The 288,358-nt window shown below is 40.4% G+C and overlaps 2 protein-coding genes across 2 annotated transcripts; both read right to left on the reverse strand.

Annotated features, from left to right (window-relative positions):
* Window positions 1–882: 882 nt before the first annotated feature.
* LOC126419221 (phosphatidylserine decarboxylase proenzyme, mitochondrial) lies at window positions 883–119,431 on the reverse strand. The gene is made up of 8 exons (XM_050086357.1): window positions 119,137–119,431; window positions 101,260–101,372; window positions 86,351–86,514; window positions 69,747–69,983; window positions 60,877–61,006; window positions 44,508–44,669; window positions 14,254–14,414; window positions 883–1,257 (listed from the first exon to the last, which is right to left on the reverse strand). The coding sequence occupies exons 1-8, from the start codon at window positions 119,175–119,177 to the stop codon at window positions 1,027–1,029; spliced, it is 1,239 nt and encodes a 412-aa protein (XP_049942314.1). The 5' UTR covers window positions 119,178–119,431; the 3' UTR covers window positions 883–1,026.
* Window positions 119,432–199,411: 79,980 nt separating this feature from the next.
* On the reverse strand, window positions 199,412–207,416 carry LOC126418871 (interleukin-1 receptor-associated kinase 1-binding protein 1 homolog). The gene is made up of 3 exons (XM_050085870.1): window positions 207,083–207,416; window positions 206,729–206,928; window positions 199,412–199,886 (listed from the first exon to the last, which is right to left on the reverse strand). Exons 1-3 carry the CDS (start codon window positions 207,353–207,355, stop codon window positions 199,622–199,624), a joined length of 738 nt encoding a protein of 245 aa, XP_049941827.1. The 5' UTR covers window positions 207,356–207,416; the 3' UTR covers window positions 199,412–199,621.
* Window positions 207,417–288,358: the final 80,942 nt, after the last annotated feature.

The following is a 288,358-nucleotide window of genomic DNA, read 5'->3' on the forward strand; positions in this document are numbered from 1 at the left end:
GGTATGGCCCAGAAACAAAAAGAGCATTGTCGCAATGGAAGCATACCGAGTTTCCAAGGCCAAAGATCATCATGAATATGCGTTGGAGGGGCAAACAGTGACAAAGGAATACTATCAAGATATTCTCCGGTGACTCTGTGATGCAGTTCGGCAAAAGACCAGATGTGGACAGTGAAAAACTGGCAACTGCATCATGACAACGGCCCCGCATATTCATCCCACCTGGTCCAAAATTTCTCGGCCAAACATGGAATTATAGGCGTTCACCAACCTCTCTACTCTCCAGACGTGGCTCCTTGCAAATTCTGGTTGTTTCCAAAATTGAAGACGCCACTGAAAGGATCCCGTTTTGATAGGAGAGAAGAGATAATGCGGAACACGACGACGGAGCTGAACACCATCCCAAAAGACGACTTCCAGAGGTGTTTCCAGCAGTGAAAGGATCAGTGGGCTAAGTGTGTACAAGCACAAGGGGCGTCCTTTGAAGGGGATTAGGGTCCCAATCCTGTTGGGTCTTCGAAATATTTTTTCTGGCCAAAGGTCGGATACTTTTTAGACAGCCCGTATATGGCACTTTTGGCTGGCTAAATTAAGAGAAAATATCAGTGTACAAACAACGTTGTCCTTTTCACTTACAATTTTGGTGATAGTTGTGATAAAGGACAAATGAAGGGGTGGACACTTAAGCAATAAGATGACTCTGGCAACACTAGGATTGCCAGTACATAAAATTACCCAAGTGCACTGTGAAACAGTTTGTGAGAAAAGAACAGCATGGACCTCCCAACAACCCAGAAAACAGTGGCCCACTTGAAATTTTAAATTCAATGGCTGTTTTCACTGTTAGATATATAGGTAACAATAACTAAAATGACAATCCAGTTTCACTTTTATCATCAATTTATAAACCACATACAAAAATGTTTTCAGTTATATTTCATATACAAAGATATATATATATCTTACAAAAAGGAACTAGAACAATCACAACAAAATAAATAGCACATATGTATATATTTTCTGAATTTATGCTAGGCATTCACTGATTGCTTCACCAACAAGTATCCTCTGACCATGTTCCACACGAAAAGTGAAATCTGGTGGTGCCTCAAATAGAACAACAATGGTTGAGCCCATACGAAATTCACCAAAAAGCTCTCCCTTCTCTATGTGGACTGGACCACCACCCTCACCAGACAGGAAGAGGTCTCTTCGCTTTTCGCCGCGACGCCACTTTCTCTCATTTGTTTTAAGGCTCTATCAAAAACAAAAAATATAAATGTAAAACAGTCTTTCTTTGTTGGAATGTGATCAAACTGACAATACAGGTGAGCAGTAAGGCAGTGAGCACCACTTAAGCCACAAGTCAATGTTAATAATATTTTCAATTAAAAACACCGCACAGCTCAGTCAAATTATGCATATTACTGGAGAACATGGCTAAGGATGATGTGATGAGCATTCACAATAAGCTGTACAAGTTGTTAACCATTCATCATTTGTAAAGCAAGAAGATGTTCTTCCCCGAAAAACTCAGTGACGGGGAGAGAATTTCTGTCTTACATGGAAGTTTGCTGGCAGAGTTTTCTTGAAGCAATGTAGTAGCTTCAAATGCTGACAGCTGTGCTATACTATTACTTTTTTAAACAAGTGAATATTTGGCATAGTGAATTGCAAGTATTTGTAAAATGTAATTTAGAAATACACTAACAGAAATAATGAGATGGCCCTTTAAAACTAGTATTGCATTTTGTACTAGAAGTAACTGCACAGAGAGATACGTATAAATGAACAGTGCTAATGTACTTGCTTTTTTTTCAGAAACACTATACTAAAGTAATTTTACATCTTAGATTCAGTACGACAAAATAAATTTTACTACAGTACCCAGTCAATTTCTAGCGCCACAGTATAACCTTATCATCTTTCCACACACTGAGCAGTTTATAAGATAATAGTTTTACAATGCATAATTTTGCAAGTTTTATCTACCTCTAGTATACAAGTGAGTCATCTATGCTGTTAATGTCACATATTTCAAGAACTGTTTAAAATATTGTAGTTCTTTTTTCACTCAGATGAACTGTTTGAAAGTTCTCACCAAACAACATACTGTCTCCTGACTTAGTAATGTTACATAAATATTTGTATCAACTTATTTTATCTTAAATGGAACTATAGTATTTGTGCTAACAACACTGCTGATCTGAAAGAAACAACTTTGATGGAATTTCACTCCAAGAAATTTGATAGATAGCATGTGAGAAATTAAAGTATTTAAAACTTAAGTTTTGTCTGTACTGAACAGCAAACAGATAGCTGACTTATACGAATCAACTGTCATGCCTGGCTGATAGGTCATTTTGGCTTGATGCAGTCGGGTTATACTAACTGCAAATTCAAAACAGTAAAGAAAAGTTTCATTTAAACCTTATACGTATTACACTTAGATACAAGAAGTCTAGGGGTTATTCATCAGTTAACCAAGACAACAGTTATGGTTTTGTTTATGCCAGAACCTTTAAAGAAAAAAGACTGTTCTAAATTGTGTCAATATGTAATGTGAGATACAACTTCTTTAAATAACAATCTCAAATGCGAAAAAAAGTTAACGTGATTTTAATTTTGAGACATGTATTTACTTTGTAAAATTTACATAAAAAGGTTCTTATCTCCCACTACGGTGGGATGTAGTTGAATTAAATCAGGTGATGCTAAAGGAAGCAGATTAGGAAACAAATGAGACACTTGAAGTAACAGATGAGTTTTGCTATTTAGGCAGCAAAATAAATGATAATGGTTGAAGTAGAGAGGATAGAAAATGTAGACTGGCAATGGTAAGAAAAGCATTTCTGAAGAAGAGAAATCTGTGAACATCAAATATACATTTAAATGTTAGGAAGTCCTTTCTGAAGATATTTGTCTGGAGTGTTGCCATATGTTGTTGCTGTTGTGGTCTTCAGTCCTGAGACTGGTCTGATGCAGCTCTCCATGCTACTCTATCCTGTGCAAGCTTCTTCATCTCCCAGTACCTACTGCAACCTACATCCGTCTGAATCTGCCTAGTGTATTCATCTCTTGGTCTCCCTCTACGATTTTTACCCTCCATGCTGCCCTCCAATACTAAATTTTGTGATCTCCTGATGCCTCAGAACATGTCCTACCAACCGATCCCTTCTTCTTGTCAAGTTGTGCCACAAACTCCTCTTCTCCCCAATCCTATTCAATACCTCCTCATTAGTTATGTGATCTACCCATCTAATCTTCAGCATCCTTCTGTAGCACCACATTTCGAAAGCTTCTATTCTCTTCTTGTCCAAAGTATTTAACATCCATGTTTCACTTCCGTGCATGGCTACACTCCCTACAAATACTTTCAGAAACGACTTCCTGACATTTAAATCTATACTCGATGTTAACAAATTTCTCTTCTTCAGAAACACTTTCCTTGCCATTGCCAGTCTACATTTTATATCCTCTCTACTTTGACCATCATCAGTTATTTTGCTCCCCAAACAGCAAAACTCCTTTACTACTTTAAGTGTCTCATTTACTAATCTAATTCCCTCAGCTTCACCCGAGTTAACTCGACTACATTCCATTATCCTTGTTTGGCATTTGTTGATGTTCATCTTATATCCTTCTTTCAAGACACTGTCCATTCCGTTCAACTGCTCTTCCAAGTCCTTTGCTGTCTCTGACAGAATTACAATGTCATCGGCGAACCTCAAAGTTTTTATTTCTTCTCCATGGATTTTAATACCTACTCCAAATTTTTCTTTTGTTTCCTTCACTGCTTGCTCAATATACAGATTGAGTAACATTGGGGATAGGTTACAACCCTGTCTCACCCCCTTCCCAACCACTGCTTCCCTTTCATGTCCCTCAAGTCTTACAACTGCCATCTGCTTTCTGAACAAATTGTAAATAGCCTTTCGCTACCTGTATTTTACCCCTGCCACCTTCAGAATTTGAAAGAGAGTATTCCAGTCAACATTGTCAAAAGCTTTCTCTAAGTCTACAAATGCTAGAACGTAGGTTTGCCTTTCCTTAATCTATTTTCTAAGTCGTAGGGTCAGTATTCCCTCCCGTGTTACAACATTTCTACGGAATCCAAACTGATCTTCCCCAAGGTCAGCTTCTACCAGTTTTTCCATTCACCTGTACAAAATTCGCCTTAATATTTTGCAGCTGTGACTTATTAAACTGATAGTTCGGTAATTTTCACATCTGTCAACACCTGCTTTCTTTGGGATTGTAATTATTATATTCTTCTTGAAGTCTGAGAGTATTTCGCCTGTCTCAAACATCTTGCTCACCAGATGGTAGAGTTTTGTCAGGACTGGCTCTCCCAAGGCTGTCAGTAGTTCTAATGAAATGTTGTCTACTCCTGGGGCCTTGTTTCGACTCAGGTCTTTCAGTGCTCTGTCAAACTCTTCACGCAGTTTCATATCTCCCATTTCACCTTGATCTACATCCTCTTCCATTTCCATAATACTGTCCTCAAGTACATTGCCCTTGTACGAGGTGCATTCAAGTTCTAAGGCCTCCGATTTTTTTTTCTAATTAACTACTCACCTGAAATCGATGAAACTGGCATTACTTCTCGACGTAATAGCCCTGCAGATGTACACATTTTTCACAACGCTGACGCCATGAGTCCATGGCAGCGGCGAAGGCTTCTTTAGGAGTCTGTTTTGACCACTGGAAAATCGCTGAGGCAATAGCAGCACGGCTGGTGAATGTGCGGCCACGGAGAGTGTCTTTCATTGTTGGAAAAAGCCAAAAGTCACTATGAGCCAGGTCAGGTGAGTAGGGAGCACGAGGAATCACTTCAAAGTTGTTATCACGAAGAAACTGTTGCGTAATGTTAGCTCGATGTGCGGGTGCGTTGTCTTGGTGAAACAGCACACGCGCAGCCCTTCCCGGACGTGTTTGCTGCAGTACAGGAAGGAATTTGTTCTTCAAAACATTTTCGTAGGGTGCACCTGTTACCATAGTGCCCTTTGGAACGCAATGGGTAAGGGTTACGCCCTCGCTGTCCCAGAACATGGACATCATCATTTTTTCAGCACTGGCGGTTACCTGAAATTTTTTTGATGGCGGTGAATCTGTGTGCTTCCATTGAGCTGACTGGCGCTGTGTTTCTGGATTGAAAAATGGCATCCACGTCTCATCCATTGTCACAACCGACGAAAAGAAAGTCCCATTCATGGTGTTGTTGCGCGTCAACATTGCTTGGCAACATGCCACGCGGGCAGCCATGTGGTCGTCCGTCTGCATTCGTGGCACCCACCTGGATGATACTTTTTGCATTTTCAGGTCGTCATGCAGGATTGTGTGCACAGAACCCACAGAAATGCAAACTCGGGAGGCGATGAGTTCAACAGTCATTCGGCGATCCCCCAAAACAATTCTCTCCACTTTCTTGATCATGTCGTCATAGCGGCTTGTGCGAGCCCGAGGTTGTTTCGGTTTGTTGTCACACGATTTTCTGCCTTCATTAAACTGTCGTACCCATGAACGCACTTTCGACACATCCATAACTCCATCACCATATGTCTCCTTCAACTGTTGATGAATTTCAATTGGTTTCACGCCATGCAAATTCAGAAAACGAATGATTGCACGCTGTTCAAGTAAGGAAAACGTCGCCCTTTTAAGTATTTAAAACAGTTCTCATTCTCGCCGCTGGCAGTAAAATTCCATCTGCCGTACGGTGCTGCCATCTCTGGGACACATTGACAATGAACGCAGCCTCATTTTAAAACAATGCGCATGTTTCTATCTCTTTCCAGTCCGGAGAAAAAAAATCGGAGGCCTTAGAACTTGAATGCACCTCGTATAGACTCTCTATATACTCTTTCCACCTTTCTGCTTTCCCTTCTTTGCTTAGAACTGGGTTTCCATCTGAGCTCTTGATATTCATACAAGTGGTTCTCTTTTCTCCAAAGGTCTCTTTAATTTTCCTGTAGGCAGTATCTATCTTACCCCTAGTGAGAGAAGCCTCTACATCCTTACATTTGTCCTCTAGCCACCCTGCTTAGCCATTTTGCACTTCCTGTCGATCTCATTTTTGAGACGTTTGTATTCCTTTTTGCCTATTTCATTTAATGCATTTTTATATTTTCTCCTTTCATCAATTAAATTCAATATTTCTTCTGTTACCCAAGGATTTCTGCTAGCCCTTGTCTTTTTACCTACTTGATCCTCTGCTGCCTTCACTACTTCATCCCTCAGAGCTACCCATTCTTCTTCTACTGTATTTCTTTCCCCCAATCCTGTCAATTGTTCCCTTATACTCTCCCTGAAACACTGTACAACCTCTGGTTTAGTCAGTTTATCCAGTTCCCATCTCCTTAAATGCCCACCTTTTGGCAGTTTCTTCAGTTTTAATCTACAGTTCATAACCAACAGATTGTGGTCAGAGTCTACATCTGCCCCTGGAAATGTCTTACAATTTAAAACCTGGTTCCTAAATCTCTGTCTTACCATTATATAATCTATCTGATACCTTCTAGTATCTCCAGGGTTCTTCCATGTACACAACCTTCTTTTATGATTCTTGAACCAAGTGTTAACTATGATTAAGTTATGCTCTGTGCAAAATTCTACCAGGCAGCTTCCTCTTTCATTTCTTAACCCAATCCATATTCACCTACTACGTTTCCTTCGATCCCTTTTCCTACTATCGAATCCCAATCACCCACGAGTTAATTTTTCGTCTCCCTTCACTATATATGGAATTGAAACATGGGTGATAAACAGTTTAGATAAAAAGAGAATAGAAGCTTTCAAAATATGGTGCTACAGAAGAATGCTGAAGATTAGATGGGTCAATCCCGTAACTAATGAGGAAGTACTTAATAGAACTAGGGAGACAAGAAATTTGTGGCACAACTTGGCCAAAAGAAGGGACCGGTTGACAGGACACATTCCGAGACATCGAGGGATCACCAATTTAGTATTTGGGGGAAATGTAGGGGGTAAAAATTGTAGGCGGAGATCAATAGATGAATAAAGTAATCACATTCAGGAAGACAAAGGTTGCAGTGCTTATTCAACCAGTCTTTGCACTGAAGACCACAACAGTCTGGAGTTATTGGTACTTGTGCATACATTTCATCTTTGAGTCCACGACAGAGAAAATTCCTGTGGCATCAAATCAGGCAAACTCCAGCATCAAACATTTGTGCTCCACTGGCTCTCATACTGAACTTTGCTCTGGCAGTGTGGGTTGTCAGCAGTCCTCAAAGCACATTTTAGATTTTCACAATTTATAAACATTGCGTCATTGGTAACAGATAATGCTCTGATTGGTGAAGTGACACATGATATGGATAAAAAGATTTACGTGCAAAATGCAAAAACACTGCACTAGATTGTTCCAGAGCCACTTGCAACTTCTCTACATTTAACATGTAGATTTCAGCAAAAAATGTCAGAACATCTACTTCGTTTACTCTGCTCATTACAGCCATTAGTCTGTGCGTTTTATTCCATTGTCCTTGCCATAACAATATTTTGCACATTTACAAAATTGTCAGAACACCTTTGTGTTTACAACTCATTTATTTCAGCATTATGCATAAATAGCAGCATAGGTAATTTATTGTGATTTGGGAAAGTTTTCATTTTATTACCAAGACTGCCTGAAAAAGAGGTTGAGACAGAGAGAGGAAGAGAATCTAAAAATCGCTTCTCTGCCTTATGCTGGCCCAATATCTGGAAAGATTGGCAGACTCATAATTAGTGTGAGCAGATAACTTGTTATACAGTCCAATGTAACAATGATGTAAATTTCCACAGAATGATAGGTTGTCATGCGTAATGCACACTGTAATCATATCTACCACATTATGTTATTCTAAAGTAATGTAATAAGCAGTGACTGTTATGGTCTCTGTAGAAAGAAACACTAGAAACTAGTACTATGTAACCTTGATATGAACAGTGTGTGTTTCTCTTTTGCTAATGAAGGCTGTGGCCGAAAGCTTTGTGTCTCTTTTAATTTTGCCTGTCTGTAATTTAATGTGTCTCCTTTATGGTAAGTAGCACTCTATCTTTTCCTAGATTGTTGATATTCCTAGCTGGAGTTTCCATTGTCTGAATACAGTCTTCCCGATACCAACCAGTTGCAAGTACAACTTTCACAACACGCCACGTCGGTAAAAATGTTACTGACACCTAGTTTACTAGTCTTTGCATATTTCTTTAAAGGCATACTATCAGCTGCTACCTTATGCTTTATAAAATGCAGCTCTGATCCTTCTTTTCCCCCATCACAGTAAAGTTAGAACTATTGTGAAATGCAAGTACAGTGACTCAAAGAATTAACTGCTACACTGAAATGAAATGATAATTTTGATTAGTGTCATTTAATTAGTTAAAGATATTCAGCACTATACATTTTTAAAAGACAATAATTCTGGTACATGAAATAGTTTCATAGTATTACGTTTCTGTAAGTCACCACAGTATTAGCTAGCAACACCATTTTTCTAATATTACGTTTTTTAAAAATTTATTTTCAAAATTTGCAACATTAACTTTTTTGCACGCTTAATAATAACCTTGTGTGTGTGTGTGTGTGTGTGTGTGTGTGAAGTTATTACATAACTCCAGCACTGATAGTTCTTACTATAAATCATTAACTGCATCTCTGTCAACCTTGCTTGAATCATATGATTTCATTTCAAAAACATACACGTGAAGGTATAGTACTTGTAGTGTGCTTGCTTGACATTTTTTGTTGTTAACACAACATTGGGTGTCCAATTAGCCTACACTCAATATTTGTTATTAAGAAAAATGTTTACACAGTAAAACTTGGAAGGCTATGTTGTTAGATGTATGTTTCACAGGATACCGGCACAGTTGCAAGAAAACAGACCTGCGTCAAATGCGATAGCACGCACTGGCAATCTAAACATATCAAGTTTAAGTCATCAACTTGCTTGTGACATACATTACCTAATATTAACTGTATATTTAATATCAGTTTTGTTGAAGCACATTATGCTTTAAAATTTTTGAGCCCTGTGAAACTTAAGGATTACTGCTTTGTTTTTCTACTTCTTACTGAATTTAGCAACATGACTGTATTGACCTAAAATAATGTTTTAAGTACTATAGCAAAACTTCACACATTTCAATATGTGCTAGAGATACAAACTGAAAGTGAGGGCATGAAAAGTCCTCTTCAGTAAAGAGATTTCCATGACAGAAAATAGTCCTAATTTATTACATTACCTTTACAAAACACCTGCAGTTATGAACTACTGTCATACTTTCAAAAGATACACCATAATTTATAAATTTCTTCCATACTGACTATTTTCAGATCACAAGCTGCATAACCAAATTTTTAATGTTCACAAATACTAGTTGATCCTGCCAAAATTGGCAGTATAAAAGATGCAGTGGCACTACAGGGAGACCAGAAGGTATTATCTACAGGCAATACCTATGTAAAAGAGTGATGACAAGAGTTATGTTGACATGTGCAACTATGACTAAAATGAATGGTTAATCTAAAGGTAAATGCTGGTACGTAAAATTTGCTAAACTGGATATGAATGAGTGCCTGATGTAAAACAGTTCCACCAACCTGTGTATACTACTAGAAATTAGATGAACAGTGTCAACAGTCCCAGACAGTAGGAAATGGGGCACATAAACACTAAGAAAACATTCTGTATTTCTGACACCACCCAAGTATTTATCAGTATCCATAATTAAATAAAAAGGTGAAGCTTAACTTGAGGCGTAGCGCCTTCGCATCGCTCCTGTCACTTGTTAGGACGATATCGTTATAGTCATGAGTCATCGACAGATGTCACCAGCTGACATGGACCTGAGTTACAGAGCTGCACATAGTTGTACTAGTAGGCAGCAGAGGTCAGCAGTTGACAGACAGTGCTAGCAGTCATAGTCAAAACAATGTTGTAAAGTTATGTTTGATTAATATTTAATGTATTTGCATAATTCTAATAGTTTTATATGTGTAGTAATTAGCAGTGTGAGTGTTGTATGAGTGAAGAAGAATAGAAGTAAATGAAAATTGTTTTGTTATTTCGCAAAGTACCAGTTAAACTATACAGGGGATTTACTATAATTAAATGTGCAGTCCGTTTATGGTATTAATAAATCGTGAGTCGAACACAAATTAATCGGTAATTTCAGAAGGAGTAATTTAAGTTTGATACCTTTCTAAATTTATTTATTTAGCAATTGCTATAGAAAGAAATGTTTTACTATGATTGGTCATTGAAGTAAAGTGCGGGATAATACTGCAACCTGGTTTGCTGTTTGTGATATCAGCCAATCAGAAAAATGCAGGCTCGCGCCAATCTATGCTGGGAAAAAAGCCTCTGGTGTGATCTAGGGAAGTTTAGCCAGAGGGTTCGAACTAGTAACATCGCATTGAAAGCAGCTCCGACGAAAGTACCGTAAAATCGCGGAAAAATGCTAATTACGAGTTCGCGAAGTGGTACAAAGTGTATTTAAGTGAACAGTATAGTGAAAGTCGTGTGGAATTTCAGACGGAATATCAAAATTATTGCTTCTGACTGTTAGTTACAACTGCGTGGCGTGTTGTGCGATCTAAGACTGGAACAGGTATTACATGTAGAGCAGAGTGCACAACATTTGAGTGAGCATTTTCATAACTAAACGATCTGGTGAACTCTATTAACTTCGGTAACGGGTGTAAATACCATAAACTGGCTACATGTGTGACTGTGGATTGCGTGTGAACTTTACATTGTGTTTCACTTAGTACGGACTTGGCACTATTAACTGTGATCTTTATCGTAAAAATACACCTGAAAATTTACATTGCCAAGTTAAAACTTTTATTTCAGTGCTAGCCACATCCCGTTTACCGGACAATTCTATGTATGTTGCGACCTGCAATAGACAGTAGTGGTCTAGTATTTTCTACTATAGCTTTTAGCTAGACAAATGAACATTGCTGGACATTGGCAGGGCGGTGAAAAGAAACGTGCCACGCCGCAAACTGTGTGAACCTTTATGAGAAATCTTCCTCATGGAACATTATATCTTGGAAGATGACGCTAAGGTACCGAGAGAACAGTTAAAATGAACAAACTCTAAAATATTTAAATGTTGAATTAAGCTATAAGTAGCACCATGACATGCAGATTATCTCATTACTATATGTGAGTGTTTCAAAAACACTGCATAAAGGTGCATGAGAAGACATAATGAAGGTGAAAAGTACTGATTTTTAGACCATGAACTATGTGGTAAATGCAATTGCAAAAGTGCCCAAAAACTCTCTTCAGGAAGGTGCAAACAAAATTATACTTAGGTTACAATGCAGACGCGCGCGCCCACACACACACACACACACACACACACACACACACACACACACGTGCGCACCCACGCGCACACACACACACGCACAGACAGACTTTTACAGCTACTTTGTGCTGCTCAACATACAATGCAGTTTTTGTGTGTGTGTGTGTGTGTGTGTGTGTGTGTGTGTGTGTGTGTGTGTGTGTGTGTGTGTGGGTGTGTGTGTGTGTCTCAATGTCTCTACTGTTTGTTGAGTTGTTAACTTTACTCCTCAATGATTTACCACGTGCTACACTATGTTCACTGTTCTAATGTATTATCTTGTTGCAAGGACATGTTGGCATACTAATGGTAAAATTATTTTGCAAGTATGTTAAATGTCGCAATGCCTAGTAAAACTGTCAGATGGTCAGCAGAACATCAGTATATGACGACACAAGAGAACACTCAGTTTAGTTGCTGAGTATGTGAATTTTGGCCAGCTAATGCAATGGAGTAAGAAACAGCATTGGTAGATATATAATTCCTTTCCATGTGGTGCTTTGAATCACAATGGTAACAAGCCAGTCTATTATGACTTTTTGAGTAGTAATGAAAGTTGTAGTGAATATCATCCAGGAAATAATGTGCACCTGACATAACATTGGTAAGCAGTAACTTTATTTTTATCATCACTGGTGTATGAGAAGCTTGGAGTTTTGATACCCAATACCCAAAATGCTATCTTTTTCACTGGTTCAAACCAGTTTACCAGGCCCCATAACAAAGGTGATTACAGAGCAAAGATTGCCTTCAATGTACCCTTGTTACAATTATTGAATAATTCCCATGCCCACATCCAAGAATATCTGCTACTGATGAAACTTGCAACACACACAAATTCTTGAAGTTTGGTTGCAGCTATAAACAGATTTATAGTGTGGAACTATGTGACGATAAATTTTCTTAAGGGAATTAAAAGCAGCCGTGGTAGACAAGTAATTCTCTAAATTATTATGAAAGAGATGCAATCCACTACAGTCTGCCATTTTTTAAACCAATTCAATCACTTTGTTCAATATGTCTGTCATCTGCTCCTTCAAAAAATAAGATGCAGAACAACGCAAATTTTACGACTAGTTAAGTGATACATTGAATTCTAGTCTGAGAAGCAACTTGTTGATTTATAGGAGATTAAAAATGAGATTAAGAGGCTAAGAACCTTTTCCTGAAATAACGAAAAGTGTGAGGTAATCCACATGAGTTCCAAAAGAAATCCGTTGGAATTCGATTGCTCGATAAATAGAACAATACTCAAGGCTGTCAATTCAACTAAGTACATGGGTGTTAAAATTATGAACAACTTCACTTGGAAAGACCACATAGATAATATTGTGGGGAAGGCGAGCCAAAGGTTGCGTTTCATTGGCAGGACACTTAGAAGATGCAACAAGTCCACTAAAGAGACAGCTTACACTACACTCGTTCGTCCTCTGTTAGAATATTGCTGCGCGGTGTGGGATCCTTACCAGGTGGGATTGATGGAGGACATCGAAAGGGTGCAAAAAAGGGCAGCTCGTTTTGTATTATCCCATAATAGGGGAGATAGTGTGGCAGATATGACACGCGAGTTGGGATGGAAGTCATTAAAGCAAAGACTTTTTCGTCACGGTGAGATCTATTTACGAAATTTCAGTCACCAACTTTCTCTTCCGAATGCGAAAATATTTTGTTGAGCCCAACCTACATAGGTAGGAATGATCATCAAATTAAATAAGATAAATCAGGACTCGAACAGAAAGGTTTAGGTGTTCGTTTTTCCCGCGTACTGTTCGGGAGTGGAATGGTAGAGAGATAGAATGATTGTGGTTCGATGAGCCCCCTGCCAAGCACTTAAATGTGAATTGCGAAGTAATCATGTAGATGTAGATGTAAAAGAGTAGTTGTCAAATCATATGGAACTGTGGGTCATTCTACATAGACAAAAACATTTTTACTTGAAAACAGGGAGTAGTGAGTTTCATATGAAATACGCAAGAGAAAATATGTTATTTCTTTAGGCAGCCAATCTAACCAAAAGAGAACTAGCAACAAGCTGCTGCCTTCTTTTAATTAAAAGGTTAAATTATATCATAAATAAAAAGAATGTTTAATCAAAAAATAAAAATAATAAAAAAATACAATCACAGTAAGATGGAAGGAAGAATTTTAATTTATTCAGGGCAGTGTTTCAGAAAATATGGTGGTTAATATGACAATGACAATGAGGTATTTTTGTCAGTGCATATCAATCAGCTAATACGCAGTATAAGCCTCAAATTCTTGAAATCTATACGAGTTTGGTGTTCGAAAAGGGATTATAGTAACTAACAGTGTGGAAAGTGAATCAGTACAGAAGGGTCATTTGAAGGATTCCCTCTTTTCCCTGTTTCTTCTAACACATTTTTAATTTTCTGATAAAGTTATTTGAAATATGACACAACTTTTCTCGTTTATTGCTTTTATCCCTATACATTATGAAACAATTAAGGGGAATTTAATACTAACTGTATCATCAGAACAGTGTACACAACTTTTATAACTGATTTTCCTGTAATTTAGTATAATATGTCTAATTTCTCTAAAAACAGCAGAAATTTCAGTTTAATGGCAGAGAATTCTAGTTTTCAAGAAACTGGCTCTAATTTTGAGTGCCATCAAAATGAGAAATATAACACAAACATTATTTTCTAACTTGTGATATGTTTTCCTGGAGACAATCACATAAAATCATGCAAAAATGGAGGAATCTAACTAAGAAAGTCTTAAGTTTTTGTTATCTTCTCCACACAACTATTGAGTTTACTTCAGCATGTTATTTTAATAAGTATGAACACTTTATCTTGCAGTCTTTGCAGCTCATTATTTTCATTTTATGATGCAGTATGACAAGTGACACACACTTACCGGATCACAGTACACTCTGATGCAACCCACATTAGTGGCCCCAACTGCAGTCATAGAGAAGAAACCATGCTTCCACTGTCCTATGTAGACAGCTCGCTCATTTAGTGAGAAGAGCTCTGGAACAACCTGAGCCACAACTGGGTTAACACTCAAGAGTTCTCCTGCAATCAAACACAAGAGGCAATAAAATATTTGCATTTGAAACAAAACAAGTAAGAATGGTGGGGTTCCTGCATTAACATTTTGAAAAGCTGGAGATTAAAAATAAGTGGATCCAACAGACTAGTTATGTTTACAGAAATCGCAATGTAAAAGATTATCAGTATTATAGTTGCGACAAATGACTGTTGTTAAGACCATAAGTATTTTCTAAAAGGTCAAGATGGAAAATTCTCAGCTCAGCAGCGAAACATTGTTTTCAGGTCAAAACTGTAATTATTTATTGCTGATATCTCTTCAAGGCCAATGTGTTTTGTCTGAAATTTTTGTGGCAAATACGTTATACTACTCAAGAGCTAATAGTAAAGTCATATGGTGTGATTCATTCAGAGACCTCAAAGGACAGGTTCAGCTACCCAAGTAGAAAGTTATTTCCTATCCTTCATACACATTGGCACATTTCCTCCGTGAAATGTGAGTTTGTGTGTTGAGTGTATCTGATACGTGTAGATGACTGTAACACTGTCAACAGATAATTTACATGTAAATGCTGCAGCTTGTCACAGTATCCAAAAGTTTAAGATATGAAAACTTTTCCACTTTCAATAGAATTTTTGCATATACATCGAAAACATAGAATTTAAGAAAGCTGTCACTGAAACAATGAAACTTGAGCGAAACCAGTTTTACAAAATGCAGCACATTAAACTACTGTTTAGCTACTGGACATATCAAGTTGTGCATATCATTTTCTGCTAGGGACACAAAATGATTTGCCATAAACTATGAGAGTTGGAACTTTAATAGAGGCAACTATTTATTTACAGCTCGTACAAAACAGATACATGTTTCAAAGTTTTACTGACCTTCAAAGTAGTCACCAGCATTGTGTATAACCCATTGTCAGCGATGTGGAACTTGTAGGATACTCTTAGCAGTGCCAGTTGTATTGACAGTATGAGTGGCGTGGTGTATTGCCCAACGAATTTGCAGCAGTTCTGAAGCGAATGCTGTGAAGTGTTTCCAACAGTTTAGAAATTGAGTTGAACTCACGAGGGCTTAAGTTAGGGGAATTTAGTAGCCGGTATAGCACTTAGCAGTTCCATCAGTCAAACAAATCAGTAACAGATTGCACTGTACTTGCTTGAGCATTGTCCTGCAAAATGATGTTCAGGTCCTGCAGAAAGTGTCATCATCTCTGTCTCTAAGCTTGTCATAGGTTGTGTTCCAAAAATGAACAGCTTAGAGACAGAAGTGATAACACTTTCTGCAGGATCTGACCATCATTTTGCAGGAAAATGCTCAAGCACGTACAGAGCAAGCTGTTACTGATTTGTCTGACTGATGGGGCTGCTAAGTGCTATACCAACTACTGCACTCCCCTGACTTAAGCCCTCTTGAGTTCAACTCCATTTCTTAACTGAAGGAAACACTTCACGGCACTCGCTTCAGAACTGCTACAAATTCGTTGGGCAACAGACCGTGCTGCTTGAACTGTCAACACAACTGGCACTGCTAAGAATATCCTGTGACTTCCAAATCGCTGGCAATGGGTTATACACAATGCTAGTGACTGCTTTGAAGGTCAGTAAAACTTTGAAACATGCATATTTCATGTGAGTTGTAAATAAATAGTTGCCACTATTAAAGTTCCAACCCTCATACATGGTAAGTACAATTACAGTACCTGCAGAAGTCTTCGAAACTCTCTCCAAGAAGATGCAAAAAAACTATATCTTCAAGTTACAATGTGATACTAATATAAGTGTCTCACTCACTCACCCCCCCCCCCTTTCCACTCTTACACATCCCTATACAACTACACTGTGTAATCAGCTGCCACAATGTTGCTGCTCACTACTCCCCCCTTGCATTCATCCTAGTGTTCTGACAACTGATATCACTATTTCACCCTCCCTCCTCCTCCAAACTTAAATTAAACCTTAATTGTCAAAGCTTTACTTGCAAATGTAAGACAGCCCTTGTATTAAGCTATTACACAACGTAAAAACACTGATCTCAAAAAAATAATTATTTCACCTGTATATATAAGATGATATTGTATTTTTCGAATGACTCATTTGGAGGAAACAACTCACCTTATTCTTAGATAAATATGGTGAATCATTCAATATATTTTATGCAACTAACATTTCAACAAAATTTAATAAACACTGATGTGTTACTTCATGGTGTATCACTTCCGTTTCTGTCAGTGGAATACAAATAATTTAGAGTAAAAGGCACGATACCTGCATTTTGATAGCTATCATCCCTTCTATCATGATGAAGGTGTTACAAAGGCCTTCACAGACAGGCAGCATCAGCGTTAGACTGCAGACAAATCTCCCACACCATACTCCCACTTCCACCTCCCCCCTCCCAATCCTCCACCAACTGACAAGAAGCAGCTGTGACATTCCTTGACTGGAACAGTTTCCCATATCCTTTGCCAAGTATCTGACTACATATCACCATGCCCCAAAGTGAGGAACATTCTACTCACAATCCTTCCCAAAGAAGTACAAGGGGGGGCCCAAAAGAAACTGGACTCCGAGGGCACTGCCAATCGTAGACGTAGTGCAGGGTTCTTACGCTAGATGGTGTTAGTAGAGACCGTCATGATACAGCTGTGCAGACGGCGTCAGTGTAGAGCTGAACGTGCAAGTGTGGTATTGTGTTTCTCTGACTGTTGGCGGGTTACCTCTGCGAAGTCATTACGGCAACTTTAAAATAACAAAGAGTGTGTGTGAAATTTTGTTTCCTGCTTAAAAAAACTGCAACGGAAACACACCAAATGCTTCATTCAGGAAGCTTTCCAGGACGCTATGAGCCGCACACAGGTTTTCGAGTGGTTTGGGTGCTTTAAACATGGTGAGATGTGTGTTGAAGACCAAGCTCATTCTGGACGCCCTTCGACATCGCGACATGAGGAGAACATTGAAAAGGTCCGTCAAAAGATCAATGAGGATCGTCGCTAAACGATCGACCAAATTTCAGCAGAGACAGGAATCAGTTGGAGATCGTGCCAGCGGATTTTGAGTGAGCATTTGCACACGAGACGTGTTGCTGCTAAATTTGTTCCGTGCCTTCTCACACAGGAGCAAAAAACCATCCACATGAATGTGTGTCAGGACTTGAAAACAGAGATTCCATGTGATCCAAACTTCTTGAACAAAGTCATTACAGGGGATGAGAGCTGGTGTTACAGGTATGACCCAGAAACCAAGCAAGTGTCAAGCCAGTGGAAGACTCCCAACTCTCCCAGACCAAAAAAGCAAGGCAAGTGAGGTCAAATGTAAAGACAATGATCATTGTCTTTTTTGATGTTCGTGGAATTGTGCATCGGGAATTCGTACCCCCTGGCCAGACTGTTAACCAGCACTTTTACTTGAATGTTTTAAGGCGTCTGCAAGAGGATGTGAGGAGGAAACGCCCGGAACTTTGGCGATCAGGTGACTTGTTTCTGCATCACGACAACACTCCGGCACACATGGCCGTATGAGTGACCCACTATTTGGCATCTCAGAGCTGGTCTGTTGTTCCCCACGCTCCGTATTTGTCGGACCTAGCCCCATGTGACTTTTTCCTATTTCCACAAATGAAAAAAACATGGAAAGGGGAGTGTTATGACGATGTGGAGGTGGTAAAAACAGCTTCGCAAAGGGCACTGGACAATATCAAACTTGAAGAGTCCCAAACATGCTTCCAACAATGGGAGAAGAGACTTGACAAGTGCATCGCATGTAATGGAGAGTATTTTGAAGGTGACTGAAGTAATTTTGTAAAAAGGTTCATCAATAAATTTTTTATGACAACAATCCGGTTTCTTTTGGGTCCCCCCTCGTATTCTGCTCCACACCTATCTATGCAATATTCTAGTTCACCCTTATATCGTACCTACCCACACACCTTGTCACATGGGTCATACCACTGTGGAACATCCAGCTGCAGGACCTATATAGTACAAACACACACACACACACACACACACACACACACACACACCGTATCCTCCTCATGTCCTGTCACAGGCTTATCCTACCTCATCTGAGCCAGCATTTTATGTGGGTATGACCACCCAAATGAACGGACATCGCTACAGTAACCAGGTCTATTTCAATGGTTGCTGTGCAACTTATGACATCTGGATTTCTCCAATAACAGCTTCTTTAAATTACGTACATTTGAGTTTTCCTTAAAACACATCATTCAGTCCCATAATACTCTTCTGGTGTTGCATATCATTCCAAAAGAGTGATGTGTAGTGTTACCTCTATCTTAGCAATGAATGAAACTCCAGAACTATACAAAGACATCATTTAATACTCAGAAGAGTGTGACTGTTATGCATTTACTTCTAGGTGGTAAATACCCGGGAGGGGCAATGTGTATCTTCAGAGCTGAACGACAACTGTGTTTACTACGCAAGTGGCAGTATCTACACAGTTCATGAATCATGGACCCCAGGTAGGGGAACAACACTGGCCCTGGAGCATGAGCTAAAGATGACAATAGGGAAAGCAACTAAAGCAAACAAAAGAATTTGACATGTGTATTCATTCTATGGAATATCCAGGATGGATGTAACAATCTTAAGAAGAGGATAGTTTCTACTCAGCGTCTCTGTTATATGATGAATAGCAACTATCCTTTTCATAATACTGATTCTATGGTTGTATTTTCAACTGTCAACTCAATATTTACACTGAGACTGAAAGTTAATCAATTATTGTAATGTTCAATGTAAAGCAATGTTTAACATGAAGAGTTACTGTACTTTAGAGTAAGAATATATGGCACATAATCTGAGAAGTGTCTTTATTTATTTATGGAATTGGATATTGTACTAAATTCTTGGCTTGCAGTATTTACTGCTGAATCTGAAGACAGAATTGAGCTTCATCCATGGTCAAGCATAAAGATGAGCTTCAGTCATATTCAGAATCACTACTCAAGAGAAAAGCCATACTTATACAAAACTAACAATTAACATTGGGAACATTATATTTTGGCACCCTAATGAAAGGACACAGAACAATCACTGCTGGAAGTGAATTAAACTGATTAATAAAAATAGTAATAGCCAGAAAATAGAAGATATGGGAATTTTAGTTGAAGATTTATCCAGAATTTTTACTGTTGTCATGGACAATTGAGTCAATTCGAGAATATTATGAAAACTGCAGAAGTAATTACAAGCACTACAAATGAAGAAATTTGAGTAGTAGCAGTTTCGGAGTGGGGTGTAGGAATGAAAGAGGAAGCCACCTGGTACAATTTTGTACATAAAATAATTTAATCATTAATAACTCCTGGTTTAAGAATCATGAAAGAAGGTTGTATGTGGCAGTGACCTGAAGACACAAGAGGGTTTCAGACTGATTATACATGGAGAAGAAAAATTTGCGCACTCTGACCTCACAGCATGATTTCTCACACTGGCAATACAAAAATGTCTGTCAGAAAATTTCATCCTGAGCATATTTTGGGCAGTAAATGGACATTAAAGATTGGCAATCTGGCAACACTGTAATCATGTGTACAGTAACTACCTCTGTCACGATATAGCAGGAGTGCTGTGCAGTTGGTGCAGTGGATAGCATTTTGAGTCACAATGCAGGAGGTCGAGGGTTCAATTCTGGATAGAGGTTTATTTGGTTTTATTTGCGAAAAGTAGTCTGCATGGTACAGTATCTGGCAACTGAATCATCATACAGCGACTACAGTGGCTCTTCTACAAAACATTTGCAGATATGCACTACAAACACAGGAATGGAAATACAACTGGTTTCATTGGTCAAGCTTTAAAGAAACCTCTTGCATGCCGTGGACGCGAATTGTTTCACACCAGTGCATCTACTAGATTCCAAACTTTTTTGGGTGCACCTTCCCCCAATGGTCCCACCGATAAATTATTACTGCCAAATTCAGGTCTACCACATTTCATTAGGGCTTTACGTCACCAGTACGTCTAGCAATGTGCTTTGCAAATAATTTCCATGGGACCACGAGGGAAGGGTACACAGAAAACAGATTTGGAAAACCAGTAGATGAAGTGGTGCGAAACAATTGCTCCCACAATGTGCAAAAGGCTTCTTTAAAAGCTGACCAATGAAAACAATTGTACTTCCAGTACTGTGTTCATTGTACATGATTGCAAATGTTCTGTAGAAGACCCACTGTAATCACTATATGACGACTAAGATGCCAGGTACCATACCACGCAAACTACTTTTATCAAATAATAAAAGACTAAGCCTTGACCCAGAAACAAACCCTCAACCCCCTGCATGCTAACCCAACACCCTATCCACTGCACCAAATGCGTAGCACTGCTGTTTCTACAGTCAGAAGTAGTTACTGTACATGTGATTACAGTGTTGCCAGATTGCCAATCTCTAATGTCCAATTTTGAAACAGATTTTTTGTAGTGCCAGTATGTCACGAGTCGTTCTGCGAAGTCCAAATGCACAAATTTTTCTTCACCCTGTCTAGTGGTAACACATTTCCAGTAGCAGATGTGGAGTCTGATCACAATTTATTGGTTACGAACTGTAAATTAAAGTAATGAAATTGCAAAAAGGTAGGAAATTAAGTGGGGAACGGGACCTGGATAGGTTGAAAGAACCAGAGGTTTTTGTGAGTTCCAGAGAGAGCGCTAGGCAATGGTTGACAAGAATAGGTGAAAGTAATGCAGTAGAAGAAGAATGGGTACCTTTAAGAGATGAAATAGAGAGGGCAGTAGAGGATCAAACACGTAAAAAGACAAGGATAACACAGGAGAGAATGAATTTCATTGATGAAAGGATAAAATATAAAAATGTAGCAGGCCAAACAGAATACAAATATCTAATAAACGAGATTGACAGGGAGTGCAAAATGGCTAAGCAGGAATGGCTCAAGGACAAGTGTAAGGTTGGTTGGTTGGTTGGTTTAAAAGAGAGGGAAAGGGACCAAACTATGAGGTCATTGGTCCCTTCTTCTTAATAAAACAATGCTACAAGTGCGAGAATAAAACAGACGAGACATATAACACAAAACAGAGATAAAGGAAAGACCACAAGAATGAAGGAAAGGCAACGAACACTAGAAGGAACAAAAGGACAAGAAAACAAGAGAAAGATGCAAGAAACAGTTAGAACAGAGTAAAAACAAGGAAGCAGATTACAGTGGCTGGCCAACCACGAAAATAAAAAGGAAAAGCCAGCCGCCTTGCAGCACATTAAAACCTCCACCATAAAAGCACTAGGGTGGAGGTCACAGAGGGACAAAGGACATGCGCTAAAACTCAGATCGAATAATAAAACCCACCCTCACGGATGAAATGTAAAACCAAATCAGCCAATAAGCCGTTGTCTGTTAAAATCAATGATAAAGAGTCTGGCAACCAAAGATAAAGTCACAGGGCAGCCAAAGAATGACAGAGCAGAAGAATATGGGTCATTGTCAACTGGGTGCTGCACCAACACCCAGGAGGGTCTTCATGGCGCAGGAGGTAGCCGTGGGTCACCCAGGCATGGCCAATGTGGAGGTGGCGGAGAACCACGGAGTCCCTGCAAGAAGCCCTCATCGAGGACTTCCACACATTCGTGATCCCCTTAATGGCTTGTAGTTTGTTGTGCATACTGAGATTTTGCCATCCTGTCTCCCAAAGCTGATAAACTTTGTGGCGTAATAACAAACACAGGTCCGTTGCAGGGATGACCATCTCCAGAAGTGGTCAGCAAGTTCATTTCCTAGGATTCCGACGTGACCATCGCTCCAGACGAACACCAATGAACAACTGGACTGTTCCAGGGCATAGATGGACTCCCGGATTGACACTACCAAAGGATGATGAGGGTAGCACTGGTCGACAGTTTTCAGGCTGCTCAAGGAGTCAGTACATAAAAGAAAAGACTCCCCAGGGCATGAACGGAGATACTGAAGCGCACGAGAAATGGCCACCAGCTCTGCAGTGAATACACTGCATCCATCGAGTAAGGAATGTTCAATATGGCCGCCGTGAATGTAGGCAAAGCCAACACGATCATCAGCCATCGAGCCGTTGGTGTAAACCACTTCAGGGCCCCGGAACACATCAAGAATCGAGAGGAAGTGACAGCGGATAGCCGAAGGGTTAATGGAGTTCTTAGGACCATGTGAAAGGTCCAGACGAAGCTGCAGCCGAGGCATATACCATGGAGGCATACGTGAACGGACCGCAAGTAGAGGTGGTGAAGGGAAGGACTCCATTTCAGAGAGAAGAGACTGCACGCAAACAGCAATCGTTAGCCGTGACCTGGGCTGCCGATGCGGTTGATGGACAGCCGTGGGCAGGAAAAGGAGACGGTAATTCAGATACTCAGGAGAACTACGAATGTGTGCTACATTGGAGTGATCAGAAACCTCACCAACTCCATGAAAAACCCCTGTGCTCAACCAAGGTAACAGTTTGGTGTGTAATGTCCTCATCGGGAATAACAGGCCCTTATTTTTTTGAGAACGAAAGAGGGCAATCTGTTACCATGAATTCTGAATGCTATGTTAAGGACATTCTTCATACCTCAGCTTCATCAGTATAAACTGAATGATGAAACATTATTTCAACAAGATGGGGCAACAAGCCACACAGCCTATGTGGGCATTAATTTTGTCAATGAAGTTCTTCGTAACTGGGTGATTTCCAAGAATGAAGTGTTGGCTTGGCCCCCCATTCACCTTACAGCTTGTGATTTTTTTCTTATGGGGTTACCTTAAGAGTAAGGTGCACGAAGAAAGATCTCATAATGTTGGTGATCTCAAAGAAAGAATCTGGCTGGAAATCGAGAGAATTGCTCAGGGTATGCTCTGTCATGTGATGGACAGCTTTGTAAATCGCCTGCGAGAATGCCGTGATTGAGAAGGACGCCATCTAGTTGATGTTATTTTCAAACAATGAAAAAAGTGTGCTGATTTTTTCTTAAATGTTTTTTAACATAGAGGAAGCTTCTGACAATGCTGACTGGAATATTCTATTTGAAATTCTGAGGGCAGCAGTGCTAAAATACAGGGAGCCCAAGGCTCTTTACAACTTGTACAGAAAGCAGATGTGGTTATAACAGTCAAAGGGCATGAAAAGGGAGAAATGACTGAGAAGAGAATGAGAAAGGGTTGTAGTTTAGCGCTGATGATGTTCCATCTGTACATTGAGCAAGCAGTAAAGGAAACTAAACGAAACTTTGGAAAAAGAATTATAGTTGAAGGAGAAGAACTAAAGACCTTGAGGTTTGCAAATGACTTTATAATTCTATCAGAGACAGCAAAGGACTTGCAAAAGCAGTTGAATGGAATGGACAGTGTCTTGAAAAAAGGCTATTAAATGGTCATCAGCTAAAGCAGAATAAGGATATTGGAATGTAGTCGAATTAAATCAGGCAAAGCTGAGGGGAATAGAGTAGGAAATGAGACATTTAAAGCAGTAGACAAATTTTGTTATTCACGAGGCAAAATAAATGATGGCCAAAGCAGAGGGGATATAAAATGTAAACTGGAAACAGCAAGAAATGTGTTTCTGAAGAAGAGAAATGTGTTAACCTGAATATAGATTTAAATGTTAGGATGTAGTTTCTGAAGGTATGTGTCTACAGTGTAGCCTTGTATACAAGTGAAACATGGACAATACACTGTCTGGACAAGAAGAGAGTAGAAGCTTTCGAAATGTGGTACTGTACAAGAATGCTGAAGATTAGATGGGTACATCACATAATTAATGAGGAGGTACTGAACAAAACTGGAGAGAAAAGAAATTTGTGGCACAACCTGACCAGAAGAAGGGATCAGTTGGTACAACACATTCTGAGATGTCAAGGGCTCACCAATTTCATATTTCGTGATTCTTAAAATTTTCCCAGCGTAAAGAGCATTCCATAAAGTTTCAGCACTGCAGCTGGGGGATGACCTCTTGCTACAGTATTTTAGCTGACAACCATTCAGCAATCTACATGTGAGTGTTTTGTACTGTAGAGTGCTATTTCACATCACTAACTTTACACCAAAAAATGACAGGGAGGCTAATGTGCAAAGGTAGCATCTACATGAACGACCTCAGAAGACGTTCACACCGTCTTTGAATATTGTTACATTTATGGCATTCAGGTGCAACGTAATGGTGCTATTCTCTGTTAGTGCACCAGGCACATGTTGTGTCTGATGGAGACAGCCTTGCAAAGAATCTGGAACACCTACAATCTGTGTTCAAAGATGATGGATATTGTCCACATCAGATCAGCACAGTTGTAAGAAACAAGAAACATTAACACCCACAAGATCAAGAGAAGTGGTCCATGTTCAGAACGTTCCTCCTACATGTCAGCAATATTTATTGAAATTACACAAAATATAAAGAAAATATTATGTCAAAGTAAGCTTCTGCCCACACACAAAGACTTGTACTCTTCTCAGTTCATCAGAGGATGATCTGGGATTCCAGAGGGCTGGAATCTACAGAATACCTGCCCATGTGGCAAAGCCTACATTGATCAGACAAATGTGTTCAATGTGTGAAAAATGTGTTGAACGTGATCGCCTCACCCACCTTTCATAATCCATTACCTCCACAGGACATTCCATTGATTATTCTACCACAGAGATCTTGGCCTCAATGAGATCCTTCTGGAATTCAGTTATTAAGGCATTGGTGGAAATACACTATGTAGAAGATCTTACTAATCATGATGGTATGTTTTGACTGGGTAAGGTGTGGCACCCGGTGATTTCTTTAATATTTTCAGAAAGGAAACTTTCATGAGCTATGACATGTCTAGATACAGTTAATTTTATTAATGTTACTTCTGAATTTTTACTCCGTGAGTCTGTATTGCAACAGAGAGCATGCATATGGTATCACCATTATGCATGCACCTGCACACCATCATTGTAGCAGTAATCTAAAAGAGTATGAAACTCGACTGAGATCGCTCATGTAGTGGCTTCCTTTACGCAGGCACCTCTGTGCCAATTTTCGGTATGAAGTTAGCAATGTGAACTAGCATTCTCCAGTGCAAAACACATACCTGAAGATGGCTGAATGATTGTCTGCTGAAATACTGTTGTAAAGAGTCCACCTCATCTAGCTGCAATCCTGAATGGGTTACTGTCAGTAATGATAAAAAAGCGCATTCATGTCTGTTTACCAGTAACTGGAGTATTTGTTGTGGAAATAACAGGCAGTAAAGGAAAACAGATTAAAGAAGATATGCCTAACAGTTACGAGGGTAATCCCAAAAGTAAGGTCTCCTATATTTTTGTAAGTACATAGACCTGTTTATTTCTACAATAGTTTACATCAGTTTACAGCTTGAACATTTAGCTACTTTTTGACATAATCACCATTTCTATCGATGCATTTTTGTTGACGCTGTGGCAGTTTTTGTATGCCCATGTCATACCAGCTCGCTGCTATGCAGTTCAGAAAGTTATGAACCTCTTCTTCCACCTCGTCTTTGGAGCTGAATCACTTTCCGGCCAAATGCTCTTTTAACCTAGGGAACAGATGATAGTCACTGGGTGCCAAGTCAGGACAATAGGGTGGTCAGGTGATTATGTTCCACTGAAACAGTTGCAGGAGAGCAACGGTTTGCTGAGCGATGCATGAGCGAGCGTTGCCATGAAGAATGTGTATGCCCTTGCTCAACATTCCTCTTCTCCAGTTCTGAATTACCTGTTTGAGTTTTTTCAGAGTCTCACAGTATCTGTGAGCATTAATTGTGGTCCCAGTGGGCATAAAGTCGACCAACAATACCCCTTTCCGATCCCAAAAAACGGTTGTCATGTCTTTACCGGCAGACTGTGTTTGTTTGAATTTCTGCGGCTTTGGCGAGGAAGGATGCCACCACTGGCGTGATTATTGCTTGGTCTCAGGTGTTAAGTGGTATGCCCAGGTTTTGTCACCCATGACAACTGAGTCCAGAAAGTTATTCTGTTCGGCTGCAAGGCAGTGAAGAAATGCGCGGGAAGCATCAACTCGTTGCCGCATGTAGTCCTCAGTCAGCATGCATGGCATCAATCTTGCACACCCCTTCTGGTAGTTAAATGTTACCATTAAAATTCTGTGAGCGGTGCTTTTGGAAACCCCAGGAACCAACATGCAGAGATCATCCAGGGTGATCCGCTGATCTTCACGCATGCTTTACTCAACCTTCAACACTGTCTCCTCAGAAACTGACAGTCTACCGCTCCTTTGTTCGTCGTGAATTCAGTCCGACCAGCTTCAAACTCCCTACACCACTTACGAACATTTTTGACATCCATGCACGACTCACCACACACTTCCGTCAATTGGTGATGGATTTCAATTGGCACAGTTCCCTTTGCGTTCAAAAACCGAATAACTGTGCGCAATTCGCACTTGGCGGTAACATCCAATGGGAGCTCCATTCTCAACGTCTGCCAAGCCAAGACCGAGTGCCTCAGCGCGGTGGGCGCATGTTTACACACAGCACGTGAAGCACTCTTCATAACAGTGTGACCAGATGCCACACAAACAGAGATCTGTACTTATAAAAAAATTGGAGACCTTACTTTTGGGATTACCCTCGTAGAATTGATGCATTAACTTCCTACCAGACATTACTAGCAGTGCCTAAATTAAGCTTAGATGTACTATTAGGCTTGGACTGGCTAATTTATAAAAAGATATTACTGGACTTCAACAGATAAAGAGTTGTGTGGGAAGGAGATAATATGTTATTTAGTATACATCTGCAAAATAATCTAATATGTTTTAAGCAAGAATAATAATTAGTGAAGCACATTCATTAAGTACCTTCTACTAACATTATTTTACTGGGTGAAAATAAAGATGCTAGAGAAAAATTATTAGAAAATATAAAATCGAAATCTCAGGAATGAGATATATTGATGAAGGAACAAAAGAGTCAACTAGAAAGTATTCTATTAAAGTAAAAAAAAATTATTTTCAGGTAAAAACTAGGTATAATTGAGGAACGTGTGTGTAGCTTTAAGGCAAACCTTACTGTAAACTTATGGATCTTATAACTACAGTAACAGAAAAAATACAAATGATGACTGACATCAAAATTATTTAAGTCATGGTGTTTACAATAATCCATTATTCGTTGTTAACAAGCATGCAGGAGCTGTCTGCTTAGTTCTGGATGCATGGATACTAAAGACACAGATAGTAAACGGTATTGACCTGTCAGCAATGAGGATGAATTGACAAAGTTTGAGGAAGCCGAATTCTTTGGTTCAATGGACTTAATGGTGTGATAGAGACAAGTGTTATTACATAAAGGATCAAGATCATACACAGCTTTCTTACTTGAGGATTAGTCTTACCAGCTGAAAGTATTACTGTTTGGTTTGAACAAATTTCTATCTGCTTTCATTCACATTTCAGACAAATCTTTAGTACATGAGTTTGTGCAGCAATTAATAATTTGTGTAGATGGTTTATTATTAGTTTCTAAGACTTGGAAAAACAATTGTAAGCTACTGACACAAACTTTAAGCCAATTAGAAGAAAATGGAATAACAATAAAACCTTCCAAGTCATATTTTACGTGATAAAAATTAACATTTTTGAGTCATTTTGTAGGGATAAATGGAATATAACCTCATCCAGAGAGAAGAAAAGGTATGAAAGATTGTCTGGAACCCAAGAATGTAACACAATTAGGGTTGCTCCTAGGTTTAGCTGGTTTCTATAGAAGATTTATAATGGGATAGGCCATGAATGATTCTCATTTACTAAACTTACTGAGGCAAAAGATGGGATGGCGGTACAGCTGAAGCCTTTAGTAACACCAAGCAATCTCTTTTAGAAGTTGCGATTTTATGTTGTCCTAAAATGAATCACATATTTTAACTAACCACATGTGTTGTGATATGTGTTGGATTGTGCATTGTTCCTAAGAGAATGGAACTTGGAAAATGGTGAACATCCAACCATACCCTTTGTCAGTCTGAGTCTTAGTAAGTATGAGCTGAGGAAGAACTACAGTATTTACTCGAATCTAAGCCGCACTTTTTTTCCGGTTTTTGTAATCCAAAAAACCGCCTGCGGCTTAGAATCGAGTGCAAAGCAAACGGAAATTCTGAAAAATGTTGGTAGGTGCCGCCACAATTAACTTCTGCCGTCGAATATATGTAGCGCTACACAGGCATGCTTTGTAGGCACAAAGACAAATACTGGTGCCAAAACCTCTGCGTCAGTAAATAAATTAAAAAAAAAAGGTGGAAGATGAGCTTTTTTTTCTCTGCTCCGAGTTTCGACCACTGAATTTTCATACATTATCCAACGAAGTAAACACAAATTCTGTATCGTTCATCTTCGAATGTAGCAGAATTTCAATGTACTACGAAAATCCGACTGGCAAGACTGTTTGGGATGTTTGTCAATGTGGCCAACTCTACGTTCTGAATTTTTTCCTACATGTGAGAAGAGATGGTTGGTAATAGGAACGTTTATGAATTGTGAATCACATGCAGTATTCTCTTTACCATAAAAATAATACGAATATAAACATTTTGCCATGTATTCTTTCGTGTTTGCTGCTATCTCATTTAAATCCTGTCTGCCTAATAAACTATGAAACTAGAGTGAGACAACAGCAAACGTGGAAGAATATAGGTATCGTGTCATGTTTATATTCGTATTATTGTTATGTCTAATAGTGATACAGTCAGAAATGAAGCACGGCAACTGACTAGGTTTTTAAATCTAAGATGACTAATTTCTGTGCAGAATTTGATGTACTAAAGAAGCGGCCACAAAGATATTCAAACGGAGAAAAATTTTCGCCTAACTCTCGTTCAAAACATGTTCTATCATATGCAGTCTATTATTTGGTTCTTGTTGATCATTATCAAAGAAAGCAGCAGTGTAAGTAAGAACAAATAGCAGTCTCTTGCCATTGTTTCGCTAATGAGACGATCCCTCTCTCTTTTTTTTTTTTTTAAATTGTAAGCAGTGGTAGCGCGCGCAAAAGCAAGCCATGCCGCAAGCGGCGACAGGCCGTAAACACGCACTATCAGAATGCGACAAACAATGCATGACACAGTACAGTAATGCATTTTCGGCTTAGAGTGACGTAAACACCTTTAACAAAGAAAACAGCACTTATCAGATCAAAGCAAAATAAGCAATCGATGCAAACCAGACGAAGCACGTGAAAAAGGAAGGGTACCCGTATAAATACGGACGGAGCGCCTGGCATATAGCAATGGCTACCTGGTAAAGCTTAACTGCTAAGCTTACGACTCGAACCAAACTACTGTAGCGGTATTGTCATTCATTCGACCTAAATTGTGTCTCATATTACAATGGACCAACTTTGTTTTGATTTGGAGGTGCGGCCTAAAACTTTTCTCTCCCCTTGAATTTCGAGTCTCAAATTTCAGGTGCGGCTTAGATTCGCGAAATTTTTTTTTTTTCCTTTAGTTCGAGTCTCGTTTTTCAGGTGCAGCTAAGATTCGAGTAAATATGGTAAGGATTATGGACACTTTGGCATCCATAAGTGCATTAAACTGGGTTTCCACAGGCATGAATTACTTACATGTCCGTTCCAAACTACCATTCGTCGAAGTCAGCTTACATGTGGAAACACAATGAATCTGGTGGACCTGCTTTCACCCTGCTCTGGTTAATCTGGCAGCAAAGGTCTACAATTGTTTGTTTACATACATGAAAATTTAGCGTCATGCCAAAATAATTGGCTTAATCTTCTACTGAGTAAATATAAACATTTAGAAGTGCCAAAATGTTCTTAAACAGTGTAACAGGAATATAATATGGGAATTAATAAAGCAAAAACAAAAGTAATGGCATGTGACAAAAAAGATCAAGTGGAAGTCCAAGTTCATGTAGGCAATGAACTGCTTGAACAAGTTGATAAATTTACTTATCTGGGCAGTATATTACCAGGGGTGGAAGGAGCAAGGCAGAAGTGAGAAGTAGAATTGCTCAAGCAAAGGCTGCTTTTTAACAAGAAGAAAAACATCTTAATATCTAAGAGCATCAGCCTTGAAATCAGGAAAAGATTTTTGAAATCTTATGTGTGGAGTGTGGCATGCTATGGGTGTGAAACATGGACTCTTGGGACAGAGGAAGACCAGAAGCTAAATGCTTTTGAAATATGGTGCTATAGAGACATGCTCAAAATAAAATGTATCAGCAAGGTCACAAACAAAGTGGTTCTGGAAAGAGCAGGTGAGAAGAGAAGCTTCTGGAGTTTCATTGTTAAAAGAAGAGTGCAATTTTCAGGCCATCTATTAAGACATAAAGGACTGACTCCTGAACACAATCATAGAGGGATATGTCGAGGGAAAAAGACCAAGAGCAAGACCACGGCTGAGGTACATGGATCAAATCATGAAAGATGTGGGATGTAATACCTATAAAGAAATGAAGAGAAAAGCTGAAAGACACACAGAATGGTGACAAGCTGCCATTTTAGCTGTTGCAAACCAATCCTTGGATTGACCACTACACACACACACACACACACACACACACACACACACACAGACAGACAGACAGACAGAGAGAGAGAGAGAGAGAGAGAGAGAGAGAGAGAGAGAGAGAAGACTTAAAAGGCATTTGTGAAGAACTATATTAGTAATATTTATGAAAGTCTGTAACGTAAATACTCTGATGCGAAAAGCGCTTTATTGCTGATGATTAATATTGTAGTGAAAAATATATTGAAATCAAATATTTGTATCTTTGTGTATTTATATATACAATGGACAGAACAAATCTTTTTCTGCTGCTTTTTTTTTCGCTCGTAACAGATTGCGGGTAGCACTTAACACTTTCAAATGTTCGTATTGTTTTCTCTCCTAGACGATATTAAGGTGTGTATGTAAAGTATTACTTAAATTATATGTATAAAAACTAGCTCATGTTATTATTTCAAGTTAACATAAGCACCTCATCTCAATATTTCACTTGCAGAGAAAGATTGATTAGTATTTTTCAGTCGCTATGATGCCCAAAAGCCGTTATTGCTGACAGGCAACAATTGGCCGCCATTACGAGGCAGATTTCATTCATAGCAGTGGCTATTAAATCATTTTAAATCATTATTTACTTTGAGTTTGAGGATTTCAGTAATTCGCATTTACATGAGTTCAGATATTTTCAGCTATATCAGTTAAGGCAGATCAGTGAGCTCTGGCCTGGACTTCATTTCATGAATTTATTAACTTGTAGGGAGCCTGACACTCATCTAAAATAAAATCAAGCATTTATTTGGCCTCCTACAAAGTATTCAGCTTATATTGGCCCCACCTACATACTGAAAATAATTATGTTAAAGTCTCATCTTATGTAGTTTAAAGTAAGGGACCAAAATATCACGTATTTGTAATACAGTGACACAGTATCATTTAAAGTGGTGAAATAGATTAAAAAATATTGTAACTGGAAGTACGAACCTGCTGAAGTTCATATTACTGCAGAACAGTCAAGACTGTAAAGGTACGTTTTATTTCAATATAATGATCAATATTATTTTCAGCCAAGTCCTATACTGCATTACACGGCATGTATCTTAAACAGATATTTCTACTGCCAACAACTGGTGAGGCATCAAAGAGTCAAGTGCACTGGTATGAAATTGCTTACATGAACTTTTTACTTTACAAACACATTCCTAAGCAGATTATCTTTCCAAACTGGGCTTTGTCAGACAATGTGCGATATCATTAACCACAAACTGGTTACATTTTCAATATCTATAAGCAAAAAATAAAGCTATTTCAGAGTATCTCTGATAAAATAGTTCATATGGATAAAATTCACTATGACATATCACTTATTAACTAATTTTGTGTTTTTGAATATTGAGGCAGAATTCACATCAACCAGATGTAGAAGTATGAAACCAGAATTTCCCTGTAGATGGTGCTAGCTGTCAGTGTAGGGCCTGTGAGACCACGTCTGCAGTGCCATCTGCTTCCTGTTTGTTTTAGGGTGCAAAAACAACTGGGGTCATATGCATCAACATCAAAACTATAGAACACAAAGACAGGGAGGAGTCCTACTACACGTCAATCCCAATCGATGTAAGCAGAAAACAGCTAAAAACAGGGACATGGAGAATGGGCTATTGAAACAGAAGTTCAGAACTAAAAATTAAATGGCCTTCGCCATGTTGCTACGATGGATAAAAAGTAAAACGCGGTCAACAGCCACAGGTCGTTCACTAAAAGGCCGATAACTCAGAAGGGAAACGCAAATGGCCAAAAAATGGGCATTATGTCAAGAAGTGGCAGACATTAAAACTTGGACACTGGACTCGCATTCAGGAGGACGACGGTTCAATCCTGCGTCCGGCCATCCTGATTTAGGTTTTCCGTGATTTCCTTAAATCGCTCCAGGCAAATGCCGGGATGGTTCCTTTCAAAGGGCACGGCCGACTTCCTTCCCTAATCCGATGATACCGATGACCTCGTTGTCTGGCCTCCTTCCCCAAAAACAACAACATTAAAATTTGAGCGCAACGTGCACAAAGTGGTGTGGGAGCACCACTTAACAAATGGTGATGGGTAAAAAGGCAGTGTCCTTATGCAACCTAGTTAAAATGACCTCCTCCCGGCAGGAGGCAGCTTAATAATCTGGAGCTTCTTCTCATGAAGGGAGGACCAATGGCGATCCAAAGTGACACCACCTCCTGACAGACAGCAACACAGAGCTCATTGGAGGGAATATAGTAACTAGTGGGCTGAGGTACGAGGACTGCAGCCTTGGCAGCAGCATCAGCAGCCTCGTTTCCTGGCAGACCGACATGGCCAGGAACCCACATAAACATCACATTCACTCCATCAAGAGTGAGCAAGTGACAGCTTTTCTGGAACAGTTGCGCTACAGGATGGGCGATGTACAGCACAACAGAGCCTTTGAAGGGGCCTGAGAGTGTCTGAGCAGAGGACACAATTCAAAAGTCTGTGTTGCCAGATGTACTCCATGGCCTCATATATGGCGAGGAGCTTGGCTGTAAATAGTGAGCAGTGTGCCGGAAGCCGATACTGAAAAATGTTGGTGCCAATGATGAAGGTACACCCACACAGTCAGTCTGAGAGCCATCAGTGAACAGAAAGGTACTATTGCAAAGTTCCATGGGAAGGTTGTGGAACTGAAGGCGATAGAGCAAGGCTGGAGTAGTATACTTTGGTAGCGAATGAAGGGCAAGGTGAACACGGGCCACCGCAAGAAGCCAAGGTGGTGAAGGTTTCACACCCACTGTGAAAGTTGCAGGAAGTGTGAAGTTAAGCACCACAGCAAGTGCCGAAAGCGGACACTCCAGGAGTTAACTGACAAGAGTGACGCACCCCATACTGGCGATCAAAGGAGTCATCAATGAAGGAGGCATAGGATGGGTGGCCACACATAGCAGACAAATGGCATGCATGCCTGCTGAGGAGAAAGTCATGGTGGTAAAACAGTGGTAGTTCAGCAGCTTCAGCATACGGACTCTCAACCGGGCTAGTGCAAGAGGTGCCAGTGGCCAAACGGATGCCACGATGATGGGTAGTGTTGAGGCAGCGTAAGAGGGCTGGACGTGCAGACACATAAGCAAAGTACTAATAGTCTAATTCCGAACAGACAAGGTACTGGTACAAACGGAGGAGGGTGGTTCGATCTGCACCTCAGGAAGTTCCGTTGAGGACACCTAGGACACTGAGGGACCGCATACAGTGGGCTGCCAGGTAAGACACATGGAAAGACCAAGAGTGTTTCCTATTGAGCATGAGCCCCAGGAATTTTGTAGTTTCAATGAACAGAAGAGCAACAGGTGCAAGATGTAAAGATGGTGGGAGAAACCAATTGCGCCGTCAGACATTCATACAAATGGTTTTGTCAGTGGAAAAACGAAAGCCATTGTTGACGCTTCATGAGTAAAGACGATTGAGACGTTGCTGAAGATGCCACTCAATGATACAGGTCCATGGAGAACTGCAATAAATGGCAAAACCATCTACAAAAAGTATCTGGAGATACCTGTTGGAAGACAGGCCATTATAGGATTAATGGCTAATGGCGATAGCAAAGAGGTCAACCCTCACGATGGAACCCTGAGGCGCACTGTTTTCCTGTATAAAAGTGTCCGACAAGGCAGAACCATCATGCACCTCGGAAACTAGGTCCTTTAAAAATTCCTCAATGAAACGGGGCAGGAGGCCAGGGAAGCCCCACATGGAGAGAGTATGGAGGATACCAGTTCTCCAGCAGGTGTTGTAGGTCTTCTCCAAAACACAGTAACAGTCTTGGATTTCCGCATAAAACCATTCTTATGAGATGGTCAACCACACAACGGCGTGCTCAAAATACACACTGAGCAGCAGTTAATAAATTGTGAGACTCGAGGCACCATACCAGTCGGGCATGAATCATACATTCCATCACCTTGCGAACATAGCTGGTGAGAGAGATTGGGCAGTAGCTAGAAGGGTATGGGTATGATGGTAGCTTCATGCCATCATCTGGGAAACGTGTCCTCTGACCAGAAGCGGGTGTACATATGAAGCATAAAGTGCTTGCCCACAAGAGAGAGGTGCTGCAACATCTGAATGTGGGCAGCGACTGGCCCTGGGGCGGAGGATCAGGATGAAGTGAGAACATGATCCAGCTCCCATCTAGTAAAGGCGGCACTGTAGCACTCATGATTCTAAGAAGAGAAGAGTATCGCCTGAGCCTCACCTGTGCGTTTCCAATGTAGGAAGGCAGGGTGACTGTGGGAAGAGCTTGAAATTTCCACAAAATGGCAGCCCAAGGTGTTGGAGATAGCAATAGGGGCCACGATGACATCATCTGCTCTACTGTCAGGCCAGAAATTGGGGAATGGATCTTGGTCCTAGAGAACCCTCGGAGGTTGGCCCACACGACAGAGGAAGGGGTGGAACTGGTAAAAGAACTAGTTAATGAAATCCAGCTAGCTTTTTTTCCTATCCTGAAGAACACAACAGCACTGTGCACACATCTGTTTATAATGAGTGTAGTTTTCCATCATAGGATGATGGTTAGAAATGTGGAGAGCATGTCTCCACGCACGAATTGCATTGCGGCAAGCCTCAGTCCACCAAGGGACTGAGACACGGTGTGGTAAAGGGGAAGTGCGAGGAATTGAATGTTTAACAGCGGTAAGGAAAGGTCGCCAGGAAGGAGTAAAGCTGCCAGTCAGCCGTAGTAAGCTGCCATTTCGATGAGTGTGCAGCTGGGATAGGAGTCAGCAAACGGATAGCACATGAGAAATCATCACCCGAGTAGGTGTCAGAAAGAACGGACCACTCAAGATGATGGGCAAGCTGGGTAGTGCAGAAGGATAGATCTAAATGGGAATAAGTGTGCGAGGGGTCGGAAAGGAATGTGGGTGCTCCTGTGTTAAGGCAGAAGAGGTTAAGTTGATTAAGAAGTCAGCCAATAGGGCACCTCTCTGACTAATATAGACATTTCGTTTTTTTTCAGTAACTGTACAATTTTACCACGAGTGAGTAGTGTGGGCTCTGTCATAGGTTTGTGAGTAGTGGGTTATGGTGTGGTATTTGTTCAAACTATTTTCATTCGGGAGAATGCAGTGGGGAACCCAGTGAGCATTCTAGTGAGATCCTCTCCCGGGAATGCAGTATATGTAATATAAATTAGTTGATAGAGAAGCAGAAGCATAAGATCTGTGCCCTTCAGGTGCAGTTACAATACACAAACGAGGAACTATGTAGGTTGAGGAGGGTGAAGGGTGCTGAGGAATGGGAACTGGCAGTTGGCAAGAAGGCAGTTAGGAGGAGGAGGAGGAGGAGGAGGAGGAGGAGGTACTCAGACAGATGTACTTTGCGTATATGCAATACATTTGACCAACTGTCAGAATTGAGTGGAGTGGAGCCTCTTGTAGCTGTATGTGCAGGAAACATGCAGCAGTCCTCAGCAGTTAAGAGGCCTAACTGTTGCAAAGTCTAACAGAAAGAAGAAGGTTTTGTTGCTAGGTATAGGTGTGGGCCAGCGAAGTGTTGGGGAGTATCAGGTCACCAGCATTGTGAAGCTCAGGTGACTGACTCAGGTGACTCAGGGGAGTTATGTAGGAATTTTATGAAGGAGGATCAGATAGAGATAGAGGGTGGAGAAGGGAAAAGCCTCGATTGGGACGGGGAATATGATGTAGGTGGTAACCTGGTAAAGATAACTACCCAAACTGGTGGCACTAATGTGCTTTTCGTGCAAACTGTTTCAGCATCATGACTGGCCTCATTTTAATGCGGCTGTTACGTGTGTTAACATGAGGTTTGAGAAGGCACTGATGGCAGAGCGCGAGGGTCACATTGCAGTGGTGCCAGTGAGTCTATCAGTAGATCAGGTTTCACTAGGCATGGCATATGCCTGCACCTCAATAGGTACGGGAAGGGGAGGCTGGCAAAGCTTGTAGGTGACAATGTAGTGGTTGGTGGTGGGTTCACGCATGGAAAAATTCCTGTAGTAGTAGTTGTTAGAGCTGCACCTTTTATAGATTGAGGTCAGCTGATAGGTGTACCTGCTTAATTCACAGGATAAAATTAAAACTATATGGTCAGTTGTGAAGAAAGTGTCTGGTCAGTAGCACAAGGTCAATGATATAAAGTCAGTTCGTAATAAAAATATTTCTGTTGCTGATAAATCAGGTATATGTACAGTAGTAAACAATCATTTTCTGAGCACTGCTGGTAAATCAAATAAAAATTTAGTTTCTACAGGGAATCATATAACTCTCATGGCAAATGCCTTTCCGAGATTGTTGTCTGAAATACTTCTCTGTGATACACACGAGGGGGAGAATGGGTCAATAATTAAATCACTGAAGAGTAAGGACTCTCATGGATATGATGGAGTGCCTAATAGAATATTAAAGTACTGTGATGCACATGTTAGCCCTGTATTTAGGCATATTTGTAATTTTTCCTTTAGGAATGGTCAGTTTCCTGAATGATTAAAGTACTCAGTGGTAAAGCCACTTTATAGAAAGGGAGAAAGGAATAATGTGGACAATTTTAGACCTATTTCTACGCCGTAAGTGTTTGCTAAAGTTACTGAAAAGGCTGTGTATGTAAGGATAATTGATCATTTTCTTTCACATAATTTACTATAAAATGTACAGTTCCTGCTTTACAAGTCGTTTAACAACTGAAAATGCTATATTCTCTTTTCTCTGTGAAGTACTGGAAGGGTTAAACAAAAGGTTTAGAACACTAGGCAATTTTTTTTATTTAACTAAAGTGTGTGTTTGTGTTGATCACAAAATATTGCTCCAGAAGATAGACCATTACGGAATACGGGGAGTAGCTCACAATTGGTTCACCTCTTACTTTAACAACAGACAGCAAAAGGTCATGTTTCACAATGTTGAGAATGGGGTATGGTCAAATGGAGGGTGCCCCAGGGATCAGTGTTGGGGCCACTCCTGTTCCTTATTTATATAAATGATATGCCCTCTAGTATTACGGTAATTCTAAAATATTTCTTTTTGCTAATGACACTACCTTGGTAGTAAAGGATGTTGTGTGCAACATTGGCTCGGTTTCAAATAGTGCAGTTCATAACGTAAGTTCATGGGTTGTAGAAAATAAACTAATGCTAAATCACAGTAAGACTCAGTTTTTACAGTTTCCAACACACAATTCAACAAAACCCAAAGTTTTAAATTCACAGAATGGGCATATGATTAGTGATACTGAACAGCTGAAATTTCTAGGTGTTCAGATACACGTAAGTTGTTGTGGAAAGCCCATGCTCAGGATCTTGTTCAAAGACTTAATGTTGCCATTTTTACTATTCGAACGGTATCTGAAGTAAGTGATCATTTGACACAAAAATTAGTCTACTTTGCTTAATTTCATTAGCTTGTGTCATATGGTATTATATTTTGGATTAACTCTTCCCATTTTCAAAGGATATTTGTGGCTCTGAAATGGGTGCCCGGGCAATAAGTGGTGTAAGTTCGTGAACCTTTCATCAACCCCTGTTCACTGGTCTACGTATTTTAACATTGGCCTCTCAATATGTATATTCTTTACTGTCATTTCTTGTTAACAATATCAGTTTATTCCCATGAATTAGCAGCTTTCACTCTGTTAATACTTGGCAGAATCCAAACTGCATTTGGATCAGACATCCTTAACTCTTGTGCAGAAAGGTGTGCAGTATACTGCTGCATCCATTTTCAATAAGCTGCCACCACCACAGGAATTCAAAAATATTTGCAGTAATCCACACGCATTATGGAGTAAGGGGAGTAGCTTACAATTGGTTCACCTCTTACTTTAAGAACAGAAAGCAGAAGGTAATTCTCTGCAATATTGAGAGTGGTAGTGATGTTCAGTCCCAATGGGGCACTGTTAAGTGGGGCGTTCCCCAAGGGTCGGTGCTGGGGCCACTGCTGTTTCTTATTTATATAAATGATATGCCTTCTAGTATTTCAGGTGATTCAAAAATATTTCTGTTTGGTGATGACACCAGCTTGATAGTGAAGGATATTGTGTGTAATATTGAAACAGTATCAAATAATGTAGTTCATGAAATAAGTTCATGGCTTGTGGAAAACAATTTGATGCTAAATCACAGTAAGACTCAGTTTTTACAGTTTCTAACTCACAATTCAACAAGAACCGATATTTTGATCAGACAGAATGGGCATATTATAAGCGAGACAGAACAGTTCAAGTTCCTAGGTGTTTGGATAGATAGTAAGCTGTTGTGGAAAGCCCATGTCCAGGATCTTGTTCAGAAACTAAACACTGCTTTATTTACCATTAGAACAGTATCTGAAATAAGTGACACTTCAACACAAAAAGTAGTCTACTTCACATACTTTCATACGCTTATGTCGTATGGTATTATTTTTTGGGGTAATTCTTCTGATTCAAAAAGGGTATTTTGGGCTCAAAAACGGGCTGTTCGAGCTATATGTGGTGTAAGCTTGAGAACCTGTCGACCCTTATTCAATAGTCTGGGAATTCTGACATTGCCCTCACAGTATATATTTTCTTTAATGTCGTTTGTTGTTAGCAATATTAGCCTATTCCCAAGAGTTAGCAGCTTTCACTCTGTTAATACTTGGCAGAATCCAAACTGCATTTGGATCAGACATCCTTAACTCTTGTGCAGAAAGGTGTGCAGTATACTGCTGCATCCATTTTCAATAAGCTGCCACCACCACAGGAATTAAAAAATATTTGCAGTAATCCACACGCTTTCAAATCAAAACTTAAGAGTTTCCTCATGGGTCACTCCTCCTATTCTGTTGAGGAGTTCCTTGAAAAATTAAGCTGATTCTTATATTATATTGTTGATTGCTTTTACTTGAACTTATGGCTTGACGTTTTTGGGTTCATAAATATTTTATTTTTATCTGTTATTACTTTTATGTTGTAATTTCATGTACTGACACGTTCCACGACCTTTGAGATTTCCTCCAAAATTTGGTCCCATGGAACTTGTTGTGCAGATAAATAAATAAAGAAGTTCTGGTAGAACCTCAAAGGGGATGATGTGCATTAAAGTCACTGGGTAGCAGAAATGGGTGAGGTAGGAAGTCTGGCCTGATGACATCAAATTACGGAGGGATATAAAGGGAAAGAGTCTGGAGAGGGAGGAAAAGGCGAACTGCAACAGCTTGAAGGTGGGTAGTCAGGGAGATGGGTTAACTATGAACATCATCCCGAATAAGTAGCATGACTCCCACACAAGATAGAATGCTGATGTCAGGTGGAAGGTCAAAATGGACAGGGAAAAAATGTGAAAGCTCAAAGCAGTGGTGAGGATGCAATTTTGTTTCCTGAAGCCAGACTACAAGGGAATGCTGCGATTCTATAAACAGCCATAAATACTCTTTGTGAGATCGAAGGCCAAGAATGTTCCCTTGGAGTAGAGTCATGATGAAGAAAAAATGAAGGGGAGACACCTCAGCGGCTGCTGAATACCAGCCTGCGAAGACTTGCTGCTACAGGGCACAGAGGCAGGAGGATCCTACTCCATGAGGTCCACAGATGCATCGGCTGTCTTGTGCTGTCAGTCTGTGGAGTACAACGGAGAAAAATGGTTGGTGGTGCGCACCTGCGACACGGAGGCCAGCCGGGTGAAGGTATCACGTGGCGACACCGTCAAAGAGGATCTTTCAGTTGGCAAAGGAGAAAACCATTTGCCTTTGTTGGACTTCTTCGAGCCTTTCTGGTTGACAGAGGACGACTCAGGTGTTGGTTGGCTGGAGGGACGTAGGAAGTCTTCATAGAAGTTATACTCCAGTCCTTTCCGGCCTGCTGGTTGTGTATCTGGTGGCTTTGCCCCTTGAGGTGAGAGTTTGATGGCTTGTTGAAAAGCTGGTCGATGGGACGGCGATGCTACCTTAACACCGGGTGATTTCATGACCTCAGAACTGAAGTTGAGGTCGCATGTCTATGTGGCCATGTCCTTCAGGGAGTGAGATGTAGCAAGAGCAGAACTACATGTGTCAGACGATAGAACACAGAGTTTGCTACTAGTCAATAATTTGCAAGTGACCAGGTAAGGCACTTTCTTCTTTACCTGGATCTCCTGGACAGCTCGCTCATCAAGATACATGGGACAATCACAAGAGGTGGTGGCATGGTCACCACTGCAGTTGATACATCGGAGGAGGAGGCTGGGTGTCGACAAGATGTTCTAGTGTGGTTGAAACTATGACACTGGTAGCAGCACATTGGGTTCTGAATGTATAGTCAGACTGTGATAACTTCATAACCTGCTTTGATCTTTGATGGAAGCACCATTTTATCAAAGAGAAAAAAAGAGGCGTGTGGGCACTAATGAGGAATCTACCTTTTCCATCACCCCATGGACGGCAATGACATCCTGATCAGAGAGATAGGATTAGATTCCAGCCTCAGTTAGACAGTCGAGCAGCCTAGTGTAAATAACACCATGGGAAGAATTCAAAGTGCTATGGGCCTCAACACAAACAGGATAGCTGTGGAGAAGTGAGGTGGCTAGCAGTTGTTGTGCTTGAGAATCAGAAGTAGTCACCAGAAGCATAGTGCCATTACGTAAAAAAGAGCAGGATTTTACAAGGCGGGTAATAGCATCAACACCTTTTTGAACAATGAATGGATTTACCATTGCGAAGGACTGACCATCTTTAGTACGACAAACCACGAGGAATCGTGGTGCAGCTGGAAGGGTCTTTGAATTGGTAGCCTCAGTCCACTTACGTTTCATTGATGTTGATTGTGAAGATGATTGGCTGACTGCGAGAAAATCCCCCATGATTGCCAGCATCTCTGAGCAAAACAGGTTAGGGAAACGATTGAGGGGTTCAGTTGGGAAACATTACAGCATGCAGCTTATTCTCCAGATTTAGCTCAGTCCAACTATCTATTTGCATCACTGGGACACAGTCTCGCTGAACAACGCTTCAGTTCATATTAAAATGGCTCGCTGACTGGTTCTCTTCAAAAGAAGAACTTTTTTTTTTGGCATGGCATTCACAGCCTGCCAGAGAGATGGGAGAAATGAGACTTGCACCCAGTGGCCAAACTTCCCCGGACGGGGGCTCCCAGCCAACAACGCCACACGATCACTTTTTTTTAGAGCAATATGTAGCGCACACACCTGAGAAGTGCCATACTTATTTACACAATTGGATACTGAACCGAATTCTTAGCTTCCAGCATTTACTGCCAAATCTGAATATGAAGCCAAGCTTTATCCACAGTTAAGCATAGAGATGAGCTTAAGTCGTAATTAGAATTACCAACCAAGAGAAAAGCTGACCTCCCACAAAACTAATCATTACCATTGAGAACATTACACTCCGCATTTCAAAGAAAGCTTTGTCCAAAACCAGCAAAGTTTTCAATCTCACTTACAGGTTTTTCAATGACGCAATGCCTCTGCTATGAGCGAGCCTTTATCTTTGCTCCCGAATTTTGCATCTTATTTTGCATAGACACCATGTTTCATTAGTTAAGATGGCAAGCAACTGTAAACAAAGACAAAACTGCACAAGAATTTAAAGATTTCTTTAAAAGCTTGTATTACAAAAGAGAGGACTCAGAACCACAAACAGTTAATAAGGAAAACAATTGAATTCTGGCAGTAGTGGAAGATGAAGTGTACAAGGGGAAGAAAGATGTTGATCGCATTTCAGTAGAAATAGTTCAAGATAAAGGAAAAATAACACAGAAGGACAATTCCCCACAAATCCACACAAATGGAAATAGACTGCAATTATTCAGCTTCACAAAAAAGGAGATAGGTGATACATTAAAAACTACAGACCTGTAGTGTACAAGTGTTATTTGTTGAGAAAGAAGGAGAGAGAAAACATTAACCATTTGTACGTAATGGACAAACTTATAGAACACGGCAATCAGTACAAACTAGCAATATGTTTGGGATCTAGTTATAGATTTTGACAAAGTTTAGAGTCCATTTCAACAATACCTGTGCTAACGGCCATTTGAAAGGAAGGTATCAACTCCACCTATGTTAGAATGCTGAATAATTTATATTACTGCCAGAGTTTCTATTGGATTTAAGAAGAATAGTGGAAAATTTAGAATTGCAACAAGTGCTAGACAGTGACATCCCCAATACCTGAGCATCTCTAGAGGTAGTTTTCACAATTTTAAACTGAAAAAATAAAAGGAATATCTATTAATGGAATACATCTCAACCACATTTGTTTTGTTGATGACACTGTATAGTTCACATCCAATCAGAGATACTTCAACAAACAATGGAATAACTTAAATGAGAATGTTTGAAATTAGGCAGAAAAAGCACTATAGTAGGACAACAATAAAGGGTAACCATCATGCCAAAAAGAGAATAATACAAATTAGCAACAAATTCATATAAACAGTTGGTAAGTTTTTGTGTTTAGGACAGCTGAAGATGACTATACCCAGATAAAAATTACTTGTTATTTAACACTTCATGCCTTGAAAATTAGCTCCTCTATTCAGAACTCTCAATATCATGCACGGAACAGTTGTCGTCATGCTACAATCAAGAGTTAGTTCACTTGCAGTATTTGAGTGGTGCGTGGTACATACATTATCATTATCAAGCATAGACAGAAGTCTATTTAACAGTCATGACCTCAGCAGTCGAGAATGTGCTCTGTGTATGTTGCAAGCTTGCTCCTTCTGGTCTGTTCTTAACAGAAGCACAGCTGACAACCAATGGTGTACTGCTCAAGCACCATGTGCTGAATGTCAAATAATAAGAAATTTGAATCAGAGTGTAGATGGACGGTAAAAGAAATAAAAAGATAAGTAAACTTAATAGTTTTCCAAGCTAAGCTTCCAATATGTCTGAAAGAGAATGTTTAAAACCATTGTTAGAGGGTATTACCAATATGACTTACAAAAGTTAGACTTGAACTTTTAAAGCAACAACTCTTCAACATTCAGTGTTTTGCTAGTTGGGATCTGTGGAAGTATTTCTTTAGATCTTGTAACACTACTTTGGAGTGTTCTATAGCTGCTGTTGTGGGACTGTCTAACTATGTTACGTGGGTAGCAGCTCTGATGTGCAACTCCTCTATACATTTATTCAGGCCAACAATAAAAGTCATTTTCAAATGAAATGTGATACACATGACACAATACAAAGTAAAAACAAATAATTTCCATATTGACTCTGCAGCTCTGCCTGGAGTACAAAATTATGTTCTTTATTCATATTTTTCTTCTCCAAAAATAGAAATTAATATAAAGGTTTTTAATTCAGTGTAACACTGAATGAGATAATTGACACTGAAGTCATTAGCACAGTATGAGGTAAAATTCTAACTCTGGCATCCCTTGTGTGATTCACTGAAGAAGTATCCCGGATTTCAATCCATAAAAGTAAAACAAGTTGTGTACATGCACACTAGAAACTGGATTAGACTATTTTCATTATACTGTAAAAAACTTGTTGGTTATTCTAATGGGGTTATCCATTTGAAATAGGTTTGAAACTACAGTGACTGGTTTAAGACAAAAGCATATGTATTTCAGCGCACATGTAATTATTCCTTGACAAACTTTATGCTGAAGAAATGTACCACTTAGGAACCATAAAACTAAATAATAAGAAAACAAAATCTTCACATATCACTTACCTTGAAAATGTCTCCTAAAAATGACATCCCAGTCAACAGGCGAATGAAATCGGTGATAGTCTCCAGGTGCCAAGTATACAACATACTGGTACAACACATTATTCTTATTGTGCAGCAACGATTTCTGATACTCCTGATCAGCGGTGCCACCTCCATTGTCCTCTGCAAGTGATCAAATTTACTGCAATTTAATATGATGGAAATGTCATTATATAAATAACAGTTGAAATGATTATCCCAACTGTAGGAACAACCACCATATTTTCAAACACAATAACAGTTGAATGGAGGATAAATTCTCTCAGTCTTGGGAAATACAAGTACTGCAGTATTTTTAATTGATTTTAAAAATAGCACTGTGTAAGTGGCAGGCGTAACAGATCACACAAAATCATATTGCTTATTGATGAGGCGTATTTTAATCCGTATAACATGATTAACAATCAAAATTTTCTGTGTTAGCTGTGAATTTCACAAAACACCTGTAATACTGCATCCATGGAACTGTATAGTGTCCTAAGCAGAATGTGCAGGCGGCATCTTTATTGTTACTGAAGGTGGTGATCTGATATTAGCAAGACCTCATGTAAACACTGTGACTTGCTGATAAAACTTTTTGAGGCCCGAACTGGGCTGGGCTGAAATGAGTAGATGGTTTCAACAGGACAGAGTCACTGCCAACAGTTATTGTCATTTACTCTTCATTTTCATCCTCGCTCATCATTTGAGCTTTCTGTGTGGTGACACTGCTTAAACTCCTTGCTCATCTTATTGGATCCCACGATATTTGTCCTTCAGGGTTGCATAAATCCAAGGTTTATGCACACTACACTCAAACTATTGCACATTTGAAAGAAGCAGTATGTCACAAACTTACAACTATTCCAAAAATGATAACCAACAAAGCTATGGTAAATGAACACAAGAGGCAATAACACTATCATCAATAATGGATTCTTCACAAAGACTATTTTAAAACCAAGTACAAAAGGAATTTTATCACATGTGAGTTTGCAAAAGTAATACACCTCTGCAGATGCCTATTTTAGATAACCATTACTTTTCAAAGTATGGGAGTTAGTTACTTATGTATACATCTTTATCAAAACAAAATGTTTTTATGTCAGGAATCTGTTTCCTAATTAATCTCCTCATTATCTGATCCCTCAGGTTTTCTCGGCATGACTGGTTAATAGCGAGCTTCTGGGTGTTCTGCTGAGTAGTTGTTTCCATTTTCTGCACAATATTTCAGTGACTGATATAGCATCTCCAGTTTAAATAATGTTCAGGGTATGGCATTCAATTTATTAAAATCTTCCTGGCAATAACATCCATCAGAGCTGAAAAACACTGAGAAAATTTGTGGTTCACCGAGTATCAATGTGGTCTCTGCAAAACAAAAGAGCATCAAAGGCTATAGTGGACATCAGGAATCAGACTTGGCTATAAATACTGGCATGAGACCAACAACAACTCACTGTGTGGTTGGAGTCCAGGCAATGAGTACACATAATAGCATATCTCACAGCACCTGAAGATGATGGCGGGGTGGGTCACCAAAATATTTAGCAGAAAATGGGAACAACTCAGCTTAACACCCAAAAGCTCATTATTACTCTTCATTATTCATTATTTCTTTGGGCCATGGATGTATGAAGCTACAGCTACAGCTACAGCTATATCTACATCTACATTCATACTCTGCAAATCACCACGAAGTGCATGGCAGAGGGTACATTCAATTGTACCAGTTATTAGTGTTTCTTCCCATTCCATTCACATGTGGAGTGTGAGAAGAATGATTGTTTGACTGACTCTGTGAGTGATGTAATTATTCTAATTTTGCCCTCATGATCCATATGCGAGTGACACAGGGACATTGTAATATATTCTTAGAGTCATCACTTAAACCTTGTTCTTGAAACTTTGTTAACAGACTTTCTTGGGATAGTTTCAATCTACCTTCAAGAGTCTGCCAGTTCAGTTTCTTTAGCATCCCTGTAGAATTCTTCCGTGGGTCAAACAAGCCTGTGACCATTTGTGCTGCCCTTCTTGGTATACGTTCAGCATCGCCCGTCAGTCCTATTTGATAAGGGTCCCACACACTTGAGCAATATTCTGGAATGGGTCACAAGAGTGATATATAAGTAATCTCCTTTATAGATTGGTTGCACTTCCCGAATATTCCAACAATAAATCAAAGTCTATCACCTGCTTTACCCACACGTCATCATCATCATCATCATCATCATCATCATCATCATCATCATCAGTGTTCTGCCAAAAGGCAGATTTTCACACGGTAGTTCTCCAGGCTGTCCGGTCTTTTGCCATCCTCTTCAGGTCTGCATAATTTCCTCTTCCCTTTATGTCATCTATAATCTTGTATCTCCTTCTTCCTCTCAGTCTTCTCTTACAAACCAATCCTTCCAAAGCATCTACTAGCAAGCACTCCCTTCTCAATGAATGTCCCAACCGGTTCTTTTTCCTTTCTCTTACAACCTTCAGCAGACATCTTCACTCACTAACCCTTTCCAATACTCTTTCATTACTCACTCTTTCCATCCAGTTTATTCTCTCCATTCTCCTCCACATCCATATCTCAAATGCTTCTAACCTTTTTCCACCCTCTCGTCTCCGCGTCCATGTTTCTGCCCCATATATTGCCACACTCCAGACAAAACATTTGCCAAGCCTTTTCCTTAGTCCTTTATCTAATTTGCCACATAAGAGTCTCCTCTTTCTGTTGAATGCCTCCTTCGCGATGGCAATTCAAATTTTCACCTCATGGTGACATCTCAAGTCTTCAGTTATTGTGCTTCCAAAATATTTAAATTCACTTACTTGGCTAATGGTAGATTGTCCTATTTTAATATTGGACAGTCTGTGTCTTGTACTGATGACCATACTCTTTGTTTTTGCTGTGTTTATTTGCATTTACCATCTTGGAAGCAGAAGTAGAAAAGGTGCTGAAGGAGATGAAGAATAGGAAGGCATGTGGAATTGATGATTTGCCAACAGAACTGTTGAAGAGTCTGGGAAACAAGGCAAGAAAAGAAATAGTCTACCTCTGTAATGAGATATATGACAAAGGGGAATGGTCTGAGGACTTCATTGCAACAGTTATGATACCAATAGAGAAAAAGAGAAACACTAAAAAATGTGAAGAGCACCAGATCATCAGTCTAATTTCTCATGCAGCTAAAGTCTTGCTGAGAGTGTCGAATAGAAGGTTATACGGCAAGCTGCATAGAGGGATTGCAGAGGATCAGTTTGGATTTAGAAGAGGAAAAGGAACAGGAGATGCTATTGGCCTGTTAAGATCTATAGGGGAAAGATATATGGAAAAGGGTAGAGAAATCTTTGCTGTTTTTACAGATTTAGAAAAGGCTTTTGACAAAGTACAGTGGAACAAGCTGATGGATATTTTGAAGAGGAAAGGAGTAGATTGGAAAGAGACGACTGATACGGAATCTATATTTACACCAGAAAGTAAGGATAAGGATTGGAAATGAAATGTCAGAAGGAAGCAGCATTGGACGAGGTGTTAGACAAGGTTGTTGCATTTCCCCACTGTTGTTTAATGTATACCCTGAACAGATTATTGTGAAAAGCTTAGACGGGAAAAGAGGAATATGTATTGGTGGAAAGAGAATAGAATGTATAAGATTTGCTGATGACATGGTATTAGTGGCAGAAAGTGAGCGGACAGTGAATAACATGCTTAAAGATCTGATATGAATGTAGCTTGTGTGGAATATGGGATGCAAATAAACACCCACAAGTGAGCCTATATAATAATTCCATTTTAGACCTCTATGAAGTGTTACATACAGGTATTTGTATGGGTTGGCCGATTCCAACTGTGGCTCATTGATTTCGTAATCTTAAGAAACTACTATTGAGTATCAGTCACTGGGTAAATGTGTGTGTGTACACAGACTGGGCAATGATCCCAAATGAACTGCACAATGTCAATGAAAGAGTATAAGCCTCCAGTGACCTGTAAGCATTCACATCAGCTAGTCATTCCGTAGAAATATTCATTTCAAGTAGAATCATCCATCCAACATATCTTGCTCCATGAATGTATCCTTCACTTTTCTAACCACATTTCTATGAGTCAGAGTCAGTAATAAATTAAAATAAATGGCACCATGATATAATTTATGCAACGTTCAAGAATATTATTGTACAGTTATCTATTGTTGACTACATTTTATATGTATTACTGTCCTCAACTACTTTACAATTCCAAGAGATCAAAGACTTGTAAGACATAGAATAAGGAGGGGGAGGGGCGAGGGGTAAAAAATAATTATTCTTCAGACAGAAACTGAGGAATTTAGATTAAATTCATACGAGAATGGAAAGATTTACCAGAGTAAACAAAAAACATCTTGCAAAACAGAGTTTACAAACACACAGATGTTTAACAAAAGTATTTTGCAAGCAGAAAAAGAATTTGCAAGTACATAGAAAGAAAAAGCTAAGAAAATGGAATGAGAAATTTATTGAAGAGAAGGTCCAAACAACAATGCATGCAAAATGGAATATGCCAAATTATACAGTATCTTTTGAAAATGTTTTCTGAGGATGTGAAAACATAATGAAAATTTGGTATTACTTGGCAAAGTGAACTGGTTGCTCTTGTAACCTCACCAGTAGATTGGTGTCACATGCTATAAGTCTGTATGTCCACTGAATGCAGTGCCCACTTGGAACAACAACCGACAGCTTGTAAGTATAACTCACTTTGGTTGCTCATGATGTTTCACTGGCATTGTCCATAACACCACCTTCCATGGCGATGCTGCTATTTCCCACAGCTGTATTACCCACTCTCTCAGTCATAGGTGATAACGCTGACACTCTGTTTGAATCTATGCTGACTGTTTCAGTTTCCACATCTGCCAAAATGTCTCTTCCCAAGTAGTCATCACACACTCTATTGGCATTATACACAAGCTCCATAGTCTTATAATCTCACAACAGCAAAAATAAACTGACAGTGTCTTCTAGTGGTGTGTGACTTCTGGTAGGTCCCAAGTTTGATTCCTGGTGACCACTTTAATTTTTTCTTAGGTGGAAAGGTCTGGAAGGAGGTCCACTCAGCCATGTGATGTTAAATGAAAGGCTGCTTCAATGTAAAAGCAGCAAAAGTGACATGATAGTCGTTGAAATAGTGTTACATTAAAAGTCTTTCACCAGGCTAGGTGGCACACAATGATCATTTATTAGCAGCAAAAGCATCAGCTATTATTTTTTTGGGTGAAAAGATGGATATATTATGACAAGGGATCTTATTCTTTACAAGAGTCCAGACTAGGTCTATAGGATTTGGGTCTTAGATGGTAAGGTAGCACTAGGAAGGGAAATATATTCTTGCAAAATTTTTTCAATGGAATGAACAGGAGGAAGCTGATTCTCCTTAATTAATGCTAAAAGCCCAGCTTTCCTTATCTCTAGGTTTTGTTAATTTTTTCTGCCCACTTCTGCATGACAGTTTGAAGTTTTCCTGTTGTAGTCACATAAAAAAAGAACTCTGCATTCACAGCAATGAAATTTTTTGGTGCTGTTGTTGTTTGACAATATTCCTTGCGCACTGCACTCATCCTCCGCAAAGTTTAATAACACTGCAGAGTGTACAAATCAGCAGTTTATCTAAATAAACCACTGGGTGCTTTAATTCTGATGCTTCATTTTGTTGTGTGCTCATTCTAAAAGCATCAAACAATGGAAACTTTAGGTTGTAATAACAACGATATTAGGAAATGGATAGACTGCTACACACCCTAAAGATGATACGTTGCATTGCAGATAGGCACAAAGAAGAGACTGTTACACATTATAGCTTTTGGCCATAGCCTTCTTCAACAAAGGAAACAGACACACATTCACACAAGCAAGCACACCTCAATTCATGCATGACCACTACCACCAGCAGCTCTGACCGGAATTTGACTGCCACGTGAATAGCAATACGGAGTGGGGCAGGGACGGGGAGGAATAGCAGTGCACCAGGTGGGGGGAGTGAAGAGTGCTGTCTGGCAGAGTGAATAGACACTAGATTGCAGCCTGATGAGACTGTCAGGTGCAGCACAGGGAGGTGAGGTATGGGGGGGAAAATGGGGTGCAGAAAAGCAGTGGAGCAGAAAGGGGGTGGAAACTTGGGTGAACAGTGTGGGGACAGTAGGTTACCATATGTTGAAGGCAGAATTTATTTCCAGGGCAGAGGATGTGTTGTAGCAATAACTCCCATCTGTGTAGTTTAGAAAAGCTGGTGCTGGAAGGGAGGCTGCAGATGACCCAGACTGCGAAGCAGCCATAGAAATCAAGCACGTTACGATCTGCTGCATGTTGTGTCTCAGGGTGGTCTACTTTGCTCTTGGCCACAGAGTGGCGGAGGCCGTTCATCCTGGTAGACAGCTGGTTGGCAGTCATACCAATATAAAAAGCTGTGCAAACGTTGCAGTAGAGCTGGTATATGACATGGCTTCTTTCACAGATCGCCCAGCCAGGACTGGAATAGGAAGGGCTGGATGTGTGCATTGCCCACTCAATCTCTACAACATCCTAGTCTGTCCTATGCCACTACCAAACCCACTCCTTGCCACAAGGATCATAACCCAGTGGAAGACTTGGATGCAAGATCTGGCCAATGCACCAATCCAGGACCTCCTATTCAATCAAGTCACAGACTTATCTTACCCCATCAAAGGCCGAGCCACCTGTGAAAGCAGCCATGTTGTGTACCAGCTCTGCAACCGTTGGACAGCTTTTTATATTAGTGTGACTACACTGTCCACCAGCAGAAATGGCCACCGCCAAACTGTGGTCATGAGCAAAGTAGACAATGGTGTGTCACAACATGCAGTTGAATGTAACATGCTCGATTTCAATGGATGCTTCACAAACTGGGCCATCTGGATCCTCCCTCCACAATATCCCCTACCCACATTGTGTGTGACCATCTGATCTGCAAATGCACCCGCCTACCCTTTCCCCTTCCCTGCTCCTCCATTTTTCCGCTGCCTGCCACTCCCACTCCCCCCTCTGCAAACCCATCTCCCAAGGCGCTCCTGCAGTCTCACTAGGCCGTGATTTCATTCCTGCACACCTGGCTAGACAGCGCTCTTCTCTCCCCCTACCAGGTGCTCTGCTATCTCTTCCCTTCCCTGCCCCACTCCAGAATGCTATTCACGTGACAGTCCCATTCCAGTTGGAGCTGCTGGTGGTAGCAATCATATGTGCATGAGGTTTGCCTGCTTTTGTTTACACGTGTGCATTTTCTTTTCTGGAGAAGGCTTCGGACAAACACTATAATGTGTAACAGTGATTTTGTTATACCTGTCTTCAACTCAAAGGGGTCTTCTTTTCACAAGTATCTTCTCCTGTCCACCATTGTTTCTGGCTTTGTTTAAAATCAAGTCCGATAGATGGAACAGTTGTTTTTACAGTTTCTTTGCTAGCCTAAGAGTCCAGGTTTGCACAGCAGAAGCTGAGAAGTTTTTGGAAAGATGGTATTTCCTTGTACTGTTCATAATATTGCAGAACATTTAGTCTAATAACAAATTTGTCTATATCTTTACTGAAATGTTTACTGTAGGTTTTTTCTTATTCTGCTTTCGGGCTGATATCTGAATCCTGCTTCACTCAGTATCATCTCCCTTTGAAATTTAAAATAATCTACTTGTTCAGAGCTTTGATCTGACGTTCAAGGCTTAACACAATAAGTATTACAATTAGAAATGGTGTTTTTTACTGAGGCAATGCAACTCATACAATGCAAATTACCTACATCATATTCACCCAGTGTTTGAGGATAAGAGCACAAGAAACTTTACATAGAATTTCAAACTTCTGTGAAATCTTTCCACACTGACAAGGTCCCCCTCCTTCCCCTGCCCTCACTCCACTTCATAAAATGAAGAAAGGAAAAAAGTTTATTACTATGTTTTCATTGTTAATTTCTGCTACAACCTGAAATCTTCCTCGTACACAATGCTAACCTGCAACCTCAAGATAATCTGATTACATCTAATTTAACCCCCCCCCCCCCCCCTCCAACAGCCCAATACGATAACAATGCAATTTAAATTTAATCTCTATCATTATCACGTCTATTCTATTTTACATTTACATCATCATCTGCATTTCATTTCATTTATTTTAACCATGTTTACTATTTTCATTTTTTTCACTGCATTCTTTCTTTGACATTACTGTTATTTTAGGCCTATCACCACATATCCTGTCAAAACTACATGATTTCCACCTTCCTTTCCCAAACTGTAACCAACCTTTTGCCTGCCCTTGTCTTCCCATACATCTAATCAGCAATACTTGCTCAATCCATTTAGTCCAACGCAGGAAAGTTTCCCACCCCTGCCAAAATTAAACTTTTTTTTTTATTTTGTCAGGAAAGTAGAACACAAAGACAAAGAAAGGAGTTAAAAATGACTACATGTTAAGCTAATCGACATGAGGTAAGACAACTAAAAAACATGGATGGAGAAAGGTACATAAAATACGCCATAGAGTAATGGAGGTCCTGAGTTAAAGATTGTCCTTCACCATATTGCCACAACTGATAAAAAGGAAAATGCAGCCAACTGTCCAAGCATGGTTCACTAAAATGGCCGATAACTCAGATAGCAAACATAGATGAGAACGTAACTGGTTAAAAAATGGCAATCCGTCAGGAAATGGCGAACTGTCAGAGGTTGAGAGCAATGAGCACAAAGTGGTGAGGGAGCATTATTTAATAAATGGCAATGGTTAAAGAGAGGGTACCCAATATGCAACCCAGTTAAAGTGATCTCATGGTGAGGGGGCCAAGAGGAAATCATTCAAGCCGCTCCGAGAGGCTTAATTCCCTGGAGCTTGTTCCCCCGAAGGGTGGACCAGTGGTGATGCCAAAGTGACACCACCTGCTGACAGACAGCAACACAGACACCATTGGAGGGAATGGAAGAACTAGTGGACTGAGGAATGAGGACTGCAGTCTTGGCAGCAGCATCAGCAGCTTCGTTTCCCGTCAGACTGATGTGATCAGGAACCCACATAAACATCACAGTGGCTCCATCAAAAGCGAGCAAGTGACAACTTTTCTGGACCCACTGCACTAAGGGATGGGCAGTGTAAATTACACAGAGGCTCTCAAGGGCACTGAGAGAGTCAGATGATGCAATTGAAAAGCCTTTGTCGCCGGATGTACTGTGTGGCCCGATACAGGGCAAAGAGCTGTGCTGTAAATACTGAGCAGTGTCTGGAAGATGATACTGAAAATCATCGGTGCGAATGACAAAGGCACACCTGATACCACAGTCAGTCTGAGAGCCATCAGTGTACGGAAAGGTACTATCGCGAAGTTCCATGTGCAGGGTTGTGAAACTCATGGCGATATAGCAAGGCTGGAGTAGTGTCCTTAGGAAGTGAATGACGGCCAAGGTGGACACGAGCCGTCGCATGAAGCCAAGGTGGTGAAGGGTTCACATCCATCAGGAAAGTGGCAGGTAGCATGAAAAACTGTCGGAGCAAGAGCCGAAAGTGAACTCAAGGAGGTAACAGAGAAGAGGCATGTGCCCCATACTGGCAATCAATGGAGTCATTGACAAAGAAGGCATAGGATTGGTGCCAGGCATGGCAAACAAGCAGCATGTGCAACTGCTGAGAAGAAAGTCATGGCAGTATGATAGCGGTAGATCGGCAGCTTCTGCATATGGACACACTATCAGGCTAATGTAAAAGGCATCAGTGGCCATACGGATGCCAAAGTGGTGGTCAGTATTCAGATGGCATAAGATGCATAAACGAAACACCCATAGCCTAGTTCTGAACAGGTAAGGGACTGGTACAAATGGAGGACAGTGGTCCAATCCGTTCCCCAGGAAGTACCGCTGAGGACATGTAGGATAATGAGGGCTCACTCACAGTTGGTGGCCGATAAGACATGTGGGAGGACCAGGAAAGTTTCCTATCGAGCATAAGCCCCACGAATTTCCTAGTTTCAACAAACGGAAGAGCCACAAACCTAAGATGTGAAGACTGCAAGATACCAATTGTGCCACCAGAAATTCACACAAACAGTTTTGTCAGTGGAAAGTGAAAGCCATTGTTGATGCTCCATGACAATAGACACACTGCTGAAGGAGACATGTATATGAAGAATTGCAATAGATCGTAAAATCCTGAATGAAAAGGGAACCAGAGATGCCCAGTGGGAGACAGGTCATAACAGGATTAATGGCGATAGCAAAGGGGATGAAGACTCTCAGGACAGAACCCTGGGGCAGACCGTTTTTCTGGATAAAGGTGTCCAACAAGGCAGAACCCACATGTACCTTGAAACTCGGTCTTTTAAAAATCCCTGAAGGAAACATGGCATGCAGCATGTGCAAAGAGTATGGAGGATACCAGCCCTCCAGCAGGTATTGTAGGCTTTCTCCAAACTGAAAAACACGACCAGAGTCTGGTATTTCCTCAGAAAAACATTCATGCCATGGGTTGATAAACTAAAGAGATGGTCAACTGCAGAACAGTATGCTTGAAATACACATTGGGCAGTGGTTAGTAGATTGCGAGACTTGAGCTACCACACCAGCCAGGCATGAATCATATGTTCCATCATCTTGCAAATGCAGCTGGTGAGTGAAATGGGGTGATAACTAGAAGGAAGGTGTTTGTCCTTACTGGGCTTACGTATGGATATGTTTGTGGCTTCACATCAGCATCTGGGAAACTTGCCCTCTGCCCAGATGTAATTGTTTGTATGGAGGAGAAAGTGCTTGCCTGCAAGAGGAAGATTCACATCCAAATGTGAACATCATCTGGCTGCGAAACAGAGGATCGGGGTGAAGTGAGAGCATGATCTAGCTCCCTCATAGTACAGGTGGCATTGTAGCACTCACGATTCTGAGAAGAGATGGGTAGTGCCCGAGCCACCTCCACTCATTTCTGGTGGAGGAAGGCAGAGTGATAGTGGGTTGGGTGGAGCTCAAAATCTTTGCAAAATAGTGGCCCAAGGTGTTGGAGATAGCAAGAGGGTCCATTATGACTTCTCCTGCTACTGTCAAGCCAGAAATTGGGGAGTGGAACAAGGTCCCAGAGAGCCATCAGAGGTTGTCCCACACAATGGAAGAGGGATTGGAACTGTTATAAGAACTGCTAAAGGAAATCCAGGTATCTTTTTGCTATCCCCAAGAATGCGATGACACTGTGCATGCAACTGTTTAAAAAGAATGCAGTTTGCCATTGTAGGATGATGGTTAAAACCGCAGAGAGCACGTCTCTGCATGCAAACTGCATCATAGCACACCTCAGTCCACCAAAGGACCAAGACATGGCACAGTAAAGAGGAAGTGCGATCAATGGAAAGTTCTGCGGCGGTAAGGATAATGTTTGTAAAATGTTCTACCTCGTCATCACAACTGGGGAAATGTTGTTCATCAAAGGTCACCAGGGATGAGTAAAGCCTCCAGTAGGCTTTAGAAAGCTGCAATTTGGGTGTGCACATTGGTGGGGTAGGAGTCAGCAAATGGATAGCACATGGGAAATGGTCACTTGAGTATGTGTCAAAGAGAACGGACCACTCTAGACAACGGTTAAGCTGGGCAGTACGTAAGGAGAGGTCTAAATGGGAATAATAGGTGTGCGTGGAGTCTGAAAGGAACGTGGGTGCTCCCGTGTTAGGGCAGATGAGGTTATGTCGATTGATGTGGTCAGCCAAGAAGGCACCTCTCAGGCAGGTTCTGGGGGATATCCCAAAGGGGATGGTGTGCATTAATGTCACCAAGCAGCAAAAAGGGGTGAGGGAGTTGCCCAATAAGCTGCAGGAAGTCTGCTGGTGACACCGAATGGCAAAGGGATGTAAATGGTACAAAGGGAAAAGGACACGTGAGGAAGGAAAATGCGGACTGCAACAGCTCAAAGACAGGTAGTCATGGAGATGGGTTGACTATGAACATCATCCTGGAAGAGCAGCATGACACCCCTATGAGATGGAATGCCGTCCTCGGTGGGGAAAGGTAAAAGCGCACTGGAAAGAAATGCGAGAGCTCAAAGCATTGTGAGGACACAGTTTTATTTCCTGCGGGCAGAGAAGAAGCAAATGCTACGATTCCAAGAGCTGCAAATGTTCTATTGGAGGGAAGCAAGTGAAAAATGAAGAGGTCATCTCGGCAGCTGGCAAGTACCACACTTCGAAAGCTCACTGCTATAGGGTGCAGAGGCTGAAGGATCCTGCTTCATGAGATCTACAAAGACATCGGCATTCTCCTTCTGTCAGTCTGCAGAGTCCTGGCTGGCGGTGCATGCCGACAACACGGACTTTGGACAGGCAAGGGTATCATGTGGCAACATCATCGAAGAGGACCTCAGAGTCGGTGAAAGAGAAGACTGTTTGCCTTTGTTTGATTTCTTGGAGCCTTTCTGGTTGGCAGAGGAAGCCTCAGATGTTTGTTAGCTGGAGGGTCATAAGAAGTCTCTGCAGGAGTATTCCTTCTCTCCTTTCCAGTCTGCTGGTTGTGTAGTCAGTGTTGCCCCATGAGACGAAAGTTTGGTGACTTGCTGCACAGCTGGATGAGGAGACGAGGATACTACGATGACACAGGGTGATTTTACAACTGCAGTGCTGAATTTGAGGTCACATGTCTGCGTGACCATGTCCTTCATGTAGTGAGATGTAGCAAAAACAGTACCGTAAGTGCACGATGGTAGAACACAGGGTTTTCAACTAACCAAAAACTTGTAAGTGACCAGGTAAGGCACTTTTTCCTTCACCTGGATCTCCTGGACAGCCCACTCATTGAGATACACAAGGCAATTTCGGGAGGAGGCAACATGGTTGTCATTCCAATTGACACAGCAGGGAGAATGTGGCGGACACATGCCCTTGTGAGCATCCCTATCACACGTTGCACATTTAGCTGGATGTCAACAGGACATTCGAGTGTGGATGTAACAATGACACTGGTAGCAGTGCATCGGGTTCAGAATGTACAGTTGGACTGTGATAACTTCATAGCCTGCTTTGATTTTTGACGAAAGCACCACTCTATTGAAGGTGAGAGTAAAAGTGTGTGTGGGCTCTAAGGAGGAATCTACCTTTTACATCACCTGATGGATGGCAATGACACCCTGATCAGAGAGGCATGACTGAACTTCGGCCTTGGTCAGACCATCGAGCAGCCTACTGTAAATAACACCAGGGGAAGAATTCAAAATTCTATGGGCCTTGACACGAACATGATAACTGTGGAGAAGCGAGGCAGCAAGCAGCAGTTGTGCTTGAGAATTTGAAGTAGTCTCCAAAAGCAAAGTGTCATTCTGTAAACAGGAGCAGGATTTCACAGGGCCGGCAATGGCATCAACACCGTTTTGAATGATAAACAGATTTACTGTAGCAAAGGACTGATTGTCTTCACTGTGTGAAACCACGAGGAACTGTGGTGCAGCTGGGAGGGTCTTTGAATCATTAGACCTATTCCATTTATGTTTAGTGTATGTTGACTGTGAAGAAGATGATTGGCTCACTGAGAGAAAATCTCTCATGATTGCTAGAGTCTCTGTTGGCGTGCTCCTTTTCAATTGGGGGCTGCCCTCAGAGGGGGCGCACCCGCCTTAGGTGATCGTTCACACCTCAGGTCACACCTACCAAACACCTGGCAGAAGGACCAACTGGCAATTTGGTAAGGTAGCAGCTCAGGCAATCACCCCTCCCTGGGCCTGGCCTGTACCAGAGGATACATGCGAACCCTACCTGTCGACCCGTGGCTGGGAATTACGCATTACCTAGTCACCCATTACGCGTCGGATATGTGGGCTAGCCGTCAGGAGAGCACAGAGAGGAAGAACAAAAAGAGGATCCTTTAACGCTGAAGTGGAGGAATGATAGGAGAAGGGGGAACGAAGAAAGAAAAAAAAAAAAAAAAAAAAAAAAAAAAAAAAAAGGAATGAAAGACAGTGATGAGACAGTTCTGATATTGGCTACGGAAACTGCTGAACACATTTCCAAGAACATCCCAAACCTGTTCCCCAAAGGAGGCAAGAGGATCATCATGCAGCACGGAAGGGAAAAGATACAGCAAAAGCTGGAGCCCTGTGGTAGCCAAGCACTAACACGCCAAAAAGTGAGCCCCCTGGGAGGGAGGAGAGCGAGTGGCTGAATGTGTATTTTATTGCGTGTATATTTCATTAACTCTCTGACATGAAGTTAATCCAAAAACTCAACTGCCAGTGAGTCTTTTCTACACGCCAATGTGCTGCTCATTCCAACTTCACACAGTGATTTTTTTTCACTCATTAATTTTCTTTCAAAACTTTATAGAATATATGACTATTATACTTCATCCATCTTCTAAGTTTATTGTAGACTATGTAAATATATTAACTATGATATCTATTTCATGTTACAGTTAAATCTACATTGGAAAAAAGCAGTGGCTCAGTCGTGGGTAAAGCAGGTGTAGACTTCGGTTTATTGGTAGAATACTGGAGATGAGCACCCAGCCTACAAAGGAGATCGTTTACAAATCATTCATGCAACCGGTTCTGGAATATTGCTCAACTGTGTGGGACCCAAACCAAATAGGACTAACAGGGGCTACTGAAAAAATACAGAGGAGGATAGCACAAATAGTCACAGGTTTGTTTAATCCATGGGAGCATGTCACAAAGATACTGAAGGGACTGAACTCAAGACTCGAAGAGAGACATAAACTATCCAGAGAAAGTTTATTAACAAAGTTTCAAGAACAGGTTTTAATACTGACTCTAGGAATGTATTATAGTCCCTTATGTATCGCTCACAGAGAGATTGTGAGTATAAGATTAGAATAATTACTGTGTGCACAGAGGCATTCAATCATTCTTCCCACAGTCCATACCTAAATTGAATAGGAAGAAACTCGAATAACTGGTACAATGAGACAATGCCCTGAGCCCCATGGTGGTTTGCAGAATATAGATGTAGAAGTACTAGGGTTGCCCAGAAAGTAATGCACGACGTTTTTTTTTCTTTAACAATTCTTTATTGAACATAATTAGAATTACACACACAAAATAAAATAAAAAAAAAACATTTGTCTATGTAATCTCCATCTTGTTCTGTGGCCTTCCACCAGCACGAAACAAAGGCATGTGTGCCCTGTTGGTACCAATCCTTCACTGTGTGAATCATCTCCTTGTTGTCATCAAAATATCGTCCATGAATGGCATCCTTTAATGGCCCAAACAAGTGAAAGTCTGACGGGGCAAGGTCATGTCTGTAGGGTGGATGGGGTCAGCAGTTCTCAGACTTGCGTGGGCCCGAGCGTTATCATGTTGCAGCGAAACATCTCCTTGGTTGCTATGGCACAGAAGTAGCCAGAAGCACATCTTGAGTTTTGTTAATGTGTTGACATAAGCTTCTGAATTAATGGTACAGCCTCTTGGCATCACATTAATGAGAATCACACTTTCACAGTCCCAGAACATGGTGATCACGATGCAGAAGCATTTGCTTTGAATTTTTTCTTCTGTGGGGAGTGGGAATGCCGCCATTCCATCGAATGTCATTTGTTTTGGGCTCAAAATGGTGAATCCAGGTTTCATCACTTGTCACAATCCAGGACAAGAAGCCCTCCTCCTCATCTTCAAAATGTTGCAACAAATCAAGACAAATGGTTTTTTTTCTGTGCAATTTGTGGTCCACTCTTAGACAACGTGGGACCCACCTTGCACATGCTTTTGAATATCCAAGATTGCAGATAATTGCGTCCACACTTCCTTTACTGATTGACAAATGCAGTGCCAACTGCCAAGTCACAATGCATTTGCCCTCGCGAATTACATCAGCTCGCAGCAACATGTCAGGTGTCACAGCTGTGGATGGTCTCCCCGATCGCTGCAAATCGTGGAGCTCTGCCAAACTGCCTTCTGATGACCTCACCCTCCATGTCCAGCGACTAACTGTACTTATGTCGACAGCAAATGCTTCACAGATTTGCATAAGCGTTTTTGAATATTTCCCACAATTTCTTTCTCTGCAGTGAGAAATTCAATGGCGGCATGTTGTTTGTAACGTACATAATTACAGACACCATTTTGAAACTGTCCTGCAGCTACACTGTCTCTCTGAAGAGACAGAAACTTGGCGTGATTACTCAGGAGACTTCAAATAATACATATGTAACATTTTGCATTCGTAGCATTGTTTCTGGCTGAGAAAAAAAATGCGGTGCATTACTTTCTGGGCAACCTTCATAGCTGTAGATATCAGAAGAAGGTTTCAGCCCAGTAACAACAATCCAGTGTTCAAGGTCTGGTGCTTTTTATTCTTCTCCTCAGAATCAAACATCACACATAGAAGATCGATATGTTACTATACCTTGACTTACTGGTTTCCATGTATGTGGTCCAAGGAAAGCTTCAAGCGTGTATGTGACACCCTTGACTTGTTCCACTTTGCTAGATGAAACACGTCCTATATTTACCACACTCCCATCTGCAGGAGATACCTGTTGATGGAAAAACATATGGGTACTGGTAGTGATTACTTTCTTCTAACATCGGTGCTTTTTCTTACATGAATACAAAATCTAATATAAAAAATTTCATATGTAATAAGTTGTACATTTATGAGACATGCACAGCTCGCTAACTGAATGGAATTTTTACCAGGACTAAATATGTTAGCAATCACTCAATTTTTCCATTACAAGCTCCAATTAGAATTGAGGACTCTGTTCTTACTTATATCTGGGTGTAGGCACTATCACAAGGTACTATATCTAGTTGCTTCTGACAAATTCTGGTCTGGTAACTTCAGCTATTGCCAAATTTGAGAGTTATGGCGTCTGTGTGTGTGTGTGTGTGTGTGTGTGTGTGTGTGGGTTTTTTTTTTTTTACATTGAAAGATATTTTTTGTCATTCTTGGAGTATTTTTTATTTTTCATTCTTGCATTTTATATTAATTTTTGCTTTTAAGCAGCCATTATTCCATATTTCAACAATTTCATACTGACAGACATACATCAAGCATCCATTTCAGAAATGAACAGAAGGAGATGTTGCTGTGGTCTATGTGGATGGCCAACCGACTAGCCTTTATTATATTTCTTATTTACTGTTTTTCAGCTTCAGTTTTTCCATTTTCCTGTTTATGTCTATTTCAGTCTGTCAGCCAAAAGTAGGGCCTCAGTAATATAAAATTTACGAACTTTAAGGAAATGAGACTATATAGACATGAAATCACACTATTCAATTTTAATTTACTGAATTAAAAATAAAATAAACAGTAATACAGCATGATTGGCTGAGAGTCAGGCAACAGGGATGTTCAGCAACCTGGTGCAAGTCTTTCGATTGGATGGCACTTTGGCAACTTGCACATCCCTAAGCTAACTCAGTAATCCTACTGATGAATCCAAACCACATTTCATTCCTGGCTTATCTTTACACAACTGGAAGGTGACAGCTAGGGTAATGCCAGACCTGGCAGTTTCCAAACATGTTTTACCACCACACCATTAAACATGACATTTGGTGGACTATTCTGTCACATTTAGATGTGATATGTAAGACTACCACAGCATGTACGTAATTCCTTGTCACTGAGACTGTGGCATATATTCAGTGGTGCATCTGTTCAGAATGCAGTGCACTCTAAAACTAGGATGCTTTCTTAGTTGGTAACAATACACATAGGATACCCATAAACCAAGTATTGCTGTCTTTCATGAGTTCCCAGAATACAATAAACACCTGAGCAGCATTTTCTGGGCAAATCTAACAAGGATCAGTGAAAATTTTTAAGGGCAGTACAATGGAAAAATAATAAAGGGGGAAGTTAGGATGAAATAACAGCAACAAAAGGTCCGGGAAGGTAGCCGTACCATGTAGGGAATTGCATTTGAAAGAAAACAAGCTTAAGAAGATTTGATGAAAGAGAGAAATAAATTTGACATTTCTGTGAAAACTCAAGTTTATATATTTTTGTCACTGTGAACTCATATGTTTAATATTATACTAAGAGCTTTTGCTCTTCATAGATACAAGCAGGTAGTTATGTAAAGTTGGGATACAACATAAAATTCTAGTCCTGTGGTTAGTGTAGGGGTTTTCTGAGCATAATCAGGTACAAACAACACCAAAACTAGCAACACAGGATTGGTGATTAATGAATCCTATCTTATAGATCAAAGTGATTCTCATTAAATAATTTGGAGGAGATTAGAATGAAGGAGATGGATCTGGGAATAATTATGTTCTCTCTCCTGATTGTGATATTATTTATGTTCTCTCTCCTGATTGTGATATTATTAAATCCCATAGCTGGATCGTGTTTATCATACATAACTGGGACAACATGTCCAATGAAACATAAGAAGATGGGACAACTCCATTTGATCTGATACCACTCACTCATAACATACACAATACTTTTTCTTTTCTTCTTCCTTACGAACCTGATACATATAACAAAAATATGAAATACCATAGAATAGTAAGGCCTCTCACCCCTCCCCCTCTCAGTCTTTCAAGAACCTAACTCCCATGTATAAAATGGTTTCAAATGTCCAATTAATTCACAAATATATTAATGTGTTACACATTTGACCTTAAGAATGTAAGTGGGAAAAAGTTTAGAAAAGGTCTGAAATTGTACTTGATGTTTGTTTGAAGTCTGTAGGTGCTCTCATCATCAGACAGTGGATGAGTATACACCAAGTAATTTGCACTCCATTTCCAGTAAGAGGTAATTCCTCACACACTGCAATGTTCCTGGCACAATATCTCCTGAACTATGTATTTAACAACGATATAATTTTACAGCTACATTTAGTGGTATATATGTGGATACTATCTATAAAATGTGTTGGAAATAGAATTAGTAGTAAAGAAGTAATAAATTAAAACAGAATGCCTTATACTGAGTGATAAACTAATTTCCTTTCATTATTTTGTCTGGATGTGCCAGAAAGAAAAGATTTTGTGAAGGTTTGAACTTGTGTGTAAAATGTTTTTCAAGTCACTAAAACTTAGCTACAAGATGTCCCGAAATTCCTGGACATGCCTTACATTTCCAACGGTGTCCATATGGTAGTCTGTAAGGGGGTTGGGGGCAAGACCTACGGGTATAGAATATTTTTAACATCTCGGAGGACGAATGGTGACTTGTAGGTAGCAACAAAACCATTATAGTTCCAGCTCTGTTAAAGACCTATGTAGTATCAACTTTTAAATAATTTTCTTGAAAGAAAAGCACCTGACTACCCTGTATTTTTTCCTTTCCCTAAGAGCTACAGGGAGATCATGTAATGCATCTCCCCGCCCCCCTACCCACAGGTATGCGTGTCCTTGCTATATTGTAACCGCTTGTCTGGCTTCAAATCTCTCACATTTTCAGGAAGAAGCAGTGATCTTTAGAAAATGACCTGGCAACTGGGAAAATAGAAATGAATAATTGGTTATTACTGCTGTTCTATACAGCAACATGGCTACAGTTACAGAGCTTACTCATGCATTAATAACACTGAATGACAGATGTGGCAAAGCAGCATTTACATTCCAAGGCAAAGCAAAGTGAAGCTTTATTCTCACTGATCCATTTGAATTTTGGCTCCTGAAGAATAAGCAAGTGGAAAGTTAACAATTAATTCACAGTACTTTTGTTATAAGCCACAATGATGAAACAAAAATGCAAATGCAATGACGCATTGCCATTAAAGTATAACTGTTTCAAGGCAAGAAGACACGAACTCAAAGCACAATGCCATAATTGGCATCCAGCAACATATGTTTCTGTTGCACACAAAGGTAAGGTTATAAAATAGTTTTCTTTTTCTTTTTATTCTTTTGTGTGTTTGACTTGGACCAACATAATGCTATGGTGATTATTTAAAGAGTTTTAACCTATAACTGCCAATTTTCATAAATTATCTTTATTTTAATACAACAAACTTTTCTCTTGGAGATGCACAAGATTTGGAAGTACACCTGTCTTCTAAGAAACCAAAATTTCATAAAATTCCACTGGTGCTTAAGATATTGAAGGTTTTTTTGCTCAGCACACACAATCAGTGTGTTGTGTTAGCCTTACAGAGGTAACATGTATTTCGCACTGTTCATCACCAAGCATCATGCAAATCCAATGACTGCACATAAACTAAATACAAAACTATACTGCGATCCTGATATTAAAAAGAAAGCTTCATGCTGTTGCTGTGTCAATACAATTTCATTCTAATGTCTTGTTTTGGGGTTGGCACCAACAACAGTAATCATGGTTCCCAGAAAGCATTTCCTATTTTAATACAATATTTTGACCTTAAAGCTGGTGTTATACAGACAAAGGTAGTCAAAATTGAAACTACTCCAAATGAAAGTGCTGAAACAATGTCATTGTATGTTTGAGATACTTTAATAGGGTTAGAAATAGAAAAGGAAAGAGTAGAAATTGGAGCTGACAATACAAATACAAATTTTGGTGACATAAGTCAACACAACTGTAAAAATGTATTCACTAAACTAATGTCACATCACAAAACTTTAGTTTGAGTGAGGTGCCCAACTCAAATTCTCAACAATTCCATTCAGCATGGGTTGCATAGTTTAAGTGAAGATTGTTTTCAAGTTGTACAATTACTTTTCTATATATACAGTAAGTAGTAATGAGCTCAAGTATTATTGTGAATTTGTAGAAACTAGTTACAAAAAGCTTCTTAGTCACAGTAAAACCATATGGTTATTTCTGTATCCTGCATTTGACAGAGTAATTGAAATGTACGAGGCTTTAAAATCTTACTTTTTTGCCTACATCCAGTCCTAAAGACGTTCTTTGAAAACAGTTTGAGTAAGCCTCATTTATAACACATTCATTGATGCCTGTGTTTCATCTTGGTATCGAACAGCTTGAAAGTGAACTGACACCCATTGTTCAGATCACTGCAATATTAGAAAATGTGTGCTCTCTTTCTCAAGAACAGGTTAGGGAATAATTTCAATGTCACTAAAGATGGGGGAGGGGGGAACACATTGATAAGTGCTAGGGAGGAGGGCCTTAATAAAGAACTTGACAATTCTGAGCAGGAGGCTGTTGAGCAGGAGGCTGTTCCGTTGCACGCCAAACGTCTCAACTATTTAGATAAATGGTGTGTGTCAATTTCAGAACTAAAAGATTTTGGATGGTTAATCTTAAATGATACAGTATTTATAGCCAATGTACAAAAGTGTGTACAGTTTGTGAATGATGGTTCCAATGGCTCTGAGCACTATGCGACTTAACTTCTGAGGTCATCAGTCGCCTAGAACTTAGAACTAATTAAACCTAACTAACCTAAGGATATCACACACATCCATGCCCGAGGCAGGATTCGAACCTGCGACCGTAGCGGTCGCGCAGTACCACACTGTAGCGCCTAGAACTGCTCGGCCACCCCGGCCGGCCTTTCGTGAGTGAGATGCACAAGATTTGGAAGTACACCTGTCTTCTAAGAAACCAAAATTTCATAAAATTCCACTGGTGCTTAAGATATTGAAGGTTTTTTTGCTCAGCACACACAATCAGTGTGTTGTGTTAGCCTTACAGAGGTAACATGTATTTCGCACTGTTCATCACCAAGCATCATGCAAATCCAATGACTGCACATAAACTAAATACAAAACTATACTGCGATCCTGATATTAAAAAGAAAGCTTCATGCTGTTGCTGTGTCAATACAATTTCATTCTAATTTCTTGTTTTGGGGTTGGCACCAACAACAGTAATCATGGTTCCCAGAAAGCATTTCCTATTTTAATACAATATTTTGACCTTAAAGCTGGTGTTATACAGACAAAGGTAGTCAAAATTGAAACTACTCCAAATGAAAGTGCTGAAACAATGTCATTGTATGTTTGAGATACTTTAATAGGGTTAGAAATAGAAAAGGAAAGAGTAGAAATTGGAGCTGACAATACAAATACAAATTTTGGTGACATAAGTCAACACAACTGTAAAAATGTATTCACTAAACTAATGTCACATCACAAAACTTTAGTTTGAGTGAGGTGCCCAACTCAAATTCTCAACAATTCCATTCAGCATGGGTTGCATAGTTTAAGTGAAGATTGTTTTCAAGTTGTACAATTACTTTTCTATATATACAGTAAGTAGTAATGAGCTCAAGTATTATTGTGAATTTGTAGAAACTAGTTACAAAAAGCTTCTTAGTCACAGTAAAACCATATGGTTATTTCTGTATCCTGCATTTGACAGAGTAATTGAAATGTACGAGGCTTTAAAATCTTACTTTTTTGCCTACATCCAGTCCTAAAGACGTTCTTTGAAAACAGTTTGAGTAAGCCTCATTTATAACACATTCATTGATGCCTGTGTTTCATCTTGGTATCGAACAGCTTGAAAGTGAACTGACATCCATTGTTCAGATCACTGCAATATTAGAAAATGTGTGCTCTCTTTCTCAAGAACAGGTTAGGGAATAATTTCAATGTCACTAAAGATGGGGGAGGGGGGAACACATTGATAAGTGCTAGGGAGGAGGGCCTTAATAAAGAACTTGACAATTCTGAGCAGGAGGCTGTTGAGCAGGAGGCTGTTCCGTTGCACGCCAAACGTCTCAACTATTTAGATAAATGGTGTGTGTCAATTTCAGAACTAAAAGATTTTGGATGGTTAATCTTAAATGATACAGTATTTATAGCCAATGTACAAAAGTGTGTACAGTTTGTGAATGATGGTTCCAATGGCTCTGAGCACTATGCGACTTAACTTCTGAGGTCATCAGTCGCCTAGAACTTAGAACTAATTAAACCTAACTAACCTAAGGATATCACACACATCCATGCCCGAGGCAGGATTCGAACCTGCGACCGTAGCGGTCGCGCAGTACCACACTGTAGCGCCTAGAACTGCTCGGCCACCCCGGCCGGCCTTTCGTGAGTGATAAAGTTGGCGTAACAGTTTATGTAAAGTGTTGTGATGAGGTATGTAATGTGAACTAGGTTTTGCAACAGCATAGCTCTGAACTTTGGGAACTGTCCTATAATGATAGGTGGACTAGATATTTTAATGGTAACAAGCACAAGAACTGTCACTCTGAACTCCTGAAACTAGTTCAGTATTTTCTTGTTATTTATGCACCCAACGCTAATGCTGAAAGAGTATTTTCACTACTTAGAGCACAGTGGACAGATCAAAGGAATAGATTATCTATTGACTAAGTCAAAGGTATTGCTTTTGTGAAGTACAATTTTTCAAAATTCAATTTCATAAAAGCTAAACTTTGCATAACATTAGTTCTTCAGAGAAGTATAACTGACTGCTGTTGATGATCACGTTTAACATTGTATGTGCCAGGATTTTAAGAAAATACAAATGCATTTGCCAATAATGTCCCACATTTTTGTCAAATGTTCTACATTTTTACCACTGTGCCCTACATTTCCATAAAACACTCTGGCAAGCCAACAATAACTGCTCTGATTCTCAAATGCTGGATGAATACAGACTGGGTTATTTGCATGCTGTGAGTTACACTGCTTCAAGACATACACAGAGTTTTTAACTGTAATGCTTGTCTTACTGTGTTAAACCTTTAACATAAGATTATAGATGTTAATGAGTAGATTATCACAGTATTTAGAATTCTCAAATTCCACTAATAATTACATATGAAATATTGAAAATCTAATTTTTGTTGCTCGTGGAGGCCGTTACATAGGCAGCCTGCAATTGAGTTTGAGTGATGGTGCACCAGATTGTTGTACGCACACACACACACACACACACACACACACACACACACACACACACACGAGTGCATGCACACTGGGCACTAAGATTGACTGCACCGAGAGACAAAAGTGTTATTAGTGTTCGCGAGCATGGGAGGAGGGAGGGAGGGAGGGAGGGAGGGAGGGAGGGAAGGAGGAGGGGTGGTGGGCATGCACGCTCCTGCCTGCATGCATGTTTACTCTACACCTGACAATCTGCCAAAGGGCTTTCCCATGGCTTAGTCTACTTTTAAATTTACTACTTTGCCTCTCAATGCCTTTTCTGTGTGGTGAGTAGCAGTCTGCCCTATTTAATTGTTATCCCTTCCCCAACTTTCCATTGTTTGATACATATGTATTATTAGATATACATAAAATATCAAAATTCTTTGTAATGTTGTAATTTTTTAAATTTTCTTACTCAGGGTATAATATACGTGTGACAGGTGACAACAAAATAAATATTTCACATATAAACATTTTATTTAAACAAATATTCGAGATTGAAGAGTCATGAAAACCAAATGCCCTTTAAGTCGGAACTGATTATTATGACTTGGACAGTTAAGAGTTTTAGTACAGCAGCTGATACGTCCACTGTGTGTTTTTTTGCTGGTTGGAACTGTGGTAGATATCAGAGGTCCCCATTTCATGTTTTGGCAGAGAGCATAAACTACTAAATTACTGGAACGTGAAACTAAAACAGGCACAATACACACTGGGTGGTCTGATTCCAAGAAGTCAAAAAATTTGAAAGTTGTATAAAATATGAATGAAACTCACTACAGGGACACAATCTATGCTGAAAACTAATTCAGTTGCATTAAAACAACAAAATAACTATGAGAACTTAAGTAAGTAAAATGCAATGAAATGACATGGCCAGTTAAGGTATGATGGATTTGATTCCTTACAGTTACATAAACATAAAGTAGATAAAAGTGTGCACTGGTGGTGCTGCTTTACTGGAATTACAGCTCATCAAGGAGGACACCATTCATCAAACTCATGATTTGTCTATTAAAGTTTTATAACTTAAACAATTACAGACTTTAGCCACGTCACAGAACCACAATCAAAGGCCTCAGAAAGGTCACAGCAACGCAATCTTGAAGATTAATGTTCTGCTAGTTTAAAAGAATGATGAAGGTTTTTTTTCACTCTCATACTTCATAAAAATGAAGTAAAATGTATCTTCAATGGACTGCTAACAATAGGGCACAAATCAACAACAAGCCAGCATCTCAAACCAGAAGTTAGATAACTGTAATTGTTTCTACTGTTACATTTTATAATAAAAACTCAAGTTTGAATGTTAACTGTAATGACTATTTTTTTCCCATAAATGCTTACTACTACTGTGGCTACCCAGCTACCTGTTAGCTTATTGTTTCCATCTCTTAACATTCCAAGTAGCTTCGATGAGAAGGTAGAACAGTAATAATAATCAGCAAAATGTTCTGCTTTTGCAAAAATACTTACAAGGCAATCAGTGGCAGCAATTGGACGTGCATCATGACGCAGTTCTCGACAGAAGAAATCTGCTAGACTACGATATGCAGATAAGTTGGTAACTGCTGCCTCCTCCAAGTTGCAACCAAATTTCGTAATGTAAGCAGATATGAGTCGAGTCCGGAGTGGTTCAGGTAGTTCCAGATTGCTAAACCAGCCCCAGCTCCGTGACACAAGGCGCAATGGAACAGATCGGTAGCACGTCACCTACAACAACAGTGTTATCGTTGTCAACATTCTTCATAGACTTTCCAATCAAGTTCAACATAAACAGTTCATAAAACACACACACACACACACACACACACACACACACACACATTACGGAGTCACCATGACTGAGTAAATATTAACTTAACAGGAGCAGCTAAGAGATAAACGATACAATGAACAATAATAGGTAATAAATACATTACAAATAATAATTTTGTCCTAATATTTTAACAAAAAGAACCAAAACATATCTACCAGGGTCTTCTTTTCCCCATCTCCTGATCACACAGCATAAATGCCACACAAGTGGCAGGTGATAGTGTGTGCCGTAAAGAACTGTGCATCTCCTGCATGGCACATTCTTTCAGTCTGTACTGAGCTGCAGTGACATAAACACAGCTGTTTCAATTGATTCTCCTGTCAACTGTGAATTGTGAAGCTTTATTCATTTTCTGCTAGCAGAAGCATGTAAGAATGAGCCAAGTGCATGGAGAAAACTTTATCAGGCAATATTTCCTTCTGGGATTGTTTTCATGTGTGACAAGGTCATTCCTCATGGTGCTGGTGCAGCTCAATGGCACCTTGAGAAATTTCAATGGGACATTACCATCACTTGCCCTACAGCACCAACCTAGTTCTGAGTAACTTCCATCTCTTTCATGAACTGAAGAATTTTAATGTAGCATGGATGTAGACCAACAAACGTGAATGTGATTTCAGGGCAATAAATGACAGTTTCTGCACAAGCGCAATGTTGAATCCTGATACATCTCAGACATTCTGTCTTACCATGTGCAGTTCGGACTACATATTCACAACTGAACTGCTCTGTAAGAAGACTGTGGGAGAAAGAACAGAACACGGGTAACAGCATCTTACTGAAACACAAGAGTTGCTACAGTATACCTGAGAAGCTGCTGTTTGCAACTATGCTTGGTTTTCAAAAGTTTTGAATTTACCTTGAGAGAAACAGGGTACTGGTGCTCTCTGACCACAAAGCTCTTCAACGTTTGGCATGAGTGCTGTCTCTGCAACAGGTTGACTACACAATCCACAATATTAAGGGCATCGAATACTGTCACTGATGCTTTATCTGGACTGTTGGTCTCAGGAGGAGACACTATTGCGAAGGAAGCTGTTGATGAAGAGTTACATCTATTGTATATAAAGGAAGTAGATGAGGTAAAGGAAATCCTTGCAGCATGCAAAGATATGCACAGAGTGGGGATCCAATGTTGAAACTTATGAAGATGAAATCCTATATCAAAGGATATGAGAACTCGCCCAGATTATACAAAATGCATGGAGAGATTCAATTAAGGAGGCAAAATAAGCGATCAGACCATTTGAAACTGTGCTTCCCTGACAATCAGAGATTATGTTCTTCTAAGTCATGTTCACTACAGAGAACAGAGGTTTATAGACATACTCAATAAGCAAGCATTTATTAATAATTTGTCAAGAAGAGTGCATAGGCAGTTGGCTGCATGTGACAAATGCTAGAGGGTACAACACACAGTACAGTATCTTGTCAAGCGGAAATGCAGAGTATTACTCCTCTTGAAGCACAATCGTTGCTCACTGTGGATAGTTTCAGACACCTTCCTACCTTTAGAGATGAAATTAAATATGTATTTGTAGCTGTACATGTATTTTCAAAATTTATAAAACTGTACCAGATACAGAGTGTGACCAGAAAAACTATGATTGTCAAATTGGAGAAAGATTACTTTAGAAAAGTGGTATTTACAGAGATGATGTTGCCAGACAATGGGTCACAGTTCATCCCAAGCTTGTGGGATGACTGTATGCACTGTAACCACATAAAATACATTAAAATGTCCACTGATCACACTGCCAGCAACCCTACCTAGAGATATGTATGAGAGATTGGGCACCTGTGCATGACTTATATCACTTCAAAGAACACAAGGTGGGCAGAATACATGCAGTTAACAGTTAATCGAAAATTTACTCAACAGCGTTAAGAATAGCACATAAAATTCTGAATTATTCACAGTCTTGTGTATCTGAGATATGACATTAACGCAAATGCTGTTTCAGCAAACTCCAATATCAATATTCAGTCAGTTCTTCTTTTATGATTCTCTGATCTTTTATTCTTTATATTGTTGATGTTACATTTAGTCTAAGATTTCCTTGTCATTTTGTAATAACTTCTTTCTTGATACTGTAATTACTTCCTTCTTGATGCTTCAAGTTGCCACAAAATATTCATACGTAATGGTCTGACCTATGTCCTACAATCATGAACAGCTTACTGTAATGTGTGAGACATGACTTGCTGCTACATAAAATGCTTATTAACCAGGTAAGAACTTGAATGGGTCTTGTAACATAACAGATGTTAAGGAAGCACACAGGGGTGCTTGTTTTTAAATGTGCTTGCCTGTCCAAATGGGTGGTGATAGTCCAGCCCAAGAAGTGGAGTTTAAGCGCAGCTCCAGGCTACAAGCTATATGGCAAAGCATGAAAGACACGGGACTCGTGGTGAATTTCCCTGCTGCCATGAAGCCTCAAATCCACACAAATGAAACAGGAGGGATGCCATGGCAAGAATGCTCACTTAAATGTGTAAAAATCTTGGATATCTAGTGTCACAAAATCCAGTTGTCCTACGTGAACAGCAAAGCTATCAAACTGAGCACGTTGATGAGACGAGCCTAACACCGCTTAGAATGTTTATATATGCCAAAAACTACATAAGTTACAACAATATTAAAAACTGTAATTTATGATACTTCCCTAGTTAAATTAACTGTATGAGAACCCGAGGTGCTACAAACTCAAACAAAGTGTCAAATAAAATATACTTGTTTATAATGTAACCTGTGACTTCCCTGGTTTGATACATTAAACAGTTTTAATGTTACAAGCAACAAACAACCTTGCAGCTAAATGAGTTAAGCCACAATATGCAATTCCCCAAAGCAACATATATTATGAAGTCAGCGCAGTGTAGGAGCATCCATCACCTGTTTTCTGGCTGAGAATTTTTTTACATTATTCAATGTTTTTAATAGAAATATTAAATTTATTTAAACTGACCACCAATAAAGTTCTTGCAAGTATGATGCATATGCTGTAAATTATGAGGGCACTTGGTGAAAGATCAACTAAAGACAATTCGAATAATTGGCCACTTCATTTTTCTATTTATTTACAAACATGTTTTCTTTACATAAATGAATGTTGCAGAAGGTTTCAATATTTATTTCATAGATGACAAGGAACCAGTAGACTTGTAATGTAGTTTGTAAGCAGGAAAGAACTGTAAGAAAGAGAACTGTATGTATGTATAGTTTTAAGAAACAAGGCAATGTGACATCAGCAATGCTATATAAGTGATATATGCATTTTCTGTGGTGTCAGTGATGCTATGTGAAATGCACATGTTCTGTCATGTTTGCGACACTATATAAGCAAGAAATGCCTATTCTGTTGGAACTTCTCTGCTTCACTCGTGATTGCGGTGTCAGTGACGAGTTCTGCAATAGGTAGCGGTGAATAGAGATTATATGCGGCGTATCAGCTACGCCAAATGTGAAAGACTTAAAATTTTATGCTCTGTGTTGAACTCTATCTTAACACAAGAATGGCAGAAGGTGTCAAAATGACCCCATCATACATTTTCTTCGGTGTCATATCCAATTTTTTAAATTAATTCTTGAAATTGTTTTACTCGTACTAATTTTTTCTCTTCTTGATAATCATGTAATTGGCTTTCCAAAATACTTACATTTTCTTGAACATTTTATCTGATATGCCTAAAATGGCAGAAGCGGTCAACTTGACACTGCTTCTCCTCTTAATATATGTAAATAATTCAACAATGAAGCACCAATAACCATCAATCCACCAGAGTTGTTGCTGCTCATTGTTGCACCTTGGACAATGCACATCCCAATCTGCCACAGTATATTGTATAATTCAAGTAATATTCTTTGTCCACGAAAGACATTTTCAGACTTGTCAGCATGGACTTTTTGACGAGGAAATGTTATGTCTCTGGGAGAATCGTGAAGCTGAATCAGGAACTGAATTTATTGATGAAGATGAAGATTTTACACCTGAGGCAAATGAAGATGAAGTCATTGTGAATTAAAATGGATTAGTGGAGGAGGAACTGATGCTGATCTATGATGACCCTCACCTCACCCATCACAGCAGGTCAAACTGAATTATTCTACAAAGATTGTCACTAGGGATGGAACCTAGTGAGAGATTTTCAATTTTTCATCTTCTGGAAGGAGGTGAGCTGTGTACATTATAAAGGAGAGAGGAGATCCCACTACTTACACTTGCTAATGAGTAGAGGACTCTGTCATCAGCACTTTGTGTCCTATTTTTGACGAGACAATGCTATAGCTCATTAAGAAATACACAGAATGAAATGCTAAAAAAATACTTTAATAACAATGTTTGGACCACAGCACTTGAGTAATTGGAAAAAAAATTAATAGCTGTGATATATGCTCAGGGTGTCATTTGTACAAAAGATATGTCTGCAGACAATCTGTGTTCAAATTCTTTGGGATCTGCTTTCATTGAGGACATTATGACAAGGAACATATTTCAGGAGCTTCTCAGATTCTTCCATTTTGATGAAAAATGAGCAACAGCTGAGCACTTGCCAACCAAAAAATTCACTCTTGTACCCAAATTTGGGGAAGGTTCATAGAAAACAGTATTCATTATTACAAGCCTAGAGACAATATAACCATATACAAGCAACTATTACCACGCGAAACAAGATGCAGATTCACTCAATTCATGCCAAACAAATATGGCTTCAAATTCTGGATTTCTGCTAATGTTTCAATGAAGTATATATGTAATGCTTTTCCATACCTCGGACAAGAGAACATGCATAGAAAGAAGCAGTATGATGCTAAGAGTCTTGAAGCCATTTCTAAATTTAGAAAGAAAAGGGGCAACAGACAACTACCCCATGTCTCTACAACTTGCTAAGAAGCTTACAGAAAAGTAAATTTTATTAGTTGGTACAATCAACAAGATCTTTAATGAAATCCCTGATGAGGTATAAAATCCAGATGCTGAAATACAGTCCGCCACCATCCTGCACCAAACTGGCAACAGATTGCACCACGAGTACACTGCATGCTAAAGAAGCAATAAGGAAAGAAGAAACCTGCAACCATAACATTCTAAAATGCAATGAAATGTGAGGTGGTCATGGTTGATCAATTAAATATACTAAAAAAGTTGTACATAGGAGGCAGACAATGCATACCTACTGCAATATCTCAAACGATGGCAATACATGCATGAGTCACCTACAAAACAGTACTGAACAAAAACATGAAAGGAAGGTGTTTGCACTTCAGCTGATGAATGAACTCAAGGTAACAAAAGAGGAGGAAGAATAACATACAAAAGAAAATATGGGATAAAAATCACCTACAAAATGGAAGCAGAGCCAAATTAGACTTTGCAAAGATTACAAAACCATTGCCAACTATGTAAAGTGTCAGAAAGGCATGTACAGAAAATGCAGGCATAAAACACAAACCACCTGAGCTAAATGAATCTAGCAGTTGCCAACTGAGTAAAAAGTACAATTAAGTCCTGTGTAGAATATATGGGAGTAAAACACAAAACAAATATACAAAATGTCTCACCTCAGCAATGTCTGTGGGTCATGGGGCAGAGAAGGATCTATAAATAATTGACAAATGAAAGTCTACAGTATAGGAAACTTGTTAGCAAGAGCAATGATAAATCAGTAAGATATTTTTGGTTTAAGTAAGTGATGTGTTAATTACTGTGTTAAATAATTGTTGTTATAACTCAGAAAAAAGTATGGATTCACAAACAATAAAATAAAGCACTTGTTTATGTCAGATATGAAAATATTTTATGCAGGATCAAAATGATCCTTTTCCACTGTTTTAGGAATGTAGAGACTCCGCCTTTCTAGTGTTAATTCATCACTAACAGATGAGAGCTGTTCACAGACAGAGAGAACCTTAGCATTCATCTGGTGTTAGACACTCAAGAGAGTTGAAACATTACGTTTTGCAGTGTGTCACAATGTACTGTACTGAACTAAAGCCTGTTTAAATTAATAGCTCAGAAACTGATAACACAAATGACAAACTAAATAGATATTATTGTACAGTTTGATTTTTAATTTTCAATCACAACAGGATCATGTAATGAACTTTAATTTCAGATTTTCATGAAGTTACGGCTCTTTCGGAATCTGAAATTGAGCACCCACATGTGATGAGTGCTTGGTATGGGAGTTTGCCGTGTTCAGATACAAATCTTCACTGCACTGTTCACGATGAAACTTTTTTTAATTTATTTATTTTATTATGAGGCCACAATCCAAAAGTGAATTCAATTTTATTTAATAAAATAAACTTTATTCCATTTCAGTTGTAAATATTTGTCATTTTCCATTACATAATTATCCTATTTTATCAAATTTACTCTTGATGGTTTTATCCTTATGATACATGTCAAGTGTCAAGCCACCAAAAACTTTCAGTCCGTGCAGTCTTCAGCTAGTGCACAGCTGGTGGGGAAAATGTGGGTCTACTGTGAACTGCACCTTTTAGCACCTCTTTCTGGCTGCAGGATGCTGCTGTCCACAGTATAACTGGCATTTCCCATAGGGCTTCATGTGAGGCATATTTGCAACTGATGCTGTGTTTTGCAATTCTCATCAATTGCTAGGAAACATGGAAAGGATCTGAAGATTTGACAGTAAAGTTGACCAAAGGGTGATAAACAGATTGATGCGTGATCACCTGTCAGATATGTTCAAGCCAAAATTTCTCCTATGTTGCACATTTACCTGACACATTATTATTTCAAACACAGCTTTTAACACTAATTTTGTTAGTCAAAAGAGACAGAGGGCTCCCAACTGGAAGCTCATACAAATAAACTTGTGATGTATCATTTCAGGAGGGTGACGGTTCAAACCTCCGTCCGGACATCCTGATTTAGGTTTTCCATGATTTTCCTAGATGACTGCAGGCAAATGCTGGGATGGTTCCTTTGAAAGGGCACAGCTGATTTCCTTCCCTAACCTTCCCTCAAGACGGAGCTTGTGCTCCGTCTCTAATGACCTCATTGTCAACGGGATGTTAAACACTAATCTTCTCCTCCTACATCATTTCATTTGAAACTACTTGTTTACTTTTACTGTTGATCTGACAATTTACCCATCAGGTAGATGCTACCACATCACTTCTCAATACGTCACTCACATATCTGTTTATAACAAATAATTTGGCAGACATTTCCACTACCATATGATTGTACCAGCGACATGAAATGAGAGCAGACAATATTTTTCTGACTCAGCTAAAAGGTGCCAGAGATTCAGGTTTACAGTAGTGAAATGGCACCAAATGAGAAAAATTTTTGGAAATCGTACATCATCACTTTTTCCAGTGTCATTTTTGTACAACCTTTCAGTGAAATAATAATACGAAAAAGGTTTCATCACTGGAAAGATCCCTAATAAATATACTGTAATCTGACACACAAAACCAGGACCATTCTAAATCCTTCTCAACAAAAGAGGTCTGTTTGAAGAAAGCCAGTAGAATTCAACCATCCAATATGACAGGGTTCAAAAACGAAATGTGATTCAGTCTACTGCAAACTGTCATTTATGATCTTCTAGACCACGGGTTTTCAATCTGCGCATTGCAGCTCCCAGGGGCAATGTGGCCTCAGAGTTGAGACTTTGCGGTGGTTTCATAAAAATAATAATTTGGTTTGAGTAAAGAAATAATGTGTGCACTATTATAGTAGTGATATCTAGTGAGCTGACAAGTGTTGTTACTATGAGAGCATGGTAGATGGAAATCAAATCCTACTCTGTGACTCATTTGTCTTCATTCAGTATCAATCAATTTGAAGGTTAGTTTTGTCAAATGATGATTTTTAATTGTTGTTCCTCCTCTGTGACTGGCGTTTCTCTGCCCATAAGGCTAATTTTTTAAATGTAAGTACAATACGTGATACTTCAAATGTATCATGCAGTTCTAAAGATGAAAAATTAAGAAGTACGATGACAGTTGACAGTTAGGTGAACTTCAGTTTTACACGTACTGCTGCTAGAAATGAGGAACAGTCACAGAGCATCATTTGTTTCATTTCCTAGCTATTGAAAGCAAATCAACTTAAAAAAAGAAATAAAAAGAAAAACAGCTGCTCTGGACATGGTATCTATTATGATAGGCGAGTCAGCTGCCAGACAACACATATTCGTTGAATGCTTGATGTGGGTGACAACATGAATGATTAACTGGTTGAAAAACTTGAAAGTAATGGCAACTTCACTCTTCAGTTGGATGAAGCTACAGACAACCACAATGATGCACATCTAATTTCTTACTTGTGATTTATCCATAAGAATAAATTTCATAACAATCTTCTTTCCTGCAGAAAAATAACTCTTATAACAGACCTCTTTGAAATGGTACACTCTTTTGTAGTAGAAAACCACATTAACTGTGAAAATTTTATGGATGGCTGTTATCCATTGAAAGACTGCCCATGCTATTTGGACAATCTGTTTTATTCACCAATATGCAGTGGTATCGAAAAGCATGAGTGCTGCCCTTCATGAAGTTGTTCTACCAGTGATCAAAGTGGTAAACTTCATTAAAAGTCAGCCACCAAAGTCAAAAGTTCAACAAATTTGCATTGATACAGGGCTGAGCACATTTCCCTAATTTATTACAGTGAATAGCTTCCATGTGCGACTACTTTGAAAAGGGTGTATGAACTCAGGAATGAATCTCACTCTTACCTTGCTCAAGAGAAAAACTTGAATTCCAAAAAGTTCATAGACTATGGCTGTTTTGACTGGCATAACTCTGTAACATCTTTGAAATACTCAATTCATTATCCCTTCAAAGCAATAAGACCAACAGCCTGCAGCTGTCAGATAAAATTCTTCAGCCTGCAGAAAGAAGCTACTACTATGGAGGAAGAAGTTGGATGATAAAATATATTACATTTTCCCTGCTCTTAACTCAGTTTCAGAAGACAACATCTTTCAGCTCAGTGAGGAATTGAAGTATGTTTGTGGACCATTTAAATGAACTCACTGATTACTTTTTGAAGTACTTTCCAGAAGATGATGATGTACAAGACTGGATCAAAGATCCTTTCATTACTTAACCACCCATCAACTCTTATTATCGAAGGACAAGAGCAACTGATTGATATTTCTTCAGGCTCCAAATTGGAATAGAAGTTTGTTCCCTCTCATCACTTCTTGAGTTTTAGAGCTTGGTGAGGCAGAAGCATTTGCAAGCATGTAACAAGCCCTACGAGTTTTTACACCTTTACGTTCTTCAGCAGACAGTCATCAACACAAAATGTAGACCATAAGTGAATGTGGAGAGAGATGAGAGTCTTAATTTCCAAACTTTGCTGAGACTTGAATAACTGGTTATGAAGAAGCATGCTTACCCTTTCCGTGGATTTTGTTGCAAAAATAAGATGTAGTAACATTAACAGTCGATTAACATTTTTTAAAACTTTTATTTACCCTACACTTCAAATGTTCTATGTGAAAGGATCTGCGTATGGTTTATGTTCTGGTCAAGGTTTTCAAAAAGTTTGAAAACCACTATTCTAGGACTATGGTGCTTATGTAAGGGCTTGATCATCTAAAAGAAAATTGCTGAACACAAAAAAGACTTTCAGGTGGCATTTGACTGTATTTATAAGGCAATGAATTACCACATTAGATGCCACTTATCTTCTCTCACATAAAAAGGTAACATTTGAGCAACTATGCGCAACAATGCCATTGACAAGAAAAATATCAAGTTTTGCTGCCAGTGCTGAGAAAAATTCTACAAGGATCAGTAGTGGTCATCACATCCTCTTGGATCAGTGGAGCCACACTGTCAGATTCTCCCCTCATTTTCTCCAGGACATAAATCATGAAATGTGGATTCCTGTTCTATTTCATGACATCACAGTCAAAAGTGTGAAGGCTGTTCAATAAATGACACCCATAAAACTGTTACTTAAAAATCTTTAGTGGTCAGCAGGGAGGTTGCTACTGGTGCTGTCGTCATCGTCATCATGTTTGAAGAGTGGTTTGATGTAGTTCCCCACATTAGTCCAGCTTGTGAAAGCCTCTTCACCTCTGCAGAATCACCGCAACCACATTATTAGCAAACTGACAATTCCTAGATGCCTCAAAATGTGTCCAATCAATTGATCCCTTCTTTTAGTCAAGCCCCATCATAACTTTCTTTTCTTCCCAATTCGATTCATTACCTTCGTTCGTTTTTAAGTCTACGCATCTAATCTTCAACATTCTTCTGTAGCACTACATTTAAAAAGCTGTTTTTCTCTACTTGTTACACTCTTTGTCATCCATATAACTCTAGAAAAATACTTTTCGAAATTCTGTTCTTATCACTGCCTATCTGAATTTTATATCCTCTCCACTTCTGCCATCATCAGTTATCTTGGTCCCAAATAGCAAAACTCACCTACTACTTTAAGTGTCTCATTTCCTAATTTAATTCTCTTGGCATCACCTGATTTAATTCGACTATATTCCACAACCTTGTTTTACTCTTTGGGGGCTCATCTTCTACCCTCTTTTCAAAACACTATATATTCCGATCAAATGATCTTCCAAGTCCTTTGCCATCTCTTCACAGAATTACAATGTTATTGACAAACATCACTGTAATTATTAAAAGAATTTAAAACATCTATTAGGTCATGTAATAATGGTCACTTGATTTTTGTGGAACCTTTCTGTTTTTTCATCACACTTTCAGGTCCTGCCAATCTTCACAGGATCACTGCAAACATGGTGAATGCAAACCTTTAAAACTGTTGTCAGTTGTGAATAAACATAACATGTAGACACATGATATTCATAGAGAAATTCTTAGAATCTAACTTGTATGTACTTGTAGCATAAATTATTTTGAGCCTAAAGGAAAAATTCTGGGCATTCTTGAGGAACTAGAAATGTAACAAAGGGCATCTTCGTTTATTACCAAATAGCATAATTAGTGAACAGGTTACCAGTAGTAGACAGTGGTTTTTCAATATATTCGACAATTTGTTACAACAGAAAGGGGGAAAATTGGTCTTTCTTTTGCTCATGTATCACAATCCTATAATGTACAAATAATTTCATGTCATAAGAGAAAATAGTATCTTATGACATTTGCACTATTCCTGTTTTTAATAGTTTTAGCTGTTTTTTTAAATAATTATTATTTTTAGTTACTCATTGTGTTTGCCTGTTTGTGAGAATGAAAGGTACAATTTTTTATACATTTTATATAATTTCGTGTGGAGAGGGGGGGGGGGGGGAACCCTTATTATAGCTGCAGTCTTGTCACTGCAAATGTTGTAGATTGCTCTTTATTTCCAGTATTTTATCCTTCCTGCCTTCTTATACTTGTGTGTCAACATAATTAATTGCAGTGGAAAATTCACCAATCCACAATGTTGGTAGTCCAATAGAATACAACAGTGGTAGAGCCAATGGTAAACACAATTTGAAAAATTGTCAAGTCAGAGTGTTCACAACATCCTGAATGAAGTGTCAAGGGATGTGGCCAGGGGGGGTTTGGAAGCAAATTCTGCCCATTAACTCCCAGTGCATAGGCAGCTGTGGTGGGAGAGTGTGATGGTATACGTTGTAATACAAGGTGGCAGCATGTCCCACATCCTTTATATTGTGCTGATGAAAGAGGGTTGTGTAGAAACCTTAATTTATGGTAGTAGTGTTAGAGGAAGGACTGCATATGTTGTGGGAATCTTCTATTTATGTGCAGATACAAAACACATAATAAGCACAGTACAGTGACAAGGCATGACAGAGGGCAAATGTTTTGCTGGTGGGGAAGGAGCCATATGCACTTGAGGTCGCGACTTGCGGTGCCACGGACACCAAAGAAGAGAGATCGGGATGACAAATGTTGTTGTTCCAGAAAAGAAAAACAAAAGAAGATTCTATGGAATTACTACTTATTTCTTGACTCTGGCACGCTAACAAAGTGTGTCTGGCACGATAACAAACTGTCTGTCTGGGATACTAACAAACTGTCTGTCGATGAGTATAGTCATTAAGACCTTAAATGTGAATGTTTAACTGATATGTTGAAAGTGCTATGGTGACTGTTAAATACAGAAAGATTTTAAAAAGAAGTGGTTACATGATTTCGTAGCCAGTTGGTAGCAAACAATCTTCCATTATCACAGAGCTTTTCTCCATATGGTGAAGAAGTTTGATATAGCTATCAGTGGCACTGTATAGCAGGACCACAAGTTCAAGGAGTGACATAAGTGCAGAAAGAAAAGATTTAAAGGTAAAGGGAATCATGAACATATAACTGACAGATCACACTTCAGAATTGGTACCCTGCTCAAGTACTCTCCAGCAGCAAATACTAGCATTAACATTCCACGTGGTGACCGAGGAATGAAAGAAAAAGGCACTGAGATAAGGTTGTGGTGAGACAGAGAAAAATTTCACCATAAAATTGTTTGTACCTGAAATGTGCAGTTACAATAGGTGAAGAAGATGATGTGTTGGGATGACAACCAAATATCTAGATAACAGCAAAATTAACAAAGTAAAGAAGGTTTGCTGAAGAGAGTAACGCTTCAACATTAAAAATGGTTATCGTGTGTGAGTACTGGCTCAGCATGTAATACGAGATATGTTAAGTCACCTAAATGGAAGAGTCTGTGAACAATTTCTCTCTCTCTCTCTCTCTCTCTCTCTCTCTCTCTCTCTCTCTCTCTCTCTCACACACACACACACACACACACAGGCATCTGCTTCACACTGCAGCACAATATAAAATGAATTAGGTGAGCTGTAATGTGGACTGTCAACAGTTATGTTTCACATTATGACTAATTTTATCAGTAGTACTACATACTTTTTCACGGGGATAAAACATTCATTCAATATAACTAGTGTATTTGAGTGAGTAATCTTCACACTTTAGCATATGCCTATCCTCGGAGCATGAATATAAAAATGTTAAGTGAGATTTTAGATAAACTGTAATGGTGCAATCAATTAGATGAACTGTCTCACAATATAATAACAATATCAAATGATATGACAACACACAAAACGGAGAGTAAAACTCACACAGATAAGTTGAAACAGCTGGGTAGGCTAGAAGATATGTCTAATGATGTAACACCACTTGCAGATACAGTTTCTCAAATTGAGGCAACCTTAGAAAACATACCTACGATGTTCAAAACAGAAATGAAGAAACACTGTGATTCGGTTAGCAAGGAGGTAGAGGAAAATTTAAATAATGTCAATGATGCTATAAAATGATTACAAGATATAACTATGAATGATTTGAAAACTGTAGCAACCAAATCTCAGATACACAAAACAGGGTCAAAGTGTTGGAATTAAATAGAAATCTTATTGAAAGTGAGAGTGATCCAAATACCATAACTAGTCTGGAAGCTCTAATGTTACTCCAACTTCTGTTCTGATTAAAATACTTCTCATTACGAGAGATTCATTGTAGCAAGAGAGTGATGTAGTTTTTGAGTGGAATACTTAGCTTTGACCTGCTGAATTCTCTTTCACTAATAAAGTCCATTAGAGGATGTATATTGCAGATTTGCCTGGATTTTAGACATGATGAAAACTATGTTAAAATAATGTTTTCCAACACACTGATGATTCCTTTTAACAGCAGATGCATTTTCCATATGTATTTACAAAGATCTTCATAAATAAACTGTTCTCTACTAACATGACTGACAAAACAACAACTGTTACAGATTTTCTGTCATTACATTGGCCAAATAGCAGCTGACTCCCAGCGCTTTGCATCACTGAATATATACCCTATCTTAACAACGAATGTTCTTTAGCCTATTGTCAAAAACAATTACATTTACTGATTTATAATGAAAAGTTAACATGATACATAAAATGCACAAGTCTCATTAAATACATCAGATGACTGATAAATGCTCCAAAAGTCTCTTTTTAGTTAAGTTGGAATTTACAAATTTTGCTAATTAACTATTGGTTTAATTGTGAGAGATATTTCTCCTAACATTTCTATGGGAATGTAATAAGGCAATCATGAGAATGGAATTTTAAATTTTGCTGAAATTTGACAGCATGTTAATTCACAATGTCAGGTTTTTAACTAATTACAACTTTCTATTAATTACAAAAGTTAAATGATCTGAAATAATGTTAATGATGTTGATTTTGTATATAAATGAACCATACAGTTCAATTTGCTGACAGAAATTAAGAAAAACCATACTTTCTAACTTTTGTCCACAACGTATTGTGGATTGGGTAATATACAATCTGCTAAACTTTTGGTGGTATCTAAGCATTCATTACCTACCCTATAACTAGTCCTATTAAAAGACACATATGCAGCTATTAGTAGAACAGAAAGCATACGAAAAGTAGACACAACTAGCCACTAGTGGCAATTATAATTCTATTGAAGATACTGTTGATCCCCAGAACGAATTTCAAAAATTGTGGGAAGAGTTAAATAACACTAAATAGGAACTTGGGAGTAAAACATCTGCACCCAATATTGAGTTATCTGCAGAGGTATTAGAGGAATTGCAATTAGGGAGTGGATTGAACTGATCAAAATAATTCCTCAAGTTTAAACCTGAAGGTGATGTACACCCAATAAAATTCTTATGGATATTTTCACGATCTATGCCCCAGAAATGAGATGGCTAAGAAAATGGATTCTGCACTGGGACATTTAGCAGCTGACACAGCAGAATGGAGAACAGCCAATTCTGAGGAATTTAATTCATAGGAGAACTTCCAGGAAAAATTTAAGAGAAAATAACTTTAAAAGTATTAGACTGAAAGTACTATACACTGAAGCGTCAAGGAAACTGGTATAGCCATGCATATTCAAATACACAGATATATAAACAGGCAGAATATGGCGCTGCGATCGGCAACACTTATATAAGACAACAAGTGGCTGGTGCAGTGGTTAGATCGGTTACTGCTACTAAAATTGCAGATTACCAGATTTAAGTGAGTTTGAGTGATGGGATTTTCCAATATGACCATTTCATGAGTTTACCATGAGTATCAGATAAAACATCAAATCTCCGACATCGCTGAGACAGGAAAAAAATCCTGCGAGATCAGGACTAGCGACAACTGAAGAGAATCGTTCCAACTTGACAGAAGTGCAACCCTTGAACAGATTGCTACTGATTTCAATGTTGGGCCACCAAAAAGTGTCAGCACGTGAACCATTCAACGAAACGTCACAGATATGGGCTTTCGGGGTTGAAGGCCCACTCGCGTACCCTTCATGACTGCACAACACAAAGGTATTCACCTCGCCTGGGCCCGTCAACACCAACATTAGACTGTCAATGACAGGAAACATGTTGCTTGGTCAGACAAGTCTCATTTCAAATTGTATCGAGCGAATGGACATATATGGGTATAGAGACAACCTCATGAATTCATGGATTCTGCATGTCAGCAGGGACTGTTCAAGCTGGTGGAGGCTCTGTGATGGTGTTGGGCATGTGCAGTTGGAGATATATGGGACCCCTGATACATCTAGATACAACTCTGACAGGTGACATGTACGTAAGCATCCTGTCTGATCACCTGCATCCAGTCATGTCCATTGTGCATTCTGACAGACTTGGGCATTTCCAGTAGGACAATGCGACACCCCACACACCCAGAATTGCTACAGAGCAGCTCCAGGAACACTCTTTTGAGTTTAAACACAGTATCACTGTTCAGTCAAAACCTGGTCCTGGAAATTCTTTCTGGTACTTAAACATGACTTGCAGCTCCGCAAACGATTTATGTGTATGAAAAATTACAAGTTGCACCATGAAAACAAAAGATACAGGTTTAATTCCTGTTGATGACAGGTCACTGGACATGTAGCATAAGCTTAGACTGGAGAAGATTCAGTCAGGTCCTTTTCAAAGTAATTACCATTGTATTTGCCATAAGCAGTTTATGGAAAGGACAAACTTCTAAATCTAGATGGTCAGATAGGGATTTGAAATACCATCTTCTTGAATATAAGTACAATGTCTTACACCATTGCATCACCCCAATCAGTCAAATTGCATCATGGCTTCAATTCAGAACTAATGTGTGTTTAGAAGTCACAATCTACAGTTTTGGCAATATTTGCTTGATACTACTTGAATAAACTTGACCATTTTTTGAATTTTAATACCCTTTAACATAATAATACAGATACAAATAATTACTATAAAAATAATACTGAGTGCAAACTCATTAAAGTTAATTTAAAACATTCACCAACCTCCCAGTCCTTTGCCTCTTCTACGGGTTCCTTCGTGTGTTTCTTTTTTATGTAGTTCCACTGAACCACACCAACAGTTGCAAACAGGAGACTTAAAGGAAGAGGCCTCCAAACACGTCTCAGGTATTGCCATCGCTGGTTACTCTTACTGACGTCTGCATACTCTATTTTTTTAAAAAAAAAAAAAAAAAAAAAAAAAAAAAAAAAAAAAAAAAAATACTGTTAAAAATGAAAATACCACCCAGTAACTACTGTTTAAAAGCAATATTTCACACTAACAAAGTTCTCACTCTCTGACATCAATACCCTTGCACATAAGATACACATTTATCACACAAACTGAAAGCAGAGAAACAAATTCAACACACAAATGAAATCTTAAAAGGCAAAATTGGATAAAATAACTCTGTATAATAGTGTCATACCTAATAAAGGGTGTCCCTGGAGGAATATACAATATTCAGGGATATGACAGAAATGATCATTCAAATCATAAAAGTCCAATAAACATAGTCTCTAAAATGCACATCTTAAAAGCTATGAGCACTTGCTAAGTAGTAAAGATATGTTTCACAGTAATGAAGATAAACAAGTGCTCATAGCTTTTAAGGTATATATTTTAGAGCCGATGATTACTAAATTTTCTGTATTGTATTGTATTTTATTTGTATTCATCTCATTACGTACATTTTACACGTCATATCATCACATTGTACAGGACACACATTGCTTCGAATGATTGTTCCTGTTATATTCCTGAATACTTACCATTCCTCCTGAAACATCCTGCAGAAGAAAATGCAGGAAGAAAGGATTTTAGAGATTATAGTCTTATTGATTGGTTACTGGTGACATAAAATTCGCTTAGTTGAGCACGAATGAGGAAGAAATCAGGTTGTAGCCTTATTGAATAAAACAGTCTAGCCTTCATTTGAAGTGATTTTGAGAAAACAACAAAAATCTAAATCAGGGCAGCTAAATATGTATTTGAATCATGATTCTCCAGAATATATTTCCAGTTATTTCAAGTTAACCCTTTTGACACAGCACCGGAGTTTCACTTGGGCACTAGTTACGCCAGTGGATGAGTGAGATTTGCGTGGCATCTCAACAGTGGTCAAGAGAGCCACGGAAAGGGAAACACCTCAGCGCATCACAATGAGACTGCTACGCCAGAAGAAGTGAGTGACCATTACAAAACATTTTTGTGCAAACATCAGTCCAGCTTCCAAAGTGACATCGCCTCTTACTAAGTTTTCTCTTCTTCGACAGAATGACCACAGAATTTATGAAAAGACTACATAACATCAATATGACCTTTTTGTAAAGTTGTTTTTGTAATGTCATTTAGCCTGAAGATGAGGTATTCCCTAGAAACATGTCACTTCATAAATAAGTAATACAACAGTTGACAAAGTTTGCGACTGGTAGCGGTAATTTAAAAAAACCTTTACATATTTCTTGAGACAGTCACAGTTGAAAAATAGTCAAAACACATTGAAGCTCACTAGCATGTCTGCTGGTTCAAGACATAGTCTTCAGTCGTCGTATAAGATCTTCTGAGTTTCAAATGTGATTTTCACATTTTCCTACCAAAGGGCTTAGAAGAGAAGCCAGATGTTTTTCCAGGTAATATGTTAGAGCTCCTATATTGCTCACGATGGGGCAAAGAAGAAACCCCTTCCTTATGCATCTTAAGCAGAGAATAAAATTGTGGTGGAACTGGTGCTTGTACTCTTAATCTCTTTTGAAGATGTTCACGGAACTGACAGGATTTGACGAGTGAAGCCATTGCAGCAACATGTCAGTAAGCACCTGAAGATGACAAGCAGTTGTCTCATTGAAATAGTGTGCAGCTTCCACAACATTATCCAGTGTGATGCCTATGAAGAAATGAAGCAGTTACAACGTTGCGAAGTCTCAAACAGCACAAAACTATTTGATATTGGCGTACACATCACGAAAATAATACCAACTTGGCTGTATTATTTAACAACTTATTTTTAGCAAATTATAACATTTCACCAATTTGTTACTTTTTGTTGAATGGGATGCATGTTGTTGGTATGGTCTACAGTCCGAAGACTCATTTGATGCAACTCTCCATGCTACTCAATCCTGTGCAAGCCTCATCATCTCCGAATAACTACTGCAACCTATATCCTTTTGAATCTGCTTACTGTATTCATCTCTTCGTAACCCTCAACGATTTTCACTCCCAACACTTCCCTCCAATACTAAATTGGTATTACCTTGATGCCTCACAATACGTCCTGTCAAATGATCCCTTCTTTTGGTCAAGTTGTGCCACAAATTTCTTGTCTCTCAAATTCTATTCAGTACTTTCTCATTAGTTACATCATCAACCCATCTAATCTTCAGCATTCTTCTGTAACACCATATTTTGAAAGCTTCTACTCTACTTTTCTCTAAACTGTTTATTGTCCATGTTTCACTTCTACACATGGCAACACTCCATACAAATGCCTTCAGAAAAAGACTTCCTAACACTTAAATTTCTATTTGAGGTTAACAAATTTCTCTTCTTCAGAAATGCTTTTCTTCCCATTGTCAGACTACATTTCATATCCTCTCTACTTCAGCCATCCTCAGTTAATTGCTGCCCAAACAGCAAAACTGGTCTACTACTTAAAGTACCACGTTTCCCAATCAAATTTCTTCAGCATTTCTGATTTTATTTGACTACATTCTATTATCCTTGCATTGCTTTTTTGATTTTCATCTTACATTTTCCTTTCAACACACTGTCCATTTCATTCAACTGCTCTTTCAAGTCCTTTGCTGTCTCTGACAGAATTAAAATGTCACTGACAAACCTTAATGTTTTTATTTCTTCTCTGTGAACTTTAATTTCTACTCCAATTTTTTCTTCGGTTTCTTTTACTGCTTGTTCAACGTACAGATTGAGTAACATCAGGGATATGCTAAAACCCTGTCTCACTTCCTTCTCAACCACTGCATCCCTTTCATACCCATGACTTATTGCTTTTCACAATATATATAAATGACCTAGTAGATAGTGTTGGAAGTTCCATGCGGCTTTTCGCGGATGATGCTGTAGTACACAGAGAAGTTGCAGCATTAGAAAATTGTAGCGAAATGCAGGAAGATCTGCAGCGGATAGGCACTTGATGCAGGGAGTGGCAACTGACCCTTAACATAGACAAATGTAATGTATTGCGAATACATAGAAAGAAGGATCCTTTATTGTATGATTATATGATAGTGGAACAAACACTGGTAGCAGTTACTTCTGTAAAATATCTGGGAGTATGCGTGCGGAACGATTTGAAGTGGAATGATCATATAAAATTAATTGTTGGTAAGGCGGGTACCAGGTTGAGATTCATTGGGAGAGTCCTTAGAAAATGTAGTCCATCAACAAAGGAGGTGGCTTACAAAACACTCGTTCAACCTATACTTGAGTATTGCTCATCAGTGTGGGATCCGTACCAGGTCGGGTTGACGGAGGAGATAGAGAAGATCCAAAGAAGAGCGGCGCGTTTCATCACAGGGTTATTTGGTAACCGTGATAGCGCTACGGAGATGTTTAGCAAACTCAAGTGGCAGACTTTGCAAGAGAGGCGCTCTGCATCGCGGTGTAGCTTGCTCGCCAGGTTTCGAGAGGGTGCGTTTCTGGATGAGGTATCAAATATATTGCTTCCCCCTACTTATACCTCCCGAGGAGATCACGAATGTAAAATTAGAGAGATTTGAGTGCGTACGGAGGCTTTCAGACAGTTGTTCTTCCCGCGAACCATACGCGACTGGAATAGAACACACCGTTGGGTGGCTTGCGGAGTATAAATGTAGATGTAAATGTAGATGCAGATGTAGACTGTTATAACTGCCGTCTGGTTTCTGTAGAGGTTGTGAATAGTCTTTTGCTCCCTGTGTTTTACCCATGCTATCTTCAGAATTTCAAAGACAGTATTCCACTTAACATTGTCAAAGGCTTTCTCTAAGTCTACAAATGTAAGTATCTCTCCTTAACCCATCTTCTCATAGAAGTTGTAGGGGTCAGTATTGCCTTGCATGTTCCTACATTTCTCCAGCATCGAAACTGATCTTCCCTGAGATCGGCTTCCACCAGTTTTTCCAGTCTTCTGTAAAGAATTTGCGTTAGTATTTTGGAACCATGACTTATAAACAGATAGATCAGTAATTTTCACATCTGTCAGCAACTGCTTTCTTTGGAATTGGCATGACTCTGTTTTTCTTGAAGTCTGAGGGTATTTCACCTGCCTCATACATCTTGCACACCAAGTGGAAGAATTTTGTCATGGCTGGCTCTCCCAAGGCTACCAGTAGTTCTGATAGAATGTCATCTATCCCTCAGGGCCTTGTTTGTGCTTTAGATCTTTCACAGTTCTGTCAAATTCTTTTTGCAATATCACGTCTCCCAACTCCTCTTCATCTACATCCACTTCCCTTTCTATAAACTGCCCTCAAGTTCATCCCCCTTGTATAGACCCTGTATGTACTCCATCCACCTTTCAGCTTTTCATTCTTTGCTTAGGACTGGTTTTCCATCTGAGCCCTTGATGTTCATACAGCTGCTTCTCTTTTCTCCAAAGGCCTCTTTAAGTTTCCTGTAGGCAGTATATATCTTTCTGGTAGTGAAATACACTTCTAAATACTTACATTTGTCCTCTAGCCATTCCTGCGTAGCCATTTTGCACTTCATATCAATTTCATTTTTTTAACATTTGTATTTCCTTTCACGTGCTTCAGCTGCTGCATTTTTAAATTTTCTCCTTTCATCAATTAAATTCAATATCTCCTTTGTTATCCACAGATTTAGCTACGCCTAATGCTCCTTCTGGAACTCTCAAAAATCTTCGGTTATTTCAATTTCTCCAGGTCCCATCTCCTTAATTTCCTACCGTCTTTCAATTTCTTCAGTGTTCATCTAAAGCTCATAACCAAAAAATTGTGGACAGAGTCCACATATGAGGAGGAATCCAAAACTTTCGGGATGGGTGCTGCCATCTGGAAGGTAGGAGTAGTAGATCTTTGCACCGCTAGGTGGCGAGAGCAGCATATCTGATGAGTCAGTGTGCGGAGTGGCATTCAGCTGGGAGGACGTGTTGCATGTCCACAGTGATTTCTGTAATACTTTGTGTTTGCTGTGTGGTGATCCTACAATGGATCTGCGAACAGAACAGTGTGTGTGTGTGTGTGTGTGTGTGTGTGTGTGTGTGTGTGTGTGTGTATCAAATTCTGTGCAAATCTCGAGAAAAGTGATATGGAGCCCCTTGCAATGATTCAATAAGTGTTTGGGGGACAGAGCATGAAGATGATGTTCACTTTGGAAGACCCAAAAACGCTAGACAGGTGAAGGGCAAAGTGAAGAGCATGGGGGGGGGGGGGGGGTGAGAGCGAGGGGGTTGAGAGCGAGGGGGGTGAGAAGGGGGAGGGGGGAGGGGGAGGGAGGCAGGGGGAGGGGGGAGGGAGGGGGAGGGTGTGGGAGGGAGGGAGGGAGGGGATGGAGGGGAGGGAGGGTGGTAGAGAGAGTGGTAGAGAGGGTGGTAGAGAGGGGGGGAGAAGATGGGGAGGAGGAGGAGGAGGAGGAGGAGGAGAACACAGGATACTGTTGGTCCTCTTGTTAACTATTTTTCCACACATGGGCATCCTGCTGAATGCTTGTGGGATGCTGTGGCACAATGGCGCAAGCTTCTTTATGTGCTGCTTTAAGAACTCTCCTACCAGCTCCTTCTCTCAATTCAGAATCTCTTTCTCCACCTGGCTTCAGAGAGGTGAAAAGATGATACCCTGAAGGTGCCAAATCAGGGAACACAGGGGGAGGGTGTAGTTCAAAACGACCCTACCAAATGAGTCCATGACTGTGTGCCTTAGTGATTAAGACTGCGGGAGGACTGGTGGTGTCATGCAACAGAACAAGCACTCTCCTCTAGTTAGCTTTGCCTTCCTTTTGTTTGGATTGCTCCTTTGGAGGTTTTTTTAGGGTCTCAAATATTGTTGTGCATTGCTGGTCTCCCTGAGACAGTCCCAGAAATTTGACCAAAATCACGCCTTTTCTGTACCAGCACAATGAGGCTTTTTTTTTCCTGTAATTGTGGTTTTGGGTTTTCTGCAGGTGGGGAATTGGTGTAACGCCATTATGATGAGTGCCTTTTTGTCTTCAATGTGTAATGAGCCACCCACGTTTCATCTCAAGCCACAACAGAGCTCACAAAATCCTCACCTTTCTATCCAAGTTGCTCAAGAAACTCCCGGGTACTATTAATCAAACTTTTCTTGTGCTGCTCTCTCAGCTGTTTTTGGATCCATCTTGCCCACATTTATCAGTATTCCAGAGTTTCTGTGAGTGTCTTGTGTATGAGAGTCTGGACAGTTGTGGAAACATTGCAAAAATTTCAAACCATTGTCAACTGGGAGGGCTGCGGGTAGGGGTGGGAAGGGAAGCAGAAAAGGATGGAAATATAGATGGGGAAAAGAGACTAGTGGGCACGTTGGTGGGATAGAACGCTGTGTAGTGTTGAAGTGGAAGCAGGGAAAGGGATAGATAGATGAAGGACAGGGGCCACCGGAGGTTACAGGATACATTTCAGGGATAGTTCCCACCTGCACAATTCAGAAAAGCTGGTGTTGGAAGGAAGCAGTCACTGAACTGAAGCATGTTGTGTCAGATAGCATGTTCAGCTACTGAGTGGTTCAGCTGTCTATTGGCCACAGTTTGTTGGTGGCCATTCATGTGGACAAACAGCTTGTTCATTGTCACGTCCATGAAGAAAGCAGCACAGTGCTTGCAGCTTAGTTTCTAGATCATGTGACTGCTTTCACACATAGTCCTGCCTTTGATGGGACAAGAGATGCCAGTGACCAGGCTGGATTAGGTGGAGAGGAAGTACGGAACATGTTTCGCATCTAGGTCTATCGCAAGTACATGAGCCATGAGGCAAGGGACTAGGAGAAGGATAAAGTAAGGATGGATAGTGATACTATGTAGGTTTAGTGGTGGCAGAATACCACTGTGGGAACGGCATGAAGGTCAGTGGGTTGGATATTTCTCATTTCAGACCAGAGGTAACTGAAACACTCATGGAGAATGTGACATGTGATTCAGTAGCTCCAGTCCTGGATGGTACTAAGTCACGAAGGAGGAGGAGGATATTAGTGTTTAACGTCCCGTCGACAACGAGGTCATTAGAGACGGAGCGCAAGCTCGGGTGAGGGAAGGATGGGGAAGGAAATCGGCCGTGCCCTTTCAAAGGAACCATCCCGGTATTTGCCTGAAGCGATTTAGGGAAATCACGGAAAACCTAAATCAGGATGGTCGGAGACGGGATTGAACCGTCGTCCTCCCGAATGCGAGTCCAGTGTGCTAACCACTGCGGCACCTCGCTCGGTGAGCTACTAAGGCATGAAGGAACTGCTCCTTTGTGGCCAGACAGTGGGTATATGAAACGTGGAAGGTGACTGGGGAGAGATGACATGGGAGATCTGTTTCTCTATGTGGCTGGGACAGTAATTTTGGTTTGTCAATGCCTCAGTGAGTCCTGAGGTGTATTTGGAGAGGAATTGCTCATTACTAAAGATGCAACAACCACAGATGGTTACGCTGTATTAGGGAATTCTTGGTATGGAATTAGTGGCAACTGTTGAAGTGGAGATACTGCTAGTGGTTGGTAGGTTCAATATGGATGGAGGTACTGATCTGGCTGTACTGGATTTGGAGGTCAACATTGAGGAAGCTGGCATATTGGGTTGAGAATGAGGTGAAGTGATGGGGAGAGAAGGTGTTGAGGTTCTGGAGGAATATGGATACGGCTTGCTCACCATTGATCCAGACCACGAAGGTGACATCAATGAATGCGAACCAGGTGAGGTGTTTGGGATTCTGGGTTGTTAAGAAGGATTCCTCTAGATAGTATATGAACTGGATGGCACAGTATGTTGCCACGTGGCTGTCTGCTGCTCTACTGTGGAATTTTTGTAGGTGATGCCTCTAAAGGTGAAGTACTTCTGGGTGAGTGTGTAGTTGGTCATGGTGACCAGTACGGAGGTTGTAGGTCTGGAGTCATTCAGGCATTGGGAAGGGTGGTGTTCAATAGCACAATAGCAGCAAGGCAATAGACACTGGTTATGTTGTGTAGAGAGAAATGGAATCAATAGTCACAAGCTGGGTGTCGTGTTGTAAAGGAACAGGAACTGTGGAGAGTCGGTGGAGGAAATGGTTGGTGTCTTTTACACAGGATGGTACGTACAAGTAATAGTCTGAAGATGTTGGTCCACAGCACCAGTGTGTGCCTCACAGGGGAGGGGGGGGGGCAGTAATAAGCGAAAATGGGGTGTCCTCAATGGCTGGTTTTATGGACATTCGGAAGGACGTAGAAGGCAGGAGTGTGGGAAGTGGCAGGTGTGAGAAGAGAGATTTATGGGAGAGGTTCTGGGATGGGTCTCAGGATTTGAGAAGGGCCTGGAGATCATGTTGGATTTCTGGAAGTGGATGAAACTGACAGCTGGTGGAGTCACTCCACCAGGAAGTCCCTGCAGTTCAAACCCACAGTGGTTGAGCCTTGTTAGCAGGTAGTATTATAAGGTTGGGATCAGTTTTTAGGTGGATGATTGTGGTTCCTTCTGCAGATGCAAGGTTAGTTACCATGTCAAGGGATTTGGGGAATGATGGCGAGGAAAGGTTTGACATTAAGAAATTCTGGTGTGTAAACAAGGCCTGTTTTGGAAGCAGTGGGGATGAATCACAGTTGGATGGAGGAGTGGTCTGAGTCAGGCAGGGTTCAAAAATGGTTTTAGGTGAAGTCCAGTTGGTAAGGTTGGTGACGGACAAGTGTTTCCACTGTTTAAGACTTCTGGATGAAAAGTTAATGACTGTGTTTTGAGTCTGGGTTCTTTATAGTGGTGGGAGAGTGTTTCTCATAATGTGTTAAATGTAGTAGGCCTACAAGACAGGGTTTGTTGGCTATGAGGGGATGTGGAGGAGGTTTGGAGGCACTCTTAGAGATGTTGGATAGTGGTAGTACAAGGCAGGAGGCCTGTGGTGAACAGGTTGGAGAGTTTTTTGAGGTGGAATTGTGCACACTGCTCTAGTTCCTGGAGGGCAAGAGTTGCAATGTAAGAGATGGGATGCAGGAATTTGAGATTGCACAGCAGGGGAATTTTACAAATGGAGAAGACGTCTTGTAAGGAAGTGTGGACCTGATTCACATGGTTTTGTAGGATTATATTGGCAAGGGCTATGCACTGGCAGAATTTGACCATATAAACGTCTGTGTAAGGAGGGGTGGCAGGAATGGTTAGGCCATTTGTGTGGATTCCATAAGCTGGGGAAAAAAAATGCAGGAACAGTAAGTGGGGCATGGTTCTGGCTAGGGATAAAGAAACTTTCCTGTATTGGTGCAAATGGAAGGAGAAAGGGTCGTTAGTGTAGGAGAAAAATGCATAGTAACATGTAAAATAAGTAAAAATATGTAATAAAAACTCATAAAAAGACAATGAAAAACATTACAAAATAATATGGGAAATGAATGAAGTAGGGGGAAAACATTGAAACCAGAGGGAATTGGGCCAACAGTGAAAGATGAAAATGATTTAAAACTGATGTGATAACACAGATAGATCAAAGAGAGAAATAAAAAAGATGATAGCAGTGGGATGCAGATTGGTGGATGGATAAGTGTTAAGTGAGGAGACAGCAGATGTAAATGAATTAACTGGGGCCAGTATACGTATGCTGGAATAATGGAAGAGAGAAAGGGGTAGTTAGCAAATTGAAGTTCAACAAATTCATGTGGCACAGGAAGATGCAGAAAATAACACAGGAAAACACACAAAAGTGATGGAGGAAGTGTACTCAGTTTCAAGGGCCAGGGTTAATTATATTGGCAGGAATAATGAGAGATATGAGAGGCTGCACCAACAATCCATGCAGTCATATAGCTGCATGTGCTGAGCAGACAAGACTGTTGATAGAGCATATGATGATTGGAAGGCAACAGGTAAATCACAGGAAAGTAGAGAAGGAAAAGGATGGGCACTGGGTGACGTAATGTATTAGAGAATAGCAACAAAGGAAAGCAGCACTGGTTTGTAGGATGGAAGAAAGGCTGTTAAGCAATATCAAATATAGCAGCCAGAGATGGAGGTCATACGAATGTGAGTGGGTAAATGTGTATTTTCTACTTTGGCAGAAGACTTAATAGCAAAAAAGCTAAAATGTATAGCAGAGTGTCTGACGTGCCTGTCTGTGACTCAACATCTCCTTTATATGGTGAGCAGCAATTATATTTTTGTTAACATTCTCACTATTCCATCCCAGATTTTCAATTGTTTGGAAAGGATACATTGCTACTCATCATATAGAGAATATGTTGAGTTGCAGACAAGTACAATCAAACATTAAGTTTTTGGCCAAAAGGCCTCCTGAAGTACAAAACGCGCACACACACATTCACACAAGCACAGCTCACACACACATGACCACTGTCCCTAGGCATTGTGGCCAGACTGTGGACTGCAACTGCACCTGATGGGAGAGCAATAATGTGGTGACAGTAAGGCGGAAATTGTGGTGGGGAGGAGGAGGAATAGCAGGGTGGGGGCATCATGCAGGGACATGGTCAGAACAGGGTAGGATTGCTACCTATGATCGGGAGATTCAAGTGTGTGTGGTTTTTTTTGTTTTTGTGGGAGGTTTTGTGTGTGTGTGTGTGTGTGTGTGTGTGTGTGTGTGTGTGTGTGTGTAAAAGGAGAGAAGTAGAAAAGGGGAGAAAAACTAGTTGGTGTGTTGGTCGGATAGAACACTGTGTATTTCTGGAGTGGGGGCAGAGAACAGGGTAGGAAGGTTAAGGATAGGGACTAGCATAGGTCAACGCCAAAGAGTTTATGTGAATGTACTAGCAGGGTTGGTGCAAATTTCCCCAAGTGAAATTCCCTGATATTTCCCTGATTCACAGACAAGTTTTAGCATTTTTCCCTAACAAATTTTGAGACCTCAAGCATGAGTACAGGCATGTGTCGGGGGGAAAAAAAAAGAAAAAAAAAAGAGAAAAAGGTAGGGACTTCCGTATTTCTAAACGTGTGAGCAAAAATCTTAAGTACTAACATCAACATCTTTTGTAATGAACTGTTTTTAGATGGAGAAAGAAAGCCAAATGGTACATGTGTTTCATTAAGACCACTGAGTTTCTTTTATTTCAATAAAACAAAAGACTTTTGGTGACAAAATTACGCATTTCCTTGGAGTTACAAAACAGATTTAATATGCCTTTACTGATTTCAGAGCTAACTTCAGAAAAAGTAGGCCTCTTGAAGGAAGTGTAAAGGAAGGAAAGAGTTGTGTAAACCAACGCTATAGGTGACCGCTAATAAAATCTTGGTTCTGCTATGTTTGTTATTGTCAGTTATTACCCACTGTGTTATGTCTATTATTTTAACGGTATAGTGTGTTTGCTTGCTTAGCTGCCATGCAGTCACCCCGGGTTCGATTCTCGGCTGGGTTGGGGATTCAGATCGGCAGGTCCAATTCGTTAGAGATACCGGCAGAAATGGCCTGTGGTTATGGCCCGTCATGGAACTCCACTCGTGTGGCCGGCTATTCACAAGTCATAGACACCATGTTGATGAAATGAGACCGCGGTGATCAATCCATGCAACAGATAACTTGCGTAAATACTCTGAGAATCAATACTAGTGAATATATGTAACAACTCACGATGAAGATGATCGCTGAGCTGCAGACAGGCACGTAGGAAAAACAATTACACTCTCACAACTACAGTTTCAGCCACAGCCTTTGTCAGAAAATAAGAGCACACTCACTTTCACATAATCACTCAAACGTAACTCATGTACAAATGACTGCTGTCTTCGGCTGCTACGTCAACAGTCTCTGAGAATCGGAACAAACCACTCCTCATGCCTCTCTGCCTCTCATTGGCAGCTGCTAGACTAGCAGCAAGAAGTGCTGGCAGCACTGACTGCAAGCCAAGGGGAATGGTAGGAAGGGGAGAATCAGTAAGATGAGGGAGTAGGGAACCAGTGCATGTACTCAGCTGCGCCCAGCCAGTGACGATGCATGACATCTCAATAAACAAACCATTTCATCTACTGAGAAAAACGAAATTTTTCCAGTTTTTTTCCCACATTTCCCTGATACATTTAAAATTCCCTGATAGTCCCTGGTTTCCAGAACCTGCGGCAACCCTGTGTAGGATGCACTGCAGGGAGTGTTCCTACCTTCTGAATGCAGAAAAGCCGGTGTTGATAGGAAGCAGTCACTGAAGTGAAGCACGTTGTGTTGGGCATCATGTCCAGCTCCTGGGTGGCCTAGCTATTTCCTGGCCACAGCACTGGTATTCCCCTAGTATGTCTTCTGCGCACTTCTGTATCCTTTCATTTGATATACTTGTGAAGATCTTAAGATCTGTGTTTAGGAGTGTTATACCTCTATAGCTTTCACATGCTGTTCTGACCTATTTCTTATAAACGGGGATTATTATTCCAGTTTCCCAATTATCTGCCATAGCTTCTGTTTCCCATTTATCTGATATTAATGCATGCAGTTCCTTTATTACAGCCTCACCACCAGTTTTTATTAACTCAGGGATTATGCTGTCTTCCCCAGGGACTCAATGTTTTTTGCCTTGTGCACAGCCTGGGAGACCCCTTGTAGTATTCACTTTTTTGCCTCACAGGCATCATTGTCAATTTCCAGCTCCACACTTTCCTCCTGTGCAGCTGTCTCATCATCTTAAGGCTGGTCCTTCGTGTATCTTTGAAATACTCTGCCTATCTTCCCACTATCTGTTCTTCCTCCCTTATCATTTTCCTATCTTTGCTGGAACATGCCATTATTTTTGGCTGGAATCTCCAGCACTATAGAACTTTCTTATTTCACTTGTTGCTTTAACTCTTCTAGTTCTTGAAATTTCTTCTTAATTCACTCTCTCTTCTTTCTCTTGCACAGTCTGTTAGCTCTTCTCGTTAATTCTCTATATTGTTTCACAATTATTTCTAGTTCCTCTCTGTAGTACTTTTGTTCTTGCCCTTTTCTTTTCTGCTGTTGCTGATCTGCAATCTTCATCAAACCATTCTTGGGTTCTTCTGCTCCTTCTTATGCCCATTATTTCTTCTGCAGCATCTTAAATGGCTTTTTCAATCCTGCTCCATATTTCGTCTACTCTACTGCAGCCTCTTCATTGTTCAACTTTCTGTTTATTGTTACTTCGTATTATTATTATTATTATTATTTTTTTCCATTGGGGATTGACAGTATTCCATTTCATTTCATGTTTTTCCCGGTTCTGTTGCCATTTGCTGACAGTTTCTCTCTCAAGACTGGTTTTTTCACAAACTGGTCTGAGTCACAGTTTGGTCCTCTGTAACACCGTACATCCATAACTGATGTGGAGTTGGTGTGGAATCATTCCAATATGGTCAGTCTGATTTACTACTCCATTGACTGTTGGCTTTCAAGTACCCAAATGGATCCTTTTGTTTGGGAAGCAGGTATTTTTAATAATGACATTATTCCTTGCTTCAAATTGCCACAGTAAGCCTTCATTCTTGTTGTTTTCTTCATGTAGTGAATATTTTCCAGGAACTCCATATGGATGTTCATTCCTCCCTATTTTTGTGTTAAAAGCTATTACTGGCATCCAAGTGGACAAACAGCTTGTTAGTTGTCATGCCCATGTAGAAAGCAGCACAGTGTGTGCAGCTTAGTTTGTAGATCACATGACGGCTTTCACACATTGTCCTGCCTTTGATGGGATTGGAGATGCCTGTCACTGGACTGAATTAAGTGGGGAGGATGTATAGGACAGGTTTTGCATCTAGGTCTATTGCAGGGATATGACCACAAGGCAAGGGGTTGGGAGTAAAAGTGGAGTGGGGATGGACAAGGATATCACATACGTTCAGTGGGCTGTCGAACACCATTTTGGGATGGGTTGGAAAGACAGAGGGCTGGATACTACTCATTTCTGGGCCTGGCAAGATGTAGTCAAAACGCTGTTGGACAATGTGATTCATTTGCTGCAGTCCCTACAGGTACTGAATCAGGAGGGTAGTGCTCCTTTGTGGCATGATGGTAAGTATGTGGGAGGTGGTAAGTGACTGCAGAGATAAGACATGGGAGATCTGTTTCTGTAAAAAGATATCCCAAACCATCCCCCCCTCCCCCCCCCCTCCCCCTGCGGATTGCTTCTCCTCTAAGTTGCAGTTGTGGTCAACATTCTTGACACAGTGGTCACATGTGGATAAGTTGTGCTTATGTGAATGTAAATTTGTTCCCTACTTCAAAAGCAGGCCTTTTGGCCAAAAGCTTAGTATACAGCCCAGTCTATCATTTTCATAATATTGTCATTTTGCCTTCATGTATCGGATAGGAATAAAATTATTGGAAATAAACAATGATTAGATATTTTCTGGTGTATTAACAAAGGCTAAACTACTTTATTTAGGATGAGATCAATTTCAGAAATTGTAACCAATTGCTGCTTCAACAATGTAAGGCAAATAATCCCACAGTTGAGTCTCTCTCTAATTTTGGACTAAACAAACAGAGCCTTCATTTCAACTTTCACTTCCTGTCTATACATTTGCATTTGTAGTATTAAATCATTTCTTCCACACTATCTTATATAAATTAAACAAATAAATATGTCCATCTCAGCTGTACCATTAAAAAATCATATTTTAATAAATTATGACATTTCAAAAAACTGAAGAATCATCTGTCAGAAGTACTGACATATAAACTTATTTAAAATCAGTTACAACATGGACTATAGTTTCACATAAAATATTTTATACAATAAAAATATCATGTCCTTTTGGCAATGTATAATCTACATTTTCAAATATATCACTGTAATCGCATTACTTCAGAGCTTTGATCTCACCTGCTGAATCTGACATTTTATTCCTCGCAGTTTTAAATGAAAATAATGTCCTACTTCTTTCCGTCTTCTCAAATGTTCGCAAACATCGAGTTATGTTCTTTTGTGTCACTCCACTGAAACATAAAAAAGAAACAGTCAAAAATTTTTGTCAAAACCATTGACTTTGCTCTGAAGCAATAGTGTGACTTATTTCAGATGGTGGCATTAGAAAAATTCCAGACATGAACTTTAATCAATGAAATTCAGTCACTATAAACTCACACATGAGATCACATATGCCACACACAAAACATACTAAAACATGAAGACTTTGCTTTAGGATGATTTTAACCATTATCCCAATAGCTTCAATTTTTTGTGTCAAAAAATATCAGTGCACGTTATGGGCACAGAACAGACAAGTTGACTTACAGATCTTACAGCAAACACCAGGAAAGAGGCAAAGTGATAGAGAAGAAGACAGCAACATCAATTTCATTAGCAGGTGCTACCATGGAAGTTCTTGAGGCTGCAGTGGATATGGCAGTAAGGACAGGAATACAGTGTGATAGGTTTCCTGGATCTTACCACCACAGCACAGGTTATACAGTACTGGAGTTCCCATTTTATGAGAATCACTTTGGATCATGATAGTCCTGTCCATGGTCTGTTACGAAATTTTGAGATTTCCAACTTTTCAAAATGTCCTGGGGTTAGTTCTTCTGATAGTTACATCCTGTAATAGTCTTTTGAAGTTGGCGAAAACTACATTTGAGGCTGATTGATTGACTGACTAATTAATTGATTGGGTAATGGGACTAAACAGCGAGATCATCAGTCTCGTGATTTCAACATTACACATGGAAGAGAGAAGGTCCACTAAAAGTGGATGGGTCCAGTCAGAGGAGTGAAACTATAAAATGAGGAAGTTAAAACACACACACAGTAGAAGGTATAAAAGAGTAGCCCAAATCTTAAAACTGGGAAAACAGAGGGATAAAAGGGGGGTCTTTGCAAGAGGGGGTGGTCACGGGTCACAGACCGAGAAAATGTGAAGAGAGGTCCCGACCACAACCACCTTGCCCCTGCTCCTGGAGTAAAGCAAACCTTTATACCTGAAAATAAAAACCACTTTCAAGGAGGAAACTGGGGACCAGTTCAACCACCAATGAATTGTCCGCTAATATTAAATTTAAGGGATCTGGAAGACTATAAAGGGCCAAAAGATTGGGACATTCCAACAACATATGGGATACCATCAGTCTGGCTCCACAAGTACACTGTGGGATGGTTCGTTATGCAAGAGGGAACAATGAGTGAGCCTGGTATGACCAATGCGTAGACAGCATACGACGAGATGAGTGGAAGAAAAATCGGCAAACCGCAGTAGACTCCTTGATTGCGCGGAGTTTATTACTGAGAGCAGTAGTGCACCAGACATCATTCCATTTTTGCACAAAGAGAGATTTGAAGTAGAGCCACATATCTGCAGCTGGAATCATGAAAGTTAATGAGGGGTAAGTATCTGCTTCTCTAGCCAAACGGTCAGCCAGTTCATTCTCTGGAATGCCCACATGACTTGGGATCCACAGAAAGACGACTGAACAGGTGGCACGGGCAAGGGGAGAGAGAAGGTCATGGAAGCAGAGACCAAAGGATGATGAGAGTAGCATCGGTTGATAGCCTGTAAGCTGTTCATTGAATCGGTACATATTAAAACACTATGTAGGGAGGCCTGAGAAACAAACTGGAGGGTCCTGTTGATGGCTAGCAGCTCTGCTGTGAAAACGTTACATGATCCCTGCAATATATGGTGTTCTAAGCCAGTAGCAGATGCGAAAGCATATCCCACCTTACCTATCATCTTAGAATCATCAGTGTAGATGATGGTGGCACCCTGGAACTCTCCAAGGATGGGACGCACAAGACGCTGGAAAACTATAGGGCCAAAGAGACCTTAGGACTCTGGAATAGGTCGGTGCTAATCCATGGTCTATGCCCCATCCACAGGGGGAGGGGGGTGGGGGGAAATCCAGTGTGTGGAGACAGAGATCCTGACAGAAGAAAGCAAGATACATTCGAACGGGCAATCCAACTGGGGGCAGTTATCAGGAGGGAGACATCCCTCGTTTGCAAAGGTACATGGGATGGTAAGGGAATCAGTGAATGGTGATTGGTGATTGCGTAAGAAACCAGAAGTTTGCTCCATCGTAATTGTAGAGAGGGAATCCCCGCTACTGTGAGGAGACTGTCAAAGGGACTAGTGTGATAAGGCACCAATACCCAGATACACCCCACAATGGTGAACAGGGTCAAGTATTTTCAGAGTGGAAGGAGCTGCTGAGCCATAAACCTGATTATCATGATCTAGTCTAGACGAGACCAGAGCACGGTAAAGGTGGAGAAAAGTAGCATGGTCTGCACTGCCAAGATGTGTGGGCCAGGAAGCAGAGAGCATTAAGATTCCGCATGCATGTAGTCTTCTCCTCCTCCTCCTCCTCCAATAGTGCTACAGCCCTTGTTGAGCCTTGGTTTCTTCAATGATCTTCCTCCACATTTCTTGATTGTTTGTTGCTCTTTTCCACCCCCCCCCCCCCCCCCCAACCTCCGATACTGGTGAGATCCACTATTACATCATCAATCCATCTTCTTCTATGTCTCCCTTTTCGCTTAGCAGAACAACGAATCAAACCTTTCCTCATTTTCTTTGGAATTCTATCCTCTGCCATTCTCTCCACATATCCTAACCATCATATTCACTGTGATTTCACAAATTTTACTATGTCCCTGCCTTGTATTAACACTTGTAATTCAGCATTGTAGCATATTCTCCAGCCTTCTTCCTCCCTTATTGGACCATATATTTTGTGTAGTATTTTCCGCTCAAAGGTCCTTAGTGCATTTTTGTCATATTCTATCAACATCCATACCTCTGACCTGTATGTGACAGCTGGGCAGATTAGGGAGTTATATATTAGCAGTTTTGTTTTTATTTTAACAAAACTATTTCTGAAAAGTTGTATATTTGTAAAGTAAGCTCTGTTTCCTGCTTCAATTCTTTCCCTTATAGCCTTTCCAATACTGTCATTTGTTATTAATGCTCCCAAGTAGTTAAAAAGGACACTTCTTTGAAGCATTTCCCACTGATGTTTAGGTCTTTAGATGTTCCTCACACTTGGTTCAAGAATCATGAAAGAAGGTTGTATACCTGGAAGAATCCTGGAGATACTAAAAGGTATCAGATAGATTATATAATGGTAAGACAGAGATTTAGGAACCAGGTTTTAAATTGTAAGACATTTCCAGGGGCAGATGTGGATTCTGACCACAATCTATTGGTTATGAACTGCAGATTGAAACTGAAGAAACTGCAAAAAGGTGGGAATTTAAGGAGATGGGACCTAGATAAACTGAAAGAACCAGAGGTTGTAGAGAGTTTCAGGGAGAGCATAAGGGGACAATTGACAGGAATGGGGGAAAGAAATACAGTAGAAGAAGAATGGGTAGCTCTGAGGGATGAAGTAGTGAAGGCAGCAGAGGATCAAGTAAGTAAAAAGACGAGGGCTAATAGAAATCCTTGGGTAACAGAAGAAATATTGAATTTAATTGATGAAAGGAGAAAATATAAAAATGAAGTAAATGAAGCAGGCAAAAAGGAATACAAACGTCTCAAAAATGAGATCGACAGGAATTGCAAAATGGCTAAGCAGGGATGGCTAGAGGACAAATGTAAGGATGTAGAGGCTTGTCTCACTAGGGGTAAGACAGATACTGCCTACAGGAAAATTAAAGAGACCTTTGGAGAGAAGAGAACCACTTGTATGAATATCAAGAGCTCAGATGGCAACCCAGTTCTAAGCGAAGAAGGGAAGGCAGAAAGGTGGAAGGAGTATATAGAGGGTTTATACAAGGGCGATGTACTTGAGGACAATATTATGGAAATGGAAGAGGATGTAGATGAAGATGAAATGGGAGATAAGATACTGCGTGAAGAGTTTGACAGAGCACTGAAAGACCTGAGTCGAAACAAGGCCCCAGGAGTAGACAACATTCCATTAGAACTACTGATGGCCTTGGGAGAGCCAGTCATGACAAAACTCGACCATCAGGTGAGCAAGATGTATGAGACAGGCGAAATACCCACAGACTTCAAGAAGAATATAATAATTCCAATCCCAAAGAAAGCAGGTGTTGACAGATGTGAAAATTACCAAACTATCAGTTTAATAAGCCACAGCTGCAAAATACTAATGCGAATTCTTTACAGACGAATGGAAAAACTGGTAGAAGTGGACCTCGGGGAAGATCAGTTTGGATTCCGTAGAAATGTTGGAACACGTGAGGCAATACTAACCTTACGACTTATCTTAGAAGAAAGATTAAGAAAAGGCAAACCTACGTTTCTAGCATTTGTAGACTTAGAGAAAGCTTTTGACAACGTTAACTGGAATACTCTCTTTCAAATTCTGAAGGTGGCAGGGGTAAAATACAGGGAGCGAAAGGCTATTTACAATTTGCACAGAAACCAGATGGCAGTTATAAGAGTCGAGGGGCAGGAAAGGGAAGCAGTGGTTGGGAAAGAAGTGAGACAGGGTTGTAGCCTCTCCCCGATGTTATTCAATCTGTATATTGAGCAAGCAGTAAAGGAAACAAAAGAAAAATTCGGAGTAGGTATTAAAATTCACGGAGAAGAAGTAAAAACTTTGAGGTTCGCCGACGACATTGTAATTCTGTCAGAGACAGCAAAGGACTTGGAAGAGCAGTTGAACGGAATGGACAGTGTCTTGAAAGGAGGATATAAGATGAACATCAACAAAAGCAAAACGAGGATAATGGAATGTAGTCAAATTAAATCGGGTGATGCTGAGGGGATTAGATTAGGAAATGAGACACTTAAAGTAGTAAAGGAGTTTTGCTATTTAGGGAGTAAAATAACTGATGATGGTCGAAGTAGAGAGGATATAAAATGTAGACTGGCAATGGCAAGGAAATCGTTTCTGAAGAAGAGAAATTTGTTAACATCGAGTATAGATTTAAGTGTCAGGAAGTCGTTTCTGAAAGTCTTTGTATGGAGTGTAGCCATGTATGGAAGTGAAACATGGACGATAACCAGTTTGGACAAGAAGAGAATAGAAGCTTTCGAAATGTGGTGCTACAGAAGAATGCTGAAGATAAGGTGGGTAGATCACGTAACTAATGAGGAGGTACTGAATAGGATTGGGGAGAAGAGAAGTTTGTGGCACAACTTGACTAGAAGAAAGGATCGGTTGGTAGGACATGTTTTGAGGCATCAAGGGCTCACAAATTTAGCATTGGAGGGCAGCGTGAAGGGTAAAAATCGTAGAGGGAGACCAAGAGATCAATACACTAAGCAGATTCAGAAGGATGTAGGTTGCAGTAGGTACTGGGAGATGAAGAAGCTTGCGCAGGATAGAGTAGCATGGAGAGCTGCATCAAACCAGTCTCAGGACTGAAGACCACAACAACAACAATGTTCCTCTGGCCTCAGATTGTGACATCACCATATATTTTGTTTTCATTTACTATGAGGTCAATTTTTAAGGATTCTATTTCGATTTCCCAGTATGCTTCTTGGAGTGTACCGATATTTCTTCCTATTAGAGCAATGCCATCAGCAAATCCACATATCTGGCTAGTTTTCATAAATATGGTGCCTCTTTCGTTGATTTTATTAACCACACTATGCAGGGCTATATTGAATAGGACAGTGGAGAGACTAACACCTTGCTTCACACCTTTATTAAAGTCAAAGTTTTCACTTGTTCTGCTAAGGACCTTTAGTTTTGCTCTTGTCTTTGTCATTGTCATTCTGATTAGTCTTATTAGTTTAGCACCTATACCAACTTCATCCAGTGCTCTGTATAGTTCTTGCCGGTTTATGCTGCCAAAGGCCTGTTTGAAGTCGATGAATAGAAAATACAGATCTATATCATATTCATAGAAATTTTCCATCATTTGTCTTATCACAAACATATGATCAGTTGTTCCTCTGTCTGGTTGAAGGCCACAGTGATATTCCCCTAGTACGTCTTCTGCGCACTTCTGTATCCTTTCATTTGATATACTTGTGAAAATCTTATAAGCTGTGCTTAGGAGTGTTATACCTCTATAGCTTTCACATGCTGTTCTGACATCTTGCTTATAAACGGGGATTATTATTCCAGTTTCCCAATTATCTGGCACAGCTTCCGTTTCTCATTTATCTGATATTAATGCATGCAGTTCCTTTATTACAGCCTCACCACCAGTTTTTATTAACTCAAGGGATTATGCTGTCTTCCCCAGGGGCTCAATTGTTTTTTGCCTTGTGCACAGCCTGGGAGACCTCTTGTAGTGTTCACTTTTTTGCCTCATAGGCATCACTGTCAATTTCCAGCTCCACACTTTCCTCCTGTGCAGCTGTCTCATCATCTTAAGGCTGGTCCTTCGTGTATCTTTGAAATACTCTGCCTATCTTCCCACTATCTGTTCTTCCTCCCTTATCATTTTCCTATCTTTGCTGGAGCATACCATTATTTTTGGCTGGAATCTCCAGCATGACATAACTTTCTTGTTTACTTGTTGCTTTAACTCTTCTAGTTCTTGAAATTTCTTCTTAGTCCACTATCTCTTCTTTCTCTTGCACAGTCTGTTAGCTCTTCTCCTTAATTCTCTATATTGTTTCACAGTTATTTCTGGTTTTTCTCTGTAGTACTTTTGTTCTTGCCCTTTTATTTTCCTCTGTTGCTGATCTGCAATCTTCATCCAACATTCTTGGGTTCTTCTGCTCCTTCTTATGCCTATTATTTCTTCTGCAGCATCTTAAATGGCTTTTTCAATCCTGCTCCACCTTTCATCTACTCCTACTGCAGTCTCTTCATTGTTCAACTTTCTGTTTAGTGTTACTTCGTTTTGTTTTGTTTTTACTTCATCGGGGATTTTCAGTTTGACAGTATTCCATTTCATTTCATGTTTTTCCCTGTTCTGTTGCTATTTGCTGACAGTTTGTCTCTCAAGACTGATTTTATCACAAACTGGTCTGAGTCACAGTTTGGTCCTCTTTAACTCCGTACATCCATAACTGACATAGAGTGGTGTGGAATCACTAAAATATGGTCAATCTGATTGACTACTCCATTGACTGCAGGCTTTCAAGTACCCAAATGGATTTTCTTGTTTGGGAAGCAGGTATTTTTAATAATCACATTATTCCTTGCTGCAAATTGGCACAGTAAGCCTCCATTCTTGCTGTTTTCTTCATGTAGTGAATATTTTCCAGGAACTCCATATGGATGTTTATTCCTCCCTATTTTTGCATTAAAAGCTCCTATTACTAGCATCAAGTCTTATTCAAGTACTGCACAGCATACTTTTTCCAAGTCTTCATAGAACTGTTCTTTAATTGTATCCGCTTTTCCTTCTGTTGGCACATGTGCATTCACTACTGATACATTCCTAAATTTCCCTCTTGGTCTGAGTCTGCACATCCTTTCATTTATGGATTCAAATTCTAACAGGCTTTTCTTAACATCCCTAAACCCTGTTCCAAGTTGGCCTGTTACGTCTTCTTGTCCACTATATACCAATGAGTACTCAGTTTTATCTATCTGCCCATTTTCTTGCCATCTGATTTCCTGTAGCTCTACAACATAGTATTTAAATTTTAAAATTTAATTGGCTATTTCTTTCATTTTTCCAGGCTGAAGTATTGTCCTCACATTCCATGATGGTGCTGTCAGATTCTTTATCCATTCCTTTGCCAAGGTCACGAGCACCATGCCCAACCTCCAACCTGGAGGACTAGGATTTGTATTAGGTTTACTCTTCTAGAGAAGCTGGCTTCACTACACTTCTAGAGCCCTTCCTGTCCTAAGTAGTCTTTAGGTGGCAAATACAGGGCAGCCAAGTCAGCTTTTTATCAAAAATAAGGCCCAAGAACACTCCCCCCCACCCACCCATGAACCACGGACCTTGCGTTGCCGGGAAGGCTTGAGTGCCCCAGCGGTACAGATAACGGTACCATAGGTGCAACCTCAACAGATGGGTATCTGTTGAGAGGCGAGAAAAACATGTGGTTCCTGAAGGGGGGCAGCAGCCTTTTCAGTAGTTGCAGGAACAACAGTCTGGATGATTGACTGATCTGGCCTTGCGACATTAACCAAAATGGCCTTGCTGTACTGGTACTGCGAACGGCTGAAAGCAAGGGGAAACTACAGCTGTAATTTTTCCCCGAGGGCATGCAGCTATACTGTATGGTTAAATGATGATGGTGTCCTCTTGGGTAAAATATTTCGATGGTAAAACAGTCCCCAATTTGGATCTCCGGGCAGGGACTACTCAGGAGAGTGTCGTTATCAGGAGAAACAAAACTGGTGTTCTACGGATCGGAGTGTGGAATATAAGATCTCTTAATCAGGCAGGTAGGACAGAAAATTTAAAAAGGGAAATGGATAAGTTAAAGTTAGATATAGTGGGAATTAGTGAAGTTTGGTGGCAGGAGGAACAAGACTTTTGGTCAGGTGAATACAGGGTTAGAAATACAAAATCAAATAGGGGTAATGCAGGGGTAGATTGGTTGGTTGGTTGGTTTAAAAGAGGGGGGAATGGACCAAACTATGAGGTCATTGGTCCCTTGCTCCTCATAAAATAATGCCACAAGTGTGAGAATAAAACAGATGAGACATATAACGCAAAACGGAAAGAAGGGAAAAACCACAAGAACGAAGGATGGGCAATGAACACTAAAAGGAACAAAGGAGGACAAGAAAACAACAGAGAGATGCTAGAAATGGATGAGAGTACAACAAGAAAGCAGATTACAGTGGCTGGCTGACCATGAGAATAAAAAGGAGAAGCCAGCCACCTGCAACACATTAAAACCTCCACCCTAAAAGCACTAGGGTAGAGGACACGGAGGGACGAAGGACATGCGCTAAAACTTAGATCAAAAGATCCCCCCCCCCCCCCCCAATGAATAAAATGTAGAACTAAATCAGCCAATGAGGTGTTGTCACATAAAATGAGCGGCAATGAGTCCGGTAACCCAAGATTTCATCACAGGGCAGTCAAAGTGGGACAGTGCACCAGAAAATGGGCCACTGTCAACTGGGCGCCTTACTGACACTGAGGCGGGTCTTCACGGCGCAAGAGGTAACCGTGGGTCATCCAAGCATGGCCAATGTGGAGCCAGCAGAGGAAAACTGATTCCCTGCGAGAGTCCCACATGAAGACTTCCACACATTCGTAGTCTCCTTAATGACACACAGTTTGTTGTGTGTACTGTTATGCCATTCCATCTTCCAAATCCGAAAAACCCTACGGCATATGTCAGAACGCAGGTCAGGATCAGAGATCCCATCTCCAGAAGCGGTTTCCGCGTAGCCTGTTTGGCCAACCTGTCATCAAGTTCACTGCCTGGGATGCCGACGTGTCCTGGGGTTCACACAAACACCACTGAACAACGGGACTGGTCCAGGACATAGATGGACTCCTGGATGGATGCCACCAAAGGATGGCGAGGGTAGCACCAGTCGATAGCGTGTAGGCTGCTCAAGGAGTCAGTATATAGAAGAAACGATTCCTCAGGGCATGAACGGATATACTGAAGTGCACGAAATATGGCCACCAGCACTGCAGTGAATACACTGCAGCCATCTGGCAAGGAATGCTGTTCAATATGGCCTCCATGGACATATGCGAAGCCAACGTGAGCATCAGCCATCGAGTCATCGGTGTAAACCACTTCGTGGCCTTGGTACTTGGAAGAATTGAAAGGAAGTGGCAGTGGAGAGCCGAGGAGTTAACTAAGTCCTTAAGGCCATGTGAAAGGTCCAGGTGAAGCTGCGGCCTAGGTGTACACCATGGAGGTGTTTGTGAATGGACCTCAAGTGTAGGTGGTAAAGGCAAGGACTCCAGTTCGAAAAGAAAGGATCGGACACGAACTGCAATTGGAAGCCCTGACCTGGGCCGCCAATGCGAGAGATGAACTGTCGTGGGTGGGGAAAGGAGACGGTGATTAAGATGCGCAGGAGAACTACGAATGTGTGCTACGTAACTGGCCAGCAGTTTTGGACGTCTAATCTGCAATGGAGGCACTCCAGCGTCCACAAGGACACTGGTCACCGAACTCGTCCTAAAAGCTCCTATCACTAGATGAATGCCACAGCGGTGTACTGGGTCGAGTAAACACAACGCTGGGGGCGCCACTGAACCATAAACCAGACTCCCATAGTCAAGTCAGGATTAAACAAGGGCTCTGTAGAGCTGCAGCAGTGTAGAGCGATCTGCACCCCAGTTGGTGTTGCTCAGACAGCGGAGGGTATTGAGGTGCTGCCAGCACTTCCGCTTAAGCTGACGAAGGAGAAGAAGCCAAGTCAGTAGGACGTCGAAAACCAGTCCTAAGAATTGGTATGTCTCCACTAGTGAGTGGATCGTCATTAAAGTAAAGTTCTGGTTCTGGATGAATGGCACTATGCCGACAAAAGTGCATAACACACAATTTTGCGGTGGAAAACTGGAAACCGTGGGCCAGAGCCCATGACTTCACCCTAAGTCGTCTGCATACAGAAAAGGTGAGATGGATGGCCCTACAGCTGCTGCTAGGCCATTAATGGCCACTAAAAATAGAGAGACACTCACACAGAGCCCTGCGAGACCCCATTCCCCTGGATATGGGGGGGAACTATGGGAGGCACCAACATGGTCACGGAAAGTATAAAGCGACAGGAAATTTTGGATAAAAATCGGGAGTGGGCCTCTGAGACCCCACTCGTATAATGTGGCAAAGATATGATGTCATGTCATACGCTTTTCATTAATCAAAAAAGACGACAACCAGGTGTTGGCATCTAGAAAAGACTGTTCGGCGGGTAGACTCTAGGGACACAAGATTACCAGTGGTAGAGTGACCTTCACAGAATCCGCCCTGACATGGAGCCAGTAGGTCACGTGACTCCAGGACCCAACCCAACTGCCCACACACAATACGTTCCAACAGCTTACAAAGAACGTTGGTGAGGCTGATGGGCCGATAGCTATCCACTTCAAGTTGGTTTTTACCGGGTTTGAGCACTGGAATGATGGTGCTCTCTCGCCATTGTGATGGAAAGATGTCATCACACCAGATCTAGTTAAAGATGACGAGATGTCGCTTATAGTCAGATGAGACATGTTTAATCATCTGACTGTGGGTCCGATCTGGTCCAGGAGCTGTGTCGGGCCTATGTGCAAGGGCACTGAGGAGCTCCCACTCTGTAAATGGTGCATTATAGGATTCACTGTGGCATGTAGTGAATGAGAGGACGTTCCCTTCTAGCTGCCGTTTAAGAGCGCGAAAGGCTAATTCTCTGATGCAGAGGCTCAAGCAAATTGCTCAGCAATTGCGTTTGGGTTGGTAGATAACACACCACTAATGTTAACACTGGGAACACCTGTTGTGGTCTGGTACCCGAAAACACGTTTGATCTTTGCCCAGAAGTTGACATATGGCACCCAATGGTCGAGACATGTCTCTCCCAATACTCCCACTTCCATAGTTTGATAAGTTGGCGAACGTGAGCATGGAGCTGTTTAATGGCTATGAGGAGCTCCAGGGAAGGGTGCTGCTTATGACGCTGTAGAGCTGGCTGACACTCCTTAATTGCTTCAGTAACTTCCGGTGACCACCGAGGGACTGTCTTTTGCCGTGGTCACCCTAAAGAGCGAGGGATTGTGTTTTCTGCCACAGAAACGATTGTTGTTGCCACCTGCTCAACCATCACATCGATGTTCCCGTGAGGGGGAGATTCAACGGTGACAGCAAAGGTGAAAGTTCCCCAGTCCACCTTGTTTAAAGCCCATCTGGGCTGCCATTCATGGGCTTGACGTCGGGGCAGTGATAGGAAGATGGGGAAGTGGACACTACCACACAGGTTGTCATGTGCTCTCCAGTGGATAGATGGGAGAAGTCTTGGGTTGCAAACTGATAAATCAATGGCCAAGTAACTACCTCGAGCCACACTGAAATGTGTGGCGGCCCCAATATTTAAGGGGCAGAGGTTCGACATCACTGCCTCAGCCAGTAAGCACAGTGCCACCCCACAAAGGGTTATGAGCGTTTAAATCTCCCAAAAGTAGGAAAGGTTTAGGGAGTTGATCAATCAGTGCAGTTAATACATTTAGGGATACTACACCATCTGGAGGAAGATATACATTGCAGTCAGTTATTTCTTGTGTCGTCGTCATTCTGACAGCCACAGCTTCAAGAGGGGTTTGAAGGGGCACAGGTTCACTGCAGACTAAGTTTAGGACATAAACACAAACTTCACCTATACTCGATTACAGTCGCTACAGTTCCTGTACTATCCCTTATAGCTGCGGAGGGCAGGGGTCTGCATTACCAGGAACCAAGTTTCCTGGAGGGCAATGCAGAAAGCAGGTGTAAGGTTAACAGTTGCCGTAGATCAGGCAGGTGGTGGAAAAAACCGCCGCAGTTCCACTGGAGGATGACATCATCGTGAGACTGGGAAGGCATGGAACATTCAGTGAGGCAGTTTAAGCCTCAGGTCAACTGCTGCCACCGACTTTCTGCCTGAAGAGTCTATATCCATTTTGTCTGAGGGTCTGGTGAGATTTAGGTCCAAAGCGGACACCAGAATCTCCACCCCATCCACAGACGCAGAGCTTGGAGTTAGTGGTGGTGGTGTGGGTGCCACCACAATTCCCTTGGTCTTGGGGGACATTCTTTTTGGATTTATCCACTGTTCCTTGGTTTTCCCTGGCTGGGAGGACTTCAATGTTTCAGTCTACGGGACTTAGGATGAGCGTGAAGCCCTGCGACCAGCTGCTTTTGGGCTCTTCTGCCACTGGCAGGTGTTATCTTTCCCATTATCAGAAACCTGGGAAGGGAGTGACACAAGGGACCCCTTTGTAGTGAGAGCAGGCGAAGAAGTTGTACGCTTCTCCAGCTTAGAAGTGGGGACAGACATCCTCAATGGTTAGGGGAGTGTTGCTCCTGATGTAGGTGATGCAGGAGGAGCAGGGAGGGAATTGCCCCCCCCCCCTCCCCACCATCAAGGGGGCAGGTGTAGTCATCTGGCTCTGAGAAGTGACTGGGGTTGGCGGAGCTGATGGGGCTAGAACTGTTGTAGCGATGGCGTAAGATGATGTCCTGTGTACAGGGTGTAGGCGTTCAAATTTCCTCTTAGCCTCAGTGTAGGTCAGTCGGTCCAGGGTCCTGTACTCCATGATTTTCCTTTCTTTCTGGAGAGTCTTGCAGTCTAGTGAGCAAGGCGAATGGTGCTCTCCACAGTTGACACAGATGGGAGGCGGGGCACATGGAGTATTGAGATGCGATGGGCATCCGCAATCTCGACATGTGATGCTCGAAGACAGTGGGAAGACATACGGCCGAACTTCCAAAATTTAAAGCACCACTTTGGGGGAGGGATATAGGGTTTTACATCACAGCAGTAGACCATCACCTTGACCTCCTTGGGTAATGTATCACCCCTCAAAGGCCTAGACGAAGGCACCGGTGCCAACCTGATTATCCCTTGTAGCCCAGTGGACACCCCAAACGAAATGTACACCTCGCCATTCTAAATTGGCGTGCAGCTCATTGTCGGACTGAATACGAAGGCCGCTGTGAAATATGATACCCTGGACCATATTTAAGCTCTTATGGGGCGTGATGGTTACAGAAACATCCCCCAGCTTGTCACAAGTGAGTAACGCCCGTGACTGGACAGAGGAGGCTGTTTTGATCAAGACTGACCGAAATCTCATTTTGTCCTCTAAATGCTCAACAAAAAACCGAGGCTTCATCATCATGAAAGATTCCCCATCGGCTCTCGAACATACAAGGTACCGGGGCGAATAAGAGCCGCCGCCATCCTTAGCCTGATGTTCCTCCCATGATGTGGCCAGGGAGGGGAACAATTTGGGGTCGTACTTCTGTGCATTGAATTAAGCCCGTGAACGCTTAGAGACTGGTGGTGTTTGACCACCAGCAAGAGATGATGTACTATGCTTCATTGCATGTCATCCACCCTGATGCCACCCACCCCGAGCAGGGGCTCTCCCCACGGGTGCCACCCAGCCGCAGCATAGGCCACCTGGAAGGATGGCCATTGCCGGGAGTCCCAAAGCCCCAGGGGGATTGGAACCTACCCATTGGCATACGTGGGTAGTTAATGGCGCAGGCATCAGCAGAGCGATCCCTGTGTGGTCAGGGGGCTACAACCAACAGCAACAGGGTACATGGTGGCCCCACCACAACGGACACAGATGATGGAAAAATACGCACCCAGGAGGGTGACCTCGCCCAACAGTTTGAGAATGAGCAGAAGTGCAGGTCCACGTCGACGAAGGCTGCAATAGGTCTTAGCACATGATGGACATGATGCACCATATAAGATGCCCTTCCCCAGTTGGGTCACTCTTTGGGAATATTTTGAAAAATGGAGGTCCGACCCTACAGGGGACCATCACATAAAGGCTGAAACATGTGAAACTCCTTTTAGTCACCTATTACAATAGGCAGGAATACCTCAGGCCTATTCTTACCCCCAGACCCGCAGGGGGGAGGGGAGGGGGTGCAGGAGTAGGTTTAACAATGAATAAAAAAATAGGAGCATGTGTAAGCTACTGCGGATAGCATAGTGAACGCATTATTGTAAGCAAGATAGACACAAAGCCCATGCCTACCACAGTAGTACAAGTTTATATGCCAACTAGCTCCACAGATGATGAAGAGATTGAAGAAATGTATGATGAGATAAAAGAAATCATTCAGATAGTGAGGGGAGACGAAAATTTAATAGTCTTGGGGGACTGGAATTCAATAGTATGAAAAGGAAGAGAAGGAAAAGTAGTAGGTGAATGGGGGGACACTTTAGGCTGAGTTTGAAGTTTGTAAGCTCCATTTGCTCTAAAACTGTTTCTTGATTTTAGCCTCTATGTAGCTAATTGAATGCTGTATAGGGAGTGCTGTACAGTTACAGAGGAACCCTGCATTGTGTTTGTTTTCTGTCACATGCCTCATTACAGGACGAAGCCAACATCCAATACCACTAGGTTCAACTGACCTGGATTCCTAAGTTCCAAACAGTTGAAGACAAGCTTGCATGCTTCATTGAGTCCACCATGCACTTGCTTAGCATGGACAGCTTTGTGCCAGACTGCAAATGCAGTTTTTATCACTTGTGGTTTAGCACTCCAATTTGAGCCAACAATTTTGCAGAGGGTATTGTTTCTGTCACTGACTTTCGTTTTGGTGTTGGTGCAGTGCTGCTTATATGTGACAGTCCAGTCCAGAGTAATAACCAATTGTTCGGGATAGGAGCAGTGCTCCAACAGCATTCAACTCTGTGGAACGCAGACCACTCTAGACATATGCCTCTTGTGGTGATAACAGGCAGAAGTTACTGTTTTTGTAGGATGTTGCTGAGTTTATTTTACATCGACACACTCCACAAGCCACTATATGGTGTGCGGTGGAGGGTACCTTGTACCAGTGCTAGTAATTTCCTTTCCTGTTCCACTCACAAATAGAGCAAGAAAAAAAATGACTGTCTATGTGTCTCTGTACAATCCCTAATTTCTCTTTATCACATTATCAACATCCTCACATAAAATGAACATTGGCTGTAGAATCTTTCTGCAGTCAGTTCTCTAAATTTTCTCAACAGTGTTCCTTGAAAAGAACGTCACTTTCGTACCAGAGATTCCCAAGTGAGTTCCTGAAGCATCCAAACACCATTTTGAGCACAGTATTGTTAAAGATGGTGTACAGTTTTAATGAGCCGTGCTTCACCTCTTCAAATGCACTGATCTGGATCACAATAGCATGATTTTCAGTGCAAATGAAGTTTGTGATGTCATTCGGTAATGGTTTCCCATTGGCGAAAATATTAGAAAGTGTTGGGACCAGTATGTTGACTTGAGGTACCTAGACAATTTTTCTGTTCTCACCACCTGCTTCTTTTTTCATGAAATTTCACAAAAACAAGTGGTTTTTGAGGTGATCTCTAAAAACTAAGTCTGGTAATCTTTTGTTAATGTGTACATCTTTTACATCAAATGAGAGACGAAATGCATCACTGATTGAGGTGAGGCCTATAAACACCATGTCCATGATCCTTTGGTTTTCAGTGATATCACTGAAGTGGCACTTTTTTCCTTTGCAGAATCTGTAGCCCAACAATGACAATTTGATATAAAGAATATATGCACAGACAACACAAATGGCTTCCATAAGAAAACATCATTTATCAGTACACTTAAACACGACAGCACAAGTCTTAGATTTTGTATGTTACAAAGGCTTTAGAACTACAAACACTATAGGCCTACCATATGACATGTATAAAATAACCAATTATGTTTTTATCCAGCAACATCAGACAAGGGATCACCATAAACTTACTCAGACATTAGCTTTCAAAATCAGGGCCAACCAACAAAAATAAGGGGTCGACAGAAGCGTCCGATCCAATGCGTCGGCTTTGACCCGTGACGTAAGGGTGTTGTGTGTGATGTCATGACGGCACGGAGTTTGGTTTGAGTGTGGCTGTCTCCAGTTCCGTTTTATCTTATTTTATTTACTTTTCTGATCTGTTCGTTCTATCTCGTAAGATTTTTTAAAATTTAAAAACACTTATTACTTATTTTAATTATCTGTTTCCTCGAGTTTCTGTTTTAGTTTATTATATTTATCTTTGATCTGTTCGTTCTATTCCGTGAGTTTTTTTTTTTAAAGACAAAAAACACTAATCAGCTACTGAAGCATCTTTATCTTCTATGGGTTGCAGGGGTTACGACCCCTGGGGAGGTGGGTCGGTATTCATGCATGGCTGTCTTCACTTACACGTTGTAGGTACGCAAGGCGTCTAAATTTGTTTATATTTAGTTTGCCCCCCACCCAAAACACCCCATTTCCCGCGCTTGTCCCGTTAGTGTCATTAGGCTTCTTGTGGAAAGTGTGTGTGTTTGTTTTTGTTTCCGCCATATTTGTGACGTCATGGGTCAAAGCAGACGGGTGGGATCGGACACTTCTGTATTTCCAAAATAAGATCAGCAGATTGGAAGAAATGAGACTACTCACAGAGTGTAAAATTACCTAATGCCCAATGCCTAGACAGAATTTGACAAGTCAGAGATACAGGAAAGACAGACTGCCAATAAAGAGTAGACTAAATTGGAAGGGGTACAAGAGAAAAAAACAAAAATACACAGCAGCAAAGTAGAGGTGAAAAAGAACAGGAAATGTTCATAATATAAAAGATGAAAATAGGAAATATAAGCAAATACAACATGATGGGATAAATAGATGGAGTGAGGAGGGTAAGAAGAAAGAAAGTACCTGTAAACAACAACATTGCATGCCAGCACACTGGTCAGACTCAGTCAGATAATAATTCACCCACTTGTACAGTGTGTCACAGAGAAAATTACATGAGTATCAAAAATTTAACGTGGAACTTGAGAAACAATTCAAATGGGCCTTTATTTCAGAGATACATGTGCCACATCAACTGTCTGGCAGTAATTCATAGTATCAAACACCTGAATCTTGGGATTTATAGCCTGGCGTTTAGTTCTTTCAATAACGCCACAGTAGACCTACTGTGCTGTTCTCATTAACCACAATTGTGTATATTCATATGTCTGTGTATATAACATCTTGTTTTGTGTTAAGCTCACAAATCCTACATCGCTGTAAAACGATCCTTGGGGAGTAAGTTACTAATACAATCAGCACAATGCTTTGTATTCTTAAATTAACCACAAACCTGGGATGAAATTTACTTGTCCTTAAAAGAAATCGTTCCTGTCTATTATTGCTCACATACTTGTGGAAGAGGAAGCAAACATAAAGTTGATAGCAATCAAAGTTTATGTAGCACAATAGATAAATACCTTAGTTTCTTCAAAATCATCCGCAATGTATGCGCCAGCATTCCAGTAATAGAAGCTTGCACGTATTTCTAATGTGATTGTTCGTCTTCTTATGAAAGGTTACGTACGCACTCAAATAAAACCGCTCTTTTTCTGTGATGTAACAGCACAGAAATAAGAGACATTTGAATTTCCATAAGATTTTAAATTATAGTGAACTCGGTGCGAAGTGTTCCATTTAACTAATTACTATAATTCGAGTGTGTCTCAACTATGTAAACAAACTTAAAAGTTAACATAAAAGTCTACTACTATCGACTCCTGAAGACTTGCTATCGATATTATTGAGAAATACTGACCTTCACTTATCGACTTGTCGAACTAGTTATCGATATTCAGTTTCCTCCGTCTGGCGGCTAGCCGGCTACATTTCAGCCGGGTGCACAAACGTAGTGATTGGTACCCGCAAAAATTTCATCTTCTAAAATTATATTCACAATTCCTGCACCTGCAAGGAGGTTTTGTGACCTCGTTGTTCAACTAAATGCGCTAACTTCTGTGAACTACGTCACTTCCCTGGTTTTTCTGTCGGAACAATCTTGTCACACGCAACTAAACTTCAGTCCCCTATATCCCTCCATATCCACCTCTAATTTCATCAACAACCTACCATCCCGGAGAATATCCTTTTACAGTTTTAGGTAGGGCGGACAGCTCTCGGTTTATAATGACTAGTGTCTCTTCCGGTGGGTTCAGTATTTGTGAAGTGCTTCGTGTTTTTCAAGTTGTCTTAACTGGGCTGTCTGTTCACATTTTTATCATTGCACGAAGACAGCATTATTTCTTACATTCTCACATTAACATCACCGTTTAAAAAAATACATTCATGGTTGATATGTCTTCTTAATATGTGTATAGCTTTTAAGTTAGTGAATAAGGTCTACTGGCTGATGACTGTACTGATGCCAATGTCCCTCCCTCCAATACATTTAGAGGGTGAAGAAATAACAATAAAGCTGGGTTCACACACACAACAAAAGTACAGCCACAGGTAGTGGCATATTGCAGTTGTAGTGCAGTTAAAAGTGTGAACTCCTAGCTTTTAATGACACAACTTCTGTCATGCCAGAAAAAGTTTAACTTAGTTATACTTGTTGAGCCACTTTCCGTCCCTGGTGACTGTATTTCAAAACACTAGCATCTTAAAAAAAAAATTAATAGTGGTTGCTGGTGATTTTAATGTGGGTTTATTGAAAAGCTCTGTCATTCAATTTTGTTCCTGCTGTGAACTTTGCAACTAGGATATGTAAATGCTCTGAGACTGCTATTGATAATATCTTTGTAGACAAATCTAGGGAAAAAAGTACTATCACAAAACCAATAGTAAATGGGCTATCTGATCATGACATAGACCATCTTGTGTTAAGTATTGAAACTTGTCAGGATAAAAACTCTATTAAATATGAGTACAGGAGCGTAATAAATTAGTCAAAAATTTAAATTCAGGAAATTGCTTAAAGATATGAATTGGATAGATGTTTACAATACTTCTGACTCAAATGGAAAATTCAAAGCATTCATTAATAAGGTTACCTTCCCCTTTGATAAATGTTTTCCCCGAAAAGTAATTCAAATCACACAGAAGTAAAAAAAGAAACCGTGGATTACACAAGGAATAAAGATATCATGTGGGACAAAAAGGAGACACTATCAAGTATCTAGGAACATCTCTGATGGTAAAATTGTAATGCATTACAAAGAATACAGCGAAATATTGAAGTAAGTAATCCAGAAATCGAAGCAGTCTTATTATGAGAAAAAGATAATTACATCAGGCAACAAAATAAAAACTGTATGGGATATAGTGAACACAGAGACAGGTGGGGCCAAAAAGGCAGAGGAACAGATAGCTCTAAAAATAAATGAGACTTTGGTAACAAGTGCTTGTAATGCTGCAAACATCTTAGCTTGTTCTTATCAGGTTGAGTGACCAGTGCAATGGAGTATCGGAGATTAGTCTTTAAAAAGAACTTCAGTAAAATGGAAAAAGACACTCACATCTCCCAAACAAGAAAAATTCATCATAAAATCCGTAAAATTCCAGTTGGTATGATAAGATATCAATGAAGTTAATCAAAGAGCGCTCATGCGAGTTGAGTTCTGTCTTAAGTAATTTGTGTAATCAATCTCTTTTCAGTGGAACATTTCCAGACTGTCTAAAATATGCTGAAGTTAAGCCTCTTTACAAGAAGGGGGATAAAGAGATACCATCAAACTATCGACCAATTTCACTTTTGCCAGCTTACTCAAAAATTTTTGAAAAGGTTGTGTTCAAGCATCTCCTTAAGCATCTGACTGCAGATAATGTGTTGTCCAAGTCACACAGTTTGGATTTCTCAAGGTTCCTGATATAGAGTAAGCTGGAAACCTGTTCAAGGAACTTTGTATTCTAACTACTGCTTTATGGCATGTTTATTCATTAATGAAATTTGTTGCAAGTAATATACCTCTACTTCCAGTCCATAGTTCAATACACAGTATCAATCCTAGGAATAAAAACAATGTACATAAAGACCTAAAATCATATACAATGGTCCAAAAAAGGGGTCCAATATTCAGGAGCACAAATTTTCAATAAATTGCCAGCAACCATGAAAATTTTGGTTTCAGATAAAGAGTGTGAAGACTTTTTGATAGGCAACTCCTTCTACTCTATAGACGAATATCTTAACAGAGTGTTAATCTAGCTTAAGCAAAAATGTCTGTTAGATTTCAGTTTTGACAGCACTTGGTCACAACAGTCAAGATTAGGCATTTTATGTATGATAAATTTATTAATAGTGCATAACAGTGTTTCATTCTGACAGTGTGTTAATTCTGTAAATATTAGTTGTTCCAGTTTACCACATTATATGAGGGTAAGTCAATTATTATCCGCAATTTAGTTATATTTTTGTTTATTTTGGTAGTGCTGTCGTTTTACGTTGATGGCACATGCTTTGTTTATTTATCCTTATATCTTTGCAATTTTCAAGCTGCTAGCTTAGTTTTGTTATTGCTGCTGTAGTGTTAATCATGGCTGATCCACTGTCTATTTACACCAAAGAAGAGCAACATTTATTGATCCACTTTTTTGTGGTTGGAAGGTGTATCAGGGGGCGAAATTCATCGAAGCCTTTCGGTACAGTACAGGAACAGTGTTTTGCCACAACGGAGTGTCTATGAATGGATTGAAAAATTCTGAAATGGTCGCACAAGTGTTATGTACGATGAAGGAGCCGGACGACCACTTACCGCCACAAGTGAAGAAATCATTGAGCGTTCACATGAAATGATTCTCTTAAACAGACGATTAACTATTGATGAAGTGGCACATATTCTGCAAATTAGTCACGGTTCTGCCTACGAAATCATTCACAACAGTCTTGGGTTTCATAAAGTTTGTGCAAGATGGGTCCCAAAACAACTCGTACAGTTGCATAAACAAACACGCTTGAACATCTGCAAAAAAACATCTGGATGGCTATGGTAATCAAGGGGACAAATTCTTAGACAGGATCATTACTGGTGACAAAACATGGATCCATCATTACGAGCTGGAGAGTAAATGGCAGAGTATGGAATGGAAACATCCAAATTCACTGTGCAAGAAAAAGTTCAAGACCCAACTGTCTGCAGGAAAACTGAAGCTTATGATTTTTTGGGACACACAAGGTCCAGTACTGGAACATTATGGGGGCACAACAATATACAGTGCACGTTACAGTGAGATGCTTACTGCCTGAAATTTGAAGCTAATGCCGAGGAGTGCTGTCAAAAGGTGTTGTGTTGTTGGACGACAATATCTGTTCGCATACTGCTGTCCACACTGCTGAAACGCTCCCGAAACTCAAATTTGAAGTACGGGATCATCCTCAATATAGTCTCAATCTTGGCCCTTTTGACTATCACTTGCTTGGTGCACTCAAACAGGCATTAAAAGGTTGTTGATTTTCCTCATACAAAGCAGTGAAAGAAGTGGTGCATTCCTGGTTCGCAGCTCAACCGAGAACCTTTTTTTATGAGGGCACCAGGAAGCTTTTACAATGATGGACCAAGTGAGTTGAAACACAAGGAGACTATGTCAAAAAATGATGTTCTTGTAAGTTTCCTATTTAATTACAATTAAATTTTAAAACTACTTTGCGGATAATAATTGATTTGCCCTCATATTCACCTATTTTGACAATCTCCTGATAAATGATCAAGGTAGTAAGTATTATATTGAAACGTTTTACAATTTTATGTTATACTCTCTGACACATTCCACACCCACAAGAATCATCTCATTTTTTGGTTCTATGGAATGAAAACTTAATGTAATCTGTTGCAGTTATCATAAGGTAATTGCTGCTGTACTACGTTCAAATTTAGCATGTTTTCATTTTATTACTGAAAAAAGTGAAAACTGTTTTTGGCAGATACTCTTTTGCAGGGGGGGGGGGGGGGGAAGAGAGAGAGAGAGAGAGAGAGAGAGAGAGAGAGAGAGAGAGAGAGAATGAATATGCTGTATTCCACAATCACAAAAGATTTTTGGATGAATAAATAAATAAGCTAAATATGTAATCAAAAAAGCGACCCATATAACATTTTTGAGACCAAACACTGTATAAATAGTGGATTGTATGCAGGAAATAACCTCAGAGTGTGATGTGGCACCTGTTAAACTAGAAATTAGTTATTTAAAATGTCTACATCAGTGAATATAATCAGAATGTAAAATCTTAGAAGAGTGGTATATTTGCAGATGATCTTTACATGCCAGCTGCTGGTTAGTTTGCCATAGCAGACAGCATTTTCATCTTCAAAACAATCAGGATAGTGCAGTGGGTACAGTGGCGGATACATATGGGGGGCACACTGGGCGCAACCCCCTCCCCCCACCCTTGCAGGTCCGCCCGCATTTCCACCCCTGCCAGTCAACCCCCACGCTATTCATTCATTTCTTTCATCAGTTGACACGAAGGAATCGAGTTAACACTCACCCTGACATTAATAATAATAATGAGCGTATGGCATTGGTGGCCGGGAGACCCCTTGGGGGGCGGTTCGGCCACCGCTCCACAAGTTCTTTAACGCCACTACGGCAACTTGTGAGTGAATGACGATGAAATGATGATGAAAGACACACAACACCCGTCATCTCAAGGCAGAGAAAAACCGTGACCCCACCAGGAATCGAACCCAGGACCACATGCACAGGAAGCAAGAACGCTACTGCAAGACCATGAGCTGCAGACACCCTGACATTAGCTGTCCTACTGACAATGTAATTATCCAATTTGCCAGGAAGAATGGGTGCACAGAAATCACCATTTAAGGAAGAGAACCACAACTGTAACTTTTTTATATCATAACATGGCATTTTCTTTTATATGTGTATAATCAATTTAAATAAAGCTTTCTTAAACTTTACATGTGACTTGATTATTTTTTATTATGGTAAAAGAAAAGGTAGCTCAAGATATCTTTAGCGCCCCCCTCCTTGAGGATTTTCTGTATCCGCCACTGCGCGATTAGCACACTGGACTTGCATTTGGGAGGATGATGGTCCAAACCTGCGTTCAGCCATCCTGATTAAGCTTTTCCCTAATTCAGTTAAGGCAAATGCTGGGACAGTTCCTTCGAAAGAGAATAGCCACCTTCCTTCTCCATCATTCACTAATCTGAGCTGGTGCTCCGTCTCTAATGACTTCATTGTTGACAGGATGTTAAACTAATCTCCTGCCCCTCCTTTTTCATCTTTGAGTGCTATTTCTTGTATAAATGTGTTTGTGTCCCTTAATTTATCCCTGTGCGAAGTCTCTTTTCGAATCCACATTTGGGTTTTGTCGTCCTTGTATTTAACTGTGTCACAGCTCTAATGCCTTAACCTGCACTACAACATTAATATGCTCCCATATGATTTCAGTTGATGCCATACTGAAAGCTGTGCAACTACACAGTATTTGTGGTGTCTTGTTAAAATGGCAGCTCATGGTGCCACTACAGAAAGCCACAATCTGTGGTGTCACATTAGTTGCATTGTGAACCCGACGTAAAGAAAAATAGCAACTAAAATGATTCCACAACTAGAGTAGCAAAATACAGTGGCACCACAGCACATGTGTGAACACCCAATTTTCAGTGGCATCACTCAAGAGATGCAAGTTTTGTAATGTCACAAAAAGTTAAACATATTTGTATCTGTTTTGTGACGCTACTAGCCTCCCACTACTGCTGAATAGCAACTCTGGACTGCTGCCTGGTGACTGTGTTTTGAAACAACAGTATTCTGTCATAGTTTTGCACTGGGCATCATATCATGTCATGTCATGTCATGACATGTCATGTCACGTCAAAACATTCTGCAATGCATTTCAAATGATGGCATCCACACTGGCTGTCCCAACACATCGCATCAGGACACCATCGAGGTTTACTCAGAAGAAAGTTTTGACGGCTGATGTCATCTAACTACTATTGATCAAGTGACCCTCCTCCCCCCCAAGCTCATTTTCTCTCAATACATGACCAAGCATATATCTATATATCTCTATATCTCGTTACATCCTCGTTGATCTCAGTTGTTTATTATTTGCTATAAATTGTTTCATTTTGTTATTTATTTTGTTAAAATTCATAATTTAATAATAAATGACAAAAGATTAATTGAAGCACTGAAGCAGCACTCCGAATTGTATGACATGAGAATACTAAATTACTTGCCATCTACTACATTTCAAAACTGAATTTTTATACATATTGGCACCATACTTAAAATTTTGTAATGTGATGGACTGTAATATGGCTGCAACTTAATGTGAAGGACGTACTGTGACTAGAATCAGATTGATTAGTAAGTGAAATTTATTTTTATATTGTAGGCATTTGTAATATTTCATAAAGAAATGAACTGAAACCACTCAGACACTACAACAGTGACAAAATGCTTTTTTGAGAAGTATACATCAAGTAATGTATCAGAGTTGTTTGTTTAACGATGTTTTTGTGGCAGACTTATTTATTGTTAAGTAGCTCTCTGGATTGTGTGTGAAACAGTTTTGCAACAATGAGTGGTCAATATTTACATGGTTTCACTTGCTAACACCAGTACAAATAAGGCTTTTCTACTATTAAAGCCAAATACACGATGTAAAGAAAACCTACAAATTTTGAAGGGAAGGGTACTGAGGGAGATACGACTATTGGAAAAAAAAAAAAAATAAATAAAATAAAATAAAAAAAATTTAAAAAAATGGGATGTGGTGGCAGCTCATAATACTGTGTTCCTTTTAGTAATTCTGGGTGCAATTTGACATAATAACTAAAAAAGCTGGTGCTTTGGCTTTCTAAATTACTTATAAAATTCACATTCCTATTCCTCTAGCTTCTTGTATAGATGTGAAATTCCAATTCTCTAATACGTAATGACATTTTTCAGACCAACATTCTTTTTTTAATTATTTTACATTTTGTCTTCCTCCTCTAATATACAAGCTATCCCTGCAAGCTACAAGCACTTTGGGTCCAATAAATGTCAGTTTGGTAGAAACATGGACTCCAGCATCCATGAATATAAGCTACTATGTTGTGGATGTGCACTGCAAGTGCAAAAACCTGTTGAGGACAGTCATGCAAGTTGATATCACATGGCTTGAATTAACTTGATGTGCCATGATGTGTTGGTCACTGTGAATACACACTGATGTGACAGTGCCGTGACATGATGGTGCCATGACATGATACTGCCGTGATGGTGAATGTGAACTTTATCATGTAATCACTGCTGTTGTACTCCACTCGGGTATGATGACAGAGCTCCGGAAGAGCAGGTTGGTCTTGCAGTTCTGGACGATCTTGCTCACTAGGTCCTGGAAGGGCAGTTTGTGGATGAGCAGCTCCACGCTCTTTTGGTAGCAGTGGATTTCTCACAGGGAAACAGTTCCCGGCCTGTAGCAGTGGGGCTTCTTGACACTGCTGGTGGTGGGTATGCTCCACCTTGGTGGCGCATTGTTTGTGCAGCACATTTCCGACAGTCAACTTACGAGCCATTTTCTTTGTGCAGACCATGAAGTCAGTGATAAAGCAGCAGTGAGACAGAGTGGTATGAAGGTGGGTGTGCTAATTATGTGAGCTGGGGATTCACTACAGAATACCACGGACAGTGGCATCACTTTGGTTGCATGTGTGAACCCAGCTTTGTAGTATATGTACTCTGCATAGCGTACAACCACAGTCTGAAGCTGTGAATCCACTACATGCGCAGCTGTCCATGGTAGTGTTTGCAGCTAAGCATTGCACAGTCAATATGATGTTTGGTGCACAGCTGCCACGGTTGAACACGCCACACAGTGAGCTGAAGCAGAACAGTCCTTTGTCCAGTGCGGAAGAACTTTCAGAGTGATCTATGCAGAACACAATAAGTGCCTTTAAGCCAGCTTCCCGCGGGAAGGAATTTCTTACACCTGCACCCCCCACCACCTCTCAGTGAGCCATATTACTTGTGGAAAAACCTAACTTGCACACTGTCATGCTAACTCACACGTAAGTTGCAAAATTTAAAACGTGTTCTCGTTTTTTTGCATGACGTCACTTTCCCCACCACCACCTACAAATTTCAGCAGCATCATTAGTTTATATACATGAAAAGTTAGCCTCATGGCAAAATAATGGGCTTAGTCTTCAACTACATATATAAACACTCTCTAAAATACAAAAACGTTCTTAAACAGCAACTCCATCTAATCACTTACTTGTAATACAGTACCACACAATTGTTTGAAGTGACGAAATGGGTTACAAAGGATTGTAATTGAGATTGTGAACTTGCTGAGGTTAATTTTACTGCAAAACAGTCAACATCATAAAGGTATTTTTTATTTCAGTAAAACCTTACTTTCCAAGGTACCTTCAGTCTATTGTACATAACATAAAAATTTAGAAATTGTGCTGTTCGGAATGTGACACTTGTGTTGCAGTGACTCCAGCTGCCAAATATTTCAATAGTTCTCGTAATTTAATGCCAGCTGGCACAGAATCTTGCATGCATGTGTTAGACTTTTGTACAGAGCCAGAAATATGGTTCAAAAAGATTTCAAAATTAATTTTACTTATTCAAAAAGGATTTCTGAATGAAAAGTTGTCCTTGTCAGATAACTCTCTTATTAGGATATTGGGTGCTCCAAAAGAATTTATGCAACATTCCCATTTCCACCTCCAGCATTTGTGGATCTATTTCTTTTTCATAAATGTCACTGTTAGATCTCTGGCTAAAAGCAGCGCAGCTTCCATATGAATAATTTCACTTGCCACCCTATTTAAAGTCGTGTAAGCAGCATTTCCCACTGTGGCACATGGAAATGCTAATGTGCATGTAACAGTAGTGGTGGGGGGATACACGTGTAAGAAGCCAGCCATATTTCTGAAAGGAATGCAGCCACTTCTTCTCATAATTACTTTGACTGAAGCACCTGGGAGATGCCATAACATATTTTGTCAAGTTCGTATTTGGTGTGTTTTATATGAAAACTATATTATAAATTATGTCCTATGAATATATATTCTTTCAAAATACTAGCACATTGGGGATGTCTCAAAATGCAATTTGTTTCCATTGAATGTCCAGTAACATGTTATTAGTGTTTAAAGTTTTCAAGTGCTGTATGACATAAGACTTGTACCTGATCATTGTGGTGTAGTGAGTATAAAGCTGGAGTTAGGAACTTGTAAACTCTAATTCACACCGTAACATTTCTGGAAAATTCAGGGACTTTTCTTATTAACTTAATGCAAATATGTTCTACACATTAGACATTATGTACATACAAGAGCACTCTCTCAACAGAGCACTCTCTCAACAGTAAGCTGCCATTGTCAATAATTTTCAAATTAAGTGTAAAAATTAAGTGAATATTCATAAAACATTGATTATCTGGCAAAAACAAACTGCCAATTAGAATAAAAAACACAGAAAAGGCTGATCCATGTGAAAAATAATTAAAAGGTGACTTAGTCTCACTGTTAGCTACCAATAAATTATAAAAGAAAATTAACTAGCAAGTTATTTTAGCAGACTACTGTTCCAAACAGGGCTAGTTTAATTCTGTTTTGGACAAGGGTACATGTTTAGTTCCAAACAAGGAACAATGTGAATTCTTGAACAATAAAACTGAACTTCATGCATTTTCCAAACATGTGAATGAAGCATATCGTATGTTGTTTTCCCTAAAATGAACACAGTCTGAACTGTCAACGGTAACTTCAATGTATGCATATAAAACACACTCCATGATGGACAGTAATAAGACTAGTGACTTTTTATCAGTCAATATTGATACTGGTCTGGTAAGTTTGTCTAAACATGTTGAAAACCTAAGTGCTTGGCATAAAAAACTTTACCATCAGAGCATTATACATTTGAGAGAATTCTTTTCACATAAAGGAGTGGGATTCATTGACAAGTTTGTCACTTGTGAGGAGTGTTTGGCAGGTAAACAACATTGCTTGCTTTTCCCCATCAGATCATCAAGAGCTAATGCCCCACTTCACATTACCGAGCGAGGTGGCACAGTGGTTAGACACTGGACTCGCATTCGGGAGGACGACGGTTCAATCCCGCGTCCGGCCATCCTGATTTAGGTTTTCCATGATTTCCCTAAATCGCTCCAGGCAAATGCCGGGATGGTTCCTTTCAAAGGGCACGGCCGACTTCCTTCCCCGTCCTTCCCTACTCCGATGAGACCGATGACCTCGCTGTCTGGTCTCCTTTCCCAAACCAACCAACCAACCCACTTCACTTGGTTCATCCAGACGTTTGTGGACCTATGAAGGCGTATTCACTTGGAGGAGCAGCATATTTTTTGCTTCTGAAAGATGACTACTAAGGTTATTGCAAAGTATTCTTTACGGAACAGAAGAACAAAGTTAAAATTTTGTTAAGGAATTTTATTTCAAAAGCTGAGAGAGAAACTGGTCTGAGAAATAAATTTCTATGGAGTGTTAATGGACTGGAGTTGATGAATACTGACTTAGATACATTTTTGAGTGTAAATGGCATAACCCATCAAAGTAGCACTATATACTTACCACAGCAAAATGGAGGAGCTGAACAAGAAAAGCACATCTTGGTCAAAGCTGCTCATTCAACGATTTCACTTATGCCCAAACATTTATGGGCTGAATCATTTAACACAGTGGCTTATGTGCAAAATCAAACTGGTCTATGTTCTGCCTGCTGCTTCTGAAGCCTTTTATGGCAGGGAATTGCCCTTAGAAAATTTGAAAAATTGTGGTGCTCATGTATCTGTTCTTGTACCCAAAGAAAAAAGATTGAAACTAGACACTAAAACAAGATACATTTTTTTTACGGGTTATGATAATGATGTGAAAGACTATAAAATATTATCATCTTCCAGAAAAAAATTGAGGTGCATCAAGGTGTAATTTTCTTGCCACCAGCAGTATCTGAAAAGGAGAAGAAATCTGAATTTCCTGTATCAGAATCAGATACTACGGTATTTGTTGTGATGAAGAGAACATACACAAAATTTCAGAGTCAGAGGGGCAGAAAGAAGAAATGAGGATTGAGGTTTTGGAAGAAAAGAGAAGTCAGCTTAGAGAAGAGCAAGGCATCAATGAAGACAGAAAAAAAGTGAAGTTTCTTTTGATGATGAAGAGGAAAATGCAGATGATGATGATGATGATTTATTTATTTATTTATTTATCATTCCTTGGGACCAAATTAAGGAGAAGTCTCCATGGTCATGGAACGAGTCAATATATGAAATTATAACACGATATTAGAAACAGATAAAATGAAATATAAAAAAAAAAAAACATATTCAGGTGACAAGTCGTAAGTTTAAATAAAGAAAATCAACAATGTAACACTGGAATTTGCTTAATTTTTTAGCCCTTCCAGGAGCTCCTCGACAGAATAGAAGGAGTGAGCCATGAAGAAACTCTTCAGTTTAGACTTTTGAGTTTGGGCTACTGCTAAGATTTTTGAGTTCTTGTGGTAGCTTAATGAAAATGGATGCAGCAGAATACTGCTCTCCTTTCTGCACAAGAGTCAAGGAAGTGCATTCCACATGCAGACTGGATTTCTGCCTAGTATTAACTGAGTGAAAGCTGCTAACTCTTGGGAATAGGCTAATATTGCTAACAACAAACGACATTAAAGAAAATATATACTGTGAGGGCAATGTCAGAATTCCCAGACTATTGAATAAGGGTCGACAGGTTCTCAAGCTTACACCACATATAGCTCGAACAGCCCGTTTTTGAGCCCAAAATACCCTTTTTGAATCAGAAGAATTACCCCAAAAAATAATACCATACGACATAAGCGTATGAAAATATGTGAAGTAGACTACTTTTTGTGTTGAAGTGTCACTTATTTCAGATACTGTTCTAATGGTAAATAAAGCAGTGTTTAGTTGCTGAACAAGATCCTGGACATGGGCTTTCCACAACAGCTTACTATCTATCCAAACGCCTAGGAACTTGAACTGTTCCATCTCGCTTATAATATGCCCATTCTGTCTGATCAAAATATCGGTTCTTGTTGAATTGTGAGTTAGAAACTGTAAAAACTGAGTCTTACTGTGATTTAGCATCAAATTATTTTCCACAAGCCATGAACTTATTTCATGAACTACATTATTTGATACTGTTTCAATATTACACACAAGATCCTTCACTATCAAGCTGGTGTCATCACCAAACAGAAATATTTTTGAATCACCTGAAATACTAGAAGGCATATCATTTATATAAATAAGAAACAGCAGTGGCCCCAGCACCATCCCTTGGGGAACGCCCCACTTAACAGTGCCCCATTGGGACTGAACATCACTACCACTCTCAATATTGCAGAGAATTACCTTCTGCCTTCTGTTCTTAAAGTAAGAGGCGAACCAATTGTAAGCTACTTCCCTTACTCCATAATGGTCCAACTTCTGCAGTAATATTTTGTGGTCAACACAGTCAAAAGCCTTCGTTAAATCAAGGAAAACACCTAGCGTTCACAACCTTTTATTTAATCCATCCAAAACCTCACAGAGAAAAGAGAATATAGCATTTTCAGTGGTTAAACCATTTCTAAAACCGAACTGAACATTTGACAGCAAATTATGTGAATTTAAATGCTCCAGTAACCTTGTATATACAACCTTCTCGATAACTTTAGCAAGCACCGATGGCATAGAAATAGGTCTAAAATTGTCAACATTATCATGTCTCCTTTTTTTTATAAAGTGGCTTCACTACAGAGTACTTTAATCGGTCAGGAAACCGACCACTCCTAAAGGAAAAGTTACAGATATGGCTAAGTACTGGGCTAACATACATAGAACAATACTTCAGTATTCTGCTAGATACCCCATCATATCCATGAGAGTTCTGGGTCTTTAGTGATTAAATTATTAACTCAATCTCCCTCTTGTCAGTATCATGGAGGAACATTTCAGGTAACAGTCTCGGAACACTTTTTTCTAAGAGCGCTATATGATTCCCTGCTGGGACTAGGTTCCTATTTAGTTCACCTGCTATATTCAGAAAGTGATTATTAAATACTGTACATATATGCAACTTATCAGTAACACAGACATTCCCACTACGCACTGATTCTATATCCTCGACCTGTCTCTGCAGACCAGCCACTTCCTTTATGACTGACCATATGGTTTTAATTTTATCCTGAGACTTAGCTATTCTGTCTGCATACCACATACTTTTTGCCTTCATGACATGACATACAGTTTGAGACCCGGGAGGATATTCAACATCGAATTACTCAGAGAATTATGAGTTGGGCCTGTTGCTGACAACGAATGATGATGACCCTATACCTACTGAAGTGATGTCTTGTAGTGATGCAAAAAGTTGGAAAGATCCCCTAGCAAGAGAACTGCAAGCCCTGGAAGAAAATTATACTTGGGATTATGTATGTAAGCCAAATAACTGTAATGTTATTAACACAAAGTGGGTTTTTAGGCAAAAAAAGAGATGAGAAAGGTAATGTTATTTCTTATAAACCTCGTCTTGTAGCTAAAGATTTCCAACAAAAATTGACTTATTCAAAAATATACAGTCCAGTAGCAAATTTGACTTCAGTGAGACTTTTCTGGTTGTTTGTAATGATAACAACTTTCCCATACAGCAACTGGATGTTTGTAGTGCTCTCTTGTATGGAGAGAGAGTTGGAGATTATGTTAAGTTACCTACTGGATGTTGCAATAAAATGAATGGTTAAGTTTCTAAATTTAGAAAGGTTCTGTATGGTTCAAAGGACTCACTAATTGGAATGTTAAATTCCACACAACATTGACTATATATAAACACAGACACTAGTCATAAAAGATACGTACTTGTTTACAGTGATGGTATGCTGGCAGAACTCCACAGAGTGAAAATGACAATTTATAGCTGTTACTAAGTGTATTAAGAGAGAACTTTAAAATGAAGGATTTGGGTGTGATTGGGAACTATTTGGGAATGAATACATGTCAAAATTTAATTACCCTCCATACCACTATTTGTCAAAGTACCTATCCTGAAAACGTATTGAGAGTTTTTGATGTGTTTGAATACAATCTATTTCATCTTCTACAGAGGAAAATTTGGTCACAGTGTGTTGAAAAGTGAAAAAATCGAAAATGAAGACATGGAGAAAAGATGCAGAAAATTAATAGGTTCATTGATGTATACCATGTTAGTTTCCAGACCAGATATTTGTATAGCAATAAATATTATAAGCAGGTACCAGTCATGTGGAATCCTGAATTTCCAGAATGCTTTAAAAAGTATATTGCATTATTTATTTATTTAGCAGCTTATGATGTACATCTATGGAGTAAGTCCAAGTACATATTTGCTTTGTCAGTTTTCCAATAAAATACATTACTTTTACTGATTCTAATTATAGCTTTGCTAAGATAACTAATAAATTTTAGCCACAACATTTCTGGAAATTAAAATCATAGTTAAAAAATTTTAGATACTATAAACTGAACAGATTTTATGAGGCATACAGAACCTATGTACCTAAATTACAGAACATTTAATTGCAATAATTTATGCTATGGGTCCATCATTTTACATATACAGTATAATACAGTCACATAGCACATACATATTCTAGATCCCATTTTGTTTACATTTATAAAAAAATTTTAACAGCAATAATACTGTAGAAAAACAAAATCTTTAGATAAAACAATGCTATTAAGACGTTAACACATTTCACTTTTTATCTATACCTGTGTAATTTTTTTTTTAAGTGTACTATGTCTGTTTGTTTCAGCTATTTTAGTTTGAAAGAAATTCTCTGATTGAATATAAAGGGGTTTCTAATAGCAGTTGTTTGATTGACTGTTTAAACTTATCCTTCCATTTGGCATTAGTGATGTGTGGTGGTAAAGAGTTGTACAACTTTACTGCCATGTAACCACTGCTTCTCTCATGTTGAGTTGTGTTACACTGCAGAATTCTTAATTTCTTGGTGTGGTGTGGTGGTGGTGTACATATTCATTTTTGTTGAATTTATCTTTATGATCCCAAGCAAGGAACAGAATTTTATATATATACAAGCTGTAGAAGGTTAGAATCTTATATTTTTTGAAAAAGAGGCTTGCAACTATCTCTTGTTCTTTTGTTTCCTGTTATTCTAATTGCTCTCTTTTGTAATTTAAATATTTTAATTGCCTCATGCGAGTGACCCCAGATTTCTATACCATAGTTCATTATAGCATTGAAGTATGAAAAATACAGCATGTGCACATCATCTTCGGTTATTAGTGGCTTAATTTGTCTCAAAGCAAAAACAGCACTGCTAAGTTTATTGCTTATATTGGAAATATGATTTTTCCATCCTAAACAACTGTCCACGGTGATCCCTAGAAATTAAGCACTTTCAACTACTCTTACATCAAGCTCTTGCAAATTTGTTAGTTCACTTGTTTTTCTTTTGTTGTTCCTAAATAAGATTGCATTAGTTTTCTCATAACTGAGAATTAACCTATTCACTTCAAGCCAGTGGTGATCATTTCAATTGTTTGATTACTTTTACTTATGGCCTCCTGTAAGGTCGGTCTCACAGTTATGCTTGTTGTGTTATCTGCGAAGAGTATCAATTCACTGTCTATGTTACAAGGTAAATCATTTACATATATAAGGTAAAGGAGGGGTTCCAGAATACTACCCTGTGGCACCCCATGTTTTATATTTTGTAGTTCTGATAGCTGTTTCCCTTGATTTTGTGACACTTCCACTGCTTGTTTTCTGTTCTGCAGAAATGACTTTATGACATCAAGAGCAGTTCCTCTAATTCCATAGTGGTGTAGCTCCATTATCAATATGTGGTGACTGACAAGATCAAAAGCTTTAAATAAGTCACAAAAACACCAACTGGGATTTGGCCTTGATCTAGGCCTGCAGAGATTATATTAATAAAGTTCAAATGCAGCTGACACTGTAGATTTTTCCTTCTGGAGCACAAACTGTCTACCATTTATGATACAGTTTTTATCAAAAAATGCCATTAACCTAACAAATATTATTCTTTCTAGGATCTTTGACAAAATGGGAAGGAGGCTAACTGGTCTGTAATTATCTGGATGCATGTGATTACCTTTTTTGAATAGTGGTAGTACTCTGGCAATCTTCGTTCTATCTGGGAAGATTATTTTTTTGAGACATGAGTTGACTAACAAGGGGAGGCCGCCAATTGTGAAATTCAGATTCGATTCATATTGCGCATAATAAAAGCTCATGGCCAGAGGTGTAATGTGGCAAAGCACCAAGATGCACTTCTCAGCCGTTGTCGAGAAAATCGACAGTTAAAAGAAACCGTTGCGGTGAAATACTCTCTACGATTAATAATTCTCTACAGGGTCGTGGCGCAGCGGTAAGCGCTCGGGTTCGTAATCCGAAGGTCGCTGGATCGAATCTTGCGCTATGCAATTTTTTTTTTTTAGTATTTGCTTTTTATAATTCATATATCAACAATTATGCATATAATAAGTTGTTGAAAGACGTTTGTCGTGGAAAAACTGGCGACTTCGAACATCATTATGTTTTCCGCAAACAAAGTTGTATTTCACAAATGTTATTAATTGTCTTCATAATGTTAACCACGTATAGTTAACGGAAGACGTAGAAACGATATTCCGAAACGAATACGTATAGCGTAAGTCAAACGTTCGAATTAGAATAGAGACCCCACGAACACAAATTTGCTGTGGCAGGTATGAAATATAAACTCCGTTACTCGCTCGTTACACTTGAATGACAGATGTTGAATGGGCCGAAACGAGCCGCCGCATAACAGCGTAGTTGCCTGCTAACTTCGAAAGAAGGTAGATGCGGTCCCTAGCGCAAATTATAACATTGTCGAAAATCAGTGCGGACGGGAGAGCTTTGGTACACCCTGTTAAAAGAAACGGAAAAATGGAGGCGGTACAATTGGAGAGCGATATATATATACATATATTTGAATTACAAAAAACTAATAATAAAAAAATTGCATGGCGCGAGATTCGATCCGGCGACCTTCAGATTACGAACCCGAGCGCTTACCGCTGCGCCACGACGCTGTAGAAAATTATTAATCGTCGAGAGTATTTCACCGCAACAGTTTCTTTTAACTGTCGATTTTCTCAACAACGGCTGAGAAGTGCATCTTGGTGCTTTGCCACATTACACCTCTGGCTATGAGCTTTTATTATGCTCAGTATGAATCGAATCTGAATTTCTCAATTGGCGGCCTCCCCTTGTAAGTGACAGAGGGGTTTAGCAATTTCCCTAGTAGTTAGCTTCAAAATTATATTTGACAGGCGATTTATGTCTGTGGATGCTTTATTTTTTAGTTTCTCTGTTATTTTTCTTATTTCTTGTTCAGCTGCTGGATACAGGTTACATGAGTTACTGGGCGACTTTTGTTTATTCTCAACTAGTTTTTGGGTTTGCAGAGAATCACTGTTGTTACCCTGTGTAAGTTATTGGCAGATGCTGGTAAAATATTAGTTGAAAGTGTTGCTAATGATTATTGGATCTTCTGTTACAACATTATTGATTTTTAGGCTTAAGCTTTTATTGTTATTTCCTGATGACTTTCCTGTTTCTCTTTTTATTATCTTCCAAGTGCTTCTGACTTTGTTGGGAGCTGTGTAATAACATTTCCATTATACAGTGTTTTTGAGGCTATTAAAGTTTTATTGTAAAACTTTTTATAGGCTCTATAATATTCAACAAAATGAATAGGCCTATCTGGAGCTTTCCAAATTGTATGAAGAAGATTCAACTTTTTACAAGATACTAGTAGACCTTTTGTTAGCCATGGCAGATTTCCTCACTTTTTCTTTATTGGTTCAGCTTTGGTTGGCAAACACCCTTCAATGATTTTTAAATAGATATATAAGATAAGTACATTTCTGGCCACTTTTAATTTTGTAGTTTTATCTTTAGGTCTGTTATGTTAGAACTTCTCATATCTCTGAAAGGGATAAAGCTGAGGAATCTAATTTCCCTACTTCTTTTATTATTACTGTCTGTGAGTTGTGATCTGATAAATTCATGTCTTCTATAAGGCAATCATATCTGCCAGACTGAATATTTGTAATTATGTAATCAATGGCAGTTTGAGTGTTCATACCTATTCTCGTACAGTTTTGAATTGTGTTATGTAAACCATACATTGTAAGTAAGCTCTCTAGTTCTATTTTATATATTGATTCAGATAGGGAGTCAATATTCAAGTCTCCGCATAAAATTAACTTGTTCTTCCAAAATTATGATAGCAGCCTATCAAGGTTTTTTTATGAACACACTGAAATCATCACTGGGAGCTCTGTATAAAGACATTATTACATAGATTACATTTTGCAATTCAATTCTTATACCACTACACTTAAAATGTTTTTCAGTTGCATACCTTTCCAACGGAATTGTAGTTACAGGGCAGGAGATGCAATCTTACCAAATATGCAGCTACCACCATTTTTTAAATTCTTTCTGCAAAAGTTTGATACTAATTTATAATTGTCTAAGTTTATACAAGTTATTTCATTGTTTTTTAGCCAATGTCCAGTTACACAGAGAACAGTAGGTCTTATACCACTGCTTTCTATAGCTGCTTCTAAGTTTAAGAGTTTGTTTTCTAGTGATTGAATGTTTTGATGTGTAATTATTAATGTACTGACTGAGGTATTTACTCCTCCTGTACTTAACTGTCTTAAGCTCACAGTTACATTGCCTGTGTATAAAAAAGGTGAAAGAAATCTCCCAAATAACTACAGACCCATTTCAATAGTACCAATCATATCCAAGTTAGTAGAAAATTGTGTGCATAAGCAGATATACAGGTATTTTGAAACCAAAAAAAATTTAAATGAACAACAGTTTGGCTTCAGGTCACACCTATCAACTGTAAAAGCAGTAGAAGCTTTGGTGAGCAATGTTTATGAAGGGTATGAAAAAAGGGTATCAATGTCTGGAACACTTATTAACCTAAGAAAAGCATTTGACTCGGTGTCACATGACATACTCATCAAAAAGTTAAAATACTATGGCATTGAAAATGATACACTCCGTCTATTCAAATCTTATCTAAGCAATAGGTTACAACTTGTATATGCAAATAAGCAGAGGTCAGAAATACTCCCTATAGAAAGAGGAATACCCCAAGGCTCTGTTCTTGGACCTTTTCTGTTCATTGTCTATGTTAATGACTTCTCGAATTACATACCGTGTAAGAACATACTATATGCTGACAATATGACATTAATAAGTACAGGAGAAAACTTACAGAGTGTACTGGACAAAAATAGAGAAATGATGCAAATGGCTAATTACTGGTGTTAGGGTAACCAGCTGTGCATAAATCAAACAAAAACAGAAGAAATAATATTTAATCTCAAAGTAACTAAAAATGAAAACAAAACAGTGAAATTACTTGGACTAATCATAGACCAAAAGCTCTCATGGGAAGGACACACCAATTATCTATGTAGTAAACTAGCATGAGTACTTTTCTTATTGCATAAATTAAGAAACAGTGTGAGCAAGCAATTGCTACTCCACTCGTACTATGCTTTTTTTCATTCCCAACTGCAATATGGAATATTGCTTTGGGGTAACTCCCCAGGGGCTGAATGTATTTTCAGATGGCAGAAGAAAGCAGTCAGGTGTGTGGAAGGGTTAGCACCCAGAGAGTCCTGCAGAAATTATTTTAAATCTCTTGGCGTAATGACAGTGCCAAGCATGTAAATATATAACTGTTTAATATATGCCAGAGAAAATCTGAAAAAATTGAACATGAGATGTGATGTGCATGCACACAGTACAAGAAACAGTCACCTGCTGGACTTGCCTTCCACAAGACTTGCTGTAGTCCATAATAACTATAAGTACTTAAGCATAAAATTTTTCAATAAGTTACCATGCTCAGATCGTACAGTACCACTAAATAAATATAAGAATACATTGCAAACCTGGCTAAAAAACAACAAATTCTATACAACTGAAGAATTCTTAGAAACTGATCATCAAACTATGTTTTACCTAATTTATGAAGAAAATGTTTTGATATCATATAAGCTAGTTATTTACTGTGATTCTTTTCTTATGTGTGTATTTAATTGTTGTATAAAACATTGTTTTACATAACGCTGAAGAAAAGGTCTTTAGTTCCTTTTCTCCCCTTTCTGTAACTATTTGAATATCGTACTGAAACTAAAACCCTCTGTAAACTTTGACAAAGCCAATTGTATGAAAAATACTGAAAGGCTAATAAAAATATTCTATTCTATTCTATTCTGTCCTTTTTATGGCACCCATCAGAAAAAAATCACTTAAGTGAGGTGGAGTTACTGCATTCCTCTTCTGTAGCTGAACCATTGTTGTCTCTTTTGATGCTGAGCACTTCACTTCTGGTGAGGCTGTAATCTTCCCTCTCGGAACTGGATCCGCTGTCTTTTTCCTCTTCTGTTGCTGCTCATCATTAGGTGGTGATTTTGCCTCATTTGAACTCTTCCGTAGGGAGGGTGAACTTGGAGTTGGAGTGGCTGCTTAGGACGGATATAGGGTCCCATATTGGTTTGATTCCTGTGGATCCTATCGATAGGTAGGACTACACTAGGCATGGCCTTCACCTCAATAGGAAAGGGAAGGGAAAACTGTCTGGGTTGATGGCAGAAAACTTAACGGGGGACACTGGCACAAGTGGTAAAATACCAGTGGTCACAGGTGTCAGAGGGATGCCTTTTTTAGGATAGGGAAGGGGGAAAGAAAACGAGTTTTAAGAGAGATTGGCAGACACACTCAGTTTGAGAAAACAGATGAACAGGAGTCAGATTTTATCATACAGCCTCCATTTAAACAGTGTTTAACAGAAAGTAATCAGAAACTGCCAGTTCATCTTCGCCAAAGCAGTTACAATCCCATTAGTATGCAGTATCAGTTATCTTTATTACACCAGAACATTCCGGGACTTAGAAATAAAGTTGATGAACTACTCATTTGTATCGATGAAATGAATTCATCTAACCAAATTGACATAATCTGCCTCTCTGAACATCAAGTGACCACTGATATAGATATGTTAGACATTCAGGATTTAAGCTAGCTTCCTACTTCTGCAGAGTAGATATGGATGGAGGAGGAGTTGCCACATTTATCAAAAACTACCATAAATTAAAAAACATTGACATTAATAAATTCTGTTTAGAGCAGCATCTAGAAGCATGTGCAACAGAAGTAGAATTCCATAACAGATCCTATACATTAATAACTATTTACCGAGCACCTGCAGGAAATTATAATCTATTCTTAGATCATCTAGAAGCTCTTTTGGGTTATGTAACAGGAAGAAACAAAGAAATTGTGTTTGCTGGTGACTTAATACAGATTTTCTAATGCAATCTTCCAGTAAACATTCACTGCAGTTAGTAATGTTGTCTTTCAATCTAACTCACACTGTAAACTTTCCAACTAGGATCACTAAATCCTCAAGGACAGCCATTGATAACATTTTTATAGACAAATTAAAGGAACAAAATCATATCATAAAACCTGTTATAAATGGACTATCAGATCGTGACATGCAGCTCCTTGTTTTAGAAGTAAATTCTAAGCAGATTATCAAGACTGCTAAATCTGAGTACAGGAGAGTAGTCAATCAACCAAAAATTGAGTGTTTTAGAAAACTGCTCAAAGATTTGAACTGGAAAGATGTTTATAGTGCTCATGACATGAATGAAAAATATAACACATTCATGAACAATGTCAGTACCATGTTTGAAAACTGTTTTCCTCTAAAAGTTACTCAAATTAAACAGAAGTCTATAATAAAACCATGGATTACACAAGGAATAAAGATTTCCTGTAAGACAAAAAGGAAAATGTATCTGTTGACCAAGAATAGCTCCAATGCTGATGATTTAGCTAAATACAAGGAATACTGTAAAACATTAAAAAAAGTAATTCAGACGTCTAAACAAATGCACTACGAGAAGAAGATAGCAATGTCAGGGAACAAAATAAAAACAATATGGGATATAGTGAAAGAGCAGACTGGTAGAACCAGAAAGGAACAGGAGCAAATAGCACTAAGGGTAGATGGCACATTAGTAACTGATGGGCATAGTGTGGCAAATCTATTTAACAAGTACTTTATATCCGTTACTGATAGAATGGGACTTTCAGGATAAGTAAATAATGCCCTTGAATATCTGAAACTAGCCTTCACAAATAGCTTCAAGTACATGAATATATCACTCACTTCACCAAAAGAAATAACGTCCATAATAAAATCTTTAAAAACAAAGCATTCTAGTGGGTACGATGAAATATCAACAAAGTTAATTAAGGCATGTTCTTGTGAGTTTAGTACAATTCTAAGTTACTTGTGTAACCAGTCAATTATAACTGGGACATTTCCTGACTGGCTAAAATATGCAGATGTTAAGCCTCTATTCAAGAAAGGGGATAAAGAGATACCATAAAACTACAGACCGATTTCACTTTTGCCAGCATTCTCCAAAATTTTAGAAAAAGTAATGTACAGGCAGCTGCTCAACCATCTGACCACAAATAACATATTATCAAGAACACAGTTTGGATTTCTGAAGGGTTCTGATATCGAGAAGGCTATTTACACCTACAGTGAAAATGTACTTAATTCATTAAATAACAAATTACAAGCAGCAGGTATTTTCTGTGATTTGTCAAAGGCATTTGATTGTGTGAACCACAACATCCTTTTAAGTAAATTAGAATTCTATTGTGTCACGGGCAGTGCTGCAAAATGGTTCAAGTCATACCTCACTAACAGGAAACAAAGGGTGTCAGTGCAAGGGACTAGTGAATTAAGTCATCAGTCATCATCAGAATGGGAAGAAATTACATGTGGTGTCCCACAGGGATCCATCTTAGGGCCATTGCTTTTTCTTATGTACATTAATGATCTCTCATCAGTTACACTGCCGGAAGCAGAGTTCGTTTTGCTTGCAGATGACACAAGTATTGCAATAAATAGTATGTCAAGTGTAGTTCTAGAAAGATCTGCTAATGATATTTTCATGAATATTAATAAATGGTTTAAGGCCAACTCACTGACATTAAACTTCGAAAAGACTCACTATATGCAATTCAGAACCTGTAAGAGGTTTCCACCCAGCATATGCATAACATACGAAGAAGAGCAGATAGAAGAGGTTGACAGTCTTAAATTCCTGGGATTACAACTTGATAATAAATTCAGTTGGGAAGAGCACACCACAGAACTGCAGAAACGCCTTAACAAATCTGTATTTGCAATTCGAGTGTTAGCAGACATAGGCGACATAAAAACGAAAAAGCTTGCATACTTTGCCTACTTTCATTCCATAATGTCATGGTATAATATTTTGGGTAACTCTTCAAGTCAAACAAAAGTTTTCAGAGTCCAAAAGCGTGTAATACGTATTATTTGTGGAGTAAATTCACGGACGCCCTGTAGAAACCTCTTCAAAGAACTGGGTATACTAACTACTGCCCCTCAGTACATTTACTCATTAATGAAATTTGTCCTAAATAATATATCTCTTTTTTTCCAACAAACAGCTCAGTTCATACATACAATACCAGGAACAAAAATGATCTGCACAAGGACTTAAAAACACTTAATTTAGTTCAAAAAGGGGTCCACTACTCAGGAACACCCATCTTCAATAATTTGCCAGTAAACATAAAAAATTTAGTTACAAATAAAGATCAGTTTAAAAGGAGCCTGAAAGACTTACTAGTGGCCAACTCCTTCTACTCCATTGACGAATTTTTTAATAGAAACAAATGATGTATTGTATATATTCATACTATTAGTATTGTTATTTCAGCTTAAAAAAAGCCATGTTCCACATCCATGAGGATCTTGCTATCTTGCTGTCTTCTTTTTCTCCTGCAGAGGATTATTTGATGTTTTTGATGTCAGATTCACTTCTTCAATGGCATTGGATTGGTTTATATTTTTTGTATTGTTTTCCATTTCTTTTGTGTCCTCCAATGAAGGATGACTTTGTAGTTTTGATTTAAAGTCTGTTGAATTTTTCTGTGTACTTGAATTGAGAGGGTAATGCTAACAAAGAATCAGCTTTTTATCACAGGATTTTTTCTGCCTTTCTGACACTATATTGGCTATTTGTTTGGCTATCGCCTGTTTCCCCAAAAAGTTAAGATGTAGGGCATGCACAGTATGAAATCTTCGACCAATATTGCTAATGTCTATACACCAGTGATTAATATTGAGGGAAGGTGTTAGTGGTACAATGTGAGACCCACGACAAGGATCAGGATTAATTTAAGGTAAACAACTTCATGCATCATTTACCATTCCCAGACAAATATGTTCTATTAATAACTATTCTATCATAAGCCAACTAACAGTTTCAAATATTTTTGCCAAATTCATACAAATAGTTAAGGTTTTCAATTAAAGGCATTTTCATTATGTATAAAATTACAAATGGTACTACAAGAACAGTTTAACTGTGCAATCCAATGGTGGCCTGACTTCAAACAGTTAATTAATTAAATAAACCTGCAGCAGCAGTCTGTCCATGTGACTAGCATCACAACTGTGGGTTAAACCCATAAGGACTTGAATATAAGTTCAACAAATGTTAAATTAAAGACATTAAAATGCATACATCTCCACTGCAATAGTAAACTCTAGGCCTACTCCAAGGCAAGGAATTAGACACAGGTACATATAATATTGGTATCCAAAGTCCATTAGCCATCTCACCACTAGAAGGCAAACAATCACTGTAAATCATCTTTTTACTGACAATACGATAATAGAAAAACTGAGTTAATTACTTCCCCAAAATCACGAAAGAAAATTCCTGATCCAGTGACATTCCTGCAACAGCATGATACCAAAATAATGATAATATACTAATGAACTTGAGGCTGGAATGGGAGATCAGCAAAAGTGCATGTGACCTTCCATCACCTAGGCCTCATGCGATGGTGGGGAGGCCACCAAAACAGAAGGGAAACACGTCCCTGCCCTGGAACAGCAGAACAGCAATGCGTCATCCACTGTTGATAAAAGTCTGTCAACATGTACCAGACAACGACCATCAAACACATTTGATAGAAAGTAACATACAAAACAATAATTAAATGTGCAATTAAAGATTATTTTCAAGGAAACCAACCATTAAAACCTCAGTATATGAGTGGACCCTCATAGTCATTGAAGTTAACCTTCCTAGCAATACCAAGAAACATTGTACATTGTCATTTAAAAGAATAGTCACGTAATAATCAAACAAGATTAAATACGACAAGGTATACCATAACTGGGGCCTCTTAGGGACTGATAGACACTGTAATTTGGATACGCACCAAATGGCAGATGGCCACTTAAAATGTATGCCTATAATCTGAGGGGCTCAAACACATGACAGGCACATGCATACCTTTAGGCAGAGCGCACACAACTTTAGGTGCAGGACAAATCCAATTACTCACCACAGGAAGGGTCATAAGGCCCACAACAAACAGAAATTGCAATTAGTAGTATTAAATACTCAATGATAACAAACAATGATAGCAGATTAACATTGCAAAATACTAGCTTGGCATTTACAGAAACCTCCAAATTGACACACACAGTCCCAAAAGGGGTCACTGAAAGGCATAAAGGAAGCAGATTCCTGGCCAGTTCACACCGGGGCAGAATTAACAATCTTTAAGCACAGTACTTACTGAACAGTCTTCTTACATAATTTCAAACAAATGCCGTGGAGACCAATAACTTCAGGTTCCAGGTAGGTACTGGACAACACTGTCCTCCTACTCATAACAGCTAATCAGTTGTTCAATACATCTCGATACATTTAGTGCACCTTAATTGACTGATGCCCTACATATCCCATTTGTGCATGATGAGAACTGCTCCTTGCCCGCTAAACTGCCTGGTAGCAATTTTCAATGCTGCAGGAAAATGCAGACCCCACCCTCTCACAAGTGGTGCCATTAGGATCACACACACCCTCACAGAAGCCAATTCTCCTTGAGGAGACCTGGAGTGACTGATGTGGGTGAAAGATCACTAATGGTACACAAGGTGGAGAGGGGAGAAGTAAGGGGATACACTAACATAAGAGTGGCAGAAACAGCCTCAGATGCCTTATGCTGGGTGGAATTGAATGCAAAGTTGAGCCAGGAGATGGTGTCATCCCATTTGCTTGGACACTTAGTGTGGAACATGATTAAGGCCACCTTAAGATTATGATTGACCCTCTTCGCCTGAGGGTGATATGACGTGGTGGTAATATGCCTAACGGCATTCTGGAAACAGACTTGTCTAAACTGCCTGGAGACAAGGGCTGAAGCATTATTGCTCACAAGCGCCTTGGGGAGGGAGGGGGGGGGGGGGAGGGGGCAAACCATGAAAAGATGTTGGTTAGGTGATGGATGGTAATGGAGATTGTAAGCCCTCAGCTAGGGAGCAGCCAAACAAACTGAGAGAACACATTGAGAACAACCAAGATGCAATGGTTGCACATCTTAGTACAGGGAAGGGGTCCTATGAAATCAATGAAGAGTTTATCCATGGGATATTGTTCTCACTTGCACTGCAGGAACCCCCTGTGTGAGTCAGTGTTCGGTTTACATCTCTGACAAGACTTGTTCTCATTAATCAAACTGTGAATATCCCTGTACGACGAAGGCCAGGTGAGGTGAGCACATACTTTCGCCAAGGTTTTGCAAAGGCTTAAATGACCACCTGCCAAAGAGTTATGGAAATAATAAAAAATGGAATGAAATAATCCAATATGGAGACAAATTCTAGGCTCACCAAGTTCACTTACTTGTTTACACAAAATCCCATCCTTTAACGAATACTTCAGAGCACACTCTCTGGACAACAATTGCTCAAAATGGGTCGCCACAAAGGATCCTGATCCAGATTGACCTTAAGATTGCCAACAATCATGTTACTTCGGCTAACACACCACACGCAATATCATGAGACCCCCAGCTTCACCTTTGGCTCCTGGATCCTCCTATTCAAACTTACGACTAGGCATATCTGCTAACTGATTGTTGGATCCTTTAATATGGCTTATATGTGGACAGCCCATCTTCCAATCCTACCAGTTTTCCTGGATCCAGTCAGAACCCAACTCACTGCCTGATTGACAGTTTCTAAATCAAATTCTCTGTATTCAAGATAAAATTTGAACTTTTCACGGGCGAATATAACAGCTAAGGCCGCACACTCAAACATCAGATACCTACTTTCAGGACCCAACCATCTCTTTGAGGCAAAAGCTAAAGGATGTCTTTCATCCAGATCCTCCTGTAGAGGAACTGTGGCGACCTGAGCAGTCAAAGCATGAGTCTGTCAAAATCAGGCACAGCCAATACCGGAGAATTTTGATGGCTGTATTAATAGCCTCGAAAGCACACTGTAGTCTTTCTCCCCATGTGGAGCTCTCTCTTTTTCTGTGCAAATTATCACAGGGAGCAGCAGGTTGCGTGAAACTGGGAACAAATTTACGACAATAATTAGGCATTCCTATAAACCTGGACACCTCCTTTTTACTCCTAGGTGGAGGAAATTTCTTCAGGTCCTTTGTTCATTCATGCTCAATCCTAATACTGTCACCTGAAATGAGGTGACCCAAAAATGAGATCTGGTGCCTGGTGAGGCCACAGCTTAACTTTTAACCCAGCAGAATGAAGTTGGACAACACCTGACCAAGGTGAGAAAGGTGTTCCTCAAATAAATGGCAATAGACAGCCACATCATTAAGCTAGTTGTAAACACACAGAAACTTCAAATCCCCCCAAGACACGATCCAATAAACCAGAAAGAACAGTGGACCAGTTGCGAACCCAAATGGCACTCTATTAAACTCGCACACATTCCAGTCCGAGAAAAAGGCAACGACATGCTTAGATCCTTTGGTCAAGGGAATCTGGTAATAGGCTTGATACAAGTTGAGCATGGTGAAGCAATTAGCCCCAGAAAGCAACTTAAAACAGTTGCAAAGATCAGGCAAGGGGACTGATTCCAAAATGACCTTGTACCCTGTAATTAACTACCAGCCTACAGTCCTGTCCCTGAGCTTTAGACCAACTGCTAATATAGTATAAATGAATGCCTGGAATAGCTTCATACAAAATTATGTACTCTGTGCCAATAGTAATTTTTATCTAACTGTTGCATGATCTAAATAAATAATATGTACAAAAGTGTTAGAATTATTATATGTTATATCTAAATATCAACTATGTATGCGGTCTAATGTAGTGTAGTCTACTATGCACATTTGTATTGTGTAGAGTATTGTTCACCCTTTATATATATAACATTCCACGTGGGAAAAATATATCTAAAAACAAAGATGATGTGACTTACCAAACGAAAGTGCTGACATGTCGATAGACACACAAACAAACACACAAAATTCAAGCTTTCACAACCAACAGTTGCTTCGTCAGGAAAGAGGGAAGGAGAGGGAAAGATGAAAGGATGTGGGTTTTAAGGGAGAGGGTAAGGAGTCATTCCAATCCCGGGAGCGGAAAGACTTACCTTAGGGGGAAAAAAGGACAGGTATACACTCGCACACACACACATATCCATCCGCACATACATAGACACAAGCAGACATTTGTAAAGGCAAAGAGTTTGGGCAGAGATGTCAGTCGAGGCAAAGATGTTGTTGAATGACAGGTAAGGTATGAGCGGCGGCAACTTGAAATTAGCGGAGGTTGAGGCCTGGTGGGTAACGAGAAGAGAGGATATACTGAAGGGCAAGTTCCCATCTCCGGAGTTCTGACAGGTTGGTGTTAGTGGGAAGTATCCAGATAACCCAGACGGTGTGACACTGTGCCAAGATGTGCTGGCCGTGCACCAAGGCATGTTTAGCCACAGGGTGATCCTCATTACCAACAAACACTGTCTGACTGTGTCCATTCATGCAAATGGATAGTTTGTTGCTGGTCATTCCCACATAGAAAGCTTCATAGTGTAGGCAGGTCAGTTGGTAAATCACGTGGGTGCTTTCACATGTGTCTCTGCCTTTGATCGTGTACACCTTCCGGGTTACAGGACTGGAGTAGGTGGTGGTGGGAGGGTGCATGGGACAGGTTTTACACCGTGGGCGATTACAAGGGTAGGAGCCAGAGGGTAGGGAAGGTGGTTTTGGGATTTCATAGGGATGAACCGAGAGGTTACGAAGGTTAGGTGGACGGCGGAAAGACACTCTTGGTGGAGTGGGGAGGATTTCATGAAGGATGGATCTCATTTCAGGGCAGGATTTAAGGAAGTCGTATCCCTGCTGGAGAGCCACATTCAGAGTCTGATCCAGTCCCGAAAAGCATCCTGTCATAAGTGGGGCACTTTTGGGGTTCTTCTGTGGGAGGTTCTGGGTTTGAGGGGATGAGGAAGTGGCTCTGGTAATTTGCTTCTGTACCTGGTCGGGAGGGTAGTTGCGGGATGCGAAAGCTGTTTTCAGGTTGTTGGTGTAATGGTTCAGGGATTCTGGACTGGAGCAGATTCGTTTGCCACGAAGACCTAGGCTGTAGGGAAGGGACCGTTTGATGTGGAATGGGTGGCAGCTGTCGTAATGGAGGTACTGTTGCTTGTTGGTGGGTTTGATGTAGACGGACGTGTGAAGCTGGCCATTGGACAGATGGAGGTCAACGTCAAGGAAAGTGGCATGGGATTTGGAGTAGGACCAGGTGAATCTGATGGAACCAAAGGAGTTGAGGTTGGAGAGGAAGTTCTGGAGTTCTTCTTCACTGTGAGTCCACGTCATGAAAATGTCATCAATAAATCAGTACCAAACTTTGGGTTGGCAGGCCTGGGTAACCAAGAAGGCTTCCTCTAAGCGACCCATAAATAGGTTGGCGTATGAGGGGGCCATCCTGGTACCCATGGCTGTTCCCTTTAATTGTTGGTATGTCTGGCCTTCAAAAGTTAAGAAGTTGTGAGTCACGATGAAGATGGCTAAGGTAATGAGGAAAGAGGTTTAGGTAGGGTGGCAGGTGATTGGCATGAAAGGAAGTGCTCCATCGCAGCAAGGCCCTGTACGTGCGGAATATTTGTGTATAAGGAAGTGGCATCAATGGTTACAAGGATGGTTTCCGGGGGTAACAGATTGGGTAAGGATTCCAGGCATTCGAGAAAGTGGTTGGTGTCTTTGATGAAGGGTGGCAACCTCCATGTAATGGGTTGAAGGTGTTGATTTACGTAGGCAGAGATACGTTCTGTGGTAACCAGCTACAATGGGGCGGCCGGGATGATTGGGTTTGTGAATTTTAGGAAGAAGGTAGAAGGTAGGGGTGTGGGTTGTCGGTGGGGTCAGGAGGTTGATGGAGTCAGGTGAAAGGTTTTGTAGGGGGCCTAAGGTTCTGAGGCGCCTGGACATCAGGAATGGGATTACCTTGGCAAACTTTGATGTAGTGTTGTCTGAAAGCTGACGCAGTCCCTCAGCCACATACTCTCGACGATCAAGTACCACGGTCGTGGAATCCTTGTCCGCCGGAAGAATGACGATGGATCGGTCAGCCTTCAGATCACGGATAGCCTGGGCTTCAGCAGTGTGATGTTGGGAGTAGGATTAAGGTTTTTTAAGAAGGATTGAGAGGCAAGGCTGGAAGTGAGAAATTCCTGGAAGGTTTGGAGAGGGTGATTTTGAGGAAGAGGAGGTGGGTCCCGCTGTGACGGAGGACAGAACTGTTCCAGGCAGGGTTCAATTTGGTTAGTGTCTTGGGGAGTTGGATCATTAGAGTAGGATTAGGATCATTTTTCTTCATGGCAAAGTGATATTTCCAGCAGAGAGTACGAGTGTAGGACAGTAAATCTTTGACGAGGGCTGTTTGGTTGAAACTGGGAGTAGGGCTGAAGGTGAGGCCTTTGGATAGGACAGAGGTTTGGAGGAAAGGTTAACTACTGAATTAGGGTGTTGTGGTTTCAGATTGTGTGTATATATATATATATATATATATATATATATATATATATATGCCTCAACAGACGATTGATGACATTATTCACAACATGCCCCATCATTGTATATATATATATATATATATATATATATATATATATATATTAGGTGTCTGTATGTGTGGATGGATATGTGCGTGTGTGCGAGTGTATACCTGTCCTTTTTTCCCCCTAAGGTAAGTCTTTCCGCTCCCGGGATTGGAATGACTCCTTACCCTCTCCCTTAAAACCCACATCCTTTCGTCTTTCCCTCTCCTTCCCTCTTTCCTGATGAGGCAACAGTTTGTTGCGAAAGCTTGAATTTTGTGTGTGTGTTTGTGTTTGTTTGTGTGTCTATCAACCTGCCAGCGCTTTTGTTCGGTAAGTCACCTCATCTTTGTTTTTATATATATTTTTTCCCACGTGGAATGTTTCCTTCCATTATATATATATATATACATATGTCTGCTTGTGTCTGTATATGTGTGGATGGATATGTGTGTGTGTGCGAGTGTATACCCGACCTTTTTTCCCCCTAAGGTAAGTCTTTCCGCTCCCGGGATTGGAATGACTCCTTACCCTCTCCCTTAAAACCCAATTCCTTTCGTCTTTCCCTCTCCTTCCCTCTTTCCTGATGAGGCAACAGTTTGTTGCGAAAGCTTGAATTTTGTGTGTATGTTTGTGTTTGTTTGTGTCTGTCGACCTGCCAGCACTTTCATTTGGTAAGTCACATCATCTTTGTTTTTTTATATATATATATATATATATATATATATATATATATATATATATATATATATATATATATATATATATATATATATATATATAAAAAAAACAATGATGGGGCATGTTGTGAATAATGTCATCAATCGTATGTTGAGGCAATAACACCCATTCTTCCTGCAGAGCTGCTCACAAGTTTACAAGTTTTGGAGAGTGATTGTTGGATCCTGATGTGATGCAACCTGTCTCCCTAGTGCATCCCATACATGCTCTATGGGATTCAGATCAGGAGAGCAAGCAGGCCATGCCATGTGTGTAACAGTTTCGTTTTCCAAGAAAACATCAACCATTCATGCTCTTTGAGGTCAAACATTATCATACATCAATTCGAAATCTGGGCCCACAGCACCTCACAAGAACCGCACTGAGGTCCCAAGATCTCATCAAGATACCTACAGCAGTTTAACCTTGCCGATTCGCCCATTCAATTTCATAAAGAGGTGTTCGAGTGGTCAACATAATACCTGCTCACACTGTTAGGGATCCTCCTCGATATCAGTCTCTTTCCACAATGGTTGGGTCCCGAAATAGTGTTCCACGTGCCCTCCATATGTGAATCCATCGAGAATCTTTAGCCAGACCAAATCAGGACTCATCCGTGAAAAGAATAATGGCCCACTGTTTGACTGTCCAGTTGGCATATTGACGACTCCACTCTAGACGTTCCCTTCTATGAACATGCATTAGAGGTACACATACAGCAAGTCTCTGACACTAAAGGCCATTCTCCCTTTCTCTCTCTCTCTTTTATTTTTTTAATTTTTTTTAAGCAATGAAGAAACTCAATGCTCAGTTTGGCCAAAGGCTTTCATCATACACCCACAACCACCTTACAATAATAGAAACACTGAGTAAATTACTTCACCAAAATCACTAAAGCCAAGTCCTAATCCGGCAACACCTCCACCACAGCACGATACCAAAGGAATACCAATAAACTACTCAACCAGAGGCTGGAATGGGAGATCAGCAGAAGCGCCTGTGACATGCCAGCACCTAGGCCTCGTGAGATGATGGGAAAGTCGCCAAAGCAGAAGGGAAACTGCTCCAGACTGGCAGAACAGCAATGTGTCAACCACTGTCAATACAAGGCTGTCAACATGTACCAGACAACAAACAACAAACACATTTGATAAAAATTAATGTACAAAGCAATACTTAAATAGGCAATTCAAGATTATTTTCAAGGAAACCAGTCTTTAAAACTTTAATATAGGAGTGGTCCACTCATAAACATTGTAAGTTAATCTTCCTAGCAATAATAAGAAACAATGTATAATGTCATTTAAAAGAATAAGCACACAATAGTCAAACAAGATTAAACAAGTCAGGGTATACATTTATTAAGGCCTCTTAAGGACTAATAGATACTGTAATTTGGATATAAAGCAACTGGATTGCCAGTTATAATGTAGACCTGTAACACGAAGGGCTTCTCATCACGCACCAAAGAGAGGGTGCAAATACAAGAACGCACAAACACACGACTGAGACATGTGGATGTTTTGGCTGAGCGCACACGACTTTAGTTATGCACCAACAAATAACTCGCCACAGGAAGGGCCATAATGTCTACTACAAACAGAAATTTCAATCAGTAGTATCAAATACTCAATGATAACAAACAACGATTCCAAGTATCAGATTAACTTTGCAAAATACTAACCTGGTGCTTACAGAAACCTCCAGATTGACACACACAGCCCCGAAAGGGGTCACTGAAGGAAGCAGATTCCCAGCCAGCTCACACAGGGGTAGAATTAACAATCTTTTAAGTACAGTGCTTACTGAATGGTCTTCATACATAATTTCAAATAAATGCCAAGGAGGCCAATAGCTTCAGGACACCAGGTAGGCACTGGATAATGCTGCCCTCCTGCTTGAATCTGCTAACAAGTTGTTCAGTACATCTCATTGTATTTAGCACATCACAACTGACTAATGCACCTTGTATCCAGGTTGCACCTGACAAGAGCCACTCCTTGCTCTCTAAACTTGCCAGTAGCAACAGTCAGGAAAAGCACTTGTGACCATATATAAATACGGTCTGAGAGCAGTGGCACTTCACTCTCAGTTATAATGCAATCCTTGTCAGTCAAATGACGACAAACGTGCTGCCTCGGGTGATGTCAAAGCCAGACTGCAACTAAACGCGTCTTCAGTAAGAGTAGAAAGGGAATTCACAAGGACTGTACACCATCCTGGATCATTTAGATTTTTGAAAGGATGTCTTCATTTCACAGAGAGCTATCACACTGGTTACATCAGTCAAACATCAGCTTACGTGCTGCCTCGCCTCAAGGCCTACAAGAAAGACAGGCCGCAGCGTGTACGTCATGAAGGGCCTGAGCTCACTCGCTCACTCAACTCGGAAGACAAACTGCGTTTCTGCACCTGTTAACTCGTAACTAGATGTGTACTTAGAAATGAGAGTTGCATCTTCTACTGGAATCCACTAATGTGGGGTCTCACTGTTATTAGTCCTACAATGACCGGAAGTCCGTTGGCCTACTTATAATTTGTTACGGCTGTACTGGGATACAACAAAATTAAAATCATACCAAAATGATTATCAGTTGCATAAGGCACCACTTCTTGTATGAAATGAGGACTGTTAAGCATACGAGACTAAATGCCATAAACAAGCTGTTATACAGTTTATATCGAGTATTGGTCTTAAATTAAATTTTGTTGTTGTACTGTTAATCAGTAAGACTTCATAATAGCAGAATCAGGAAAAATATGCAATTCTCATTAGTACATACAATACCATCTGCGAGTTAACAGGTGTAGAAATGTATTTTGTCTGCTGAGCTGAGCAAGCGAATGAGTTCAGGCCTACCTTCGTGACATAAGCACTGCGGCCTGTCTTTCTCATGGGCCTGGCACTGCCTCGAATGACATCACAGCTGGGGTACAACTAAAAGCGTATTCAGTAAGAGCAGAAAGCGAACTCGCAAGGACTGTACACCGTCCTGGATCACTTACATTTTGCAGAAGTAACTGTTTGTGTGCCGTCTCTAATGTTAACAAATTTTCCACTTTTGTGGAGAGCAATGAACTTTGACTATCTGAAGTCAGGGCGAAAGATCATGTAATGTGAACTTATCACAGAGGTCGCCTCTGAACTGTTCATAGTGCTGTTTATGATAGAGACATTATTATTATTATACTTATTACTACCATTATTATTATTATTATTTCTTTACTTTCTCAGATGTTAAGTCTGGTTAAAAATGGGAAGTGACGCGGACCTTGATCAAGCGTCACTTCCTTTTAACTGTATGGTATATGTTATATTGCATTTAGGAACTTTCGGGTAATTGAACATGTATCAATAATTACAGATTTCTGTAGTTGTATATATAAGTTTGGATGTAGCTGTATTGCATTGATGTACTGGTGGATATTGTGTGGTATGACTCCTGTAGTTGATAGTATAATTGTTATAATGTCAACTTTATCCTGATGCCACATGTCCTTGACTTCCTAAGCCAGTTGGATGTATTTTTCAATTTTTTCTCCTGTTTTCTTTTGTATATTTGTTGTATTGGGTATGGATATTTCGATTAGTTGTGTTAATTTCTTCTTTTTATTGGTGAGTATGATGTCAGGTTTGTCATGTGGTGTTGTTTTATCTGTTATAATGGTTCTGTTCCAGTATAATTTGTATTCATCATTTTCCAGTACATTTTGTGGTGCATACTTGTATGTGGGAACGTGTTGTTTTATAAGTTTATGTTGTAAGGCAAGCTGCTGATGTATTATTTTTGCTACATTGTCATGTCTTCTGGGGTATTCTGTATTTGCTAGTATTGTACATCCGCTTGTGATGTGATCTACTGTTTCTATTTGTTGTTTGCAAAGTCTGCATTTATCTGTTGTGGTATTGGGATCTTTAATAATATGCTTGCTGTAATATCTGGTGTTTATTGTTTGATCCTGTATTGCAATCATGAATCCTTCCGTCTCACCGTATATATTGCCTTTTCTTAGCCATGTGTTGGATGCGTCTTGATCGATGTGTGGCTGTGTTAGATGATACGGGTGCTTGCCATGTAGTGCCTTCCCCTTTCAATTTACTTTCTTCGTATCTGTTGATGTTATGTGATCTAAAGGGTTGTAGAAGTGGTTATGAAATTGCAGTGGTGTAACCGATGTATTTATATGAGTGATTGCTTTGTGTATTTTGCTAGTTTCTGCTCGTTCTAGAAAGAATTTTCTTAAATTGTCTACCTGTCCATAATGTAGGTTTTTTATGTCGATGAATCCCCTTCCTCCTTCCTTTCTGCTTAATGTGAATCTTTCTGATGCTGAATGTATGTGATGTATTATATATTTGTGGCATTGTGAACGTGTAAGTGTATTTAGTGCTTCTAGGTCTGTGTTACTCCATTTCACTACTCCAAATGAGTAGGTCAATATTGGTATAGCATAAGTATTTATAGCTTTTGTCTTGTTTCTTGCTGTCAATTCTGTTTTCAGTATTTTTGTTAGTCTTTGTCTATATTTTTCTTTTAGTTCTTCTTTAATATTTGTATTATCTATTCCTATTTTTTGTCTGTATCCTAGGTATTTATAGGCATCTGTTTTTTCCATCGCTTCTATGGAGTCACTGTGGTTATTCAATATGTAATCTTCTTGTTTAGTGTGTTTTCCCTTGACTTTGCTATTTGTCTTACATTTGTCTGTTCCAAAGCCATATTTATATCATTGCTGAATACTTCTGTTATCTTTAGTAATTGGTTGAGTTGTTGATTGGTTGCTGCCAGTAGTTTTAGATCATCCATGTATAGCAAATGTGTGATTTTGTGTGGGTATGTTCCAGTAATATTATATCCATAATTTGTATTATTTAGCATGTTGGATAGTGGGTTCAGAGCAAGACAGAACCAGAAAGGACTTAATGAGTCCCCGTGGTATATTCCACGCTTAATCTGTATTGGCTGTGATGTGATATTATCTGAATTTGTTTGGATATTAAGTGTGGTTTTCCAGTTTTTCATTACTATGTTTAGAAACTGTATCAATTTAGAATCTACTTTGTATATTTCCAATATCTGTAGTAACCATGAGTGGGGTACACTATCAAAAGCTTTTTGGTAATCAATGTATGCGTAGTGTAGCGACCTTTGTTTAGTTTTAGCTTGATATGTCACCTCTGCATCTATTATCAGTTGCTCTCTACATCCTCGTACTCCTTTGCAGCAGCCTTTTTGTTCTTCATTTATAATTTTGGGTTTGCTGTGTCTGCTTGATCTTTAGGTTTCAGATAAGTTATTCCATGTGTAAGTGTATCAGGGAATATGTATGGGTCTGCAATGTAACTGTTAAATAATTTAGTTAGATGTGAATGTGTTGAGGTGAACTTCTTTAGCCAGAAATTTGCTATTTTATCATTTCCAGGGGCTTTCCAATTGTGCGTAGAATTAATTGCTCGGGTGACTTCATGTTGCAAAATTATCACTTCAGGCATTTGTGGTATCATCTTGTATGTATCTGTTTCTGCTTGTATCCACCGTGCATGCCTGTTATGTTGTACCGGGTTTGACCATATGTTGCTCCAGAAGTGTTCCATGTCTGTTATGTTTGGTGGATCGTCTATTTTTATGTGTGTGTTATCTATTGTTTGGTAAAATTTCTTTTGGTTTGTGTTGAATATTTGGTTTTGTTTCCTTCTATTTTCACTTTTTTTGTACCTTCTAATTCGTTTGGCCAATGCTTGTAATTTCTGCTTCTTTTCATCTAATTGCTCTATTGCTTCTTGTTGTGAGATTTTACCTAGCCTTTTTCGTTTTTTGTCTGATATTTCAATTCTCATAAATTGTATTAGTTGTCCGATGTCTTTTCTCAGTTTTTCTATTCTGATCTGTAGCCTGTGTTGCCATGCTGGTTTTGTGGGTTTCTTCTGTGTGTTGGTTGGTTCTGATCTCTGCCTAGTGTGTATATTTAGTGTAGTGAGTGCTCCTACATAAACCAGTAGTTGTAACTCTTCCATAGTTGTGTATTCATTTATTTTGTTGTGTATGATTGTGTTGATAGTTTTTATTGTTGTTTCGACTTGTGGGTTATTTGGTGGTCTATGCAAGAATGGTCTAATGTCTGTATTTGGGCCTTTGTATTCTATATATGTCAACTGAAATTTTTCTTCTATATCTAACATGTGTGTCACTTCATGTTCTGTTTGTGCTTGTGCTGGTGGCTGTCTTAAGATTTCGTTTTCCTCTGATTGTTTAATTGAGGCGTGTTATTCATTGTTTGCTTGCTCTGGGATGTTTGAGTCCATTACTGTATTTCCTTCTTCTTCTTTTAATTGCACATTATTTTGTTCCAGTATTTGTTGTACTTGTTGTTTGATGTTTTCTAATTCTGACTGGGGTATCCTGTTATTTTTTATTATTACACGGATCTGATCAGCTAGTCGTTGTTCTGTTAAAAATTTTAATTCCGGGTATCTGGTAATAAATGTTGTGTATACTTGTGATCTGTATCCAGTTGTGTTGGTTCCTAGGATTGTTGCTTGGTAATAACAGAACATGAGGTGTTGATTAACTTCATCTGACCATCTCATCCTCTGTCTTTGTTTTCCTTCTAGGGTGGTTGCAGGAAGCATATCCTGCAAGACACCTCTATTTGGACTTAAATCATTTTCCAGTTGGCTAGCAGTGTCATTACCATTGTGGGCGGGCATAGGGTTCAAGCGTCGTCCCCGACCATGACGGCGCTTGTCCGAGGCTTCTTTACTTCTGTCCTGAACCAAGTAATCACACTAAAAGGGGGGTTAGCCCTATTAGTGGTTTGTTATTATTATTATTATTATTATTATTATTATTATTATTAGTACTACTATAGTAGTAGTATAAGGGCGTTTGTAGGACACTTTAGAAATTAAATTGATATGCAAATTAATTAAATTCATCAATTAATCACCTCCACTCCTGCCGATCCTCGCCCCCGAACACAGCCGCCACCACCCCTGGATGACATCACGTGTATTCTCAGCTGCACGTGTACCCCAGCCCCTCCTCCTTCTCCCCCTCCCCACTGACCCTCCACCCAACCAATCCCATTGGTAGGAATTTCAAATTTTGGTGGGAATTTCGAATGTTTGTGGGGAATGTCTTTGTCCCAAGGCTGTGCTTCCGTCCCAACCCACCCCCCACGCAGAAACTGGCAGGAAATTAAAATTGGTGGCTGCCTTTCTGGGACTTGAGCCCAGGTCCTCCTGGGCGAAAAGCTCAAGTGTGCCCCCCTAACACAATTAAAAAAGCAGAGGCACTTGGAATTGATGGGAAATTAAAACAGGCGGTTCCCTTTCCGGGACTCAAACCCTGGTCCCTCTGGGCAGAAAGCCCAAGTACACCCCTCTAACACAATTAAACCAGCAGTGGCACTCGGAATTGACGGAAAATTACAAATAGCTGTGGCGTTTCCAGTACTCAAACCCTGATTCTACTGGGCGAAAAGACCAAGTTACACCCCCTATTACATGGAAACTGTCCAGATGTGGGAGAGGAAGGTTAGGTTAGTGTACTATATATATTTTTGGTCGGGAAACTGACAAAAAGATCGATCCTAATTACATAATTAATCACAAAGATCGGGCCTAATTACAGACTCATACGCATAGTGCTACACAAGAATGGCTTAAAATCGTAGTACAACTCAAAAACTGACAATTCCATACAACTGGTGTTATCCTGCTGGCAAAATATTTTGCAATACCACTCAAAAATAGCTACAGACACACTCAAACTCTACCCTACACCTACAAACTGGCAGGAAAAAGGCTGGGGTGTAAGGTACTATCTTTATTCTTTTTGGTGGGAAATACCTTCAACTGACGAGATGCTGGTTTTGGACAGAGAGGAGTTTAAAAAGTGTACTACCTGTAAGTATACAGTATCTATCGTTGTTTGTCATCAGAGTTCGCTACGGATGCCTGCTCAAAAACCATCCTGCAGCCCAGGTAATTGAAGCCAATACATGCTACCACAACTGATGGAAAAAAATGTCGCAGTTCTAATTACAGTTCAAAATTGTCGTGAAAAAAAAAACAGCACTCGTAATGAACAGGTCATAATGGAGCACATGTACTGGGGAAAATCATTGTCCTAAAATACTGCAGAGGAGGCGGTAGTTGAATGTCCGTGTTTCTCGATAGGCGTTCACAAACTGCCGAAAACTGAGGCCCCCTTCCTCCCTCCTTCCCTCCATTCACCTATGGGGGAGGGGTCACATGCTCCTTCAAACCGTCAGCTGCTCCGCTGGCTGCCTCACGGCCAGGGAGGCCACTTTCTGCCCTTTGCTGCCACCCTATGCGGTCGCTCGGCGCACTCGGCTTTCCACCATCTGGTACAGTCCTAGACAATACATCTGGAGTATGGTCCAGGTGGCTCGCACAGCATGGCTTTCCACCATCTGGCCGTAGTCTTAAGGTGACGCTCCTATGCCAAGACAGTAGTGTCAATATATAGTGATACAGCCCCCACACACTCCCCCCCCCCCTCCCCTCCCCCTGTACAGAGAGTGGTGGAGTCCAATGACCACCACACCAGAAGCGATGCCCCTGCCCCCTCGCCCTCAGCAGCCCGTCATTTGGTGATGAAGAACAATTGTATTTGACGTCAACGCATCTATAATCAAGCATCTATTTAAAAAAAAAAAAAGCAAAACAAATTTGCGACCATAATAAGTGTCCTCTTTCCACAAAAATAGGTAAAGTCCTCGCAAATGATCAGTAGAGACATGCACACACTACGTAAAACCACGAAAAAGAAAACTTCGACTATTTTGATGCGAGAACTACCGAACACCACCGAATGCCCTCTTTGTTTCAAAACCGTCATCAGAGTAAAGAAAAAGCGAGAACTTAAACTCCAAAGAAAAAAGTCTATATTAAGTAATTTCTTACAGCTTGTTGAAAAAGTTGCATGACCTGAGAGCGTCTCTCGCATTCAGTGTCTGTAAATAAACTGTTATGCGCATGTGTATCACAAACATTTCAGACAATCTTTCATGCCATTGGGACACATGTCCGGGGGGGGGGGGGGGGGGGGGGGGGAACCGCACTCATTTTACGTTTGACAACAAGAAGCTATAATTCAAGAGAACGTACATGTTTTGTACACTATGACAGGGTTCCTTTTACCAGCGCAATGCTATATCATACTAGCATTTACGAAAGAAATCGTGAGAGCCTGTCTCGCTCTGTGTAGGTGAGAGATTAAAATTTCGTTAAAAGACATCGCAAAAAAAAAAAGAAAAAAACCATGCTTGTCAAGAATCATTCTGCAGTGCCCTAGCCACCTCTTCCACCCACCAGGCGGCAAGTCATTGATATCAGGTTGATAGGCTAATTAATTATATTGATCATGAGAGTCACTTTGCATGGCGAATATTTTTTGTTTGAGCAGTTGGATTACACTCACCAACAAGGACAACTGTGAATCTGTGGAGGGAACACAATGTTCCTTTCGAGGAACACTATTGAGAAATGACATTTGAAGCTGGGCACAGAGGGATTCTAAAGCCCACAACATACATCTTGCATAAGAACTGCACTATTAAAACACGATCATAACACCTATGTTATCATCACCCTGAATAGAATGCAGTCTTGAGTCTACAGGCACACACAGTTGCTGATAGTGACGCTTTCAGGCAGAAATTCTGTCTGCAATTTGGAATCAAGTCAATCCATTCAACCACATATTTGTGTTGGATCCTGTAGAGTCGTCTTTTAATGGTTACATCCACTAGTGAATCATATTCGTGCCACTCTTGTATGTTGGAACAAGTCACCCTTTTATTTTCAAACTTATTTGCTAAGGATCCCATACACCAAGAAGTCCAGTGCTGTTTTTAGACAGTCCCTCTGCATCTTGTAACTGCTCCTTAGTCTGTGCCCCGCCCTCCCTGCAGCTTAGTCTATGCAATCGTCACAATTTAAGTCTGACCTGCACAGAAGTCGGAGAGCGCTATATCTAAGACCTGCATCCCGTGGGGAAACAGGATGAGCTGAGTTAATGTGACAGGAGAGCGTTTTGACCACTCGGTGGAAATGGGAACACATTGTCATAGCTCCACCAACCATGTACAGAGCATAAGGTCAGCGACAAACGATGTTTTGCCCTGCAACACGAGGTAGTAGGAGAGATAGTACGAGCAGTTACAGTGGTGTTTCTTGTTGGGAGAATTAGGAAGCCATGTTCTGTGTATGACTTAGAGCACTGTCTACTTGCGATTGTTAACAGCGAATCTCTCAGTCATCAGAGGACTTCCAACCTGTTTCGACACATTCCTCTATATGAATGAGATTTATGCGAGGCACTCCACCCCCCTGCCGCATCTTGGGCCATAAAATCGAGTCTTCAGTTTCATAACTACGGTGATTCTAAGTTAGCGACAGGTATTTCTGAGGTACTACAATCCCCGAGTGTACATCTGCTTGACAAATGTCCTGTTTACGGAGTTAGTGGTGGCATGACGTGTAATTTCACGTGTCAGACACCGCTGCTATGCGTTTGTCTCCTTCCTTGTAAGGACCATTCTCCATTACTAAAGTTCACTTTATATATGACTGATGCGAGCATTATATAACTTCTGAACCCTCATCGGATGTGAATAGTGTGTAGCTACACACCTCTGAAAAGCTATATTGTACTTGTATCACAAGGAATCAATGTTTTAAGGAAACAGTTTTTCATATTACAGTTTATCATAAAGAAACCTGCAAGGAGAATGTATTTCATGCACTGGAAATATTTTTCTTGGGAAAGTAAGTGTTGCATTCCATACAACTAATAGTTTGGAAACCGCAATGATCTAACATTATAGCATGTTTTAAGTGCAGAAAATTCGAAATTCCTGCCAAAACTCGAAATTCCTGCCAATGGGGTAGGGTGGGGTGGGGGGCGAAGGGGGAAGAGCTAGGGTGAGTGGGTGCTGGGGAACATGAGCAGCTGAGAAAACACATGACATCATCAGGGGGGAGGGGTAATTAATTGATCAATTTAACTAATTTGCATATCAGTTTGATATCAAAAGTGTCCTACAAACGTCCTTACACTACTACTTACTATGTTGCGCATGTGAAAGTTTATCAAATATATCGCTCAATTAGAACTCAAAAGTTTCATTTATAATTGTAGTTCCTGATCCTGTTGAGTAAATAGAGAGTAGAAGCATTGCTTTCACTGAACAAAAGAAGAATGTGGACTTGCAGACTGGAAACTATGGTCAGCATGTTCTCCATTGTCTTCTGGCTGACCACAAAAACAGTTTCCAGTCTCTTGTAAAAATAGAGCGCTGCCGCCCCATTGGGATCACTGAACCTTGGGAGGGTAAGACTTTGTCCATATCATGTTTTACACCATAAACAGACACTTGTTTAGCTCCAATAATATCAGTCAATTTGAAATCCCATTAGCACATTAGAATCCACATCACATGCAAGTAAAGTTGCAGGTAAGCACTAATTAATCTAGGCACCTTAAAATAAAACTGTGTAATGTATGTAATAAGGTACTTGTGGATGACAAAAGGAGGAAATCTGAAATTGTAGGTATTTATATATTATTAAATTATGTAATTAATTGTATTATATAATAAAATATTACAAAATTATTACAGTATTCTTTGATTGTATTTAAGTTTGTGACACTTTGGCATTTGGTTGTAACTTTAGGTCGTTAAGTTACTGTAATTTAATAAATAACAAAAATGACTTTAAAGTATTGTTTTTAGGTCTTATTGTCAACATATTTTTAATTTCTTCAGAATCTGGTTGACTGCCAGGTACAATGAACATTCATTAGAGCAAGACCAGTAAGTCTGTCACCTCCCATTTTATTTCTGATGTAGGTTTTTAGCCTCTTTAGAGTGGAGAAACATCTTTCTGGTGTTGCAGCATACACTGGGGGTGTGGCTAAGATGATGAGAAGCTTTTTTTATTAAAGGAAAAACTGTTCATTGCACTGATCAATAGCTTCTATTGCAGTGTCAGGCTTTCACTCTACAGTTTTCTGGTGATTGTGCCATATCTCATATTCACCCAGAAATACTGTGCCTGCATTTTCAGCCAGAAACATTTGTGCTATATTTTTAAGACTTTCTTTGTTCTGCAGTCATTACTGGTTTTCTTAATCGAAAGCATCTGAATCCCTTTGATCGTTTCTTCACGTGGTTTAAAACGAGCATCAATTTCTGTAATCACAGGTTCAACAAAAGTGTGAAATATGTTTGATTGGTAATATACTTGGCAGTTTCTCCTGGTACATTGCTGCACTGGGTTTGCCTTCCAGTTGTTCCTGGAACAACTGTGTCATTTGGACTCATTTGTTTTGCCTTCTCGAAAAGGACTAAGAATTGACTTGCATTCCAATTGTTTTGCAAAGTAGTTTTTATTGTATTCGCATAGCTGAAAGTTTTGGTCAAATCCACATTGATCTTCTACATTGCTTTTTTTAGGCTCACTGTATATGAAAAAACTTTTCTTAGTTTATCTAGCAACACAATAAACTGGCTGTTTTCTAAGGGGATCTGCAGTTAGTATGCGGGAGAGGCGACATCCTTACTAGCAGCATCTTGAAGTGTCTCAAGTGTTGTGAATACTACTGGAAGCATTTCTACAAATCTTTTGGCAGCCACATTCTTTTCGGTCCACCGCGTCTCAGAAGGGGAGATAAGTGTCAAATGAGAAGAGTTAACTTGTTCCACAATTTTCATCAAAAGGTTGTCCCGAAGTGGAGATTGTTGAAAAAAATGTACTACACTTTTTATAGTTCTAATGATTGTTCCGTATCATAGGTATCTCACATGAATGTGCTGAAACTAATTAAGATCATGAGTAATGGAACAACCTTCGTATGGCCCCACTCTCCATTTTTGCGAAATTTATTCGAGATGGCAGATTCAAGATTTCAGCAATAGATATGGCAACGTCGCAATGACGTCATGGCGGGAAGTTCAAATTTTGGTGGGGAGATAGGTCAATTGGGCTATCTCCACTAACCTAATGACATCCCCTACCCTTCTCCCCTACCCTCCACCAGAAAATGGTGAGTAGTTCCCACTCCAGCAGGATAATGCAACACACCATGGTTACCTCCACTAACCTAAGAAAATGGCAAGGGGAAGGGGAACTTTGCTACCTCCACTAACCTAAGTCATCCGACCGCCACCTCTTCCTAGGAATTGGCGGGAATAGGACTCAGTCTGTGCTCGATAGGATGGACATAAGTCTTTATTTTGCAGTCAGTCTTTATTTAAACAATTAGAGGCAGTGCGTTCACCACAAGGTCCAGAGTCCAACTGACCTAGTACACAGTACTGCCACCACAGGGCACCGTCGTCCCTCCCTTGATGTAATCACAGATGGCAGTCTGGAGGGGGAAAATGGCGGGAAGAGGATTCAGCCTGTTCTGGGCTGCTGGAGAGAGGAAGGAGTGTACTTTATTTCGGAACAATTTATTTAGGGGTGAATTTAACAAAGTATATTTATTACACTAATACAAAACACACACCCTGATGTGCTCGAGATTGCAGTAAATAGTCTACAGACCTGCAAACTACTCGTAAATAATGCAGTGCACTGATGTGCAGAGACGCAAAAAACTCATAAATTACTGAAATAATGCAGTACACAGCATACAGACACGCAAACTACTCCTAGACCACTTAAATAATGCATGTGTAATGCTATGCAAACACGCTTACAATGCTTAAACAGCCAAAAATGATCCAGTGCACAAACACTAAGTGCACATATAAAATGCTGTCAAACTATCATCAACCGCAACTATCAGAGGCTCCAACGCGTGCACACGTCAACGCTGCTGTGAGCCACCGCCGGATAGAGGAATATAGGGCACGAGCTATTGCTCTCAGGCCACTGCCAATGGCAGGTGAAAGTTGAATCTACAGTTATAGTTCTTTGAGTGTTATACTGACATCACATGTCTATGTAAATAAGAGGCAAGTCAACCTCTGGGCCACGCACGAGTGTTTACCGTTGCTGACACGAAACCTCTCTACCTGTGGATACTGACGTCGCAGGTCGCTCTATAGAAATCTGCTCCAATGATTCCTAGAATAACATCGACTAATGGGACACCCTGTCCATTACTTACCAGTCCATTCTTGCAATTGGTAAAGTGTCACAGAAATAGTTAACCGTCACTTTTGTTGTAGCTTTCGTGATGTCTCAGCTTTCTGAATAGAAATTCTTATCCTAACAGGACCTGTTAACGAAAATAGCCCAGAATAACATCAAATGCATTCTCCCTCGTGATCCTAACAGGACAGCCTGTCCTTTACTTATTAGCCACTTCTAGGAATTAGTAAACTTTCACAGAAATAGTTAATCGTCGCTTTTGATGTAGCTTTCATGACGTCTCAGCTTGTCTGAATGCAAATTCCTGTCCTAACAGGACCTGTTAACGAAAATATCACAGAATAACACCGATTGCATTCTTCCTGATGGTCCTAACGAGGCATCACGTGTTACCCTTCCCAGAAATCGTAATATCCTACTTTCAGGAAGTACCAGCTACCAAGATACATATCCTTTTTCTTTTCGAATTTAAGTGGGTATGACACTCACTTTGTAGCTGAGCACTTGGGTGATTTCAGCTTGGAGAACAATCAAGTCAATGTCCTACCTGAGAGCGTCGATAAATACATTTCATTCTCCAAATGAATGACACCAAGAATTGCGCTCTGCTTCCTTGATATGCTACGTCTTATTCAGGCGCCACTCCAGAAGCCTGTTGAAACTCTACCACAGGAGGATATGTATACCACTTGAGCTGCATTTCCCGATGAGGAAAAGTTTCACCTTCTGACTAGGAAGGGGGTTTTCCCATATGAGTATGTGGATAGTATGGCGAAACTCAACAAAACCAGGCTATCCGAAATAACTGCATTCTCCAGCAACCTTATAGGCGATGCCATAACGGATGCAGAGTATGAGCATGCCATGAATGTCTAGTGGGAATTCAATATTTCAACTTTAGGAGAGTACGCACAGCTTTACATGGACACAGACATGCACTTGCTTGCGGACGTTTTCGAGAAATTCCAGAGTCTATACATGGCCACATATTCTCTGGATCCCGCCTTTTATTATACGGCACCTGGGTTGTGTTGGGATGAAATGCTCAAGAAAACGAAGTGCAGCATTGAACTATTGACCGATGCTGACATGCTTGTTATCTTTGAGCGAGGGATCCATGGGGGATTTTGCCAACGTGTCCATAGGCACGCGAAGGCAAATATCCCGCAGATGGGTGACAGGTTCAACGTATCCTTTGATTAAAGTTACATAATGTACCTGGATGTAAATAACTTATACGGGCAAGCCATGCAGCAATCACTGCCAATTGGTGAGTTTCGATGGGTGCCCAAAGATGAACGCAGGGGATTAGGTGGAAAAATCATGGAGGTTATGGCACCTGATTCTGATGTAGGGTATGTGGTGGAGACAGAACTGACATTTTAGTTTGCATGATGCACATGTTGATTTGCTGCTGTGACCAGAGCAACTAGTTCCGCGAAGGGGCTCCATACCAAAACTGATGACAACACTGGGGGTATAAGCGAAGATACATTATTCATTATCATAATCTCCAGCAGTGTCTCAGCGTGGGTATGGAGCTGGCTAGAATCACCCAGGCTATCTCCTTCAAGCAGTCTCCCCAGTTGAAAGGGTATATTGATTTGAATACGAGACAGAGAGCTCCTGCAAGATCCAGGTGGCCTCACAAGGATACACACATACTTGTGTTGGTCTACCGTGCCTTCCGGAATGACGAAATCACCTAGGGAATAACACAAAACATTCCCCAGACCATATTGCTCCCTCCTCCAGCCTGGACCATTTTGAAGTGTTGCAGGCTGTTTTCTTTCAAATGTTTTATGCCGTAAATGGCAATGGCCACCTGAGAATAAAACATGATTCATCTGAAAGGTTACCTGGTGCCACTCAGTGGACGTCATGTAGCAGTATTGGCATGCTAAATTCAGCCTTCTCAGCTGACGAACAGCAGTCAGTATGGGTGCATCAACTACACACCTGTTGCAGAGACCCATATGCAACGTTTGCTGCACTGTCTTTGAGGAGACAATGCTGGTGAAGTATCCTGAACTTTGACCACTTCTTCAAGAAACACATGAGCACGTTGTTCATCCACTGTATTTAAAAACACAACGAATTCAACACAAATGGTCTTTGTTGACTGTCAAAAACAAGTAACCAACTTCGTAACTATTTTGGAACAGGGAGATAAGTTCACAACTAAACTCAGGTACCTGTAATACCAGTTTTGATTGAGGGACAACAAAAGGAAGGCTTTTACAGCCAGAGTTTGGTCCCTATCATTTTATTTATTTATGTGTCAATTTCCGTAGGACCAAATTGAGGAGCAAATCTCCAAGGTCGTGAAACATGTCAGTACACAATATTGCAACGTAAAAGTAATAACGGATAAAAATAAAATGTTTATGAACCCGAAAAAAGTCAATCCATAAGTTTAAGTAAACGCAATCAACAATACAACAAGAATCAGCTTAATTTTTCAAGGAACTCCTTGACAGAATAGGAGTGGCCCATGAGGAAACTCTTCAGTTTTGATTTGAAAGCACATGGATTACTGCTAAGATTTTTGAATTCGAGTGGTAGCTTACTGAAAATGGATGCAGCAGTATACTGCACACCTTTCTGCCCAAGAGTTAAGGAAGTCTGATCCAAATGCAGGTTTGATTTCTGTCAAGTATTAACTGAGTGAAAGCTGCTTATTCTTGGGAAGAAGCAAATACTGTTTACAAGAAATGACAGTAAGGGGTCGACAAGAGGTTCGTGAACTTACACCACTTACTGCTCGAACCACCCTTTTCTGAACCAAAAATATCCTTTTAGAATGAGAAGAGTTACCCCAAAATATAATACCATATGACATAAGCAAATGAAAATAAGCAAAGTAGACTACTTTTTGTGTCGAACGATCACTCACTTCAGATATCATTTGAATAGTAAAAATGGCAGCATTAAATCTTTGAACAAGATCCTGAAAGTGGGCTTTCCATGACAGTTTACTATCTATCTGAACACCTACAAATTTGAACTGTTCAGTTTCACTAATCATATGCCTATTCTGTGAAATTAAAATGTCAGGTTTTGTTGAAGTGTGTGTTAGAAACTGTAAAAACTGGGTCTTACTGTGATTTAGTGTTAGTTTATTTTCTACAAGCCATGAACGTAGCTCATGCACTGCACTATTTGAAACCGAGCCAAAGTTGCACACAACATCCTTTACTACCGAGCTAGTGTCATCAGCAAACAGAAATATTTTAGAGTTACCCGTAATACTAGAGGGCATATCATTTACATAAATAAGGAACAGGAGTGGCCCAAGCACTGATCCCTGGGGCACCCCCCACTTTACTGTACCTCACTCAGATCCGACATCACAGCCATTATCAACATTGTGAATAATGTCATTCTGCTGTTGTTAAAGTAGGACATGAACCAATTGTGAGCTACTACCTGTATTCTGTAATCATCCAACTTCTGGAGCAATATTATGTGATCAACACAATCAAACACCTTAGTTATATCAAAAAATATGCCTAGCATTCGAAACCCCTTTTTTAACCCTTCCAGTACCTCACAGAGAAAAGAGAATATAGCATTTTCAGTTGTTAAACGACTTATAAAGCCGAACTGTACATTTGATAGCAAATTGTGTGATATAAAATGATCAATTATCCTTACATACACAGCCTTTTCAATAACTTTAGTAAACACTTATGGCATAGAAATAGGTCTAAAATTGTCTACGTTATTCCTTTCTCCCTTTTAATAAAGTGGCTTTACTACCGAGTACTTTAATCGTTCAGGAAACTGACTATTCCTAAAGGAAAAATTACAAATATCGCTAAATACAGGGCTACCATGTGCAGCACAGTACTTTAATATTCTGCTAGGCACTCCCTCATAACCATGGGAGTCCTTAGTCTTCAGTGATTTAATTATTGACTCAGTCTCCCCCTTGTCAATATCACAAAGGAGTATTTCAGACATCAATCTCTGAAAGGCATTTGCTAAGAAAGTTATATGATTCCCTGTAGAGACTAAATTTTTATTTAATTTACCAGCAATGCTCAGAAAATGATTGTTCAATGCTGTATATAGATATCTGACTTATAAGTAACAGAAATATTTTTACTACGAACTGACTTTATATTGCCGATTTTGTGCTGCTGGCCAGGCACTTCCTTCACAACTTACCATATTGTTTTAATATTATCCTCTGAATTAGCTATTCTATTTGCATACCACATGCTCTTTGCCTTCCTAATAACATTTTTAAGCACCTTACAATACTGTTTGTAATGGGCTACTGTAGCTTGTTGTGACTACTTCTAACATTTTGATATAATTCCCGCTGTGTTCTACATGATATACTTATCCCACTAGTGCGCTACCCAGACTACCTATTACTGCTAGCACCCCGTTTAGAACATTCTAATGGAAAGCAACTATCAAAGAGCATGAGAAATGTGTTAACGAAAGTATTATATTTATCATCTATGTATCTATGTTATTGACACTATAAACATCATGCCACTCTTGTTCCTTGACAAGGTTTAAAAAACTTCATATTGCTGTTGGATTAACTTTCCTACATAGTTTGTAATTAAATGTGACATTTGTTTGAGTACAAAAGTCTTTTACTATTAAAATTTGTGCATCACGGTCTGAAAGGCCATTCACCCTTTTACTAACAGAATGTCCATCTAGTAATGAAGAATGAGTAAAAATATTGTCTATGGCTGTGCTACTGTTCCCCTGCACCCTACTCAGAAAAAACAGTCTGCATCAGATCATATGAATTTAGGACATCCTTTTCCTTGTACCATCGTATACAAAATTTATATTGAAGTCACCACATACAACTAATTTCTGGTACTTCCTACAAAGTGAATGGAAATGGAAATGCCGTGTGGCTAGGACCTCTCGTTGGGTATACCATTCGCCTGGTGCAAGTCTGTTGAGTTGACGCCACTTCGGTACTTTGCGTGTCAATGGGGATGAAATGACGATGCTAAGGACCCCACAACACCCAGTCCCTGAGTTAAGATGATCTCCAACCCAGCCGGGAATCGAATCTGGGCCCGTAGGCATGACATTCCGTCGCACTGACTGCTCAGCTACCATGGACGAATGATAAACCCTCTCTAGCTTGAGCAGAAATGCTCTGAAGTCAGAGTTAGGGGACCTATTAACTACAACAATTAGAAGTTTAGTTTCACTAAATTCAACTGCCTCTGCACAACACTCAAATATCTGTTCAGTGCAGTCCTGTGATATGTCTATGGACTCAAATGGAATACTGTGTTTTATGTACATAGCCACTTTCCCACCCCACAAGGAACTCCTGGAAAAACTTTACTCGAGTAGTTTGAGTATCAAATGTTTAAGTCCTCACTCTCCTTGAGAGGAGCTCATTGGGACAAACTAACACTGAAGTTATGGTTTTTATGAGTTCACAGTTTTTACAGTCTTGCCAAGTGTATCAGACAGGATACCAACAGGCCTGAAAGCACGTTCCGAGGTCCCTTGGCAGTGAAGGTGGCATGCGGCTGGCGGCATGTGGCTGGTGGCACTGGATCCAGAGCAGACTACTTCTCCTGGCCAGCTGTGGCATAACTGCCATGATCATTGCAGACACGGTCCTAAATACCCACATGGTGGAGGTATACTTCCTCCTGATTGGCGGCTCGTGACATTGGCAGATGCAGCAAAATGTTCATGGCAGGAACGACCTCTCTTGCTCATGTACACGCCCTCTGTGTTTTGGTCTGGGGTAAGCGAAGGACATCTTTAGGTCGCTCTGCAAATGCCAGAGTTGGAATGTCATATAGTTGCAGGGACTGAGCTGGAAACCAATGCAACGGCGGTGTGTTGCCACATGGTGTCAGTGCCTGACGGCTTTTGCAACATGTCAGTTGGTAGCCTCTGTGTAAATCTGGGTGGTCAGTTGTTCATCAGTTTCGTGTCTATTCCCCCATACACGTCACCAGCCCTGTCATCTATGGCCCATGGTGCAACCATGTTGCTACGCATTGTATACTCTTAACCACTGCAGCGTACAAACAGTTTACAAACTTAGCCACTTCAGAAATGCTTCCACCCTTGGCCCAAAGGCCAATGATCATGCTCTCTTGGATATCAGATAAATTGCTCAGTTTCCACATTATGACAATGACTGCACTTATCCACCCCTCCACTCCCTCTTGATGCACTTCATATATCCACCACCTGTAGCTCGTTATTGCAGGTTGACGTTGAACATAGGTGGCGTCGCATTACTGTGACAGGACCATGTAGTATAGATGTAGCATGACACTGCTAAACATTACTTTGGGGCAGTGACTTATCTGAGTGTCTCAGCATTCAACACTATTTGTTATTATCAGTGTCATTACTCTCACTGTATATAACTCAGCAACACAAAACAACATATGGTTTTAAAAATTATGCTTATCTCAGTTATAAATGTATTTATTGCAAATAAACTTTTTAATGTGTTACCTGATTGTCTTTCATAGGCAACCTCAACTGACACATTAAATGTATGCTAAAACAATGTTCACTTATGTTAAAGTTCAATAATATCTATCTTCTGATGTGCTTACTACATGTCCCAGTTGCTGTGTTAATTTTCATTCCTGTCACAGGTCATTCCACCAATACCAAACATTCAATATGTTGCCAGAATGATTCTGAAATTGAAGACAATAAAGCTGTATTTCCAGTTTGTCCCACAATGATATCAACAGTAGCTTGAATCGCTACAATATCAACTCTGTTCACACAGAGTTCATTTCTTATGACAAACGCAACTGTTTATGTGCACTATCACAAATGAAGGAAACTGCAACAATTGTTGAACCAATAATATTTCATTGTTTATGAATGGTTTCGGAATAATATAATTCCACCTTATGGCACACAATAAAGTGTGATAGAACAAAGGTTGCCTTTCACCCTATGTTATCTGTGAAACACAAGGCTTGTGCCCCACTTTATTAAATATGGCACACAGGACCCTGACACCAACTGCGGACTTGTCCATCTGATCCTACTAAAAGGAAACCTGGAAACAATTGCAGGGAGAGACCAGTGAGAGTGTGTGCCAAGAATGTTGTACAGCTGAAGGCCATGGGCTGCCAGTGGATGCGGTACCACAGGCAGCGTCCATTGATGTATTGTGTGGGTACCCCAGAATAGTAATGCAGTGGCACTTTGGTGTAGTCATGCAGTGGTGTGGGGTTGCATCACGGGCACTCAGCATAGTCACGTGGCAGTGTGGAGATGAGTTGTGAACACCTCGGCAAGATCCTGTGACAGCGTGAAAATGTGATTGGGCACCTTGGCATGGTCTGCAAATCCATCTCGTGTTGAGTGCATGTGGCCACCTTGTGATGACTGCAGCACGGACAGGCAGTGGCACAGGTGTTGCACCTCTGTAATTCTGTTCCAAACATACACTGACATGTACCTTGCACTGTAATAGCTGTAGCACTATCTCGTGGGCAGTACAGATACACAGCAGCGCTGATGTTGCCCAATACGATATGCGAATGCAGTGCTATTGTTGCTGCTGCTGCTTCAGTGCTGTCTATAGCTAAAAGCACCCACACTAAGTATCCATTGTTAATGCCATAAAACATATACTGGGATGCTGGATCCCAGAATACATTTAAATAAATGGATGAGCCAAACCAACTGCAAGGTCACTGGGCTATTTTTTCAGTCAAGCAATAAGCAATATGCATTGATTGGACAAGAACACAACTTACAATAATTATGGTTCGACTATATCTAAGGGTCAGTAGTATACTGCTGTATTTTGGCAAATAAAAATTAAGCACTGATATGGTTTAGTGAAATAGTTATATATTTAAGTATATTTAACCATTTAAAATCTAATTAACAAATCAAATGATGTACCGTATGCCAAAGGTTAATGATGTAGTCTAATGCTCTGGTTTAAATTCATTTTGTAAATTTATTTCAAACAAAAGAATAAGTAACACCTACAAACAGGTGGCCATACAATTCTAATGGATTTACTGCAAATATTTAAATAAATCAATCAACAGAGCAGCCGAAAGCAAGCAGAGTGACAAACAAAAGTTCCAAACAATAACTAATCTCAAAATTAGTAGCACATACAGCACAGATTCAATAATTTGCTATATTCACAAATGTTCCACTAAAAATCATTAAAAGATCATGTAAACTCAGACACTATCATTTCTTCTACTCAACAATGTAGGAAAAGACAGATTGCTACTTACTGTACAGAAGACACATCAAGTTGCAGACAGGCAAAAGCAAAAGACACTTACATAAAGATTTTGGCCACAGCCTTAGAGAGAGAGAGAGAGAGAGAGAGAGAGAGAGAGAGAGAGAGAGAGAGAGAGAGAGAGAGAGAGAGACCATTCACACACAAGCAAGCACACACGACTGCCAACTCCAGTATGTCAGGCCGAGATGCTGGAGTTGGTGGTCATGTGTGCATGTGAATGGTCTCTCTCTCTCCTTACTGGTGAAGGGTGTGGTCAAAAGCTTTATGTCAGGTGCCTGTCTGCAACTTGTCGTGTCTTATTTATGATAAGTAACAATCTGTCTTTTCCTACATTGTTGATATTCCTACTTAGAGTTTTCATCGTTTGACTTAGTAGTTAGTGTGTTACTATGATGCCCCAATGCAGTCACCTTGAGTCATGCCAGGTCTGTAACACAACTATCCTGAATGAATTAAATGCTTGTGGCTTGGCGACAACTCAGTCTTACCAACCGTGATCATATGGAAAAAAGGCCATGAGACCCCTGTAGTTCTTACTTTAGAGCCTGGTCACATGACCAAACACTCAAGTCAAGATTGCTACTGCCCCTGAGCAATCTTATCAAAACAATACACTTTCCATTGATCCATACACATTGTACATACTTAATATAATATTCACAAATCTGCACAAATTTACATCTTGCCTCATATCTAAATATCTATGCTTCAGCCTTTCAGTTTATTATTTTTGCATTTGTACTGAGAGGAAGCCACAGAACACAGTCAAGTTCCTATTGGTATCTTACCTGCTGTTGCAGCACTACGTGACCCAAAATACATTTCTCAATTTATACAAACCCAAATTTTATTCACATACATTATTACATTGCAGTCCCTAATGCATTGTTAATGTGAATACGATAACTGATAATGTGCCTTTGCAGAATTCTTTGTTTTATCACCACTGAACTAAATATCATAAATAATTTGTCTAACAGTTTAGTTTTGTACATATTGTACAAATAAGCTTGATCATCATGCAGCATAAATCATGACCTATTGGTCAGTGTCTCATACGTATTAACATGTCTACAAATGGTTATTACTTTGTTATCAACACTTAAACTTTAATAACCAAGATGCCATACACATGTGGTGACAGTTTTATTGATTTCTAGGGGTTCCACGATTTCAAAGATTTCATATTCTCCTTAGCTCAGCTGTAGACATATTTGACTATTTTAATGAATATTCAATGCTTTCAATGTAAGACTGTCACCAGGTCATCTCAGCATTCCCCACCTACTTGCCAGGCTTGCTAGCCTTGGGCTTTTCACACAGCCTATCTCTGCCTGTACATGTGTGAGCCCTTGGTTACTTCGCTCATGCAACAGAGCCTTCTCACATTTCTGACACACCTTGCAAGGCCATGCACAGTAACAAACCAGCTCTTTGCTGCTCCTCTCTACACAGTGCTATGCAGACCAGGCAAGCTGTTAGTTTTGTCATGAGGTAACTTCCTGTAGACATCAGAAGTGATTTGAACATCATAGTGTGAATACTACCAGCCATCAAACATTGACTTTCTATGCCTATTTCATTCACCAGTGTCTTATCACATATATTCTAGTGCAAGTCTTAACAGGGGAAGAAAATTATTACTCAGAACTGTGAAATAAGGACAGTTTTTCATGTCACTTCTAAGCCTCTTGTAAACAGCTCTTTAAATTTCTTGCCACACATCCCCCCCCCCTTTTTTTTTGCTGCCAATTTAACACACTTCAGAGGTAACAATAGAGGAAGAATTATCTGCCCTATCCTTCACCTCCCCCCCCCCCCCCCCCCCCCCCCCGGCCTTGGTGGGGCACAATGACACCAAAACTGCAAGTATTTCATGAACACCTTCAAAAACATTTAAGGTGGTTGTTGTTGTTGTTGTTGTTATGGTCTTCAGTCCAGAGACTGGTTTGATGCAGCTCTCCATGCTACTCTGTCCTGTGCAAGCTTCTTAATCTTCCAGTAGCTACTGCAACCTACATCCTTCTGAATCTGCTTAGTGTATTCATCCCTTGGCCTCCCTCTATGATTTTTACCCTCCACGCTTCCCTCCAATACTAAACTGGTGATCCCTTGATACCTCAGAATGTGTCCTACCAACCGATCCCTCCTTCTAGTCAAGTTGTGCCATAATTTCCTCTTCTCCCCAATTCTACTCAGTACCTCATCATTAGTTACGTGATCTACCCACGTAATCTTCAGCATTCTTCTGTAGCACCACATTTCAAAAGCTTCTATTCTCTTCTTGTCTAAACTATTTATTGTCCATGTTTCACTTCCATACGTGGCTATACTCATACAAACACTTTCAGAAAAGACTTCCTGACACTTAAATCTCTACTCAGTGTTAACAAATTTCTCTTCTTCACAAACACTTTCCTTGCTGTTGCCAGTCTACATTTTATATCCTCTCTACTTCGACCATCATCAGTTATTTTGCTCCCCAAATAGCAAAACTCCTTTACTACATTAAGTGTCCCATTTCCTAATCTAATTCCCTCAGCATCACCTGATTTAATGTAACTACATTCCATTATACTCGTTTTGTTTTTGTTGATGTTCATCTTATATCCTCTTTTCAAGACACTGTCCATTCTGTTCAACTGCTCTTCCAGGTCCTTTGCTGCCTCTGACAATTCCAATGTCATCGGCAAACCTCAATGTTTTTATTTCATCTCCATGGATTTTAATTCCTACTCCGAAATTGTCTTTTGTTTCCATCACTGCTTACTCAATATACAGATTGAATAAATTGGAGATAGGTTACAACCCTGTCTCACTCCCTTCCCAGCCACTGCTTCCCTTTCATGCCCGACTTTTATAACTGCAACCTGGTTTCTATACGAATTGTAAATAGCCTTTCAATCCCTGTATTTGATCCCTGTCGCCTTCAGAATTTGAGAGTGAGTATTCCAGTCAACATTGTCAAAAGCTTTCTCTAAGTCTACAAATGCTAGAAAAGTAGGTTTGCCTTTCCTTAATCTATCTTCTAAGATAAGTTGTAGGGTCAGTACTGCCTTGCGTGTTCCAACATTTCTACGGAACCCAAACTGATCTGCCCCGAGGTCAGTTTCTACCAGTTTTCCCATTCGTCTGTACAGAATTCGTGCAGCCGTGACTTACTAAACTGATAGTTTGGTAATTTTCACACCTGTCAACACCTGCTTTCTTTGGGATTGGGATTATTATATTCTTCTTTAAGTCTGAGGGTATTTCGCCTGTTCATACATCTTGCTAACCAGATGGTAGAGTTTTGGCATGGTTGGCTGTCCCAAGGCTATCAGTAGTTCTAATGGAATTTTGTCTACTCCTATGGCCTTGTTTTGACTTGGATCTTTCAGTGCTCTGTCACATTCTTCACAGAGTATCACATCTCCCATTTCATCTTCATCTACATCCTCTTCCATTTCCATAATATTACCCTCAAGTACATCGGCCTTGTATAGACCCACTATATACTCCTTCCACCTTTCTGCTTTCCTTTCTTTGCTTAGAACTGGTTTCCCACATGAGCTCTTGATATTCATACAGGTAATTCTCTTTTCTCCAAAGGTCTCTAATTTTCTTGAAGGCTGTAATTATCTATCTTATCCCCTAGTGATACATTCCTCTACATCCTTACATTTGACCTCTAGTCATCCCTGCTTAGCCATTTAGCACTTCCTGTCGATCTCATCTTTGAGATGTTTGTATTCCTTTGTGCCTGCTTCATTTTTATATTTTCTCCTTTCATCAGTTAAATTCAATATATCTTCTGTTACCCAAGGATTTCTACTAGCCCTCGTCTTTTTACCTACTTGATCTGCTTCTGTATTCACTATTTCATATCTCTAAACTACCCATTCTTCTTCTACTGAATTTCTTTACTCCGTTTGTGTCAATCGTTCCCTAACGCTCTCTCTAAAATTCTCTACAACCTCTGGTTCCTTCAGTTTATCCATGTCCTATCTCCTTAAAATGACATCTTTTTGCAGTGTCTTCAGTTTTAATCTACAGTTCACAACCAGTAAACTGTGGTCGGAGTCCATATCTGCCCCTGGAAATGTCTTACAATTTAAAACCTGGTTCCTGAATCTCTGTCTCACCATTATATAATCTATCTGAAATCTTCCTGTGTCTACAGGCCTCTTTCAACTATACAACCTTCTTTCATGATTCTTGAACGAAGTGTTACCTATGATTACGTTACGCTATGTGCAAAATTCTTTCATTCCTTAACCGCAGACCATATTCACCAACCACTTTCCCATATCTTCCTTTTCCTACTATTGAATTCCAGTCTCCGTCTCCCTTCACTATCTTAATATTTCTTTTATTGCATCATAGATTTCTTCGATTTCTTCACCACCTGCAGAGCTAGTTGGCATATAAACTTTTACTACTGTGGTAGGTGTGGGGTGTGCAATAATGCATTCACTATGCTGTTCATAGTAGTGTACCCACACTCCTGCTGTTTTATTCATTATTAAACCAACCCCTGCATGACCCCTATTTGATTTTGTATTTATAACCCTGTGTTCACCTGACCACAAGTCTTGTTCCTCCTGCCACCAAACTTTCCCGTTATATCTAACTTTAACCTATCCATTTCCCTTTTTAAATTTTCTAATCCACCTGCCCAATAAGGGATCTGACGTTCCACACTGTGATCCATATAACACCAGTTTTCTTTCTCCTGATAACACTGTCCTCCTGAGTAGTCCCCACCTGGAGATCTGAATGGGGGACTATTTTACCTCCGGAATATTTTACCCAAGAGGATGCCATCATCATTTAATGATACAGTGAAGCTGCATGCTCTCGGGAAAAATTATGGCTGTAGTTTCCCCTTGCTTTCAGCTGTTCGCAGTACCAGCACAGCAAGGCTGTTTTTGGTTAATGTTACAAGGCAAGGTCAGTCAATTATCCACATTGTTGCCCCTCAAACTTCTGAAAAGGCTGCTGCCCCTCTTCAGGAACCACACGTTTGTCTGGCCTCTCAATAGGTACCCTCCATAGTGGTTGCATCTATAGTATGGCTATCTGTATTGCTGAGTCCCGCAAGCCTTCCCACCAATGGCAAGGTCTGTGGTTCATGTGTTACGCAAGATATTTTCTGAGTATATTCATATATGGAACCTGTGGCCTCCATTGGCCCATTACAGAGTGACTGCATTTCAGTTCAATACTCAGTCCCAAATACCTTTGTAGCTGTATCTGCATGGTGGTGAAAACAATTTATTTAGTACTGCTCAGTTCTGTCTTAGGTTTGTTTTACTGACAGTTGTAGGTCCATACTTCAAAAGAAGAAATTTACCCAAGACAAGCAAATTTTTGTGCCTGGCCTTTAAGGCCCCACCATCACCCCACCAGTGCCAACTTTTCCTACTCACGTATGGCAACCAAACAAGACTAAAATTACTGACCATTTGGATTACAAAGGCTGACTTTACAGATTTTGACATAAAGAAAGATTAAATATTTATTCAAATTTCTCTCTTGGAAAGAACGTTCAAAAGCATTTTGCTTTTATTCTGGCCTTCACCACCCCAAGAGACAGCCAAATCTCACCCAGTCATGGTTTTAATTGTAATAAAGACAAATCTATAACAAAACTCAATACAATAAGGAAAATCATTGCACTTTATTACAATACTGACCTGCTCCTTTTCAGCATGAAAATACCGCAAATTAGAAAAAGCTTAGACATGCAACTGTACAGAACCATTTTCAGAATAATGTAAACAAAATGTTTACAGTGTTTAAATTTTAAATGTAATGTGTAAATCCATCTAGGTTTCCTCACCAAATTAGGGCATCAAGTCTCGCTATGTTTCTGCTTCTTTGAGAGAGAAAAAGCTTATAACACTTTTTTCCCACTAATCAGCAGCTTTCCGCACCTTTTGTTTATCTTTAATTCTCTTCCCTAACTTCATAGCACTCTCCAACATTAGTTGTGCCACACTAAGTCCCACCAAGTCCTTTTTATATTGCTTCTTTTACATACTTGTTTGCATCATATAGTAATACGTCAACAGTCAATCTTATCTTCTTCCCAATTTATTGGCATCAGTGCCTATTCTCTGTGTTTAATGTTTACTTTTTCCTTTTCAAACTTAATCTTCACACTTACTTGCAATGATTTTTTTTCTTTTCCTCTTTTCTTTTCTTGTTCTCTCAGCCACTCTTCTCATCTTCACAGTGCTGCTTGCATGTGACATAGCTGTTGGTTGGTTGGTTTGTGGGATTAAAGGGACCAGACTGCTACAGTCATTGGTCCCTTTTTCCAAAATTTCAAACACCCACAAAGAATAAAAACAAACAATGGAAAAGACTACAGACGACACAGGACAAGAAAGACTTAGAGACCAGACAATAGGAATTAAAATCACACAGAGTGTGACAGTGGTTGGCCAACCATAGAGATAAAAAAGGAAAAGCCAACCACCGAGAAACACACTAAAAACTCAGTCCAAAATTGTAGTAGGCCAAAGGCCACACTCATAACAAAAAAATGACAAACACTCAGATTAAGTGATAAAAGCCCCCTGCCCGAATAAAACGCAAAACTAATCCTGCCACGGCAGTGTCATCTGTTAAAAGGGCAGGGAGCATATCAGGCAGCGCAAATGTCTGCCTCAGCACAGCTAAAAGTGGACAGGCCAACAAAATGTGGACCACCGTCAAAGCCACCCCACAGTAACAGAGAAGCGGGTCCTCATGGCGCAGTAAATATCTGTGCGTCAGTCGGGTGTGGTCAATGCGGAGCCAACAAAAGACAACTGAGTCCCTGCGAGTGGCTCGCATGGATGACCACCACACAGTCATTGTCTCCTTGATAGCACGGAGTTTATTGGGTGTGGTCAGATCGCACCACTCAGCGTCCCAAAGTGCAAAAACTTTGTGGCGTATGACTGCTCGCAAGTCAGTCTCTGGGAGGCCAATGTTCAGAGTTGGTTCACTGGTGGCCTGTTTGGCCAGACGGTCAACATGTTCATTGCCTAGTATCCCAACATGGCCTGGGGTCCACACAAAGACCACAGAGCGGCCGCAACGGGCAAGAGTATGGAGGGACACCAGACAAGAGTGAGGGAAACACTGGTCGATAGCTCGTAAACTGCTCAGGGCGTCGCTATAGATAACGAAGGACTCACCTGAGCAGGAGCGGATATACTCTAGGGCACGAAAGATGGCGACCAGCTCTGCAGTGAAAATGCTGCAGCCAGCCGGCAATGAACGTTGTTCGTAATGGTCCCCTAGAATGAGACCATAACCGACACGACCAGCAACCATCGAACCGTTGGTGTAAACAACGCCAGAGCCCTGATACGTGGCAAGGATGGGAAGAAAGCGGCGGTGGAAGGCTTCCAGAGGGACTGAGTCCTTCGGGCCCTGTGCCAATTCGAGCCGAAGGCAAGGGCGGGGCACACACCACAGGGGTGTACGCAGAGGGTCCCGGAAAGGAGGTGGAAGAGGGAAAACCCCAAGCCCAGAGAGAAGCTCTCTGACGCGGACTGCGATTGTACAACCCGACCAGGGTCGAGATTCTGGGAGATGGACGACCGACTGAGGGCACAGGAGACGATAATTAGGATGCCCGGGCGAACTACAAAAATGTGCAGCATAGGCGGCCAGTAAACGTTGGCGCCGTAACCGCAGTGGAGGGACACCTGCCTCCACAAGTATGCTGTCCACATGGCTGGTCCGGAAAGCTTCAGTGGCAAGTCGGACCCCGCTGTGAAGGATTGGGTCCAGCACCCGCAATGCAGAAGGGGATGCTGAACCATAAGCCAGGCTCCCATAATCCAGACGGGACTGGATTAACACCTGGTAGAGGCGTAAGAGGGTAGATCGGTCAGCGCCCCAGCTGGTGTGGCTCAAGCATCGCAGAGCATTAAGATGCCGCCAACACATCTGTTTAAGCTGCCGAATATGTGGGAGCCGAGTCAACCGGGCATCAAAAACCACACCCAGAAACCGATGCGTCTCCACCACAGCAAGAGGTTCACCGTAAAGATAAAGCCGCGGCTCAGGGTGAACAGTGCGTCGCTGGCAGAAATGCATAATGCAGATCTTGGCAACCGAAAACTGGAAGCCATGCGCTACAGCCCAAGACTGTGCCTTGTGAATAGTGCCCTGCAGCTGACGTTCAGCAGCTGCAATGCCAATGGAGCTATAGTAGAGGCAGAAGTTGTCAGCATACAAGGAAGCTGAGACAGACATTCCCACCGCCGCAGCGAGCCTGTTTATTGCAATTAAAAACAGGCAGACACTTAAGACAGACCCCTGCGGTACCCCGTTCTCCTAAACTCGGGGGGAACTATGGGAGGCCGTGACTTGCCCGCGGAAGGTACGATGCGACAGAAAATTTTGTATGAAAATCGGCAGTGGACCCCAAAGACCCCAACCATGAAGCGTAGAGAGGATGTGATGGTGCCATGTCGTATCGTACGCCTTCCGCATGTCAAAAAAGACAGCATCGAGGTGCTGATGGCAGGCAAAGGCCATACGGATGGCTCACTCCAGGCTCACCAGATTGTTAGCAGCAGAGCGGATTTTACGGAACCCACCCTGAGACGGAGCCAGAAGGTCCCGAGACTCGAGTACCCAACTCAACCGCCGTCTCACCATGTGTTCGAGCACCTTGCAAAGAACGTTGGTGAGGCTAATGGGGCGGTAGCTGTCCACATTTAATGCATTCTTGCCAGGTTCAAAAACGTGGATAACAATGCTTTCCTGCCATTGCGACGGAAACTCACCCTCGACCCAGATACGGTTGTAAAGGTTGAGAAGGTGTCGCTGGCAGTCCACTGAGAGGTGTTTCAGCATCTGACAGTGGATGCGATCTGGCCCGGGAGCCGTATCAGGGCAAGCGGCTAGGGAACTGTGGAATTCCCACTCACTGAATGGAACATTGTGGGATTCAGGATGGCGGGTGTGAAATGAAAGGCTCTGACGTTCCAACCGCTCTTTAATGGAGCGGAAGGCCAGTGGGTAATTCACAGAAGCGGAACTGAGAGGAAAATGGTCCGCTAAGCGGTTTGCAATTATGTCGGAGTCAGTATAAACTGCTCCATTCAGTGAGAGGGCAGGGACACTGACAGCGGCCCAATAGCCATAGAGGCGCCTAATCTTGGCCCAAACCCGCGATGGAGAGATATGGAGGCCAATAGTGGAGACATACCGTTCCCAGCACTCCTGCTTGTGCTGGCAAATGATGCGGCGGGCCCGCGCACGTAGCTGTTTAAAGGCAATGAGGTTTTCTAATGAGGGATACCGCTTGTGACGCTGGAGCGCCCGCCTGCGATCTTTAATCGCCTCAGAGACTGCAGGCGACCACCAAGGCACAGTCCTCCGCCGAGGGGAACCAGAAGAACGGGGAATGGCAGATTCTGCAGCAGTAACGATGCTGGTGGTGACCGAGTGAACCACCGCATCAATGGCGGCAGTGACATAGCTGTGTGGGCCAACTAAATAAGTTCCTCAATGATAATTACAAAGTGACCCTTCCCCTCATACACAGTCACCACAGCACCCCTTTCAGTCAAATTCATATCCAATGTTCTTTCACAATTTTTTGCATGTCTTCTCCCAAAATGTTCCCCTATTCTCCATCCGCAATGCCATGCAAAAGTGCACGGCAGCCTTCACAGTTTTGTAGGATGCAAAGACAGAATATACCACAAGACAGGTTTATCCAACAAAGACTTTTCCAAAATGTATGTACATGTGGCTTGTGTGGATATATACCATTTTTCTTGTGCATTTAACTTCTTGAGATATCCATTTTCTCTAGTGTCAAAATGGCAAGTAATACTTATCACAGAATGGGTGCAAACAATGAAGCAGCACTAACGCAAAATTAATTGCTTAATGGTCTGAAGAGGTTTGTGAGCTCATGACAAATTAGATGCACTTAAGCATCTCCTTTCAGAAAGAAAGCAGTAAATCTTAAACATGTATGAGCATTTGCACAAGCAAATGTAATTTCTGTTTTGTTAGTTTTGTGTTACTAGTTTAACAATATTATTGTATTTAAAAGAATTCATTAACTTGCTTTTTGTGCTGGGGTTTGAACTGAAGAAAGTGCTTTTTCAACAGCTGGTTCTAATGTGAGCCATGTAGAGAAAGCACGTTTCATAAACCAATGGCCACGAGGTTTCAAATTTTATTGTATTTTTTTTTTTATCATATATGTGATCTAAGGCTTTCCAGGCAAATGTGCTGCATCCAAGGTTCTCGGGTGTCCAGCCAGATCCGATCATCGAAGCTCCACGATATTTTGGCAAATAACCGTTCCGCCATAATCAGGTGGTGCTTATGGAATGATCTGTCTGCACTGTGTCCGTGGTATTTATGTCTGCAGGATCCCGAGTCGTACCCCGGCGTGGACGGCCGGCAGGGCGCCACATGGTGGGAGGGGTGGGGGTAGCTGCAGCCACACCAGGTGGTAGGTGCAGTTCATCTCCATCTGCCGTGGTGGAAGGATCACGCATCTGCTCGCACCGTTGCTCTTTTATGGTGTTTAATAATGGTTTCCAGGCCTTGCTAAGTTGAAACCCGGTGTCCCTGTTGATGAGGTTATCTGTCACACGAATTTCTTGCATCGGTCCTCGACCATGCAAACTGTTTGGCAGATGTAGGATTTGCCACAGCCACACGGGATTTTGTATACGCCCGCTTTCTTAAGGCCTACGTCATCTTTTGCCATTCCTAGTAGGTCACGAGTCCTTGCCCGTGGTTGGAAGGCTGTGTCAATCTTGTGTCGCCTTAACAGTCTCCCTATTTTTGACGACACGTTGCCCGAAAATGGCAGAAAGGCCAGAGCTTGCTTCTCTTCTTCGGGTTGTTCTTCATCTTGGTTCTTGCTGCACTTTTGTTGTCGGAAGGCCCTTTGGATTTGGCGGTTGCCATACCCATTCTTGCAGAACATGATCTCCAGGTGTTTGAGTTCTGTTGGCAAGTTCTGTTCATCAGAGATCGAGTGTGCTCTATGGACCAAGGTGTTGAGCATCCCATTAAGCTGCGCCGGATGGTGGCAGCTGGAGGCATGTAGGTACAGGTCAGTGTGTGTAGGCTTGCGGTACACACTGTGACCCAGTGAGCCATCAGACCGACGTTCCACTAGGACATCAAGAAAGGGTAGTTTTCCATCTTTCTCAGTCTCCATGGTGAACCAAATGTTACTGTGGACTGAATTTAGATGTTGTGGAAAAATCTGTAGCTGTTCCTGTCCATGTGGCCAGATGACGAATGTGTCGTCCATTAAGCGAAAGAAGCATACAGGTTTCAGTTCGGCGGCTTCCAGTGCTACATCTTCGAAACACTCTATGAACAGGTTGGCCACGACTGGGGAGAGCGGGCTCCCCATGGCTACTCCGTCGGTCTGCTCGTAGTATTGACCATTGAAGACAAAGTACGTAGATGTTAACACGTGCCTGAACAGTTGTGTCAGTTCAGGCCTGAATTTCTCACTGATTAAGTGGAGAGAATTTTCCAGTGGGACACGTGTGAATAATGAGACGACATTGAAGCTGACCATGATGTCGGATTCTTGTACTGCCATCTCCTTCAGGCGGCCAATGAAGTCCGTCGACTTCCGGATATGGTGCGCACATTTCCCCACGTAAGGTCTTAGCATGCCAGCTAAGTGCTGCGCCTAAAGATACGTCGGTGCCCCTATGTTGCTGACTATGGGTCGCATCCTTTCTTTGTGCGTTTTTGGTAGACCATATATCCTCAGAGCTACCGCAGACTGTTGGCGAAGTCTTTTGATGTCCTTGTCCTCGGGTGCGCCATTTTATCATCTTCCCAACAAGATGTCTGACCAGTAAAAGATAGGAAGAAAGGAAAAAAAATATAAACAAGACCATGTCTAGTATATTACATGGGTGAATATCAACTGTTTTCTTTCCAACAGGAACAGAGAATCATTTCTAAGATGAATCACAGTTTTGTTAACAATGGATCCATTACACCTTATCCTCAACAGCTTTGAATGCAAAAGCTGGGCATTGTCTAAAGACCCATTTAACTAGGAGTGGCTTTACTAATGAAGCAAGTCTGTAGGTGAGTCAACCATTAGTTTAGAACCAGATGGGTATTTAACTGCAGTTTTGAAGCTTATTCCTTGAAGCCGCATTCACAGTTTCACCAAAACAAACAGAAATATGCTGCTCTAGTATCATCCACCCACTGCTTCTTTAAATATGGAGCTAAAGCATCACGTACTTAGTATTTTGCCTTTGGCCTTGAAAGAGTAAACTCTGAAGGAAACTTCCAAGAAAACAAAACCTCAAAGGTGTCTTTCTTTGACATCTTACAAGCTGGCTGAACAGCAAAGATGACACCAATCATTTTCAAATGCCAGATTGATTATGTCTTTTAAGCAGATTATCAAGCATAATAAAACTGAATTGATGATGTAACTCTAAGAGATGAAATTATGTCATCACTGCTACATCCAGGATGATCTGAAGACAAATTTAGTTTTGAAGAACTCAATTTCAGTTTACATAGTTCTCTGTGCTTCAAAGTAGAAGTACTGAAACCCGAAGAAGTAGAAAATTTCTAACTTATCTTGAGATTAGTTAAGCGTCTACACTTTTTCCAATAACTTCACGTCACTTAGATGACATTCCCAGTAGGGAGATCGAGAATCAATCTCTGGTACGTGAGGATGAAAAAGTTATCCCAATCACATTTTCTAATTTTTCATTTCCCCTGCCACATAAAAGATTACTTTACCAGTCACAATCATTTTTTTCACATCATGTAGATTGTTTAAGGAAAACTTTACAAAGAGTGAAAAATATGCACTAAAATCAACCAATCTAAAAATACTGAATATGATTGACTACTTTCCATCCTTCTTTACTTCGTCCTGTGTAACAGTGAAGCTAATTTCACTAGGTATCAGTATTTTATGTCCAGAACTGTCATCAATGGGCTTATGAAAATCCCACTACAGTCAAGAACATGGTTACCAGGAAAGGTTTAAGTTGAATGTCTGGGCATAATTGACAGTAAGAACTCTATTGAGCCTCTCATTCCACCTCACCAATTAAATGCTCAATTATTTATAATTTTTGCAAGCATATTTGTCCATACTGTTCCAAGACTAATCTCCATGTATACCAAAAGATGACATTCGAACACAATGGTATTTGCTGCATTTCACTCTAGGAGCTACGTAAGATTTAAGTGTTTGGGTGCAGGTGGGGTTGGCATGGTGGTTCACCAACAGTGGCATTTCATATTGCCCAGTTTAACATCAAATGAACTATTTGGGGAGGTTTTATAAAAGATTGCATCTACCAATACCAATGACTGCCTTTTAAGAACTGGTCACAAGAATTTTTGAGGGTGTGACAATATCAGTCATTCCTTAATCCATGTCAACTTTAAAGGGATGATGGAAGCAAGAAGTTTGAGCATTTGCTGTAATACACGTGAGCTGAGAAAAAAAGTGATTAGATTTTGATTATTTTCTTTTTCAACATTGTCCTAGTTCACAATTACTGATCTGCTGTACTATTAAGAATAAAATTTCATTCATGTTCTATGCACATTATCAAAACTTGGAACTTGTTACCTCTTGAGTTCATTATTAATGGCTTTGCATCTTACAATACATTTGACATGATGTGACTTACCATACGAAAGCGCTGGCAGGTCGATAGAAACACAAACAGACACAGACATACATACACACAAAATTCAAGCTTTCGCAACAAACTGTTGCCTCATCAGGAAAGAGGGAAGGAGAGGGAAAGAGGGAAAGAGGGGGAAAGACGAAAGGAAGTGGGTTTTAAGGGAGAGGGTAAGGAGTCATTCCAATGCCGGGAGCGGAAAGACTTACCTTAGGGGGAAGAAAGGACGGGTATATATATATAAAAAAACAAACATGATGTGACTTACCGAACGAAAGCGCTGACAGGTCGATAGACACACAAACATACACACAAAATTCTAGCTTTCGCAACCAACGGTTGCTTCGTCAGGAAAGAGGGAAGGAGAGGGAAAGACGAAAGGATTTGGGTTTTAAGGAGTCATTCCAATCCCGGGAGCGGAAAGATTTACCTTAGGGGGAAAAAAGGACGGGTATACACTCGCACACACACACATATCCATCCACACATATACAGACACAAGCAGACATATTTAAAGACAAAGAGTTTGGGCAGAGATGTCAGTCGTGGCGGAAGTGCAGAGGCAAAGATGATGTTGAATGACAGGTGAGGTATGAGTGGCGGCAACAAGCCTGACCCCCAAAAGCCTCACACTTAAAGTTCCCATCTCTGGCTGCAACCCTTCTTTCCATCAGTCCCTATACCAGTTCCAAACTGAACAATCCATTGCCCTCACCCACCTAATCCTTCACCTACACATCAACTCAGCCAATGAACACACCCGTCAACTCCTATCCTTAATAAAAGTCCTTAATCTTTCCTCTCCCACATCCACACCGGCTGTTCAGAGCATCCTCCTACAGGCCAACCGTAAATTAGAACAGCATGCCACCCTCCACCTCAAAAAACTATCCAATCTCCTGGTTTCCCACCTCCGGAAAGGCAACTCACTCACCCTTCACAACCTTTCCAGCAAACCACAACCTCCTCTCATTGCACACAAACCCAGTCTCTCCCATCCACTCAATCTCCCACTTCCAGCTCCACTCCCTCCAAAACCTCAAAATTCCAATCAACACAATCTGGAACCACAACACCCTAATTCAGTAGTTAACCTTTCCTCCAAACCTCTCTCCCAATCCGAAACCTCTGTCCTATCCAAAGGCCTCACCTTCAGCCCCACTCCCAGATTCAACCAAACAGCCCTCGTCAAAGATTTACTGTCCTACACTCGTACTCTCTGCTGGAAATATCACTTTGCCACGAAGAAAAATGATCCTAATCCTACTCCTAATGCTCCAACTCCCCAAGACACCATCCAAATTGAACCCTGCCTGGAACAGTTCCGTCCTCCGTCGCAGCGGGACCCACCTCCTCTTCCTCAAAATCACCCTCTCCAAACCTTCCAGGAATTTCTGACTTCCAGCCTTGCATCTCAATCCTTCTTAAAAAACCTTAATCCTACTCCCAACATCACCACTGCTGAAGCCCAGGATATCCGTGATCTGAAGGCCGACCGATCCATCGTCATTCTTCCGGCGGACAAGGGTTCCACCACGACCGTGGTACATGATCGTCGGGAGTATGTGGCTGAGGGACTGCGTCAGCTTTCAGACAACACCACATACAAAGTTTGCCAATGTAACCCCATTCCCGATGTCCAGCCGGAGCTTCAAGGAATCCTCAGAACCTTAGGCCCCCTGCAAAACCTTTCACCTGACTCCATCAACCTCCTGACCCCACCGACACCCCGCACCCCTACCTTCTACCTTCTTCCTAAAATCCACAAACCCAATCATCCCGGACGCCCCATTGTAGCTGGTTACCAAGCCCCCACAGAACGTATCTCTGCCTACGTAGATCAACACCTTCAACCCATTACATGCAGTCTCCCATCCTTCGTCAAAGACACCAACCACTTTCTCGAACGCCTGGAATCCTTACCCAATCTGTTACCCCCGGAAACCATCCTTGTAACCATTGATGCCACTTCCTTATACACAAATATTCCGCACGTCCAGGGCCTCGCTGCGATGGAGCATTTCCTTTCATGCCGATCACCTGCCACCCTACCTAAAACCTCTTTCCTCATCACCTTAGCCAGCTTCATCCTCACCCACAACTTCTTCACTTTTGAAGGGCAGACAAACCAACAATTAAAGGGAACAGCCATGGGTACCAGGATGGCCCCCTCGTACGCCAACCTATTCATGGGTCGCTTAGAGGAAGCCTTCTTGGTTACCCAGGCCTGCCTACCCAAAGTTTGGTACAGATTTATTGATGACATCTTCATGATCTGGACTCACAGTGAAGAACAACTCCAGAATTTCCTCTCCAACCTCAACTCCTTTGGTTCCATCAGATTCACCTGGTCCTACTCCAAATCCCATGCCACTTTCCTTGACGTTGACCTCCACCTGTCCAATGGCCAGCTTCACACGTCCGTCCACATCAAACCCACCAACAAGCAACAGTACCTCCATTATGACAGCTGCCACCCATTCCACATCAAACGGTCCCTTCCCTACAGCCTAGGTCTTCGTGGCAAACGAATCTGCTCCAGTCCGGAATCCCTGAACCATCACACCAACAACCTGAAAACAGCTTTCGCATCCCGCAACTACCCTCCCGACCTGGTACAGAAGCAAATAACCAGAGCCACTTCCTCATCCCCTCAAACCCAGAATCCCCCACAGAAGAACCACAAAAGTGCCCCACTTGTGACAGGATACTTTCTGGGACTGGACCAGACTCTGAATGTGGCTCTCCAGCAGGGATACGACTTCCTCAAATATACCCATCCTTTTTTCCCCCTAAGGTGAGTCTTTCCGCTCCCGGGATTGGAATGACTCCTTACCCTCTCCCTTAAAACCCAAATCCTTTCGTCTTTCCCTCTCCTTCCCTCTTTCCTGACGAAGCAACCGTTGGTTGCGAAAGCTAGAATTTTGTGTGTATGTTTGTGTGTCTATCGACCTGCCAGCGCTTTCGTTCGGTAAGTCACATCATCTTTGTTTTTAGATATATTTTTCCCAAGTGGAATGTTTCCCTCTATATATATATATATATATATATATATAGAGAGAGAGAGAGAGAGAGAGAGAGAGAGAGAGAGAGAGGGGGAAACATTCCACTTGGGAAAAATATATCTAAAAAAAAAAAAGATGATGTGACTTACCGAACGAAAGCGCTGGCAGGTCGATAGACACACAAACATATATAAACAAAGATGATGTGACTTACCAAATGAAAGTGCTGGCAGGTCGACAGACACACAAACAAACACAAACATACACACAAAATTTTGTGTGTATGTTTGTGTGTCTGTCGACCTGCCAGCACTTTCATTTGGTAAGTCACATCATCTTTGTTTTAGATATATATTTCCTATGTGGAATGTTTCCCTCTATTTTTTTTTTATATATATATATATATATATATATATATATATATATATATATATATATATGTGTGTGTGTGTGTGTGTGTGTGTGTGTGTGTGTGTGTGTGTGTGTGTGTGTGTGTGTCTAAAATACCCAGCCAGCCAAGGAAGGGACCTTCAAGTTTGCCAATGTTTGACTGTTCAACTGAAACTATTATTTGCACCTAATTACATTAGCAGCTGTGCTCTTTAGCAGAACAGGTATTACTTGAGGTATAAATAATTTAAAAGGTAGAGGTAACAGGTGGCGTGCGAGAGCCTGACGAAGGGCTTGGGGATGGATGGTCAATAGCTGGGAGGGACAGGCAGCAAGTGCACGTGATAGATATGTGGCCGCATGCAGGTGGGTTCGTGCAGCACATGGTGATATGGAGGAGCGAATTGAGAGTGAAAGATAAGACATTGGGACAGAGATTGACAAGTTGTTTGTGAGGGCAGGATCAGTGAAATTAAGGCCATGGTGCAGGAATGGAAGCAAGTGTGGGCCAAGAGCTAGTGGAAACTGAAGCTTCTCCATCTACTTAAGATGTAACAAGAGGAAGGGTGGTGGGGAAGAGGAGTAGGGTGACTGTATTTTAACACAGAGAATCTTTTTACAAGTAGAAATTTGTCAGAAAGTCATGTAGGGAAAAAAATAAAAATAAATCACACTGATAGATAGCATATAACAGGCCAGTACCACTAACACAATACTGAATGAAACTTGAATGAAACTTCCTGGCAGATTAAAACTGTGTGCCGAACTGAGATTCGAACTCGGGACCTTTGCCTTTCGCGGGCAAGTGCTCTAGGTCCCGAGTTGGAGTCACAGTCCGGCACACAGGTTTAATCTGCCATGAAGTTTCATATGAGCGCACACTCTGCTGCAGAGTGAAAATCTCATTCTGGAGATAATACTGAATGATGTAAAGTCCAGGATGTAATAATAACAATATTATGAAAAGGATCTATTGCTACTCAACACTTATCCTTCGTTCCCCTGACTCAACCTTTGCAGTTCTTGTCCTCCAAATATCTATAGCCTTCCCTTCTCTCATTCCAGCACTACACAGCCTTCTATTCCACAAACACACCTGCATCTTTTCCCCTTCTCTCCTCTCCCACTCCCTTTTCTGCTCCCTTTTCTGCCGACACAGCCTCCTGATTCTGGCCCTAGCACCCCTATCCTGTCCGCACCACATTCCTGCACACTCATAGGCAACATGACGTCTTTCCCCACCTCTATCCTACTCTCTCAGCCCCTGTGTGTGTGTGTGTGTGTGTGTGTGTGTGTGTCAAAAACCCATTCCATAGTTTCATCAGCAAGGATTTACTAAATTAACTACAAATACAAAAACTGCATGGCTAGATTGTAAAACACAGCATACATGTAATGCAAGGAGAAGCGGGAGTGGGGGATATAAATACATTTTCTGCTGTATGTCTGACAATTTCACATGGACTTACAATAATTACAAAATATATTATATTTCTCAAAATTTGCAATTTTTCTTAAGGCAATAAATATTGTCATGCATTTAAGGCATCATGTTACATGACAAAGCTGAAACTACTGTCCTGATGGGGTCACTTGATTCTAGCTACTAGTGATGTCAACAGCCTGTAGTTGGGACACTGCAACAGTACATTTTGCCAAGTTTTAGCAGTGCCATCTGATGAAATGACCACAAGGATAAGAAACATTTAGTGTCTGACAAATGTAGCGATGCTGTAGTAAAAATTAAAGCTGTACGTTACAATGCCACACTTTCAACCTGAGCATATGGCAAGTGTACATATGTACTCTTAAGGCACTACAAGCAAGAAAACAACAAAAGAAAATTTGTGTTTTTTTGGGTTAATATGTGCTGTGCAGTAATTTAAGTACATTTCCACTTTATTGTCAAGCACTTTAGTTTATACACTTTTATGTTATCTGCATCTACATCTACATTTATACTCCGCAAGCCACCCAACGGTGTGTGGCGGAGGGCACTTTACGTGCCACTGTCATTACCTCCCTTTCCTGTTCCAGTCGCGTATGGTTCGCGGGAAGAACGACTGTCTGAAAGCCTCCGTGCGCGCCCTAATGTCTCTAATTTTACATTCGTGATCTCCTCGGAAGGTATAAGTAGGGGGAAGCAATATATTCGATACCTCATCCAGAAACGCACCCTCTTGAAACCTGGCGAGCAAGCTACACCGCGATGCAGAGCGCCTCTCTTGCAGAGTCTGCCACTTGAGTTTATTAAACATCTCCGTAACGCTATCACGGTTACCAAATAACCCTGTGACGAAACGCGCCGCTCTTCTTTGGATCTTCTCTATCTCCTCCGTCAAACCGATCTGGTACGGATCCCACACTGATGAGCAATACTCAAGTATAGGTCGAACGAGTGTTTTGTAAGCCACCTCCTTTGTTGATGGACTACATTTTCTAAGCACTCTCCCAATGAATCTCAACCTGGCACCCGCCTTACCAACAATTAATTTTATATGATCATTCCACTTCAAATCGTTCCGCACGCATACTCCAAGATATTTTACAGAAGTAACTGCTACCAGTGTTTGTTCTGCTATCATATAATCATACAATAAAGGATCCTTCTTTCTATGTATTCGCAATACATTACATTTGTCTATGTTAAGGGTCAGTTGCCACTCCCTGCACCAAGTGCCTATCCGCTGCAGATCTTCCTGCATTTCGCTACAATTTTCTAATGCTGCAACTTCTCTGTATACTACAGCATCATCCGCGAAAAGCCGCATGGGACTTCCGACAGTATCTACTAGGTCATTTATATATATTGTGAAAAGCAATGGTCCCATAACACTCCCCTGTGGCACGCCAGAGGTTACTTTAACGTCTGTAGACGTCTCTCCATTGATAACAACATGCTGTGTTCTGTTTGCTAAAAACTCTTCAATCCAGCCACACAGCTGGTCTGATATTCTGTAGGCTCTTACTTTGTTTATCAGGCGACAGTGCGGAACTGTATCGAACGCCTTCCGGAAGTCAAGAAAAATAGCATCTACCTGGGAGCCTGTATCTAATATTTTCTGGGTCTCATGAACAAATAAAGCGAGTTGGGTCTCACACGATCGCTGCTTCCGGAATCCATGTTGATTCCTACATAGTAGATTCTGGGTTTCCAAAAACGACATGATACTTGAGCAAAAAACATGTTCTAAAATTCTACAACAGATCGACGTCAGAGATATATGTCTATAGTTTTGCGCATCTGCTCGACGACCCTTCTTGAAGACTGGGACTATCTGTGCTCTTTTCCAATCATTTGGAACCCTCCGTTCCTCTAGAGACTTGCGATACACGGCTGTTAGAAGGGGGGGCAAGTTCTTTCGCGTACTCTGTGTAGAATCGAATTGGTATCCCGTCAGGTCCAGTGGACTTTCCTCTGTTGAGTGATTCCAGTTGCTTTTCTATTCCTTGGACACTTATTTCGATGTCAGCCATTTTTTCGTTTGTGCGAGGATTTAGAGAAGGAACTGCCTTGCAGTCTTCCTCTGTGAAAAAGCTTTGGAAAAAGGTGTTTAGTATTTCAGCTTTACGCGTGTCATCCTCTGTTTCAATGCCATCATCATCCCGGAGAGTCTGGATATGCTGTTTCGAGCCACTTACTGATTTAACGTAAGATCAGAACTTCCTAGGATTTTCTGTCAAGTCGGTACATAGAATTTTACTTTCGAATTCACTGAACGCTTCACGCATAGCCCTCCTTACGCTAACTTTGACATCGTTTAGCTTCTGTTTGTCTGAGAGGTTTTGGCTGCGTTTAAACTTGGAGTGGAGCTCTCTTTGCTTTCGCAGTAGTTTCCTAACTTTGTTGTTGTACCACGGTGGGTTTTTCCCGTCATCACAGTTTTACTTGGCACGTACCTGTCTAAAACGCATTTTACGATTGCCTTGAACTTTTTCCATAAACACTCAACATTGTCAGTGTCGGAACAGAAATTTTCGTTTTGATCTGTTAGGTAGTCTGAAATCTGCCTTCTATTACTCTTGCTAAACAGATAAACCTTCCTCCCTTTTTTTATATTCCTATTAACTTCCATATTCAGGGATGCTGCAACGGCCTTATGATCACTGATTTCCTGTTCTGTACATACAGAGTCGAAAAGTTCGGGTCTGTTTGTTATCAGTAGGTCCAAGATGTTATCTCCACGAGTCGGTTGTCTGTTTAATTGTGCGAGGTAATTTTCGGATAGTGCACTCAGTATAATGTCACTTGATGCTCTGTCCCTACCACCTGTCCTAAACATCTGAGTGTCCCAGTCTATATCTGGTAAATTGAAATCTCCACCTAAGACTATAACATGCTGAGAAAATGTATGTGAAATGTATTCCAAATTTTCTCTCAGTTGTTCTGCCACTAATGCTGCTGAGTCGGGAGGTCGGTAAAAGGAGCCAATTATTAACCTAGTTCGGATGTTGAGTGTAACCTCCACCCATAATAATTCACAGGAACTATCCACTTCTAGTTCACTACAGGATAAACTACTACTAACAGCGACGAACACTCCACCACCGGTTGCATGCAATCTATCCTTTCTAAACACCGTCTGTACCTTTGTAAAAATTTCGGCAGAATTTATCTCTGGCTTAAGCCAGCTTTCTGTACCTATAACGATTTCAGCTTCGGTGCTTTCTATCAGCGCTTGAAGTTCTGGTACTTTACCAACGCAGCTTCGACAGTTGACAATTACAATACCGATTGCTGCTTGGTCCCCGCATGTTCTGACTTTGCCCAGCACCCGTTGAGGCTGTTGCCCTTTCTGTACTTGCCCAAGGCCATCTAACCTAAAAAACCGCCCAGCCCACGCCACACAACTCCTGCTACCCGTGTAGCCGCTTGTTGCGTGTAGTGGACTCCTGACCTATCCAGCGGAACCCGAAACTCCACCACCCTATGGCGCAAGTCGAGGAATCTGCAGCCCACACGGTCGCAGAACCGTCTCAGCCTCTGATTCAGACCCTCCACTCGGCTCTGTACCAAAGGTCCGCAGTCAGTCCTGTCGACGATGCTGCAGATGGTGAGCTCTGCTTTCATCCTGCTAGCAAGACTGGCAGTCTTCACCAAATCAGATAGCCGCCGGAAGCAAGAGAGGATTTCCTCCGATCGATAGTGACACACATCATTGGTGCCGACATGAGCAACCACCTGCAGATGGGTGCACCCTGTACCCTTCATGGCATCTGGAAGGACCCTTTCCACATCTGGAATGACCCCCCGGTACGCACACGGAGTGCACATTGGTTTTCTTCCCCTCTCTTGCTGCCATTTCCCTAAGGGGCCCCATTACGCGCCTGACGTTGGGGCTCCCAACTACCAGTAAGCCCACCCTCTGCGACTGCCCGGATCTTGCAGACTGAGGGGCAACCTCTGGAACAGGACAAGCAGCCATGTCAGGCCGAAGATCAGTATCAGCCTGAGACAGAGCCTGAAACCGGTTCGTCAGACAAACTGGAGAGGCTTTCCGTTCAGCCGTCCGGAATGTTTTTCGCCCCCTGCCACACCTTGAGACGACCTCCCACTCTATCACAGGTGAGGGATCAGCCTCAATGCGGGCAGTATCCCGGGCAACCACAGTCGTAGCCCGATCAGGGGATGCGTGGGACGAGCTGGCCGTCCCCGACAAACCCCCATCCGGACCCCCACAGTGATGCCCATTGGCAACAGCCTCAAGCTGTGTGACCGAAGCCAACACTGCCTGAAGCTGGGAGCGAAGGGATGCCAACTCAGCCTGCATCCGAACACAGCAGTTGCAGTCCCTATCCATGCTAAAAACTGTTTTGCAAAGAACGTCTGAACTAATCTACAGAGAGCGCAAACAAATCGACAAAATTTAAACGGTTATTAAAATACAAGATTGCCTAGTAAATGCAGTAATGCTGCTACTTGCGCACTGCTGACACTGCTCGGCGGCGGAAGGAGACTACGCGAATTTACACTATTCAGGTACTAAAACGCGATGCTACACTCTCAAATACTATAATACGCCCGAAATTTATGAATTAAACAATGCAAGTACCAAAAACACGCAAAGAAATTAAGAATTAAACTATGTAACAAATGAGTGAGCTAGGAGTATACGACTTGCTGCTGCAGCTGCTTATCCAACGGCGGCAGGGAGCACACACTCAAATGGAAACAATGAAATATCAGATCACATTAAAAAATTATTTGTTTTGGGTGATTTACAAGGTGTGTGCTACATTTTCAACAACAGAGAAAAAGCTTACTCCAATATGGCTTTAAGATGATCAAAGTAAAGGATATCCCAAAATATCTACAACAGATAACTTTAAGAAAATATGTATTATAAGAGACAATTTGAGGTATAGGAATGTGGACTATTATATCAGGAGAGTGTGTTGTACACGAACAATTAACAATGAAAAAGGGTTGTTTAAGATCAGTAGCTCAATTATATTTAACACTGGCCAAGAGCAAATTTGTAACAGCGTGTCAGCATCATTTCAACAGATTTAAAAAGAATTCAAATTTGTGTTCTGATATTAGTTTGGATGGAGCATAAGTTCATCACTTCACACCAGAAATTAATGCAGTGTGTGGTACTTGGTGACCCCTTTCATTTTCCATTATTTTCTTCCACACCAGCAGATAGTTCAGATTGCTTGCATTGCAGATGGTGAAGTAGTAACATGTTAACTTCACACAGTCATCCAAGCCCAACTTGTTGAAACTGAAGAGGCCTGGTTTTTTAAAGCCAAAAAACTTATCAGAAAAATTAACTGAAGATTAGAAGTATGAATTACTGGAAAACAGCCCTTTCCACCACATTTGCACACCCTCCAACCTTCATCTATTTCTATTTTCAAGGAATTTCAAGACTGGAAAACTGAGTATCAGGAAGAGGATATGACAGCAAGAAGCAGGTATTTTGCAGACTCAAAACTGCATTTTAAGGAAAAAAAGGGCATAATCAAAAACATTGTCCTCTGTAGTTCGATGCACTGTGTACAATGCAAAAACATTTTTGGCATACACATCAACGCTGCTTACCAATACAGCCTGAAGATTCTATCAGTTTACTGACATTTCACCAGCAAACTGAAGCACTGTCAGACAAATCATGTCCACAGCCGGTGGTGTAGCAGTTAGCATCGCTGTCCCTAGAACATGCTGTCCCAGGTTTGATTCTGGCCAGACCGAAATTTTTCTTAGTTTGGGGACTGGATGTGTGTTGTCCTAATCATTTCATCGACAAGTCACTGAAATGGCATCAAATACAGATACTTACACCTGGTGATTAACACCTCCAAAAGTTGTCTATAGCAGTAATGCCATACAGCAAACCATCAGACTCAAAATGAGGGAATGAATTTGTGGGCCAAGCATGGCTTACTGTAGCTATTGGGCACATTGATCCCGCTCTCCAAAACCTTGCAATGAGCTGAGAATTTTCCTCCTTGAGATGTTATCGCCTACAAGATATTTATGATCAATCTTGGGCTGTGACGAGGGGCGAAAAGTCTGCCAATTTTTGTACTGATAAAACTGTGTGTCCGTACTAGATTCTTCTGTACATTGTTAAAAGATTATACCCTGTCTATATTTACTCACAGGGAAGGAAGGAGCTTTAACTATCAATGTTGTGTGTATCGCTTCACAGTTTGCACTTTAAGTTTGTCTTGATTCGGCCACAATAGGCCACCCAGCCTGCCAATACAACAGTAGTTGCATGCACAGCCTGCCAGCTGCACCCACTGTTAGAACTAATTACTTTACATTTCAAAGCGCAAGGCTCTGCCAGCCATGAGTGTATCATTCATTGCATTTTACCTTACCAACCACATGTGTGTGCAGCTTGAGGAAGGAAAAAGTGTTCTTGGGTTTAGAAAAATAGGAATAGTCACAACAACAAGGGATTGAAAAATGCAAGATGAATGCAAGTCTGAGGGGAAGGCTTGGGGAAGAAATTGTTTCTTTCCAATGAGCCATTCAGGTATTCATCATGAGCAATTTAGAGAAACCATAGAAGACCCAAATCTTGTTTGCTCCAAGGAGATTCGAACCCCACTCTTTCCAAACAGAAGTCTAATTTTTTGACCATTGCATCACCTCATTTGTCCTACCTTAGTATACGTTCATATGCTGTGTTCCAGGATGTGTTTACAAGACTGTTGATGGGATTGACAGGATTTCTTCTTTGCAGTTAATGGTGTCTTGATGTTTTAATGGAAGTATTATTGAGAGAAGCATGATAACTGTGTTTTAAAGTTATAAGTAACATTAGTACAGTATTAGTTATACCTGTGGACATTTTGTCCACAAAACCTTTTGATGCCGTTCTTGGATCTTATTTGGAATGTATTATCTTTACTGATTGTGAAACATGGGAACTGGCAGTTTTAAGAGAAGTGAGGGAATACATGACAATTTAGGTAAGATAGCTTTTTTTTTAATTTACAAAAACTTCTGAAGGATTGCAGAGTATACATTAACTCTAATCAGTCTTTTAAACTTTAACAATAAAAATGAACATAACTATGTAAATACAATATCAATTTTACAATTGGAGTGTAGCACAGGAAATAAAATACATGAAACAATATTAAATGATAACATATCAAGCAATAACAATAGTAAGTGAGTAAAATAAACATTTTTACTACATCCAAAACCTGATTCCTGGTGATTGTAAACTAACACAAAATTCAATTTTTTTGGCATGACTATTGCACTTTCTACACTGTACTGAAATGTACAAAAAATGATTTCTAACTTTGTGGCTGAGATGGTTTCTCAGGTTTAGCCTTTATAAGCTCAAACACAACCTTTACACGGCTAGTCACAATACGACTAGAAGAATGTGTTCGCATTGATAAGGCTGATATGAAGTTGTCTTCCAGTTGGGGAGGTGGCTTCTCACTGCTTTCCAGTTCTAGTACAAATAATGCAGGGCCAAGAGGCTTTTGTAATACGGATGCCAATTCCATTGCCTTACTCCGAGCACATGACATAGCCATACGTAACACTTTCATCCTTTAACAGAAATGTTCAAATGCTTACTAAATTTTGTATGCACTATTAAAGTTTAACCATGAAGTTTTGCATGTATCAAAGAAATTTTATGCTACAACTATTGAACTGCTGCCAGTGACAACAGCAGTAACAACAATATCTCCACTTACTGACTCATATCCTCTGTCGTGTTTAGAGAGTGCTGCTGGTAAAATAAAAGAAAGACAACATTAGATGGAAGAGAGATGTATGTGGAAGTTCAGTGAAAGCAAAGACCAAAGAAAATCCAATTTCATTTAACTGCCTTTGTTCTAAGATTGTTATGTTTAGGCCACTATACCAGGATCTTTAGTGCCTTTTATTCAGAACTTGGAAATAAAAACAAAACACTTATGATTTTAACAAACAATAAATTATTAAAATACAGTTACTTCTAACAGTCACGTCAGAGAGAGAGAGAGAGAGAGAGAGAGAGAGAGAGAGAGAGACTTCATATTATAACAACAAAAATAGTTTTTGACAATATAATTTAATTGAATAGATACAAAAATCTACACAGCAAGCGGCACACACACACACACACACACACACACACACACACACACACACACACACAGGAAGGTTTAATCTACACAAACTTTCGGAGCCTGTGGTGGCTCCTTCCAGCAGAAGACTAAGGGGAAGGAAGAGGGCTGGAGCGGTCTAGCAAAAGGGGTACAGTTCAGGAAAGTCACCCAGAGCTTGGGGTCTGGGGAGACTTACCGGATAGGTTGAGAAGGTAAGACTTTTTGCTGCGGACTGCACTTAACGAGATTTGAAAACCTGAGAGCTTGAAAGTGGAAGGTAGGATAATATGCAAGACAAGGATTACTGCTAATACATAGTGTACCATATCATAAGAATGAAGCTAAATGCACTGTATGTAACAGAGGTGTGAGGAGAGGATGGTGAAAAAGAGAAGGGCACAAAATGAAAGATGTAAAAAACTAAAATGGAGTGAAGAAAGAATGAACATAAATTAAGGTCAGTTGGGTTGCAAGAACCAAGGACATGTAGCACTGGTTTCACCTGTGGAGTTGTGAGAAACTGGTATCTGGGGGAAGAATCAAGATGGCTTGTGTGGTGAAACAGGCACCGAGGTCGCAACTGTCATGTCAGAGCATGCTTGGCAACAGGATATTGTTTGTTGCCGGTACACACCCTCTGCCCACAGTTATTTCTCCTGACGTAACTGGATGGTAGTCATGCTGATGTAAAAGGCCGAACAGTGTTTAGATAACAGGACATGCTGGTATATGACATGTCATTCCATAGGTGGCTCTCCTTTTAATAGTATGTTTTGCTAGTTACAGGGCTGGTGTAGGTGGTGGTACGCAGGTGAATAGGGCAGGCCTTACAGTGGGATGGTCACAGGGGCAGGAGCCATAAGATAAGGAGATTGGTGCAAGAGGAGCACAGCAGCTTGCGAGGATCTTGCAGCAACGGGGAGGGTGATGGAAAGCTGCTCTAGGTGTGGTGGGCAAAACATCAGACAGAATGGATTTCAATTCAGGGTATGGTTTTAAGATATCATGGCCTTGTTGAAGTAGGTGGCTAACACATTCAAGACCAGGACCATATTGAGTGACTAGTAGTGTGCTCTGAAGTTTTTTTCTGGAGCGATTCCTCCTAATCTCACAATATCCTTTTGAGACCCTGTGTTCCTTTGCACCCATCTCTCTACCCTATGCCTCCTACCCCTGTGATCATCCTCACTACATGACTTGCCCTATGTACCCTCCTACCACCACCTATACCAGCCCTGTAACTGCCAAAGCAGATACTATCAAACGGAGAGCCACCTGTGAAACAACATTTCATACACCAGCTGTCATTTAAACACTTTTCGGGCTTTTACATTGGCTGAGTACCACCCAGTCATCAGTTAGGATGAGTGGGCGTAGGCAGAGGGCTCATAATGGCAATACACAATATCCTCTACAACAAGAGTCATGACCTCAGTATCTGTTTCACCTTAATGTATGTTAATTCCTTCTGTCTCAGCATTTCTTCATAGTAACTACTACATTCTTAATTTCACTTTAGCTTTCCGCATCTCATTTTCTGAACTGTCTATTTTTCACCTTCCGTCTCCCACCTTCGTTACATACAATGCACTTAGCTTTTCACTTATGTTGTGCATGATGTTTTACTAGTAATCTGTCTTGCATATTACCCTGTCTTCCATCTTCAAGATCTCAGATTTTCAAATCTAGACCAGTGCAGTCCCCCAACAATGACTGTGCAGTAAGTCTCCCCTGACCTGGAATTCTGGCTGACTTCCGAACTGTACCCTTTTTCCTAAACCTCTAGTCCTTTTCCTTCACCCTTCTTCCTTCCCCTCCAACTTTTCTGCTGGAAAGAGCCACCAGCTCTGAAAGCTTGTAAAAGTTAAACATTTTTGTATGCGGGTTCCCTGCTGCCACTTGGTAAGTTTATCTTTCCACTACATTACACGTCATATTACGTTAGCTTTATTACTGTCTAAAATACTGGAGAAGTATGTCAACCAGATGACAGTTATATTTTAATTGTGCTAAACACAATAAGACAAAATAAGTGACTGACTTGCAAGGAAATCAACCAGATACGAAGAACAAATTTATGAATTCTGCTGATCCCAAATACTTGTCAACAGCAACAAAATGATCTGCTGTGTCATTCATTCTAAAAAAAGAATCTGAACATTTACTGGAAGGAAACTTTAGGTAATTTCGTACATGTATTCTGTTTTGTCAAGATTGCACTGTGGAAGTTCCACATTATTTCATTAAGATATTACCTTGATATATCCAGGTTGATTATGAATGCAACTACTGCCAGTGCCTGCAGTGTAGGAGTCTTTAGGGCAATGTTGCGTATATGTTCAGTTGCTGACAATGATAGTAAGCCTGCTGCAATGGAAGATGTCTGTTCCTTTTTCTAGAGTTTGGTTGAAAGATCAAATCAAAGTTCTATAAGTACTTCAGCAGAAAACCACCCAGATGTGGCTGAAGGGATCAATATCAGATACAGAGAACTATCTCAAAATGAGGATGCTTGGAATAGGAAATCCTGGTATTTGACTTACAGTCTATGGGAAACAAAGCCTTAACCCAAACAGTGAAGAAAAACACTTCCAAAATGTAAGACCAGTGTATTACCACTGTGCCAATTCACCAGATGCCAAAAGTGAATTTACCATGAAATTTGTGAAGAAAGAAAATAATGCAATCCAGGAGCAACGAACCTTTAGAACACCCATCTAAAACCAGACTACATACACTTAAAATGATTCTGCAGATTTAGAACATCTGATGTCTCAATAGTTTGGAACTGTAAGAAGCAGAGGTACACTGAAGGTCTTAAAAGGTGTACAATATATACAAATTTAGCTGAACTGGCCATAAAAATTGGAAATGAAAATGGTGTTAGTTTGCCTCAGATTACTTTTCATTCTGAAATAAATCAACGGTCCACATTTAAAATGGCTGTGAAAGTTTTGCGTATTTGTTTTCACAAACCACTGTTATGTATGAGTTGATGCAAAGAAACCTTACCTATTTCATCCAACCACAGAGCCCACCATATTTATTCTTTGCTATCCACTTTGTCTTTATTTACAGTTACCTCTTCCCTCCAATTTCATCCCCTGTCAACCCATGCATCATTCATTTTCATTTCTCAGGGTGGCTTTCACAAGATATTTTAAACATCTTATTTGTGGACGAGCTGAAGACAGTCCATACAGCTTACTGAGAGTGCCACGTGTCACACCATAAAAATAATTATATCATTAAAAGCTCGCTAAGACTATTCCAATCACACTATCAAAACTGAGTTAATTGGTAACACACTCCTTGAGGTACTTCTATGACAATTTTATGATTCAAGGTGCATTTCCCAACTTTTACACAGCAGTAAGACCGATTTGTAACAGTGGAGACAAGCAAGTGACAATTGCAGACCCATCTCCTTCCTTCCTGTGTACTCAAACATTTGTGAGAAGGTAGCTTGCTACATAGTTTCTGATGAGTTTGGTATCTATAAAGGTCTTTCAACTGAAAAGGCAGTATATACTGTCTAACTCTATTATAACAAAACAAGGAAACTCAATGTGTTAGCAATTTGCATGACTTTGCTAAGGTCTTTGAGTACACCATAAAATCAAATTCTAGGGAAGCAAATGGTAGGATGTTACAGCCATTTCTCTAGTACTAATTTGAGAATTATCTTAACAGAAGACAGAGGATCACACTGAAATTATGTAGCAAGAATAAAAATTTTGAGTGATAAAACATTACAAATTGTGTTCCACAAGGTATGGTTTGCTGTTTCATTTGTTCCTCTTTTGACCTACATAAATTATTTACTTGGTACATTTAAGAATTCCTCAAACTCTTGTTTCTGACAAATACAGTATCTGAAAAACGGCTGAAAAATGTCCATGCCAGACAGAAGAATGCTGGAACAGTCTTACACAGGCTCAAGGCAAACAATTTCGAGGTTTACTTTACCATATAATTTACTATGGAAAGGCAAACAAAACGATTTACACGTACCAGACATACAAATCAGTGGAGATAAATTTGATGAGGCTCGATGTTGAAGTTCCTTGGCATCCCGATGGATAATAAACTGAAGTGGTATCATTATATGTACTAGTTAACCAAAGAAGCTCAGTTCTGCCTGTTTTGCAGTTAGAAATTCCTCATGTTGACCTGCAATATGTAAGCAGTCCCTCCAGGAACCAAGGGTGTCTTACATTTATGAACCCATATACATAATACTTAATGATATTTTTCATTCTTAAGAGTGAGTTCAGGATGATGTGAAGACTTTATAATCAGAAGACCAGAATTATAAATAATCTGCATATAGACTATTCATCTTCAGAATAGGTTTATGCTGGTGTAACTATCTTTAACAGCTTGCCTGTAGAAATTATGCAGGATATTTAATACTTACAGACTGTAAAATTAAGTAAGAATGCTTCATTCCCACTCCTAAAATTTATCAGAACATTTCAACTAAAGGATGTAAATATCATTAATTGTATTAAACAGATCTTGACTGCCTATAGACAGCTGATGGAGATCTGTGTAATGTAACTGCTTTGCATTAAATTGGAAGAGCAGCCGAGTCGCATGGTGTGAGCAAAGTAAAAGTGGCCTCCAGAAAATATTTGCAATATGAATAACGCAGGATTGACCTTTCTTAATGGACATATTGGTTTTTATTCACTACAGCCTGTTCTGGGCCATTCTGTTACTAAGTTTCACACTGCAGACTTCACTGGAGGCTTTGCCAAAACATTTAGAGTTGAACTCTTGCACCAACAGTTCTATACAAGTTTTCTATGAATTTTAAATCACATAATCCTTGAGGAAGAACATGCACCATTTTATTCAGAGTTTCATTTTCTGCTCCTTTGTCTGTCTCTCTCTCTCTCTCTCTCTCTCTCTCTCTCTCTCTCTCTCTCTCACTCTCAATACCGTCTATTACTCAGGATTGAGCATGCAAGTGTGCAGATGCAGACATGTAACAGCAACCAATTAATACATGGAAACCATAGTATCCAGCATTTTCTATGATGAGCATTTCTGTTCACTAACAAAAAGTTACATTTGTACCCCCTCCCCCCCTTGCAATTTTCAATTTAGCACAGACAAACATTAGACATCACAACCCACCAATTTATTACCACAACCAGGTTTTCTGCATTCACATTTGTTGGGTTAGCTAATAAACAAGCAAACTGTTACCTTACAACGTAACTTAGACCTCAGGCTGTACGACAGATCAGTGTCACCATAACCAAGATTTTGGAGAGGGGGTGGGGATGCTTAATATGCAGTTTCAGCCTATTCATGAACAAGGGCCAATTTCATGTCAAGTCTTACAAATATTTTCGTCGTCCATCTTACATCATTCACCCTATACAAGACACGGGGCAGTGACTTCTTCAAAGCAGCTATTTCTATCATAATATGTATAACTTGCTCTAGAAGTCCGAAAATTATTGACGAGTAGATTAGTACTAGACAAAATTCGCACAAGGAGCCTGCAGTGGCTGTTTCTGGTTGTTAATGTATAATTTGACATCATTGCTGGAAGCTTCGTGACTATCAGTGTTTTGGAAGAATGAAAATAGTTCCAAATCCATACTATATTTATACTTCTCTGCAGTTAGTTTCAGGGTACGGCCACATTATCAAAATGCCCTTTGTTGAGATCAGTCAAGCTGCAATGTGGCATCACTATAAGCAGTAATGACAGGTTGCGGCTTGACTGATCTAAACACGAGTGAACTGGTTGAGAATGGAACTACAACCCCGAAACTATTTAAAAAGCCGAACGCAACTAGGCCGACTCCCTTTTGGGCACATTAAGTACTTTTCTACACACGAAAGACGCGTCAAAATAAAGGAGTGGTACACATAAAACAGTTGACAGCATCTCCTCCCCCCCCCCCCCCCCCCCAAAAAAAAAATTATGTCAACTATACAAATTCACCATGGTCGTTTACGATACTGTGTCAAGTTATTTTATAGCTGAAATAGTAGCAGCAGCAAGGCACCTGAGGCTGAAAGGGAGGGCAAGGGATAAAAGTAATAACTACTGTGCAAAATTCAACACAAAATAATTAAATACGAATATAAAAATGTTGAACATACTGCTACTTATCGAAAACAACTGACTTTACAACTAGGGCTACATTGGCATAGTTCAACGCAAACTGTTCGGTCCAGTTAAAAATGTATCAACACAATACTGTGCACGACATTCGACAAGGTATTACAAGCTCAACTGATATGATAACTATATCAAACAGGTTTACTAACCTCGCGTCCTGCAAACACCTGTGCGTATGATAATGTCTGGGTTCGCTGACGAAGACAGTTCCTCCCAATTTCTCTACAACTATGTTCCTGATTTCTTCATACTTCTGCAATGAGCCACATTTAACAAGTATTTCCGCTGACATAGTATACATGTCGTCCCTCTTATCTAGAAGTTCATGGACGGATATATTCTTTTCGCCCTGCGGATAAAGTGTCAATTATGACGCCAACCCACACAACTATACAATAATGTTCATTTTATAATAATTTAAGCAATGCTCTAAGAACAGGGACCATTAATAAGCTGGCTTCATACTTAAAAGTAATGCAAAGTTAAAACTACACGGCACTCACTTGAATCTTAGATTTCACAACCTGCAACAAATAATCAATACGCTTCGAAATACTAGTTTTAACTTCTTCCGCGCTATCCTTTATTGAGTCAGCTCTGAGAAAAAATTCTATAACATCTGGATCAATGAACATGGTCGCATAGCCTTCCGATCGCACCACGTTAGTATTCCCCAGGTCGTAATCTTCTTGTAAGAAGACCGGAGATTTACTCTGATCTTCAATACCAAGTTCCGCACCGATCTCACCCATTTCCTTCCGGGGTTCGTTTAGCATTGTCAATAATCGCCCCTTTCAGTTTCTGCGTCTGCTGCGACAGCTTTCAAATTTGGCTACGTTGTTTATATCCGATCAAAGAGTTTTAACGTAAAGACTATGCATGTCAGGCATCCAAGGCATGTTAGTCCTAAAGCCGGGTTCACACACGCAACTAATATGGCGCCACGAATTGTGGCTTTCTTTAGCGGCATCGTGAGCTACCGTTCAATTAGGACGCCACAAATTCTTTGTAGTTGCACAGCTTTCAGTGCGGCATCAATTGAAAACATTTGCCGCATGAGTGTTATAGCGCAGGCTATGGTACTGGAACTTTGGCAAAAGTTAAATACAAGGGAGACGAAGCTCAAATGTAAGATCCGAAAATAGATTTCGCGCACGGATAAATCAGGGACCAGAAAAAAAATTATAAAAGGAAAAATACTCGTAAACGAAGATATTGTCTGACCAGCTAAACAACAGGAGGCATGTAAATATCATGCCACTCTTCCAGATTTTAGAGTATTATTACATTCGTTGACACAAGCGTTTCGAACAACTAATTTTTAGTTTAACAGACGCAACATTACACTCGGGAGCTATTGCCTGTAGCCTATACAATCCACAATGTAGACAATGCTTGGTCTCACAAATCACGAAGTTTATACAACTCGCTTCTTTGGCTATATATATTAAGTTTATTTATTTATTCATCCAAAAATCTTTTAAGATTGTGGTATACGACATTAGTTTGCAAATATCCCACCCCATCCCTCTACACACACACACACACACACACACACACACACACAGGCGCACGCACACACACACACACACACACACACACACACACACACAGGCGCACACGATCACAGTGCTCCAGAATTTCAAACATAGGCTGCTGTTTTTGTAGTTACAGCAGCTGCCAAAGTGCTCCTGCCGACCACAGTTTGCACGTTTTTCACAAATAAAATGAAGAGACACTGAAATCGAATTGGTTATAGCATCAAATACTCCACGACAACTGAGACAGCTATCACTGTGGTTCGAAATACTGCCGCCACGGAGTAGTGGTGGAAGGAAAGTGGCGCAACAAAGTACAATCTATTTGAACTTTTTGTGGCGTGACAAAAATTGCTTCTCTTAAGTTGCCCCACGAAACACTGGAAATCACACAAGCAACTACAGTATGCCACTTATTTGTGGCATACTTTTGTGGCGTATGTGCACCCAGCTTTATGAGCACACATTACAATCGCAATACACGGTCTCATTTTTGTTACCGACAGTGATAGCAGCGCCCCAAGCGGCCAATAAGCAGCACTTCTGCTTACGTTATCGGATGAATGCGAATACCAACGTTCATATTTATTTGTAACGTAGTTTTTAGAATGTGGGTGTATGTAGTGCCATAAAAATCGATAATAACTAAAAAATGACGCCACATTTGTCATAATTTAATTTTCTAATGACCCTGGGAGGTACGAAGTGGCACGTTACATGACATTGTATTTACGATTTTCCTGCATCTGACATTTACTGCAGACATTTGCTGAATAATGTCGTTTTCATTTCACAACAAAAAAGTGCTAGTAAACATCAGAAGACCTGATCTTTTGCAGAAAGGACTCGTATATCTACCTAACAAAGCAGAGTTTTCTTCACAACACATTCAGACAAATCAGTGAATGTGAAATGTAGGAAACCTGTATGGAATGTAATACCTACATTATTTAACGTACCAAGTAAGCCATCACAACTGTAGCTTAAGGGAAAACCACACAGATGTGATAACAAATAGTCAAAAGCAATAAAACTGTTTCCCAACACAGAAAAAGCCAGTTCTATAATGATTGCTAAATGTGAGACACAAACGGCAGGAATCTTCAACACATTCGGTTCTGAAGCAAAAGTAACTGTTTTACAAAAATATTTAAGTATTAGGAAGTCGAGTCAAATGTAAGACTGTGCGAATCATTAGAGTCCATAAAACATTTTTACATGTGAAGGAAGGTCCCTGCGATAGTAACAACAGACAACAACAGAAATTTACACTTTCATGCATGAAATAAGTGTTTATATTCCCTTGCTTTCAGCAGAATAAGCTGCAAATATACACATATTAGAAAGTTTTTTTTTCAGGAATAAGTCGTAGCTAATGTCTTTGAATCACTGTGATTCGGCTTTTTTTACATGTATTTCACGATAATTCATGACTCTTGGTAATTTACTAACGCATGGAATGCAGGAATATAACTATTCCATTAAGTAAACTGAAAGTAATTACAAATTAACATTGTCCTTACGATGCATGTGCCTGTCTGCTTTCTTACCACATTTTGCGTTAGCATCACTCCAGCTGGCAAATGGTAACAACTTCCTCACCATAGAGTGTCGTGACTGTATGTGTTAGAGTATGGTTATGGCTACAACCTGGTGATACAGAGCTTCCACTACCCTGCTCAGATTTGTTGTACACTGTATCGGAGGAGTTGGAATACAATCGTGTATGTCCATTTGTAACATAGTTTTTACTATAGGGAGCGTATGTAGGGTCATAAAAATCGGCACTTACTAAAAATGGCAGCACATTTGCCTTTGTTTATTTCCCTACAGACCTGAAGACGTATGAAACAGTACATTACAGGATAGTTTATTTATGATACTTTTGTAGACTGTAGATATTTAATGAAGAAAATCGTTTACTTCAATGATGCATGTGCCTGTCTGCTTTCTTACCACATTTTGCGTTAGCATCACTCCAGCTGGCAAATGGTAACAACTTCCTCACCATAGAGTGTCGTGACTGTATGTGTTAGAGTATGGTTATGGCTACAACCTGGTGATACAGAGCTTCCACTACCCTGCTCAGATTTGTTGTACACTGTGATAGTAGCATTGTAAGCGGACAAAAAGCTACACTTCTAATATAGTATCGGAGGAGTTGGAATACAATCGTGTATGTCCATTTGTAACATAGTTTTTACTATAGGGAGCGTATGTAGGGTCATAAAAATCGGCACTTACTAAAAATGGCAGCACATTTGCCTTTGTTTATTTCCCTACAGACCTGAAGACGTATGAAACAGTACATTACAGGATAGTTTATTTATGATACTTTTGTAGACTGTAGATATTTAATGAAGAAAATCGTTTACTTCAATGAACAAAAAAATGATTAGTAAAAAGTAGGCCTGATCTTTTGCAGAAAGAGGCTGTATGTTGTACATATACTTAACAAGATGGTGTTTTCTTCACTACACTTCCAGTCAAAACAGTGAATGTGGATCTTAGGAAACTTGTAGAGAATGCAATAATTACATTGTTTAACTTACCAAATAAGCCAACACAACTATAGCTGAATGGAAACCACACAGACACGGTGACAAAACATTAAAGCAGTAAAACTGTTTATGAAGACAGAAAAAACTGGTCCCACGATACTGCTGCATCTAAACCAAAAATAGCAAAAATCTTCAGCACATTCACTTTTGAAGCAGAAGTATTTATATTTACAAAAATACTCGTGCTCATATTAGAAAGTCGAGGGACGTGTAAGAATGTTCGAATCATCATGCTCTATACAAAATTGTTACATGTCGAAGAAAGTGCCTATCATAATAAACAGAGGCAACAACAGAAATATATGTTTGTCTTGCAAGAAATATGCAATTATATTGTGCTGCTTTCAGCAGAATAAGCTGCAGTTACACGCATATTCCAGAGTATTTCTTCATGAATAAGTTGTAGCTCATGTAACCGAACCAGGGCCAGTTGTACTATCTTAGCATAAATGCAGGGTTAGCTAACTGAGGAATAACTGTACAGTGCTGTTTTATTCTGCAGATAATTATTCCTGAAATAGCATTCATGACCATTTAAGTTGGGAACAAGTGAAGAGCACTCTGGGTATTTTCGCATATGTCACTGCATATTTACTAAGTCGTTGCCTGCAGAAACAGCGTATCATACATGAATGAAGAGCATTCCAGATTGCAAAGGTATACACTCCAGGATACTTTGAGGTTGGAATGTACTGTGAGTTCAAAAATGTAATATCAGCCACGAAAACTGCTGGAGTCTCATTCAATGAAATATTAGTGCAAAATATTTAACTAAATTGGTAGGGAACTTATATTTACAGCAACATCACGATCTATTTTGAAATTAGTTAAATGATCAGGTATTTGTTGTTTGACCCATAAGAGATCTTTCTAGATTTCCGAATAATGTGTGAGAAAATTAGTGCAAAAGTTTCCATTCAGAAACAACTTCTCATAGATCGACAGAGCAGCTAGAACAGATGTATGTGTCTTTTTTGTTAAATAAGTAAGCACATAAATATTATGCCCAGAAAAGGTAGCAGAGGCACAGACTGGTGGCGTCCCAAATGTGAGATGTAAGTTCCAAATTGTTTACAATGAAATACATGATTAATTGATAAAGTTGTCAGCAGAAAGGCGCCACAGTCATTTGGACTGAGATGAAAAATTTGTACACAAGATAGTATTCCAACAGATGGTAGACAGTGAATTGTAAGTAGGCACATAATACAGAAGCAAATGTGAGAGGCAGTCTGCTTTGTGAAATAATTGGTTTTTTTCAGTCTCTCCAACGAACTATGACAACACAGACATCATTAAGACTGATTTGACTGAAAATTCTGAGAGTTGTTACTGGTTAGCTTGCTGTTGTATTTATGTCTTAGAATGATTAATTTATTATGGCAGCATTGGGTGTTCTACAGAAAATACCATTGCTGAATTATTGAACACTGTTTCTGCATCCACTTTTGCAGATCTTGGACATATGTAAATCATGTTTCTGTGAGGTGGAGATTATTAATTAAATTGAGCATGAATATGAAGAATAAGATGCCTACATTTACAATAAGCAACCATTTTCTTTTTTATAATAATGGGATAGAAAAGTACCTATGGCACATATCAAACTGGAGGCTGTTGTTATTGTATCTCACTGTAATTATTTCATACATAATCTACGCTTGTGCAATCATCTCTAATGTGGGAGTTAATGTGAAGTAACTGGAGGAGAGATGGATTCATTATGTTCTTCTTTTTCCTACAGTCAGTTTATTTTAGAACTGTCTGTTTTGTTTTCAGGATAAAAATTCATGTTTTCGTATGTGAAAGGAAAGCAGAGTTGCAGATGGTGCTGCTTCAAAAGTAGCTCGAAGGAACTGGAGAAGGGAGGAAGAATTGTATTGGCTGAAAAAAGAGCATAAAGCTCAAGATTATGACCTGAAAATAGAAATTAAAACAACTGATTTCAGAATAAAAATTTATTAATCCATACACATTTGTTAATTAATTTTCCTTTAGTTAAATCAGAGAACTGAAATAAGTAAAAAAATCATGTCTTGGGCATGTTGTACAGTCTCATACACAACCTTTTAATAATCCTGCTGACTGTCCCCTGCCAAAACTAACGAAGTCTCCAATGGACAGATGGAAATCAGCAGAGGCAAAATATTTGAGTGTCTGTAGTAGCTGGATTACTGATGGAACAGAGTTATTGCTGAAAGAAAGAAAGAAAAGAATGATTTGATACAGTTTTTAAGGGAAATCTAAAAACATAACTTGCCAGCCACTTATTCCACTGTTATAATTATGTAGATCGAATAACTCAAGATTCTTGTTAGTTGAACAAGTATGTATGTCCTTTTAACACAAAGACAACAGGTACTTTATGATAAATATGAACGAGGTTATGTGGATAATACTGATAACTGTCGAATACAACAGCTATCAGCCATAGAATTCTAAAAACGCAGACTTTCCTGTTAATTCTACTGTGCTAAACTTAGTTTGAGTAAAATCAAATAATTCTGGTGTTTATGGGAATAATACTAGGTGGTGTACAATTTTGTTGCTCTGAAGCATGCACTAAAAGATGGAAAATTGTTGTCCCAATGGGAGATATGAGTGAACAATATTCCCTGCTGTAGCTGTTGCTGAGTGAACTCATGACATTAGTGTATTATCAAATTTTTTGTTATATTAAGCAACCATAATAAGCCACCAATGTAAGAAAAATGGTACTCCATACTAGTACAAGCTATTTTGATTTAAGTTACATTCAAGTATATGCAATTTAACATGATGGAGGACACTGAAAATAACCTGATGTTCAAGGAAGTTAAAAACATAGCATTCCAGGCACTCCTTTTACATGCTACAACTATGCAGCTTCAATAACGAGATTCCTATTCTGGTCTTATAACATACATATGTCCGCTCCCGGTAGCTGAATGTCAGTCTTAAGGGCCCAGATTCGATTCCCGGCTGGGTCGGAGATTTTCTCCACTGAGGGACTGGGTGTTGTGTTGTCCTAATCACCATCATTTCTTCCCCATAGACGCAAAAGTCGCCGAAGTGGCGTCAAATCGAAAGACTTGCACCCAGCGAACCGTCTGCCCGGCGAGAGGCCCTAGTCACAGACATTTACATTTTATTTAACATACATATACAGTACTATTTTATGATAAATATGATTGGACTTATGTGTCTAATACTAATAACTGAGAACCACAACAGCTATGTTCTATAGTGAGGGAAACATCAACTTTCTTTTTTTAAAAAAGAAAAATGCTGACTTTCCTGTTAAACTAACTGTGCTAAACTTAACCTGGGTAAACATAAATATTTCAAAGGCCTCAGTGAATAATGGCAGATGGAAACAATGTTGTTGCTCTGAACCATATTTTCAAGCTTCTGACACTTTACAAAAAGGGGCATTCCCAAAAGAATACAGAGTGGAACTACATTTTGTGCTATTGAGTGAGTGAAGCTGGGACACTGCTGTCTTACCAAAACGTTTTGCAACACGAAAAATCGATCTTTTGTCTAAAACAGAAATACACTGTTAATACAAGTAGTGCACATAAATGGTGTGGTTTTTCGATTTTGTTAAGTCTGTTATGGCATTGTCTGCAAACCAGGTCTCCCTGCACTGTTACATGCAACAAAAGCAACAGTAATCCAACCATTACCAAGACTGGAAGAGGTTGTACTTTTCATTAGAGAAAAATTGAACCTCGCGCCACAAAACAAGGTAGGCCCATTTAAAAGTATAAATTGAGCAGTTTTACCTACTCCCCTAACAACATTATTCCCCTTACCTGTAGATGCAGCAGCACCAAGTGTGCCGTCCACACCGGGGGGAGTCATTCCAGATGTGGAAAGGGTCCTTCCGGATGCCATGAAGGGTACAGGGTGCACCCATCTGCAGGTGGTCGCTCATGTCGGCACCAATGATGTGTGTCGCTATGGATCGGAGGAAATCCTCTCTGGCTTCCGGCGGCTATCTGATTTGGTGAAGACTGCCAGTCTCGCTAGCGGGATGAAAGCAGAGCTCACCATCTGCAGCATCGTCGACAGGACTGACTGCGGACCTTTGGTACAGAGCCGAGTGGAGGGTCTGAATCAGAGGCTGAGACGGTTCTGCGACCGTGTGGGCTGCAGATTCCTCGACTTGCGCCATAGGGTGGTGGGGTTTCGGGTTCCGCTGGATAGGTCAGGAGTCCACTACACGCAACAAGCGGCTACACGGGTAGCAGGGGTTGTGTGGCGTGGGCTGGGCGGTTTTTTAGGTTAGATGGCCTTGGGCAAGTACAGAAAGGGCAACAGCCTCAACGGGTGCGGGGCAAAGTCAGGACATGCGGGGACCAAGCAGCAATCGGTATTGTAATTGTCAACTGTCGAAGCTGCGTTGGTAAAGTACCGGAACTTCAAGCGCTGATAGAAAGCACCGAAGCTGAAATCGTTATAGGTACAGAAAGCTGGCTTAAGCCAGAGATAAATTCTGCCGAAATTTTTACAAAGGTACAGACGGTGTTTAGAAAGGATAGATTGCATGCAACCGGTGGTGGAGTGTTCATCGCTGTTAGTAGTAGTTTATCCTGTAGTGAAGTAGAAGTGGATAGTTCCTGTGAATTATTATGGGTGGAGGTTACACTAAACAACCGAACTAGGTTAATAATTGGCTCCTTTTACCGACCTCCCGACTCAGCAGCATTAGCGGCAGAACAACTGAGAGAAAATTTGGAATACATTTCACATAAATTTTCTCAGCATGTTATAGTCTTAGGTGGAGATTTCAATTTACCAGATATAGACTGGGACACTCAGATGTTTAGGACGGGTGGTAGGGACAGAGCATCGAGTGACATTGTACTGAGTGCACTATCCGAAAATTACCTCGAGCAATTAAACAGAGAACCGACTCGTGGAGATAACATATTGGACCTACTGATAACAAACAGACCCGAACTTTTCGAATCTGTATGTACAGAACAGGGAATCAGTGATCATAAGGCCGTTGCAGCATCCCTGAATATGGAAGTTAATAGGAATATAAAAAAAGGGAGGAAGGTTTATCTGTTTAGCAAGAGTAATAGAAGGCAGATTTCAGACTACCTAGCAGATCAAAACGAAAATTTCTGTTCCGACACTGACAATGTTGAGTGTTTATGGAAAAAGTTCAAGGCAATCGTAAAATGCGTTTTAGACAGGTACGTGCTGAGTAAAACTGTGAGGGACGGGAAAAACCCACCGTGGTACAACAACAAAGTTAGGAAACTACTGCGAAAGCAAAGAGAGCTCCACTCCAAGTTTAAACGCAGCCAAAACCTCTCAGACAAACAGAAGCTAAACGATGTCAAAGTTAGCGTAAGGAGGGCTATGCATGAAGCGTTCATTGAATTCGAAAGTAAAATTCTATGTACCGACTTGACAGAAAATCCTAGGAAGTTCTGGTCTTACGTTAAATCAGTAAGTGGCTCGAAACAGCATATCCAGACACTACGGGATGATGATGGCATTGAAACAGAGGATGACACGCGTAAAGCTGAAATACTAAACACCTTTTTCCAAAGCTGTTTCACAGAGGAAGACCGCACTGCAGTTCCTTCTCTAAATCCTCGCACAATCGAAAAAATGGCTGACATCGAAATAAGTGTCCAAGGAATAGAAAAGCAACTGGAATCACTCAATAGAGGAAAGTCCACTGGACCTGACGGGATACCAATTCGATTCTACACAGAGTACGCGAAAGAACTTGCCCCCCTTCTAACAGCCGTGTACCGCAAGTCTCTAGAGGAACGGAGGGTTCCAAATGATTGGAAAAGAGCACAGATAGTCCCAGTCTTCAAGAAGGGTCGTCGAGCAGATGCGCAAAACTATAGACCTATATCTCTTACGTCGATCTCTTGTAGAATTTTAGAACATGTTTTTTGCTCGCGTATCATGTCATTTCTGGAAACCCAGAATCTACTATGTAGGAATCAACATGAATTCCGGAAACAGCGATCGTGTGAGACCCAACTCGCCTTATTTGTTCATGAGACCCAGAAAATATTAGATACAGGCTCCCAGGTAGATGCTATTTTTCTTGACTTCCGGAAGGCGTTCGATACAGTTCCGCACTGTCGCCTGATAAACAAAGTAAGAGCCTACGGAATATCAGACCAGCTGTGTGGCTGGATTGAAGAGTATTTATCAAACAGAACACAGCATGTTGTTATCAATGGAGAGACGTCTACAGACGTTAAAGTAACCTCTGGCGTGCCACAGGGGAGTGTTATGGGACCATTGCTTTTCACAATATATATAAATGACTTAGTAGATAGTGTCGGAAGTTCCATGCGGCTTTTCGCGGATGATGCTGTAGTATACAGAGAAGTTGCTGCATTAGAAAATTGTAGCGAAATACAGGAAGATCTGCAGTGGATAGGCACTTGGTGCAGGGAGTGGCAACTGACCCTTAACATAGACAAATGTAATGTATTGCGAATACATAGAAAGAAGGATCCTTTATTGTATGATTATATGATAGCGGAACAAACACTGGTAGCAGTTACTTCTGTAAAATATCTGGGAGTATGCGTACGGAACGATTTGAAGTGGAATGATCATATAAAACTAGTTGTTGGTAAGGCGGGTACCAGGTTGAGATTCATTGGGAGAGTGCTTAGAAAATGTAGTCCATCAACAAAGGAGGTGGCTTACAAAACACTCGTTCGACCTATACTTGAGTATTGCTCATCAATGTGGGATCCGTACCAGGTCGGGTTGACGGAGGAGATAGAGAAGATCCAAAGAAGAGCGGCGCGTTTCGTCACTGGGTTATTTGGTAACCGTGATAGCGTTACGGAGATGTTTAATAAACTCAAGTGGCAGACTCTGCAAGAGAGGCGCTCTGCATCGCGGTGTAGCTTGCTCGCCAGGTTTCGAGAGGGTGCGTTTCTGGATGAGGTATCGAATATATTGCTTCCCCCTACTTATACCTCCCGAGGAGATCACGAATGTAAAATTAGAGAGATTAGAGCGGGCACGGAGGCTTTCAGACAGTCGTTCTTCCCGCGAACCATACGCGACTGGAACAGGAAAGGGAGGTAATGACAGTGGCACGTAAAGTGCCCTCCGCCACACACCGTTGGGTGGCTTGCGGAGTATCAATGTAGATGTAGATGTAGAAAATGAATCGAAACAGTGATTTCCACTGCTGCGACAATTGTAACACAGCCAGATAAACAAGACTATTGTTGGATCAACCGTCATTTCTGTGGGCCTGATTTAGATAAATAACATGACAGAATTAACTAAGTATTGGAATCAAATGCATATCACTGCAAACAAACAGTATTATTTAAGAAAACAGAGATATAGTCTCGCCTGTCTGTCATTGCCCCAGTTTCTCACATAAAACAGTGAAAAGGCGAGGTACAGATTCTTTTGATAAGCGATATCTGGATATAAGTTCGGAATCAGTGTCGTCTCACTTTCTTCTCCTTCCTCATTCTCAAGAACAGTTCAGCCAAAATCTTGTCATCGCTGTCTGTACCTGTCACTTTTCCTCCCATCTTGACAACGTATTCGCAGTTAAGTTCAGTAACTGGCCAGAAATTGCCAGTTAAAGTATCATAAGTTTATTCTCCTGTTAGGCATCATTCCGAGTTTGTACAACGCGTTTGTCGCGCTATTCCGAGAATAGAACTTAACCAGCTGCTAATCAGAGATTGTATAACTTAGCTCTCAATGAGATTTGCCTATTTTTACATTCATTTCATGAATACTCATATCTCTTGGTTATTTGATAATGGTTGGAATCTAAAGGTATAACCAACATTTCGTTAATTAAATAGAACATAATAAAAACAAAAATTAGTTTATGGCTGGCTTTCTCGCCACTAGCGGCGCTGGTGTCGTTCCAAACCTCAGACAGCAACAATTTTTCCAGCAGTGAGTGTTGTGACTATGTATGTTAGACAGTGACCTTTACCTAACGCCATAAATGTGAAGTCAGCGACTTATGTTTGATGCCAAAATGTCAGCAGCATGTGTTATTCATCGAAATACAAAAGTAAAGCTTTGTAAGAAGCTTACTCCTGTTACCTAGTATACACAAACACCTAGGGAAAGTCTGCTGTTAATTTATGCAGGTATATGCTTTAGCAAAAATAAATGCTTGTAGTTTAAATTTAGACTATCATTGTCTTTTATGTTTAGTATATGCAGTGAGGTTCATGAAGAACAGAGCTAAGAAAAGTTAGTGGAACAAGGCTTTGTGATTAAGTACAGCACAATATTTTCCCACAGCTTCTGTAAACCTCAGTTTGATCGAAGTTCAGTATCATGTGTTTGTATCAGATCCTTGTATTTTTTCATCGTTTCTCTTATACATGTAGAATTAAGTTACTTCAGATTTTTCATAGATGATGTAATGTTTCAGTATATGATACCTTTTATTTGATAGAATTGGATTTTAAACTTGTTTTCCCTTGCTGCTTGCAGCTGGTGCCACATTAGCTGTTACACACTATATAGGCTAAATGTATTCTTTACTTAAATGTTTACATTTGAGATAATTCAGCTAGTGAATGTTGTGATTAGGCCAAAAATGGTTCATTTAGAATTTTCAACATATTCTTTTTTGTACATATTTGATTGTTTTCCTCTGTGTGAAGTGTTATGTTGGAAGAGTTTTCTTTATTTTACAGTAATAAATAATAATTTATATGCATCAATAACTTTGACATGTAATGCTAATTTTATACATCTGTTCTTCTTCTAGTGTTGCCAAAAGATGTTCCCCTTAATCCAGATGTAGGCTTTCATGAGACTGTTGATCATATCAAGAATGAGTCATATGGTCTGCGTGAAATAAACATGCAAAATAAGAAGAAAATTAAGCTTCTTCAGCAGTCAAACAGTCACCTCAAGCAGTGAAATAGTCATAGGAATCATGTGATAAAGGCTTTGCAGAAGAAGCACTACATAGATAAAGAGCATTTCAGTGTTTAATGGGTATCCAGTGTAAATGAAACTTTTATGCCAGTTTGCCAGAACTACATGTTCTGACATTCTTACAGAATGTGGCTCAACCATGATGTGTTTGGCATAAATGCTTAACTTTGATTCTAGAAGAGCATATGATAATGCCAAGCTTATATCTGATACTTAATTGCCATTCCTAGAATAATAAGTAGTATCAAAGAAGGGCATCTGTTTTGACAAGTGATGCAATATGCATCTCCATGGAATTTCATTGATGTGATGGTTAATGAAGTTATGAGTAAACGTTTAATGAAGTGTCCATTTCTGAACCTGAGGGCCCACATGCAACATCAATGAGGACTTGATAATGACTTGGTATTACAGTCTAGAATGGCTCATGCAGTGTGTACCCCATAATAATGCTGTAGAGGCAGTGAAAGCAACAATGAAAGACTAAACAATTTTCAAAATGTAAACTTTATACTTTCGAGTATGCCTACACAATATGACTCATTTCATACATTATGTGTAAACAAAGATACTGAGAACACTAATTGGGAACTAAAAAAATAGCTAAAGGGTTTCCAAATATGTCGTTTCTTGAATGTTAGTTTCTTGAAAGAGCTCATTACATCAAGCATGGCTTGCACATAAAATATGCAGGAAAGTGATTTGTACATTAACAATAGGAAGAATACATTAGCTATTTAAGTAATAGTAGCAATTCACAAATTGTCCAAAAGTGGAAATACAATGGCAACTAAAAACACTCCCTTCTAAAGGAGAAAGATGATTTGCCAATTTGCCTACCAGTGGAAAAGCGAGCTCCAACTATAATGCCCTCCTATGAAGTAGTTGCGATCTCACCAATAAATATTCCATCACCTAAAGAAGAAGCTAGGAGAGAAGCTCCATCAAATGGTTATTTACTTAGGAAGGCAGCAGTTCCATCTCAGTTAAGTGACTTTCTGCTCAGGAGTCAGGAAAAACAAACAGAAAGATAAGTACAATGGGTATAAGAACCTCATCAGATGCAATTTTAATAACAGATCAGAACAAGCAATCCATAAAAAATAAACCTTAACTCATACCAACTGTTCTAAAGATAACAGAGCATCAGATCAGAGAAAATAAAATTAAGTGTATAACTTTAGATAGCTGCAATTTAATATCAGACTTCTGTAGAAAATTTTAATAATAGTAAGGGATAAAATGAACTGCTCATTTACAGCAATTTTCATGGATAAAATAATAAAAACGGTATGCAATGGTGCAAAAATTGAGCTGCAAAACATAACTTATATTGTAATATTGGTGTATAGAACATTAAGTACCGATTTTAATACATTCATACAGATCATGGAAGGGTAATATCATACCTCTGGAAGAATAAACTAATTTTATTTAGGGAGTTAAATATTAATGCTTTTTCATGTACATGATTCAAAGTAGAGATTGGCACTCTGCTTACAATATACAGTATTTCATATTTCATAATATTGTTCAGAGTTTTACCAGACTGAGCAAGAACACTCAATCTGTCATTGATTTTATAATCACAAATGTTGAATCCAATAGGTATAAATGCCTAACAAATGAAATGCACCTATCAGATCACAATTCACAGACTATAGTTATAAAAGATGCTATGAAGGTAGAGACTCACTACTATTGTCCTTACAGAGGCATTTGTGTCTCTGACACAGAGCTTATAAAAAATTGGAAAACGAAAATTAGCCAGAATTGTACCTTGATTGTATGAGGTAAGAAATGAGTACTGACGAAAGTTAAGCTGTGAATGTGGGTCGTGAGTTGTACACAGGTACGAGTTGGTAGAGCACTTGCCCACTAAAGGCAACGGCCCCAGGTTTGAGTCCCAGTATGGCATACAGTTTTAATTTTCCATGAATTTCAAATCGGTGCACAATCTGCTGCAGAGTGAAAATTCACTATGGAGCGAACAGTGATACTCAGGAAAAGTTATTGGGACCTCTTGCCCACCCAGATATCATTTCTTGTGGGTTATGTATCGCAACAAACACTATGGAACAGTTTATTTTTGAGGCAAAGAGTGAGAGTGATTACGCTTCCCCTCCTACTCGTGTGGTAGATCATGTGTATCGAAGTAATGTGAAAAAATGGACGGTATTGATTTTATTGCAGAGTAGAAACAAAATATGCCATCGCAGACATTTGTATCTGGATTTGAATCGAATTTTTATGTTAAGGCGCTCTATTGTAACCACACCACGTATGAATCCAACCATGCTTCCCCACCAGTTCTTGAGCTGAAAAATCTCTTTCTTACTACATGTGGACGCTGACCATCTGGGTCACACATCAAGATTTCTGGTCTATCTACAGTGCCGCATGCGATCAATAGGGTTGTGTACAATGTGAGACCGTATAACAGACTATGTCTCAGTTGGACAGTGTATGATAAATGACTGCATTGGGTTTGGCCAAATTAATAATACACAGTCAATAACTTATTAATGATGAGATGCAATTATGCAGATACGATTATTCAACAACATTTGTTTCCAATTTGCTCAAGTAACCTCTCACAATCGTTCTGTATCAGTGATGCCTTTGAGGGGTGCTAGTAAAAGGGCAAGTCTTGGTAGATTATTTATACTTTATATACCTGGATGCAGTAACAGTCGTCTGTCCAGAGAACTTTTCAAGTACTCGAGGTTCTAACATCTATGGATCAAGCATAGAAACCCTTCCAACATTATTTGTGAGCAACATTTAAGTTGAATCTCGTGAAATTATCGTGATCTAGATTCAGTGTCTCTTCTGTTGCTATGCTTTCCATAGATCACAAACTCTATAACTGATCAGTAAAGAGCTCATTGAGGTATAATAAAGGAGCTGCCAAAACATCACTGACTTGAAGCCGTGTGCCAAGTCACTATGGACAAACATTAGCTTCTGGTGGAAGTATTTTGATAAAGAATGCCATCTTGCATCATTTACATACGTTATACTCGTTCTGAAAGTAGCCTAAAGTATGAAGGAACCACATTTCACTGGTAAGTGGTCTCATGCAAGCGACATACATGAATTTTAGTTGTTCTGGTTATTTTTACTGCAGTGGTTTTATTTCTGTAGTTTGACCTTAGATTTGCTATAATACAAGTATAAGAGGGCTCTGGTTGAACGCTGTAGGAAGGAAATATTGCAAATCGTCCAGACGTAGTAGAATATGCTCTCATCTCAGCGTTTTCAGGACGAGGATATAGACGGAATATCTGTTTCATCATTCTGTATAAAGGAAAATATCAGATTATGTGAGCAGCTTTTTCACATCACCTACTTCACAGATTGATTATTCAAAATGTGTAATAAAAAGAAAATTACATTAAAGGGCTCAAATGCTTTGTGTTACTGGACAAATATGCCTTTAACACCAGAAAAAACATCTGAAAATGCCTTCCTGAGAATGTATTGTTCATGAAAGCACTGTAATATTACTATTTAAAAGAACTATTGCATGGGCAGAACAGAAATTAAGAACAAGGAGCAATTGTAAACAGTACTCTGCTAATGTTTAGGGCCTACTAACTTGGCGGCAACGACTTCGATGCAGTGTACAACGTAAGTCTATAGCGCCAAAATCCCTTATTGTATCTCAATGAGAGAACAAAACTATCACAGTAATGCCTCTTCTTTAATTTAATGTCAACTTATTTCCAGAAAATTTTATCTTGATTCTGATAATATTTTGGGCTACTCTAATGTAATCTTTCACTATACTTTTCAGTCAAAATATTCCCACTTCACAAAGATTACTCTGTCTGGCAAAAATTTTCAATCTTTACTATACTAAGATGTTATACTTCATGATATTATTTATCTTCAAAAGCACCACAACAAAAGTTAATACATTCATTTGAGTTATTTACCAAGCAAACTATACTGCTGGCAAAGTCAATGCAGTCACTGTGAAATAAGTTGGCACTCCATAGTCCACAAATCACACTTATTTCTGTGTGCTTTCGTAATTAGTTGCACTCTTCACATAATACTGTTACCGAGGACCACTTATATCAAACATTCATGTTTATATGCAGTGTTTGTGACTGAATACCAGCAGAGACTGACCAGTCCTCATACTAAAAACCAGCTAACGAAATGTTCGAAAAATCAACGTATGGTGCCATTGAATTCCAGGAAGACTCGATAGCTAAAGTATAATAGGGGAGAATTTTGAGCCTTGGAACACTTTTCCCTCTTCTACCACTAGCTAGTACAATAACAGAATATATTTTCTTACTCCATTTCGATTTGATAGCATTAATTTTAAGTGTACTGGACGTTTTTTTGAAATTACAAAAATTACACTGGAAGAATTAGGTTTTTCGAAATGTGAAATACTGTTTCAAGGTACAACATGGTCATGTACCTAGAAACAAATCTTAAAGTGTTACAATCGAGAAAATCTTGTCAGTGCTTTATTTAATAGTCTGTGTCTTATGTTATTACTGAACAACACACAAATAATCAGTATAAAACCAAGTAAAGAAGAAGTGTTATCAAAAACCAGTTACAAGTTAAACAATTCTAGAATAGAAGCTATTGATAATCAACAGAAATTTTCCTTTTCAAGACAGGGAAAACTGTCAAGATATTAACTCTGTTCATTTGTAAGTATCACATGTCCTATGGCAGATGGCCTTCTTCCATTTCAGTGGACAAGATGCTGGACAACCAATCAAGTACGATTTAACCACCTACACGTTACGTAACTAGTTTTAAAAATACATATAATTTTATGTATCATAAAATCCTGTAAGAGAAAAACTAAATATATCTTCCAAATAGCTTTAACACTTTGTACAGCACTTACGTATCTAGAACTGGTAATATCTAAAAATTCGACACAAAACGCAATCTCACATCCAATTACAAAAACAGTACAGAACAGTGGAAACTGCTTATGGTGGTTTCTAGTGTGCATTCTTCCATACGATTCTAAAATCAGGCACCAGATTGAAACACCAACCAGAAACCATCATGTGTTCTTAGGTACACATACCCAAGTACAACACTCTCCTCCACTTCTCATAGAATTCCACAAGCCATAAAAATAGTCACCTGAAACAGTGAAATCTAGATGTAAAAATGTTAACTTATTGAGACTATTGTTAGATCACAACTTTAGTTTTAAAATGCTCTGCTTAGATTGAATGAAAAACCTTAATTCAGGGTATCTGTATTAGACAAAATACTACTAGAAGCGATTTAAAGATGAAGAAACCAATTCATACTGCATACTTCCATTCACATATGAGTTGTGGAATATGTTTTTTGTGAAACTCAACTTACAGGGACAGTATGCGTGTAGTAGAGAAGAGAGTTATAAGAATTATTCCTGATGTTAATACTAGAATAGTGTGGAGAGATCTATGAAATAGAACTTGGTATTTTGACAACTATTTCACAATATTATATGGTAAATCCATTAATGTCCTTTGACATTATCAAAATTTATCTTTTTTCAAAAATTAAAGAAAACATAAATATGACAATAGAAGCACACACAACCTCTGCAAAGACTTCCCCAGAGGATACATGTATATGGATACAAATGTACTCAACATCTTATCAGAGTGCATGACATGTCATATAGATAATGTGCTGGAGTTTAAGATTGAATTAAGGAGTATTCTGTTGGACAACCCCTTCTACATCATTGAAGAATACCCTCACAGAAACTATGAAACTTGATTTTTCAGGTTATTGTTTATTTACCAATGTAATACAACAGTCTTTGTAATATTAAGTCACTTCATTACAAGGAAATGTACACCTCTGAATTTTTTTCCACAACCCAGATATCTGGAATACAACTAGTGTACTATAATGTATAAAGGAATGGATGCACACTGCACAGAATGCCCTTTTATATCACTCAGTCATGCTGATTCCAAGCTAGTGACATTACTCTCTTCCACAGGAAGCTATCTGCTTGAGAACCAGCATGGTTTCCGTAAAAAGTTTACCTCACTAAATTATGCACATTCTTCTGAGATAATTCATCTATGAAATGATGTTGATAAGCATGTCTTGATTTTTAAAAATTTTTACTGCATAACACAATGTGTAAACTCCCCCCTACATTTGATTCTGTATGAAATTTAGCCCAGCTTTACCTCCCACTCTATAAGATCTATGTATTTCAAAAACTATGTATTCACAAACAAGCAGGCAGTGGCTAAACTAGATTTCTATTTGCAAACACATAATCAAACTGTTGCATGTGGCAATACATAATTATAAATAGCAGGACAGAGTGAGTAATTACTCTTATGAAATAATATGTCAAGACAACGATTTTATAATGAAGTGTGTATTGAAAAATACAGAATAAAACTTCACGTGATCTTCACACATAACGTTGAATAATATTATGCACAACAATGTGAACAAAGACTTAACAAAGGTACCAAGTTAACAGACAATTTCTCTAAAAATCACACAGATTAATCAGTTAATACGCAAATCCATGACTCAGTGACGTGGGGCGGTCATTCTCTCTGCTTTGAATAAGTTAACTAGCTGACAGTAATCATTTGTAGCTGCACAATGCTGCAGTCTTACCACAAACTCCTTCTCTTCAAAAACAATCACATTATTCAAAATTTATGTTCTACTCAGCTTTCAATGTACCCATCATACTCATACTTGTTCTCCTTTCTTCATCCAACAGATACAACCAAAAGTTCACACAGCATTACTAAATACATCCATCATCCAACACACTTCAACTAAGAATGTATTAGATGTTCAGAGGCAATGACTGGGCCACAACAAGACCAAAGATGGTTTAACAGTAACATAACTTGATCTCTCTCTGACATGCAGATCGATGACGTACAAAAATCAAAATGACGTGGCTGCCTTACATATCCTTCGCCTTACCCAGTAGGATTTTATATGAGGGTCATTTCAAACAGGAATGGCACGAGGACAAGATTCTAAATATTATGGATAGAAACATACAAGAGAAAAATAGTCTTACAAGACTATGAGTTAAAGAACTATAAGCAACAAAAATCATAAAATTTAACAATGTGAGAGTCAGTAATACAGAATTCGCAACTGGAAGGTTACCAATTTTTGAAGGTGTCTATGAGAACATTATGGACTGTGTAATCCCTGACACAGTACTTGTTAAAGTCTGTGCTATGATAAGTGAGCGGCATTCACCTTATGAGAAAGGATTTTCGCATAGATATCTACCGTGTGTACCTGAATGGTGGCATATCGGACTTACATCCACTCTGTAATAACAATGATCCGTCAAGTAAGTTGGAAATACAATCACACGTCACCATGGATTAAAAGCAAACCAGAAGATGCTACCAATATGACAATAATACGGTCGCCAGCCTAATTAGGCATTAACTGAGTTTCTTCCCCGTACAAGTTGGTATATATTCATGCAAAACAACAAGTTGTAACTCTGCATAATATAGTAGAATTTTAGAACCAGAAAATCTATTGAACTGATAGTTTCACGTTCTATACTGATATGGAAAATCATGAATACATAACACTACACTATAATGTTTAGTACAAAACTTTATACTGTCTACTAATCTGGTTAAAATCGGACGTAGGTTACCCCAGAAATTTTACTTTCATGCCACACACAAAATGTCAATTTTGATAAAGATAAAACACTGATAAATGTTGACTTTTATATTAACTTTAACTTTTGCTGGTCAAACCAATTTAGCACACTTCAGAATTCAAATGAATTATGGGGGGATCCTGAAACTTATGATCACTGTATTAAAAAAAATGATTACTGAATTTATTATTCATTAAAGATTTCCAGTATATAAGTTACTACTGTTTTCATCTTATTTATTGCTCAATTAAATGCCTTTAAATCTGACTCAAAATAATAAACTCCATTACTATATCAATACTAAAGTTATCTTTCGACTTCGTTAGACCTTTGCTATTCATTTACTGGTTCATTAACAAAACATTTCTTTAAACACCATTCTAATATAGCCAGTTCTACAAATAATTATTATTAACACAATTTTTAATTTTCACTTCAGGACACTTGGATTGCACAACATTTGGAAAGGACCCTGTCTAGGTTAGTTGTGAGGATAATTAAATGATGGAAAAGTTCTGGTTAAATTTTATTATTATTGCACCAAGCAAACAGAGTTCACTCTCTGATCCATATGGATACAGTACTAAAAGTTTCAACCTGCTAGTATTGATGCGGCAGTTGGCAGGCGGCAAGATGGCAAGGCACAGAGCACACATACAACCACAGCTATGGCTCTTGACGTATTGGCACTTTAATTCTTCTTAACATCTCAATACTTTCCATTTAGTGCCTATGGAATTTTGCCATGTTGTGTGGGCGTTGGAACGGCATACCCGAGGCTCAGTGAAGCTATGTCTTCCAGGATAGCCTCTTCGCTCCAGAAGGTGTTGCTCAAACCAATGCCAGACTCTGACTACTACTGAGCCCGTTGTGCCGTGCAGTGCACACGCGCATTTCCCACGCTCGCTTGCCATCCACCTTTTACCGCTCCCTGACAGACTGGGTATTCACCCAAGGTTTTGCATTCTACATATCCTAACGCATTGCCTATGTATGGACCAGATGTACAGTTACAATTTTAAAGATCTTACAACAGTTTCAACATTTGTTACATTTCAACTTATTTACAGTTTTCTTAACATAATGGCATGAAACAAAAAAGAAATGAAATCAGAACATCAATTACACAAGTATATCTTACAATCAGATGAAAAGAATTACTTATATATACAATAGTACAGAGTTGTTGTTGTTACAACTGGGTTATTTTGAAAGTTTGTGTCACATTTTGTATTGATCTATTCTGTTTTTTTTTTTTGTGCACAGGAAGTAGGTTAGAGTGTTTACTCTATATCATACAAGGCCTACAGTTCAGAAGCACAGTCACACATGATAGAATTAATTTGCATTAAGTGCAGTTCAGAGAAATGGAGCAAATTTGAATGAATATAATGAGAAGTGCTGTGTAGCTGAGAGGGTTTACAGACAGAAGAAAAGAACACTAGAAAAAAATTGGAAGAAATTGAGCAGCTAGGAGATACATGAAATGTACCAAAAGATCAAAGGAGGTAAGGCTGGGTTTCAGGGCAGTTTAAATATATGTAGGAGCAAAGAAGGGGCTTTGATAGGGGGGAGTAATAAATTACTTGACATATGAGCAGAAAACTTCCAAGAGTCACTGAACCCAGAAGTAGGTGGATTAGAAGAGGACAAACTGATGGAAATAACTTATTATGGACCAGAGGTCTTAACACCAGAACCCACACTAGAGGAAGTGATACAAGCCATTAAGATCTTAAACAACAATAAGGCACGTGGAGAAGATCAGATCCAGACAGAGCTTCTCAAATATGGTGGGGAAAGACTATGGAAAGCAATACATAAAGTAATACTGAGCATCTGGGAGGTAAAATATATGGCCCACTATACATTCAAGAAGTTGGGCATATCTGTACAAATGCGGAATTAAAACAACTTTTTTGAAGAACCTGTCATTGCCACTACCATTAAAATAAGATGGCTGTGGCGGTTAGGACATGTGGTCAGAATGGACCAAGACAGAACTTGTAAACAGATTTTTGATGGCAAGGCTGGAGGCATACGATAGGAGGGACGTCTCAGTAAGAGATGGGTGGACAGAATTGAAGAAGACTTGAAAAAGGTGGGTGTCAGAGGATGCAGGCAGAAAGCCATGGTTCAGATAGAATGGGATGGTATTGTGATGCAGGCCAAGGCCTTCAAGGGCTGTAGAGCCAAGGAGTAAGTTAAATAGTAAGTAATTTGCATGATGAAAGTAGGTAGAAGTGTGTCCTTGTCTCAAGTACACAAATTTTCTGTAGCCCATTGCAATAATGTCACTGTTGTGGCAAATTATATGGGGTGGACTCAGTGAGACTAAGCACAGTTCTCAGCTGACAACCCCTGAATGCACAAACAATAAAATGTCAGAGTATCTGCTTGAAGCAGACTGTAGCTCCCGTGATAGTTTCAAAGCCATTTTGTAGTATCAAAGAGTTCCTTATGAAAGTTAGTTGCAGCTTGTATCAGTGAAGTATGCCAACATGTGACACAATATTTCAGTATATAATTAGGAGACATATTTCTTCTGCCCTGGCAAGTTTCTATCATTTGTAGCGAATGTTGAATCAGTTACAATTTATTATCCTTGAAGTATACCATTACCTATATTAAGACAGGAATAATAAGATGTTACATAGTTGTATATATGGAATGCACATGTAGTGTAATGGTAACAACAGATATCCATATCTATATAAAAAAAACTAAGAAAAGAATAGCATCATTGTTTTACAATAATGAATAACAGGAACATCAGATAAGTAAATCATGTGAAACCATGCACAGTAATAGGCATGATAAAATCTACAGAAAATTTTAAGTCTAGTGGAATAAATATGTATGCATAAAATCCACAAAAATACAAGAAATAAACACATAAAGATAGTAGTGACACGCACAGATAAGGAGAACACGAATACATAATTGGGAAAAACATGGTTAGGAAGTAACCAAGGTTCACATCGAAGAATACTTTATGCAGTCAGTCAGACATCATTCCATGATTATACCTAATATTGTCAGTAATTAGCATGCTATCTAGTTATATTTCATTCTTTAATTTGTGCCCCTTTTGATCCTTTTACCTATAATTTCATGAAACTTTCAACAAATATCATTGTTAACTGTATTCTTTCCTTCTCTCTGTGTTATGTTACGTACATTCCCATAAATTCATATTATTTAACTCCATTCCCCAACTAACGATTTGTCATCTTTTCGCTTTCGAACCATTTCTCATCTTTGCCCTACCTAATGATTTCTCATAATTCATTTTTATAAACATTTCTTTACTCTTTGGAAAATTATAAATGACTGTGCTGGTAAACCTCTACGTTATTTGATTTTCAAACATCTGAGCAAAACTGAATGTACTCAGACAATTCTCTCTTTACTTATTCTGATCAACACTACACTGAAACACAATATTTTTAGCGCAACACAATCTGACTTTCAATAATCCCTACAAAAAAATGGCCCTGACTAACAGTAACCTATACCTTTCATGAATTACTACCTCACAAAAATCTTCATTACTTGAACTACTGCAATACAGCGAGTGCCAATACTGTCAGCTAAATAAAAGATTCTAACTACTGAAGGCACTAAGTACTGATAGGCATATAGTTAGCAAATGAAAGATTTTGGTAGAGAGCAAACAATGTATTTACCTTAATAGTGTTCAAAAGTCATAATATATATGTAAAATTTATGACATCCAATTTGGCACATTTCCTTTTGCTGACGGACATATGATCATATTAACATCTCAAAACTCTGGCTTATCTCTCCCCACATCCACCACTGCTGGCAGCTCACCTCATACTTCACAACGCTATGCGCTGTTCACATCCAACTGTCCAAGACTACACTAGCAAATACTCCAACAATGCCAACCAGCCACAGATTGCACACGGCACAGTCAGTGATTTTCATAGAGAGTGCTACGTGACGTTACCAACATAAAGACCTAAACAGCCTACTTACATAGCCCCAATGCTCCCCACAATAAATTTTACAAATTATTTTGGGTAGTGCCCAATACAGATTTGAAAAAAAATTTCTTAATTACAATATCAAAGATATCAAATGCACACATTTATTGATACACTATTGGTCAAAAGCAAAAATTGTCCTCACAGTCCATAAAGACAGTCCTGATCATTCATCACAGTAGTAATTGCAGTTTTTTTTTCAATGTCTGAGTAGTAAAAGAAAATGCACCAGAAAGTAGTGGACTTCCACGCAGTCTTGAAGAAGTAGTGTTGTCCTTCCAATGGAAAGACAGTGCTGACTCTTGACATGCAGACAGGTAATGAGCCACAACAGAGCAAACCACAGCAGAGTCAGTCGAAGTTTTGAAGAATATTGGTAGGTAGGTCATCACAGAGCAGACCCACAGTAGTCCTGGTAGAGATCATGGTATTGGTGGGCCACCAGAGGTGCAGACCCACTGTAGTCAATGCAATAACTTATACCTAAACATGATAAAGCTCAAGCAGAAAGAATATTACATTAAAGACAGGAAATGTCTAATACCTACGTCAGAAACACTAGAGTGATGAGTCACCTTAACTTACTCCACGAAAAAAGTTACCAAATCGTTGAAAAATTATGTATGCAATACCTGTGACAGGAAATGTCCTGTTGTAGTCCCTTTTTTTTTTTAAGAAAGTAGATTATAAAACTATTATTTAATGGATATGTAGGCAGAAAACTTTTCTATGAGTACATCTATCAAATTTTATTTTAACCAATGCTGCAGTGCAGCTAGAAACTAGATATAAAACAAAATGAGCAAATATATACATAAAGAAAGGCGTGAAACATCATTCACTAGCCATATGGCATTTCATAAGGCAGTAAAAAATCTCTCAACTTGCATCATTTCATTAGGCATTTCAGTAAATATCAGAAATTACAAGCTCCAAAGTTTAATCATATATTTTCAAGTACGAGCGTGTCGTATTTACGGTGCTTTCTACAAAGGAATGTCAATAGCGAGTTTAATGGCTTCTCCTCTTTTTTTGTTGTTGCTTTGAAAGGCACGCCTTTTTTTTCAGGTGACTGTCATGTAGCTGGGCGCCTACAGCACATTACGTCCAGGTCACTTAACTTCCTTACCGAAATATTTACGTCAGCAGTCTTCACTACAGTTACAGTCTCATATATATATATATATATATATATATATATATATATACAGGGTGAGTCACCTAAGATTACTGCTGGATATATTTCGTAAACCACATCAAATACTGACGAATCGATTCCACAGACCGAACGTGAGGAGAGGGGTTAGTGTAATTGGTTAATACAAACTATAAAAAAATGCACGAAAGTATGTTTTTTAACAAAAACCTACGTTTTTTTAAATGGAACCACATTAGTTTTGTTAGCACATCTGAACATATAAACAAATACGTAATCAGTGCCGTTTGTTGCATTGTAAAATGTTAATTACATCCGGAGATATTGTAACCTAAAGTTGACGCTTGAGTACCACTCCTCCGCTGTACAATCGTGTGTATCGGAGAGCACCGAATTACGTAGGGATCCAAGGGGAACGGTGGTGGACCTTAGGTACAGAAGAGACTGGAACAGCACATTACGTCCACATGCTAACACCTTTTTATTAGTCTTTTTCACTGACGCACATGTACAATACCATGAGGGGTGAGGTACACGTACACACGTGGTTTCCGTTTTCAATTACGGAGTGGAATAGAGTGTGTCCCGACATGTCAGGCCAATAGATGTTCAATGTGGTGGCCATCATTTCCTATACACAATTGCAATCTCTGGCGTAATGAATGTCGTACTTGCCGCAGTACATCTGGCGTAATGTCGCCGCAGGCTGCCACAATACGTTGTTTCATATCCTCTGGGGTTGCAGGCACATCACGGTACACATTCTCCTTTAACGTACCCCACAGAAAGAAGTCCAGAGGTGTAAGATCAGGAGAACGGGCTGGCCAATTTATGCGTGCTCCACGTCCTATGAAACGCCCGTCGAACATCCTGTCAAGGGTCAGCCTAGTGTTAATTGCGGAATGGGCAGGTGCACCATCATGCTGATACCACATACGTCGATGCGTTTCCAGTGGGAGATTTTCGAGCAACGTTGGCAGATCATTCTGTAGAAACGCGATGTATGTTGCAGCTGTTTGGGCCCCTGCAATGAAGTGAGGACCAATGAGGTGGTCGCCAATGATTCCGCACCATACATTTACAGTCCACGGTCGCTGTCGCTCTACCTGTCTGAGCCAGCGAGGATTGTCCATGGACCAGTAATGCATGTTCCGTAGATTCATTGCCCCGTGGTTTGTGAAACCCGCTTCATCGGTAAACAGGTAGAACTGCAACGCATTCTCTGTTAATGCCCATTGCCAGAATTGCACTCGATGATTAAAGTCATCACCATGTAATTGCTGATGTAGCGACACATGAAACGGGTGAAAGCGGTGACGATGCAGTATGCGCATGACACTACTTTGACTCAGTCCACCGGCTCTCGCAATGTCCCGTGTACTCATGTGTGGGTTCATGGCAACAGCAGCTAACACACCAACTGCACCCGCTTCTCCTGTGACGGGCCTGTTACGGACCCGTTTGCGTGCCACGACCATACCTGTTGCATACAGTTGGCGGTAGATGTTTTGCAATGTGTGGCACGTTGGATGCTCTCTGTCCGGGTACCGTTCTGCATACACCCTGCAGGCTTCAGCTGCATTTCGTCGACACTCGCCGTAGATGAGTATCCTCTCCGCCTTTTCAGAGTTCGAATACACCATGGTCACAGTTCCTACAACACTACACTATCACAGACGTCTGGTAACACGATGTACTACAGTTGGTCTGCGTGCGGAGGCGAATGCAGAATAACAATAGCAGCAAGCGCTGCATGCGAACACTGCGACAGCTAGACCAAACCACAACAGTGCACTACAGCCACACTCGTAAACACGGTCGTCATCATAAACATGTCCCTGCAGATGCTGCTCGCCGACAGTGGCCCGTGTTTGTTACAACATGCAACTGAACGTCGGAGGTTTCAAGCGTCAACTTTAGGTTACAATATCTCCGGATGTAATTAACATTTTACAATGCAACAAACGGCACTGATTACGTATTTGTTTATATGTTCAGATGTGCTAACAAAACTAACGTGGTTCCATTTAAAAAAACCTAGGTTTATGTTAAAAAACATACTTCCGTGCATTTTTGTATGGTTTGTATTAAACAATTACACTAACCCCTCTCCTCACGTTCGGTCTGTGGAGTTGGTTCGTCAGTATTTTATGTGGTTTACAAAATATATCCAGCGGTAACGTTAAGTGACTCACCCTGTATATATATATAATTTCACAGGTCGAAAAATTACAGTAGAAATGTGTAGAAACTAAATCTCATGAATAGCAGTGTTGTGATACTCACATTCATGCATGGAAACATGTCATAGTTCTTAAAGTACGATTCTTGGTTTCCAGCACCCTTTTTCACAAACCAGAGTTCCAAACTTCTATTCATTATTCATATACATACAAACATGTGATCACATTCCTCATATAGCATCATAAACATACCTCAACAGCATAATACACATCGTCGTCGCAATAATAACATCATAACACCACATTCAAATCTCAAAAACATCGTAGCTTTCTTCAATAATCTCACAACCTTTTAAAAAAATGCTCTCTGCTCATTTCAGTAATGTCATCTACCTCAAACGTACTTCAAAGATCATGACCCCATACAAAATACAACATTAAAAGCTCTCATAGTATCACAATGGTTCCAAACATATATGAACAGTTCACAAAGTACAGTGTGAAGTTACCCAACTGTGTAATTGCGTAAACATATGTCACTGATGTAGCAAAAAAAAATTTTGTCTCTCTCAGTTAAATGATCAGATAGCTGTGTAATTCTGTGTTAGAGAAATATGGTACCGATATGTAAAGTTGTATAAGCAAATACCATATTAGCTAGGGCTCCTAGCGCTTGCCACATGCTTAGTACACAAAGTAGGCGTGTACCCTCTGAGGATAAATGTAATTATACCCCCAAGTATTACAGGTTACAGCAATGGTATGATTTGTATCACCGCAAACCTTCTTTGTATCTTTGTAATTCAAAAATCTATAAAAATAAATGTTTTAAGTACAAAATTAATCACTCAAATTCGTTTATTGTAGAGCTAAACTGTGCATCTTGTTGTAAGATAATCTCTGTCATTACTTAAGGGTAAAAATGTGGCAAGTGTCGTAATTATCGTCGTCTGTAAGCAAAGTTCTGTAGAAGTCAATGTACTCACCTCGTAATAAACAAAAGTGAAATGCTATGTGTATAGATATCGTAGTTAATACATACATTACCGTGATCAAGAAAGTACTATACTTTAACGTATTGTTGTGCTATGGAAAAGGCTGTCTCGTTGTAACTATACGATAAAAGTTACTACTAAAACATGTTTTACTTTCCAGAAGAATTCAGAAAAACTGTGTGGATATAAAACAGATCCAGCATAAAAGCAATAATATAAATGGTGTCACTCATTAGTAGCGTTGGGATATAATCGTGTAGCTGTCAAGTAAACTAACAACTGTGTCATCTGATATCTCTCAGAAAGTACTTTAAATTCAGAATGTATTTTCAAGTAAACCAAATTGTTGCATTAAAATCTCATTAGCAGTACCGGTATATGTTCTAAGTATGTATGCCTTATAGTCGTTATGTAATCGTGCAACCAACACTAAGAATGTACACACAATAACATTGTGTCGTCTGTTCACTATAACAATGCATTCGTAATTACTGTCTAAATAAATTGCCTAGGTTCTTTCCTGTATATTTGACTTCAAAACATTGTTGCATGTTAACAGTTTCTAAGTGTGACAAAGCGTATTAGTAATGTGAAGCGAAAGATTTTATGGCAAAGACTAAGTTAAAAAGCAGATTATCTCTCAATAAACGGTTTTACATATGAAATGTGGTGCAATCCTTTACTCCTCCTAGTATGCAGAGTTTCGACTTCAGCCCAATTATCATGCGATATACGTCGGTAAAGAGCACTGGAATTTTTCTCAAGGTTAGCTTATGTTATTTTTCTCAAACCCAGCTGGCGCACGTGGCTGCCAGCGGTGTCAGTCATTGTCTGTTATCTTTGTTGTAGCGCATCGTTATTGGGATTAGGAGACCTAACTTCTACAAATTCACCTTGCCGAGAGGGCCCTGCTCTCTTTGAATCCCACCAGTTCTGATGAAATTAAGGTCTACTGGTAGGATTATATCGACTGTGGTCATGTTGGTAGTTTCTGTATTTCTTTCTTGTCGGTCACGTGGTGGAGAATTTCTCCCTGAGTTGTAACTGCTCGGTGGACAGTTGCGTCTGAAGTTATTCTGTCTCCCTTGATAATAAAAGTTCTGCTTCCCACATTGTCTGTTTCTCTGATTGTCTCTGTTATATTCATTACTGCGGAGAGGTGATCTTTCCCTGTAATTATTACTACTCTGCCAACAGTTGTCATACGGGTGGTGTCTGTTTTGGTCACGATTTGCGTTGTAAGAATAGCCTTGTCGTGTCCAGTTATGATTTCTGTCATCGCGGAATTGTGACGGACGCGAACTGTAACGATTGTTTTCCTGTTTACGCATCCCACGACTGTGTGTGTCAATTTCTAGTTCTTGTAAAAGCCCCTGAAAACCTTCGATGTCGTCTTTGCAACGTCCTGCCAAAATAATATGTCGTAAATGTTCAGGCAATTTGATTAAGCAAATGCGAATGAGTTCTGAGGGACTGTATGGGTTTGACAGGTACTGATTCTTGTGCAACATGTCTTCAAAAATTTTAGGGAGGGGATTTTAACTTGTTTCCTGTGTGACAAGCTCGCCCATATTTTATGTAAGTGGCCAGACACTGACGGTTTCCTATGTCATTCTTGTCGCTATGTTATCCCTTACCTTAGGTTTTACCTTCTCAGGTCGTATTTTCCCTCTTTTCCTGCTTTGAGTGTGTTTTTCAGTTTTATTAGGTCTCTCCACATTCGTTCCTTTTACTGTGTGTCAGGGCGCTGATGACCTCGATGTTGAGCGCCCATAAACCCCAACACACACACACACATGTCTTCAAAATATTTGACAAGACTGGAAAATTCGGATTGTTCAAGCTTGAGACCAATATACTGAGAGGAAGGCATGATAAAATTCTCCTTCACTGTGACAATCGTGAATGACCGATTCTTACAGCTGATTCATTCTCTAAATAGTCACACATAAATTCTAATCTGTGCTCTAATGACCAGTTGTAAGGCTAACAATGAGAGAACTGATGAAGCCACGCTTGTGGATGAATGTCGTTGCCAGAATTATTAAATGTTTTGAATTTATGTGTAGTAATGAACAGCTTATAGTCAAAGTCATCGTGTCGGCGAGTCGCATATCGGTCATTGTTACGTCGTGTCGGCGGTTTCATCTCAAAATTCAGTGCACCTTGCCAATTTCTTTCATAATTTCCGAAATGCCCTGTGTTATTATTTTGTGGCTTTTCCGTATTTCTAAGTCCCTCTTCCCGTGTTGGAGCGCAAGTCTCTCTGAAATATGTAATTCTTGTATTACTTGTGCCAACTGATCTTGTACTTCCCAGATTTCTCTTTTGTGTTGCGTATTAATTTGATTTTGATTTTGTTTAAATGTCTTAATTTGTTCATACTCTTCTGTGTCAGTGAAGGCTACGGGTCTTTTGTCATTCAGATTATCATCTATCTTCGTAGATAAATTATTCAGCTGATCCGGAAGTTCGACTACTTCCTCTGATAATGAACTGATTTCCTCCATGTGTCTTTCTGAACCAATTTTCAGAGTATCTACTGTGTCCTTTAAGTTTTCCTGAGTTTTTGCAAGTAGCGTAACCGAATCGGTAGATGCAGCTGAGTCAATTTTAGCCTGCAAGGTGTTGTGATTTTCATGAACAATGGTTTGCAGTTCTTTTATGGCGGCTTCGTGATTCTGTAATGCATTTTCATGCCGTGAAAAAATAGGTTGAAAATGCTCACAAATTTGTGTTTTTACTTCATTACAGACTTTTTGACATTTCGATTCGATGTTATGTAACTCAATAGTTAAATCTTCACGTGTTTGTTGACGTGTTTCTTTAATTTGTTACTGATTTTGTTCCATTTGTTTTTGATTTTGTTTCATTTGTTGCATTAATTGCAATAATAATGTATTAGTGTCTGGAATCTGTTCCTCTATGCTTTTCGGCAGTGCATTTGCACAGGCAACATTCGCATTTTGAAAAGCAGAAAATGTGTCTTGAGTTAACTGAGAAAAAGATGAGGACGCAAAACCTGAATCTACGGTATTTGCAAGATTGTGTCCTGTCATTTCGGGTTCCTGAGGCGAGCTATTGCCGACCGATCGATCGACAGTGCTACTCTGTTCACAAGCTGTTTCACTGTCTACACCATTGTTTATTGCCTAGTCCATTGCCCTATGCACAGTTACCAAATTACTATGTTGAACATTAGTTAATTCATTACACGGTGGCGCTAACACACTACTCTCGTCTTCCCTCTCATTTCTCAGTTTACTTTGGAGCCTAGTATTACGGTTTTCACAAGTCATAATTGTAACAATATTTCACACGATAACACAGAAAAGAACAATCTGAAGAGTAAAATAAGAAAACATATTAAAATAGCACTGAAAATAATATCTAATTAATTGTAAGCACAGCTGCAAAATACTTGGTGCAATTCTACATGCATGCCACAACTATTTTTCTGTACAACAATGAAAAACTGCAACTACAAAGGAAATTCTCTCAACAATTACGCGCTAGCAATGAACAATAGCTACACTAATTACACAAACTACAAAAAAAAAAAAAGACCAGAAGATTCCATTCAGGTATCCTCGGCTAAGGGTCAACATACGTAACGTCCCCTTTGGAAAATAATAAATGACTGTGATGGTAAACCTCTACATTATTGGATTTTCAAACAGCTGAGCGAAACTGAAGGTACTCAGACATTTCTCTCTTTACTTATTCTTATCAACACTAAACTGACACACAAAATTTTTAGCGCAACGCAATCTGACTTTCAATAATCCCTACAAAAGAATGGCCCTAACTAACAGTAAGCTATACCTCTCATGAATCACTTACCTCACAAAAATCTTCGTTATTCGAACTACTGCAATACAGCGAGCACCAATACTGCCAGCTAAATAAAAGATTCTAACTGCTGAAGGCAGTAACTACTGATAGGCATATAGTTAGCAAATGAAAGATTTTGATAGAGAGCAAGGAATTTATTTACCTTAACAGTGTTCAAAAGTCATAATATATATATAAATTTCTGACATCAAGTTTGGCAAATTTCCTTTTTCTGACGGACATACGTCCAGCTCGTCTGATCATATTAACATCTCAAAACTCTGGCTTCTCTCTCCCCACATCCACCACCACTGGCGGTTCACCTCCAACTGCACAACGCTACGCTCTGTTCACATTCAACTGCCCAACACTACAATAGCAAATATTCCAACAATGCCAATCAGCCACAGATTGCACACAGCACAGTCAGTGATTTTCATACAAAGCGCTACGTGGCGTTACCAACATAAAATCCTAAATAGCCTACTTACACTCTTTCTTACCTTTTTCTCTTTCTTTCCTTTTTACACGGCTTTCATGATTTCTTAAACATCTTTTGTGAGTCCCTTAGACTCTTCAAACATGTCACTAAACCCACCCAAAGATGTAAATAACCATGCGTGAGCAGCTCCTATTAGATGATGGAGGGGGTCCGACAGCCGAACAGTTCCTCTCATTCCACCAGGAAGGAGGTACACAGCTGATGTTGTCTGTAGTTCAACCATGCCTAGACGGTCAATACCGCGGTTCGATCGCGTCCGAATTGTTACTTTGTGTCAGGAAGGGCTGTCAACAAGGGATGTGTCCAGGTATCTCAGAGTTAACCAAAGCAATGTTATTCGGACATAGAGGAGATACAGAGAGACAGGAACTGTCGATGACATGCAGCGCTCTGGCCGTCCAAGGGCTACTACTGCTGTGGATGACCGCTACCTACGGATTATGGATCGGAGGAACCGTGACAGCAACGCCACCATGTTGAATAATGCTTTCTGTGTAGCCACAGGACGTCATTTTACGACTCAAACTGTGCCCAATAGGCTGCTTGATGCGCAACTTCACACTCAATGTCTATGGCGTGGTCTGTCATTGCAACCACGACATCACGCAGTGTGGTGAAGATGGGCCCAACAACATGCCAAATGGACCGCTCAGGATTGGCATCACATTCTCTTCACCGATGAGTGTCGCATATGGCTTCGATCAGGCAATCGTCAGAGACGTGTTTGGAGGCAACCTAGTGAGACTGAACGCCATAGACACGCTGTACAGCGGGTGTAGCAAGGTGGAGGTTTCCTGCCGTTTTCGGGTGGCATTATGTGGGGCCGACGTATACCGCTGGTGATCGTGGAAGGCGCCATGATGGCTGTGCAATATGTGAATGCCATCTTCAGACCGATAGTGCAACCATTTAGGCAGCATATTGGCGAGGCATTCGTCTTCATGGACGACAATTCGCGTCCCCATCGTACACATCTTGTGAATGACTTCCCTCAGGATAACGACGTCTAGAGTGGCCAGCATGTTCTCCAGACATGAACCTTATCGAACATGCCTTGAATTGAATGAAAAGGGCTGTTTATGGGCGACGTGACCCATCAGCGACTCTGAGGGATCTACGTCGAATCGCCGTTGAGTAGTGGAGCAATCTGGGCCGACAGTGCCTTGATGAACTTGTCAATAGTATGCCACGGCAAATACAGGCATGCATCATTGCAAGGGGACGTGCTACCGGGTGTTACAGGTTCCGGTGTGTACAGAAATCTGGACCATCACCTCTGAAGGTCTCGCTATATGGTGGCACAACATGCAATGTGTGGTTTTCATGAGCAATAAAAAGAGCGGAAATGATGTTGGTGTTGATCTCTATTCCAGTTTTCTGTACAGGTTCCGGAACTCTCGGAACTGAGGTGATGCAAAACTGTTTTTGATGTGTGTATTTATAAATGAATCTTATCCTATACCATGGCAAAAAGAATAAAGCTGAAAAGCAAGGAAAACATCCTCATTAGTATTCCTTATACTTCCTGCATATTGTCTGTCCCTGTCACACCTCGCTAGTGATGAATTTAATCTTCACTTCTAAAATTTAAAATTTCCCAGGCACCTAAACTGATGGATAATATTATGATTCCATCGTTTCATACACATGTAAAGTTTATCTGTTAGACAAAGAAAAGGTAGATAAGTTTTACAGAATTCAGTAGAAGATAAATTTTCTCTCGCATGTAGCTATATATAAATCAGAAAAGATGTCATTGATCAGTATAAACAAGAAAATAGACGCTGCCACAAAGAAAAATCTCAAAAAGTTCAGTAAGGCAGCGTATGCTGAAAGAGTGTGCCACAGTACAAAGTAGCAGTCAGTGCTGAGCCATATCTTAGCCAAACTTTTTTGTGCACAAATGGGGACAAAAACGTACACTTCTCGAACTACTGTAATGTATATCTGCTGCATGTTGTGTTGCTCCAATGAAATAAAAGACAGTTATGCTTAGTAAAAATATTAAATAATTTGCATGAGATAATTATAAACTCCACAGCAAAGAAATAACTTACCTTCATACACTATTGTCATCCAGCCACACCTTTTCAAAAACTTACCATGTATACCTAGAAACACGAAATTCATGTGTATGGCATAAAAATTGACTATAACTGGAAACAGGGTTCCTACACCCCAACCATCACTCGCTCACTATTTCTCTTCATTAATCATGAAAGTAATTGTCTCATTCTATTACAGTATGCATCATAAACCTCATAACTGTCGTCTTATGTATCTCACCAACACAAATCTCATTATCCTGTATGACATTAATCATATTAGCTGTCTTCGTCTCAATACACGCTTCAAATAACAACTCCCTGCTCTGTTTTCGTCCATTTATTTCCACGTTAACAACACTTCATACCTATAATCGTAAATATTACAGCTCAGTAAACACAGCATCACTAACTCACAGTAGATCCTGAGAAACTTCTTGTATAAAAATACATATCATTCTTCTTTCCAGACAACACAGTTACCATTATAACAGCCTTATATCTCATCAAAAGTGGTAGAAAATGTTATATGTCTCTGTTATCATCACTGTGTATAGCCGAAATTACTTCTCAAGTAAGGAACACATTGCTGGTACCCTGTGTATCCTCTCAGAACTGATTAAAAAAACATTATCAATCTTCATTTTATTAGAAGTGGTTTAGTCTTATACAGAGTCTAGGTGAAATTTCGAAGATCGTAGCAGTTTGTTTAGAGTACTTAGCGTGGCAGCAAATCGCTCGAGATGTTGCGCAATAAATGAAGTTTATTGCTTGATGACAGTCGTCTGAGTCTTCTTAAAAGTTGCCTGCCGCGCAATGGTAGTCGCCCTGGCATGCGGAGTGTTAACAAGGTCTATTGCAGACTGCTGTTGTGTGCTGTAATGCATGGAATATTTCGGAAACAGGTGGCCTGTCCTATCATCTGGGTAAAACTTAAGTATACAGTATTATTCCATATATGGTTTGACATGCGAAACATGATGAAGTTCCTTGCTCTTGGGTATCCGAATCTTTTCAACTTCCACAGCATTGTCACGCAGAATTCTACGAGTTCTGTAAGCTCCCTTACATACAAGACAGAATTTGTGGCTAAGATACTTGCTTGTTACTAAGATTCTTGCTTTCACAAGATAAAGGGTGAGATTTAACAGATTTTTTCTGTCCAACCTGTAGCTTTTTGATGTTTACTTGTCTTTGCTGGGATTTCTTTCTTCTTTCTGCAGCCTTTTTGATGTTATTTAGCACTATATCTACTTCTTCGTAATTTTTTAGAAGCTGGAAGTATTATTAACTCCCTGATACGATCTGTTGGTTGTTGATTTTTGAATACAGGAAACGGAGATAACAATGTAGAATCGTGTGATAACTCACAGAGAATCTCTTGGAATGTGTGAATGTGTTTGTCCCAATTCTGGTGTTGACGATGCCAACATATTCTACTGTGTCTGAAAATTATATTGGCATTCTGTCATTTTAATCTCTATCTGCATTTGTTGACAGATTTGCCATTTGCGTTGTGAGGTCATCAACTTTTTCTTCAACTGTGCTTAACTGTTCTTTTTGGTCTTTAGAATTTAGTGTCAAAGTTTTCAGTTGTTCTCTAATTTCTTTTACTGTTGTGTTGAACTGGTTATTCTGTTCTTTTATCTGTGTAACTATCACACTCAGAACTACGTTGTTGACTTTATCTAACAATTCGTCCTTGTCATTACGCTGATATGTTTTCAAGGTTTCGTCTTCTGTTTCAAGGTCACCTAATCTAGTTGTAAAACTGCCGATTATTGGTTGAAGGGCATTTTTAATTTCTTTCAGTAGTGATTTACCGTTTTCCTCCTGAGTTTTTTTTTCTTCCAGCGATTTGCTATTTTTATCTTGTGTTTCCCTAAGCATTGGGTGAAATGATTCTAGAAAATTTGTTGTATTTGCACAGTGTGGCTCTATGTTATTCTCCACTGAAGGTGATGGGTGTTGTGTTCGTTCAAAAGACATTGACTTGAAACCTGATTCTGATGTGTCTGATACCAGTTGTTGCAAACTTTCGCCGAACGACTCTTCAAAATTTACATTTTCTTTAACCATTTTTTGTTCTGTTTTATAATTGTACACTAAATTGTTTAATAATCGTGGATCCACGCAATTTCCTGTAATCTCATGTAAATATTGATATTTGATAATTGCTCAATGTGGTTTATCTCTTCCTGTACTCACTCGTTATTTTGCAACTTACACCCTTTGTTGTATTGTACTATGACGAATTTTCATTTTATTTTCTGTTGTACCAAACATGATGGAACACAATTTCTTGGGAAAACAACATTAATACAATGATCAAGCAAACAAAAACAAAACTTTACTATTGTGCATGCAAATACCCAAAAATGAAAGAAATCCTCACAGAACCTGTTCTTTTATGGCAACTGCTTATGCAACAAAGTAATCGCTAATCATCACACGACAAAAAATTTTACAAATGAAACACAGAATTTTAAATGAATTGGCTGAAAAATAAGAACAACATTCGTAAAATTAGAGCAACGATATTTGCGCTTTTGAGAAATCCAACACTATCTATATATTACCAAAAGAAGCAACAAACTATCATGGCAGAAAGGCTGACATACGTAACTTCCCCATTATATTTGTTTCTGTATGAAATTTATCCCAATGTTATCTCCCACTCCGTAAAATTTACGTACTTTGAAAACTATGTATTCACAAACTGTCATTCAGCTTAAACTTGTATGCTAACCTTTGACTAAACAAAACCCAATCTGAACGGAGCAGTAACTGATCAGAATGCAGCTTGAATTTGTATTAAATGCGCAACGGAACTGAAACAATTACCTGGTCCTAATCCAAATTTCTACTTACCTCACGTCTTGACATAGTGCAATGGAAGTAACACAATTATCTGGTGCTAATCCAAATTTCCACTTACCTCATATCTTGACAACATTTTTGCAGATTTCTCGAAGCACAACAGCAAATATCAAGCAGGCAGTGGCTAAGCTGGATTTCTATTTCGAAGTACATATTCAAATTGTTGTATGTGGTAATGCTTAGTGATAACCAATGGGATAGGGAGAGTAACTATTCTTATGAAATGATATTCCAAGACAACGATTTTAGAATGAAGTATATATTCAAAAAGACAGACTAAAACTTTGTGTGATCTTCACACATGACATTGGTCTGAACAATACTATACTTAACAATGTGAACAATGATTTAAAGAGATACAAAGCTAAAAGAGAATTTTTATAAAAATCACATAACTTAAAGAATCCCTACGTAAATCCGTGACTCAGGAAAGTGGGGGTGGCTTTCCCTCAGCTCTGAGAAAGTTAACTAGCTGACAATAATCATTCCTAGCTGTGTAATGCTGCGGCCTTATTTCAAAATTCTTCTCTTCAAAAATAATCACATTATTCAAAATTCATATTCCTTTCATCTGTCAATGTACCCATCACACTCATCTTTGCTGTCCTTTCTTCATCTAATACAGTCACAAGTCCACACAGCAGTACTAAATACATCCATCATCTACCAGACTTTGACACTTCAACCACAGTCTAACATAACAGTCGCGACACTCACTGCTGTTAAAGTTGTTACCGTTTGGCAGCTGGAGCGACACTAGTGCTCGAACTGGCGAGATAGGAGAACGTCTGATGCATCATAAAATAAATCTTGTTTTGCATCTCTTTGCTATGTTATTTACGAAATATATGAATTATTTTTTTGCTTCCAAGAATTTGTGTAATAACAGAAGGCAGAGATGTTTCTAAAATGTTTCTAAAATAGGCGCAATCATGAATCCAGTGGAAAGCTACAATACCTTCTCGAAGAAACAGTTCTGACATTGGATACAACTGAAGCTTACCACATTGATATCAACTGAACATAATCACACAGATTCACACATAAGAAGCACAGGGGATCGACGCCCCATTTGCCGTTCTGTAGGCCTACAGTGTTTTAGTCATTGTCGCCTCTTGCCTCAAGTACGACCTTCATCACTGTATTATTCTATGTGGGACAAACAACTGCCAAAGAGTGGAAGAAATATGCTGTGCGTGTAAACACAAAGTCCTGAAAGCCAATAACACTGCCAGAACTGCTATCATATGTTAAATTTGCTATTAGAGACGTCTCATCCGATGACATATTCACTAGTTTATCAGTATTGGAGAAATGCTGTATCTTCTGCTTTATAATGTGGGATATATTGTCACTTATCCCAAATTTTATTTGTATGCCTTCAACATACCTCTGTAATGTAAACACTGATGAAAGCATCAAACATTCTGACAAAACCTGTATACCTGAGTGCTGTAATATGATAAATTTAGAGGAAACAGCTTATTTTTGTCTTTCCATCTAGCAGCAAGTTTCTCCTTCTGTGACATGCTAATCTGGCTTAACAACAAGTCAAAGGCATCTTTTTTTGAATATCAGGATCCTATATTCTTCCAAATTTGTCTGTCCTTCTTCACTTAATCCTTCTGATAAGGTTTCTGTTGTTATCTGTACTTCAAGTGATAGGCACTTTCCTTGTCCCATAATAGTTTTGCGTGAAGTCTAACGATCTGCACGTTCTGACACTTCAAACTCTTTTGCAAGATACGAGAAACTGCACTTAATCTAACCACTACATCGTCGTCTGTGTTTACGATTCAGATAAATCTGGCAGAGATTGTTGAACTAGCTGCTTCTGTGCCATAGGACTGTTTTACAGCTTTACACGGACTGTCGAACCTTTGTGGCGGTTTCCTCTTCATCGTCAGCTGAGATGGCTTATTTGGGTTGTCAAACATTGTGGATTAATGAATTCCACACGAGTTTGTTATTGTCTGCATTTATGAACTGGTTTTGTCTGAAGTGTAGCGAACAAAATTTAACATTATTATGAACCTAAGCAGGGTCTTTTTTCATAAGATCTTCTCGTCTACTACTCCCAGCAATTTTATGCTGCTAAAACGAAACATTAATCACTAATACACATGTAGTTTGGAAGAGAATCCTGACGATACAGTTTAGTAACATGATGGTATATACCTCTCAGGGTCCTTAGGAAACCTAAAAAAAAGAAAGATGAGGTGTCTACTTCTTGTTGTTGCTGCAATTTATTGCGCTACAGACACTCCCCTTTGTAAAAACCATTGTACAAACCAAAATAAACAGTTACTATTAGCTTTCACGATCGTGCCGAATTCGACAGTTTTACTTATTGACCACTTGGCGTTGCTGGCGCAGTAGGCAACAAAATCGAGGCGAAGTGTCGCGACAGCCGGCCGCGGTGGCCGAGCGCTTCTAGGCGCTTCAGTCAGGAACCGCGTGTTTGTTACGGTCGCAGGTTCGAATCCTGCCTCGGGCATGGATGTGTGTGATGTCCTTAAGTTAGTTAGGTTTAAGTAGTTCTAAGTTCTAGGGGACTGATGACCTCAGATGTTAAGTCCCATAGTGCTCAAAGACATTTGAACCATTTTTTGTAGCGACTGTTATGTTAGACTGTGCTTCAACTAAGAATATATCAGACAGTGCAGAGGTAAAAACTGTGCCATTACAAGACCAAAGATTGTTTAACAGTAATGTAGCTTGCTCTCTCCCTGACATGCTCATCGAAGACATAAAAAATCCAAAATGACATGATCACCTTGCAAATAAACACACATTTGTGTGCAAGGACTGGCCAGTTTGTGACAGGGAGTTAAAGTATAGCTTCTGAATAATATTCTAGAAAATAATTACACAATAACTTAATTTATAAAACCAGGTGAACATTATTCCAAAGTCAGAGAAAACGTTAGTCAAAAGACCAAATGTTACAGTAAAACTGACAGTATGGTAGCGACTGCTGGAACAAACAGCTGCAATGAAGGGGAACCATACCTGTTTCGAAAAACTGTTAATAAAGTAATAAAAAATGCAGTTCAGATGAAATTAATATTGTGTACCATCCCATACAAATATGACATTCCAAGCAAAAACCACTCCATTTATACATTAAACAGCCAAATGATGGAAGTAACAGCTAAGCATGATCATGTTACAGTAACTGCCATAAACACGTTCCTCTCCAGAAAGGATTATACAAGGTATGGCGCACATATGGTGTCAAAGGGAAAAACAGCCTTGTGTAACAGACTGAAAGCACAACTGGTAAGTGAGACAGAGAAAAATTCATCATAAGAGCAAAAAACATATTTATATAAGTGAAAACAGATACTGAACATTTATCTGACAATAATGAGCTCAACTGTGAGATCCCCATAGCAGAAATGATGAAACCAAACCGGAATCCAAAATTTGCTGCAGATGAAGAAACAACATCACTGCAGTTTAATCCGCTAGACAAACCCAATGAAGAATAACAACAGATAGACAGACCTAATAAGACAGAGCTGAACGGTAATATATCCTCAACAGAAATAGAGACTGTAAATAAAAACACAAAAGAAAAAGTATATGGCGCTGGAACAAAGCCCAAAAAATAAAACCAAAAAAGCTGATGAGCAGCGGCAAACAGCAGTTGCACAAAAGAAAAAAAGAGAAGCCATCTGAAACAGTGCCTACGAGAACTTCAGTAAGAAAAAGGATGGCATCTCAATATTTGGCCAGTGAATTTTTGTGATAAAGTCAAGGAAAGAAAACAAAATTAGAAGTTAAATATTGGTGGCAAGAAATATGAACATGATAAACAAATAGAGACCATGAACTTTGTCTTTAAGGAAAAAGAAATAAAGCTCAGAATATACAGTACATGAGCAATAAAGAAATTAGAAGTATTTACAAATAAAACATGACATAATGTGGATAAATGAACATGGATGAAAAGAGAATGAAATCCGCAGTTTTGCTACAAAAGATTATATTCTTGCAAACTATTTCTGCAGATCAGAATATAAGGATGCAGGAGTAGCAGTATTTGTTAAAACAGGCGAGAATTATGATAGCTGTGTGAGTGATACATACCAAAAATTTATCCAGAAGTAAGGAAAAAGATTTTGAAATTGCAGGTATTGTGCACAATGAGTTTAGAATATTCTGTGTGTACCGATCACCAAGTAGCAAAAAATGTCCAATGTACTACAAAAACAAAATGAAAGATTGTGTAATATGTGGAGATTTTAATACTGATATAGTAAAAGAGACACAAAGAGAGCAAAAATTTGAAGAGATGCTAATAAAGTACAACATGAGGGCAACTGTAATGGAACCTACAAGAATAACTTTGGAAGCCGAGTCAATTATTGATAATGTTATATATATCACTAATATAGATAGCGATAAATATATAACAAAGGTTCTACAAACAAGACTTTCTGACAGCTATGCGAAGTATATGGAAATCTAAACTCAAAAAACAGAAAAACAGACCACTTTGAATGATTAGAGGTAGGATGTTCATATTCACAGAATGTGTATATTAGTATGTTCTGCAGAAACGATTAGCGTTGAAACACGTCGGTCTGTGGGTTCAAGATCAACATTAATATCATGGAGCAACATCACTTACCAGTAAAATGTGTCTGCAGCTCTCGTTTTCGACGTAAACCTAAGGACCTAAGGGAATGGATCAGTGTAACTTGAGCAGATGTGCAAGATGCCTCACAGACATATGTTTGAACCACACCATAAAATCAGTGAGTTTGAAAGAGGGTGCATTATTGGCATGAGAGAATGTGATGCATCCATCCAGGAAATTGCTGCTTATGTGTGATGAAGTATTTGGCAGTGCAAAAGGTGTGTGCAGAATAGTTCACAAAAGGCTGCAGAACACGACGAGATGCCTCAGGTTACACCTCCGAGACGCCCCCCCCCCCCCCAGGAAGATCGACATCTCATCTGAATGGCATTGCAGGACAGACTTGCGCCCTCCTCAGCTCTGGCGCAACAATGGAACAGTGTAATACATCTTACACTATCAGGGGTGAAAATCCGTCGCCGTTCATTATGGCATGGGTTACGTCCGTGTGTTCCACTTCACCGCCTACCTTTGACAAATGTGCAGAAACGTGAAAGACGGCAGTGGTGTACGAAACGACGTCATGGGGGATAGGAATGGCATCAAATAGTGTTTTTGGACGAATCCAGGTTCTATTTGTTTGAAAACGATGGTCGCATTTTGGAACACCACAGGCAAGGTGAGTAACTTCGCAATAGCTGCATGTGCACAAGACATACAGCGTCAGCTCAAGGTGTTATGGTGTGAGGTGGTATTGAGTACAATCACAACTCACAGCTGGTGTGTGTTCAGGGCACTGTGACCAGTGTGACCTACGTGAATTACATTATTGGGACCCGAGGCCATACGCTTTCTGCACAACATCCCAGAAGCCATTTTTTAGAAAACAATGCATGACCACGTGTTGCTGTATGAACATGTGCCTTCTTGGTGGTCACAGGACGGCGTTTCGCCCTAGCTCACCAGATCACTAGACCTGTTGCCAGTCGAAAACTTGTAGGATGTGGTGAAACAATGAGTGCAGCACTGTGACCCAATTTCAACCACCACAGATGAACTTTGGAACCACGTGAAAGCAGTATGGATGGCTAGACCACATGATGCCATCCGCACCTTATACGTATTGATGCCGTCGTACATAGAACAAGTTGTCAGGGCTCATGATGGACCCCATACCTTCTAGGCTACAAGACACGAGGTGAACCGAGGGGACTAAAATGCTAATCATTTCTGCAGTACGTACTAATGTCCATGTCCTATAAGTATGAGCGTCCTTTCTGAACATGACCGTTTCAACAAAACATCAACATACTTAAAGTAATGTTGAGAAAAGAACATTGCACAGGCATTCTTCAAGTGCACAGAACAGATGAAAAGTACTTCAATATAGCATTTTCAGACACCAAGAAGAAAAGAAAAATCCTACAAAACAAGCAGTGGATCATGAAGGAAATAACAGAACAGAAGGCTACCTTAAGACTGATGAAGCAGAAGGAAAGTACTGAAACCAACAAACAGCACCAGAAGAAGTACAGACAGATGATAAGACAAGAAAAAGTCAAATCAATTAATGAGATTATTTCAAAATCAATAAATAAGATTAAAAATGCCCAGGACATAATTATCTCTGAGAGGGCAGAAATAGAAACAACAGAAAGCAAATGAAATAGGAAGTATGAAAGTGAATAACAAAACCACTACAGACAAAACAGAAACTGCCAACCTCTTGAATAATAACTACATAGATACAGATGCAAACTTAAAGTATGCATGCAATAACTAAGGAACTCATTAGACCAAAGTGAAAGATGAACCAAGACACTCCGAGTTCCCGAAATGGTATCTAAAGAGGATGTGACAAAACTGAAGAAAAACCTTAAGGGGAAAAAAGGCAGCTGAACATGATCAGGTGTCAAACTACCTTATGAAGCAGGTGGCAGCAGAAATAATTATACCACTGTTGTATATTGTCAACTTTTCATTCCAAAAAGTAATGTTTCCTGATCAAATGGTTCAAATGGCTCTGAGCACTATGGGACTTAACTTCTGAGGTCATCAGTCCCCTAGAACTTAGAGCTACTTAAACCTAACTAACCTAAGGACATCACACACACCCATGCCCGAGGCAGGATTCGAACCTGCGAATGTAGCGGTCGTGTGGTTCCAGACTGTAGCGCCTAGAACCGCTTGACCACACCAGCCGGCGTTTCCTGATCAACTTAGATTAATGAAAGTAGTACATGTAAACAAAAATGGAAAAGATGATGATTCTAATAATTACAGTCCAGTATCCTTAGTATCAGTATTCTACAATATATTAGAAATGCTCATGCTCAACAGACTAGTTGCTTACCTGGAAAAGTATAATATACTGACTCCTGCTCAGCACCAATACCAGCAAGGGAAATCAACAAAAACAGCAACTGAATCATTAACATAATTTACTGTACACGCCTTAGACAAGCAGATGGTAGTGGCTGGGGTTTTTCTGGACTTATCCAAAGCATTTGACATAAGTAATCATGCAGTCCTAGTAAAGAAACTAGATAATACTGGTATTTGTGGATAAGCAGCAGTGGACAACATCATATTTCAGTAACATGAGGCAATATGTAACCCTTAACTGCTTAAACAGATAACAAGTTAGAAGCATTAATTATGGAGTACCTTAAGGATCTGTTATGGGACCTACACTCTTCAATTTATTTTTAAATAATGATCGACCTGTTGTGTTGCCATTAATGAACAGCACTCTATGGGATGTTTTCCAACAGGATAACTCTCGTTCACGCACAGCTATTGCAACCCAACATGCTCTTCAGAGTGTCGACATGTTGCCTCGGCCTTCTCGATCACCAGATCTGTCTCTAATCGAGAACATAAGGAATATAATGGGACGACAACTTTAACATCATCGAGGAAGAGCATTAACCATCACTCCATCCCACAAGCTGGCATCCGGCACCAGTATAACGTAATCCATCCATGCTTGCATACTTTCATTCAACATTCTGGCGGTTACACAGATTATTAATGTACCAACATTTGAATTTGATGTCTTATGTCACGCTTACATTAATCTGTGACCTTGTAGTGTTAATCTTTTACATATGTTACCGAGAAAAATGTATTCCCGAAATTTCATTACTCTACATTAATTATTTTTTGGTGTTACTTTTTTCTGTCAGTCTATGTCAAATCAAAGTGTGCACTGTGGGAAGTTCTCTACTCACAAACTATATACATTAATGTTTTTACACGAACATATTTTATCATCTTAAGAGAAAGAAGCGTGACATGTTATTTTGAATGAACAACGTGTCATCCCACAGTACCTCATTTCACTGTCTTAGACTCATTGGAAGTCAAGCATCTGCTTTCAGATAGCAGATAGTGCACTCTTCCTCAGGAGAGTGACCAGAGAATGTCAAACTAACTAAACCATCTGCATAAATAATTTCAGTCTCCTATAAACCACGTTTCTAAGGACAGTGAAGTACAAATATGTGAAATGTGGATATGAAAACATGCACTTAAAATATTATGAGGTGTACTTGTTTTATAACATGTTCTAAAATAATAAAGGCATTATGGTATGGTCACAAAATATGCACAAAATCGGCATAACAACGTCGCACATATTGAGAACGTTATTAAACTAGACCACGGTTCTGGCAGTGTCATACTGTCTCTGTCGCTACTGGTCACAACAAACTACAGTACAGTAGCCGCAGCATATGTTTGTGATGTAAGCTCGCTAGATGTCACTACTACAAGTCTACACATATTCATCAATTATAAAAATTGTACAGTATACAGCAAGTGCAATAGGTAAAATCTACGATGGGCTTGTGAAATGTATAAGTAATTAGAGTGATAAAATGTAATAATTAAAACCACGAATAAAATTGAATTTAAAATTGTTTCCATCATTTTTCGCTTCTTCCCATAGTTATTCTACCATGTTTGTGTTATTTAATTAGCTCCACAAACCTGTTCTTGTGCATGTTATTAATATCTGAAGTGAACATAAATGTGTGTCAAAATCGTGTATTATCACTTAACCATTCCCGTTTTAAGAACTGTGTTCTAGTTTACATAATATTTTAAATATGTTTGACTATGCTATGCTGATTGTGTGTATATTTTTTGACGATGCCACTATGGCTTTATTATTTTAGAGCAAATTATAAAACAGGTACCCCTCATCATACACTCCTGGAAATTGAAATAAGAACACCGTGAATTCATTGCCCCAGGAAGGGGAAACTTTATTGACACATTCCTGGGGTCAGATACATCACATGATCACACTGACAGAACCACGGGCACATAGACACAGGCAACAGAGCATGCACAATGTCGGCAATAGTACAGTGTATATCCACCTTTCGCAGCAATGCAGGCTGCTATTCTCCCATGGAGACGATCGTAGAGATGCTGGATGTAGTCCTGTGGAACGGCTTGCCATGCCATTTCCACCTGGCGCCTCAGTTGGACCAGCGTTCGTGCTGGACGTGCAGACCGCGTGAGACGACGCTTCATCCAGTCCCAAACATGCTCAATGGGGGACAGATCCGGAGATCTTGCTGGCCAGGGTAGTTGACTTACACCTTCTAGAGCACGTTGGGTGGCATTGGATACATGCGGACGTGCATTGTCCTGTTGGAACAGCAAGTTCCCTTGCCGGTCTAGGAATGGTAGAACGATGGGTTCGATGACGGTTTGGATGTACCGTGCACTATTCAGTGTCCCCTCGACGATCACCAGTGGTGTACGGCCAGTGTAGGAGATCGCTCCCCACACCATGATGCCGGGTGTTGCCCCTGTGTGCCTCGGTCGTATGCAGTCCTGATTGTGGCGCTCACCTGCACGGCGCCAAACACGCATACGACCATCATTGGCACCAAGGCAGAAGCGACTCTCATCGCTGAAGACGACACGTCTCCATTCGTCCCTCCATTCACGCCTGTCGCGACACCACTGGAGGCGGGCTGCACGATGTTGGGGCGTGAGCGGAAGACGGCCTAACGGTGTGCGGGACCGTAGCCCAGCTTCATGGAGACGGTTGCAAATGGTCCTCGCCGATACCCCAGGAGCAACAGTGTCCCTAATTTGCTGGGAAGTGGCGGTGCGTGTAACGCCGGAAATGCATATCCTCCTATTTCCATCTATTGTACTATTATTTTTTCCTTGTTTTGTTACCTCAAGATACGACATTTCTGTCTCTTTATATATTGTAATTGCTTTACTGTTTGGATATATATATATTTACGCACTTATGTCGATGTATAATTGGTTTGTTTCGTAAATATTATTTGTATTTTTACGCTGGGTCTTGCCTAGGGAAAACTGCTATCGAACGATTACGTCGATAGGTCGTGTGAAGAATCAAAGTGTGTAGGATCTTTGGTAGTGTTAACTCTGCCGCGTGGAGCGCGGGCAGAGGGAGTCTGGCTGGAGTAGCGAGTGGAGCAGGTGTGTTGTGTGACGCTCCCGCGAGTTGCCGCGCTTTCGGGGTTTGGCAGCATGTAATTGCGCTCGACTCGCGATGAGAGTTTCTGACATGGTGTCGCGGACGGGAAGCATTAGCTGGCGCACATCAAGAGCCCGTTTCGCCTGGTGACCGTGTCGAGAAGAAGGCGCGCCAACATCCAGCTTCTGCAACAGCGACGGCCGACAATGAGTGACTGTCGCCACCTCCTCGATCGACGGCTTCAAACCTTCAATCAACCAACAAGGAAGACTAAAAGCACGTAAAGTTTCAGAACTGTATGGCAGACCCCAGCTTTTCAAATTGTTCCATTTGCCTCGCAAAATTACAGCAACTTAGCATGAACCTTTGTTGCTCATTGCCCCAATTGCATTGCCAAGCAGGGTCCCTTCCTTTTCCGAAATGAGCCCGAGGGTCGTTGAAATTCAAACGCCAGCATCATTCGATTTCACTGCTTTGATTTCAAAGTTCAGCTGGCTACAATATTTAGATTGCACAAGCACAAATTAAGAGTGCGAGTTTTGTTACCGTATTTTAGTTACCTGTGACTGCAGCTCAGCTTGGTACGTACTAAATTTTACTATTGTTAATTGTTCAGAATCATTTAATTCAAGTTCAAAGTTAATTATCTTATTTCTAAATTGCGTAGATTCAAGTAGCTTTTGAAATGATTGTTGAGGTAGTCCAAGACTAACCTTATTTTACTGAATGTCGATGTGCTTCAGAAAGAAAGCTCACTATTAACTTCAGTCACTAAATTAACTTTCGATTTTCCAGTTTTATTAATTCTTTTGCTAAATTAAGTCAGAGTGTAGCGAAATTTATTACTTCTGACAAACTTTCAGTTTTCACACTACACGTGTCAACCTTCAGTTGCCACGCTTCTAGTGCTAATTATATGTGTAATTACCTTTCTTTTTCAGTTACTATAGTAATTGTCCTTAGGACTGGCGACCGTAATTTCCCCCAAATCTCAAATATCTAATTACCGCTAGTTAATTGTTAACGTAACAGCCGCACATTTACTTTCTTCATTAACTTTACCCCTTTTCAAAATTAATTTCCACCAGTTTCATTTGCATTTTTCCTTTCATTTAGATGTAACCCTTTCCTCCCTCTTTACCGACAGATTAACTTCGGTGACGATTGCTTTTCCCAAATTTCCATTAGGTACACGCGGTTTAATTTTTCACTGTCATTAAGGTCGATAAGTGAGGGGGGAGGTTACATGCGGTCCCCTACGGCACTCCGTAGGATCCTACGGTCTTGGCGTGCATCCGTGCGTCGCTGCGGTCCGGTCCCAGGTCGACGGGCACGTGCACCTTCCGCCGACCACTGGCGACAACATCGATGTACTGTGGTGACCTCACGCCCCACGTGTTGAGCAATTCGGCGGTACGTCCACCCGGCCTCCCGCATGCCCACTATACGCCCTCGCTCAAAGTCCGTCAACTGCACATACAGTTCACGTCCACGCTGTCGCAGCATGCTACCAGTGTTAAAGACTGCGATGGAGCTCCGTATGCCACGGCAAACTGGCTGACACTGTCGGCGGCGGTGCACAAATGCTGCGCAGCTAGCGCCATTCGACGGCCAACACCGCGGTTCCTGGTGTGTCCGCTGTGCCGTGCGTGTGATCATTGCTTGTACAGCCCTCTCGCAGTGTCCGGAGCAAGTATGGTGGGTCTGACACACCGGTGTCAATGTGTTCTTTTTTCCATTTCCAGGAGTGTATTTTAAGTGCATGTTTTCGTATCCATGAAAGTAATAATTTTTCGTTATGGCATATTTTATTGTTCTAACGAGGAGAGGTCCTTAATGGTGGGATCGACTTATTGAAACCATCTCTACGCCACGTGGGTTAAGACCCCAAGTAGCACACACTGCAGCCTTTGACCCCAGTGGGCCCTCATTTACGAGTAACTGACGAAAAAAAAATTCGGATTTATGTGTGACACCCAATAGCGTTAAATAAGTTGCATTATATTTTCTTTGGGTGGAACAATAGAGAGGTTAATAGCTTCAGATGCAGGGGATTGTATATTCAAATCTTGTCAGGCACAGTAATTTTTCTTTTTTAATTTTTAAATCTTTATTGATATGACCTTGATCCTGTTTTATTCCACTAATCTATTTAAATGTAATTTTTAATTTCCATTCCTTTCTCACATAATTTTAATCATAAAATCAACTTCTTCATTTGCTCTCGTTTTTCTTTCTGTCATTCTTTCTCCACTTCAACTCTTTGTTCACATGCTTTTAATTAATTTTATTCATGAATTCCTATTTAATTTCTTTTGTTTTGTCACCCTGTTTTTTTGGTCCACATTGTTGCGTTTATTATTATCTGTTTCTAATTTTGCTCGAATTTCATTTTACTTATAAACCCTTCTTTCACTTAAATCTGCATCTGTGTCATTTCATCTATAGTGCAATACTTACTTAGGTTGTTTTAAATGTCAGTATGAAGATTACCATGCAAAAAATTGGGCATCTGTTAACGAAAAATACATTTTGCACACCACAGCACAGTCAATATAAATAGGCTATTCCGTATTTAGTTTTTTAACTGATAGATCGGAATTTGCAAATAATTGAAGATTTAACAAACAAATATAATTAAATTCATATTCGCAGAAATTCTGATTGAAAAAAGATTGATGTGAAGAAAAGTACCATTCATACCGTGATTAAAACGATGTGACAAAGGAAGAAATAAAAAATTACATTTAAACCAATTAATTGAATAGAAATAAGTATCAAAGTAATTTCGATAAAGATTTAAGAATGAAAAAAATACTGCACTTGATGAGATTCGAACGCACGACCTGCTGCATATTTTTGTCGATCTCATTTGTTCGCTATTGTTGGTTGCATTTGTATGGGGCAGACGTACTGTGACACTCTTTCAAGTTCATCATCGATACATTCACTCAGTTTTTTTATGGCATAGGGCAGCTAATCCTCTGACTGAACATGCCCAGGCACCATGCTGGCCCCCACACATTATACGACACAACCACATTATGTATACAACTTTTTTAACGCTGTTGAGTATTACATAGAACCCCTAATTTTTTTGTCAGTCACTCGCGAACGAGGGCCCACCAAGATGAATGGCTGCATAGTTCGATACCTGGCATCTTAACATACATCACCATATGTTTGGTTTCAAGAAGTCGAGCCCACCACTGGGGACCTCTCCTTGTAATACGTAATGTGTTCACTAGTAGTACTTCATTTCCCATTTTTACTGCAGATCTCAAAATGGTCATTGGTCACCTAAAATGGTAGTCTAAGGACCAAAGGTTCTGTGATCTCTGGCGGAAATAAAAGAAATTCATTCTAAAATGTTTTTCAGGTTCCAGTTCAGAATAAAGAGTCTGATGTACGTGCGACTTTATGGGTAGCCGAAATACTTCCAAAATCTAGCCGACTATTACTGGCAAGGAACTAGTAAAACAACGTGCTGTAATTATGGGTAAGGAGATGTATCCAGATAAAAAAAATTGAAGGTATTTGTGTATCTTCCAGAAAGTGCTCCAAGCCTATTGAAGATTTGGGCAATAATTTGTAGGAGGAACTTCAGGAAAATGCGTAATTACTTGAATGATAACTAAATTGGGAGGCAGCAGATGCCTGCACGCACAGTGACCATTGAATATTCAAATTAAAAGAAGACAATCTAAAATATCTGTAATTTGTTGCTGTTCTAGATTTCGACTATGCACATGTAAAGGCTAGTGTTATTTGGCACAAGTTTATTCTTTGACATTTCAGAGTCTCTATGACTCTTCTGGTAATGCACCGATGATGGCTATGATGCAGTCGATATGTAGACACAAAGAGAGTGGACAAAACAAGGGCCTGATGGCTAGAATTAAAACTAAACTGACTGAGATAGGCTGCGATAACCCATTATTTTTCCGTTGTCTTGTCAACAAAGATACTATGAATTTCTTGCACGGAAAGAAGTAATGGACATAGTGATATTCAATATAAACTACATCAAAAAAAAAAAAAAAAAGGATGGCACATCGACAGTTTCCATCAGGTATTGATACAGATCACCGAGATGTCCTGTGTTGTTCTGAAGTGAGATGGTTAATTAGAGTTACAATATTGAAAAGATTTTTTTGACATTGAGAACGAAATCAACACAATTATGACAGAAAATAGCAAATGTGTTCTATAACTTGCTGGTCCTCAATGTTTAATAGACCTTGGTTTTAGAAAGATTTAACTACTAAATTAAATAGGCTAAATATGACACTTCAAGAAAAAAACAAGTTCATGTTTGGTACGCCCACAGACGTAAACGTATTCCATATGACAGGTAGGCTCTTCATAAAGCATACTGATGAGAGAAAGCTGGACCATATCCGAAACAGTAAAAAAGCCGTCTAGAAATTTAGAATAAATTTTCATTGGAAAATTATATAATGAAATGCGCCTTATAGCAGCTACAAACTCAGTTCAACGAGAGAATTGTGACTTCGAGAACGTGTCTGGTGAACAGAATATGTTTGGAATTCACTTTTCACGTGAGTAATAAATTACTGAGTAATTTACAAATGACTGTGATAGAGCACCAGTCTAATGAAAATCTACAAAATTATGGAGCTGGTATCAGTACAGATATCATTGGTGATCTTGCAGCTCTAGAAGAATGAAATTATAATGAAATCTAGACCTTTGGCTGCTTACAGGCGTTGATAAATTTCAACAGGGACAGTTGAAAAATGTGTGCCTGGGTTCGAGTGCCTGGGGCACACATTCTTCAACTGTCCCCGTTGATAGTTATCGACACCTGTAAGCAGCTAAAGGTCTAGATTTCATTGTAATCTCATCTATAAAATTATTTCTATGGAATCAATGATCTTGTTAAAGTTTGTGACACTTTTCCGTGTAATACTGAAGAATTAAAGAGAAGGTTTAGTACCATTCTACGAATTTATACGATATAAATGAAAGTAAACATTCCACAAACAGCCAGTCAATTACAGCCTCAAAAATCAAATTAAATTTTGATTCTGCACACATGTGTAATTATTTCTACGTCCTCATTTAATTTGTTGGTTTTTCCTCATTTCCCCATTTGATTGTTCCTTTTTATTAATAAAATGACTATAATAATGTAAAAGTAAATATTTGTGTTTTCTGCATTTTTAATGTCATTGACATAGTTATAGATAAACGACATTATTAAGAAATGGGGCGTGGCTTTATTTCATTTTACCACTGTATGGTCCATGCCCCCTAAAAGGTTTCCGATCACAGGTTTAGAGAGTGGAAGCAGCACCTCTCTCTCTTATGCTTGGTACATAAAGAAGCTTAAGCCATAAGGATGGTTTCAAGAACTGATGGGAAATCAAGGAGATTACCGCCGCAGCTGTGATGTTACTTACTGGCATATTCAAGACTAGTTTAATAGCTGCAGTGCTACAATGTGCAAGACAATGAGAAACCACTATATCATTTTTGCCCAGCAGTTCTTTGATAGAAATGTTGTGATGGCTTTCTTCAGTTAAAATATTTCAATGGCAACTCGGTTCCCCACTGAGATCTCCATGTGAGGACTACTTGGGAGGAGCTATCAGACAAATAATGTTATGGTGGCCGTATCAAACGTTAGAACGCTAGGACAAGGATAATAAAATTTCCTACATAACAATGATATGTAGAGTGTCATATCCTGTATCACCAGATCTGTGGTCGATTTTGGTCAGGAGCCAGTACTGACATTCTTGGGCGGCGCTTTGGGATCGTGTTCGAGGGGGGGAGAGCGCAAAAATAAATGGAGATTTTGTTATTTGGTATTTTTATTGTTGTGGTGTGCGTACTGTAAGACCTTCAGTACACACACCATCAGATTATTTGACTTGTCGCTGTAACGAAGTAGCCGAGTGTCAGCAATATGTCTCGTAGTCCTTTCGTGGCGTGTTTATCTTCTGCCGTTAGGTCAGACGATAGAAATGCCACTTGCACGCTTAGAGTAGCAGATTAACAGTGACCAACTTTAAACAGAACTTGATTAATTTTCACACACATTTATTAAAATAAAAAAAATCATAAACCTTACTTAACTGGATTCTGGATGCTATTTACAATTGACAATCTGAAGTTCCTTTGGTCTTGGTACGTTAATCTTATTCTCACATATCTCTGATACTTGACAAAGAGTCTATACATTTCTCTTCATGGCTATGTACAGGAATATGATAATCTTATTAGGCGCAGACTGAAACTTGACTACAGACTGATGCAGACTGATGCAGACTAATGCAGACTAACTAATCGGATGTCTGTACACTCGTTATAATACCACGAGCGTTCAGGTATCACTGCGCGAGTGTGATCTGCGAGGAGAAAAGGTTCTACGTTAGCAGCAATCTAACTGGCTGCGTTACATATTAATATGCGGATCGGCGGAAGCAGAATTTGGTCCGTCTCCAAGACAGCGCCATCTCGTAGTGCAGAGACGGACGAGCGCTGCACCTGCGCTGTTGTGCTTAGCGGGGCACACTCTATTGGGAAAGTTGTGTACATGCTGACTACACGGAACTATGTACACAACAATTGTACTGTGCATTCATAGTATTTTAGTTCCCTTCAAAGCATTGTCCATCATGTGCATTAATGCATTTGTCCCAATGCTTGTGCCACTGCCGGAAACTGTTCTGGAACTCTCCAGGCCGGATTGTGTTCAAGGCTGGTAGCGTATTATCTTTGGTGTCATTCATATCACTGAAGCGCATTCCTTTCAGAGTTTGCTTTATTCCTCCCCTCCCCCCCCCCCCCCCCCCCCCAAAAAAAAGACGTCGGACGGAACCAGATCAGATGGGTAGGGTGGATGGGGCACTGGGGCACGAGTACCATGTTGTTTTTTACAGTGAGCTGTCGGACCGTCAGAGCTTTGTGGGCTGGGGCATTGTCGTGGTGGAGCAACCAGTTCCCATTTCTCTACAGTTCTAACCGTTTTCATCGCACACTCTCCCGTGCTCTTCGTAAGACATCAGATAAAAATGTTTGTTCATTGGTTGCCATGGAGGAACGAACTCCTTGTGGAAAATCCCGCCGACATAAAAAAAAAAAACAAATCAACATTGTTTTCACATTGGATAGCACTTGCAGTGCTTTCTTGGGCCGTGCTGACGTTTGAGTTTTCCCCTGGCACGACACTTGACTCTGGATTGTACCTGTAGCGCCAAGTCTCATCCGTAGTCAAAATCGTTTAAGAAAATTTGGATCGTTCTGCTCTTCACTCTTCAAGTCGTACAAACATTCACGCGGTTTTCTCTTCGGTCATATGTGAGCAAGGGAATAACAAATTTTGTAGACACCCGTCTCACGTACAAATCTTAGGCTAAAAGTCGCTGGACCATGCTCCATGACACTTTTGTTTTCTCAGAAATTTGATCAAAGGTGCTTCGACTATCTTCATCAATTACAAGTTTGATTGTGGCAATATTTTCGTCCGTTATTTCTTCCTGTTGAAGAACGACCGTGGCGTGGAACGTTTTCAGTTGACATGTTGCCAGATTTGAAACAAGAAAACCACTCGTAGACCTGTGATTTCCCCAAATTAACAACATTAAAGGTTTGCCGAAGCACCCCAGTAATTTCTGCTGCAGTTTTCCCTAACAAAAAACAAAATTCACACAGACTCTTTGCTCCTTCCTGTCTGCCCTGTCATTAAGGGGAGGTTTACTAACTTTCGTGCCAATTGGTTCAGTAGATTTGAAGTTACCGTACCGCGCGATAAAAAAAATCGTCATCTCGAGAAAAACGCATTTGAAGTTTTGACTACATATCAATGCAATATTATGGAACGTAGTTCAGTCTGCTATTCCGTGTCCATCAACTAGTTCTTTCTCTTCCTCATAGAGGGCGTTGTGCTCGATCTGGGCCATCCTGCGCTGCTCCAGATGGTTTTCGGCCGCTTGAATCCGGTGGTCGTCCGGATGCTTGGCGAACTGCGTCGAATAGAGTCCCAGGGTGACGTCCATCGTTGTCATGGTCTTCAGAATTGGTGAATACCCTTCGTTGAAGCTGCTCACTGCCAGGTAAGTCACCATCTCCACAGTCTTTGCACCGGAATGCAAATGCTTGGGAGCTAACTTCCAAACACACGCGTTCAAACTTTCATTTGAATTTTTTGTGTTTCCTCCCAAGCACCGGTGCAATAACTTGTCCTCTGAAAGGAAAAAGCTGGTGCGTGGAAAAAGCCGATTTCAGGCAGGTGCATTTTTTTTCTTCAACCGCGAATAACAAACATTTCCGTTCCGTAATCGGAAAAACCGTTTCAGGGGTGGATTCTAAATACTTTTATGGATCCAAAAATGCAATTAAAAACTCGTTTTTTTTAAACCAACAGATAGTAAACCTCCCCTTAATAGAGACTTCCATACTAATGCCAGTATTATTACCTGCGAAAACTGCTCTGTCTTTTACGCTTTCACGACTCTACCATTCAATCGATTCCGATGAAATTTGGTATGGAGATAGGATGAAGCGCATGGGCAACTTTAGAAAGTTGATCTTTTAGGGTATTATTACCATTTTTAAATAAGATCTACATCAGTGGGATGAAGCGACATTGGCGAATCTTAGTGTTTGTAGATTGTTCTGTGGCACTGCTAATCCAATGTTACTGAGTGTGTTACTGAGTGAGTGAATTGAATTGCTACACCATCTGGCATTGCTGGAGAGTTCTGATGGTAAACCCAAAAACCACATTTAAAACTATTGTTATAAGCCTCAGAAACGTAAGTCTGATTTAGAGCATAGTTCTAAGAGAGGTCAAGCTGCGAAAGTTGCTCGAATCCAACAAACCTCAGAGCAATCTCATATCCGCCGGAACTTGGATGCAGAACGTCCGGCAGCCTTAAGGGTTACAGAGACAAGCCCGTCGCGTTTTAGACACTGAGGGTCATACTCTTCTTGAAGACTTCAATAGAGACATAGTTTTACATGTGGAACGTTGGAGGCTGTTTATAAACCTGCATTTCAATGACATCTATTAACTAACCATGTTAATTACAAATTAGACATCTTAGGGGGATGGATGAAAAATGTAGACGCTAAAATTTATTGAAATGGGAGGAAGAAGCGGTTGGTATGTGCTGCTCTGGTGGCAAAATCTCACCTCCAGTACTACGTGACCCAGAGGAACTGCTACAAACTCTACACCTCCACGAATGTAATGAATCCAGGATTTTTTTATAACTAGAAAATATAATACATGCTTTCATATTCGACACACAGCAAAATAACGGAAACACGTTCATTATGTAGTTAGATACCAGCACTGCATACATTTTTTATGCATGCATCTCAACACCAGTATATACACGGACATCTCGTGAAGTTACTAGCTTGCTTACTTACCATCGCCTATCATAACAAAACCACCGATATGCGAGTGAATCAGCGGGTAACAGCTAGTATTATTATAAAATACGGCTGAGAACCGCATGCGGTGCAGATAGTTGATTCGGGCAGCATGCGGCCCCCAGGGCACAGTTTGAAGACCACTGCATTTGACAGGTACACAACCATATTTTTTGGCTGTGCTAGCCAAGTATGCAATGTTTCTCTGTTTTTCTTCTGACAGCAGTTGCTTACTAACGATAGCAGCGAGCTAAATATGTACAATTTCTCTGCCACTGCACTGTTTTGTTATACTAGTGGTGGGGAGTAGGCATACATGGAGTCAAACATTCATTCATAAAGTATGTTATTCACATTAAGCGTGAACATCTTTGGTATTGTTACTCAAGAGTAATCTGCCGTTCTAATACAGAGATTTAAAATAGAACTAAGGAATATTCCCTGCACAAGTGATAAATATTGTAGGTACTGTAGGCATATTATGTAGTTCTGACTGAATGATACGATTGTAGATAATAATATATTTTCTACATGCAATTCTGCTGTAGAGTTATTTTTAAAGATTCTCTGGAAATACTATCTGTGACAGATTGCCTATTGGCTTTTGTCTCGTTTTCTTCGGCCGACGTTTGTTTGATGACTTTTCTGACGTTTCGCCAGCAAGAGTGGCTGGCGTTGTCAAAGCTTCATCTTGCATTGCTGGTGGTGGAGGGCGAAGCTTTGACAATGCCAGCCACTCATGCTGGCGATATGTCAGAAAAATCATCAAACAAACGTTGGCCGAAGAACCCGAGAAAGACGCCAACAGGTCATTTGTTAACAAGTGGCCATGTGAGCCTTAACAGCTTTATAATACTATGTTTGTTTCTCACTTTAAAAGAGGGGTCTTATGATTTACGGATAGTTTCCTGTGTCGTATGCTAAGTCGTAATGATCACATGGCCTGACTGCAGTATTACGTCGTTTAAATTTTGATCCCGTCTCCTTATTTTGTTCATCTAGATCTACATCATACTCCGTAAGCCACATAATGGTGTGTGGCGGAGCGTACTTTCGGTACCACTATCTGATCCCTCCAACTCTGTTCCACTCGCGAATAGTGCGTGGGAAGAATTATTGTCAGTAAGCCTCTGTATTGGCTCTAATTTCTCGAATTTTCCCCTCGTGGTCCATACTCGAGATGTGTGTGGGGGGAACTAATATGTCATCCGACTCCTCCTGAAAAGTGATGTCCCGAAATTTCAGTAGTAAATCTCTCCGTGATGCACAACGCCTCTCTTGTAACGGCTGCCAGTGGAGTTTGTTTAGTATCTCCGTAACGCTCTCGTCAGCTAAACGACGCAGAGACGAGACGCGCCGCTCTTCGTTGGATCTTCTCTATCTTCTCTATCAGTCCTACCTGACAGGGATCCCAGACAGATGAACAATACTCAAGAATCGGCCGAACAAGCGCCTTACAAGCCACTTCTTTCGTGGATGAGTTACATTTCCTTAAGATTCTTCCGATGAATCTGAGTCTGATGTCTGCTTTCCCACTATGTTTTATGTGGTCATTCCACTTATGGTCGCTCTGGATACTTACGCCTAGATATTTTACGGCAGACGCTATCTCCAGCTGTTTGTCATCAATAGTGTAGCTGTACAGTAGTGGACTTCTTTTCTTATTTATGCTTAATATCTTACATTTATTTACGTTCAGGATCAACTGCCAGAGCCTGCATCATTCCTCAATTCTCTGCAGGACGTTCTGCAAATTCTTACGATCTTCTGGCGTTGCTTCTTTGGTATAGGCAACTGCATCATCTGCGAATAGCCTTAAAGAGCATCCGACGCTTTCTACTAGAGCATTTATATACATTGTAAACAGTAAAGGTCCTATCACACTTCCCTGTGGTACTCCGGATATTACCTTTACATCTGTCGATTTAGTTCTGTTAGGAGGGACGTGTTGAGTTCTGTCTTCAAGAAAGTCTCGAATCCAATCGCAAGTCTCCTCCGATACTCTGCAAGCTCGTAATTTTTTCATTAAATGCGAGACGGTGTCAAATGCCTTACTGAAATCAAGGAACACAGCATCAACCTGAGCACTGTTGCCCACTGCTCTGTGGACCTCATGGAGGAACAGAGCAAGCTGAGTTTCGCAGGATCGCTGTTTGCGGGATCCATGTTGATTTTTACAGAGGAGATGTTCATTTTCCAAAAACGTCATAACTCTTGAGCATAAAACATGTTCTATAATTCTACAACAGACGGGCGTGCACATGGGGGTTTTTTGGGCTAGGCAGTAGTGCGAGGTGTCCTGACGAACACTCACCAGTCGCCGTGCAGGCAGGGAAATCAGGACGCGCTCAGTGTAAAGACACTTCAGCTATCAAGATATTAGCAGTAAATTTTCAGAGTGTTCGGAATAAAGTTCCTGAATTTCCTGCCCTCCAGGATGCGTGTGGCGCGCAAATTATTCTCGGGACTGGGACCTGGCTGAACCCTGAGATGGGAAGTTCTGAAATATTTAGTGAGGGTTGGAACGCCTATCGGAAAGACAGATTAGACACTGTATGAGGTGGTGTCTTCATTGCAGTTGACAAAAATATTGTGTCTACTGAATTGGAGAAGTATGTGCCGAAAAAGTGGGTTACGAACGGAAAATACCCACCGTGGTTTAACAGTGCAATTTGGAGAATGCTCAGGAAGCAAGTAGAGTGTGATTGTGAAGTTATCTGGATACGTTTAACAGGGCTAGGGGAAATAAAGTTAATTGTGGGATGTTATTAGCGGCCACCAGGTTCCACCGTGACAGTTCTAGAATCATTCAAAGGGAGTCTACATTCTGTATCGCAGAAGTACCCGGATCATGCTATATTAGTCGGAGGCGACTTCAACCTACTTAGTATAGACTGAGATGTCTATGGATTCATTACAGGTGATACAGACAAGCCGTCGTGTGAATTACTTTTGAACACATTTTCCGAAAACTGTCTTGAGCAGCTAAATCGACAGCCAACGCCTAATGGAAATATTTTAGATCTGGTAGCCACGAACAGATCAGACCTCATCGGCGGTGTCAGTGTTGAGACAGGGATTAGTGATCATGATGTTGTCATTACGACTATGGTAACGAAAGTTAAAAAAGTCGCTCAAGAAGGCTAGGAGAGTATTCTTACTGGAAAGAGCAGATAAGCAGTTGTTAGCATCCCACTTAGTAAATGAATCGACTTCATTTACTTCCGGTACGATGGACGTGGAAGAATTATGGGCAAATTTTAAACACATTGTAAATCACGCATTGGAGAAGTATGTGCCGAAAAAGTGGGTTACGGACGGAAAATACCCACCGTGGTTTAACAGCGCAATTTGGAGAATGCTCAGGAAGCAAAGACAGTTGCACTCGCGCTACAAGAACGATCGGGAGACTGAGGACAGGCAAAAGTTAGTAGAGATTCGTGCTGTTGTAAAAAGAGCGATGCGCGAAGCATTCAACCTCTACCACCGTCATACCTTAGCAAAAGATCTTGCTGAAAACCCAAGGAAATTCTGGTCTTACGTAAAATCGGTAAGCGGGTCGAAAAGGCTTACATCCAGTCACTCACTGATCAGTCTGACCTGGCAACGGAAGACAGCAAAACGAAAGCAGAAATTTTAAATTTAGCATTTGAGAAATCTTTCACGCAAGAGCATCGTACAAACATACCGCCGTTTGAGTCTCGTACAGATTCCCGTATGGAGGACATAGTGATAGACATCCCTGGGATTGTGAAGCAGCTGAATGGGTTGAAAATAAATAAATTACCAGGACCTGATGGGATTCCAATTCGGTTTTGTAGAGAGTACTCTACTGCATTGGCTCCTTACTTAGCTTGCATTTATCGCAAATCTCTTGCCCAACGTAAAGTCCCCGACTGGAAAAAAGCGCAGGTGACGTGTGTATATAAGAAGGGTAGAAGGGCTGATCCTCAAAATTACAGACCAATATCCTTAACATCGGTTTGTTGCAGGATTCTCGAACATATTCTCAGTTCGAATATAATTAATTTCCTTGAGACAGAGAAGTTGCTGTCCACGCATCAGCACGGCTTTAGAAAGCATCGCTCCTGCGAAACGCAACTCGCCCTTTTTTCACATGATATCTTGCGAACCATGGATGAAGGGTATCAGACGGATGCCATATTCTTTGACTTCCGGAAAGCGTTTGACTCGGTGCCCCACTGCAGACTCCTAACTAAGGTAAGAGCATATGGGATTGGTTTCCAAGTATGTCAGTGGCTCGAAGACTTCTTAAGTAATAGAACCCAGTACGTTGTCCTCGATGGTGAGTGTTCATCGGAGGAGATCATCTGGAGTTCCCCAGGGAAGTGTGGTAGGACCGCTGTTGTTTTCTATCTACACAAATGTTCTTTTGGATAGGGTGGATAGCAATGTGCGGCTGTTTGCTGATGATGCTGTCGTGTACGGGAAGGTGTCGTCGTTGAGTGACTGTAGGAGGATACAAGATGACTTGGACAGGATTTGTGATTGGTGTAAAGAATGGCAGCTAACTCTAAATATAGATAAATGTAAATTAATGCAGATGAATAGGAAAAAGAATCCCGTAATGTTTGAATACTCCATTAGTAGTGTAGCGCTTGACACAGTAACGTCGATTAAATATTTGGGCGTAACATTGCAGAGCGATATGAAGTGGGACAAGCATGTAATGGCAGTTGTGGAGAAGGCGGACAGTCGTCTTCGGTTCATTGGTAGAATTTTGGGAAGATGTGGTTCATTTGTAAAGGAGACCGCTTATAAAACACTAATACGACCTATTATTGAGTACTGCTCGAGCGTTTGGGATCCTATCAGGTCGGATTGAGGGAGGACATGAAGCAATTCAGAGGCGGGCTGCTAGATTTGTTACAGGTACGTTTGATCATCACGCGAGTGTTACGGAAATGCTTCAGGAACTCGGGTGGGAGTCTCTAGAGGAAAGGAGGCGTTCTTTTCGTGAATCGCTACTGAGGAAATTTAGGGAACCAGCATTTGAGGCTGACTGCAGTACAATTTTACTGCCGCCAACTCACATTTCGCGGAAAGACCACAAAGATAAGAGAGATTAGGGCTCGTACAGAGGCATATAGGCAGTCATTTTTCCCTCGTTCTGTTTGGGAGTGGAACAGGGAGAGAAGATGCTAGTTGTGGTACGAGGTACCCTCCGCCACGCACCGTATGGTGGATTGCGGAGTATGTATGTAGATGTAGATGTAGATATAGAGCTGTAATTGTGTTGACCTGTCTTACGTCCTTTCTTAAAAGCGGGAATACCCTGTGCTTTTTTCCAGTCGTTAAGTACCTTTAGTTGCTCAAGCGAGTAGTTTTAATAACCGAACTACTGCAGCTGCTTAAAAATTTTTGGGCTCCCTATAGTTTGAATTGTGTAAATACATCTACAACGACATATAACGTCACTGACTGATAATTCCATATAACTTTTTTTACTTCATGTATTATACCCCGTAAAATGATCATGAAAGGTGTTCTTGGGACATCTACTAGGTACAGGATCACACATGTGTTCCGACGTAACATCAGACGCCGGCACTCCAGGTGGGAACGGTAGAACAGAGAGGGCTGTGAGACGGCGCCAGCCAATAGTACTCTGACCGACCCCTCTCTAGAGCGACACCGAGAGAGCAGCGGCCTCTAGCCGAAGAGAACATCAATAAGCGCTGTAGACGCCTGGCCGCAGCCCACTTGAAGACTAGCCGTTCTACGAGCTCTGCAGCAGCGGCTTACGAACTGCACTATTTCACTGTATCATGAATTGTATATACTGAAGAGGCTTCTTATTTCTCTGACATTCATTGATTACGCCATATCTATTTTTCCAAAAGTTTTGTAATCATTTCCTTTTGTAATAAACTTCATTAATACGATTTGCTAGCATTATTGTCTAGCGATCCGAGGAAGCAGGTTTCCTAGGCACCTATATTCGACGAGTAAGCAGGACCCAACGACATGTGTAATAGAAATGGCTCAGAGTTAGACGAACTTTGATTTTTGTCACAAATACACTCCTGGAAATTGAAATAAGAACACCGTGAATTCATTGTCCCAGGAAGGGGAAACTTTATTGACACATTCCTGTGGTCAGGTACATCACATGATCACACTGACAGAACCACAGGCACATAGACACAGGCAACAGAGCATGCACAATGTCGGCACTAGTACAGTGTATATCCACCTTTCGCAGCAATGCAGGCTGCTATTCTCCCATGGAGACGATCGTAGAGATGCTGGATGTAGTCCTGTGGAACGGCTTGCCATGCCATTTCCACCTGGCGCCTCAGTTGGACCAGCGTTCGTGCTGGACGTGCAGACCGCGTGAGACGACGCTTCATCCAGTCCCAAACATGCTCAATGGGGGACAGATCCGGAGATCTTGCTGGCCAGGGTAGTTTACTTACACCTTCTAGAGCACGTTGGGTGGCACGGGATACATGCGGACGTGCATTGTCCTGTTGGAACAGCAAGTTCCCGTGCCGGTCTAGGAATGGTAGAACGATGGGTTCGATGACGGTTTGGATGTACCGTGCACTATTCAGTGTCCCCTCGACGATCACCAGTGGTGTACGGCCAGTGTAGGAGATCGCTCCCCACACCATGATGCCGGGTGTTGGCCCTGTGTGCCTCGGTCGTATGCAGTCCTGATTGTGGCGCTCACCTGCACGGCGCCAAACACGCATACGACCATCATTGGCACCAAGGCAGAAGCGACTCTCATCGCTGAAGACGACACGTCTCCATTCGTCCCTCCATTCACGCCTGTCGCGACACCACTGGAGGCGGGCTGCACGATGTTGGGGCGTGAGCGGAAGACGGCCTAACGGTGTGCGGGACCGTAGCCCAGCTTCATGGAGACGGTTGCGAATGGTCCTCGCCGATACCCCAGGAGCAACAGTGTCCCTAACTTGCTGGGAAGTGGCGGTGCGGTCCCCTACGGCACTGCGTAGGATCCTACGGTCTTGGCGTGCATCCGTGCGTCGCTGCGGTCCGGTCCCAGGTCGACGGGCACGTGCACCTTCCGCCGACCACTGGCGACAACATCGATGTACTGTGGAGACCTCACGCCCCACGTGTTGAGCAATTCGGCAGTACGTCCACCCGGCCTCCCGCATGCCCACTATACGCCCTCGCTCAAAGTCCGTCAACTGCACATACGGTTCACGTCCACGCTGTCGCGGCATGCTACCAGTGTTAAAGACTGCGATGGAGCTCCGTATGTCACGGCAAACTGGCTGACACTGACGGCGGCGGTGCACAAATGCTGCGCAGCTAGCGCCATTCGACGGCCAACACCGCGGTTCCTGGTGTGTCCGCTGTGCCGTGCGTGTGATCATTGCTTGTACAGCCCTCTCGCAGTGTCCGGAGCAAGTATGGTGGGTCTGACACACCGGTGTCAATGTGTTCTTTTTTCCATTTCCAGGAGTGTAGAACCCATCTTTGAATCAAAATTAAACTTAGATTTGCTGATGATGAAGTCCCATACTCCTTAACAGAGGGTAGGGGACGATGCGGGAGACCCGCACCGCTGTACTACGCAAGGTCCTAGAAGAGGTGGTTTGCCATTGCCTTCCGGCGACCGTAATGGGTATGAATGATGATGAAGACGACACAACAACACCCAGTCATCTCGAGGCGGGTGAAAACCCCTGACCCCGCCGGTAATCGAACCCTGGACCCTGAGCTCGGGAAGCGAGAACGCTACCGGGAGACCACGAGCTGCGGACAAACTTAGATTTACTGATCTTTTATTTTGGTTCTTCGGCACCTAGTATTTATTTGAGTACTATCACAAAAATTAAACTGTCAGCCCAAAGTTTAGTTAGTGTAGTGCTAATGATTGAACCTTCCTCCTTCCTTTGCAGGTGTTTCTGTAGTTCTGCGCTAATTGCGCCATCAGAGGAGAGTTCCAAAATGGAGTGTGCTGCGAACGCGCGTATAAAACAGCGATGTGTGACTGAATTCCTCACTGCTGAGACAATTGTGCCGATTGAAATCCTTCGACGTTTGCTAAAGGTGTATGGGGTCGATGCGGTAGACGTGAGCAAAGTGAGGCGATGGGTACGCCATTTTCGAGGTGGTGAAAAGAGCATGGATGACAAGTCATGACCCGGTCGGCTCTGTGCGGCAGTCATCCCTTGCAATGAAGAGCGTCTTGGTCAACTCATCGGCGGATAACGGCCAGAGAATTGTGCAAAGCTGAATGTCGGCTTTAATGCCTTGGAAACAACGTTGGAACATCTTGGTTATCGCAAAGCCTGTGCTAGATGGATGCCACGGGTGCTTACAGAAAAACAAAAAGCTCGTCGAATTGGACCTGCTGGACCAATGTGAAGCTGAAGGTGACAATATTCTGAATAGCAACGTCACCGGAGATGAGACGTGGTGTCACCACTACGAACCGGAATCCAAAAGACAGTTCATGCAATGGCGACATGCGAATTCTCCTCAAAGAAGAAATTCAAGACACAGTCGTTTGCAGGCAAGGTGATGTGCACAGTTTTCTGGGATAGCCAGGGTGTGGTTCTTTTGGATGTCCTGGAGCCTTGAAACGCTGTCAGTTGAGCACGCTACAAGACGACACTGGATAAGATCAGAGCCCGAATTTCGAGGGTAAGGTCAGAGAAGAAGACCAACTTTCGCCTGCAGCATTATAACGCCAGGCCCCAAGTGAGTTCTGCGACCACACAACTCATTGCAAAATCCGTCTGGATTGTCTTACCACATCCACCGTACAGTCCCGATTTAGCGCCGAGAGACTTCCACCTCGCCGCGAGGAGTGGCTGCGCGGTTTGAGGCGCCATGTCACGAATTGCGCGGCCCTTCCCGCCGGAAGTTCGAGTCCTCCCTCGGGCAGGCGTGTGTGTGTTGTTCCTAGCATAAATTACTTTAAGTTAGCTTAAGTAGTGTGTAAGTCTAGGGACCGATGACCTCGGCAGTTTGGTCCCTTAGGAATTCACACAGATTTGAACATTTGAACTTCCACCTCTTTGGGCTTCTGGAAGATGGACTATGTGGCGGTCATTTTCAAGACTCGGATGCTGTTGTCAAAACTGCGAGGAAGTCGTTAGCCTCAGATGGTTCCGGTTCTTACAAGAACGGCATGCAGGGTCTGGTTCTTCGCTGGCATAAGTGCATAATGAATGGTGGTGACTATGTGGAAAAATGACAGTCTGTAGCTGAAATATTGCTCTATTTAGCTGCGCTGTTGTGATTTATGTATCTCCTGTGGTTTCCATTAGTAAAAAGGGAAGGCATTACTTTCGGAACGACCCTCGTACGCTTAAATTTGTCACCGCAACTGCATTAGCGGTCAGCTGTGGGCAAAGTAAATATTAATAGGTGTGTTACGTGTAAATAAATAATTATGTTATGTGATCCCTCTGTTGGTGTGTTTACAATGTTTTAGTAGTGGAGGAAAATTAATTCAGCCTTACAGCGATGAAAAGGCGAGAAACTATTGCATTGTGCACGTCGTTTAAATTTATTAATTCTTTGCTACTTACTTACTTTATCCGCACCACACTTTGCAGACATATCCACATGTGCTGCTGAATGAATCTGCGGCACTGTATCATTGTGTGACAGATAGATCAGAAGACATTACGTCATAAACACTGAGATGCGTGAAAATATGTCGCAACATGCATGACGTTTAAGTTTATTTGCAACATATTCCACAGACAGTATCAACATATGCCGCTGAACTGTATCTATACAAGTACACTGAATTGCCAAAAAAGTTGGTATGGCCATGCGTATTCAATACAAAGATACGTAAACAGGCAGAATACTGTGCTACGGTAGGCAACGCATATATACACACATCAAAAAAAGTTTTGCAACACCCCGTTCCCAGAACTGCTGAAGATAGACGTTGACTGCGGATACGGTATCACAGGCACAGTAACTTTGACTGTTCAGAGACGTCACTAAACCCGCCCAAAGATGTAAACAACCATGCATGAGCAGCGCCTATTAGACGGAGAGGTCTGACAGCCGATCAGTTCCAGTCAGTCCACCAGAAAGGAGGTAGGTACACGGTTCGTGTTGTCTGTAGTTCAACCATGCCTAGACGGTCAATACTGCGGTTCGATCGCGTCCGTATTGTTACTTTGTGCCAGGAAGGGCTCTCAACAAGGGAAGTGTCCAGACGTCTCGGAATGAACCAAAGCGATGTTGTTAGGCATGGAGGAGATACATAGAGACAGGAACTGTCGATGACATGCCGTGCTCAGGCCACCCAAGGGCTACCTACTACTGCAGTGGATGACCGCTGGATGTTGAATAAATGCTTTTCGTGCAGCAACAGGACGTCGTGTTACGACGCAAACCGTGCGCAATAGGCTAAATGATGCGCAACTTCACTCCCGACGTCCCTAGCGAGGTCCATCTTTGCAACCACGACAACATGCAGCGCGGTACAGATGGGTCCAACAACATGCCAAATAGACCGCTCAGGACTGGCATCATGTTCTCTTTACTGATGAGTGTCGCATATGCTCTCAACCAGATAATCGTCGGAGACGTGTTTGAAGGCAACCCGGTCAGGAGGAACGCCTTAGATACACTGTCCAGCGAGTGCAGTAAGGTGGAGGTTCCCTGCTGTTTTGGGGTGGCATTATGTGGGGCCGACGTACACCGCTGGTGGTCATGAAAGGCGCCGTAATGGCTGTGCGATACGTGAATGCCATCCTCCGACCGATAGCGCAACCATATCGGCAGCATGTTGGCGAGGCATTCGTCTTCATGGACGACAATTCGCGCCTCCATCGTGCACTCCTTGTGAATGACTTACTTCAGCCAGCCGGTGTGGCCGAGCGGTTCTAGGCGGTTCAGTCTGGAACCAGGTTCGAATCCTGCCCCGGGCATGGATGTGTGTGATGTCCTTAGGTTAGTTAGGTTTAAGTAGTTCTAAGTTCTAAGGGACTGATGACCTCAGATGTTAAGTCCCATAGTGCTCAGAGCCATTTGAACCATTTTGAACCACTTACTTCAGGATAACGACATCGCTCGACTAGAGTGGCCAACATGTTCTCCAGACCCTATCGACCATGCCTGGGATAGATTGGAAAGGGCTGTTTATGGACAACGTAACCCGTAACCCACCAACCACCTGGGGGGGGGGGGGGAGTCTACGCCGGATCACCGTTGAGAAGTGGGTCAATCTGGACCCACAGTGCCTTGATGAACTTGTGGATAGTATGCCACGACGAGTAGTGGCATGCATCAATGCAAGAGGACGTGCTACTGAGTATTAGAGGTACCGGTGTATACAGCAGTCTGCACCACCACCTTTGAAGGTCTCGCTGTGTGGTGGTACAACATGCAATGTGTGGTTGTCATGAGCAGCAAAAAGGACGGGAATGATGTTTATGTTGATCTCTATTCCAGTTTCCTGTAGAGGTTCCGGAACTCTCGGAACCGAGGTGCTGCAAAACTTTTATTGATGTGTGTAAGACAACAAGTATCTGACGCAGTTGTTAGGTCGATTGCTACTGCTACAACGGCAGCAGATTTATGTGTGTTTGAGCGTGGTGTTATAGCCGGCTCACGGGCGATAGATGGGACTCAACATCTCCGAGGTAGCGATGAAGTGGGAATTTTCCCGTGCCACCATTTCACGATTGTACCATGAACATCAAGAATCCGGTAAAACACCGTATCTCCGACGTCTCTGTTGTCGGTAAAAGATCCTGCCGGAACGAGACCAACGAAGACTGAAGAGAATCGGTCAGCTTAACAGACGTGCAGCCCATCCGCAAATTGCTGCATATTTCAGTGCTAGACCATCAACAAGTGTCAGCGTGCGAACCACTCAATGAAGTATCATCGATATGGACTTTCGGAGCCGAAGGCCCACTCGTGTTCCCTTGATGACAGGACGATGCAAAGCCTTACGCCTCGCCTGGGCCCGTCAACACCGACACTGGTTTGTTGATGACTGGAAACATGATGTCTGGTCGGACAAGTCTCGTTTCAGATTGTATCGAGAGGATGGACACCTACGGGTGTGGAGACAACCTCATGAATTCATGGATCCTGCATGTCAGCGTGGGACTGTTCAAGTTGGTGGAAGCTCTGTAATAGTGTGGGGCGTGTGCATTTGGAGTGATATGGGACCCCTGATACGTCTAGATACTACTCTGACAGGTGACACATACGTAAGGATCCTGTCTGATCTTCTGCATCCATTATTGTCCAGTTTGAATTCCGACGGACTTGGTGAATTCCAGCAGGATAATGGGACACTCCAAATTTCCAGAACTGCTACAGAGTGGCTCCAGGAACACTTTTCTGAGTTAAAACACTTCCGCTAGCCTCCGACCCCCCCCCCCCCCCCCCGAAATGATCATTATTGAGCAAATTTGGGATGCCTTGGAACGTGCTGTTCGGAAGAGATCTCCAGCTCCTAGTATTGTTACGGATTTTTGGACAGCCCTGTAGGATTCATGGTGTCAATTGCCTCCAGCACTACTTCAGACGTTACTCGAGTCCATGCCATGTCGTGTTGCGGCACTTCTGCGTGCTCTCGGGGGCCCCACACAATATTACGCAGATGTACCAGTTTCTTTGGGTCTTCAGTTTATATCGTTGTATGGCACACAGCTCAAGACATATGACTTCATAAACACTGAGATATGTGTAAAAATGCAGCATCATGCACTAAACGTGAAACGTTTTTCCTTTACTTCTAAGACACTCCTACAGTCGAGTCAACTCAAGGAATCATTGACATCTGACAGCCCTCTTGACAACTTTGAACTGCGAAGCTCAAACCGCTAGAGGTGAAACCAATAGCCATTTTTAGGGACCAATTTACACAGAAAAGGGGCAACGCGGACGTCTGGTGGGGTCGTGGCGCTGTTTCGCGCTACCTCCATGTTAACAAATGAAGCAGTTCACACACGAATGACGTGGCGGGAACGAGTCGCTATGTCCGCGCCACGTCCGTTTGTCGCCACGAATACTGAACCGAAGCGACGCGTGGCGCAGACGTCTCCAAATGACGCGCTACTGTTTCCATTACTTTGAAATCATCGGATGCGCCTAAAAAATTGTTTTACGTAGATGAAGCAAGGCCACATGCGTCTCTAGAGACAGTTTATCAGTAAATAGTTTGCTTCTCGCTTAAAAAAATTAAAAACCACTGTTTTGGGATTCGCGCGTGTTCTCCGCTATGCAGTGTTTTTTATAAGATTTTGGAGAAACTGTTTAGTAAAAAATTGATTTTTCGACGTCTTGTCTGATTGCACAGGTTGATTGTGAACTGGTTTTATTTTCGTCATTGCCCATAGTTATTGTGAAATGTAAACCGCAGGGTATGTATAGGAAACTTTATACGTCACAGGTTACTGCATACAATATGTCGCTAACATATCGAAATTGTTTTTAACGGCGCAAGGGGAGAGGTAACTCTTTCCAGTCCTGAGTAAATAAGTGATATATTTTAACGTTTGGTCGCGACGAGCTACGACGCACGGCACTCTACGCTATGGCCGCACGCTATGTGGATTTATGGTTCGTGCTTCTCTTCTTATGCGGTTTGTGAAGTCAGTTACAACCACAGTTCAAGTTTATATTGCATTAAGAGTTATTTTAAAACTATAGGTAAACAATCGCGAATCCAGTGGCAGTATACGTAAATTTTTCTTGTGTACACCAACAATTTCATTCAAAAGACATTCAGTAACTATTTCCGTTCTCTTATTGTTGAACAAATGGTGTGTTTTGTAGCGAGCAATGAACGAGAAACGGGATTTTGCTATTGAATAATTCTGTGTTCTGAATGTTTTACGCTACCTATTTTACACTTACATATTTGAGCTCTCTTGATGGAGGCAGTTTATATGAAGTAAAAGTCTATTTTGCATGTTTTTGTACACAATTAGTTATGTTATCTTTGAAAAAACAACACTATCTGTTTTTTTATTTTTCTGGACGAACGACGTTAAATCGGTGCCGTTACAACGTTGTGCTGCTGAAACGCACTGTTTTTTCTGTGTAACTTATTGCAGAAATAGAAACCGTATTTGAGAAAGTACAATACATGTTAAAACACATAATGTTTACTGCAGTACAGATCTGCACAAGAAGCACGGAAAACTATAACACTATCCCTGTTGCAGTTGCAGTAAATACACTACTGGCCATTAAAATTGCTACACCACGAAGATGATGTGCTACAGACGCGAAATTTAACTGACAGGAAGAAGATACTGTGATATGCAAATGATTGGCTTTTCAGAGCATTCACACAACGTTGGCGTCGGTGGCGACACCTACAACGTGCTGACATGAGGAAAGTTTCCAACCGATTTCTCATACACAAACAGCAGTTTCCCGGCGTTGCCTGGTGAAACGTTGTTGTGATGCCTCGTGTAAGGAGGAGAAATGCGTACCATCACGTTTCCGACTTTGATAAAGGTCGGATTGTAGCCTATCGCGATTGCGGTTTATCGTATCGCGACATTGCTGCTCGCGTTGGTCGAGATCCAATGACTGTTAGCAGAATATGGAATCGGTGGATTCAGTGCTGGATCCCAACGGTCTCGTATGAATAGCAGTCGATATGACAGAAATCTCATCCGCATGGCTGTAACGGATCGTGCAGCCACGTCTCGATCCCTGAGTAAACAGATGGGGACGTTTGCAAGACAACAACCATCTGCACGAACAGTTCGACGACGTTTGCAGCAGCATGGACTATCAGCTCGGAGACCGTGGCTACGGTTACCCTTGACGCTGCATCACAGACAGGAGCGTCTGCGATGGTGTACTCAACGACGAACCTAGGTGCACGAATGGTAAAACACCATTTTTTCGAATGAATCCTGCTGTTTACAGCATCATAATGGTCGCATCCGTGTTTGGCGACATCGCACTGAACGCACATTGGAAGCGTGTATTCGTCATCGCCATACTGGCGTATCACCGGCGTGATGGTATGGGGTGCCATTGGTTAAACGTCTCGGTCACCTCTTGTTCGCATTGATGGCACTTTGAACAGTGGACGTTACATTTCAGATGTGTTACGACCCGTGGTTCTACCCTTCATTCTATCCCTGCGAAACCCTACATTTCAGCAGGATAATGCACGGCCGCATGTTGCAGGTCCTGTACGGGCCTTTCTGGATACAGAAAATGTTCGACTGCTGCCCTGGCCAGCATATTCTGCAGATCTCTCACCAATTGAAAACGTCAGGTCAATAGTGGCCGAGCAACTGGCTCGTCACAATACGCCAGTCACTACTCGTGATGAACTGTGGTATCACGTTGAAGCTGCATGGGCAGCTGTACCTGTACACGCCATCCAAGCTGTGTTTGACTCAATGCCCAGGCGTATCAAGGCCGTTATTACGGCCAGAGGTAGTTGTTCTGGGTACTGATTTCTCAGGATCTACGCACGCAAATTGCGTGAAAATGTAATCACATGTCAGTTCTAGTATAATATATTTGTCCAATGAATACCCGTTTGTCATCTGCATTTCTTCTTGGTGTAGCAATTTTAATAGCCAGTAGTGTATGTAAAGTCAGCATTATATTTTCTATCCTCAATCAATGGATTTTGCCAGAGTGACGCGCAAATCGACTATTAACTCTGTACTTGCTCACAGAAATTCAGTTTTTCGATTGGGATATACTGGCACATGTCAAATAAGGCTTTCTTCTTGGGACCTTTTACTGGCAGAATTGTATCACACTAGAAGGGAAAATTGTAATGTTACCTAGCGGCAGATCTCTTTTCCCAGCACCTCTCGGCTTCTTTATGATGCTTTGACAAATTCACGTTTGTGGGATATTATGACTATTCCTTCACCCTAGTGTAGTAGGTTTGTCAGATGGAACTTGTAGCCAGACATACTGAGTTATTTTGAATGAGCCTCTATTCAATCCTTGCTGCAGTGCGCTAAGATTCCTGGAATCCTATGGTTCCAACTCGCACAGAAGGAATTCGTTGTACTTGGCGTCTGCAATGACTGGCATCCGTTTTCTGGGTGAAAGGATATTTTGTTTCTCTTTGTAAGGACAAAATCCCTATCACATGGTAAGAAATGGCATGCTATTTGACGATGAATTTCTGATGTATGGCAATGAACTACAGGGCGACAAGTATTGAACTATACGAAATAAAATCGTCGGAACCTATAAACGTTTGCGTTAGGACGTTCAAACTGCACGGTTGGCACGGGGGGAATGATGCGAATTAGTACGCGCATGCGCAAGCGCCTTGTTGTTGTCGGCCATTTGCACATGTAAATGTCACGCTACAGCGTACCTGAGCGTATAACGCGTGTGGAGGCCTGCTATGGCGAGCGGTAACAGCCCAACTGCGGCTCAAAGGAAGTTTGTGTACGAGTTCACACTGAAGACAATCGGTCCAAGTTTGCTAACAATTGATTCGGATGTTTGAGAGAACGGGTAGTGTTCGTGATGACAATGATGGTAATGTCGGTAGTCCAAAAATCGTGAAATCACCTGAACCTGAAAACATCGAGAAGACACGCGCTATGTTTCAAACCAGCCCCAGGAAATTGACGTGAAATCGCCTGAACCTGAAAACATCGAGAAGACACGCGCTATGTTTCAAACCAGCCCCAGGAAATTGATCAGACGAACTGCACGACAGGTGAACATCAACCGGGAGACACTGCGCAAATTGTTTTTTTTTTTTTTTCCAAACAAAATTCAAACTCATCAGCCAATAAGCCCCAGGGCCATGGAACAGCGATTGTGCTTCGCCAGCACTATTGTCACAGAATTGACGAACAGGACGTTCTACCTCTACAGCTACATCCATACTCCGCAACCCATCTGACGGTGTGTGGCGGAGGATACCTTGAGTACCTCTATCGGTTCTCCCTTCCATTCCAGTCTCGTATGGTTTGAGGGAATAAAGATTGTCGGTATGCCTCTGTGTGGGCTCTAATCTCTCTGATTTTATCTTCATGGTCTCTTCGCGAGATGTAAGTAGGAGAGAGCAATATACTGCTTGACTCCTCGGTGAAGGTATGTTCTCGAAACATCAACAAAAGCCTGTACCGAGCTACTGAGCGTCTCTCCTGCAGAGTCTTCCACTGGAGTTTACCTATCATCTCCGTAACGCTTCCGCGATTACTAAATGATCCTATAACGAAGCGCGCTGCTCTCCGTTGGATCTTCTCTATCTCTTCTATCAACCCTGTCTGGCACGGATCCCACACCGTTGAGCAGTATTCAAGCAGTGGACGAACAAGCGTACTGTAACCTACTTCCTTTGTTTTCGGACTTCATTTCCTTAGGATTCTTCCAAAGAATCTCATTCTGGCATCTGCTTTACCGACGATTAGTTTTATGTGGCCATTCCATTTTAAATCACTCCTAATGCCTACTCCCAGATAATTTATGGAATTAACTGTCTCCAGTTGCTGGCCTGCAGTATTGTAGTTAAATGATAAAGGATCTTTCTTTCTATGTATTCGCAGCACTTGTCTACATTGAGATTCTATTGCCATTCCCTGCAACATGCGTCAGTTCTTTGCAGATCCTCCTGCATTTCAGTACAATTTTCCATTGTTACAATCTCTCGATATACTACAGCATCATCCACAAAAAGCCTCAGTGAACTTCCGATGTTATCCACAAGGTCACTTATATATATTGTGAATAGCAACGGTCCTACGACACTCCCCTGCGGCACACCTAAAATCACTCTTACTTTGGAAGACTTCTCTCCATTGAGAATGTCATGCTCCGTTCTGTTATCTAGGAACTCTTTAATCCAATCACACAATTGGTCTGATAGTCCACATGCTCTTATTTTGTTCATTAAACGACTGCGGGGAACTGTATCAAACGCCTTGCGGAAGTCAAGAAACACGGCATCTACCTGGGAATCCGTGTCTATGGCCCTCTGAGTCTCGTGGACAAATAGCACAAGCTGGGTTTCACACAATCGTCTTTTTCGAAACGCATGCTGATTTCTACAGAGTAGGTTTCTAGTCTCCAGAAAACATACGTGTTCCAAAATTCTACAATTGATCGACGTTAGAGATATAGGTCTATAGTTCTGTACATCTGTTCAACGTCCCTTCTTGAAAACGGGAATGACCTGTGCCATTTTCCAGTCCTTTGGAACGCTACGCTCTTCTAGAGACCTTCGGTACACCACTGCAAGAAGGGGTGCAAGTTCCTTCGCGTACTATGTGTAAAATCGAACTGGTATCCCGTCAAGTCCAGCGGCCTTTCCTCTTCTGAGCGATTTTAATTGTTTTTATATCCCTCTGTCATCTATTTCGATATCTACCATTTTGTCATCTGTGCGACAATCTAGAGACGGAACTACAGTGCAGTCTTCCTCTGTGAAACAGCTTTGGAAAAAGACATTTAGTATTTCGGCCTTTGTTTGTCATCCTCTGTTTCAGTACCATTTTGGTCACAGAGTGTCTGGACATTTTGTTTTGATCCACCTACCGCTTTGACATAAGACCAAAATTTCTCAGGATTTTCTGCCAAGTCAGTACATAGAACTTTAATTTCGAATTCGTTGAACGACTCTCACGTAGCCCTCCTCACACCACATTTCGCTTCGTGTAATTTTTGTTTGTCTGCAAGGCTTTGGCTATCTTTATGTTTGTTGTGAAGTTCCCTTTGCTACCGTAGCAGTGTTCTAACTCGGTTGTTGTACCACGGTGGCTCTTTTCCATCTACTACGATCTTGCTTGGCACATACTCATCTAATGCATACTGTACGATGGTTTTGAACTTTGTCCACTGATCCTCAACACTATCTGTACTTGAGATAAAACTTTTGTGTGGAGCCGTCAAGTACTCTGAAATCTGCTTTTTGTCACTTTTGCCAAACAGAAAAATCTTCCTACCTTTTTAAATATTTCTATTTACGGCTGAAATAACCGATGCTGTAATCGCTTTATGATCGCTGATTCCCTGTTTTGCGTTAACTGTTTCAAATACTTCGGGTCTGTTTGTCACCAAGAGGTCTGATATGTTATCGCCACGAGTCGGTTCTCTGTTTAACTGCTCAAGGTAGTTTTCAGATAATGCACTTAAAAAAATTTCACTGGATTTCTTGTCCCTGCCACCCGTTATAAACGTTTGAGTCTCCCAGTCTATATCTGGTAAATTAAAATCTCCTCCCAAAACTGTGACATGGTCGGGAAATCTACTCGAAATATTTTCCAAATTTTCCTTCAGGTGTTCTGCCACAACAGCTGCTGAGCGGATTTCGAAAAGATGTGCTTCATGCTAGGCTCATCACTAAGTGATAAACCGACGGTATTTGCTGTCACTCGCCTCCTAGACACTCACTTCTTTGCAGAAGGATCACAGCCCACTTAAAAATCCACTCAAATGAATTAGAGCGTGACATAGTCTTGTACCTTAGCTCACCGACTTGTCAGTTCCTTGTGCTTGGGTCACTTTCCTTAAGATTCCATCAAATGAGAACAAACCTGACATATGCCAGATGCTTACTTCTAGGCATTTCACGGCAGTTAACGCTTCCGATGTCAATGTACAGGATATCTAGCCCTTTTAATGTGCAGTAGATTTAGCTACGTTCAGGTGAACAACTGACTCCACCACAGATCTTCCTGTACACATGCGGACAACTCCATCACATGTGAACATCCGGCATCTAAAACAAAAGATTACAAGTGGCTGTAAACTGCATAGTGGAGGGTACATCACACCAGTGTTACCGATTACTCTTCTATCCCAAGCCAACACGCTCATGGAGAAAAAAAATGCCTACATATACCTACAAATTTCCTAATCCACCCACATGATTTCAGGAAAAATACGTTGTCTTTTCCGGAGACCTTCTTTTCCGTCACACATTCGAATGGAGTAGGCCAACAGATACGATCCTAGCAGCAGTCATATGATACTTTTGCTTCAGAGATTAGTCACGTAAAACGAGCAGATGTGTCCTCACAGGATGGGTGTCGAGCTGCTGTATCGATGTTACAGCTCACCAGTATGTATCATGTAATCAATCAGACAATGACCTCAAAGTTACAGTGCAAATTGAGAATGTGCAGTTAGGCCTGAAGGTGGGTTTCAAATGGTTCAAATGGCTCTGAGCACTACGGGACTCAACATCTGTGGTCATCAGTCCCCTAGAACTTAGAACTACTTAAACCTAACTAACCTAAGGACATCACACGCATCCATGCCCGAGGCAGGATTCGAACCCGCGACCGTAGCGGTCACGCCGTTCCAGTCTGACGCGCCTAGAACCGCACGGCCACACCGGCCGGCCCTGAAGGTGGGGCTCATTCAAGTAGAGTGGGGGAAGCTGTGCGAGAAAGTGACGTACGTATTGAGGGGCAGTTGACTGCTAAACATTTTGTCTCCGAATTCCCATCTTCGACACCAGCAGTATCAGTGCAACAGCTACTCAGTGTCCTTGATGTTTCCAATCCAAAGTTAACAGCTTTAAGAGGCACCACAGGACGTATTTCTAAAGCAACAAAGTGTCGTGAACACACATGGATTGCAGAAATTGGTATGCACTGCAACGGAGTGAGAGTAAATATGTGATATTGTCTGCTTAAGGAAGTGGGACTATTGATATAGAGATTTGCTATTCGTGATTTCGGTCACTCACTCATTCTAAGATAACTGCAAGATGGTTTACCTACTCCAGCCGGTGCTGCAGACAATAAATGTGGAATGTAAAGCACACAAAAAATTACTATTAGCACAATATTGTCAGATTGGTTCCAAACTTCAGTCAGTGTTTTTTTAAGTACAGTGATCCTATGCGTCGTCTTCCTCCAACCGTTAAAATTTTTTCATTAAAACTACAGTCCTGGTGGAGAACTCTGGGGACGACATACTGACTCTGAGTTGCCTAGAGGCCACTGGCATGGGCCTCGATTGGCTGCCATATTTTCCAGATCTGAAGACAAGCGACTCCTGTTCGTGGATCTATATTAAAGACAAGGTGTGCGACAATAGCCCCAAAACTGTTACTGAGCTGAAAACAACCATTCAGGAGGTCATCGACAGCATCGATATTCCGACACTTCAGCGGGTCAGGCAGAATTTCGCTATCGTCTGCGCCACATCATCGCCAATGATGGCAGACATATCGAACATGCCAATCCAAATATCTGCAGTGACGTTTACATGTTGAATGAAGTGTGTGCACGCAGTTTTTTGTTACTAATTTACGTTTTTATCATATAGTTCAATAGTTGTAAAGGCACGAGAAAGGCAATTCTGAATTTGCGGTTAATAATGGAAGCAAGGCTAAAGAAAAATCAGGACACGTTCATAGGATTTGTCGACCTGGAAAAAGCGTTCGAAATGTAAAATGGTGCAAGATGTTCGAAATCCTGGTAAAAGTAGGGGTAAGTCGTACGGAGAGACGGATCATTTACTATATGTACAACAACCAAGAGGGAATAATAAGAGTGTACGACCAAGAACGAAGTGCTCGTATTAAAAAGGGTGTAAGACAATGATGTAGCCTTTCGCCCCTATTGTTCAATATGTACATCGAGGAAGCAATGATGGAAATAAAAGAAAGGTTCAGGAGTGGAATTAAACTTTATGGTGAAAGGCTATCAATGATACGATTCGCTGATGACATTGCTATCCTGACTGAAAGTGAAGAAGAATTACATGATCTGCTGAACGGAATGAACAGTCTAATGAGTACAGAGTATGGATTGAGAGTAAATGTAAGAAAGACGACGATAATAAGAAGTAGTAGAAATGAGAACAGCGAGGAACTTAACATCAAGATTGATTGTCACGAAGTAGATGAAGTGAAGGACGTCTGCTACCTAGGCATTAAAATAAATAATGACGGACGGAGCAATGAGGACAAAAAATCAAATGTGTGTGAAATCTTATGGGACTTAACTGCTAAGGTCGTCAGTCCCTAAGCTTACACACTACTTAACCTAAATTAAAGGACAAACACACATGCCCATGCCCGGGGGAGGACTCGAGCCTCCGCCGGGACCAAGGAGGACATCAAAAGCAGACTAGCAATGGCAAAAAGGGCATTCCTGGTCAAGAGAAGTCTACTAATATCAGATATCGGCCTTAATTTGAGGAAGAAATTTCGAGTTCGGCATTGTATGGTAGTGGAACATGGGAGAACCGGAACAGAAGAGAATCGAAGCATTTGAGTGCGGTGCTACAGACGAATGTTGAAAATTAGGTGGACTGATAAGGTAACGTATGAAGAGGTTCTGCGCAGAATCGGAGAAGAAAGGAGTATGTGGAAAACACTGATAAGGAGAAGGTACAGGATGATAGGACATCTATTAAAACATGAGGGAATGACTTCCATGATACTAAAGGGAGCTGTAGAGGACAAAAACTTTGAGATGAAGAGGTTGGCACAGGAGAGGAATTCGTGGCGTGCCGCATCAAATGTCAGAAGACTGATGACAAAACAAACAAAAAAAAAATTGTTGTCACCCTGTAATTATGGATGATTGGCTTTTGGAAAAGTGTCGTAATATTTTGAACACCTCTCAGAAAATCAGCTATGTTTAGGCTTACGTTCGAATGAAAATCGTATGAAAGACAGGAATTATGACCAATTCCAGTTTCGTTTCTTTTGTCGGAATACTGTCCTTCATTTTTTTCTAACGCAATATGGTAACACTTTTGAGCCATTCTGTAAACAATGTTGGAATCGTTCGGAACATACAGTTTTTCTAACGCAATATGGAAACACTTTTGAGCCATTCTGTAAAAAAATGTTGGAATCGTTCGGAACACATGTTCAGTTATTTCTTTATGTCGAATGTGCCATATTTCTTCCCTTTTTTCAACCATAGCCGATGTACCTAATACTTTCTCCGCTGCTCAACATTTACGAGTTACAGAAGATCCAGTGCTTCAATCTTTGTGTGATAAAGATGATATATTGTGATCCGTTCGTAGCACAACCGTTCTGCGTCTCTCTGACTGCAGCACTCCAGTGTGAACTGTTAATGTCCCATCCGCGTCACGTTCCTGTATACATATATGTACACTACTTGTCAAACCCGGCATTGCCCAGGTTTCTATGTGGCCAATTTTGTGTTAAAAACTAAAAAAACTAACTTTGTTTGTAATTAATATCGAAAAAATTTAATTTCCATGTATTTGAGAAAATAGCCGGCCGTTGTGGCCGAACGGTTCTAGGCGCTTCAGTCCGGAACCACGCTGCTGCTACGGTCGCAGGTTCGAATCCTGCCTCGGGCATGGATGTGTGTGATGTCCTTAGGTTACTTGGGTTTAAGTAGTTCTAAGTTTAGGGGACTGATGACCTCAGACGTCAAGTCCCATAGTGCAGAGCCAACAACAAGTGTCAGCGTGCGAACCATTCAACGAAACGTCATCCACATGGACTTTCGGAGCAGAAGGCCCACTCGCGCACCCTTGGTGACTGCACGACGCAAAGCTTTAAGCCTCGCCTGGACCCGTCAACACCGACATTGGACTGTTGATGACTGGAAAATGTTTGCCTGGTCGCAGGAGTCTCGTTTCAAGTTGTATCGAGCGGATGGACAAGTATGGGTATGGAGACAATCTCACGAATCCATGGACGCTGCATGTCACCAGGGGATTGTTCAAGCTGGTGGAGACTCTGTAATGGTGTGGGGCGTGTGGATTGATATGGGACCCCTGATACGTCTAGATACGACTCCGACAGGTGACATGTACGTAAGCATCCTGTCTGATCACTAGAGACCGGGTTATATGCATCATAAAAACCTTAAAACATGCATGCAAATATGCATGAAAAATGTTTAAAAAATACATGAGAAGTGTCGAAATATGCAAGATCAAATATTAAAAAAACATGGTAGTTGCTGCGTGCATTATACGTCAAAGTCGAACCTGTGCATATCAGTTTGGCACAAGGGTTCAAAGCCTTTGTTGTTGTTTAAAGTGTTTTCAAACTTTTCTTTAAGTTTTCTTGGGAATACCTCCAGTAATGAGGAGTCC

Source organism: Schistocerca serialis, chromosome 9 (genome assembly GCF_023864345.2).
Source record: "Schistocerca serialis cubense isolate TAMUIC-IGC-003099 chromosome 9, iqSchSeri2.2, whole genome shotgun sequence".
Lineage (NCBI taxonomy): Eukaryota > Metazoa > Arthropoda > Insecta > Orthoptera > Acrididae > Schistocerca > Schistocerca serialis.

Bases quoted from the DNA above. Each gene is read 5' to 3' on its own strand.
- LOC126418871 (XM_050085870.1), bottom strand. From the start codon at position 207,355: ATGCTAAACGAACCCCGGAAGGAAATGGGTGAGATCGGTGCGGAACTT. The intron at 206,929-207,082 runs GTGAGTGCCGTG...CTTTATCCGCAG, and splicing joins TTGTGAAATCTAAGATTCAA to GGCGAAAAGAATATATCCGT. The intron at 199,887-206,728 runs GTTAGTAAACCT...TTTCTGTTAAAG, and splicing joins AGGTGTTTGCAGGACGCGAG to GATGAAAGTGTTACGTATGG.
- LOC126419221 (XM_050086357.1), bottom strand. From the start codon at position 119,177: ATGCTGGCGCATACATTGCGGATGATTTTGAAGAAACTAAG. The intron at 69,984-86,350 runs GTTGGTGAATGT...CTGTTGTTGTAG, and splicing joins AAGAGGCAAAGGACTGGGAG to GTGACGTGCTACCGATCTGT. The intron at 1,258-14,253 runs GTAAGTGTGTGT...TGTTTTTGATAG, and splicing joins TCAGAGTGTACTGTGATCCG to AGCCTTAAAACAAATGAGAG.